Source organism: Schistocerca serialis, chromosome 9, assembly GCF_023864345.2.
Source record: "Schistocerca serialis cubense isolate TAMUIC-IGC-003099 chromosome 9, iqSchSeri2.2, whole genome shotgun sequence".
NCBI classification, from domain to species: Eukaryota; Metazoa; Arthropoda; class Insecta; order Orthoptera; family Acrididae; genus Schistocerca; species Schistocerca serialis.
Genome location: NC_064646.1, coordinates 389,980,081 through 390,268,438, shown reverse-complemented (window position 1 = coordinate 390,268,438; position 288,358 = coordinate 389,980,081). Strand labels below are relative to the sequence as shown.

At 43.0% G+C, this 288,358-nt stretch overlaps 1 protein-coding gene across 1 annotated transcript; it reads left to right on the top strand.

The window, feature by feature from the left end:
* Window positions 1-78,217: 78,217 nt before the first annotated feature.
* On the top strand, window positions 78,218-267,066 carry LOC126419638 (protein O-mannosyl-transferase TMTC2-like). Its single transcript, XM_050086826.1, has 11 exons — window positions 78,218-78,349; window positions 113,057-113,264; window positions 122,372-123,601; window positions 133,325-133,496; window positions 155,738-155,886; window positions 170,099-170,457; window positions 177,347-177,461; window positions 193,758-193,843; window positions 199,729-199,985; window positions 220,826-220,918; window positions 266,965-267,066. Exons 2-11 carry the CDS (start codon window positions 113,179-113,181, stop codon window positions 267,061-267,063), a joined length of 2,646 nt encoding a protein of 881 aa, XP_049942783.1. The 5' UTR covers window positions 78,218-78,349; window positions 113,057-113,178; the 3' UTR covers window positions 267,064-267,066.
* The last annotated feature ends 21,292 nt before the right edge of the window (window positions 267,067-288,358 follow it).

The following is a 288,358-nucleotide window of genomic DNA, read 5'->3' as shown; positions in this document are numbered from 1 at the left end:
AGGAAAGTCAAAACAACCTTTGGTGACATTAAAAGCAACGGTGGTAACATTAAGAGTGCAACGGGAATTTCACTGTTAAATGCAGAGGAGAGAGCAGATAGGTGGAAAGAATACATTGAAACCCTCTATGAGGGTGAAGATTTGGCGGATGGGATAGAAGAAGAAACAGGAGTCGATTTAGAAGAGATAGGGAATCCAGCATTAGAATCGGAATTTAAAAGAGCTTTGGAGGACTTACGGTCAAATAAGGCAGAAGGGATAGATGACATTCCATCAGAATTTCTAAAATCATTGGGGGAAGTGGCAACAAAACGACTATTCACGTTGGTATGTAGAATATATGAGTCTGGCGACATACCATCTGACTTTCGGAAAAGCATCATCCACACAATTCCGAAGACGGCAAGAGCTGACAAGTGCGAGAATTATCGCACAATCAGCTTAACAGCTCATGCATCGAAGCTGCTTACAAGAATAATATACAGAAGAATGGAAAAGAAAATTGAGAATGTGCTACGTGACGATCATTTTGGCTTTAGGAAAAGTAAAGGGACGAGAGAGGCAATTATGACGTTGCGGTTGTAATGGAAGCAAGGCTGAAGGAAAATCAAGACACTTTCATAGGATTTGTCGACCTGGAAAAAGCGTTCGACAATATAAAATGGTGTAAGCTTTTCGAGATCCTGAAAGAAGTGGGGGTAAGCTATAGGGTGAGACGAGTCATACACAATATGTACAACAACCAAGAGGGAATAATAAGAGTGGACGATCAAGAACGAAGTGCTCGTATTAAGAAGGGTGTAAGACAAGGCAGTAGCCTTTCGCCCCTACTCTTCAATCTGTACATCGAGGAAGCAATGATGGAAATTAAAGAAAGTTTCAGGAGTGGAATTAAAATACAAGGTGAAAGGATATCAATGATACGATTCGCTGATGACATTGCTATCCTGAGCGAAAGTGAAGAAGAATTAAATAATATGCTGAACGGAATGAACAGTCTAATGAGTACACAGTATGGTTTGAGAGTAAATCAGAGAAAGACGAAGGTAATGAGAAGTAGTAGAAATGAGAACAGCGAGAAACTTAACATCAGATTGATGGTCACGAAGTCAATGAAGTTAAGGAATTCTGCTACCTAGGCAGTAAAATAACCAATGACGGACGAAGCAAGGAGGACATCAAAAGCAGACTCGCTATGGCAAGAAAGGCATTTCTGGACAAGAGAAGCCTACTAATATCAAATACCGGCCTTGATTTGAGGAAGAAATTTCTGAGGCTGTACGTCTGGAGTACAGCATTGTATGGTAGTGAAACATGGACTGTGGGAAAACCGGAACAGAAGAGAATCGAAGCATTTGAGATGTGGTGCTATAGACGAATGTTGATAATTAGGTGGACTGATAAGGTAAGGAATGAGGAGGTTCCATTCAGAATCGGAGAGGAAAGGAATATGTGGAAAAAACTGATGAGGAGAAGGGACAGGATGATAGGACATCTGCTAAGACATGAGGGAATGACTTCCATGGTACTAGAGGGAGCTGTAGAGGGCAAAAACTGTAGAGGAAGACAGAGATTGGAATACGTCAAGCAAATAATTGAGGACGTAGGTTGCAAGTGCTACTCTGAGATGAAGAGGTTAGCACAGGAACGGAATTCGTGGCAGGCCGCATCAAACCAGTCAGTAGACTGTTGACAAAAAAAAAAAAAGGGTCTGGAACCACCCGACCGCTACGGTCGCAGGTTCGAATCCTGCCTCGAGCATGGATGTGTGTGATGTCCATAGATTAGTTAGAATTAAGTAGTTCTAAGTTCTAGGAGACTGATGACCTCAGAAGTTAAGTCCCATAGTTCTCAGAACCATTTGAAGCATTTAGATTTTATTTTTTCCATTGACTTCCGGCTACAACCAGCTTTCTGTTCCGAATACTATCTGTGCACTATGACCTTCAATGAGCGATACTAATTCTGGGAGCCTTCCTTGAATGCTCCTGCAGTTTACTAAAATCATATTAATCTTTTCTATCACTGATCTGGGAAGACCAAGATTCTCAGTTCGCTGTGGCTGATTTAACAGACAAATCTTGTTTTCTCCCAAGAGAGGGGTCGTCTAACCAAAAAAAAAGCCCCATGTACACGCCACACGTACTCCACTACCCTAGAAGCCGCTTGCTGCGTGTAGTGCACGCCTGACCTATTAAGGGCAACCCTACAATTCTGCACCCAATAGCGGAGTTGAGAAATTCGCATCCGATAGCGTCACAGAGCCGTCTGAGCCTCTGGTTTAGACATTCCACTCTGCTCCAAACCAGAGGACCACGATCAAGCCTGGGTATGATGCTACAATACACTGCTTATCCTGCACACCGCGTGCGTTGCTAGTTGCCTTCACCAAATCAGCCAGCCTCAGAACAAGCGTCAGGCGTCGTTTGTGCCGACATGTGCCACTACATGCAGCCGGCTGCACCCAGTGCGCTCGACAGCCGCCGGCAGGGCCTCCTCCTCATCACGGATGAGACCTCCCGGCAAACGTAGTGAATTCACACTGGAATTATTTCCCGCCTTGCTTGCTATCTCCCAGATGAGCTCCATAACCTGCCTAACATTGGAGCTCCCAATGACTAGCATACCCACCCTCTGTACTTATCCGGGCTGGGCAGGAAAATCCACCGCTGGCCCAACTGGAGAGACATCCCGTGCTAGCTGAGTAATCATCAACACTGGGAAGCACCTCGTAGCTGTTGCTAAGACGTAGGGAGCCAGCCGTATGGCCTGCTACCTCTTTCGCCTTCCACCCAGTGACACGCGAACCCACCACTGTCGGCCACCCACTCTGGATTGAGAGCGGACCGGTCAGATATTGTGTATAGGAAGCCGCAACGACGTTCCGATCACCAGGGGATTCCAGTGGCACTAATGGTGTCGCAGGCCTCGTCACTGACGCCCCGATCTCACCGCAACTTCGAGCATCAGCTACAGGCTCGTCGACGGTAGCCATTCAGCTTCCAGCTGATTACGGAGAGCTGCCAACCCTTCTTGTGTCCGCTCACAAAAAGCACAGTTCCTAGGCGTATCGTACTGTGTATAAAACAGATATAAGGTCTCAAAAGGCGCTACTGAAATTGAAGATATACCAAAGGAGAATAAAGTAACACTAAAATATGGTGTGCAGATTTGTCACTGTATTCTGAGAGCGCAAGCTATTAAACAGAAATAAGTTTCTCTACACGGAAAATATACACTAGGACACCGATCTGCACAAGGATGTTCACAACACTTATGCAAAAACAAAAACTACAATTAATTTTCTAACCACTTGTCTACACAGTAAAATACACACCTGCAGTTCACTTCTTTGCAGATGAACGTGAACAAAAAACAAAGACTACATTAATTTACAGTTAATCACACAAGTGCTGCCGCTGCTCTGCTGCGCGTCTACATCTACATCTACATCTACATCCATACTCCGCAAGCCACCTGACGGTGTGTGGCGGAGGGTACCCTGAGTACCTCTATCGGTTTTCCCTTCTATTCCAGTCTCGTGTTGTTCGTGGAAAGAAGGATCGTCGGTATGCCTCTGTGTGGGTTCTAATCTCTCTGATTTTATCCTCATGGTCTCTTCGTGACATATATGTAGCAGGGAGCGATATACTGCTTGACTCCTCGGTGAAAGTATGTTCTCGAAACGAGCTACTGAGCGTCTCTCCTGCAGAGTCTTCCACTGGAGTTTATCTATCATCTCCGTAACGCTTTCGCGATTACTAAATGATCCTGTAACGAAGCGCGCTGCTCTCCGTTGGATCTTCTCTATATCTTCTATCAACCCTATCTGGTACGGATACCACACTGCTGAGCAGTATTCAAGCAGTGGGTGAACAAGCCTACTGTAACCTACTTCCTTTGTTTTCGGATTGCATTTCCTTAGGATTCTTCCAATGAATCTCAGTCTGGCATCTGCTTTACCGACGATCAACATTATATGATCATTCCATTTTAAATCACTCCTAATGCGTACTCCCAGATAATTTATGGTATTAACTGCTCCCAGTTGCTGACCTGCTATTTTGTAGCTAAATGATAAAGGATCTATCTTTCTGTGTATTCGCAGCACATTACACTTGTCTACATTGAGATTCAATTGCCATTCCCTGCACCATGCGTCAATTCGCTGCAGATCCTCCTGCATTTCAGTACAATTTTCCATTGTTACAACCTCTCGATACACCACAGCATCATCTGCAAAAAGCCTCAGTGAACTTCCGATGTCATCCACAAGGTCATTTATGTATGAGGGCAGTTCAATAAGTAATGCAACACATTTTTTTCTCGGCCAATTTTGGTTGAAAAAACCGGAAATTTCTTGTGGAATATTTTCAAACATTCCCGCTTCGTCTGGTATAGTTTCATTGACTTCCGACAGGTGGCAGCGCTGTACGGAGCTGTTAAAATGGCGTCTGTAACGGATGTGCGTTGCAAACAACGGGCAGTGATTGAGTTTCTTTTGGGGGAAAACCAGGGCATCTCAGATATTCATAGGCGCTTGCAGAATGTCTACGGTGATCTGGCAGTGGACAAAAGCACGGTGAGTCGTTGGGCAAAGCGTGTGTCATCATCGCCGCAAGGTCAAGCAAGACTGTCTGATCTCCCGCGTGCGGGCCGGCCGTGCACAGCTGTGACTCCTGCAATGGCAGAGCGTGCGAACACACTCGTTCGAGATGATCGACGGATCACCATCAAACAACGCAGTGCTCAACTTGACATCTCTGTTGGTAGTGCTGTAACAATTGTTCACCAGTTGGGATATTCAAAGGTTTGTTCCCGCTGGGTCCCTCGTTGTCTAACCAAACACCATAAAGAACAAAGGAGAACCATCTGTGCGGAATTGCTTGCTCGTCATGTGGCTGAGGGTGACAATTTCTTGTGAAAGATTGTTACAGGCGATGAAACATGGGTTCATCACTTCGAACCTGAAACAAAACGGCAATCAATGGAGTGGCGCCACACCCACTCCCCTACCAAGAAAAAGTTTAAAGCCATACCCTCAGCCGGTAAAGTCATGGTTACAGTCTTCTGGGACGCTGAAGGGGTTATTCTGTTCGATGTCCTTCCCCATGGTCAAACGATCAACTCTGAAGTGTATTGTGCTACTCTTCAGAAATGGAAGAAACGACTTCAGCGTGTTCGTAGGCACAAAAATCTGAACGAACTTCTCCTCTTCATGACAACGCAAGACCTCACACAAGTCATCGCACCCGAGAGGAGCTCACAAAACTTCAGTGGACTGTTCTTCCTCATGCACCCTACAGCCCCGATCTCGCACCGTCGGATTTCCATATGTTTGGCCCAATGAAGGACGCAATCCGTGGGAGGCACTACGCGAATAATGAAGAAGTTATTGATGCAGTACGACGTTGGCTCCGACATCGACCAGTGGAATGATACCGTGCAGGCATACAGGCCCTCATTTCAAGGTGGCGTAAGGCCGTAGCATTGAATGGAGATTACGTTGAAAAATAGTGTTGTGTAGCTAAATGACTGGGGAATAACCTGGTGTATTTCAATGCTGAATAAAACAACCCCTGTTTCACAAGAAAAATGTGTTGCATTACTTACTGAACTGCCCTCGTATATTGTGAATAGCAACGGTCCTATGACACTCCCCTGCGGCACACCTGAAATCACTCTTACTTCGGAAGACTTCTCTCCATTGAGAATGACATGCTGCGTCCTGTTATCTAGGAACTCCTCAATCCAATCACACAATTGGTCTGATAGTCCATATGCTCTTACTTTGTTCATTAAACGACTGTGGGGAACAGTATCGAACACCTTGCGGAAGTCAAGAAACACGGCATCTACCTGTGAACCTGTGTCTATGGCCCTCTGAGTCTCGTGGACGAATAGCGCGAGCTGGGTTTCACATGACGGTCTTTTTCGAAACCCATGCTGATTCCTACAGAGTAGATTTCTAGTCTCCAGAAAAGTCATTATACTCGAACACAATACGTGTTCCAAAATTCTACAACTGATCGACGTTAGAGATATAGGTCTATAGTTCTGCACATCTGCTGGACGTCCCTTCTTGATCTGCACAAGGATGTTCACAAGACTTATGCAAAAACAAAAACTACAATTAATTTTCTAACCACTTGTCTACACAGTAAAATACACACCTGCAGTTCACTTCTTTGCAGATGAACGTGAACAAATAACAAAGACTACATTAATTTACAGTTAATCACACAAGTTCTGACGCTGCTCTGCTGCGCGTCTACATCTACATCTACATCTACATCCATACTCCGCAAGCCACCTGACGGTGTGTGGCGGAGGGTACCCTGAGTACCTCTATCGGTTTTCCCTTCTACTCCAGTCTCGTGTTGTTCGTGGAAAGAAGGATCGTCGGTATGCCTCTGTGTGGGTTCTAATCTCTCTGATTTTATCCTCATGGTCTCTTCGTGCCATATATGTAGCAGGGAGCAATATACTGCTTGACTCCTCGGTGAAAGTATGTTCTCGAAACGAGCTACTGAGCGTCTCTCCTGCAGAGTCTTCCACTGGAGTTTATCTATCATCACCGTAACGCTTTCGCGATTACTAAACGATCCTGTAACGAAGCGCGCTGCTTTCCATTGGATCTTTTCTATATCTTCTATCAACCCTATCTGGTACGGATCCCACACTGCTGAGCAGTATTCAAGCAGTGGGCGAACAAGTGTACTACAACCTACTTCCTTTGTTTTCCGATTGCATTTCCTTAGGATTCTTCCAATGAATCTCAGTCTGGCATCTGCTTTACCGACGATCAACTTTATATGATCATTCCATTTTAAATTACTCCTAATGCGTACTCCCAGATAATTTATGGAATTAACTGCTTCCAGTTGCTGACCTGCTATATTGTAGTTAAATGATAAGGGATCTTTCTTTCTGTGTATTCGTAGCACATTACACTTGTCTACATTGAGATTCAATTGCCATTCCCTGCACCATGCGTCAATTCGCTGCAGATTCTCCTGCATTTCAGTACAAATTTCAATTGTTAAAACCTCTCTATATACCACAGCATCAGCCGCAAAAAGCCTCAGTAAACTTCCGATGTCATCCACAAGGTCATTTATGTTTATTGTGAATAGCAACGATCCTACGACACTCCCCTGCGGCACACCTGAAATCACTCTTACTTCGGAAGACTTCTCTCCATTGAGAATGACATGCTGCGTTCTGTTATCTAGGAACTCTTCAATCCAATCACACAATTGGTCTGATAGTCCATATGCTCTTACTTTGTTCATTAAACGACTGTGGGGAACTGCGTCGAACGCCTTGCGGAAGTCAAGAAATGCGGCATCTACCTGGGAGCCCGTGTCTATGGCCCACTGAGTCTCGTGAACGAATAGCGCAAGCTGGGTTTCACACGATCGTCTTTTTCGAAACCCATGCTGATTCCTACAGAGTAGATTTCTAGTCTCCAGAAAAGTCATTATACTCGAACATAATACGTGTTCCAAAATTCTACAACTGATCGACGTTAGAGATATAGATCTATAGTTCTGCACATCTGTTCGACGTACCTTCTTGAAAACGGGGATGACCTGTACCCTTTTCCAATCCTTTGGAACGCTACGCTCTTCTAGAAAACTACGGTACACCGCTGCAAGAACGGGGGCAAGTTCCTTCGCGTACTCTGTGTAAAATCGAACTGGTATCGCATCAGGTCCAGCGGCCTTTCCTCTTTTGAGCGTTTTTAATTGTTTCTCTATCCCTCTGTCGTCTATTTCGATATCTACCATTTTGTCATCTGTGCGACAATCTAGAGAAGGAACTACAGTGCAGTCTTCCCCTGTGAAACAGTTTTGGAAAAAGACATTTATTATTTCGGCCTTTAGTCTGTCATCGTCTGTTTCAGTACCATTTTGGTCACAGAGTGTCTGGACATTTTGTTTTGATCCACCTACCGCTTTGACGTAAGACCAAAATTTCTTAGGATTTTCTGCCAAGTCAGTACATAGAACTTCACTTTCGAATTCATTGAACGCCTCTCGCATAGCCCTCTTCACACTACATTTCGCTTCGCGTAATTTTTGTTTGTCCGCAAGGCTTTGGCTATGTTTATGTTTGCTGTGAAGTTCCCTTTGCTTCCGCAGTAGTTTTCTAACTCGGTTGTTATACCACGGTGGCTCTTTTTCATCTCTTACGATGTTGCTTGGCACATATTGTACGATGGTTTTGAACTTTGTCCACTGATCCTCAATACTATCTGTACTTGAGACAAAACTTTTATGTTGAGCCGTCAGGTACTCTGAAATCTGCTTTTTGTCACTTTTGCTAAACAGAAAAATCTTCCTACCTTTTTTCATATTTCTATTTATGGCTGAAATCATCGATGCAGTAACAGCTTTATGATCGGTGATTCCCTGTTCTGCGTTAACTGTTTCAAATAGTTCGGGTCTGTTTGTCACCAGAAGGTCTAATATGTTGCCGCCACGAGTCGGTTCTCTGCTTAACTGCTCAAGGTAGTTTTCAGATAAAGCACTTAAAAAAATGTCACTGGATTCTTTGTCCCTGCCACCCATTATGAACGTTTGAGTCTCCCAGTCCATATCCGGCAAATTAAAATCTCCACCCAGAACTATAACATGGTGGGGAAATCTACTAGAAATATTTTCCAAATCATCCTTCAGGTGCCCAGCCACAACAGCTGCTGAGCCAGGGGGCCTATAGAGACATCCAATTACCATGTCTATGCCTGCTTTAACCGTGACCTTCACCCAAATTGTTTCACATTTCGGATCTCCGTCAATTTCATTCGATACTATTGCACTTCTTATCGCTATAAACACGCCTCCCCGTTCACTGTCCAGCCTGTCTCTGCGGTATACATTCCAATCTGAGTTTAGAATTTCAATACTCTTTACATCTGGCTTCAGCCAACTTTCTGTCCCTAGTACTATGTGGGCTATGTGACCGTTTATTAATGAGAGCAGTTCTGGGACTTTTCTATAGACAATCCTGCAGTTTACTATTAACACATTAATATTGTTATTCTCTGTTGCACTTTGGCTACTCCTACCTTGCCGCGTCTCAGGAGGCGTCTTGTCGGGCCTTGGGAGGGATCTCTCTAACCTAAAAAACCCACATGCGCACTCCACACGTACTCTGCCCGTTGTAGCCGCTTCCTGCGTGTAGTTCACGCCTGACCTATTGAGGGGGACCCTACATTTCTCCACCCGATAGCGGTGGTCGGCTCGACGGCTGCCCGCTCTGTGCGGGGCCCGTACATCTACATCTACATCTACATCTATACTCCGCGAGCCACCTTACGGTGTGTGGCGGAGGGTACTTATTGTACCACTATCTGATCCCCCCTTCCCTGTTCCATTCACGAATTGTGCGTGGGAAGAACGACTGCTTGTAAGTCTCCGTATTTGCTCTAATTTCTCGGATCTTTTCGTTGTGATCATTACGCGAGATATATGTGGGCGGTAGTAATATGTTGCCCATCTCTTCCCGGAATGTGCTCTCTCGTAATTTCGATAATAAACCTCTCCGTATTGCGTAACGCCTTTCTTGAAGTGTCCGCCACTGGAGCTTGTTCAGCATCTCCGTAACGCTCTCGCGCTGACTAAATGTCCCCATGACGAATCGCGCTGCTTTTCGCTGGATCATGTCTATCTCTTCTATTAATCCAACCTGGTAAGGGTCCCATACTGATGAGCAATACTCAAGAAGCGGACGAACAAGCGTTTTGTAAGCTACTTCTTTCGTCGATGAGTCACATTTTCTTAGAATTCTTCCTATGAATCTCAACCTGGCGCCTGCTTTTCCCACTATTTGTTTTATGTGATCATTCCACTTCAGATCGCTCCGGATAGTAACTCCTAAGTATTTTACGGTCGTTACCGCTTCCAATGATTTACCACCTATGGCATAATCGTACTGGAATGGATTTCTGCCCCTATGTATGCGCATTATATTACATTTATCTACGTTTAGGGAAAGCTGCCAGCTGTCGCACCATGCATTAATCCTCTGCAGGTCCTCCTGGAGTACGTACGAGTCTTCTGATGTTGCTACTTTCTTGTAGACAACCGTGTCATCTGCAAATAGCCTCACGGAGCTACCGATGTTGTCAACTAAGTCATTTATGTATATTGTAAACAATAAAGGTCCTATCACGCTTCCCTGCGGTACTCCCGAAATTACCTCTACATCTGCAGATTTTGAACCGTTAAGAATGACATGTTGTGTTCTTTCTTCTAGGAAATCCTGAATCCAATCACAAACCTGGTCCGATATTCCGTAAGCTCGTATTTTTTTCACTAAACGTAAGTGCGGAACCGTATCAAATGCCTTCCTGAAGTCCAGGAATACGGCATCAATCTGCTCGCCAGTGTCTACGGCACTGTGAATTTCTTGGGCAAATAGGGCGAGCTGAGTTTCACATGATCTCTGTTTGCGGAATCCATGTTGGTTATGATGAAGGAGATTTGTATTATCTAAGAACGTCATAATACGAGAACACAAAACATGTTCCATTATTCTACAACAGATTGACGTAAGCGAAATAGGCCTATAATTATTCGCATCTGATTTATGACCCTTCTTGAAAATGGGAACGACCTGCGCTTTCTTCCAGTCGCTAGGTACTTTACGTTCTTCCAGCGATCTACGATAAATTGCTGATAGAAAGGGGGCACGTTCTTTAGCATAATCACTGTAGAATCTTAAGGGTATCTCGTCTGGTCCGGATGCTTTTCCGCTGCTAAGTGATAGCAGTTGTTTTTCAATTCCGATATCGTTTATTTCAATATTTTCCATTTTGGCGTCCGTGCGACGGCTGAAGTCAGGGACCGTGTTACGATTTTCCGCAGTAAAATAGTTTCGGAACACTGAATTCAGTATTTCTGCCTTTCTTCAGTCGTCCTCTGTTTCGGTGCCATCGTGGTCAACGAGTGACTGAATAGGGGATTTAGATCCGCTTACCGATTTTACATATGACCAAAACCTTTTAGGGTTCTTGTTTAGATTGTTTGCCAATGTTTTATGTCGAATTCGTTGAATGCTTCTCTCATTGCTCTCTTTACGCTCTTTTTCGCTTCGTTCAGCTTTTCCTTATCAGCTATGATTCGACTACTCTTAAACCTATGATGAAGCTTTCTTTGTTTCCGTAGTACCTTTCGTACATGATTGTTATACCACGGTGGATCTTTCCCTCGCTTTGGACCTTAGTCGGCACGAACTTATCTAAGGCGTACTGGACGATGTTTCTGAATTTTTTCCATTTTTGTTCCACTTCCTCTTCCTCAGAAATGAACGTTTGATGGTGGTCACTCAGATATTCTGCGATTTGTGCCCTATCACTCTTGTTAAGCAAATATATTTTCCTTCCTTTCTTGGCATTTCTTATTACACTTGTAGTCATTGATGCAACCACTGACTTATGATCACTGATACCCTCTTCTACATTCATGGAGTCGAAAAGTTCCGGTCTATTTGTTGCTATGAGGTCTAAAACGTTAGCTTCACGAGTTGGTTCTCTAACTATCTGCTCGAAGTAATTCTCGGACAAGGCAGTCAGGATAATGTCACAAGAGTCTCTGTCCCTGGCTCCAGTTCTGATTGTGTGACTATCCCATTCTATACCTGGTAGATTGAAGTCTCCCCCTATTACAATAGTATGATCACGAAACTTCTTCACGACGTTCTGCAGGTTCTCTCTGAGGCGCTCAACTACTACGGTTGCTGATGCAGGTGGTCTATAGAAGCATCCGACTTCATATCTGACCCACCTTTGATACTTAACTTAACCCAGATTATTTCACATTCGCATTCGCTAATAACTTCACTGGATATTATTGAATTCTTTACTGCTATAAATACTCCTCCACCATTGGCGTTTATCGTATCCTTGCGGTATATATTCCATTCTGTGTCTAGGATTTCGTTACTGTTCACTTCCGGTTTTAACCAACTTTCCGTTCCTAATACTATATGCGCACTATTTCCTTCAATAAGAGATACTAATTCAGGAACCTTGCCCTGGATACTCCTGCAGTTTACCAATATTACGTTAACTTTTCCTGTTTTTGGTCTCTGAGGACGGACGTTCTTTATCAATAATGTCCTCTCTGGTAAGCCGTCAGGTATTTTATCGTTTCGCCCAAGGGGGGTTCCCTCTAACCTAAAAAACCCCCGTGTGTACGCCACACGTACTCTGCTACCCTAGTAGCTGCTTACGGTGTGTAGTGCACGCCTGACCTGTCTAGGGGGGCCCTACAGTTCTCCACCCAATAACGGAGGTCGATGAATTTGCAACCATTATAGTCGCAGAGTCGTCTGAGCCTCTGGTTTAGACCCTCCACACGGCTCCAAACCAGAGGACCGCGATCGACTCTGGGCACTATGCTGCAGATATTAAGCTCAGCTTGCACTCCGCGTGCGATGCTGGTTGTCTCCACCAAATCAGCCAGCCGCCGGAAGGAACCAAGGATGGCCTCAGAACCCAAGCGGCAGGCGTCATTCGTTCCGACATGTGCTACTATCTGCAGCCGGTCACACCCAGTGCGTTCAATAGCTGCCGGAAGGGCCTCCTCCACATTACGGACGAGACCCCCCGGCAAGCACACCGAGTGCACACTGGCATTCTTCCCCGATCTACCCGCTATTTTCCTGAGGGGCTCCATAAACCGCCTAACGTTGGAGCTCCCTATAACTAATAGGCCCGCCCTCTGTGACTGTCGGGACCTTGCCGGAGAATCGGCCACTGGCCCAACAGGCGAGGCATCCTGTGGTGGCTCGGAAACGATGTCATCACCACTAGGAAGCACCCCGTACCTGTTGGAAAGGGGTAAGGCAGCTGCCACGCGGCCAGATCCCACCTTCGCCTTTCGGCCAGGCACGCGCGAGCCCACCACTGTCCGCCATTCACCCTGGAGTGATGGCTGACCGGTAAGATGCTCACTGCCGGAAGACGCAGCGACATCAGGGGTTCCATGTGATTCCAAGGCCACCGAAGTAGGCATAGGTCTCACCACAGTTGCCCCAACGCCACTACGAGCCGACGCCTGCGCCTCGAGCTCGATGAGCCTAACAGGCAAAGCCTCCACCTGCCCCCGAAGAGTGGCCAATTCTCCTTGCGTCCGCTCACAACAACCACAGTCCCTACACATGACTATGTTTACCCTACTCTATACGGTGACAAATTCCCAAGATAATCTTCTGATGAGCTACTCTGATAATCAAGAAACACTCACTGAAATACGAGACGCGAAAACTACGCTAGGTTTTCCCAGAAAAACTATTTAAAAGCTAAGCGCAGCAAATAAGTACAAAAACGCTTTATACAAACAGTACTCGCTGCTGCTGGTGCTCTCGCTCTGGCTGTCACAAGACAACTGCTGATTCAAGTGACTAGTGGCTAACGGCCGCGAAACAAACAAAAGACGGTTTTAGGGCGCTTTCTGTTCTAAACGATCAAGAAAACACTAAGAAATCTAACACGAAAACTACGTAAAGTTTTATCAAGAACTGTTAGTTACTATGCAGAGCAGATAAACACAAATAGAATCCCTTCCTTAGTGGAAGGTCGTAAACAAAATGCAAAATAAACGCTTTATACAAACAGTACTCGCTGCTGCTGGTGCTCTCGCTCTGGCTGTCACAAGACGTATTTCCCGTTGACCCTGCGCTTCTCTTACTAATGTCATCCCAACAATATTGCAGTAATGAGTGTGCTGCTATATGCCGTCAGCGAGCGTATTCAACTGGCACGCCCATTCTGTTTGCAGCGTCCGTGGATCCGTTGTGCCCGAGCGGAACGAGTTTGACTGTTGGGTCCATCTCTAGTTCATTTTTTCTCTCTGCGCGAAGTGCAGGGAAACGTGGAGGTGAGAAGATGTTGGCCATAAACTCCGTTGAAAATGGCGTTGGCACCAGATATGTCAAAGAATTACGGGATGCAGGGACTGTTGAAGGCCCAAGTGACACAAGCCGCGGCTTGTGCAAAATGATAAGTCACTTGCGTGGAAAAATGTTCACGAACAGATCTTGAAGGGGTGCTACGATCAACCACCCTATATTACGTGAAATTTTATCTCTTCAGATGATGTTGCAACCGTCCAGTTTCGTCTCAAGTTCCGTTCCGCCTCTGCAGCAGGAAATTTATGATATCTCTTTCTGAGTCTTGACTCTCGAAAGCTATTTGCATGGGGTTCTAGTTTAACCACTTAGGAAGTTGAGGAGTGATGACAGAAGTTACAACAAAGAAAATGTCTTATTCTAATGACTTTTTATACACTACTGTACATTAAAATTGCTACACCACGAAGATGACGTGCTACAGACGCGAAATTTAACCGACAGGAAGAAGATGCTGTGATATGCAAATGATTAGCTTTTCAGAGCATTCACACAAGGTTGGCGCCGGTAGCAACACCTACAACGCGCTGACACGAGGAAAGTTTCCAACCGATTTCTCATACACAAACAGCAGTTGACCGGCGCTCCCTGGTGAAACGTTGTTGTCATGCCTCGTGTAAGGAGGAGAAATTCGTACCATCACGTTTCCGACTTTGATAAAGGTCGGATTGTAGCCTACCGCGATTGCGGGTTGTCGTATCGCGACATTGCTGCTCGCGTTGGTCGAGATCCAATGACTGTTAGCAGAATATGGAATCGGTGGGTTCAGGAGGGAAATACGGAACGCCGTGCTGGATCCCAACGGCCTCGTATCACTAGCAGTCGAGATGACAGGCATCTTATGCGCATGGCTGTAACGCATCGTGCAGCCACGACTCGATCCCCGAGTCAACAGATGGGGACGTTTGCAAGACAACAACCACCTGCACGAACAGTTCGACGACGTTTGCAGCAGCATGGACTATCAGCTCGGAGACCATGGCTGCGGTTACCCTTGACGCTGCATCACAGACAGGAGCGCCTGCGATGGTGGAGTCAACGACGAACCTGGGTGCACGAATGGCAAAACGTCATTTTTTTCGGATGAATCCAGGTTCTGTTTACAGCATCATGACGGTCGCATCCGTGCTTGGAGACATCGCGGTGAACGCACATTGGAAGTGTGTATTCGTCATCGCCATACTGGCGATAAACCCCACATTTCTGCAGGATAATGCACGACCGCATGTTGCAGGTCCTGTACAGGCCTTTCTGGATACAGAAACTGTTGGAATTCTGTCCTGGCCAGCACATTCTCCAGATCTCTCACCAACTTAAAACGTCTGGTCAATGGTGGCCGAGCAATTGGCTCGTCACAATAACGCCAGTCACTACTATCGATAAACTGTGGTATCGTGTTGAAGCTGCATGGGCAGCTGTACGTGTACACGTCATCCAAGCTCTGTCTGACTCAATGCCCAACCGTATCAAGGCCGTTATTCCTGCCAGAGGTGGTTGTTTTGGGTACTGATGTCTCAGAATCTATGCACCCAAATTGCATGAAGTATGGCTCTGAGCACTATGGGACTTAACATCTATGGTCATCAGTCCCCTAGAACTTAGAACTACTTAAACCTAACTAACCTAAGGACAGCACACAACACCCAGCCATCACGAGGCAGAGAAAATCCCTGACCCCGCCGGGAATCGAACCCGGGAACCCGGGCGTGGGAAGCGAGAACGCTACCGCATGACCACGAGATGCGGTCCAAATTGCGTGAAAATGTAATCACATGTCAGTTCTAGTATAATATATTTGTCCACTGAATACCCGTTTATCAGCATTTCTTCTTGGTGTAGCAATTTTAAAGGCCAGTAGCGTCTATTGATATAAAGTTAATTAAAATAACTAAGTGTAGTCTTCACAGACGTACTGATCCTGCCTTCACGTATGTGTTTCATGAATAGCCTACATCCTACCGTCACAAGAGAGAGTCCCAAACACATATACCAAGATGGTAGTACAGGAAATGAAAAACATTACACTGACAACTACTTTCAAAGAACAGGCATTACTAAGGAGCTACTAAAACTGGGTAGCAGTCACAGAGGAGAGTGCCGGGCAACCTGCCGTTACACTAATGGCTTGATTCTAGGCCTTCTCTGGAGACACTGTTACTGGATACTCTCATGATAGATCACAGAGATCAGATAGATCAGTGGTCGTCAAACTACTGTCTCTGGCTGCATGGAGTCCGAATCAAGCATTCGTGTGGCCCGTAGTTTTCAGCCGTATCCGTACATATTACAACATAGCAAGTATGTATGTATGTTCCACAACTCCAATTAAACCACTGGATCGACTTCAAACAAACTTGATACAAGCGTTACTTACCATATAGGAAGACCCACTTGTGGGTAAGAACTACTCATTTCTCAAAGGGGTGAGGGTGGCGGAGGGAAAGGAATTTAGTGCACGATGCACAAATAACCAGATTAAATTCATCTAGTAAACGAGAATGAAAGCACTTAGTGACTAGAAACATAATTTACACACAATTTCAAATCTTTAAGAGACTTTTTCGCGCTGACACTACCACAAAATAAAGACACAGAAAAATGTATCGCCTACTACATTTTCGCTGTTCATACTGTAATACTTTTAATTTATTACATCTTTACTACTAATTCTATTTCCAACACGTCTTTCCAGCAGTATTCACATATATTACTGAGTGCATTGGCAAACATATTTATTATACGACTCACAGTTTAGGAGATACGATGCCGTAAACACGGAGATGCGTGAAAAACGCGCGCAATCATGCTTCATGTTTAAATTCTTACTTCTTTGCTACTAAATCTACTCGTAACACGTCTCGCAGACAATGCCAACACATACCATTGTATGTAACTGTAAAATTATGGGAGATACGACATCATAAAGATTGGGCTGCGTGAAAACGAAATTGCAGGACCAAATTCGCTAGAGATACAGGTGAAACGTGTGGAATATGTTAAATATATTGACAAGTACATACGTGGACAAAGCCATGGGCAAATAGCTCCTTCTAAACTCCTGGATCTATTTCAACCAAACTTGTTACGCATATCACTAACTATCTGGATAGACAAGTTTCTGCCTGGCTATCTTCCGCAGAAAGTACAGAAATGCTTGATTTCTAAATAAAACCGCCTTTTCCTGCTACCACTTGATTTATTTTCCCAGGCGTGTTTCTCTTTTTATTGTTCTAGGGGATCTATAACGATAGAGTTTTGTTACTTTAGATTATCAAACAGTTCAGTTCGTGATTTTTATGTAAAAAAGTAATTAATTACGATTTACTGTGATCTTTGTTTCCTCTCATCTGGTCTGGAGCTCGCAGTACCACTTAATTATCGACATATAAGCACAATTTCGAGTTCCGACGTTACCATGTTTCTCCTTACTTTAGTGGAGTACTGCTGTTCTTTTGCCACTCGATGTAAGTATTTCTCCGGATGCTGTCCTTTTAAAAACTTAAATATTGTAACTTCATTACGTGCTTCCTATTCTTTCGTGTGTTTACCTTCTTGTTGCCACCCTAACTTCTATTCATGGTGATTTATATCGTGTGTGCCTATGAGAGACAGAGTGAGCTGAAGAGTTTGTGTTTTGCTTGTGTGTGTGTGTGTGTGTGTGTGTGTGTGTGTGTGTGTGTGTGTGTAGGAGGGCGGGGTGGGTGGTTGGTGGTTTCAGTTATAGGGTGTTGAATATGAATGTACTAGCTGTTAGTGAGTGGTTGAAAGCTTTCGTGACAGCTGATTTGACTTTTAGTTTCAATGTTCTGTGTAGGGGTACATGGATAGTGAGTGTAACGATGTTGGGTGATATTATTATTATTATTATTATTATTATTATTATATTCGACGGTATTATTATGTTAATCCTCTTTGAAAGCATTATTTATTATTTTATCTATTAGTCTCAACAATCAATTGTTTGGCATGTGTATCATTCAACTGTGCCTTCTTCTTTGGTTTTTTGTGTGTGGTAATTTTCCTGCAGGCTTAGGAGGTCTTTTTTATTGTTGAATCTAATTATTTTCATGTCTTCTTCTCTAGTGTTTGGTTTGTGGTAATATTCCCTTAGGTATTCTGCAAATGTGGAGTGGTTTGTCTCATATTTCCAGGCTCTCATGTGTTCCTTGTATCTGATATCAAATGTTGTACCAGTCTGTCCTACGTATCTGTTTTCACAAGTGTTACGCTATAGTTGATATATACCTGCTTTCTAGTAGATGTCTCTGTGTTTTATCAGTTTTGGGGTGTATTTTTGTATAGGATTATCTGTTGTGTATATTATGTTTATTCCCTGTCTTTTGAAAATGTTGGTGATTTTATTTGTGAGTTTGTTTTTGTGTGTCATTATGTACCATCTTGTGTTTTCTTTCATCTATTTCTGACTATCCTATGTATATGTTATGGGACCGTGTGTTTGTGCTTGGTTCTATTGTGTTGTTGTCTGTGATTTTGTGCTTTCTGCTTTTATTTTACTTTTAATTTTGTTGTTTAGTTTTTTGACTATATTACTATTATAATTATTGTTTTGTGCTGTCTGCATTATTATCTCCAGTTCTTTTTGGTAGTATTCTTTGGTGAGTGACAGTGAGTTTAGACTATGGAGCATCTGTCAGAATGCTGCTTGCTTTTGTGAGTGTGGGGGTTGCAGACATGCATTTTCAGCTGTCCCCATCGAGGAATATCAACAACACCTGTCGGCAGCTGAGGGTTTCAACTGATTATCATTTATTCTAGAGAGGCTGCAAGGTCCTCAATGGTATCTGTTCTTTCGAGAACAGTTACTATCTTCATATATATAGTTAAAAGCTACCCAGCCATTGGCCTTCGTCTGTGCGATTGTGCACAGGTTGCCCGAACTCTTACGGGAATCGCCAAAGTTTGCGCGAGTAATGAGTGGATGGGCAAATATCTATTAGGTACATTACATATGTAGAATTGTGGACAGTTGGGAATGTAGGTCTCACGGGAGGCGTTCAAGGTATGAGTCTCTGCAGTCGCACTATTCATCTGTGTCCTCGGTGGCTCAGATGGATAGAGTGTCTGCCATGTAAGGAGTAGATCCCCGGTTCGAGTCCCAGTCAGGACACACATTTTCAGCTGTCCCCATCGAGGAATATCAACAACACCTGTCGACAGCTGAGGGTTTCAATTAATTATCATTTATTCTAGAGAAGCTGCACGGTCCTCAATGGAATCTGTTTTTTTGAGAACAGTTCATATATGTTAAGATTTGTGTCGTGCAGGAACGATTGGGCCTTCGGTATAGATAGCCAATATCGATGACGTTTCGTTGAATGGTTCGCTCGCTGACAGTTGTTGATGGCCATCATTGAAATCTGCAGCATTTTGCAGAAGTGCTGCACTTGTGTCACGATGAATGACTCTCTTGAGTCGTCGTTGGTCCCGTTCTTGCACGATCTTCTTCCGACCGCAGCGATGTCGGAGATTTGATGTTTTACGGGGTTCCAGATATTCGCGGTACGCTCGTGAAGTGGAGATGCTGTGTTCCACCGCTGTTGCGCCGACTATAACACCACGTTCAAATTCACCTAAATCTTCATAACCCGCCATTCTAACAGCAGCAACTGGTCTAACAACCGTGCCAGACGCTTGTGGTCTTATGTAGCCGATGCCGACCGCAGCGCCGTATTCTGCCTGTTTACATATCTCTGTATTTGAATACGCATGCTTGTAACAGTTTCTTTGGCGCTTCAGTGTATGACAGCACATGTTTCGTATGAGTAACTGACACAGAACGAATTCTGGATACTTTTGCTTGTAATTTAATTTACTGACACGTTTCGAGACATCATCATCAGAACATAGCTGTGTTAAAAAGAGTAGGAAAAAATGAAGGTATGAAATGCTCAGACAGATATATGAATAATGGTGAGCCATTGCATCAATACCTACAAAGGAATACAAGAACGAGCCACTCAGAAATTGATGCATAAGGTATTAAAACAACTCATACATACAGGGTGTTTCAGATAAAATGTATGCCTCTGTAACTTACAGAATAGTAAGGGAGACAATATTTCTTGAGATAGATCCCGTAAGAAACATTAAATTTTCTGTGGAATTATGAACATAGTTTATTGACTTATTTTACAGATACTTGCAGCAACGAGGTAGAGTTTTATAAATAGATTAGTTTTTTCTATCATGCATCTTCTTTACCCATAAATGTATCGTAGATTCTCTGTACCCGGGGCATGTGAAATGACGGTGATATCGTACCCATCTACATAAAGCGCAAGAATACGACCTTTATCAAATTCCTTGTGCTGTAACATTTCACAAGTAAGAACTGACCAACATTCAGGAGGGAACTAAGTGCGATACGAGGTGAAGAGCACTTCCTTCACCTCAGAAGTCAAGTTCATTCGCGATTACATACTTTGGCAAATGATTTTATAAATTAATTCCGTGTGAGTATTGCCTATACTATCGTGGAACTGTATTTTGTCTCTAAACATCATATGTAGTAATATTAATTGCGTAGTTATCTTGGATTAGAGGTAAAATTTAGATTCACTTTGCGATGCAGGTCAGTTAATGTATTTTTAATATAATCAATGAATAATTGGAGATGTCCAATATTAACTTGAGAGGTATTAACAAGACATGGAAAGAACTAAGAAAATACCTGTTACGGCCTAGTTGTCAAACAACGCCGCAACCATTTTCCGCGAACTAAATATTTATCTGTATTCGGGCAGCTGCTTCTAAAATGGCCACAAGTATTAAATGCTTCTTTCAAGTACGCGTGCAGCAGCAGCAGAATCAAGAAGTTAATTGCGATAATGGCAGTAATAATCGAAATATTTGGCAACTTCATGATATAGAATAGTATTCCTCAACCTAAGAAATTTTTTGAAATAGTGAAAATTTCAAAAGGACTTCGTTGACGGAGAACTTTTTTTTCACTGTGTATAATTTGTAAATAAATGCATCCTACGTTACACGACAATTATGAATGTATCATATGTGGGCCTCAATGGTCTGGTGGATTGATCCTAGTTTCTTATTTCCGAAGGCTTCTTGTATGCATTTTAAACACACACGAACACATCTCCTTCACCTCTAGTAATGCCAAGCGAAAAACGTCAGATGGCCCCGTGGTTCATTATCCGCATTATAAACATCATGTCCCTTCGATACCAACTGAGGCGGAGCCGGTATAAGTTGGGCGATAGCAAAGGCGGAAGTCCCGGAAAACAGGAATTCTTTCACCAGTGAGCTTTCTTACACTAGAAACTTCATTTTATTTAATGATTCAATGGTCATTAAAGCCACAAGGCACTCATTTTATTTGAACTTGAGACGTTGAAACATTTGGTGCTGGAGTGGGATTCGAATTCGGTTCTCCTCTTTCGTGGTATCTGACCTTCACGGAATTATATAGTTGGATCATTTCGTTGTTTTCCCTGAGACTGCAAACTCCTCTAGCTCTCCACGGAAGACACATACATGGGTTCGAATCTTGCTCCAACATAGATATATTTCTGATTTCAGTTGCACACCGAATTATTAGTGATAAATAACTTACAATTTTAATGTCTCTTCATCTGTTATCAACAATTACGATAGATGATGTATTTATAGGTAAACATGCACACATCTCACTACAGGAGAGCAGACAATTCATGGATAGAAAACGATGGCGATAAGTGCTGGCTTCGATTCCCAGTCAGGCAAAAAAGCTCTATTCTCATTTCAGATGCAGACATCTCGTTATTGCTGAAAAATTCGATAAAGAACATGTGAATTTACTTAGTTAACAATCTGCTCACGTGCTGGATTCGAGTCCCGAGCACAAAACCTTACAACATGGCACTTAGTTTTATACACGTGCAAACTTTGCTACTTGAAATTATATTAAACGTTTTTTGTGATTAGTCAACAAGGAGATAAAGGTCTTGACAGGTCTCTAGGCAGACCACAAAAATTTTCAAGTTCAGTTTTGCTAACTGATACTGATGGAAAACTTCCATATTTCACGACTCTTCATGTCTAGACACCAGTGACAAATGTTGCTGTGATCGAGTCTCAGTCAGTCGCGAATGCTTTGTTCGATTACACTGGTTATATGTGTATGGTTTCAATTCAGATCCGGAACAAAAATGGTCATGTCGTTTAAAGTTCAAACACATGCAGCAGTATTATCTTAGTCGAGAATACAGATAAATAAATGATGATACATTGTTAACAATGAGGTTCCCATAGACCACCTGTAGCTGTTAATCGCGTTGGTTTTAAACGGTTAGCACTCATATAAGGTACGACTTTTTCAGGTGCGGCAAAACCTTTTAATACTTCCAGTTGTCATAGAACTTGAGGAGTCCATGCATTGTCTCAAATTCTCTTATTCACAAATATATTTAACTTTGCCAAAAGATTGCTAACATCACTTATAAGACGGGGTTTGTTAACTCAAATTCTAATGAGTGTGAAAGTCATTTTGAAATGTCACTTACTGTAATAAAATTTAGTTTACAAGCTCACCTCTAATGACACGTTTCCTGGTATTTGCAATATCGAGGTGTTGATTTATATCTGGGCTAGTAACCTTAAAAAACAGTATTCTTTAGTGATATCTTATGGTATCCATTTTGTATAGTGAATCCTCTGTACGGCAGAGCGATTAGAGGACCTGCAAGACATCTACGTTATGTGGGCTGAATGTGAATCAAGCGTAGCGCAGTTCAGGTCGTTCGGATACTTTTGTGTATGATAGCACATTCAGTTTGGTATTAAGCTTCATGTATATATGAGCTGTTTTCGATACCTTGTGTGCGCACCGCTGTGCGGTTGCGTGGTTCGTTCTTGTATTTCTTTGTCGGTACTGATGCAACGACTCACTGTTGCCCATATAACTTCATGGAGCATTTCATATTTCATCTCCAGTAAATCTATGAATATTGTCAAGAACATACTTAGACTCACAACACTTCAAGCTGGCCGACCTTGGTGGAAATAAATGTTGCAATCGGCACTGTAGGTATTTTCACGCCACTTTAAATAATTTTTCTGCTCAAGATTAGCGTTAAGACATGATCCTTTTCCAACACAATAAATTTCAAAATTTAAATAAATTCTGTCAAATGTTTTTTTTTTATTCTAGTCTTTGATCACAATATCAATTCTTCTGACGATGATCGGTTTCAGTCCGTAATGACAATCCTCCGATCTTTTTGTACATCATGTCCTAATGTGATAAGGATAATGGCATCACTTTAGGACATGGTGTAAAAACGATTTGAAGGTGGTCGTTACGGACTGAAACCGGTCATCGTCAAAAGAATTGATATTGTGATCAAAGACTGGAATAAATACATTTGACAGTATTGCATCACTGTTCATATACGTGACTATGCCGCAGCTGGTGTAAATAAATTGTGCTTCATTGCCGATGACGACATTGCAGTCACTACGAAGATGCTGAACTTCAAGCGAACTGAAAAGCAGTGCATGTACAAAACCTGTGAAATGGTTTTCCTTTGCATGTGATCTATATTGCTTACTATTTGCCTTCGGCTTGCGTCTTCACAGATTATTCCCAGTGTCCGAGGCTAACGACGAAATGGGAGGTAGACGCAGTGTTACTTTGTTAGAGAATGGTTTCACAGAGCAGTTCCTTCTGATCGCACACGACGCCCATTTCCCCGCTGCTGTAATATCGTGTCCCTGCGATATTTCTCGTCTCTTGCCACTTGAAGCAACATACGGGAGGCGTACGGAGCAGTGAGTGGAACATTCCGCCCAGTAGCAACGCATTGGAAGAAGCTCTTAAGGCGTTTAGTAGCGACCGATACGGTCGGACCACACCTGGTGCGGTCGTTCTGCAGCGCGCAGGGCCACTCGTGGGGATCCCTCCAGTAACCCGTTGTGCGCCCGTAGCTAGCGGGACCCATCCTCCTGCGCGGCCTTTAGGAATCAGTGGCTGTCCATCCCGCAGCCACTCAGGACCGGAGACGAAGACGGACGAAGATGGCCGACAGGGAGTGGAAGCGGCCTCTGTTACCGCAGATTTGCAATTTAGATCCGCGCGCTGGCTGTCAGGGGATTCTCCGAATAAAATTGGGATTCTACTGCGGGGTAACGGGTAGCAGCCCTACTGAGCAAGGAGGCATGGGGTGGTAATGGAAGCCACTATGAGATCCAGATAAATACCGCAGAAAAGACGCAAATAAAGAACTCCAGTACCTCAGTAAATCTTAAGTGCTCATCAACTCAATGATTTCTGCATTCAGTGCAGGAAGCAAAAAAATTAACTGACCTACGAACCTCATTGCGCTTAGAACGCTCATATCTTCTTTCGCTGTTCGGTTAAGACTGTTTATCAAAAGTTGCAGGTTCTGTCACTACTCAGCTACGTGTTATACAGGGTGATTCAAAAAGAATATCACAACTTTAGGAATTTAAAACTCTGCAACGACAAAAGGCAGAGCTAAGCACTATCTGTCGGCGAATTAAGGGAGCTATAAAGGTTCATTTAGTTGTACATTTGTTCGCTTGAGGCGCTGTTGACTAGGCGTCAGCGTCAGTTGATGCTAAGATGGCGACCGCTCAGCAGAAAGCTTTTTGTGTTATTGAGTACGGCAGAAGTGAATCGACGACAGTTGTTCAGCGTGCATTTCGAACGAAGTATGGTGTTAAACCTCCTGATAGGTGGTTTATTAAGCTTTGGTATAAACAGTTTACAGAGAATGGGTGTTTGTGGAAAGGGAAAAGTTCTGGACGGCCGAGAACGAGTGATGAAAATGTAGCACGCATCCAGCAAGCATTTGTTCGCAGCCCAGGAATATCGACTCGCAGAGCTAGCAGAGAGCTGCAAATTCCACAATCAACTGTATGGAGAATCCTACGTAAAAGGTTAGTTATGAAACCTTATCGTCTGAAATTGGTTCAAGCACTGTCTGCAGCTGATAAGATTAAAAGAATCGATTTCTGTGATTTTATCCTTGCTCAAATGGAAACAGATGAATCTTTCGTTTCAAAGATTGTGTTTAGTGATGAAGCAACTTTCCACACTAACGGAAAAGTCAACCATCACAATGTCTGTATATGGGGCACTGAGAATCCGCGGGAAACAACTCAGTGACTCGCCTAAGGTGAACGTTTTCTGTGCCATTTCAGCCAATAAAGTTTTTGGTCCCTTTTTCTTCGAAGGTGCTACTGTAACTGGACTACAGTATCTGGAGATGTTAGAGAATTGGCTGTTCCCTCAGCTCGAACAAGAAGCACAACAATTCATATTTCAGCAGGATGGAGCGCCACCACATTGGCACTTATCTGTCCGTAACTACCTGAACGTCAACTACCCGAGGCGATGGATCGGCCGCCAGGCAGCTCGTGACAGAGCACTTCATCACTGGCCTCCAAGAAGCCATGATCTTACCCCCTGCGATTTTTTCTCATGGGGGTATGTTAAGGATATGGTGTTTCGGCCACCTCTCCCAGCCACCATTGATGATTTGAAACGAGAAATAACAGCAGCTATCCAAACTGTTACGCCTGATATGCTACAGAGAGTGTGGAACGAGTTGAAGTATCGGGTTGATATTGCTCGAGTGTCTGGAGGGGGCCATATTGAACATCTCTGAACTTGTTTTTGAGTGAAAAAAAAACCTTTTTAAATACTCTTTGTAATGATGTATAACAGAAGGTTATATTATGTTTCTTTCATTAAATACACATTTTTAAAGTTGTGGTATTCTTTTTGAATCACCCTGTATAATAATACCCAAAGTGTCCTTCAAGTAAATACACACCTGAAAGCTTCCCCCACCTAGTCAGTCACCCTGTAGAATTAGATAGAGCCTTACCCCTTTCAGACCCACTGGCTACATTAATTTTTAATGTGCTGTACTTGCAACAGAAATATTTTTCCTCACACGAAACCTTATGTATACGTTCGTATTTTTTCAAACTTTCCATTGTGCACAAGTGCTGGGACCTGTTGTCCATCATTATAAAAATATCAAGTGAATGTAGCAGTGCAGAGCAGCTTGTGACCATCACCATACATGGTAGTGTTTGGTTAGTCACATTCCGGTGAATAATTCGATGTTATTACTGTTATTTTTGGTTGGTAACTACTGAAAATCCAGTTAATTTATTAAAACAGAGAATATTTCAAAATTAATTATTTTAGCCCTTAATAAGAAACCACGTGTACAAATTATACATAGATTTTTACCACTCTTGCTTTTAAAATCATGAAAACATCATCAAAGAGCATAGGTACCGAGAGGTTTTTTTCCGTTCTTCAGAAAAAATTTCGGTCTGAAAGTGTTAATACACGTGACACGTAAATGTTCTGTCTTGTGACAGCCAGAGCGAGAGCACCAGCAGCAGCGAGTACTGTTTGTATAAAGCGTTTATTTTGCATTTTGTTTACGACCTTCCACTAAGGAAGGGATTCTATTTGTGTTTATCTGCTCTGCATAGTAACTAACAGTTCTTGATAAAACTTTACGTAGTTTTCGTGTTAGATTTCTTAGTGTTTTCTTGATCGTTTAGAACAGAAAGTGCTCTAAAACCGTCTTTTGTTTGTTTCGCGGCCGTTAGCCACTAGTCACTTGAATCAGCAGTTGTCTTGTGACAGCCAGAGCGAGAGCACCAGCAGCAGCGAGTACTGTTTGTATAAAGCGTTTTTGTACTTATTTGCTGCGCTTAGCTTTTAAATAGTTTTTCTGGGAAAACCTAGCGTAGTTTTCGCGTTTCGTATTTCAGTGAGTGTTTCTTGATTATCAGAGTAGCTCATCAGAAGATTATCTTGGGAATTTGTCACCGTATAGAGTAGGGTAAACATAGTCATGTGTAGGGACTGTGGTTGTTGTGAGCGGACGCAAGGAGAATTGGCCACTCTTCGGGGGCAGGTGGAGGCTTTGTCTGTTAGGCTCATCGAGCTCGAGGCGCAGGCGTCGGCTCGTAGTGGCGTTGGGGCAACTGTGGTGAGACCTATGCCTACTTCGGTGGCCTTGGAATCACATGGAACCCCTGATGTCGCTGCGTCTTCCGGCAGTGAGCATCTTACCGGTCAGCCATCACTCCAGGGTGAATGGCGGACAGTGGTGGGCTCGCGCGTGCCTGGCCGAAAGGCGAAGGTGGGATCTGGCCGCGTGGCAGCTGCCTTACCCCTTTCCAACAGGTACGGGGTGCTTCCTAGTGGTGATGACATCGTTTCCGAACCACCACAGGATGCCTCGCCTGTTGGGCCAGTGGCCGATTCTCCGGCAAGGTCCCGACAGTCACAGAGGGCGGGCCTATTAGTTATAGGGAGCTCCAACGTTAGGCGGGTTATGGAGCCCCTCAGGAAAATAGCGGGTAGGTCGGGGAAGAATGCCAGTGTGCACTCGGTGTGCTTGCCGGGGGGTCTCGTCCGTAATGTGGAGGAGGCCCTTCCGGCAGCTATTGAACGCACTGGGTGTGACCGGCTGCAGATAGTAGCACATGTCGGAACGAATGACGCCTGCCGCTTGGGTTCTGAGGCCATCCTTGGTTCCTTCCGGCGGCTGGCTGATTTGGTGGAGACAACCAGCATCGCACGCGGAGTGCAAGCTGAGCTTAATATCTGCAGCATAGTGCCCAGAGTCGATCGCGGTCCTCTGGTTTGGAGCCGTGTGGAGGGTCTAAACCAGAGGCTCAGACGACTCTGCGACTATAATGGTTGCAAATTCATCGACCTCCGTTATTGGGTGGAGAACTGTAGGGCCCCCCTAGACAGGTCAGGCGTGCACTACACACCGTAAGCAGCTACTAGGGTAGCAGAGTACGTGTGGCGTGCACACGGGGGTTTTTTAGGTTAGAGGGACCCCCCCTTGGGCGAAACGATAAAATACCTGACGGCTTACCAGAGAGGACATTATCATCGTTGATAAAGAACGTCCGTCCTCAGAGACCAAAAACAGGAAAAGTTAACGTAATATTGGTAAACTGCAGGAGTATCCAGGGCAAGGTTCCTGAATTAGTATCTCTTATTGAAGGAAATAGAGCGCATATAGTATTAGGAACGGAAAGTTGGTTAAAACCGGAAGTGAACAGTAACGAAATCCTAGACACAGAATGGAATATATACCGCAAGGATAGGATAAACGCCAATGGTGGAGGAGTATTTATAGCAGTAAAGAATTCAATAATATCCAGTGAAGTTATTAGCGAATGCGAATGTGAAATAATCTGGGTTAAGTTAAGTATCAAAGGTGGGTCAGATATGATAGTCGGATGCTTCTATAGACCACCTGCATCAGCAACCGTAGTAGTTGAGCGCCTCAGAGAGAACCTGCAGAACGTCGTGAAGAAGTTTCGTGATCATACTATTGTAATAGGGGGAGACTTCAATCTACCAGGAATAGAATGGGATAGTCACACAATCAGAACTGGAGCCAGGGACAGAGACTCTTGTGACATTATCCTGACTGCCTTGTCCGACAATTACTTCGAGCAGATAGTTAGAGAACCAACTCGTGAAGCTAACGTTTTAGACCTCATAGCAACAAATAGACCGGAACTTTTCGACTCCGTGAATGTAGAAGAGGGTATCAGTGATCATAAGTCAGTGGTTGCATCAATGACTACAAGTGTAATAAGAAATGCCAAGAAAGGAAGGAAAATATATTTGCTTAACAAGAGTGATAGGGCACAAATCGCAGAATATCTGAGTGACCACCATCAAACGTTCATTTCTGAGGAAGAGGATGTGGAACAAAAATGGAAAAAATTCAGAAACATCGTCCAGTACGCCTTAGATAAGTTCGTACCGACTAAGGTCCAAAGCGAGGGGAAAGATCCACCGTGGTATAACAATCATGTACGAAAGGTACTACGGAAACAAAGAAAGCTTCATCATAGGTTTAAGAGTAGTCGAATCATAGCTGATAAGGAAAAGCTGAACGAAGCGAAAAAGAGCGTAAAGAGAGCAATGAGAGAAGCATTCAACGAATTCGAACATAAAACATTGGCAAACAATCTAAACAAGAACCCTAAAAAGTTTTGGTCATATGTAAAATCGGTAAGCGGATCTAAATCCCCTATTCAGTCACTCGTTGACCACGATGGCACCGAAACAGAGGACGACCGAAGAAAGGCAGAAATACTGAATTCAGTGTTCCGAAACTGTTTCACTGCGGAAAATCGTAACACGGTCCCTGACTTCAGCCGTCGCACGGACGCCAAAATGGAAAATATTGAAATAAACGATATCGGAATTGAAAAACAACTGCTATCACTTAGTAGCGGAAAAGCATCCGGACCAGACGAGATACCCTTAAGATTCTACAGTGATTATGCTAAAGAACTTGCCCCCTTTCTATCAGCAATTTATCGTAGATCGCTGGAAGAACGTAAAGTACCTAGCGACTGGAAGAAAGCGCAGGTCGTTCCCATTTTCAAGAAGGGTCATAAATCAGATGCGAATAATTATAGGCCTATTTCGCTTACGTCAATCTGTTGTAGAATAATGGAACATGTTTTGTGTTCTCGTATTATGACGTTCTTAGATAATACAAATCTCCTTCATCATAACCAACATGGATTCCGCAAACAGAGATCATGTGAAACTCAGCTCGCCCTATTTGCCCAAGAAATTCACAGTGCCGTAGACACTGGCGAGCAGATTGATGCCGTATTCCTGGACTTCAGGAAGGCATTTGATACGGTTCCGCACTTACGTTTAGTGAAAAAAATACGAGCTTACGGAATATCGGACCAGGTTTGTGATTGAATTCAGGATTTCCTAGAAGAAAGAACACAACATGTCATTCTTAACGGTTCAAAATCTGCAGATGTAGAGGTAATTTCGGGAGTACCGCAGGGAAGCGTGATAGGACCTTTATTGTTTACAATATACATAAATGACTTAGTTGACAACATCGGTAGCTCCGTGAGGCTATTTGCAGATGACACGGTTGTCTACAAGAAAGTAGCAACATCAGAAGACTCGTACGTACTCCAGGAGGACCTGCAGAGGATTAATGCATGGTGCGACAGCTGGCAGCTTTCCCTAAACGTAGATAAATGTAATATAATGCGCATACATAGGGGCAGAAATCCATTCCAGTACGATTATGCCATAGGTGGTAAATCATTGGAAGCGGTAACGACCGTAAAATACTTAGGAGTTACTATCCGGAGCGATCTGAAGTGGAATGATCACATAAAACAAATAGTGGGAAAAGCAGGCGCCAGGTTGAGATTCATAGGAAGAATTCTAAGAAAATGTGACTCATCGACGAAAGAAGTAGCTTACAAAACGCTTGTTCGTCCGATTCTTGAGTATTGCTCATCAGTATGGGACCCTTACCAGGTTGGATTAATAGAAGAGATAGACATGATCCAGCGAAAAGCAGCGCGATTCGTCATGGGGACATTTAGTCAGCGCGAGAGCGTTACGGAGATGCTGAACAAGCTCCAGTGGCGGACACTTCAAGAAAGGCGTTACGCAATATGGAGAGGTTTATTATCGAAATTACGAGAGAGCACATTCCGGGAAGAGATGGGCAACATATTACTACCGCCCACATATATCTCGCGTAATGATCACAACGAAAAGATCCGAGAAATTAGAGCAAATACGGAGACTTACAAGCAGTCGTTCTTCCCACGCACAATTCGTGAATGGAACAGGGAAGGGGGGATCAGATAGTGGTACAATAAGTATCCTCCGCCACACACCGTAAGGTGGCTCGCGGAGTATAGATGTAGATGTAGAAGACGTTCAGCAAAATACTCATGGACTGTTGTGACGGAAAGTTACATATCCGTCCATTTTATCCAACTTCTAAGCATGCCGTCTCTATGCTGAACTAATATAATATTCTGTTAGATAATATCTGTCCTGAATAATGACTGATTGCGGTTTGCAGATGTGGAACACAAGCACACTTAGAACACACAAAAAATAAACAAGCGTAAGTGAGACACATAAAGAGGAAAAATACTACTTAGCAAGACCTGCTCTAGTAATAACTCTGGAAACGAGGTTAGGCAGTGCAAGTTTATTATACTTTAAAGTTCTTTACCAAACTAGTTAATTTGATGTGTATTGGCTTATGAATGTTAGAAATGTAGGTCTATTATAATACTTAATGTCCATGGTGGGAAACTTTAATCATTAAGCAAAACAGTCAACAAACAATTAAATGGGCCCTGATTCGAATGAAGCTACTGTCAGAACTAAAACATGAGTGATGACCTGGCTTTAAATAATGTGCTTGTAAAGAGTTTTGATTTCAAAACGTAGTTAACTGATTATAAAGATCTCTGCATAAACCATCATATCAACACACTCAGTTACGAGACAACTAGGTAAAGCTGTGGCATTTGAAATAGCCTTTTACATCACACAACGTATATTTAATCTGTAGTGTTAATGGAGAATATCTACTGAAAGGTAATTTGAAAAGTGTCTAGCATTTACTAATGCTATTCAGTACGTTTATCGATAGGAACTTGTATTGGCAACTCGCAGCAAGGTAATGTCGGTTGACAATAGGCAATGTGATTGCAGAGATGTAGGTGCTACAGCTTCCTACCTGAGACGACTGCTGTTGGATCTCTGTGTCGATGATCCATTGTCTCGTTGTTTGCCGATCCGTCGAAATAATCATAATAAACTTCTTGTGTTCCAGAAGAATTGAACAGGCTGATCGAGTAAATTTGATATTAAGACCACAAGATGATTTCTAGGAAATAACAGTGGATGGCTGGCCGAATAACTGGGCTATTCGGAAAGCAAGGAACAATCGGTCGCGAAATGGAAATCACTGTGAAAATCCGATTAGGCTTTTCACAGATGTTTTCGACAGCGCCTCTAGTACACCCGTCGATCGCATCAAGACGCTCTTTCCAGTTGTGAGCACACTATGATCGGGTAAAGGTGCCTAGAACAACGATGTCTCCCGCCAAGTAGGTGGGCCCGCTGAGAGGCTTCGCCTTGATGAATGCAGCCCACCTAACACAACTGCCACGCACTTCCTTCTTCGTGGAAGTTCTCAGCCGCACTCTGCAGGGGCAGTGAAGAGACTTGTGCAGCTTTTTCGATGGGAAGTGTTCGATCACTCACAGCACAGCCCTAATTGGCTCGTCCTGAGTATCATCTCTGTTCACATGAAACGCTGGATACGAAGAGAACACTTCGGCGCAGGCTACGCGCTACAGACCAGCGTAGAGAATTATAGGAAAGCACAGGCGGCTGCCTTCTATTACGATGGTGTTGGAAATTTGGTGTAACGCTCCGATTAAGTCTAAGTCGGAGCGGCGACTATGTAGAGAAGTACCTGGAAGTTGTAGCTAAATGCCACATAAAACAGTTTTGATTTTCACTGTGGTTTCCATTTTGCGACCGATAGTTCCTTACTTTCCGAACAACCCTCGTATATCCGGACGTGCAGTCTGCCCGTTTATTTTTAACAACACCAGAATTAAATGTATTAGGAACTCGGTCCTCATATAAATTTCAGATACAGTTTTGAGCATATGGATCCTGACCATACACAGTTCACGATATGAAATGACGACGGTCCATCTCGCTTGTAGCGTTCAGCTTTACTAGTAATTACAACATACCATGACTCATTATGTCTCTTCATTTGTTTCTTTATTAGCACCCTCCATATACATTAGTTTTTCTAATGGGCCGAACTCTTCGAATTACAACTAAATTACGTAATTCATAGGAATAACATAACACCAGCAGTCATAATACTATTTCTACATAAGAAATTACATTCCATCTTTACATACACCATCGTTATATTCCAAGATAAGCAACATTAACAAAGAAAAAAATACAAAATTAGACAATACAGACTTTATTAATGTTTCACAGAACGATAACGATCAACGATCAATAGAAACAGGCATACCATATAGTAATACAAGAGAAGTAAGCTGGTTATGTCAGCTTCCTAAATTCTCTTATTAACTTATTATTAATAGAATTTCCAGAATCTTTGATCATTTAAAAACATGATATTTAGAAGATACAACATTTTTACAGGCGCCGGCCGTTGTGGCCGAGCGGTTCTAGGCCCTTCAGTCTTGAACCCTGCTGTTGCTACGGTCGCAGGTTCAAACCCTGCCTCGGCCATGGATGTGTGTGATGTCCTTAGGTTAGTTAGGTATAAGTAGTTCTAAGTCTAGGGGATTGATGACCTCAGATGTTAGTTCCCATAGCGCTTAGCACCATTTGATGGGTAGTTATGTGCGGAGTGTAACAGCTCAACGTTATGTGAATCGAGCCTGTTCCTCGTCTCTATTGATATTAACTGTTGACCATTGTCGGCTAGGATCGCTTTAGCGGTGCCTGCCTCAATTAAAGAACAGTCGATTTTCGCTGCTATTCTTTTACCATTAGCTTGTGTAATCCTGTATAAATTTACAAATTTGGACAATATGTCATTCATTACTAAAATATACCAACCCTCTCCTATCTCTTCAGAAGGGGGCGGAATCAATCTGCACAAACTGATTCCAATACATCCTGCGTTAGAATATTCTGCATACTGCCTTGTGCTATTTTAACCTGAACATTAACTTTCTGACTACAATCACAAGTTTTGAAACATTGCTTAGTTCTTATTCTCAAATCCCTGAAGTTAACCATCTCTCTTAGTTTTCCTAAATACACTCCTGGAAATGGAAAAAAGAACACATTGACACCGGTGTGTCAGACCCACCATACTTGCTCCGGACACTGCGAGAGGGCTGTACAAGCAATGATCATACGCACGGCACAGCGGACACACCAGGAACCGCGGTGTTGGCCGTCGAATGGCGCTAGCTGCGCAGCATTTGTGCACCGCCGCCGTCAGTGTCAGCCAGTTTGCCGTGGCATACGGAGCTCCATCGCAGTCTTTAACACTGGTAGCATGCCGCGACAGCGTGGACGTGAACCGTATGTGCAGTTGACGGACTTTGAGCGAGGGCGTATAGTGGGCATGCGGGAGGCCGGGTGGACGTACCGCCGAATTGCTCAACACGTGGGGCGTGAGGTCTCCACAGTACATCTATGTTGTCGCCAGTGGTCGGCGGAAGGTGCACGTGCCCGTCGACCTGGGACCGGACCGCAGCGACGCACGGATGCACGCCAAGACCGTAGGATCCTACGCAGTGCCGTAGGGGACCGCACCGCCACTTCCCAGCAAATTAGGGACACTGTTGCTCCTGGGGTATCGGCGAGGACCATTCGCAACCGTCTCCATGAAGCTGGGCTACGGTCCCGCACACCGTTAGGCCGTCTTCCGCTCACGCCCCAACATCGTGCAGCCCGCCTCCAGTGGTGTCGCGACAGGCGTGAATGGAGGGACGAATGGAGACGTGTCGTCTTCAGCGATGAGAGTCGCTTCTGCCTTGGTGCCAATGATGGTCGTATGCGTGTTTGGCGCCGTGCAGGTGAGCGCCACAATCAGGACTGCATACGACCGAGGCACACAGGGCCAACACCCGGCATCATGGTGTGGGGAGCGATCTCCTACACTGGCCGTACACCACTGGTGATCGTCGAGGGGACACTGAATAGTGCACGGTACATCCAAACCGTCATCGAACCCATCGTTCTACCATTCCTAGACCGGCAAGGGAACTTGCTGTTCCAACAGGACAATGCACGTCCGCATGTATCCCGTGCCACCCAACGTGCTCTAGAAGGTGTAAGTCAACCACCCTGGCCAGCAAGATCTCCGGATCTGTCCCCCATTGAGCATGTTTGGGACTGGATGAAGCGTCGTCTCACGCGGTCTGCACGTCCAGCACGAACGCTGGTCCAACTGAGGCGCCAGGTGGAAATGGCATGGCAAGCCGTTCCACAGGACTACATCTAGCATCTCTACGATCGTCTCCATGGGAGAATAGCAGCCTGCATTGCTGCGAAAGGTGGATATACACTGTACTAGTGCCGACATTGTGCATGCTCTGTTGCCTGTGTCTATGTGCCTGTGGTTCTGTCAGTGTGATCATGTGATGTATCTGACCCCAGGAATGTGTCAATAAAGTTTCCCCTTCCTGGGACAATGAATTCACGGTGTTCTTATTTCAGTTTCCAGGAGTGTATTTTAGAGCGCCAAAGTGGCCATGGGTAGAGGAAAGGTGCCTAATATGAGATACACTTTTGTAAACCCATTTGAAAGGCCTAAAAGTAAGTACAATTGTATTTTTATGATGGTAATAATATCTTGCATTATTTATTTTTTTCATACAATTATCGTATTTTCAATAATAAACAATCTTCCAGAGTAGTTATTAAATCTTCACAAACAAGGCATTTCGTAGAAATGAGATCAAGGTTTCCTAATATGAGACAGTAACAAGATTTTGCTTTAATTATTTTATTACAGAATAATGACATATGAATACACAATTTTTACATGTTGACTCATTTCTGTTATCCTTCACTCATTTCACACTACTTAGGTTTATATTTACGACATCCGGGGCAAACAAAATTGTCTTCTGTGACACCGCAATCTTCATGAGCCACGCGATAACCTTTCATGCACTGTGCCCATTTCTCCCCGTTTTTGTCTTCAGAAAAGCGGCCAGTACAGAACAGACACTCTGTGTCATCGTCATCACTGCTGTCTGATTCCCCACTGTAATCAATATGGACATAGGATGCCGAATCACTAGACGATTCTTCTGCTTTAGGTCTACGAACTGAAGATTTTCCACTCTTCTCCCCAAATAACTTTCTGGCTGCTTTCTTAGCTTCAGTCTCTGATTTCTTCTGTTCATCTTGAAATTGCTTCAGATAAGGAGTTGACGTTATATTTGACTATCTCCAGGTGGTTTTGCGATGTGTGGGAGAGATCTGATGTCTACCGGGCTGACAGCTTTACCATCACCATCAGTAGTTTCATTTTCGTTTTTGGCATCTCTTTCATGAAGAGCGGTAGCATGGCGATAAATTGAAAATTCATGTTCCGTAAAGATGTTACTGTTGCATGGAATGAGATCTGTTTTTCTGAAGGCATTCACAGATGATTCCACCGATGCTGCTCGGTTGTAAGCTGCCCTAAATAACCCGGCTATTAATAATGGGGTGATAACCCGACCTGGGTTACTTGCCAACCACGTTTCTATCTCTCGGGCATAGTAGGTTTTCAAAGGTCCCATAAATCCGACGTCAAGTGGCTGCATTTTAAGCGTTGAGTGAGGTGGCAAACATACAATATGAACATTGGTTTCACGTGCTTTATCTAGCACCTCGAGACTTTTTGTGTGGGAATAATGTCCATCAAGAATCAAAATTACAGCTGCGTTCATACACGTTACAACTGTGATGGGATTTCTCCTATTTTCTGAAGTCAAGGCAGCAACTTGTCTCTTCCCGTTCACAGCAATAACCTTGCTGGGTTTGTGCTGCACAGACGTCACGCCAGTTTCATCAACATTGAAGACTCGATACTGGTTATGGTTGACTTCAGATAGCACAGATTCGTAAATATCAAAAAATCTCCCCACATTTTCTGGAGTTAAAGCTTTCACTCTTGCTGCTGCAAGACCCTGAGGAATTCTCATTGATGAAATGGGAAGTCTCTTAAGGAAAGCTCGGAGCCATTTCATTTCTGCTGAAGCCTTTTCTGAATTGAAGGGATTCTTCAGCCTGTTCCTGACAGTAACTGGAAGGCCATGATTCGTATGTCCTTACATTTAAGAGCATAAAATTGCTCTTCCAATGCAAGGCAGTATTTCACTTGCCAAAATTTTACTACAATAAATGATAAAATATTGTTATCTCATGATAGTATTGCGTAAATTACATATAACAAATCGTGAGAGAACGAATTCCCCCAATATGCGATAGGTATCGTAATATGCGACACTGTCGCGTATTTGGATCCCCATACTATCGCATATTAGGAATTTCGTCATGTTACACATATAATCACGCACTTGCTAACAACGTTCGATGGAAAATGAGCCTAATTGTCAATTATTATAGGCAATACCGTCACAAATAACATCAATAAAACATTGCAGTAATATCCACTCACATTTAAGCTGAAATATTGTCTTAACACCGATGTCGCAAAAACTCCAAACTAAAGAAATTTTGAATCAACCTCTACGCGCTGTGTCCGGCTCAACTATGGCGTCCTACTCGCTGTGTCGTCGTTTGGCACGCAATAGACGTGTTTAAGAAACTCTCCACCAGAGTGCAACCCCTAACATGAGCACAGATGGGGTGTCTCATATTAGGGAACTATCGCATAATAGGCACCTTTCCTCTAAGGTGTAAATAGTCTGCCAAGGCTTCCATCAATTTATCAGGCCAGCAGATTCTCCAATCCGAATTCTCCTCTCTCCTTCTTTGAAATAACACTTGACCATAGACAAGATAATACTGAGACAGTTTTCCCTTGTCATGTCGATACAGGAATCTCTTAAAATCCGTTCGATGCACATGATATTAAGCTTCCGATGTTCTCCTGGGATGCTAAGTTGTTGTTCATCTATAGAAAGCTTCGGTACTACATTACGCCCCCCCCCCTCCCCCGTCCCCACGTCCGAGAAGCTACTGGCTTTGTTTTGTATCAGCTAAAGATCTCTTTATCTTGTAAAACGCTTGTTGACGTTCTCGGGTCACAACCAAACGCTATTCTCGTTTCATAACCTCGCTAAGTGTGGATCATTCAGAACTTGCTCTCTAATGAATTTGCAGTGGAATTCCGACAACCGAAATAGTGATTTTAACCGCATCTTATTCTTCAGAGGTGGTCCTCTAAAGTTGCACTTCTTTTCTTGGGATCTTGAAATGGAATGCCCTAAAATTTTAATTCCGGCTTTTAGTAATTCGGACTTAGGGATTTCCAACTTCATTAAGCCCTTTATAAGTACGTTGGATAACTCTTCTAGGGTTTGGTAATGCCCCTAACATTGTTCAGTAGGTATCAGAAGGTCATCAACAAAGACAGTTAACCTAGGATTCTACTCAGGCCCCAAAACAGCATCTAGATCTCTGACACACACTGGCGTGGACATGTCAATACGAAAGGGCACCACTTTGTACTGATAGGATCTTCCATTGAAGAGGAAAGCTGTGTAATTTTTTTATATCTTTTGCGAACAGTTTCAGCTAGCACCCACACTTTAGATCACAGCTTGACAAGTACCTCACTCCACTGAACTTTTTGAAAACTTCTGACACGTTTCCAGGTGCGTGTGTTTCCACCTCAGTGAATTTATTAATGCGCCTAGCATCCAGAACCACACGTACAGTGCTATTCTGTTTGATTGCTATTACAAATGCGTTGCTATAAGGTGAATCTGATCGTTCAATCCCTCCCCGTTGTTCGTATTTGTAAGTTCTTCTTCCACCGTAGCTGTTTTCAATAGTGACATGCAATAATGCTTCACGGCAAAAGGTTGATGTGTGATTCTTAACTGATATTCATAATTACACACCACTCCTGCCATTTCGAAAATACTTAGTTATATTTTAGTAGTAACTTCATAAGAGCAATGCGCTGGTCCTAGGTTATGTTTACCATGTGATTACTTTTTTCCAATATTATCTCTTCTACCGTCTTATTGCCACCGGTATGTTAATTGTTCTGCCTCTCTTCTTGCCTCCTTTCACTGACATAAACTCCTGGAAATGGAAAAAAAGAACACATTGACACCGGTGTGTCAGACCCACCATACTTGCTCCGGACACTGCGAGAGGGCTGTACAAGCAATGATCACATGCACGGCACAGCGGACACACCAGGAACCGCGGTGTTGGCCGTCGAATGGCGCTAGCTGCGCAGCATTTGTGCACCGCCGCCGTCAGTGTCAGCCAGTTTGCCGTGGCATACGGAGCTCCATCGCAGTCTTTAACACTGGTAGCATGCCGCGACAGCGTGGACGTGAACCGTATGTGCAGTTGACGGACTTTGAGCGAGGGCGTATAGTGGGCATGCGGGAGGCCGGGTGGACGTACCGCCGAATTGCTCAACACGTGGGGCGTGAGGTCTCCACAGTACATCGATGTTGTCGCCAGTGGTCGGTGGAAGGTGCACGTGTTCGTCGACCTGGGACCGGACCGCAGCGACGCACGGATGCACGCCAAGACCGTAGGATCCTACGCAGTGCCGTAGGGGACCGCACCGCCACTTCCCAGCAAATTAGGGACACTGTTGCTCCTGGGGTATCGGCGAGGACCATTCGCAACCGTCTCCATGAAGCTGGGCTACGGTCCCGCACACCGTTAGGCCGTCTTCCGCTCACGCCCCAATATCGTGCAGCCCGCCTCCAGTGGTGTCGCGACAGGCGTGAATGGAGGGACGAATGGAGACGTGTCGTCTTCAGCGATGAGAGTCGCTTCTGCCTTGGTGCCAATGATGGTCGTATGCGTGTTTGGCGCCGTGCAGGTGAGCGCCACAATCAGGACTGCATACGACCGAGGCACACAGGGCCAACACCCGGCATCATGGTGTGGGGAGCGATCTCCTACACTGGCCGTACACCACTGGTGATCGTCGAGGGGACACTGAATAGTGCACGGTACATCCAAACCGTCATCGAACCCATCGTTCTACCATTCCTAGACCGGCAAGGGAACTTGCTGTTCCAACAGGACAATGCACGTCCGCATGTATCCCGTGCCACCCAACGTGCTCTAGAAGGTGTAAGTCAACTACCCTGGCCAGCAAGATCTCCGGATCTGTCCCCCATTGAGCATGTTTGGGACTGGATGAAGCGTCGTCTCACGCGGTCTGCACGTCCAGCACGAACGCTGGTCCAACTGAGGCGCCAGGTGGAAATGGCATGGCAAGCCGTTCCACAGGACTACATCCAGCATCTCTACGATCGTCTCCATGGGAGAATAGCAGCCTGCATTGCTGCGAAAGGTGGATATACACTGTACTAGTGCCGACATTGTGCATGCTCTGTTGCCTGTGTCCATGTGCCTGTGGTTCTGTCAGTGTGATCATGTGATGTATCTGACCCCAGGAATGTGTCAATAAAGTTTCCCCTTCCTGGGACAATGAATTCACGGTGTTCTTATTTCAATTTCCAGGAGTGTATGTGTTTTAACTGACATATGTGTTTCTTCTCTTGACAGGATTCCGTGAAATGGTGTACTTAGCCAGATTATCATTTGTGAATTCCACACGTCTCTGTTCATAATCTACCTTAACCTTGTATTTCAACAGCATGTCCATTCCTAAGACATCAACATTGAGCTTTTGATTCATCTCAAAACAGATAGTTGTGTATACTGATTTGGTAACAGACTTGATTCGACTGGTCCCGGCGGAGGTTCGAGTCCTCCCTCTGGCATGGATGTGTGTGTTTGTCCTCAGGATAATTTAGGTTAAGTAGTGTGTAAGCTTAGGGACTGATGACCTTAGCAGTTAAGTCCCATAAGATTTCACACACATTTGAAAAGATTTGATTACAGTGACATTCATGTGGCACTCTCTATTCTGGCCTTGGTCAGTGGCTTTGTCACAGTTTGATGATTTTGCCACACGTGTTGATAAAGGCTTCTGAAATAGTTGTGACAGTACTGCCACTGTCAACCAGTGCTTCTCTCCATATACTACCTATCCTCATTTCTACCAAGGGCTTAAAAAGCTCTCTTGTTGTTCCCTTCATGATCTCATAAATGCTTTTACAGTTATTCACATGAGCAGAGTATCGAAATTCTTTTCCGGTCGATAATACTCTTCTTGTCTGTCATGTTTCTGATTTGTTGTTTTGGCATATCTTATGTCGCTTTGTGTCCATAGTCAGTTTCTTCTTCGTCTTCATTGATGTTTTCTATCGACCCTGTCCATACAGCGAATAATGTCAAGTTTTCATTTACCATCCATTTGGATTGCAGAATTTTAAAGCTCTCTCCTTCCTTCTTATACAGTAATTCGCCATTAATTTTACTGCAGCTAGAAATTTCCCCTTCATTTACAACGATTAAGTCGCTGTGGCCGCCCCGCGTGGTCTAGGGCGCCGTGCCACGGTTCGTGGACACCCCAGCCCCGCCACCTCCCCCTGCCCCCCCCCTATCCCCCTTCGGAGATTCGAGTCCTCCCTCAGGCATTGGTGTGTGTGTTGTCCTTAGCAAAATTAGTTTGAGGTAGATTAATTAGTGTGTAAGCCTAGGTACCAATGACCTCAGTGCCATAGGAACTTACCACCATCTACCAAATCACTGTGCTTCCCTACTCTCTCCTCTGTTCCCTGTCAATCCAGAATCTCTTCCTTGTCACGTCCTCCATTTTTCTTCCTGCCATCATCTTCTTCAGTCCAGTCCTCCATTTCCTCCTCGTCTTCTACACCAAGAATTCCCTCTCTATTCTCCATGAAATTTTCTTCTCCTTAGTTCTAGTAATTTTTCCTCCTTTCTCAACACCTGTGACATTTGGCTAGTCACACTGAACATCCTTTTCGTCTTTCCAAAATTAGTCTACATATCACTCTAGTCGATCGTGTTCCTCACCGTCTTCTTCTCTTTCTTCTCGCACCCCACACTCTCCTCATATTTAATAAAGGAATTAAGTAACAACTTTCGTGTATCTTCCGCTGCTTTGATTTCGTATATGTGTCCCTCATCCTCTTTTTCGTCTTCGTTGTCCTCTTCTTATACTACCCCTCCTCCCTTTTCGTTGTCTCCTTCCTTCTTTCTGTCCTTTTCAGTACCAGATTCTACTCCACATGTTCTTCTAAGACTTCGATCTGCCTCGCATAAACTGTACCGTTTAGCGCCGCGTCTGTCCACTTTCGTTCGCAACAAATTTCATTCCAGTTTGTCTTGGGTGGCTTCAGTTATCATACCGGAACTGGCTTCCGTTTCGTTGGTCGTTTGACTGAATTCTGTTTCAATTTTATCGTAAACTGGAGACCATGATTCCAGCATTACCTCTCGAATCGTAATTCTCCCTGCCGAAATTCAGCTAATCTGTTCTGTATTACGTTGAAAATCTGTCCGACAGTTGATTGCACCTCTTTCATACTACGGATCCTACACCTTACCTTTTCATATTCCTTGTCTTCTGCGTCCTCACTTTCCTGTCGTTGTCCGTTACCACTTTCTTCTCCTGCCTAATGTACTTGAGTTTCACTTCTACATCCCAACGGTCATAGCGTTTGTTGGCGCTTCCGTGTGACTTTGTCCGTATCCTATTTCGTTTTGTGTTGACCCGAATGATGTCAATCCTACTGGTTGGAACACTCGCTAGTCCGTTTCTTCTTTTCGTCGCACAGGCGTGGTGGTAGCTTCATTGGTGGGGCCCATTCTTTGATGGCTTCTCTCCCCTTCCCTCGGCCGTTGACTCCACAGGTTAGTTACTCTTTGTTGCCGCCGTTTGAGGACTGCATCCATAATGCTATAAAGCTGACTAAGCATAGGATTAGCTCTCGTATCTTCTTATGGCTTTGCTTCCCCAATTGGCCTATTTTTACTGCAGCGTTGGCAGCTCGTGCTTGAATATCCAATTCTGTTGTTTCTACTACTTCCTGAAGGGCATTAGTTCTGACAACGTGTTCTGTAGTTTCTTCACCAGTCGCCATTTTAATACCCTTTAATCTAGATTGAGAACGATCAAGCATAAACAATCATCTAAACTTTACTGAAACTAGTGCTTCCCATCCGAAGATGGTCGAACTGGTCAATCAAGGGTGGGCCAGACTGGTCGAGTAAATTTAATATTAAGAACACAACATGATTTCCAGAAAATAACAATGGCTGCCCGGCCGAATATATCCCGACGTGCAGTCGGCCTGTTTATTTTTCACAATGGCAGCATTAAATTGTTTAATAACTCTGCTCTCACATAAATTTCAGATACAGTTTTTGGCATATCGAACCTGACCATACACAGCTCACGCTCGTAATGCTCAGTTTTGCTCGTAATTTCAGCATACTATCACTCATCATCGTTCCTCAACTGTCCCATTTTTAGCACACTCCTTAGACATTAATTTTTCTAACTGTCCGAAGCTCCCCGAATTACAACGATATTACATAACACATGGGAAAAACTTGTACGATAACTAACAATGTTGATTCTACATAACCCATTACGTTGCTTCTGTACACGCAGAATCATTATAATCTAAGATAAGCATGGTTAACAGAGAAAAGAAAATAATACACAATAAAATACATAAAGTTGTCATTAATGTTTTACAGACTGACAACGATCAGTAGTAGTAGGTGTACCATATAAGAAAAATTAAGCTAAGTAAGCCCGTTATAAACCGGACGACAGGGTATATGTTCAGCCAGCCATCCACCGTAGTTTTCTCGATATCATTTTGTGTGCTTGATATTGAATTTACTCAATGGTCTGTCCCGTCCCCCTGAAACAAATAAAATTTATTATGCAGTGTTTCGACGAGTCAGCGATCAACGAGGCAACGGAGCATCGACACCACAAATCCTACAGCGGTCGTCTCAAGTAGCAAACTGCAGCACTCACATCTCTGCAATCACGCGGGCGATTGTCAACTGTCATCACACAGCTGCGAGTTGTCAGTACAAACTGCCATCGACAAACATTAATAAACAGCATTAGTAAAGTAAAGTCAGTTTTCAATCTACCGTTCACCAGTTCTTCTACCGTAATACCCCCGATTAAATTAATGTTTTGTGCTGTAAAAAGCAATTTCAAACGTCGTAACTTTTCGTATTATGGCACAATCTGGTTAAATGGATTAGAAAGAAAACAGAAAGTATACGTTTCTAACGGGAATTGGTCATACATCCCATTCTCCTTCTCCCCTCTGTGTCTCTCGATCTCCTACCCTCCCTCTTTGTGCATTCAACTTTCGACAATGAATAACCATTACGAGTACTCCAGCAGCGAATGAGAAACGCTGCTGCAAGGCGGCAGCAGTCAGCATGAGCCAGCGCGGTGTTGTCGCTGCTGCCGTACTGGTTATTCTTCGTTTTTTTACCGTCCATGTTAATACATATCACTAGAGCGAATATCGTACTTAACTAATCTGGGACTGCTGTATCGAGATGGAAGAGATTTTGTTTCTATCGCGTAACAAACTGATGCAGTCCGTTGACATATGAAAGACGTAATGAGCAGTAGTCTATTTTTGGGCTGAATCTAGCTAGAAATTGCTAATACGAAACTTGAAATATATGGCGAAAAAAAACACTCCGTCTTCAGGCCACAAGTGGCCCATCGGGACCATCCGACCGCCGTGTCATCCTCAGTTGAGGATGCGCATAGGAGGGGCGTATGGGCAGCACACCCGTCTCTCGGTCGTTGTGACGGTTTTCTTTAACCGGAGCCGCTACTATCCAGTCGAGTAGCTCCTCAATTGGCATCACGAGGCTGAGTGCACCCCGAAAAGTGGCAACAGCGCATGGCGGCCTGGATGGTCACCCATCCAAGTACCGGCCACGCGCGACAGCGCTTAACTGCGGTGATCTCCTGGGAACCGGTGTAACTACTGCAGCAAGGAAACATATGGCGAAACTTCGGATAAAATTCGCCTGACGACTCCATGCCAAATATCGCGTTAATAACCGTTGCCATTCGAAACAGCTTGAAGTCGTTTCGGAATACAGGTCCTATATGATTTTCAAGCGAATCATATCATTCTTCATGCAGAATAGACGCACATCCTGGTAACGATGATGGAGTGGATAGCGATTACTGCATCCTTCTCTCCAAAATAGACCACAAAGGTTCGCTAATATTGACATCTGGTGACAGGTGGCCAGGGCAGATGAGACATTTCATTTCCGTGCTCACAAAACCAGCCCTGGACGATTCTGGCTGTGTGAGCAGGGGTCCTGTAGCTTTGTAACAAAGCGTCAACACTGTGCAACAAACGTTGTTACATAGTTAACTGATTAGCTAACATGATCCATGCAGTTGTGCGACCTTGCAGAGTAACCACAGGGCCCTTGTAAATACTGCGTGCGGCTGCCCAAATCGTTACTCAACCACCGCCATGTTACACTCATGGGATTTAATGTCAGCCAGATGTCATAAACCGTGTGAAATGACACTCATCCGACCCAATGGCTCTCTTCCGTTGGTCTGTTGTCCAGGTTTCATTGCTTTGGCATCATGTTTTCCTGTTATGGTCATTTTCATCATGAGTAGTTTTGTAATTCCAGCTCACCCTGTACTTCTCTGCTTCTGGAGCTCTCTTCGTGCGCCGGCCGCTGTGACCGAGTGGATCTAGGCGCTTCAGTCCGGAACCCCGCTGCTGCTACGGTCGCAGGCTCGAATCCTGCCTTGGGCATGGATGTGTGTGATGTCCTTAGGTTTAAGTAGTTCTAAGTCTAGGGGACTGATTACCTCAGGTGTTAAGACCCATAGTGCTTAGAGCCATTTGAACCATTTGAATCTACTCTGGTGCTAACAGAGTTCATAGCATCCAGGTCTGCAACGAACGTTGCAGCTGTTGCCTTCTTATTTTACGTCAAAATCCTGGGCAGTGGCGGTCTGTTACAATAACTAAGTATACACTTTCGTCCGGCTTTTGAGTTAGCAATTGATACTTTCCCACTTTCCCTGCATGGGGTATAAATCGTCGAGCCAGTGCTTCTTGAAACATCAAACATTTCGGCTACCTGGGTATGGAAGCACCTACCATACGAGAACCAACATTTTTCCCACGTTCGAATACACTTAGCTACGACATAATGGACTCAGAAATATACATATCCTCTTTCTGGCCACGACTAACACTCGTAACGTATTGACGTCATTGCACGAATGCTGCTCGTGGTCAGATACAAAAGTGCAACCTGCAGGCTTGGTCGGCAGCGGGATTTATGTTCAACAATATATTTCTCTCATTGTTTCCACGTTCTTGTCTAACCCTAGTACAGGTACAGGGTGATGCAGTTGCGCCTACTGACGTCCTTTTATGCGACTCGCAGAGTTACACTGCTCTTCAAAAACCACGTGCAAGATTTTCATATACTCTCGCTCGCGCCGCGCAAACTGTTTGTCCTACAAAAAAAAAAAAATATACGAACCTTTTTGTATGAAATTTAATGTATTTAATTTTGTATTAGGTTTCGTTTTCGCTTCATGGTGCAGTTTTCGAGTTATTCAAGAAAAACATACAAAAGTGACCTTCAAACGCACGCCCATTCCCACACTCGTCCCCCATCGGCCAGGATTTCTAGTATGTTGTTCATGACACTCCCTCCTACAGCTGTACAAATTTATTTCTCACATTCTACTTATCTGGGTCTTCATTGGCTGGCCTAATTATGCCATCAGCTTAGTCGATCACTTACAGATTGTAAAAATTGAAGTTTGTTTAAATTTTACCTAACAGTTTTGTTAATTTTAACAGCATGTAATCGACAATTACATTGTGTTTTCGTCAGCTCATCTGCCTATGATACTACCTTGCTTGTAAGGGTTGACTTTGAATCGAATTGTCGACATAATTAGTTTTAGTGTAACTTTTACAGAAGTCGTTTTCCTGACATTGTTCGCAAGGGGACATTTAAATTAGTAATGTTAACGAAACATCCGTCTAAGGTGGTGCGTAACAGTACAATGGAAAGGGACGAAAAAATGTCGAATAGCGGGAGTAGTTGGTGTAGTCGGAAATTGATGTCTAGCGTAGGAGGTGTGCTACGAAAAACATACAAGAATTCCAATTCCTAACAGGTGAGGGATGACTGTGTGGGTGTGTGTGCGTTTGAAGGTCACTTTTGCATGTGTCTCTTGCGCAACTCCAGAAAAAACGTAATCCCGTGCAAAATTTAATAACATTAAATTTCCCTCAAAAGGGCCCTATTCCTCTTTTTCTGTAGTACCAACAATTTGCACATAGCGAACGAGGGAATACGACAATCTCGAACGTGCGTTTTGAAGGTTAGATATAACATTGCGGGTTGCATAAAACGGCATCGGTTGGAACTGCCGGATTACCCTGTATATTCAAGCAACAAATTTTTTCAAATCAAATTATTTTTGTCGCTTTAAGCTGTTGACGATTCAGCGCATTAACCATCTTCAGTTTTCATTCGGCATACTAATTAGGATCGGAAGTAACGACGGGGAAGAGCAGGAGACATTGGCGTAAGTCATTTTTCAGTTTTTGTAAGCAATAAGTCATTTATAAAGATTTGAAAGAATACAGAAATCCAAACATGTTTCTCACGCTTAAGAAAGAGCACGAAACACAAACACTATCAAGCAATAAGGAGCTTTCGTTATCCATCTTGCATGATGGATAGCGCCTGGAGTACGGAAAGATATTCCGGGAGTTGGTGCTTCAGCAAGAGGGATTGCAGTTTAATGTAAAATACTAACTACACTCCTGTCTTCGCTACTGTTTGTTCGAAATGTTGCAGACAGAACCTAAGATTCGCCATGTATCGACTTGTTCCTAGAGTGTCTTGAACCGTTAGTGGCAATGTCGAATTCAGAATTCGTTAAAGTCTGGTCCAAACAAAACGTTCCATTTCTTTCGACACTGATTTAGTCGTAACTGTATTCCTATAGCTCATGCTTAGTGCTTGTATTTGATGCTATTGAGTCAAAAGATAATGCTTAAACTTAAGACTGAAAATCCCATTCAACGAGAGATTCAAAGGTAGCTTTTACCTCTCATTTCCATAGTAAACTAAACGATAGACATAAAAATTTTCAGCTTATTAATGAGTGTGGTTGTTTCTTTCCTTTTCTTCCAAATAAACGTATGTTGAAGTCTATAACCGTATTTATACAAGTTACTAAATTTTTTAATTTCATACTCGTGTCACTCTTACTTCTTCAGAGCCTCTTCTGCTTGCTGAGAAGTTTTCTTTCTTAACCGCTGACTAATCAAATTGTTCTTCCATAGCAATGGTCTTCAAATTTTTTAGCATACGCTATGTCCTTAAGTTCCTCTTCGCTTATCAACCATCGACGGCCGTCCATCATGATCTTGTAGTTGCGTATGTTGTTGATACAAAGTTTCTAATTATGGTTGCAGTTTCCCTGAATCTGTGTCGGAATAGATACTTTAACCCAATACATAATCACATTCCAGTCAGCTAGTGTCGCACATAAGTTACACATGCACACATTGTAAGCTTTTCTTTGATAAGTGACACCTTCATAATAATTTCATTTGAGTAATACACAAGTTAGTGTATCATCTCCTGAAACCAAACTCAAGATGAAAACATTCTACGTGTTACGATTGCTACCTTCCCTCAAAAGTCAAATACAATCTAAGACAAGGAAAACAGATGCACCACGAAGGAGTTATCCGAATGTCACGGAAATCGGTAAATGTGATGTAAATGTATAGACAAAAAAATGAGTACGGTTTCAAAACAATCGTATGATTTACACAAGCAAAAGGGCTTCACATATTGAACAAGTCAATAATGCGTTGAGCCACCTCTGGTCATAATGCAAGCATATATTCGGCTTGGCATTGACTGATAGAGGGTTTGCCCTGAGATATATCGTGGTAAATTCTGTCCAATTAGTGCGTTAGATCGTCAACATCTCGAGCTGGTGGAAGAACCCTGCCCATAAAGTTCTCAGCTATTGAGAGATCCGGTGACATTGCTGCCCGAGCTAGGGTTTGGCAAGCACGAAGGCAAGCAGTAGAAACTCTCTCCGTGAGCGGGCAGGCATTATCTTGCTGAAAAGTAAGCCCAGAATGGCTTGCCATGACCGGCAACAAAAAGAGGCTTAAAATATCGTCGACGTAATGCTGCGCTGTGAGGGTGCCACGAATGAAAACCAAAGGCGTCCTGCTATGAAAAGAAATGGCACGCCAGACCACCACTCCTGACTGTTGTACCATATGGTGGGCGATAGGTTTTGGATTCTCGCCGCTGTATGGGGCGTCTCCAGACGCGACCTCGACCTGGAATCTCATTGCTTGGAGTCGTACTGTCTTCAGCGATCAGCCACGCTTCGAACTGAGGCCCGGCGGCCAGCAAAGGGAGTCTGGAGACTCCGCGGACTATTCAGAATGTCGCCTGTCATACTGCCCCACAATCTGGAGTGATGGCGTGGAGTGACATTTCTTTTCATAGCATTCCGCCTTTGGTTGTCAACCATGACACCGTTACACCACAGCGGTGAGTTAACGATTCTACCTCGTTTTGTTGCCCTTCACGTCAAATCCTCTTGGGCTTACATTTTAGCAAGATAAGCCCACCAAACACAGGGAGAGTTTCTACCGGTTGTCTCCGTGCTTGCAAAACTCTACTTTGGCCAGCAAGTTTGTCCGATCTCTCCACAACTAAGGGCAGAGCGCTACAACCAGCTCGGGATTTTGAGAATCTAACACGCCAGTTGGACAGAATTTAGCACGATATTATTCAGGAGGATATCCAACAACTCTATCAAACAAGGCCAAATTGAATACCTCCTTGCATAAGGCCCAGATGTGGAGCAACGCTTTATTGACTTGCTCTATTTGTGAAGCTCCTACTCTTGAAAATATCATCCAATTTTTCTGAAGCTGTAATGATTGGTTTGTCTCTACATTTACAGTACGCCTACCGATCTCCGCCCCATTCTGATAATTCCTTCATAGTGTTTATTTTTTTGGTCATGGTGTGTACCACTGGGTGCACCGTGTTCTGCATTACGGCTCGGCTCACTACGCCCTCTCTCTGTCTTGGGATCGTTGACCTGTCATGTAATCTATGTAATGGGAACACGTTCAATTTATGAAAGTAAAGGAAACGGCCAGTCCATAATTGGTAATGAACGAAATCATCTAACAAAAGCAATAATTTGCTAAGTTGTTGATTTTCTTTTTTTCCTGAGTTTTTCCGATTTTGAAGGCACAGGGACAGCTTTCCCTATTATCTTACAGAGCCCATATTTCATGCCGCTGATATTTGCATGGAAAGAGAACCAATCTGGGAGGTATCCCCAAACCATTGAAGGGGATATTACAAAGCACCGAGTAAGAGCCATTGTAACGGGCATGTCCAAACACGTCCACGTCTACCCATCTTTGTGAATCAGTTACATAGAACCGTAGGGCACATGCTCAGCTCTCTACTGGTACCATTTTTATATCAGCTATAGCGCCCCAATGCACCGAGGGTGTTCTTTTAAGGGAACGACTATTGTATATTATTTCTTGAGGCTATAACTTCATTCTTTCCATATATAATGTGAAAAGTAAAACGTTTCCACGACTGTACAGTAGTATAAGTACTTCGAAGAGCAATCGACGAGGTGTATTCTGGATACCACAAGAGAAAAGTCTAGGCAGTTCGTAGACCTATGCCCATTTATAAAATTACACGAGACAAAACAGGGCTTCCATATTTTCATCTTCTCTCATATGCAATCGATACGGGAATCCGTTATCCAATTTTAAGCATATCTTTCTTCGTCTCAGCAACGCGTATGCATTCTGCAGCTTTAGCAAGATAACGCACAGCCGTGTCATTCTTTAGTTGCGCTAAGGAACATTACACGATCATGAAGGTGCTCGTGTTTGCCTCTAACATCTGGTGGTTTAAATGTTATCGTGCGCCTACGCCAATCCATCGAAGATGAAGGAGAGTAAGTGAGGCCGAGAGGGGGAGAGAAAGTTGCTCACCTTGGACGCACATCCATCAAGTTTCAGTGAGGTGTGGGCAGCATTTGAGTGGTTAGGAGTGCTTTCCCTACCTCTAAGAGTCCACACCACTGCGCGTGCTGCGTGTTATTAGGTTCCCTAGCTAACCATGCGATAAGGCTTATCTCGCAGAAAATACTGGTAGGATCTCACAACTGGAAGACAAACAACATATGCACCAATGTGAATGAGAGTTGATACGTATTTTATTTATGATCAGTTTAGAAAATGTTAAATTATTGAGCATTTACGATAAAATAGGAAGCCAAGCACAGTTTTATTCCTTTGAAAGTAACCGTCATATTCTTGCATCACAGGCAGCTGTAGGGTGCGTTGTGAGCACGAGACTAGGACCGAGGTTGAGGGTGAGTGGTCCAGTTTATGCGTGGAGGAGTCACTGACACAATGGTGTCTGCAATAACACATATTCCTTGCGCTGAGTTTACGGAGTCACAAATGTTTTCAGGGCGTTGGTCGGTGCCCAAGCATAACCACGCTGCATGGAGAAGTTCGCCAACAAGATGCCCCTCACGTCAGCTGCATGTTGTGGGTTGAAGTGAAGACCCTGGTCATTCATCTTGGATCAACAAAGGCTGCTGTACCCTCGTATGTTCACGTGTCTGCCAGTGGGCTGCGCGATTGCTCCACGACTTGTCGATGGTGAATTGACAAGTTACATATCATCTGCGTTGGCCCTTGGTGGAGGAGGGCTGGCTGCACACCAGTCTTGCCATCCGTTATGTCCCAGAGGAAGCAACATCAGCCGATGGCTCTGGTATGCACCAAGTTCGCTGGGTCTCGCTGTTGAAGTCAGCAAGAAGGTCGCTGGCAGAGTATCATCCACCGGCCTGAAGTTGTTTCACTGAAATACAGTAGACTGTCATTCTCTATGGTTCCAGCGACATAGGCAGAATGGCAGAGCGGCTGAATGTGTCTCTGAGCTCCGAATCCCACATTATTTAAACGGCCGCGCCTACCCTTACGATGTAGTGACTCTGGGCGTACGGACGTATTTGGCTTTGTTCATCGGTCGCGTCAGCGCTCCTTGCTTAGCTATAGGAATGCAGCAGTTATTCTAGGTCGCCGAGCTCGGGTCTTTCGGCCAACGTTTGACACTGCAGTGGCGCTCTGGCGCTTAAATTACGAAGTGTTACATCACTGTACCTTCTTACGTGGCACAGCGACGTCTGTGCTTGTACCTTCCTTGCTCTGAGGTTGCGGCAATCCTGACGTCCGTTACGTGGGCGATACGTATTGCTCACATTCTGATCGGCACATCGACCCAGGTTAGCATTCTCTTTATTGAGCTCGGAGGGTAGAACTTTAAAATAAGTACAATAAAATTATTCTGCTGTGCAACACTATATTTCTAGTATTTCCTGTCATGTCATAATTCAAATTATGAAGCTGCATGGGGTACTGAAATGCAATAATGCTCTTTTCAGAATTAGTTTCTTTCACTCGTGCATTCGCACAATTAGCTTAAATATCAAACTACAAAAAAAGAGCACAAAACAAAACACAGTGACAGATGATGGCTGGCAAAGTTATTAAAGGGTGAGCGGTCATAATTAAAACGATACCTTCCTCAGGGCAATAGCAACAATGCTTTCTGACTATACTTGAGGTACTGACCAAGATTGTGACTCGCCAACATAGGTTGGTTGAAATAAAGCTCTACCGGTCAGAAGCGCTCACTGTAGTGAAGACTAAGTCCTCAGATAAACACTGCTAATGGGCCCCAGCTGCCACTATGCTCACTGCAGAACTGCGCAACGGGTGATGAGGAGACTGGTGGAAACAGGCCGTAAGTGCGCGACTGCGAAGGTCGCGGTCGGCGTACCCACGCGCCGAGATGGGCAGAGAATCGCGGTTGGCGTGCAGGCAAAACCTAGACAATTCTCAGTGGCGGCTCTCTGCCAATTTGGCGGGTGTTCAACGTGCATCGGCCAAACTGCCCAAATCGACCTCTACGGCGGACATCCGGAGAATACCACGAAAACCTCTCCTCTCTTTCTTCCACAAATCCAACTTCTCATAGAGTCGCCAAAAATTGTCCCCTCTAGTAGCCAAACTGCGCTCAGAAATTGCGCCAATGGTGTACGTATAACACCAAGCCAGAATTCCCGCGTAGATACGGTATAGCAATACCCCAGTGTTAAAGTTTGGCGCCAAAATCTGTGTTCATCCCAGCTAAATTTGGCGCCAGAGAAAGTCGTGTGCATCCCGCCCACTCCTGCGTTGGACAGTGCTCTCCTCTATAGAGCAAATCAAAAAACTCTGTGAGCTGTAGTCCGCAGTTCGTGGTCGTGCGATAGCGTTCTCGCTTCCCGCGCACAGGTTCCCGGGTTCGATTCCCGGCGGGGTCAGGGATTTTCTCTGCCTCGTGATGACTGGGTGTTGTGTGCTGTCCTTAGGATAGTTAGGTTTAAGTAGTTCTAAGTTCTAGGGGACTGATGACCATAGATGTTAAGTCCCATAGTGCTCAGAGCCATTTGAACCATTTGTGAGCTGTACATCAAAGGTGCATATGTCTCTGGAATGCAGGCCAGCGGCGCGGGATTAGCAGAGCGGTCGGGGGCGCTGCAGTCATAGACTGTGCGGCTGGGTTCGGCGGAGGTTCGAGTCCTCCCTTGGGGGTGTGTGTGTGTTTGTCCTTAGGATAATTTAGGTTATGTAGTGTGTAAGCTTAGGGACTGATGACCTTAGCAGTTAAGTCCCATAAGATTTCACACACAACTTCTTTTTTTTTTTTTTTTCATGCAGGCCACTGGCCTTTGTCCTGCTCAAGACCGATCCGCCGTCGTGGACCGATTGATTTTGTGGAAAGATAACATCACCTGTGCTCACGAGCAATACGGTAACCCTTATTCAGAAGCTCGGATGATTTCCTGGAAAAGCCTATGGCTGTTTTTTCCACTTCTGCTGCCCCGGCCACGTCTCCCTGCCGTCCTCACAGACACAGAAAAATTCTAGTGCCACAGTTATTATTGCTAACTCTGTCATTCCCTGTCACACCTAAAATTACTCATCCTGATGGCTCATAGGAGCTCAGATGGCTGCAGTGATTCTGCAGGGAGTACATAACCTACAATTGGTGGAAGACTGCGTGCTCAAAGATTACCTGGGAGCTACCAACTTCAGAATCATGTTTTTCATTCCGAATTGTAAAAACAATTGTACTGTTATTTGTTAGTCAGATACTTTCTCTGATGATGTGTGTATTTCGATTGTATTGATTGTCATGTGTTCTCAGCTACGAGGTAACTGAATCAACATGCCACCAAAAACTTTTTCGTCGTTTTCCCCACAGAACGAACTTAGGTATTGGCGTGATCTGAAATCGACTGTGTCCATTAGAACTCGGGTTTCGAGGGCCGAGTTTTCAGAGAAGAAGCATAGAGAACTGTCGCACATCTTGCGAACAACACAGGAAATTGCAGTGCTGCCTCCTATCAAAGATGTTCGTTTCTTATATGTTTACAGAGTTTTTTCATCAATTTCTGGTTACCAGTTGTACGTGAAAATAACGTTTATGTGACAGTTGGGACCATCTTTGGAAGCTGTTTCAGTGTACTTGGATAAAAGATATGTGCAGCCTCCCTTTTTTTTTTTTTTACATTCCTTACGATTTTCAGAATGTTCGAACAAGCGAATTAGCTGTTCGTAATGCTTACAAGAAAGAAGCAGCATTACGATTAAATGGAATAAAGACGATCATTCATGAATTAATCAAAATCACAACTGCTATCTATGTTGCCAAACGCGGAATTATGTAAGTCTTATTAGCAGCAATCGTAGCACCCAAGCTGAATCGTTACTGTGTGGTTCTGTTATTAGATTTCGAGGCTCACCAATACGCAACAATCATATTCCCCACTCTATGTCTCCAAGTCTTTAGACAGTACTACAAGTCAAGGAATGTTTTCGGATTTTTAAAATATTCTTTACGTTGTGCTCTATCGCTCTTATAAAAGACATTTTATGTGTAGCGCAACAAAGCTGCTAAAATCTCTATTATATTGCAACTGGTTTTAAGAATTTGTGTCATTGTCTGACAGACCTTGCCATAATACGTGATAAGAGTATATAGTTTTTTAAAGAAAAAGTATACTTGATGTTATAATTTTATTACATAATTAACTCTTTAATTGTTTAAGTGGATTATACCACATGTCCTCTATCCATATAAATAAAATATCGCAAATCTCCGAAAGCTTTTCATCGACTGCTATGAAATTTTGACTTAATTTTTGCTTTGAGATATGCGCTTGTTTCTTGATACCTGCTAGACCATGGCATATAATTTATAATTATACGTGTAATAATTATAGGGGAAATGTATAAAAACGTGCACGTTCTTTTGATTAAAATCTTAACTCTCCGAAAGTATTCACCGATTGCTTCGACATTTTGAAAAACCGTTGCATTCGAATAAGTAGGAGTTTTATATACTTATTTTCAATATGCGATTCATATAAAAAATATGAAATATAAAGAGGAGTAACGTTATTACCGAAAACTTCGTTAAGTTCTTGACCGATTTATTTTAAATTTTCATCCAATACCTAAACGAACATTTGGACGGACATAGATTATATATTATCGGATTATTATTGTTGGAAGACTATTGCAAAATCTGAATTTGCAGAAATATACAACACTCAAGATCCACGAGATGGGCTAGAGGAGATGAACAGAGGGCTGGAAAGACGCTGATAAATTTGCTGCCGGGCGCCTGTAAACTGTCTCGGATGGGAGGAAATAGAGACAAAAATCAGAAAGGAGTTATGGAGAAGGGGCAGGAGGAAATGTTGAGAGATAGGGAGGAGAAGATGGACAGAGAGAAGACTAGAAGATGTTGGACAGAGAGAGGATTGTCGAGGAGGAGATGGATAAACAGAGGGAGAGGAGAAAGGGGACGAACGGACGGGAGAAGGAAATCAGGTCTTATATCCAGTTCACATATATGTAATAAAAACTAGCGCTTTCTCTTTTCTTTACTCTCCATATAATCAGACCAAGCCACAGCGACGATGGCTGGGAGTAACTAGTTTTATAATATTTTATATATGTAGTTCATGTTATGGTAGCAAGGACGGCTATAAACACAAGCATAATACAAAGCAGATCCATGGGACGAGTGGACTTTAAAAACTTCAGTTACACATGTCGTCCCACATTAAGACCATTGCGTAACATGAGTTGCACATTGTCAGAGAGAGCACTTGTTCCGGTTTTGCTGCAGACACAGTTCTGATGTTACACGGATAGCAGGTGCTTTATAAAGTGCGAAAGAAATGGTGCGGCAACTGGAAAGATGCTAAAAATTTGGCGTATGTGGCACAGTATGACTCTTGTGGGCGAAAAGTCAAACTGCACACAGGCTCACCGCCAAATTTTGGCGGTATATGTCATGCACAACCCTAGCCGAATGGTGCGAACGATTTGACCAAAGAGGTAGGCGTGGCTGATCGGTAAGGAAAGCCATCGACATCGCCCGTAGACGACAATACATACCCAGTCGAGGAACTGACCTGCAACTATCATAGATTTTCCGATCATGAAGAAGTTCGTGCAACGGATCTCGAATGACACCGTGACTGTCGTAGAGAAACTAGGCAACTGGTGAAGCGCTGCGGCCGTTCTTTACAGAGACTAGGTGACTAACTTTAACAACATTTTCATGTATCTGTGTCACTTTTAAGTGTACTGCAGCATTCAATTAAAGTTGCGTGGTCTGCTATAATACTGTGTAGCTTCAAATTACTTTTGAAGAACCGCCGTACTACAAGCCAGTAACAGCTACATTTCACACAGTCACAAACTAAACGTGCTTTGGAGAAAACATCATCTCGTCCGAAACACTACTGAATTGATGCTCCATAGTCAGCCTATATACCAGACAGGGTTTATCAAATTACCATTGTATGTGAAGCACTGAAGTTGTTTTACTCAATACCGACACATTTCGTTACGAACATTATTTGCAGTTCTAATGTACAATATATCAGAGCAGAATTTAGGTTTTATAGCATAAAAATAGGAAGTAAAAGCAGTGAGCTGGTGCGTTTCTGTTGCCAGTTTCCATCGATCATCATTTTGATCTTTGAGTCGATCTCGATGCTTATTTGTTCAAAATGGTTCAAATGGCACTGAGCACCATGCGACTGAACGTCTGAACGTCTGAGGTCATCACCCCCCTACAACTTGGAACTACTTAAACCTAACTAACCTAAGGACATCACACACATCCATGCCCGAGGCAGAATTCGAACCTGCGACCGTAGCAATTGCGCGATTCCAGACTGAAGCGGCTAGAACCGCTCGGCCACACCGGCCTACCGCTTATTTGCCTTCCGCTCATCTTTGGCGGCGCGGATTTAACGGCAGCGCGTGCGCTCTGCTGTGGAGGTGTGTCGCTATCGTCGGTGAGTGAGAGTCACGTGGGACTGTGTACGTAGGCAGGACGGCAAGAGGACGAGTCGGACAACGAAGTAGCGGGGTCAGCGGCTACGGCGTGTTGAGTCGTGAGTGCAGATCCATCGCCTACGGTGATTTGGTTTTCCTAGAGGACGAGCTCCTTCGAGTCTTTTATAAGCTACACCGGCCGATTGAATTTGAGTCGCCGAGTTGCTTCGGTGGGTTGCGTGCGGCTTAATATGCCAGTGTACTAAACATCCTTTGGAATTGTTTTAGTTTGGTTATCACTTACCTCAGTGTCGTGACTAACTATCTTGACGGCAGTTGAGGAAGTGTCGCTACGCCCAAACAACCGACATGAAGCGGGGTTAACGACGTAGCTACAAGTGCAACGATTAGTGAGTAAGTCCGGCTCTGGCGTTTCAAGACACGCCGAGATAAGTCCTCTATTCTACCTTGTAGTTCATTTCGTAGTTTGGCGTGTAAACGTGCGCCGAGATAATTCTTGTCATCTTAACTTTGGGGCTTGATTTTTAGCGAACTTATTAATCAAAGTTTAAGGGCTGGCACTGACCAAGTAACTCACGGAGGCTAATTTGTTTCTAATCAGTTGTATTGATCACCTGTTCTCTACATAAGATTGTGCAGTTTATGTCTCAGAATATTGTCTGCCGTTGATGTGTGATGTGTTGCAGATAACTGGCAGCGGTCGACGTGAGCATGCTGGGAGCAGAGCACCACGAGGACAGAGAGATATTTAAGGCCCTGTCCTCTCCTTTACATCTCGGGTTATGTTGTCACTGTTGCGTGATTCCATTTTTCCTGTGGAGAATAATAGCATCTGAAGTTCAATTGCAGTGCAAAGTTGAGCACATTTCTACGTCATTTCTTGTATCGTGGATCTCTCGTATTGATTTGAATCCTTGGTCTGCTCGCCTTTATCGCTAATTCACACGCACTATTGAAGCAACCTCATTTTAGGGGTATTGTCATATGGTCATGTTCTGGTTGTAATCATTCTAAGAATATTGTCGATTAATATACTGAGTAAGTAAATTTGAAGATTTGTTTGGTCAAAATTGAAGCACCTCCTTAATTGTTTTAATCATTTGTATATAGTTTTGTTTAGGAAAGTTGGCTAGCCAAACCTTAAAATATCTGTGTTCTTACCCTCAATCTGTTCCTCAGCTGATTGGAAGTAATAAGAGTTCTGATAGGAATTGTATCGACATTTCTACTATTTAGGTAAAGATTTACTTGAGTATATTTACCTAGTCATATTCCAATTTCAGGTTTTGTGGGTCTTGTTCCGGTTAAAGAAATTCATTTGTTATTTGGCCAAGTGATCTGGCCTTGTAACGCAGTATCCTGTTTTATTGGGATTTTATAATGCTTTTGATTGTAATAAAATATGTAGCAACTGCAACGGATTACTATTGTGATTTTGGTGGGTCACTACCATTACACATTACAAACAGTATGTCATAAAACCCAAATTCTTTGGTTGTAAAAAATGATACTAGCCATCTCTTGTCTTAAGAGAAAGTATTTTCAAAAACAAAAACATTGTATCTAGAGCTGAAACGTATTTTTATTTGGATATTTGGATGGTTTATGTAGTTTTCTCCAGGCAGTTATCGCAACAACTTATCATTTTTTAACTTCGAGCGTTGGAAATTAAATAGTGGCAATTATTTATTCACAGTCGATACAAAAGAGTTAGTGTTTGCACCCGTTACTGTACTTGAAAGTAGTCAACAGCGTTGTGTAGAACCTGTTGCCAGAAACGTGGAGGGCGTAGTATACAGGTAGCAAAGCCTGTTGTGTTGATGGTGCAAATGGAGCCGTCTACTGCCTGTCGAATCTCTGGAACAGTTCTGAAGCGAATGCCACGAAGCCAAAACTGAAACGCCAGTCCAACGAATGGCGTCATTGTGTGTCACCGCGAAACTCGAAAGTGCGTCAGAGCCCCTGTACGGTGAAAGTTAGTGATTCTCGTGTACGACTGTGATGGTGTTATACTAACGCATTACGCTCCTCCACAGCAGACCGTCAGTCCACAGCATTACTGCTCGATTTTGGAGCATCACCTGCGACCAGCTTTGCGAAAGAAGTGTCGACACTTTCTGTGCAACCCACCCATCATTTTGCACGACAACGAGCGGTCCCATACAACGCAAGCTGTGGCTGCTCTGTTCGGTCGATAGCAGTGGGAAGCACTGTAGCATCCACCATACCCCAGGTATTTAAGTCCTTCTGACTTTGATTTTATTCCAAAGTTGAAGGAACCACTCCGTGGAATTCGCTGCAGAACTGCTCCAGAGATTCGACAGGCAGTAGACCGTTCCATTCGCACCATCAACAGAACAGGCTCTGCTAACGGTGTACTACGTCTTCCATATCGCTGGCAACGGGTTCTACACAACGCTGGTGATTACTTTGAAGGACAATAAGAAGTGCAAACTCTTCTGTATAGGTTGTGAATAAATAGTGGCCACTATTGAAGTCCCAACCCTCCTATAACATTATTTTTTCTATCCTGTAACTGATGCATTTAAACCGAAAGTGTTCAAGTCAATTTAAATTAAATGTCCATCGATTTGCTTATGGAGCCACATACGGTCCGTCTCGCAGCGATGGATTCAACGTCCTGTCCGATGTGCTGTTTGCAGTTATGATCGGTTAGACTGTACAATGTATTCTTATACTGCCACTGAACAACAACTTCGAGAAACAGTTAGGATGCTAAGGCGCGTTGGTAATAGACGGAGGCCAGCAAGAACGGAGGACATGTAAATGTTTGTCTTAGCCGCAATACACCACGATCCGCATCTCGGCCTACGAGAAGTTGCTGTAGTCATTGAGATCAGCCTTACAGCTGTGTGGCAAACAGTATACGGTCACAAGTTTCACCAGTACTAAATTGTAGTGGCACGGGCTGTATGGGAACGATTTCAGTCACATAACTGTTTTCTGTGGGTAGGCTATGTATAATTTCAATCGAAACACCTTACAAAATATTACGTAATGAACGCACGTTCACGAATTACACAGACGAACGATGGAAAAACTGTTTTGCTGAGGATACCTTATTCTTATGCTCTATAGGATTGAAAATCCGAATATGATACTTAAAAAACTGTATCACCCACCTTTTCTTCACATTTTACAGTTAAATTTATTAAATTAAGCGAATTTTTAAAGAATTTAGCAGCTTTTACATAGTTTAAATAGGAGGTGTAATGAATGTAGATAACGTTGGTCGCTCTGCAGAAAAACATTTGCTGGCAAAAAAAAGGTCGATTCTATTTTTGTGTTATCAGATGGTGTTTCGTTTACTGTCAACCAAACCTTACTTTCCCATTTCCTCTACATGTGCTCAGTACTATGTCTAATCGAGGTTGTAAAAACTCTATTGACAGTTTTTGTTATATTTCTGGTGAATTTGTGATTAAAAAACACCAAAGAAACATTACAGACTTTGTGAAAAAGGTTCATCTAACATACTTTGGATGTAAACTTGTTGATCAATATAAATCTTGGGCGCTGCGTAAGGTATGTTACGTGTGTGTTGAAGATCTGACACAATGGTCCAAAAAAGTGAAAAAAGGCTTTAGATTTGCTGTTCCTATGATATGAATGGACCCAAATCATTCTGATTGCTACTTTTTTAGTGTTGATATTACTGTTCATAATTCGAAAAACAAGAAGGTAATAAGCCACCATAACCTTCCGTCGGGCATCCGACCAATAGATCGTGGTGTAGATTTGCCGGTTCCTGAACTATCAGATGATTTAAATTCTATTCCAAGAGAAGTATTTTGTGATGTACAATCTGATTTAGATGAACCAGATGATGATTATTCCATTGTAATACAGAGAGTCTAGAGCCCAAATTGTTTACTCGCCCGAGCTTAACGATTTGGTTAGGGATCTGGCCTTAACGAAAGAAAAAGCTGGATTGCTTGGCTCTAGATTAAAAGGAAAGAACTTATTGGCAGTTGGAGGCAGCATATACATCTATAGAAAGAGAGAGAGCAATTTTCCAAGTTTTTTCAACAAGGTTATTTAGTGTACTGCTCAGACATTCCCAGTCTAATGAATGTGTTTGGTATTTAATAAAAAAAGGAAGACTGAAGGCTGTTTATTGATTCATCGAAAACTAGTTTAAAGGCTGTTTTATTACACAATGCTAACATGTATGCATCTATACCTGTTGGGCATTCTGTACGTATGAAAGAAAGGTATAAAAACCTAGAAATAGAGCTAAATAGAAAAGGCTATTCTGCTCATGGTTGGACGATATGTGGCGATCAAAAAGCAACATGTATGCTCCTTGGTTAGTAAGATGGATTTACCAAATTTACATGTTTCTTGTGAGAATGGGACAGTAGGGCTAGGGATCAACACTGCGCAGAAAGAACTGGTCTGTGAGGAAGTTTTGGAAACCTGGTGAGAAGATTATTCAACGAAAAAACCATGTAGATGTAATAAACGTACTCCTACCACCTCTGCATATAAACTTAAGGCTAATGAAACATTTTGTAAAGGCTTTGCCTAAAGATGGACCATGTTTTAAGTATCTCTCCCAAAAGTTTCCACACCTTTCAGTAGCTAAACTAAAAGAAGGCGTCTTTGTCGGACCTGGCATTAGAAAAATTGATTGTTGTTGTTAACTATGAATCCACAATGACCTTAAATGAGAAAGAAGCATTGGTATCATTCAAGCAAGTCGCTGAAAAGTTCTTAGCTCATAAAAAAGACCCAGAATATGTTTCTACTATAGCTACAATGTTAAATGAGTTTAAAACTTAAGGATGTTTAATGAACCTGAAACATCACTTTTTGAACAGCCACCTTGATTACTTCCCGGACAACATGGGAGATGTTAGTGAGGAGCAAGGAGAGCGTTGTCACCAGGACATTAAAGTGATGGAAAAACACTACCAAGGCCGCTGGGAAACCAACATGATGGGGGACTACTGTTGGTCACTTCAACGAGAAGTTCAGCAAGCGACTCATCGTAGAAAAAGCTACACAAGAATCTTGAAAGAAAAAAGAGAAAGCAAATACAAACCAATTCCAGCTGTCAAGTGAAACCTCTATTAACAGGTATCATTGTTTTAAGTAGCTCACTGTGAATACAAACCATGCTTATGTTGTAACAAAGCATTTCATTAATTTCCCCGTTTACCGTATGGCATAGGATTTTTATACTATATAATAGAAAGCATATTTCTCGAAAATTCTGGGTGATACAAAAAAACTAAGGCTATATTTGGATTCAGGTCATAAAAATTTATAAAGATCAACTATCAAAGTAAAAAATGATTTTCAAAAAAAAATTTTTCGTTGGCCTGTATTATCCTCGGTGGGCCGCCGATGTCAGAGAAGGTGGTCCTTTAATGTATAGTTCGCAATCCTTGGAGATACAATCTTCTATCAACATTACTTCGCATGTACTCTGACAGGTGAGATGTATCGAACTTCCGTCATCGACAGTTCAGATTCTCTTTTTGAAAATGTCACGCTAGACACTAGAGATCGAACACTGATGCAACACCATGCCATCCAGGCGATCCTACGCATGATGTTGTGCAAGAACTGGACGACAGATTTCCTGTAATACGATTATCACACCATCTTCCTCAGGAATAGCCCATACAGTCGCCAAAATTAACATCGGTAGGCTTATTTTTGTAGGGATATCCAAGGAATCCTGTTTATGTCGCAGAACCCACAACCCTAAATTACTTCAGAAAGCGAATGAAGGAAGTATGTCGCCCTGTGACTCCGGCAGCCCTTGTATGTACAGTGTTTTACATCCACCACCATAACTTCGAGCATTTGACCCTAACTAATTTATTTGGTAGTTAATGTAAGTTCATCACTGAACAAAATTTTCTTCCTGGAGCCATGCTCATTGCAATGGATCGTAAGGCATCAACTAATCTAGTATTGATTTCATAAGGGCCACTTGCATCTGGTTCTGAAGAACTCATAAATGAAATCAGAGCTGAGCATTTAGTGCAAATTAAATACAAACAATTTCTAGGCATTTACTCCCATTGGCACTCTCAAAAATTTTCACTCCCTGTGACTCACCACACTGTCTACATTGTACAAATTCAGAAATTACATCTGATAATATTCTCAAATTAATAATAATGCTACTGCACCCATTGTCACTTACAGTAAATTTCTTGTAACTCTCTTGAAATGGTGAGAACTACTTTGATGATGCACATGTTATAGAATTACAATTAGAAACATCGTTGCCAGGCTACATAACCTGTTGTACAGAAAGCTTTTTAAACTTGTTTCCTCTAAATTGTCGTTTCTTGCAAATGCCTTTACGTTGCGTCATCTTCAATAAACATAACAAAACACATGTAAACATGCACAGTAAACGTAAGTATAACAACTACTCGCAATCACCCTTGAACAAAACTAACCACATGTTTGAAAGCGTGTTGTTTACAAACAGCAGGCACAAAAGAATACCGAACGTTGCATTCCAAGGATAGCCAACACACTCGGGGAAAAAAAACCATAACGTGCAATGTAGGGGGTATAAACATCTAAAATATATGCAGAAAAGTGGGTGACAGAAAAATTGGCGTGGCACGTAAACACACGTGCTCTGCAAATGCTGGAAAATTTTTTTTGAATAAAATCCTTTTCAGAGTACTTAAATAAAACCTTAATCTATCGAAATATGATGAAAACCGAAAATCGATTTATTTCGACCTAAACCAAGTTGTGGTCCATTAAATACCTGCGAGTCGTATAACTGACGCGGGTATTCACCTAGTGGAATGTGGAAAACTGCCGGATAACCTCATCCAGGCAGGATGGCACACCGGCCCTCGTCATCAAGCTGCTGGGCGGATTCGATATGGGGTCGGCGTTCCTACCCGAATCCAGGAAGCAGCGCATTAGCGCTTTCGGCTAATCTGGTGGGTTAGGGTTTCTTAATTTGACCTATTAAATAAAAATCCTTTCACTTGTTATTTTGTAAGCTACGAATAAAACCGTCTTACGTTAAAAATTCTGTATGTATTGCTGCCTTTGTCGTCTAGATTACCAGATACTTCATACTCTGTTTGCCGTTTTCCACGTTTAGTATGGAAGATAACGTCCAGTACTGGCAATAATGACGTTCACCTCGTGTGTCCATTTCCATTCTCAATGGTAGAAAGCGTCTCGCCAAAATATCGCAGATAAGCGTCGTATCGCCTGCCGTTCAAGCAAAGTAGAAGCGAATGAAGCTTGATCTGCGCCAGCAAAACAAGTAATAATACCTGCAATAAAGTATAGTCTCAGACGCTCCTTCTTTTTGTGCTGTTGTGCGTAACAGAAACACTGACATTTGGACTGTACTGGTACCGGCCTGCGCGCTCCGTCGGTATCTCGTAAAGGCAATTCCCCTCTGTAAGCGACAGCCGACGATAGCCCAATGCATATTCAGCAGGAGCGTTCCCATCGACGCCCGGCTCCAGCACACGAGATGAGAATAGCAAATCGCTAATTAACAAGAATTCTCTGTTAATCGCACAGCAGCCGGTAGAATTACAATTCTGAAAGTCAGTGGAAATGAACAGACAGAGATTCCCTCCACCACAGCAGTATGAGACCATTTGTACGCGACAAATTTGACACTTCGTACTCATCCATAAAAATAGTTTCTCCGAAAGAATTTAATGAGCGTCATTTATGAAAAGATGACAAAAAGGAAACGAAATTAAAAATGAGAAACTGAAATCAAAATAATCTCTCCCCACCGCACAAAGAATTAGTCGGCTCTAGGGAAATCATTACAAACACCTCTTACTACTGAGTAACACAGTCCTGGACTTTATAACCGCCGGAATGCAGTTAGGAAGTGAGTCCACAAGTTTGAACAAGTTCGTCGCATCCAGGTTCAGCTGAGGATATGAGTGCGTAATTCCACCAAATTTCGGGAGTTTTGCCCACTATACCAATATGTCCCACAGAGTTTCTATTAGGTTCAAAATGGGTGATTTTGCAGGCCAATCAGGATTTAATAGGCTGGAGGAGAGTTTATAAAAACCACCACAAATTCTTCCAGTCCAATCAACATTGTTCTTGTTGTCCTTATGAGCCTGTGAGAGCAATTGCCTACTGCGAGAGGCCAACTCGAAATATTCACTGCATGCATTTCTCGTCGCAATGTTCTCTCGCTAACCTTCATTTACTGCCTGCAGCAATTCCTGTTGGGATTGAAAGCAAGTATGATTCTTAAGTGGTGAAACGTGTCTCCGGTCATTCTCAGGATCTGTGTTTGATCACAGTTCTGACGTTGTGTTTCGTGGCTCATTGTGTTACTCCATTATTTGCAGACATGATGAACCGTCCACCACGAAACACCAAGTGTGTGTGAGTTCCTAAGGGCCCAAACTGCTGAGGTCATCGATCCCTAGACTGACACGCTACTTAAACTAGCTTATGTTAAGAACAACACTCACATCCATGCCCGAGGGATGACTCGAACCTCCGGTGGCAGGGGCCGTGCAATCCGTGGCATAGCACCCCTAATCGTTCGGCTACTCCGCGCGGCATTAAACATCAAGAAATCTGGCAATTTCACATACCCTAATGGCCATGAGTATGGCTACACAAGAATGCCCCTTTTCGCAAGAGTCACGTCCTTACATTTCTCCAGATTTAAGGACAATGTCCGCTTGAAACACGCCTACGTATCTCAGTGATTGCTACATCCTTATGCTCACGCAGAAGCTGTGCGCGTGCGGTTGACCGTGTGACTCGATCGCTGCACCATCCTTTAAGGCTTTACGATTCGTCTGTGCGTGCTCAAAGGAGCGACTAATTTTTTACCTGGTGAGCTGGCATCCTACGTGTAGCGGAACTAATAGAAGTAGCATGGAAAATAAGGTTAATTCGACCATATACAAGAAATGTGAGGCGAGAACAACAAAACATTACGTCTTCTCCATTTTATATACATTTTATTATCATGGCAGTAGTGGGGAAAAATCCATATGGAATTTTAAAATTTTCTGAGCTGTCCACACGAAATAGTATTGTTATTTTATATATCCGGTGTTAGCCAACTATTACGTGTTTAATTAACCTGTGTAAACATATGTACTTTTTAATAACCGATTTTGATTGCCTTGAGATCATCTTCAAATCACAAAAGAGATAATCCAGTGGTTGTGATAAGTATAAAATTTCTTTTATAGAATCTGAACCAATTCGTGGAAATATAATTATAAAACTCGTGGATCTGAATACGACTAAGGCTTCTTCATTTTTCTGCATGCTGTCTTGGTTTTGTTCACGCCCTCTGAGGCAAACTCTACATGTATGAGATTCAGCAAATTACTTTTATTATAACCTGAAGATGGTCCTTGATCGAATGGAGAACAAGTGCGGCTTTACAACCATAGGAGGGATTTTTTAAAATTCTTTTTGAAGTGCAATGTGGGCGTATCGGACCGTATAGGACAGTATTAGCACGGCCTAGCAGAGAGTGCTACGTTAGCAGTTAATAGTGATCCATACCAATTGCTTGCATGAACATTGTATATAGCAAAGGACACTTACTTGCATGTCACCCATCGCTATCGACCACTTGTTGTAAATACAAGTTAAGTACTGAAACTTCCTGACAGATTAGAACTTTGTGCCGGACCGAGGCTCTAACTCTGGACCTTTGCCTTTCGCGGGCAAGTGCTCTACCAACTGAGCTACCCAAGCATCTTCACAGCTTCACTCCTGCCAGTACCTCGCCTCCTACCTTCCAAACTTTACAGAAGCTCTCCTGCGAACCTCCGCAGGAGAGTGAAAATCTAATTCTGGAAGTTAAGTACTGTCATTCTCCTTATTTGTAATAAAAACTATAATCTGATTTTGCTTCAGTTGTTATATAGCATTCCGAGAACGCAGCATTCTTTAGGCATCCTATGCGAGACGAATGGGCAGGATCCCACATTTCCCTTCATGCAAGTCATCGAGAACTGGAATTGTGCAAGGTAACATAATTGAGCGGAAAAATGTTCATATCTGTGTGAAATCTTATCGGACTGCTCAACTCATCAGTCCATAAACTTACACACTACTTAACCTAAATTATCTACATTTATACTCCGCAAGCCACCCAACGGTGTGTGGCGGAGGGCACTTTACGTGTCACTGTCATTACCTCCCTTTTCTGTTCCAGTCGCGTATGGTTCGCGGGAAGAACGACTGTCTGAAAGCCTCCGTGCGCGCTCGAATCGCTCTAATTTTACATTCGTGATCTCCTCGGGAGGTATAAGTAGGGGGAAGCAATATATTCGATACCTCATCCAGAAACGCACCCTCTCGAAACCTGGCGAGCAAGCTACACCGCGATGCAGAGCGCCTCTCTTGCAGAGTCTGCCACTTGAGTTTGCTAAATATCTCCGTAACGCTATCACGGTTACCAAATAACCCTGTGACGAAACGCGCCGCTCTTCTTTGGATCTTCTCTATCTCCTCCGTCAACCCGATCTGATACGGATCCCACACTGATGAGCAATACTCAAGTATAGGTCGAACGAGTGTTTTGGAAGCCACCTCCTTTGTTGATGGACTACATTTTCTAAGGACTCTCCCAATGAATCTCAACCTGGTACCCGCCTTACCAACAATTAATTTTATATGGTCATTCCACTTCCAATCGCTCCGCACGCATACTGCCAGATATTTTACAGAAGTAACTGCTACCAGTGTTTGTTCCGCTATCATGTAATCATACAATAAAGGATCCTTCTTTCCATGTATTCGCAATACGTTACATTTGTCTATGTTAAGGTTCAGTTGCCACTCCCTGCACCAAGTGCCTATCCGCTGCAGATCTTCCTGCATTTCGCAACAATTTTCTAATGCTGCAACTTCTCTGTGTACTACAGCATCATCCGCGAAAAGCCGCATGGAACTTCCGACACTATCTACTAGGTCATTTATATATATTGTGAAAAGCAATGGTCCCATAACACTCCCCTGTGGAACGCCAGAGGTTACTTTAACGTCTGTAGACGTCTCTCCATTGATAACAACATGCTGTGTTCTGTTTGCTAAAAATTCTTCAGTCCAGCCACACAGCTGATCCGATATTCCGTAGGCTCTTACTTTGTTTATCAGGCGACAGTGTGGAACTGTGTCGAACGCCTTACGGAAGTCAAGGAAAATAGCATCTACCTGGGAACCTGTATCTAATATTTTCTGGGTCTCATGAACAAATGAAGCGAGTTGGGTCTCACAGGATCGCTGTTTCCGGAATCCATGTTGATTTCTACAGAGTAGATTCTCGGTTTCCAAAAACGACATGATACTCGAGCAAAAAACATGTTCTAAAATTCTACAACAGATCGACGTCAGAGATATAGGTCTATAGTTTTGCGCGTCTGCTCGACGACCCTTCTTGAAGACTGGGACTACCTGTGCTCTTTTCCAATCATTTGGAACCTTCCGTTCCTCTAGAGACTTGCGGTACACGGCTCTTGGAAGGGGGGCAAGGACAAACACACACACCCATGCCCGAGGGAGAACTCGAACCTCCGCCGGGACCAGACGCACAGTCCATGGCTGCAGCGCCTTAGACCGCTCGGCTAGTCCCGCGCGGCTCATACTTGTGCGGAAGTATAATATTTCGACCAAGCTCATCAACAGCAGTTCCTTTGAAATTGGACAGGCGGTGACCGGTAATGGAGGGTGAAAAACCGTTTGGGAGCTTGCAGTTGCGAACTGCTCTTGCGGAAGACAGTGAGGCGCTCTCTAAGACAGCGGTGTGTTTCGAAGTAACTTAGAACCGCCATGGGAGAAATGTTTTTTGTTATTCAATGCCACGACCGTCAGTGGAGAAAATAGAGCCTGCTGCTGTGTACACAGATCTTGTTTCTCCTACGAATGCGATGCTGTGTTGCTTTGGTGGATGGCTGTTTCTGTCACAAGCTGGCGTCTGCAGTTTTTTTTTTTTTTTTTCTCCCGTGTAATGACAAAGATTTTAGGGGATTCCAGGAAAAAAATAAACTGCACATGGAAACCAGTGTCGAAAACTGTCATCCACTGAGGCAGCAGAGCATTGCACTCATAGGAGATTAGGCCTTTCCGCGCAGTAGCTGGTGCCATCTTCTCCACTGATCGTGGCAATCAGTCGTGGTCACGGAACAACAAACAACACTGCGAAACGTTGCGTCTACTGCCCTCAGCGTACAAAGTCACGTTTGTTACCAAGTTTGTCGCATCATTTCTGTGATTCTCTGTGTAACAAATCGTATATGAGGGGCCGTGAGAATGCCTGAAAATCTAGTAAAGCAGTTGCAATGCAGGTTGTGCTGGGAAATAATTGTTAAGAAAAAATTTGATACGGTGCTGAGTTTCCAAGTTAATTAACTTTGAAGTTAGCCAGGCACGCCGTTGTCCATGAGAATTTAAGTGGCCAACCAGAGCCGATGTCACCAAATGTGTTTTTAGTTTCCTAAAAACGAACAAGAAAGCATTACAGATAAGGATATGCGGCGATATTAAGGATCATCTACGCTGTGAGAAGAACGCATACCAATTATATCTGGTGGTCCACCTGAATTTGCGTGCACAAGAGCTTCATCGGCTAACTTCAATGCTAACTGACTCTAAAACAAAGCAATGTATCGATTTTTTTTCTTCAGAATTATTTTTCAGCACAACATACCCTACGACACCATTAAAAGCTATGCAGGCTGTTTCTGACTACCCCGTGTACCTAAAGACACAGAGATTAATGTTAACTAAGCAGTGCGCTAGATGATGACCAGTTTGGCACGGGAGAGGCAATTCTGACGATGCGGTTAATAATGAAAGCAAGGCTAAAGAAAAATCAAGACACGTTCATAGGATCTGTCAACCTGGGAAAAGGATTCGATAATGTAAAATGGTGCAAGATGTTCGAAATTCTGAGAAAGGTAGGGGCATGCTTTAGGGAGAGACGGGTCATATACAGTATCTACAACAGCCAAGAGGGAATAATAAGAGTGGACGACCAAGAACGAAGTGCTCGTATTAAAAAGGGTGTAACACGAGGGTGTAGCCTTTCGCCCCTACTGTTCACTCTGTACATCGAGGACGAAATGGTGGAAATGAAAGAAAGGTTCACGAATGAAATTAAAATTCTAGGTGAAAGGATATCAATGATAGGATTCGCCATTGACATTGCTATCCTGAGTGAAAGTTAAGAAGAAATACATGATCTTCTGAAAGGAATAAATAGTCTAATGAGTACAGAGCATGGATTCAGAGTAAATAGAAGCTAATGATAATAACGATAAACTCAACATTAGGATTGATGGTCACGAAGCACATGAAGTTAAGGAATTCTGCTACCTAGGCAGTAAAATAACCAATGACGGATGGAGCATGGAGGACATCAAAAGCAGACTAGCAATGGCAAAAACAGCATTCCTGGCCAAGAGAAGTCTGCTAATATCAAATATCTACCTTAATTTGAGGAAGAAATTTCTGAGAATGTACGTCTGGAGTAGAGCATCGTATGATAATGAAACATGGACTGTGGGTAATCCGGAACAGAAGAGAACCGAAGCATTTGAGATGTGGTGCTACAGACGAATGTTGAAAATTAGGTGGACTGTCAAGGTAAGGAATGAGGAGGTTCCACGCAGAATCGGAGAGGAAAGGAAAATGTGGAAAACACCGAAAAGGCGAAGGGACAGGAAGATAGGACATCTGTTAAGACATGAGGGAATGACTTCCATGGTACTAGAGGGAGCTGTAGAGGGCAAAAACTGTAGAGGAAGACAGAGATTGGAATAGTTCTAGCAAATGATTGAGGACGTCGCTTGCAAGTGCTACTCTGAGATGAAGAGGTTGGCACAGGAGAGGAAATCTTGACGGTCCGCACAAACTAGTTAGTCAGAAGACTGATGACAAAAAAACGCAATGCATAGTGGCAGGAGAGAGATTACCTGATGGTGGGGTGGAGGAGGGGGGGGGGGTATTGGGGTATGGGCGGACGTTATTTAACGAATGCCGATTCGCTTTATCTTAGAGCCGAGCGAGTAAAGATCGTCAGACTTAAAATCTTTGCAGCAATTTCTAGATGTAACTTGGGTGAAGCAGGAAGTGTCTTGCTCTCCTTAAGTTCTGGGTGAACTAACCATTTAAACTATGCTTCAAAAAAAAAAAAATTCCGCGCAATGATATAGCGGTAAATCCTTTTGTTTCTGAGTTTTAACTAAATAATCTGAACTGAGAGTAAGGGAGTAGGCAGTGGCTGCCTAAGCTTCAGTTCGGTGTCGGGGGCCCTACTTGGCACGCAGGTGGAACTTGTATCGCACTGGCATAGCTGGCCTATGGACCAGCCACGGTGAACACCGTTTGGCCTAAGGAATCGGAGCAAATGGAATCTGCGACCGAAAGCAAAGACATTCTGAAGAAAGCTCAAGAGTGCTGACGGGGATCGGAGCGAATAGCTGGATGTGGTCTGCTGTCAAAATTCGGCGAATTGTATTACCCGGCTAAGCCTTCTTGCAATTGATTGTCTACCTTTCTTGTAATGTGATGAACATTTCGGTATTGTTTTACACCATATTGTGAATTTTTGTCTGTGTTGTCTGTATGGTGTTTGCCTTGGTGTCGATTGCGTCGGATGACTTTGTGCCTGTTGTGTTGGCCGTATTTCCTACACTTAGTAAAGTTCATTGGTGAGAGGCGAAAGAATGTATTGGCTACCACGTATTAGGCCCAGATAGGTTGACTGTATACTCATTTTCGCCTCTTTAAATGTTTTATTATTGCTGTGGGATAAGAGTCCACTGTACTGAACATCATTTTATTACATCACATGTCAAGACCATTTATTAAAACTGAGCGTTATTTCTAGGTTTCCATTACTGTTTCTCATTATTGTATACCACATATAGTTAATAAAATTAATTTGTATTTCTCCATACTCTCACAACCCACAACCACACCACTCCCATAAAAAATACTGCACCACAACAATATGGTTAGTTTTGCAATGCTGTAACCATCTGACCAGAGTATCGCCGTCGTGAAATCTTGTTTGCTCTACCTATGTGCTCAATCATTTGGTCTCCAAAAGTCACACCTTATCAAAAATCCCCGGGTGCTGATTTACTGGCCTACAAGCTTCCATGTCTGCATCGACAACTTATCTCTGCGTTAGGGATGCCTGCTGTACTTGTAACCGTCTTAATGGGAAATCGTCTTCCAGTAGCACGCCCACAAATCTAAGTCGCGTTTCTTGTCGATATAGGGAGATAAACACTGTCTGCTGCTTCAGCCGGACGATGCCCCATATTAAGAGCAGGCCACACAAAGTCTCGGCGTTCCTAAGCCCCCTACGTATCTACACAGACAATAATAGTTTGAAGCTGAGTGATTGTGCAGGATATGTTCTACAGTATGAGCCCACATATTAATTATAAACTGCAGCTGGTGTCTAGAACAATTTCTACCTTAATCATATACAAAGGACTACAAATATTACGAGAGTGTTTGTTTGTTTTTGCACAATCTCAGAACAATTTAAACTTTTCTTGTAAAATAAAAAAATCATTTAATTAATAAGTTAAGAGGAATAATTTTCTAATATGCATTTATATGGAGGGGTTTCTTGTTTTGGTGTGTGAAATACTTTCACCAAATATCTAACAGTATTTATGACACAAACCTAACACGAGAAGAGACTAAGCAAACAGTTACTAGTGAAACTGACCTCTGAAGATATATATTAAAAATGTGAGAATATAGGCAGTAGTGTTCAAAACACAGGTCTTGGAACACGGGAACAATATTTAAAACATATAATAAAAAGTGGTTAATACTATGGAATGAAGAATTGGAAAAAGTAATAAGACAGGATAAGAAAGCATATTTAAAACACCTACAAAGAAAAATGCCCGAATTTAGATCAGAATGTAATTGAAAATATCAGTTGCTAAATGAGACTGTAACAAAGCATAGAGAGAAAGTTGATTCGTTAAAGAAATCAATCGTTTGAACAGGCAGGAAAATACACATTAAAGATTAACATAATTTGCTAAAAATAACTGGAAGAACATTATAAAAATTTGTTGTATGCACAAAACTTAATGGAAAAGCAGAAATGGATAAAAGTGAGAAAGCGTTAAATCTAGTTATATTAGTAGCATTAAAAGAAGCTCTAGATACAGCGGATAACAGAAAGCCAGCTGATATAGTTGGGCTTAACAGTGAGTTATTAAAATAAAGCATAATTCCTAAATTTATGGTATGAAAAAGCGAGGGTACCAGAAACCTGAGTAACAGATACTGTTACTGAATTTTTAAGAAAGGGGATCGAAAAGACTAACCATCATAGGAGAAAGAGTGTGCATATAAAATATACGCAAATTTTTAACTCTTAGGGTAAGACTAACAGCCGAAAAACTTGTAGCTGGAGACCAGAGTGGATGTAGATCCTGATAAACAACAATGGATTATAATATGTTTATTTTGAAATATTGCTAAATCAAATAAGAGAATTTAACAACGGGATGCACTAGCCTTTATTGACTATGTCAGTACCTTTCAAATTGAACAGAAGGAAACTCTGGTTAACATTGCTGGAAAATGGAATTCCGTGACACTAGATATATTCTATAAAAAGCATGTACAATGAAAGTAAATGTTCAATAAAAACAGCGGTAAGTATGATGGGAATTATAACTGATGAGTTGGAGAAGATTGCAGTCTTTCTCCATTTATATTAAATTTATATATAAATGACATGATTAAAAATGGACTGAGGAAACAAAAAGCCACAAGGTAATAAGAAGCAGTGCATAAGACATTGATCTACTCTTAGTGCCAGACTGTGACATATTTACTGAAGCACCAGCAATGATTAGCATCATTCCTGTGTGCACTCATTATCCTTGTACATATTTCTTTCCAACCAGATCTTCGTCATTTTCCAGTATTCGTAACTGGTGGAGTCTCCTTAAACTACATTTAACAGAATTCAGTATATTTGAAAATTTCTATTTGGAGCATATATAAATTCTTTTTATACCTGCCATTATCATTATTCTCATTATTAGTATTATTAGTAGTAGTAGCAGTAGTATAATTATTGCAATTGTCAATATTAGTGGCAGCATCTGTGGAAGTACAAGTACTGGCAGTACTAACTTTATTCGTTCTAATAAAATTACTATCGCACTAGAATAATTTGGGACTGCACTATCGTATGGGCTCATAAAATTCCACTTGAGCTTGATCTCCTGCAATATATGTTAATGGCAGATAATGAATCACTTGAAAATGGCATAAAACGCTGAAAACAGGGTCGTAATTAAATTAGTACAGTCGAATGGCAGCGTGTTCATTTATAAATTATTGTATGATTGTTGCTCAACAACATCAAAATCTGTTTCTCGCATAATTGTTTGCTTACCTAATTTGCTTTTACGTAATACACAAGATTTATTTTTCTAATGAAGTCAGACAAATGTCCTGTTTGGATCATTATGTGACGTAATTGTACGTGGGGAAATCTTGTGTATCTGAAACCGATAAGAGGAATTAAACAGAACTGGTGTTTTGTCACAGCAAACATCGTTTCGTGCACGGCACTGCACATTACCAGTATGTTCCAAAAAGCCACTTGCGTAAATCTGATTTTTCAGGGGGGTCATGTCTTGGGTGCTGTTGACCACAGGGATAAATGATCAAGTGTTCTGGAAATCCCTCGCCGTACCGACCATTTGTATATCTACGGCAACTGTAGCTACCCCACAGTACAGAATGAAAATGTAAACATTGCGCAGTTCCTTCACCCCAGGAAAACTGAGAAAGTCGATTGGTTCTTTCTGATTAGGTGTGGTCTGTGGTGGGTTTTATGCGGCAGATGACACCTAGAAAGTATGATATTGGGTACAAAAAGTACCAGTTGTTCTACTCAGGGTAAATCCTCGGAGTTTTTACCATATGTTCTCATGATAACATTCTCAGAGAACATCGAAAAGTTTTCCATATCATTATCTGTTACCGTGATCCAGAAGTTCAAATTTACCTTACGTAGGCAGAAAACAGGAAACACTGGTCTTTAGCCGTTTTTGCACAGTGGGTCGCAACTGTCTACATAACTAAGCACAGCAAATGGGTAGATTAAAACTATACATTCTTTAGACATTCGTCGATAAACGCCATTTTCCGGTTTCGGTGCTAGAATTAATAATTGCAGTGTGGCCACAAATACAGTTTCTATTCATGGCAAGTTCTCGAAATTTTTACTATTCGTTGCTCAAATGATGTTCTCTGATCCAGTGTAGGGCATAAATGTAGTTTCAGCTGACTTAGTGAGCACATGTAAAAGGCTCTTGAGTCCCCGCCACTATTCTGAGGTCATTAAAACACGTTTTTAGTAAACATCTTTTCGCCAACAATGTCTTATGATGATTGGTCTCTGTAAATCCCTATAATGGACACTTCACGCCTATATATATATGGCCAACACAGTCCCACAGTGAGAAGAAAACGCGCTCAGAAGGTCTTAACATGCCTGAAAGGAACTTAAAATCACTGAGAAAAATTATGTAAATCATGAAAGACAGAAAATTTGGTAAAATGTTTCTAATGATATGCAAATTATAAGCCTGGCATTTTCAGTGATCTGCGATCAATGAGCGAAATGTCCAGAAAAAAACGTAAAGCAAACGATTTTGTGTTAACCTTGTACTATGTGTAGTTACTATTTGATTATATATGGTAAAGTTTATAACTGTATATAAGTAAATAAATAAACAGACAAAACTGTACTGACATATAGAATTGGTTTTGTGTAAGCAGCACAAAGAGAAAAGAAGGGAAGGGTACTTGGAAAATCCTCCTGTTGCGGGGAAGGTGGGGGGGGGGGGGGGGCGAATATGCTCCTCTTTATAAGACTCTCACAGAAACGTGGGAACCAATGCCTCAATCCTCATTCCGCCTTAGTCACCAGAAATTTTGTCATGCAAACGTATTCGCAGCTTTTTTATGCTAAAGAGAGTGGCTAAGAGGCAGCGATGGTGGAAGAAGAGAAGACTGTGGCAGTGAGAGAAAATGGGAGAGGTGATAGTGACAACGAGAGAGAAAAAGCGGCAGTGAAAGAGAGAGATGGATGAAGACGCAGTGGGAGCCAAAAAGAGAGGGGGTATGATGGTCAGTGAGAGACAGTGGCAGTAAAGGAGAAAGAGAGAGGAATGGAGATAGAAGCAGTGGGAGTAAAAAAGATAGGAGACAGTGAAAATGAAGAAAACAGCTGAATCGAGACCATATATAATGTTGCGGAGTGGGATGGGCTTGGCGGTCTGGACCCTCGCAGACTGAACACGTAGGTATAGTGGTGGGCGCATTCTGGACAAAAAATTTAAATACATAGGTGTTTGGGGAAAATAATTTGGACCCCCCACGGATTTCTGAGCAGCCGAGGTATGTTGGAGACAGTGGCGGGGGAAAAACAGACAAAGAGAGACTGTGTAAGTCAGAGAGGAGACAGTGGCAATGCGACGTACTCGAAATCAACAGAAGGAACAGGAAAGAGTAGAAGGGAGACATACACATTTGCATAACCAGTGGCAATGAGAAGACTAGCCGAGTATGAATGCTTAACTATAAAGAGTAACTGAGTAAAGGAGCGCGAATGTGTTCACATGTCAAAATTTTTGGAGAGAAAAGCGTAATGAGGATTCAGGCAGCCGGTTCCTCATCTTTTTGTCAGTCTTGTAATGAGGAGCATATTCTTCCTTTCTCTGCTCCGACAGGAGCATTTTTGCCCTAGTGTAAGTTATTAATGATGGTAGTCTCTTTGGGTTACGTCGTACTTTACAACAGGTGTTTAACCTGCTCGAGATGTGATTTATAATGCGGCGATTATATCACTAATGACAGCTGTCACTGTTGTCATTTCCATTGTTGTAAGGTCAAGCTAAGCTCAAAAGGGTTACCATTATTTATATTTTATTTCAGTGTCGTGACATGACATCAGTTACTTGTGCTTGATAAGCGTGTAAACGTCGAAACTGCTCTGGCAGAAATTAAAGCCTTAAAATAATATCCTTCTCAGACTAGGACAAGTGTTACGGGCGCTTGACCATCGTTTCGTAATAAATGAGAAGCGACACACAGACAAATAAAGGAGACAATGGCATTCAGCTATCGAAAATAAGACAAGAAAAATATTTTTATACATATTTCTTATTTTCTTAAAACAAGACTCATTGAGATATCATATTATTATTTGTTATACTTGTACGCAGATCGATATTTCACATCACATTTAACACACTATATATCTAAAATCATTGAGGGCTGTAACGAACATACATAAGTTTTCTTTCGTTTAATTTGTCTTAGACAAATATTATTCTGATGAGTGCCAAGATACCCAAAATAGCTACTTTTACTTAAGTATGAACGTTCCCGTGAACAGAGGAAGTAAGAGAAGATAAAAATGTACCACCTTACTTTATATTTAACACATCAGAATGGGACGTATCTAGAAATGTGACAGGGAACTTTACTAATGGCTAGCCATTGTATGTAATCATGTACGAATTTTCAAACATTAAGCTATTCCTGGTTTACGCGAAATATTCTACAAAAAGTACAAAATAACAGGCACCGAGTGATTTTAACAATTAGAGAAATCGAACGAGTTGCTGTGTCAGCTGTGACATTGCGCATTAAAACCGATTTCTGATTCACCCAGATCAACAATAATTCGTCCCGAAAAAATGACACACTCTTAATAAAGATAACTTCGGGAACTAGCTCCTCTAACACCAATAAAAAATTAAATCCTTAATTTAAGATCTGAACACTGCATTCGCTGAGATATTGAAAACCTGAATATATTTCTGTCATATACTTGCTAAGTGATGTATGCGTTTATGTCTTTAATGAACATTAATAGTCTTGTAGATGTCCGAAAAGAAAAGAAATTACTGGTTACGGTTTAAAAAAGAGCTCGCATAAATTGTCATGTGTCAAATAAATCCGTTTCTGGAATAAAAATCGTGTATATCAGTCACACGTAACGGACAGCAGTGTTACATGCTCCCTCCTCGGCAGCGGGGACGCAACTGAGAGACAACTGCGCGGTATGAAGGTAGCGGCGCAAGTGCGCAGGCGCGTGAGCGTGGCGGATGAACAGTAGAAAGCGAGTGACGCTGCATTCCGGCCGTATACCCCAGCACGGGGTGGGCGCAGCGCATGCGCTGTGGTATGCAGGAGTCCTCGTATATAGCGCGACGTAGAGCGGGTAGCCTACGTCAGAGTGAGCAGGGGAGCGGCGCCGCGAACGTCGGAGGCAGCAACGACGCGCCGCGACGCTTTCGACGCACGACACGTGGACACATCCTGCAAAAGCTGCTTCTGGTCGCCGCGGAACTGTCAGCGAGCTTTTCTTGTACAGGTATGTGATTCTTGCAAACGTTTTCAGTTTTTGTTTTGAGTTAGTCATATGCTGTTCTTCTTTTCGTCTACCTTGATGTGTATACAGTAAATTTTAATTAGTGCACGCTGTTTTGATATATTAATGCTTCTTGCTATGTATTTGCAAAGAAGGAAATAAAAGTACTGAACTTAAAATTTGTCTAGCCATTCTTCGACATTTTTAGACTATTTAGATGCAGCACCTGTTGCATGTCATTCAATATCTCCATCAGAAGCGGCATATGTTTTGTTTACAATATGCGTGTGTTATTTTCAAACACGGAAACATGTTCATATCTGCTATTTGTGAAGAATGTAGTGACTTTAATTAAAGCTAGTTTTTTGTTTAGTTAACGATCCCAATAGACATTTCCAGTTAAGCTAGATTTATGTTTTGCGAAACTATAATTTTCAGTTTCTAACATACTGAAATTATAATAACTTCCATTAGAAGACAGTTTCTGCAGCCGGCTGACGCGTAGTTATATTTATGGACAGCACTATAGACAGTAACCAAAACAGTATACTAGGCTACCAGACTGAATTCAAGAACAAGATCCTGTGCAGTACAATACGTTTACAAACGCTTTTAGAAATGTATAAACATACCTAGAAAGTAAATTATCAAACATAATTTTCTGTGAAATCCTTGTTTCCAGTGTTTACTACTACAGTTTGTGAAACGTTTCCGGTCGTTTTTGTCATTCTCAATAAATGTGTGTCGAAATTCTGCACTTTGACATACAGTATTAAGAGTAAAAATTAGTGAAATATATCTGCACACAGAGAATTGCTTAAACATACAGGCATATTCACAACTATTTTGTGATACATTTACTCTTTCATAGATATCATCGTTAATTGTTGGCCAACAGCGCTCATACATACATCATAAGCATAAAACTGGTCTCCAGCATCCGATTCAAAACATACGGCAAACTGTGCCGCCATAGATATAAATATTTCATTGTGATAAAGGTAAGTTAAATCTGTTGATATACAAAAGGACAAATATCAAATGAAGTCGTTTTTACTTGATTACTGCGTATAACAGTGTTTGATCATACAGTGTCTGTGTGTGTGTGTGTGTGTGTGTGTGTGTGTGTGTGTGTAAGTGTCTATGTACGTTTGTTTCAAAACATCATTTTAAAAACGTCACGCATTAGGTAAACACATTGTAAACTATGTAATGTAAATGGTCGATGAGTGGCAATATTAACTATGAAAAAAAAAACAATTATTTTTTGGCACATGAAAATAAGTTAATATTTACTCTTTAGTATGAGTACACATACATGCACACACACAGTCATGTACATTACCCTCCCACAACACACACACACCCTTAGAAATAAGAGAAGCTATTTGAAGTGCACGTGAAATTTATTGTTTATGTAACTTAAGCGTTTGTCTCGTATATAGTGCTGATATCATAATATAAATAATATACTGAAACCATATACGATTAAATATCGACATAAAACGATCTGTCATTAATAAAACCCTCTGTCATTAATAAAACAATCTGCCATTAATACATAGACACAGATGACGGTCTTCTGACATTTTCTGGTAATATATAAAATGAGCATAGTCCGTAGAAGCATATGTGCCAACAACTTAAGGTTATAATGAATCCAGTAAGAACTCAAAGCTGTTTCGAGAGTGAAAATTGTGAGAATTTCTTTTTCACTCTCCACAGCCAAGCAAAAATTCACTTTTTAGCTGGTACCTTGTGTAATAGACAATATGTAACAAAAATACATGATCCTTGGACAAACTTTTAGAGCAGTTCCCCCACTCCCAAATGCAATTATTTTCTGTGTTAGCACCTCTTCATAAATGTCTCGTTTACCAGTTATTACTGAAAAATTTATACTATTTCGCTTTTCACATGGCACTTAGCTATTTATAAGTTGTTCACTACATCATCAGATCACAGAAACTCATAGCAACTGTTCAAAATATTGTGCTTTTGTTTCTAAATATGTGTCAACTCGTCTCGTCAAAGATTGTGATACCCTAAAAATTACCAGAAAACTGCGCATAGGTTTTCCACAATTCCGTGCCCACTGATACAGTGTATTCACAATGTCCATTCGAAAAATTATGTCTCTTATGATTCCTATGAAATCAAAGAATTGAGATTGGGCAAGAGTACAGGCCATCTATTCGTTTTGGCATTTATCGGTCAGTGCTTCTCGACGATTACGACTATAGTTCATGGTGCATATGAATCATATGTCACATGATCTCTCTCATTTGTAGGGACACGTGAACGAGAACACTTGATAAAGTAAGTTACACAAAATTATGACAGGGCAAGTAACTCTTATTGAATGCTACTCTATACTTCAAAATTATCCTGATATGTGACAATATATGGGGAGGCATAAACAGTCTGGAAAACTTGTAAGGGTGCTGCAGCGTAGGTTGTGCAAAGGACTAATTGTTAACCATTTCCGAGCTAATTAGCATTGAAATAGCCAATGAAGCCGTAGCTCGTAAATTTAAGTGGCACGACAGAGACGGTGTCGCCAAACATGTTCTTCGTTTGCTTTCCTAAAACGATATAAAAATAGGACATTGGGTGGTAGTAAAGATCGAACCCGAGCCAAAACCTGAGCTGTCTCGTGCGCCAGCAACTACGTCATGAGGATAACTTACACTGGCTGTATCTGGCGGGCCATTTGAATTTGCGCCCGCGACGGCATGATTCAATACTAGTTAATCCGAAACGGCGCAACGTGTCGAATTTCTTTCTAAAGATTTATTTGTCAGCACGAGATAGCCTGAAACACCCTTACTAGCTTTCCAGACTGTTTCTGACCACCACCCAGTTTGTCAATAGAGCCATCAAGTCTCTGAAAACACAGGTCGGAACGCTCTATTGGATGAAACTTCCTGGCAGATTAAAACTGTGTGCCGGACCGAGATTCGAAAACGGGACCTTTGCCTTTCGCGGGCGAGTGCTCTGCCAGCACTCCCAGACGACGGAGACATTCGAGAACCGTTGAGTGAACGTCTTCATCGTTGGAAATTGTCTTTCTCCTAGATGTTCTTCCATCTTGCAAAATAGATAGGTATCTTATGCCACAAATTATGGACTGCATATCATCATAACCTATTCTTTTTCAGCGTTGGTCAAACTGTTGGCACCATTTTCCTACGGATGGTCGCGACATTACAATAGGGCCATATAGCGCGAGAATTTAACGGTAAATCTGTGTTCGTTTTAGAAGTCGGACCTAAATAATCGTTCTGCTCTGCTTTCTTAATTTTTGGAGGACGTTTCCAGTTGCCGGGCCATTTCAATCGCACACTGTGAAGCACCCGTTATCTGTACTGAAGCAGAACTGTGTCTGAAGCGTGGGGCGACATGTGTAACGTACTTCCTTAAGTCCCTACACATAAAATTTGGAAGAGCTCATCAGCTGACAGACTTTCAATAGAAACATTACTTAAATAAGTTTGCCGATTAACATGACAAGAAATTTATTTGTTCCCATGAAAGCGATTGTTCACAGCGGCTCTCACCTTCCACAAATTAAGTCTTAATGTTTGATCATGCCTATGAATACAGCAGACCTGGGCAATGCGTTTTTGAAGAACTCTGTCAACCCTTATATAGGTAGTACCCAGCCATGCCCACTCGATTCATCTCTCGTCTAGGAGTCCATTAAGAACAAAGAATGAAACCCCCAGCAATAAGATGCGCGAAGAGGGTGGTCATAGGAACATCAGAAGTAGGACCCGGGTCACGCAGTCGGATCCTTTACGCCAGCCGGTGTCGCCGAGCGATTCTAGGCGCTTCAGTCTGGAACCGCGCGACCGCTACGGTCGCAAGTTCGAATCCTGCCTCGAGCACGGATGTGTGTGATGTCCTTAGCTTAGTTGGGGTTAAGTACTAAGTTCTAGGGGACTGATGACCTCATATGTTAAATCCCACAGTGCTCAGAGCCATTTGAACCATTCTCGGATCCTCTACACCGACGAGTGTAGGACTCGTCTCAGGTTTGGTGAGCGCAGAAGAGAGTGTGCATATGGCCAGCCAGGTAGCAAGGCACATTTTGGGTATATCGTCAGACATGAGCAGCACGGAAAGTGGGTCTTCAAGTTTTGGACTGCTCTGTTTTACGGGTGGCATAGGGCTGTGAACTACCTGGACAGGTTATATGGGCGATATATCCTAGTGCCCAATAATACAGTCAGAATTTCGACGATGGGTTCATATTTCACGACGATAATGCATGGGCACATTGTGCCCATACAATAAATACATTCACAAAACCTCCAACCAGCCATCCGTGGAGCAGTCTGGTGTGGCAGCTACGAGCTAACATCCGAAAGATGTTCGGGCTCACATGCGGTTCCTCTTCGTCGAAATGTCTTGGCTCAAACTCGTCTAAGGGTTGAACCGCACGTGCCTCATTACACACCTTAAAGTGGACACTTCTGACCCTTTCGTTAAATTGTCTGGCTGATAGCAAGTTTGCGAAATAGGAACATAGCATATGATAACAGTAATCATAATATCAGGAAATAAAATAACGACCCATAAATGATGTAGGCCACAAAGTTGCGGTTTGGTCACAATAATATTTATTCAGAAAGCGAAGTAATAGTGAAAGTGGTCGTATTTAGAGTTACTGTTACACTCGAGCGCAAATCCATTGGACACAGCTCGATCATTCACAATCTCATCGCGAAATACAAGTTACCTACGCGAAAAGTTAAAAGTTTACAACAGGCAAGCGGCTGCTTACCGCTGCGAGACTAAGTCCCGCGATACCACACAACGCGAAATTTCACTTCGTTGCTGCCTAAAGACCCACCGTTCGCTTTCGCGTCTGCATCCGAACTGTATATCGTTTGGTGTCTCCAGTAGACCTGTCCGCTTTCGCGTCTGCACCCGCACTGACCCTCTGCCCGTCCACGGCCGCGTTTCCCGCTCTCCGAATATGCTCACTCAACTGACTGGGGCAGTTCCCTTTCCTGAAGCCATCCATCCGATTGGCTACAGCTTATTCTACATTATTTTACATTTTAAGATATTTAAATAATTAAAGCTTGACCACTTTCACGTTCTAAACAGAGTAACAAAAATATCCATTACATAATAAAAGTTAAATTCTTTTACATAAAACCAATGCAATTTCATTTTTAGCTTTGAATGCCACGGCCAGTAGCCTTGCACCAATGTGCTTTCTGGTAAACAAATAAAGAACAAAAGCAGCTATTATGCACTAAACTTTACAACACATATTCTATTACCTAATGATCGAATAAGGTGTCACGCTGTCATCGTTCAGTGTCTTTTGTGTGGAGGAAACGATGATCTGATGCTTAACTGTAAATACTGATAATTGAAATTTACTATACCTTTTAAACAAATAAAGTTACAGTGTTGATATTTACAACGTTTGCCATTTTAATGATGAGCTTTTATATGAAATGTCGATAGTTAATATTCAAGTTTTACTGGGATCACCATGAAAATTTATAGAGGATGGCTGATTAAAATTATGGTGGCTTCATTCCCTGCATTACTACAGAATTAAATAGTTTCTATAAATGTTTCCCTTTATAGCCGATCATAGGTCCTCCGTATTTAACACTGCTACATCTCCTCGGCCACAAACCCCTTGCCGGCCGGTGTAGCCGCGCGGTTAAAGGCGCTACAGTCTGGAACCGCGCGACCGCTACGGTCGCAGGTTCGAATCCTGCCTCGGGCATGGATGTGTGTGATGTCCGTAGGTTAGTTAGGTTTAAGTAGTTGTAAGTTCTAGGGGACTGATGACCTCAGATGTTGAGTCCCATAGTGCTCAGAGCCACAAACCCCTTCTACTGGGTTTTCCATTGACGTCGGTTCTGGTCTGTCCCACTCGCACACTACAGTGCTTAGGCCTTAATACAAAATAGATGCCTGGGAGTTTCCCCATCTCGTGCTGAATCTGCGCCGTTTGTGGCACACGGTCCTGGACCACAGTGTTCGTTTCACAGAACCTGTAGGCTGACTCCTTCGGCCTTATATTTAAATGAGAACTGAATGCTCGCTAACTCACACAACTGAAGATAGCAAAACGCAATTTTTAAATTTCGTGTTTAAGAATCCGTTCACGCAAGAGAATCAAACATACCGTCGTTTGCCCATCGACTCAATTATGGGCGATACAGAAATAATCATCCCTGGAGTAGAGAAACAACTGATAGAGTCTGAAACAAGTAAGTCTATGTGCGGATGGAATCCTACTTCGGTTTTACAAAAAGTCCACGGCATTGGCCCCTTGTTTAGCTTTCATTTACCGAGGATCTCTCGCCTAGTGCAAAGTCCCGAATCACTGGAAAAAAAAGGTAAGTATCTCCTGAGTATAAGAAGTGTATATAAACGGACCGCAAAAATTACGCTCTTAACAAAGGTTTGCTATAAAATTTTTGAAAATATTCTGAGCTCGAATACAAGAAATTTCGTTGAGAGTGAAAAGCTTATGTCCACGAAACAGCACGGTATTAGTAAGCACAGCGCGTGCGAAAGTCAGCTTGCCCTCCGCTCAAATGTCATACTACGAATGGCAACAGCTATACTTCACATTCCTAGATTTCCAGAAAGCATATGACACGGTACGCCCACTCGTGACCGTTAATGAAGATACGAGCTTATAGAGTAGTTTCCCAGATATGTGACTGGCTCGAAGACTTCTCAACTAATTGCACCCTTTATATTAGCCTCGACGGTAAGTGTTCATCAAAGACAAGGCTACGGTCTAAAGTGCCCCAGGGAAGCTTGATAGGACCGCTGTTATTTTCTACATACATAAATGCCCTGGCGGGCAGGGTGGGCGGAGGTCAGCAGTTATTTGCTGATGATTGTGTGGTGTACGGGAAGATGCCGAAGTTGAGTGACTGTCGGAGGATGCATCATGACTTAGACAAAATTTATAGGTGGTATGATGAATGACAACTAACTCTAAATGTAGATAAATATAAGTTAATGCAAACAAGTAGGAAAAATAAACGCGAAATTTTCAGATAAGCATTATTATTGTCCTGTTTCAGATAGGCACGTCGCTTAAATATCTGGGCGTAGCGTTACAAAGCGATATGGAAAGCAACGATCATGTGAGGAATCTGATAGGGAAGACGAATGATAGACTTCGTTTTAATGGCAGAATTTTGATAAAGTGCGGTTCATCTGCAAAGAAGACGCATATACGATGCTAGCACGACCTATTCTTGACTGTTACTCTAGTTTTCTTGAATCAGATCCACGTCGGATTAAAGGAAGACATCGAAGTAATTCAGAGGCGGGCCACTAGATTTGTTTCTGGTAGGTTCGAGCAACGCGCATGTATTAGCAGTATCCTTTTGCAACGCAAAAGTGAATCCCTGGAGGAAAGGCGATGATATTTCCCAAGAACACTATTGAGAAAATTTACATTACCTGTATTTGGATACGACTGTGAAGCGATTCAAAGCCGCTAATACGCACCTCGCATACGGACCTGGCAGCTTCTGTAATAGTTACCAGAAATGAAGCGGTAGGGAACTGTTTAGGTAGTTGATAGGTACTGAATCACAAAAGAGAGGATAATAGAAAGGTAATTTATTAAAAAAATAGAACTTTTACAATGGAGAAACACACCGTTAGATACAGTCCTTGAAATACGTGAGAGAAATGTGATGAAAAATAAATAAAAATACAGGAGATTTTGAAGAAGTCAACAAAGCTGTCCTATGTTGTCAGTTCTAAAGTAAATTATCAAATAATTCAAGTACTAACCAGTTAATAGGTAATACAAGAAAATCAGTTGAATATTCTTAACATCTGCACAAACAGTTTAAGGCCTAATTACGAGTGTCTTTCACGATGAAGCCAAAGTAATTTAAAATTTCAGCAGTTGCAGTGTAAATGGTTAACAAGGAGTTAAAGGTCAGGACGAGTCAAATAACTGCTCTTAGTAGCTGCGCAAACGGCTTAAGGTGCAATGATACGTATGTCACATGGCAAAGCCATTTCAATTACCATTTCATGCACAGTTTTCACTGAGGGATATGATGCATCGCCCATAAATATCAATTTACCGGTAACACTAATGAAGCTTAACCGGACGGAACTAGACTACAAGGATGCTTACTAGCAACCGTGACAAATAAAGGGGAGCAGAATTAACGGCTTCATTCAGGATTTACAGAAATTAGTAACTATTCTGGAAGATCTTAATCTCAAACACAGAGAGCTTTACAGTGCAATGGTAATGCCGAGCAAAACATCAGGTTAAATGTATACTAAAGGCCGCCTCTAGACGGTATCGCTTAGATTTACTCAGGAGGGATTTAGAAGAAATCGGTTGGTTAAATCATATACTGTTAATATACAAAACTCAAAAGCAAGGAAGGCGATTAATTTCAGAGATCACAAAAAGGAAACAGTGGTGATAGCCAAACAAAGATATAGACGGAATCAACTAAGCCCGGTGGGCAGCAAAGGTAGATAAACAAAGACAAGATTATTATCACACAGGAGGCTAGTTGTGTAATCACCTTGTCAGATGCTTTAACAAAATAGATACTTTTTCCTCAGATGTATTACAATATCGTTTGATGAATCTCGACATACAGACCAAAGAGCAACAGGCAGATTCCATATTTCCAGACTTCCGGAAAGAATTTGACGTGGTGCCCACTGCAGATGTAGATCTACGAAGCATAAGATGAAGCCCCTGATATACAAAACATTAAATAATGGTTAACCTCTCCTGTAACGTACATGTACTGCCAGAATCGAACATGTTTATAATTAAATATAAAACCAATACATTAAAAGAGTTAAATTTTATCATGATGAGGGTGTTGAAGGGCGATCTGTTTTAATTGTTGAAAACCATTGAGAAACTAAGACCGTACAAAATGATTTTTATTCACGTCAACCGGTATCAACGGTCTCAGCTGTCATCTTCAGGTCTTTGACATTATTTTGTAGTAAAACATGTTCATTTTGCGCTGAACGTCATGCACAAGATGTCAAGTGGATGCTGAGTTTTATCTGCTTACATCTTGTGCATGAGGTGCAGCGTAAAATGAACATGTTTTGCTACAGAAATATGTTTAAGACCTGAAGATGACGGCTAAGACGGTTGAAACCGTTTGTCTTGAGTAAAAGATATTTTGTGGGATCTTGGTTTTAAAAGAAATTTAATAAGCACTCATCGAATTTAACACTATTATGATGAAACACAGGACGTTAGTGAATTAAGGCAACTGAGCAAGTACTAAGCGCTAAACATTATTTTAATGGAATGACGAAACCATCAATGAATTACAAGCTGAGGAGCATTGAATAAACACTGTTTTCATAAAATCAAGACACTAGATAATACCTCAGGTAGGGAGTTAACAGTTAACACTAGCTGTAATTGTTGTAAACACTACTGTAATGGAAAACTCTATTTCATTAAAATGCAAGACACTTTAAAGAAGGCTGGCAATTATGGAGTAGGTAAAAAAAATCAGGAGATAACCTACAGAATGATGTGACAAAATGTGTATCTTGCACACACCAACAAGACAACCATGTTGCTCAATAGCGTGGTGAGTAGACAACAAAATTTATCCACAAACGGTGAATACGTGTCAAAAAAATCTACGAGACACAGCCAACAAGCAAAACACAAACGAACGCCTTTGGCTCTCAACGGCGGACCGCAGGAACGACACAATGTCAATTTGGTCCGAAGGGAACCAGCATGGCTCTTACATAGGTTGAGAACAAAGTTAATGCCCATCATAAACAGGTCTCAACGTATAGTCCACAATATGGGCATACAACAGCGCCCACAGCAGGCTCACTTCGTTCAACAGTCGAGCAGCCGACAGTTACACTCCAACCTGCATGAGGGCGCCAATAGCACTCTACAGGCAGGTCCGACTTCGAGCTGTATTCGGCCCAACAGGGCCTTCACACGTCCTTGGTAAGCCAGGACCACCAACTGTTACTGATTGCTAGCAGAAAATAAATTCCTACCCGATACGAAACTTTATCCGTTTTCCTCCGCTGTTGTGAGTTATGGAACACTCACGATGGGATTTCAATTGCAGCTTGGCTGCAGACGTGTAAGTGCATATACACTGAAGAGCCAAAGATACTGGTACACCCGCCTAATGTCCTGTAGGGCCCCCGCCAGCACGCAGAAGTGCCGCAACACGACTAGTCTAATGTAATGTCTTAAGTAGTGCTGTAGGGAACTGACATCATGAATCCTGCATGGTTGTCCATAAAACCGTAAGAGTACGAGGGGATGTAGAATTTTTCTGAACAGCACTTTGCAAGGCATCCCAGACATGCTCAATAATGTTCATGTCTAGGGAGCTCGGTGACCAGCGGAAGTGTTTAAACTCAGAAGATTGCTCCTGGACCCACTAGGTAGCAATTCTAGACGTGAGGGATGTAGCATTGTCCTGCTGAAATAGCCCAAGTGTACCGGAATGCACAATGGACATGAATGGATGCAAGTGATCAGACAGGATGCTTACTTATGTGTCATTTGTCAAAGTCGTACCTAGACGTATCAGGTGCCCCACACAATCACAGAGCCGGTACCAGCTTTATCAGTCCCCTGCTAACATGTATGGTCCATGGATCATGAGGTTGTCTCCATGTTCGTGCAAGGCCATCCGCACGATACCGTTTGAAACTAGGCTCGTCCGACCAGACAGCATGTTTCCAGTCATGAACAGTAGAATGTCGGTGTTGACGGGCCCAGCCGAGACGTACAGCTTTTTATCGTGCAGTCATCAAGGGTACACGAGTGGGCCTTCGGCTCCGAAAGCGCATATTGATGATGTTTCGTTGAATGGTTCGCACGTTGACACTTGTTGATGGCCCAACATCGAAATCTACAGCAGCTTGCCAAAGGATTTCACTTCTGTCACATTAAAAGATTCTCTTCAGTCGTTCTTGCAGGATGTTTTTCCGCCCGCAGCGATGTCGCAGATTTGATGTCTTACCGAATTCCTGATGTTCACGGTCACTCGTGAAATAGTATTACGGGAAAATCCACACTTCATCGCTACCTCGGAGATGCTGTATCCCATCGCTCGTGCACCGACTCTAACACCACGTTCAAAGTCACTTAAATCTGGATAACCTGCCACTGTAGCAGCAGTAACCGATCTAACAACTGCGCCAGACACTTGTTGTCTTATATAGGAGTTTCGGACGGCAACGCCGCATTATGCCTGTTAACATATCTCTGTATTTGAATACGCATGTGTATATTAGTGTTTTGGCCCGTCAGTTTATAAACAAATTAATTTCCTAACTTTTATTTTTTCATGTCAATAATAAACGTTTACGAATGCTCGTCGTACTTCCTTCTACATACGATAACTACAAAGATAAAATTATATTCCGGCCTCTAGGGAGTACAGACAGTCTTATCTTCCCACGTACCATTTTTAAATGGAAGTAAGAGTTAAAGGTCAGGACGAATCACATAACTGCTCTTAGCAGCTGCGCAAACGGCTTAAGGTGCAATGATAAGTATGTCACACGGCAAAGCCATTTCTATTAACATTTCATGCACAGTTTTCACTAAGGGATATGATGCATCGCCCATAAATATCAATTTACCGGTAACACTAATGATGCTGAGGAAAGTAGAATAAAGTATTTGGTATCCCGCCTTTCAGTCAAAGTCTTAGTGGAGATAGGTAATCAAACAATATGTCCTCTCTGCCAGAAACACACTAGGGTGCATTGAAAAAAGACGTAGATGTACAATCAGATGTAGGTTCTAGAGTAAAAATACTCCTATCGGAGCAAAACAATTCTAATATTCTCCTGTTCTAAAAGACTGACTGAAAAGTTGGGCAACTGTCTGGAACCGGGTGACCGCTACGGTCGCAGGTTCGAATCCTGCCTCTACTTAAACCTAACTAACCTAAGGACATCACACACATCCATGCCCGAGGCAGGATTCGAACTTGCGACTGTAGTGGGCGCGCGGTTCCGGACTGTAGCAACTAGGACCGCTCGGCCACTCCGGCCAGCTGAGGTGTTAATATGAGCGGACGATCTGGACGTGTGTCCGTCAGAAAAAGGAAATTTTTTAAACTCGACTTTTGAACACCATTAAGGTAAATACATTGTTTGTTCTCTATCAAAATCTTTCATTTCCTAACTATATGCCTATCAGTAGTTAGTGCCTTCAGTACTTAGAATCTTCTATTTAGCTGGCAGTATTGGCGCTCGCTGTTTTGCAGAAGTTAGAGTAACGAAGATTTTTGTGAGGTAAGTGATTCATGACGGGCATAGGTTATTGTTAGTTAAGGCTATTCCTTTGTAGGGATTATTAAAAGTCAGACTGCGTTGCGCTAAAATACTGTGTGTCAGTTCAGTAATGATCAGAATAAGTACAGAGAAAACTGTCTCAGTACGTTCAGTTTCACTGTGGCGTTTGAAAATCAAGTAACGTAGAAGTTTTTCCAGCTCAGCCATTCTTTACAATCAAAGGGGGAGTTTCATAAGTCCATCGCTGTAAGTCGCTCATACCTATCCACTCCCACTTGCTCATTCGTACTCATTTATTCATCCCACTTAATTATCATTTTCTCTTTGTGTCTCTCTAACTGTCACTGCCTTCCGTCACACAGATACAGTGTCCTTCGTTCTGTCCTACTACTACTGTCTCAGTGTCACTGATTCGCTCGTGCTCACTCTTAACTGCTACTGTCTCATTCATTCCTTCCCATGGCTGCTGTCTCTTCTCGCTGCCATTATCTCTTGCTGTCATTACCTCTGCCTCTCATTATCACTGGCTCTCACACATTTCTACTTTCTCTGACTCTTTATTCCACTCCCACTGCCACTGTCTCCTTCATTCTTTTACTAACACTGTTCAGTCACTGTCAGGTATGTTCCACTTCCACTGTATTCCTCTCTTTCTCCTACACCGTCGCTGTCTCCTTAACTCTTTCTGTACCACAACCACTGTCTACTATCTTCATGTATTTAATGCTTTACTGTCCCTTTTCTGTTGCCACTGTCTCGTTCCCTCACAGCATGACAGTGTGCGAATATTTTCGCTTGCCAAAATTATTGTGCAAATTTTACATGTGCTGAGGAAAGTAGAATAAAGTATTTGGTATCCCGCTTTTCAGTCAAAGGCTTTTAAAACAGGAGTGTGCTAGCATTTTTGTGCTATAATTGGAGCGTTTTTCCACTGGTTCCCTTCACTTCACTGCTACAGCAGAGGGTGCCATTTACTTGAAAAGGAATTTACGGGTTTATGTTGATAGCTACTTATGTGAAATCGAAATAACGTAAAACTGATTTTACAGCTTGTACCGTATTTTGGATGTGCTACATTACCGTATCATGGGGTTACCAGAATCATTCTGATGATAACTGAGACACTGTACAGTATAGTTCTCCATGCTGTCCCGTTTCAGAAAATACGTTTTCGTGTGACACCGGATATGACATGCGTATTTTACGTGTACAAGTAGGGTAACTTTGAACCTCTGTTTCTCAGAAACGGATAAAGATACCAAGAAAATTTTCAAATATGCTGATCTTAAGAGTACATCGCAAAAATTTCAGTTGTTTCCTACGCAAAAGCCGCCTCGAAATTCGCAGCTCGGTTTCAGCTCCCGAGAACCATGTTTTTCGTGTTTTCTCAGGAACCACCCGTGAACTAAATGCTGACTTCATAAGCCCCCTGAGGCGCAACATAGACAAAATGTAATGCAAAAAGAACATAGTAATTTGCACCGACTAAACCGGAGGATGTGTGAAGTATTCAAACTTGTCTGTGTATTGTAGGATCTGGTGTATGAGTGGTCCCTGGCCAAGGGCTGTCCAGAACACTACCTCTCTATCACCAGTAGAACCCGAGATATGAGCCCCGGAAAAACACAATTTTTATGTGCGGCGTTTTGGAAAGCATTAGGCAGCGCATGATGTAGCTAGTGCACCGATCTCTAACTGTTCTTCACAGTTTGTCAAACCGCACAGTAGAGTGCATTTCAGCCGCACAGAGAGTTACAAACAGAAATGCAAAAAGAACAGGATGTGAAAATAAAGCGTTTTCAATCATTTTTCTGAAGGTACTTTTCTCGTTTATACCCTTGCTGTTTTCTGTAAAGAATCACTTTGACGTACTGTATCTGATGATTAACAGATAAAAACTGTAAGGAGCACATACGCAAAAAAGTCGATACGTCAGCGTGAAACATCTTTGTATTACTGTGAAGTATGTGAGTGCAGATCCATGTAGCAATACACATCCGTCACAAATATTCGGCGAGTCTGTCGTCATCAAGTCAAATGGAAAGGGAATGTTTTCCCTTCATAATGTTAGCACGTAGCAATGTCCTTTTTACCACGGTTGTAAACGGGTTATTTCAAAATAATAATATTTGTGTAAAAATCGTTTCATTACAACATCGTTTCATTATTAGCGATAGCTAATTTTACGGCCTTGGGCATTATAAAGCTGTAGCAAACACAACCTCTCACGTTTACAGCTCGTCATGACTCGCAAAGCAGAGTGCGAAGACCAATACGCAATGGCGTCTCCAATAAAAATTCACTACTTCTGTACCAGGTACGGACACAACTATCATACAATTGAGGTTCTATACGTAGAATTGAAAACGTGCATCACATATGCGTGTTAGGTAGCTGGCTCCCAAGACGCCAGAGATTACACGCGCTTATGAGGACTACAGTACTAGTCTCCGAAGATGAATGCAACTTAGGCAACTAGATGATGAAACAATGCATAGATCAGCGGTCTGCATTTTGTAGGCCTCTATTTCTTTCAAATTGTGAATTCATATCAAGTTACTGCACAATATTACTAGCTATTACTCTCTGTTGAGGCTTCTTACTTCTTCATTTATCAGCGAAACTTCCACCACCATAGTTCGTTTGTTTATCTAAAACGAAACAAAATTAATAAATAAAAAAAAAATCTCGACGCTTTCCGTAGACTGGGATTGGACAGAGCAATGGAAGCATTGCAACAAATGCATAGTTGAACACAGATTGCCTCCTAAATCGTTAAATAATTTATGAACAGCAGAGGGCCTACAACACTGCCTTGGGGAAAGCCAGATATCACTTCCGTCTGACTAGGTGACTTCCCGTCAGTTCCTGTGAACTGTGACCTCTCTGACAGAAAAACGCAATCGGGAATCCAATCAAACGATATTCTGTAAGCACACAATTCAATTAAAATTCGCTTGTAAGAGGGAAAGTGCAAAAAATCTTCTGGGAATAAAGAAATACGGAATCAAGTTCAAATCCTCCATCGATATCACTCATTATTTTATGAGAATAAAGAGCTAGTTATGTTTCGTAGGAACAGTAGTTTCTGAATACGTGCTGACTATTTGTCAATAATTAGTTTTGCTCGAGGTAATTTACAGCGTTCGACCACAATATATGTTCATAAATCGTACTACAAATCGATGTTAGGGGTGTGTAACTAGTCCATCGTGATTACGTAGAAAAGGGGCCTGTCTGAAAAGAAGACATGCCGCCACACTTGTGTCCAACGTTGTTCGCGCGCCTCTTTCTGCTGCCACGTCAAGAGAAGCCGAAACTCTAACAGTGATGCTCTGGCGTCGTCGAACTTTTTGCGTATACACTTTTATAGCTGCAAAGGAGTCCAACTATTGAATCATGGTACGTAACGTTGCATGGCGATCCCGCTAGATCGAGCAAGCAATCGTCTTCTAGGGAACTAGTCGCTTGGGACACTTGTGATCCTGCATACTATTGAGTACGACCTCCTGAACCTATCCATTTCATATTATCATGACAACGGTGAGATCCCGACCGACTCGAGCTTCAGTATCGTGGAACGAGAAACCACAGTCTCTACCTGGTTAGATTACCATGCTGCCACCGTCGAATTCCAACATATGCTGTACTTGAATCACAACACCAACTTCTCACAAACAAACAACATTCAAACCTCATGTCTTAATGATAAACTCCCTGCATAATTCTCTACACAGAGAATGTACAAGGCGTTACATCTACCTATTTGATGTAGCCGCGCTAGAATGTTAGTCATACAGATACGTCTATCCTAAAGGGTCTTAGGAAATCTCACAGCACCTGGAACGGATTATAAATATATGTGTTTCTTATAACCGTGATGTTCGACTGTTGCAAATTTCTCTATCATATGGACAGCTGTGCAGACAAGCGCAGAAATTTCCATATCCTCTGCCTATTCTACTACCTTATCAACTTTGACTGTCCCTCATGTCCCTCACCCATCTTTATGTTCTTGTCTGAACTACACAGTGGAACACCTGTTCCCATCAGAGCGGAATCCATTCCGTCCCACTCCATTTTCCAGCCATTTTCTCGAAGTCCTACCTAACAACAAGAACCCGACACCGGAATATCCTCCCGCAGTGCATGTATTAGAGAACTGAATAACATCCAAAGCTTCAGAAGACAGTTATTGACATATCAACAGGAGCAACAATAATCATTACCACTGTGCCTGTACACATCCGTTACGCCTGTACATCCTTCTTTCCAGTCAAACATTCCTCGTTTACAAGTATTGAATCCGATAAAATTTCCTTTTCCCAGAACTAGCTGTATCAGAAAACATCTACACTATAGTGTAAAAGAAACTGGTATAGGCATGCGTAGTCAAATAGAGAGATACGTAAACAGGCAGAATACGGCGCTGCAGTCAGCAACGCCTATATAAGACAACAAGTGCCTGGCGCAGTTGTTAGATCGGCTACTGCTACTGCACTAAAAGGTTATCAAGATTTAAGTCAATTTGAACGTGGTGTTATAGTCGGCGCCCGAGGGATGGGTAGCAATAAGGTGGGATTTTCACGAGTGTGCCGTGAATATCGGGAATCCGGTAAAACACCAAATCTCAGACATCGCTGCGGCAGAAAGAAGATCCTGCAAGAAGGGGACCAACGACGACTGGAGAGAATCGTTCTGCGTGGCAGAAGTGCAACGATTCTGCAAGTTGCTGCATATTTCAGTGTTGGGCCATCAACAAGTGTCAGCGTGCGAAACATTCAACGAAACATCAATGATATGAATTTTCGAAGCCGAAGGCCCAATGGTGTACCCTTGATGACCGCACGACACAAAGCTTTACGCCTCGCCTGGGCCCGTCAACAGTGACATTGGACTGTTGATGACTGGAAACATGTTGCCTGGCCGCACGAGTTTCGTTTTAAATTGTATCGAGCGGATGGATGCGTAAGAGGATGGAGACAACCTCACGAACCAATGGACCCTGCATGTCAGCAGGGGACTGTTCAAACTGATGGTGGCTCTGTAATGGTGTGGAGCGTTTGGAATTGTAGTCATATGGGATCCCTGATACGTCTATATACGACCCTGACAGGTGACACGTACGTAAGCATCCTGTCTGATCACCTGCATCCACTCATTTCCATTGTGCATTACGTCGGACTTGGGCAATTCCAGCAGGGCATTGCTACAGAACAGCTACATAGAGGCTCCAGGAACAATGTTGTGAGTTTAAACACCTCCGCTGGCCACCAAACTCTCCAGACATGAACATTATTGAGCGTATCTGGGACGCCTCCCCCCCCCCCACCCACCCACCCACTCCCCCATACTCTTACGGATTTAGGGACAGCCCCGCAAGATACATGGTGTCATTTTCCTCCAGCACTACTTCAGACATTAGTCGAGTCCATGCCGCGTCATGTTTCGGCACTTCTGTGTGTTCACGGGGACCGTACACGATATTAGGCTTGTGCATCCGTTTTTCTGGCTATTCAGTACATTTTTTATACGTATAAATTCCTTTCACATCTGCTACTATCATTATCGTTATTATTGTCATTATTATTATTATTACAGTTACAATTGTTATATTTATTATTATTATTATCCTTATTTGTGGAAGCAGCAGCAGCAGTAGGAGAAGTACTGCCAGTATTACCTTTATTAATTCGTAGTCGTTATTATTGACTCACATTGTCTTAATGGAAACTCAAAAAATTTTAATACTATACGTCATCTTGATATTTTTATGTCTTTAGTAATTATGACGTAAAAAAGGACTTTATGTGTGAAACCCTAGTCCGATGTAAGAGAGGGCCTGATAGCCCTAATCAAATAAAGTTAAGTGAGTGAATAAATTTCCAAGAATGTAATATACGTCATAACTATATGACGTTTGTTGCAGTCCACCATTTTAATGGATAGCAGCGTGTATCCAACGAAACAACAGAGTAGACATCAGTTTTAGCGAACAGTAGTTGTGTCCTGTTATATCTTCGCATTAAAAGAGTAAGAGAAATGTATCAGATATAGTGACTGTGTTTAGCTCGTGGAAGTAAATGCGACTGCCTGATATAGAGGGAAACAATATGGATCCCAGGAGGCTGGTGGAAATTGACTCTTTATTGTATTTGGTACTAATAATCGAAGTCGACAGAAGTTGAAAGATTTATAAAGTATTTAGATGGGAGGAATATGCGGGGATAGATGAGGTAAAGTATCAAAAGGAAAATTAGGGGAGTAACCATAGGTGCTTCCTATCAAATTTGTGTACAGTATATGGTATATTTATGTGTTCATTCTGGTCTTGGAAGGAAATACTTTACTTTTACTTTTACTTTTAAGGGCTCCTTCACTGTTCATTAACTGCCAGGTATGCCCATTCGCTAGCTTTCACCATGATGGCAATCTTCCTCTTTCAGATCTCTCTTCCTCATTACTCCGATTTCTCTCGTTCTCCATGTTAATCCCGCCCATTCACGCTTACTTCATCCTGGCGGCGACCGTTCCACGATAGCTTTTGGCCATTGTCCTCGCTCAGTTCGTCGTATACGGCCGTACCACTGAAGAGCTCTATTCTCACTTCTGGTTGTTCCATGTCCATTACCTCCTAATTTCCTCATTTATTCTCCGCTCTCGCCTGGATGTCCTGGTTACGATCCTTAATCTATACATCTCTACTCCGTGCAGTCTGTCTGCTCTCTGCCGCTCCCTCCGGGTTCATCCTTCTGCGCTGTTTGCAGAATCCTCTTCTTTCTTTCTTTTGATATTGTCCAGCTCCATGGAACTCCATTTAGCGTTTTAATTGCTCCTCTTGCCTGCTGGATCCAGCTTTCCACTTCTTCTCCACGGCTTCCCGAGGCATGGAACACCAGTCCTAAGTATTTAAACTGCTTTACAGCTTTAATAGTTCCCTGCAGCAGTACTGTATCCCTTCCATCCACTCCCACTGCCTGATATTCTGTTTCACTCATATCTATTCTAAGGCCGCCATGTTCTAATGCTTCCAGTAACTTCTTCAGCCGGCCGGAGTAGCCGAGCGGTTCTAGGCGCTTCAGTCTGGAATCGAGCAACCGCTACAGTCGCAGGTTCGAATCCTGCCTCGGGCATGGATGTGTGTGATGCCCTTAGGTTAATTAGGTTTAAGTACTTCTGAGTTCTAGGGGACTGATGTCCCATAGTGCTCAGAGCCACTTGAGCCACTTTTTAATTTCTTCATCATATACTTGACTTCCTCTCTACTTTACGCTATCTGTACCTGATCATCGGCAAATAGTAATGTGTAAATAGTACCATGCTGGAAAGTAAATCCGCTATCTCCGCACAACTGATTCCACCGTTCCTATATATATTGCATATATATTTTAACAGGGTAGGCGTCATACTGCAGCCTTGTCTAAGACCTTTCGACGCTTGAGATGTCTCATTCAACTTTCTCCCTGCTTTAATTGCTGCGTACGATTGGTGATATAATCTTTCAACTAGGGATATCTGTTGTGCTTCTACACCTATATACTCCATCGATTTCCATTGTTCGTTGATGGGTACAGAACCACACGGCTCTTCCAAATCCACAGTTATTAGGTGTACTTCCTGATCCTTAGAATACACCTTCTCATTTGTCTAACACTACAAATATGTAAAAAGGATATTGCGGAGACATGGCTTAGCCACAGCCTGGGGGATGTTTCCAGAATGAGATTTTCACTCTGCAGCGGAGTGTGCGCTGATATGAAAGTTCCTGCCAGATTAAAACTGTGTGCCGGACCGAGACTCGAACTCGGGACCTTTGCCTATCGCGGGCAAGTGCTCTACCAACTGAGCTACCCAAGCACGACTCACGCCCCGTCATCACAGCTTTACTTCCGCCAGTACCTCGTCTCCTACCTACCAAACTTTACAGAAGCTCTCCTGCGAACCTTGCAGAACTAGCACTCCTGAAAGAAAGGATATTGCGGAGACATGGCTTAGCCACAGCCTGGGGGATGTTTCCAGAATGGTTCGCAGGAGAGTTTCTGTAAAGTTTGGAAGGTAGGAGAAAATGGTTCAAATTGCTCTGAGCACTATGGGACTTAACATCTAAAGTCATCAGTCCCCTAGAACTTAGAACTACTTAAACCTAACAAACCTAAGGACATCACACGACACCCAGTCAGCACGAGGCAGAGAAAACCCCTGACCCCGCCGGGAATCGAACCCGGGAACCCAGGCGTGGGAAGGGAGAACGTTACCGCACCACCACGAGCTGCGGACCTAGGTAGGAGACGAGGTACTGGCGAAAGTAAAGCTGTGAGGACGGGGCGTGAGTCGTGCTTGGGTAGCTCAGCTGGTAGAGCACTTGCCCGCGAAAGGCAAAGGTCCCGAGTTCGAGTCTCTGTCCGGCACACAGTTTTAATCTGCCAGGAAGTTTCATTTCAGCGCACACTCCGCTGCAGAGTGAAAATTTCTCATTCTGGAAACATCCCCCAGGCTGTGGCTAAGCCATGTCTCCGCAGTATCCTTTCTTTCAGGAGTGCTAGTTCTGCAAGGTTCGCAGGAGAGCTTCTGTAAAGTTTGGAAGGTAGGAGACGAGGTACTGGCGGAAGTAGAACTGTGAGGACGGGGCGTGAGTCCTGCTTGGGTAGCTCAGTTGGTAGCAAAGGTCCCGAGTTTGTGTCTCGGTCCGGCACACAGTTTTAATCTGGCAGGAACTTTCATATCAGCGCACACTCCGCTGCAGAGTGAAATTCTCATTCTGGACTACAAATATGATCCATACAGTATCGTGCAAATGTAAAAACTGCCTGATTCTCTCTCATCTTTGCCGCAATCTTATTTTCCAACCTGTTCTGCAGTAGAGCGCTAAAAAGTCTGTCACTAGAAACCATGACACTAATAGCTTCCTCCGCCGGTTCCTAAATTGAGTGTTTCAGGAACTCATTAGCGCTTCAGTCCTCTTCCACTACATCTAATCATAGGTTTAATCTGTGCTGATATAAAATTTTCACACTTTCGTCTTGTAGCAGGGGTGCCCTATAATTTGGATCCTCTGTAGTTGTGCTTCCAGGATCCTTCTCTTTCCCCTCGTGTTTCATCCTGGTCTTAAGCGGAAAAGGGATTTTTGACGTATCTGTAAAGTGATTGGGGCAACATTCTATTTCGCTTTTTACCCTTACATATTGCACCTTAATTACTCGCTGCCTCCGCAGTATTACAAAGATTATAATTGATTTTCGGTTCCTTAACGGATTGGCCCAGTTGTACACACGTATTTCTTTATGCTTGAATTGTTCATGATAATAATACACTTCTGAAACTTACAGATGTTAATCAATCTCTTTCTATTATCAATTTCTACATCCTCTCCCTGCGACCCTACAATGTCTGATTTAATCTTTTCTTCCAATTCGTACATTTAAATCCCCATTAGTAACATTTTACGCCCATCTGGACATTCATAAACCACTTCTTGTAAGTCTTCTTAGAAATCCCTCTTCTTATCGACAGGCGCATCTTCGTTAGGACCATACACCCCAGTTAATTCCATTTTTATTTCATGATGTTTTGTACTGATCATCCTTTCAATCACTTCTATCCAATTAATTATTCCTTATTTCCATTTTATTCTTGTAAGAACTGTTACTCATGATTTTACTATTTTTTCCATTCCAAAATAGAATATACTCACCAATTGAAACATCCTGCTAGATTAAAACTGTGTGCCGGGCCGAGACTCGGAATCGGGACCTTTGCCTTTCGCTGGCAAGTGCTCTACAATCTGAGCCACCCAAGCATGACCACCGAACTCTCCTCACAGGTTCAATTCTGCGAGTACCTCGTCTCGCAGAGCACTTGCAGGCGAAAGGCAAAGGTCCCGAGTTCGAGTCTCGATCTGGCACAAAGTCTTAATCCGGCAGGACGTTTCATATCAGCGGACACTCCGCTGCAGAGTGAAAATCTCATTCTGTACTCTCCAATTAGCTCTTGTCCAGATCTTTTCTTTCTTGTTTCTGCCATTACCAAAGTATCCATTTTAATACTTCCATGTCTTAAATTATATTCTGAATTTTTTCTACTAACCCCTGGACATTCCATGATTCACAAATCAGAGTCATTGCTGTTAACAACAGTCATTTCCTTTTGACCCATCCAGCTTTTTTATTTTGTTTGGGAAATGTAGCAAAACCTGTTTTTACTCGAGTGGGATGCCAGCCCCTCAATGACCCCCCAACCTGGAGGACAGGGGTTTTTCCTTAGGGTTTACTCCTCTAAAGAGGCTGCTTTTTCTAAGGCTCCCTACCCTATGTCTCCCTACCCTATGCTACCATTTCAACAAAAGGAAAACTCAGTATTGGATGAAGGAAAAGATGAGACATTGTGAGACACTCTTTGTCTGGATCCTCTGCAAGAGGCCTGCCTGACATGGAAGAGAGGCACTCTGCATCGCGGTGTAGCTTACTGTCCAGGTTTTGAGAGGGTGCGTTTCTGGATGAGGTATCGAATATATTGCTTCCCCCTACTTATACCTCCTGAGGAGATCACGAATGTAATTAGAGATATTTGAGTGCACATGGAGGCTTTCCGGCAGTCGTTCTTCCCGCGAACCATACACGACTGGAACAGGAAAGGGAGGTAAAGATAGTGGCTCATAAAGTGCCCTCCGCCACACACCGTTTGGTGGCTTGCGGAGTATAAATGTAGATGTACATGTAAATGTATACCCTGCCGCCTGCCGAAAGAAGTGACTTTAGTAAACTGGTGAAGAGATCATATTTTGGATTCTGAACAGAAGCTTGAAGCGAAATGAAGTGCATTGCGTTCTAGGATTTCAAGGAGATTGTACTCATAGATATTCAACGTTGCAGAAGTCCAGATGATGTCAGCAAAAAGCTATGATACCCCAGTTTTCAGCCACATCTTCGACTCTTGCAAGTTAATAATATTTATTTTTTATTCATCTCGTTAAGATTTTACGTTCAGTACAGAGTTGTTCTAGCAAGCTACCCATGCCACTACATGTCTTGTAAGGTGGCATGGTCTCCTGACCTTCATTTCTTACATATTCCGTTCTCACAATCGTATTCTGAACATCAAGACGCTTCATTCGAACCCAAACTCGATAAGGTTGAGTCAAGTTTGTAAGAATTCATGTAAGCGATATGCAAATCTAATAAGTAAATCGCAAGTGCGCACCAAGGTTGAAAAAGTCGAGACTGGCGTACACCACATGATGGCCATATGAATTTTCATTCTAGGGAGGCGGCCGGCCCCCTGGGTTGGCCATCCCTTCAGAGGGGTGGGCCAACGCACACCTACTTCGGCTGGAGTGAAGGGATAACGACACCTCTGTTCGACTTAGAAGCAAATTCCACTACATTGTGTGGGAGCACCCAGAAGACAAATTTTTTGACAGACCGACTGTGCAGTTACTGAGTTCTCACAGGAGGACAGTATAAGCTTAACGGAGATGCTACATATCTCCGCATTGGTCGACTTAAACGAAATGTCATTCTCCTGTTTAAAAGAGCAACGCTTATTGGCCGAAAAACGCAAAGAGCTAGAAGAGTGAGGGAAGACAGTGAATGATATATTCTGGCAACTTTTCCAGAAAAAGGTGCCGTTCCATTGTCGCTCTTGGTGTGGGAACACATAACAAGAGCGAATGTGCTTGTATGTGTACACAAAGAGTGAGGAACAAAGTCTCTCCTCAGTACTTCACTGGGAGAGCACCTCTGTCATTAGCGAATCGGGGCGATACTCTACATTGAGTCGCTCGCGATTAAGCGTTGTTCACTGTGTTTACCACCACATTTATTGTGCAGTGTGAACACGGACAGAGTACTAGTTAAACATCTGCGAGCGAATATTGAGTGGCATCACAGTGGACTGGTTATCTGACCAGTGTACCATGCCGATAGTTAGACTAGGGGCGGATAGGATTCCTTGACTTCATCAAGGCGTAGGAAAAGTTTGATTGGCGAAGGTCAATCCAGATACAAGGAGATACTTGCGTTACTTGTCAGGAGCGAGCGACGCAGGCAACAGTCATTGCAGCTCACGGTATTGTACACTACAGTGTATGCGAGCCCCATCTGTCCTCCATATCAGTACACTCCATTGAATTTCTCACGCAACAGCCTTGACCGTACCTAGAAATGTTATTCATGTTGTGTAGGTGCAGCTCTCAGGCATTCTGCCGAGTAAATAATATTCTTAAAGAAAAGGGAGAAAACAACCTTTTCATATTTTGTAAAATAATAGCAAACCTATCCATAAGAGGCAGTGTACTGCTCTGAAAAAAACGGAAATATATTATTTTATAAGAAAAAGTTTTTCTTGATTTCTTAGAATTATTTGCAATAAATAATATTTCGTTCGTTTGATGTTTTTCTTACACTAACTAGCAATACTTCAGTACCCAAAGATTCCACTAGTTACATAAGAATATAGAATATTTTTGTGTCTTTTCCTTACAGTGGATGACTCCAAAAGATATTTGTTGCTGAATGTTTTTCAAGCAGTTCTTGTTGGTACATTAGGTGCATCTGTCTGACTTCTGTAGTAGTGTGAGGTGCAAATTGTTTCTGCCTTTGTCTCTCTAGTATTTTCCATCTGCCTCAACTCCCTTTATAGCTCCGCATTCACCCTGTAATATCATTGCTGCTTTTGTAAAATATTTGAGGCCACACACCCCTGTCACACACGCAACTGGTATGTAGTATAACTACGTACTAATTGACGGGTTCTTTTATAACCCTAAACTGCAATAAACGCAGAAATTTTCTTTTAATCGATAATGTTATTTGTGTAGATAGCGATTTATAAAATATGACCGGTTTTGATTGTGTTAACAATCGTCTTAGGATCATAAAATGTCCTTACAGAGTGTAACACGTCACATGTCGTACAGTCAAGTATCGAGCGATTAAATTTAATGGCTGTACAGCATATGATGTGTTACAGTCTGTAAGGATATTTTACGGTCTGAAGATGATTGCTACCACAGTCGAAACCGATCACATAAATTTATAACTTCCGATACAGACAAATCAATGTCATATTGCAAATTAAGATCGCTTTTTCACATTCTTTACCATCTTAAGGCTTATAAGAGTATAGCTTTCTGTCGCCCTTAATTGCATTATCTCTTCTGTTCCTGCCAAAACCTAGTTGCTGCCCTGTACAAACCCGCAGTAACTGTGCTAGTACAAATAATGCACACCTATCTCACTTGATTTCTTGTATGAAATTTTCTGTACACTTGCAGAGCATTCTTTCTTAGCATGGTGTTGAATAGGTCACAAAATTCCAAAACTAGGCAAGAAATGTATTGAGTGGGATAATCAGAGAGTTGCGGTCTTGAATCTTGGAGACTGTCTTCTCTGCATATTCAATCTTAAGTGCAACATACTTGTGCTCGTACAAATGACACACATCCATGTCACTAGATATCTTGCATCACATTTTTAAAATCCTACATCTGGCTGTTATACTTATAGATATCTTTTTCTGAAGCTGTTGTTACGCTTTATGCAGGTTGAATAGCTAGCTAATTGTTATTGTATTTGTTATTTGAAACTAATGCAGTTATGTGTGCTAAATTTGAATCAGATAGACTAATTGCAACAAGTTACGTTCGTGCGCCATTTGGCCTCCCGGATAGCCGTGCGTGCTAAAGGGACTCTAGAAAACACTGTTTTATTTCATTTACAAAGTAATGAATCGTTCTGAATCACCCGCGAATTGGAGGTACAATCTGAGACAAAAAAATAAAATAAAGCAATGCAACACGAAGGCATTATCCGAATGGGACGGAAATCGGTAGACGTAATGTACACGTACAAACAATGATTACTATTTCAGAAGAAACTGATAATTAGTTGAAGAGAAAGAGATTGACAAAACAAGTCAATAACACCTTGCTCTACTTCTGGCCCTTATGAAAGCAGTTATTCTGCTTGGCACTGGGGCTCAGTTCGAAGAAGGTCTCATCACTGAAGACAATGATACTCCAGTCAGTGTCTGAAGACGTCCCGGACAGTGGTGGGATACCAACCTCAACGTCGCCCCCATACGGCCTTGGTGGTCTGGAGTGCCATCTCCTTTTCATAGCAGAAACCCTCTGGTTGTCATCCGCGGCACCCTTGCGTCACAGCGGTATGTCGACGATATTCTAAGCCCCTTCCCCCATCCCCAGTTTTGTTGCCCTTCATGGTAAGCCACCCCGGGCTTACATTTCAGCAAGATAATGTCCGCCGTCACACGGCGAGAGTTTCTGCTGTTTGCCTTCGTGCTTGCCAAACCCTTTCTTGGCAGCAGGATCACCGGATCTCTCTTCTATTGAGAACGTTTGGAGCACTGTGGGTAGGACCCTCCAACCAGCTCGGGATTTTGACAACCTGACGTCACAATTGGATAGACTTCAGCACGATATCTCTCAGGAGGACAGACAACAACACTATCAATCAATGTTAAGTCGAATAACTCCTTGCATAAGGGCCAGATGTGAACCAACGAATTATTGACTTACTCTATATGTGGAGCTCTTTTTGCCGAATAAACCAACCAATTTTCTGAAATTCTCATCATTCGTTTCTCTGTACATGTTCATCACGTCTACCGATCTCCGTCCCATTCGGGTAATTCCATCAAGGTGTGGTGTTTTATCGTAGAGTGTAAAATGTTAATTATATCACCTGTTCACAACTGTATTTTTCAAAGAAATTAATCCGCTTTCACAATACCAAAGTATCTTCGACATTAATGAAGACAGAAACATCCGGAGGTGTTCAAGTTAAGCATCGAAATTGAAAGTTGACCTCGGTGCGAGTTGTAGATTGCCGGTAGCAGTTGTCCTAACGCAGCTAACTCTCTGATCACATTTACAGATTTTGACTTTCCTTAACTGCGACAACATTAGCAAAATTTCATTCTTCAGCAGTACGGAACACATATCAACATAATGTCCCAGCTAATCGAAAGGGAGATTGACATTGGAAACAGATTCCAATTTTGATTGAGGATGTAAGGACACCAAATGGTTAAGGTCATCAAACCCCCAGCACAGAAGCAATGTAGCCATCCTGTCGGTATATAGACTAAATTCTGAGTGCAAGCATGAGAAAGTAGCGTATTTCTGAGGCGGAACATTGCATCAGCCCAGTATTCACCTAGTAACACGTGAGAACCTGCCAAGAAACCACATCCAGGATGGCCGTCGTCATTAATCCCCCAAGCGGAATCGATCCAGGACCGGCGTATCTCCCCATCCGGAAGTGGTCGTGTTAACACGCGCGGGTCGGAAAAAACACGACAGTCAATTAACTTGAATAAATCTGCTTACTGCGGCTGCTGGTCATCACATCCTGTTCTTCCATGTTCTGGTCTATTCACGCGATCAAAATTATTACCTCCCAAAATTAGAGAAGTGCATTTTGTATCGCCGAAGGGTTAAATTTTTGGGGAAACCAAACTAGGTGAAATGGATGGCAAATTCTGCAGCAACCGTCTCAGTTTGCCATTATAAGACGTATTTTTATTACGTTTCAAGAGAAAAAAATGGTTACGTGAGCAACAAGTGAACAAGTAGCTGCTTGAGATGTTTTGTGTCATCAAAAAATTAATCTCTACCATTTAACTATCATCGTTAGACATAAGAGAATAATTTAGAAAGATTAAACAGAACGCAAAGCGAAGGAAACAGAAAAAGTGAAATGTGAAGAAATCGCCTCAGCTCTGAGGCAGTCGCCGATGGCTTCCTGTGTGTAAAGGATGCTAGAGATATAAATGGCCAACGACTTTCCCGCAGTGGTAACACCTGTTCCCGTCACATCACCGAAGTTAAGAGCTTTTGGCCTGGTATAGCGCCTTGCGTGGGTCACCATCCGGTCTGCCGAGTGCTGTTGGCAAGCGGGATGCACTCAGTCTTTGAGGCAAACTGAGGAGCTACTTGATTGAGAAGTAGTGGCTCCGGTCTCGTAAACTGATATACGGCTGGGAGAGTGGTGTGCTGAACACATACCCTATGTATCCACATCCAGTGACCGGAGTTTCGTTTAGGGGTATAAATGCAGATAACGCGACCAGTGTTGCTTCAGTACATATGAACTTCAATGTGTTAATTGTTGTTTCTCTGTATCTAACTGTCTTCCCGCAAACGCGTCACATACTTTATTCACTGACGTTTTCTGTACGGTCGTAGCTGCACCATTAAGTGGACTGCGCCTGTCAGTATAGACTGACTGTTTTGCGTCCACGCATAGACGTTTCCACGAATGAAAGGCTGCCCAGATGAAAATAAGCATTAATGGTTTGATCTTGCCACGTGAGCTTACACGTACAAACCAACCTAAAAGGTATTACTCCCAATAGCTATAACTAATAGTCTCCAAATGATGTAAATACTGATATAATGCTGTTCGGTACAGAGTTCTCAGTCACCAGTGGAAATATCTGCACTTATATCGCTTATATGCTGTATATATGATTGTTATCACATACATAAAACTTTTATGTAGCAGGTCCTAAATATATGAGAGTAAAGGTAGATAAATGTTATAACTGCGAAATGTAAGCGTTACTACTACACAAACTTATACAGTCATACTATTCTACACACATGCCCTAGGCAAGCGGACAAAGAGATGTTTCTCGTCTTTGAATGCGTGAAATTCAGTTACATTGAGATTTATTGAATCAAGTAACACGTTTAGGAACTGCAGCTCAATATAAGTCGACAAACAAATAAATTAGTTGTAAAGATAATGCAGGACGTAAGCAATAACGACTATAGTTGGTAACGCTGATTAAGAAGCTATAAAACCAGAGATAGAATCATGTTTTTAATATATGTACATCATTTATTAATTATTGCGACTGCTATAAGTTTTGAATTGCATGCTATAAGTTACCATATAATACGTGTTAATAAATTGCTCATCAGAACTGTCATTATCTATTTTTCTACAAAATTCTCTAAATGATCAATACCTGTCATGTCTAAGGTACGACTTGAGCGTCAGAAGATATTAGCCATTTTCTTTGTCATGAACTGAGTGTCGATACCGACGCTTATCTCTTCTACAGTACAGGTCTGGCATACTTTTGGTTGTGCAACGGGATCTGCATGAGCAAACGCGGAAAATGGACAAAAAAGAGGGTGTCTCTGAATAATCGCTCCTCACCTCCCTGCCCGCCCACCCCCCTCCTCAACCCTCATCATTTTCGCGCATCCAGGGCAGAATTGTGGCTGGTAACAGTGTGAAAATCACCCTCAGCAACACCAATTCCTCTTGAAGTCAAAATTTTAATCTTGTTTCTTTTGTCAACGCTCCGTATCAAGGGCCTGGGCCCAGACTAAGATTAAAAAAGCAAGGGTGATGGGATGTAGTTGAATTTAATGAAGCGATCATGAGCGACTGAGCTTGGGAAGTTGGACAATACAAGTAATAGATAAGTTCTGTCATTTGAACAACGAAGTACTTCTTGATAGCAGAGGTAGAAAAGACCTAAAATGTGGATCGGCAATAGCAATGTAAAGAGTTTATAAACAAGATAAATTTACTAACACAGAATACAAATTTAAATGTTAAGTTTTTGGTGGAAGTGTTTCACTGAAGAGCAACCATGTCCAGAATCTAACGAAAGACGATAAACGTTTCAGATGATAATCAGACAGGAAGAGAACAGATTGTACACTACGGTTCAGAGTATGCTTAAATCTTAGGGTAAAGGGAGATTCTGTTTTATAATACAACCACCTCATGATCAGCCAGTTGATGCCGCAACCATCAACCATTTTTTCCTCTTCGTCACTGAAATTTCCAACTTTATAAAGAATAGTAAGTCTGAGAATTTCATTTCATTGACGACAAATATCAGGAACCTTTACTTTGCTTCTCCAACGATGTCCGTCCAATAATTTGGTGTGTACATGTGCGAAATTTTCCCCACTTACTTTTGCTTTGTCCACTAAACCTAAATCACTATCATTAGGTAAGTAAAAATGTCCTGATAACAAGAATTCGTAATAAGGGGCTGAGGCTTCACATTCGCATCTTGAGATAACTTCATGAGAGACAATGCCATTTTTGGGCTTGTACATTAGTCTGAATATAAGATTATTTTATTACATGTGGAGATTACACACCATTATAGATCTACCTCCAGTCCTTAAAAAATATTTGTAGCTGATGCTTTTAGGATTTCCGGAACCAACTCTTGTCCGAGACCTCATAATCTGACTTGACTGGACAAGTCCCTGAAGATACACATTTTGCCGACTGTGATCATTAAGTTTTCAAAAGCAGCGAAATATGTTTTCTCTCTCATTTTTTTTAAAGTGGTTGCAGAAAGCGTAGTTAAGCAGGGAGGCTTTTAGCCGCAACGCTTGGGCCCTTCCTTGTGGCAGCCTCCTGCCCACAGTTCCACTGGCGCTGCCTAATGCTCCTCTTCTACTCCTCAGTATGTCGACAACGTGTTCTTCCTCTTCTCTCTGCTCCCTGTTGATTGAAGACATTATATTCAGCTGCTGCAGGAATACCATCTCCCTCAGCAGTTGCGTCCTCTGCTATATTAGAAGCAAATTGTGCTAATACGACATACAAAGACTGCGACAGTACCGTAAAATATTGTTATATTACATTTAAACGCAACAGCCCATACTTTTAAATCGTTGTTCAATTTCCACTTGTCAAACTTTCAAAAACTAATTATTAGATAACGTGAGCTAGGACGCTGATACTCAGAGGCTTTATCTTCTATATCTTCAGACGAATCACTCATAATCATCAGTCCGCTTTAATTATAGCTCACATACCAATGAAACAAAGCATGCAAACAGTGACTCTGCAAATATTTCATCGTACTTTGGACAAAAGACTGCTTCCTTCCAAGCTCAACAGTGTTGGCTCTGAGCACTATGGGACTTAACATATGAACTCATCAGTCCCCTATAGTTAGAACTACTTCAACGTAACTAACCTAAGGACATCACACACATCCACGCCCGAAGCAGGATTCGAACCTGCGACCGTAGCAGCGGCGCGGCTTCAGACTGAAGCGCCTACAACCGCTCGGCCACAGCGGCCGGCTCAACTGCCTATCCTAGTTATCTATAATATCTGGAGATGATTCTTTTATGCTCTGAAAGCAGCTTCATAAATAAAACGAAAAGCGAAATAAGTCCAAAATGACCAAAAATGAACTTGGTTCCCCCGTGATCTGAAAGCCTCATGTAATTGTGTCGTTTAAACGAAAATTCTAAGAAATTTCTTCTGCAGTGGCGAAATTTCTTTTGACGAGGTATATACTCTTTGCCTGTATCAGTTCACTGTTTATGTCCCTATTGCTTAATTCCTCGTGTGTTATTTTACTTTCAAAGTAGGGGAGGTATTTCACGACGTCTACTTCGTTGTCCCAATGCTGGTAAGTTTGTCACTAATTTTATTTCTGCTACTGTTCGTTACATAAGTATTTCTTCAGTTCAATCGCAATCCAAAGTGTGTGTTCATTATACTGTTCATTCCATTCAACAGTTGCTGCAATTAATCCTCAGTTTCACAGTTTCACTGACAATAGGAAGGTCATCACTGAAGTTTTACGCTGAATTTTAATCTACCCTGAAACAATCTATTATTTCCGCTATTCCTTCCTCTATATGCAAACTGAACAGCTGGGCCGATGTATACTGCACCCTTGTTCATGTCGAGTATTTCTTTCTTAATCTTTTTTGCAATTCTTCTCATTCCATCTAGATTCTTTTACATATTGTACTCTATGTCCATAAAGTCCACTACCACAGCAATAACTCATAACTTGGAGACTATAGGAGATGGAGCATCGTGATTTGCTGTGAATCCTACAGTAGATCTCTATTTTTTTCCTTGTATGCCCGAATGTCAGCGTGTGCCCCACTCGTAGCTCGTAGAACATAAAGGCAGATATTCGAATACTGCTCACGTGCGGCCAGCATTGCTGGATCAACAGGTATAATTGCTTCATTGATTCGTGCACGAAGGATGATTCATTGGTGGTGTGTAGGCGCTCACCTTGAGGTGTCCGATAGCGTGGCAATGTGTGATATTAGATGTAATTGTCACGACCCATCCACCTCGCAGGAAATTGTCGTTCAGCATATCCTGCATTTTCAATGTCGTGACACAGGATCATGCGGAAAGACAGTGGACGGCTGCAGCTCTTCGGATCTACATCTACGTCTACGTGATAGCTATTCACAATAAAGTGCCTGCCAGATGGTTCAATGAACCACCTTCAAGCTGTCTCTCTACCGGTCCACTGTCGAACGGCACACGGGAAAAACGAGCGCATAAACATTTCTGTGCGAGCCCTGATTTCTCTTATTTTATCATGATGATCATTTCTCCCTATGTAGGTGGATGCCAACAGAATGTTTTCGCAATCGAGGGAGAAAACTGGTGATTGAAATTTCTTGAGAAGATACCAGCGCAACGAAAAACGCCTATGTTTTAATGATTGCCTCTCCAATTCTCGTATCTTGTCTGTGGCACTATGTCCCCTATTTCACGCTAATACGAAACGAGCTGCCCTTCTTTGTACTTTTTCGATGTCATCCGCCAGTCCCACCTGATCCAGATCCCACACCGCACAGCAATACTCCAGAATAGGGCGGACAAGCGTGGTGTGAGAGGTATCTTCAATAGACCGGTTGCACCTTCTAAGTGTTTGCTCTACCCACAATATTAACTATCTGATAGTTCATATTTAGGGCATTTGTAATTGTAATCCCTAGATATTTAGTTGAATTTACAGCCTTCAGATTTGTGTGACTTATCGCGTAATAGAAATTTAGCTGATTTCTTTTAGTACTCATGTGAATAACTTCACACTTTTCCTTATTCAGGGTCAGGGTGCTAGCGAGAACTGTTCGAACACGTCCAGGTATACATTTACCGTTATGCTTTTCTCTGCGAAGAAAATATAGGTCTAAGACACCATCGCGTATTAAGCCAAACCAAAGACTAATCTTCGGACAACCACGGATGTGCTCACGTGTGTTGTGTAAATTCTCGGAGCTTCAAATCACAATGTTGTGGCGATTCACGTATACTTTTTCAGGTAGTCAGTAACAGCATCTATGTAGGCCAACTAGGAATACGCCAGTGCATACTACACAGGACAATCGTTCGGCTATTATGCTTAGACCATGCGCACTTCGGTCGCAAAAGGCGTAATCGGTTGTATACGGTGATTCCGTGATGACATTACAAACTTTCAGGGATGATGGGAAGGGTAAGTAGATCAACAGATCTGATAAAAACGGAATCTGAAGTGGGTGATATACACTGCACCTTCTCCTGGCCTGTAGCCATTGTGATGCACTGCAACAGAGGAAAAAAAACTATGAGATGTGCTAAACGCTTTGCAACAAACAGCGAACTGTGTTTCTAACACTTTCCAAATTATGAATTTTAGAAATGATATAGGGATTGTATAGACACCTTGTATATTACCCGTCATAGTTATATAAAACTACTTAAGAAAATTGGATTTATCCAGTCGGTGTGGCCGAGTGGTTCTAGGCGCTTCAGTTCGGAACCGCGCTGCTGCTACGTTGGCAGGTTCGAATCCTGCCTCGGACATGGCTGTGTGTGATGTCCTTAGGTTGGTTAGGTTTAAGTAGTTCTAAGTCTAGGAATTTACTTACCTGGGAAGCAAAATCACAAGAGATGGTAGAAGCCAGAAAGAAATTGCGACCAGAATACAAAAGGTCAAAATTGTATTTAATCGGAGAAGGAACTTAGTCACCAGCAACAACATCAGTCTGAAAATAAGGAAACGTATCACGATAGATTTCGTTTGTAGTGTGGCCCTATACGGATGTGAAATTTTGACAACTGGAAGAGAAGAGAGGAGACGGCTAGAGGCCCTGGAGATGTCTTGCTATAGAAGGATGATGAAGATCAGCTAAAGAGACAACGTAACAAATGAAGAAGTGCTTCGAAGAGTACAGGAAACCAGATCTCTATGCAGGCACATCCAAACAAGAAGAGACAAACTTGTAGGGCACATGCTACGACACAACAGCATCATTGGAACAGTAGCAGAAGGAGCTATTGAGGGAAGGAATCGGCAGGGGCGACCAAGGATATCATACGTGCAACAGGCCATGAATGACGTTGGATGTAACACGTACGTGGAAACGAAGAGGAAGGGAGAAAGAAAAGAGGAATGGCGCTCTGCTGCAAACCAACCTCAGGGTTGAACCCCGTAGAAGAAAAGAAAAAAGTATAGGGGACTGATGCCCTCAGCTGTTCAGTCCCATAGTGCTTAGAGCGATTTGTTCTTTCTTTTTTTTAATTGAATTTACCAACAATTTGCTGAGAGTGCTATCACATTTTGTGTGCTTGTCGGCAGTCGTCCGCCCCTGTGAGCGCGCCTGTCGCCCCGCTGCCCCTGGCGGGGTGTCTGCAGCCAACAAGTGTGGGAGCGAGAGGCAACAGGTAGTCTGCTGGTGTGACGCGGCCGCCCTTATCTGGATGGACGGCACGGCCGTGGCGTGCGCGCTGCTCGCCGCCGCCGCCTACTACAACACGCTGGACGCCGGCTTCGTCTACGACGACAGGTACGTCGCTTCACCGCCTGGTATAGTCTACCTACGTGTACACAGTTTGTTGCGAAAAAGTGACATTTCGTACAGACAGAAAGTCTGTATCACTTGTTTCCACAATATTTCACTGAAATCGTGCATTATAAGCGATAATATAGCGAGCGAGGTGGCGCAGTGGTTACCACACTCATGCGGAGGGACGTGGGCTTGTACAGTTTTTCGTGATGTCCCTAAATCGCTTCACGCAAATGCCGAGATGGTTCCTTTCAAAGGTCACGGCCGATTTCCTTCTTCATCCTTCCCTAATCCGATGGAAGCGATGACCTCGCTGTTTATTTTCCCCTCCCCCAAATCAATCAACCAATCAACAAACCAACGTCGAATTGTTTCAAGCAAAAAGCATACTCATGTCGCTGGCCGATGTGGCCGAGCGGTTCTAGGAGCTTCAGTCCGGAACTGCGCGACCGCTACGGTCGCAGGTTCGAATCCTGCCTCGGGCATGGATGTGTGTGATGTCCTTAGGTTTAAGGGGTGTAGGACGTCAAACGGGACGACTTGGAGCAGGAGAGGCACCAGAGGACATTTTAATTTCACTATCTATACTTTTACGAAGAAATTCATAATACTTTGTCAAAATGACCAGAAAGGATTCAGGATTTACACTCATAGCAGTGGAAGTTGTAAAATATAAGAATTTTTTTTTTTTTTGCATTTGAAATTTGATCTTTTTTCACTTACCATTGGCTGCATTTGTTGGTATAGGTACACTTTTCTTCATAAGTAAGGGAGATTCTTCGATGAATTTTGCACAGCATACAAACCATACTTACAGGTGTATCAAATTCTAGAATTTTCCAAATCTATTGGAAACTGTGGTAAAAATTGCATATAAAATTCGAGTTTTTTCTAAACGTGAAGTTTAAAATCTAACAGCACCTTCATTTTTTCATAAATTAAATAATTTCTAGAGTTTCATACACCTGTAAGTACGGTTTGCATGCTGTGCAAAATTCATCGAAGAATCTTTCTTACTTATGAAGAAACGTGTACCTACAGCAACAAACGCAGCCAATAGTAAGCGAAAAAATGGTAAACTTTGACATGTAAAACAAAATTAATTTTGTTATGTTTTTGAACTTCCACTGCTATGAGTGTGAATCCTGAATCCTTCCTGGTCATGCTGACAAAGTTTTATGAATTTATTCATAAAAGTATAGACAATGGGAATTAAAAAGTCCTGTGGTGTCTCTCCTGCTCCAAGACGGCCCGTTTAACGTCCTACCCCCGTTAAGTAGTTCTAAGTTGTAGGTGACTGATGAACTCAGATACTAAGTCCCATTGTGCTCAGAGCCATTTGAACCATTTGGAATCACACTCATGTCGCTATACATATGAGATAAGAGGGACGTTCAATGACTAACGCAATAGATATTTTTTTCTGAAATTACATCGTTTTGTTCAGGATTCCAATGCTCCATACTCTTCCCCGCTCTTTTGGCTACAAGAAACTATTTCTTAATACAATATCCGTTGAATCCTTCGGCGTTACGCCGCCTTACTGGACGGGCCTGTTTGCCCATATGGTAACACCCTACAGGTCGACGTCGCAGCCGACGTCTTGCTGCATCAGGAGCTTCCCCTTCATCCAAATACTGCTTCCCACGGAATGCATCGTTCATTGGAATAAACTGATGGAAGTCGGAGGTGCAACATCCGGCACACACCTTTGACTAACCCAAGTGGTGGACGAGTTTGTCAGCACTGCCAAGAGAGACGTCCGACTGACCAGCGAGATGTTTGTCATCCGTCGATCGCCTCGAATGAGAGTGTCCGCACGTTCCAGTACTACCAGAGTCACAGCTATGAGCGGCAGGCCAGATTTGCACGACCTTGTTGCGGTGATGCCAGACTCCGTGCCCAACAACTCACCGTGCTTTAGTTCACTGCCAGGTCTCCGTAGACATACTGCAAGTGCCTATGAATATCTTCGATGCTCTCTACTTCGAACTCACCTCTGGTACACAGGTCATTTTGAAGGCTACGAATGGTGCCGCACCTATTGAAAATTCATGAAACTATAGGCGCTGAATCGGGAATATTCCACAATGCCCCACATCAAATTCTGCAATATTTCAACCGAAAATTGGCGGGAAAACATGTGTTACATTATTTATTGAACGGTCTTCGCATTTCTATTACTGAGTGACAGACAGAAATACAAAGCTGCAACAGTCCACAGATGGTACACGTACAGAAACGCAGTGCGTTGTAAGTCATAGAGTATCACCAGATTACATTGCAAATCTTTCAAAAACACAGCCTTATTTAAAAAACTTTTGCAGATAAATTTTAGCTTAACAGCTTAAGATGTTCTGATAGTCCGTCCACTGAGTCAAAGTTCTCTAAACTTCGACCACCCGAGGGTAGATGATAGTAAAAGCAACTGACCATCAGAGACAAAGATATCGACAGGAGTGCCCCAGGGAAGTGTGACAGGACCACTCTTGTTCTCCATACACATAAATCGTTTGACAGATATTGTGAGCAGCAATCTGCAACTGTTTGCTGATGACACTGTAGTGTTCGGGAAAGCGTTGTGGCTGAGTGACTGTTCGAGGACGCAGCGTGACTGAAGCTGAATTTCTATTTGGCGTGATGAATCGCAGAATTCTCTAAAAATTGACAGGCAATAAAAAATGCAAACGAGTAAGGAAGACATTTCTGTAATGCTCGAATACAATATTAGCGTTGTGCCGCTCTACACAGTGATGGCGACTAAATATCTAGGCGTAATGTTGCAAAGTGACATGAAGCGGAACGAACACGCTTGGTAGGTTTTAAGATGGTGAATGGATGGCTTCAGGTTATTTAGTGAATTCGAGGAAAGTGAAACACATCCATGTAAGAGGCTGCGTACAGAACACTCAAAAGTCCATGAGTTGGATAAAAAGTAGCGACAACACAGTTATAATTCATACCAGACTTCACTTACATACATTCACCGCATTACGTGCCCTCAATATAATCGCCTCGATCAGCTTCCCGCACTCGGATGGAAGACACTGTACACTGTCAACACATTCATTAAGGATCACCCTATCACACAGGCGATGTCCTCTCTTGTGTTGTTGCGTATGCTACGAAGAGTTACCTTCATCATGAAGAACAGCTCGTAACAGCATCGACTGACGTCGTATGAATACAGTGGATGTTCCAGTATCTTCCACCTCCGCGTAGGCAGGAGCTTTTGCACGGGATTCTCCGCTTGGCATCGTGCATTGTCATGAAGGATGATTGGATGCAGTGACGAAGGAAACACTGTTCTGAGCTCCGATCATGTGCCAGCTAAGATCCAAGCGTGTTTTTCATGTTTCCAAAACATACTTTCCGTGTAGGTGAAGGGGTGTGCTTACGTGTTCTTACTCGAATAGCTCTTACTGATCACTGTGTTTAACAAAGAGCTGACCAACGACCATTAATGTTACGGTGTCACGTGAATCGGTATGTATGTAAGATGCGAGGGAAAAGTGTGTCATGTGTTTCCACATGCGGATATAACAGAACAATATGCTTAAATAATGCATTTGTCAAAAATCACTACAGGCTACAGATGAAAGGATCTGATGATTTTCCGTCCCCTTCTCTTCATCTCTCTCTTTCTCTCTCTCTCTCTCTCGGCCTGACTGTAATGAATTTTGACAAATGTATTATGTTAACATGTTGTTCTGTTGTGTCCGCAGCTGGAATCACATGAAACAGTGTTTAAGAAAGCGAGCAATTTAGACCTAGTTGCTGTGGCATTAATGGCAATTGGCCAGCTATTTCTTAAGTACAGTGCATAAAAAAACAACTTAAGGAAGAATGACTAAGCACGCGCCTTCAACCACGGGTAAGGAATCCTAGCACTCTATGCTCCTTCGCGTATGTTTTAACCTACTCGTGTGATCAGCCAATCTAAAACCATTAACTGCTTTATCGTTGTTTTAAGTATCATATAATAGAAAACAGTAGAAGATAAGCATAATTTATTTACTGAGTGACACAGGTATACAATAGCGTAAAAAAGTTAACTCAAAAACTAAGCCTGAAAACAAGTTGTAATTTCAAATAGAATATTAGAAAAGTTCTGTATATCGAAACAAACTAAGCTTTATGAACGTTTCTCAGTAGATAAATCCCCTCTACCCATCTCCTCCAGTTAATTGTGATACACTTCGAATGTAGTCATGTTATCAGGTAATGGTCTCGTGATACTTCAGAAGTTATTCACTAGTAGTACCAAAAAAGAAACAAATTGAAAATAAATCAGTCAAATGTTTTGAAAACGATTTGTCTAAATGTAAGAACAAAAAATAGTTTAGAGAAATATCTTAAACGCCCCATTTACGTGATTTCGATTTCATTCGAAGGCGTGTAAATTGCTTCTCTAAACCATTTTGTTTCTTACTTTTAGACAAATCATTCCAGAAAAAATCACGTCCACTTTTACTGATTCTTTTATATATATTCAAGTTTTGTTCACTCAGCATGATCTTATTAATGTCACATTTGCTTTCCCAGCATCCTCATTTATATATACAGGGGGGTTCATTGATCGTGACCGGGCCAAATATCTCACGAAATAAGCGTTAAACAAAAAACTACAAGTAATGAAACTTGTCTTGCTTGAAGGGGGAAACCAAATGGCGCAATGGTTGGCCCGCTAGATGGCGCTGCCATAGGTCAAACGGATATCAACTGCGGTTTTTTAAATACGAACGCCGATTTTTATTACATATTCGTGTAGTACGTAAAGAAATATGAATGTCTTAGTTGGACCACTTTTTTGGTTTTATGATAGATGGTGTTGTAATAGTCACAAACATATGGCTCACAATTTTAGACGAACAGTTGGTAACAGGTAGGTTTTTTAAATTAAAATACAGAACATACGTACGTTTGAACACTTTATTTCGATTGTTCCAATGTAATACATGTACCTTTGTGAACTTATCATTTCTGAGAACGCATGCTGTTACAGCGCGATTACCTGTAAATACAACATTAATGCAATAAATGCTCGAAATGATGTCCATCAACCTCAATGCATTTGGCAATACGTGTAGCGACATTTCTCTCAACAGCGAGTAGTTCGCCGTCCGTAATTTCGCACATGCATTGACAATGGCGTATGTTGTCAGGCATTGTCAGTTAATCACCATAGCAAATATCCTTCAGTTTTCCCCACAGAAAGAAATCCGGGGACGTCAGATCCGGTGAACTTGCGGGCCATGGTATGCTGCTTCGACAAGCAATCCACCTGTCATGAAATATGCTATTCACTACCGCTTCAACCACACGCGAGATACGTGCCGGACATCCATCATGTTGGAAGTACATCGCCATTCTGTCATGCAGTGAAACATCTTGTAGTAATATCGGTAGAACATTGCGTAGGAAATCAGCATACATTGCACCATTTAGATTGCCATCGATAGAATGGGGGCCAATTATCCTTCCTTCCATAAAGCCGCACCATACATTAACCCGCCAAGGTCGCTGATGTTCCACTTGTCGCAGCCATCGTGGATTTTCCGTTGCCTAATAGTGCATATAATGCCGGTTTACATTACTTCTGTTGGTGAATGACGTTTCGTCACTAAATAGAACCCGTGCAAAAAATCTGTCATCGTCCCGTAATTTCTCTTGTGCCCAGTGGCAGCACTGTACACGACGTTCAAAGTCGTCGCCATGCAATTCCTGGTGCATAGAAATATGGTACGGGTGCAATCGATGTTGATGTAACATTCTCAACACCGACGTTTTTGAGATTTCCGTTCTCGCGCAATTTGTCTGCTACTGATGTGCGGATTTGCAGCGACAGCATTTAAAACACCTACTCGGGCATCATCATTTGTTGCAGGTCGTGGCTGACGTTTCATATGTGGCTGAACACTTCCTGTTTCCTTAAATAACGTAAGTATCCAGCGAAACGTCCCTCACACTTCGATGATGTCGTCCAGGATATTGAGCAGCATACATAGCACACACCGACTGCTACGGTCGCAGGTTCGAATCCTGCCTCGGGCATGGATGTGTGTGATGTCCTTAGGTTAGTTAGGTTTAAGTAGTTCTAAGTTCTAGGGGACTGATGACCACAGCAGTTGAGTCCCATAGTGCTCAGACCCATTTGAACCATAGCACACGCCCGCTGGGCATTTTGATCACATTGCCATATATCAACACGATATCGACCTTTTCCGCAATTCGTAAACGGTCCATTTTAACACGGGTAATGTATCACGAAGCAAATACCGTTCGCACTGGCGGAATGTTACGTGATACCACGCACTTATACGTTTGTGACTATTACAGCACCTTCTATCACAAAGAGAAAAAAGTGTCCAACTAAACCATTCGTATTTCCTCACGTACTACACGAATATGTAATAAAAAATGGGGTTTCGTATTTAAAGAAACGCAGTTGATATCCGTTTGACCTGTTAGAGCGCCATCTAGTGGGGCAACCATAGCGCCATCTGGTTTCCGCCTTCAAGCTAGACGGGTTTCGTTCTTTGTAGATTTTTCGTTTGATGCTTATTTCGTGAGATATTTGGCCCGGTCACTATCAATGGACCACCCTATATATTCAGGTAACATGATATTATTAGCATTTCATTTGCTTTCCTAACATCTTCTGAACGGAATGTCCTAAATTACTACCTAAATTACTACTTGATTCGAAGGGAACCATTTTCACAGCCAAATGTTACAGCAATGTAACTTTTTATGCGCATAATAGCTAGGCCTTAAACAGATGAACTTTTTGAAGCGTCATTTACTTACCTGGCAACAGCTGTTCGTGATATATTCCAATTTTTTTAAAAATCGTTAATCAGGCTGTTTCAGCTATTCTGATTACCCTGAGACAATTAGATATCCTTTTTTTGCAAAACTAGATCTTAATCTGGTCCATTTGGTACATCATTTGTCCATTTCCCACTCTTAGTTTGGCTATGAAACCGAAATTTTAATTGTGTTGTTGTTCCTGTCATCATTAAGTACCGTAATTACTTTAAAAATTGGCCAAGTGCGAGTAGAACTGGAACACTGAGGTTTCTTTGAGGCTTAATTATGCATATGTATATAAAACTTCCTGGCAGATTAAAACTGTGTGCCCGACCGAGACTCGAACTCGGGACCTTTGCCTTTCGTGAGTTTTGCCGAGTTCGAGTCTCGGTCGGGCGCACAGTTTTAATCTGCCAGGAAGTTTCATATAAGCGCACACTCCGCTGCAGAGTGAAAATCTCATTCTGGAAACCATATGTATATAGTTCAACAATCCTGGGATCGAGAATCTCAACGATGTTGTTATCGATACTAAAAACATATTACATCCTGTAATTCCATGACCGTTCAAAATCCCTGCAGTAATTCCACGGACTTCCCCAGACATAAAACAGAAGCTAGCAGGTGACTTTAGTTTATACAGGTGACTTTAGTTTATACACACAGACAGTGAAAATTTAATAAAACATTTTTATTTAGTTACTAAAACATGACTATAGCTTACATTTCATGTTTGTATGCAGTAATGTTTGTCTTGTATGCTTTTGATTGATGGTGAATGCAATATACGAGTATGTACATATGTCAAAACATACTTTTCATGTGACATAATTAGAATTTAACAAGTTTCAATTTTTTTTTTTTTTTTTTACTTTACTTGCACTGTGGAACATTGCTTCTTGCCGAATTTCATGAATCTTAATCAACGGGATGCACTCTATATGTTTTGATGAGTGAGTTTTCGAGTATCAAAAAGTGTAACATAAATAACCGTGTCTTTTGACTGCACTGATTTAGGACATAACAATTTGTCATGCCGCCAAGGAACCATAGATGTTAGTACGTGTCATAAATTTGCACTTGATACGCGAAACTGTTCCTGAGAACAGAACCAGCACGGCTTCAGAAAGCATCGCTAGTGCGAAACCCAGCTTATTCTTTTCTGAGATGATATATTGCGAACTATGGATTAAGGGCACAGACAGATTCCATATTTCTAGATTTTCGAAAAGCATTCGACGCGGTACCCTACAGCGGGCTGTTAACGAACGTACGTCCCTACGGAATAGGCTTCCAGATATGTGACTGGCTCGAAGGCTTCTTAAGTAATAGAACCCGGCATATTGTCCTCGACGGCGAGTATTCATCGGAGAGCAGGGAAGTATGATAAAATCGTTGCTATTTCTTTATAGATAAATGATCTGACAGAAAGAGTGGGCAGTTGTCTGTGGTTGTTTGCTGATTATGCAGTGGTATACAGGGAGGTGTCGAAGATCTCTAGTTAGTGTACTGAATGGTAGCTGGCTCTTAATGTAGAAAGATGTAAGTTAATGCTGATGAGGTGGAAGAACCAACCTGTAATGTTCGGACATAGGATTAGTAGTGTCACTCTGTTTAAATAAAATGGTTCAAATGGCTCTGAGCACTATGGGTCTTCACATCTGAGGTCATCAGTCCCCTAGACTTAGAACTACTTAAATCTAAACAACGTGAGGACATCACACACATCCATTCCCGAGGCAGGATTCGAACCTCGAAGGAGCCATCTTGTAACTCGAGATGGTCGCTCGCACGCAGGACACCCGAGCTTTCCACCCGGTGCTGTTGCTTCTCGCTGGAGTGTAGCGTAACCAGACGTCGCTTCTGACGCTTACGTATGACATGGCCTAAGTCGGAGCAGCGACTGTTTAGAGAGGTAGCCGGAAGATGTGGCTCACTCGTGCGAATAAAAAGAATTTTGATTTTCACAGTGGTTTTCATTTCGCGACCGTTCGGACCATACTTTCCGAACAGCCCTCGTATTTCTGTGAAGGTAGAGATGTTTGGCTACTGATTGTGGAAGTAAAGTTTCCCCAAAATCACTAATTATTTTTTCATATTTATTGATGCAGATAAACCTCTTTTTATAATACCAGGCTCGCGGTGGTCAATTTGATACCGGATTTGTGCGTTTCACATTTTCGTTTGGCTATGATAATGCGCACGAAAGCGCATTGTGTAATTTGTAAGGAGTCTTATTTTCGCTCCGTTGAAAAGTTTGCCGGGCATTACAAAGCCGTTTCGCCGCCACACAGGCGGGCCATCCTCGGCAACCCGGACGTGACGGGCAACGAGACGTCGCTGTGGCGGCTGGCGACGTCGGACTTCTGGGGCACGCCGCTGCGGCTGGCCGGCTCGCACGGCTCGTGGCGGCCGCTGGCGGTGCTCAGCTTCCGCGCCAACCACCTGCTGGGCGGCGGCTGGCACGCCGCCAACGCCGCGCTGCACGCCCTCTGCGCCGTGCTGCTGGTGCGCGTCGCGCGCCGCCTCCGGGCCGCCCCCGGCGTCGCGGGGGCGGCGTTCGCGCTGCACCCGGCGCACTGCGAGGCCGTGGCCGGGCTGGTGGGCCGCGCCGACGTCGCCGCCGCCGCCTGCTCCCTGCTGGCGCTACTCTGCTACGCGCGCCACGCCGACCTGCGCGACGCCGCCGACGCCCGCCGGCGGCGCTGCCGCGGCTGCGGGGGCCCCGTGCACCGGCCGCACGGCTCCACCCTCCGGAGGGCTCTCGCCGCCGCCAAGGGCCTCCTCGGCGCCACTCTCTGCTCGGCGAGCGACCGGCTCTCTTGCCAAACCCGTAACTCCTCTCACCCCACTGCCACCGGCACAGTCACGTCAAACGGCACTGCTTATAAATCCGGCGCCTGGCTGGGACAAACTTCTAAGTCAGCTCGAGGTGACATCGTCACTGAGTCCAATGACGCCAACAACAACACCAGTACGAACGCACACGCGTGTCAACAGGCTCCGTTGAAAACATCCGTCGACTTCGATACACCGCCATCAATGTCGAAAGCGATCTCAGCAGAAATCACTCGCATTAACGCCTCTCGCACCACATGTTGCAAACAACCTCGCACTTCAACGCAACACTACAATGGAACTGTTCCTCTCGCCTCTTGGCCGTCGACCGAACGGACGGAAAATGAGGACGTTGCCGAAGGCAGTGATGCGTCACGAGACGCTAATCACAACACTGAGTTCGTCACTTCATCGCCATTGTTTTCAGTTAGCCAGTGGCGATACCAGAACGCCTTCGACCATCATCTTGAAGAAAAGGTTGTGAGACGCAGCCTCTTCAGAGCGAAAAGGGAGGCGTCCAGCAGGCTCGGAAGTAATGTGTTGAGGAGGCGGTGGAAGAAATGTTTCAAGGACAAAAATTTAATCACAGACAGCGCTGAAGATCAGAAACGGCTTCTGAAGACTTCAGAGAGAAACACCCGTTGCGCCGCGGAGGGCGGCAAGAAGGAAGAGTCGCACTCGTGTCGGTAAGTGACGACCTGCATAATATACGTACTATACTGTTATCTGTTCTCCACTTAACAGCCGGCGGCTGTGGCTGAGCGATTCTAGACGCTTCAGTCCGGAACCGTGCTCCTGCTACGGTCGCAGGTTCAAATCCTGCCTCGGCCATGGATCTATGTGATGTCCTTAGGTTAGTTAGGTTTAAGTAGTTCTAAGTTCTAGGGGACTGATAACCTCAGATGTTAAGTCCCATAGTGCTTACAGCCATTTGAACCAATCCCCTTAACACTTCCACAGAAATCCACCAGCTCGTTTTTCAGTGCTCCACATACTTTATCCATATCATTAAATACGGGGTGTCCCGAAACTATTCGTTCAAATTAATACAGGAGGTTGACAACATCAAAACAAATATATTTAGTTATCGTACATATCCCCCCTGACGGCGATTTTTGATGCTAAGGACGCTTTACGCAGAAGTTAGTTTAGCATGCTAATTGTAGAAGTGGCATTCATTGGAAATGCTCGAGTGGACACAGTAAATCGTTGGACCAGTGACTGACACGTCCGCTCGCAGTTCCTGGCGTGTATCCAATGGCACCAGCGGCGACGGCAATTCTGCAGACGAGATCTGCTTCTGTTCCTACGGTGCTTTCACGTACCAGCTGCTTCATAACAACCCAGCGGAAGAAATGAGGGCACGTGAGGACAGTTGAGCTCAGTGGCCACTCATCAGGGCCACTTCTGCCGATCCATTGATACCCGAACGTGGCGATCAGATCATTTCTGACAACAATACTGAAATTGGCTACCGCTCCATCGTGTTGGAAGTACATCCCTTACCTAACATTGAGAGGGTTCATACCTCAGAAATTCTGCTAACGCCTGTTCCGAACACAGAGTAGTTCTGAATGTCAGTACCCACTCCCAGTGAGTGACGCCAAAACAACAGCTCACGTCAGCACCACTAACAATGTGTTCCCTAACATTGCAAATAGACTTCAGAGATCTTACATTCCCTTTAGAAATATATTTTCTTTTTTCTGTACCTCCTGTTGTGACTGACAATTGGCAATTTTTCACAGACATAACTTTTGCTTAAATTCACAAGATTGATGATTGAACAACAAACGAGAAGGTAACAATAACGATGCCCGTAAAAGTCTCCTAATTTAGGCAAACAAAAGTTAACGTCTAATTCTCCACAAAGGTTCGTGGTAACACACACACACACACACACACACACACACACACACACACACACACACACACACACGCACGCACGCACACACACTAGCAAGACTCCAGTTCAAAGATGAAGACGTAATCTTCAGCGGCGGAAGTAGGCGAGGTCGGCATCCGGAGTAAACTGAACTTCGGGCCTGGTTCTAGCTCCTAAATAGCTGTCTTTAGCCTATCAGGTTTTGGCGTAGTGATACTTTCCGTATGCCGTGGCTCGAGCTTCCCCTGCAGGAAGTAGTGCTCGGAATGTCTGTTTCCATTATCTTGTACGTAAATAGCCGGTGTTTATCATGGTGCTTTTGGTACGCCTTGGACATAGACAACCCTGTCCTCTGTGGCGTAATTTGGGTTTCCGGTCCTCAGGGGCTACCTAGGCTCCGGAATAACACCTCTTGTATTAATTTGAACGAACAGTTTCGGAACATACGGTATTTTCCTATTCCCGCTCCTCGAACTACAAATAACAATTGCCAGCTTCAAGGAGCCTTACAGACTGTATGATGCGTTGAAACTCAAGAGGCCTGACAGTAGGTAATCTATGAACATATTACGATTCATCGAAGCTTCAGTATTATTTCCGTAGCAACAAATTCATTCTTATTGGCGCTTACACCAAAGTCTCTAGATGTTAAACACTGAGATCGCTACCAAACGTTGTATGTTGATAGAGTATCAACCAAAACTCCGATTTAGTTCGAACTATGAGCTGTCGTCCAGCGGAACGGGCGGAAACGTTAAGCAAAAGTAACACCAGTACTATGGACCACATTAAAAGTATAACTGTGATGATTTAACAAACGTTTCTACCGTGGCGAAGTTGGTACAACGTTACATCTTCTGCGTTCAAACCCCGTTGCTGACAAATTTTTTAATTGTATTAAGCGTTTAACTGTTACATGGGAAGAACGTGTTTATGACAAGTTCTCTTCGCAATCTGTTTTCGCTTTGTTTCCTTGAAAGTAGCAAACCTATAGGGTACATTTGTAGTTTCACGGTACAGACAATCAGATCAGGAATACAAAGAAACAATTAATTGCATCACATAAGTCGGCCGCTGAGGCCGAGCGGTTTTAGGAGCTTCAGTCTGGAACCGCGCGACCGCTACGGTCGCAGGTTTGAATCCTGCCCGGGCATGGCTGTGTGATGTCCTTAGGTTAGTTGGGTTTAAGTAGTTCTAAGTTCTAGGGGACTGATGACCTCAGATGATCAGTCCCATAGTGCACAGAACCATTTGAGCATCACATATTCGGACGTAATAATGATAATAATTAATAATAAACAAACTAATAAGATCAATAATAAGTACATAAAGTTCAAGTAAGGAAGCGAAAGCAGACTGCCAAAAGAGCATTGCTACAAAATCCGAAAAGTCTTCTTGCTGGTCAGGAAAATGTTCTCCCATATAGCAGCTACAAGCGTATAAAGTTAAAAAAAATTGTAATCAGTGAGGTCTGAACAGTCTACTACCTCACCCACGCTACATCTACAATACTGTCACTCACAGATTCGCTTTTCCTGTGCTCCGTAGATCTGGTGATACTTTTAATTACCTTTTACGACGTTGTACTGGACGGCAAGTCACAGCACGAACAAAATCTGGGTTTTGATTGATACTAAATCAAAATACGACGTTTGGCATCGATCTGAGTGTCTGACATGTGGAGGTTTGGATGTTAGAAGCAGTCTGTTCACTGGTAGGACACTTAGAACTCTCTTAATAAATTAGTTCTTCTGTTTAATTTGTTTTATTATATTCTACAGCGATGAGGTGAGCATGACTTCTATGGCGCATGGATACTTCATCAGTATTTTGGATCCAAATAAGCTACATACAAAACAAGATACATAGTATATTGGTCCTCCTGGCAAATGTGAGATTTAGCACATAAAACGTGTCACATTACGCTCTTCATAGGCTATAAAATACTTCAGATTTTTTGTAGCTTTGTTGACAAGGATGCAACACTGTCTGCACTTTCACTTACCGTCACTAACAAATTATCATAACCAGGTTAAACAGTCCATTCCATTTGGCGCAGAAACATGAAGTATTTTCGTATTTTTATGCCAACTTCCAAGGAAACTTTATGTTTATGCAAACATTGGGATTAGACGTCGTCAAATCAGTATTAACAGTAGTTAACATACATTGCGCGCAAAGTACAATAACGTGTCATTATGGTTACCAGGTGTACGGAAAATACTCGTCGTGCTTTACACTCTCACCTGCTGCCTAGCTCCAGAAGGAACACAGGAACATTCTTGAATGATCGGAACCATGAGGAATTTCACTATGACCCTGTACAGTATTAACGGACTCTCAGAAGAGAAGATGAATATTACATACTAAGAAGTTCGTAGATCCACTAATACTCCCCATACTTGGCTACAGTGGTGCTGATCTTCAAGCACTTCCGTACGAAAGCACACGCAGGCAAGAACTGGTGTGGATGCTTGTGTATGATACATCTGCGACGTACCCTTTCTCGACCATATTACACTAGCCTACGACCAGTTCTCACGGATAGGTGCGACAAGCGTAGAGACAATCGAACTCTATGTTTGCGCTATCATCTTCTCAGTCATTGCACTCCCTCTTATTTGTCTTCAGCTTTCTGCTATCTGAACAGCACAGCGGAAATACTCGATCTTAACAGAATAAAATTATGTCTGTACCTACCTGTCATGTATTATAAATCATTTTCTGTGTCTGATCGAGCTAAATAAGCAATATCCAACGTGAACCAAGTAAACATTGCACCGCAGATATTGCGGAAATGGAAAATACTATTGATGAGTGCTTTTCACAGAAGTGATTGGTAGTCTGTTTCTCGTTTTGTTAGCCAATAAACAATTTGCGGTAGCACATAGAAAGTGCACTTTTGGGCAGACTTACACTTTTTTAAATGGAACAATGTCTGTTGATATTAACAAACTAAACGTGGGTAAATTAGATTGACAGTGGTGGTTGTTACAGGACTCTAATGTGACGTCTACGAGATGTCGTATTTTGGAAAGTTCCAACACCAACACTTCTACAGTACTTGTGGTGCCCCACAGTAAAGAACAGCACAGGTGCATACGTTGGTTACGAGGATCCCGAGCAGTAACGAGACAACTGACCATCAAATGACACCCATCAGCGGAAAGACGCGCTTCTTTTCTGGTGTGGAACGACTGCAGCACGCGCGCAAGCATTTCAGCAGAGATGTCAGAGCAGGCTACAGTAATTCGTCGTAGCATATTTTCAGGTGTGGTTGATATGTCATTGTAGACAGTCTCTTTAAGTTTACCCCAAAAAGAAATTCTACTGGCGTCAAATCCGGTGAACGAGCCGGCCAAGGGACAGGTCCTCAGTGTCCAATGCAACGACTTGGAAACAGTTGCAATACTTCGTGCACTTTGGACTGAATAGCCATCATGTTGATGTCACAGATTCCTCCTACTGTTCAGAGGAACGTTTTCCAGCATCCGAGGAAGAGGCTGCGATTCATGTGCGTGTAGTTTTCTGTCTGTGAAAAACGGGCCTGCGAGGTGATGGTTCATTATCCCACACCACACGTTTACAATGCATGCACGCTGACGTTCCACTTAAGCCTACAGGGATTATCAACCGACCAATAGTGCATATTTCATCGGCTTATCTGGTCATGACTGGTAAATGAGGCTTCATCCAGATGTATCATCACATGATACATCTGGAGTGTCCTGTCGTACTACCCATGTACAGAAATTAAGACGATTCTCATAATCGTTTCCATGCAGCTCGTCATAGAGAGTGATATGATAGAAATGGAACCTGTGTAGATGGAGAATGTTACGGTCGCAGGTTCGAATGCTGCCTCGGGCATGGATGTCTGTGATGTCCTTAGGTTAGTTAGCTTTAAGTATCTCTAAATCTAGGGGATTGATGACCTCAGATGTTAGTTCCATAGTGCTCAGAGCCATTTGAACCATTTGATGGCGAATTCATAGGACACTTTCCTGTCTCTTGCCACTGCCTCGTGCGAATGGGCGGCAGCTAACGTGCGGATCAACTGCAACAGAACCAAAAACATTAATTTTTCCCTCTTCTGCCATCACTTGTTTCCTTCTGTCACGTTTGTAGGTTTTCACATACACTTACAAGTAACTGGTTCAAGAGAATGCTAAATAACTAGAATGCTAAATAACTGTCGAGATGATTGATGTCTATTGGCATATCTTGCCAGGTACACCATGCAAGAACGGACTGTATTATTCGTACACACTCCACACACCATGACCACGTCGGCTATCTCTGCATTGGTAAATCCCGCCGTCCAGTGACGATCTACTGCTTGGGCTGCCAGACACTAACTAGCGAGCCGCAATGAACGCAACAAACATCTAAGTACACTGTCAGCGAACATAACAACATTGTACTCCTCAACTAAGCAGATTCAATAGCATAAACAAGTGGCGGTGTGGAAACTTTTCAAAATACGATGTCCCGTAAAAGACTTGTACTAGAATCCTGCAACAAACACCAATGAAATTTAATTTACCCTAATTTTAGCTTGTTAATATCAATAGAAATTGTTCCATGTAAAATTTTGTATGTTTGCGCAAAAATACACTTTCGATGTATTATTACAGTCTCTTAATTGGCTAACAATAGGAGACTCTGACTACCAACCCACTCTGTGGAAACCTCACGTCAATAGCACTTTGCTGGCCGGGGTGGCCAAGCGGTTCTAGGCGCTACAGTCTGGAACCGCGCGGACCGCTACGGTCGCAGGTTCGAATCCTGCCTCGGGCATGGATGTGTGTGATGTCCTTAGGTTAGTTAAGTTTAAGTAGTTGTAAGTTCTAGGGGACTGATGACCTTAGAAGTTAAGTCCCATAGTGCTCAGAGCCATTTGAACCATCAATAGCACTTTCCATTTCCGCAATATTTGCAGTGCAAGCTTATGGTGGTTGACCCTGCATAACAAATGCCATCAAAGCTTTTACGACCAGTTGTATTACTCGCTTGTGAATGTTCTCGTGTGGTCGTGATCCATGAGGCTTATTTCTTCCTAACGTTTAGTCCAAAGCTGCGTTGGGTATCTTCAGAGGTGCTCCTGTCACCAGAGTCTTGACGACTAACGAATCAGACCTCAGTGAACAACATGCATAGTGTGAAAATGTGGCATGACTTACAGAGATAGATAATCTTTGTCAACAGGAAAACTTGTCTATTCAACTGCTATGTGTCCATTTTGTAAAGCTGGAGTTTTTATATCATTGTCGTTAAGAATGTCCCAATGTTTATATAGTTTGGTTGCTTCTCTATAAAGTTCTGGAATATTTCGTCATTCTAGATTTTTTTTTGGAAAACTTCACGTTATGGTATGCTGACTTCCCGTTATGATATGCTGACTGAAGAGCTCACTGCACTACACCTGATTGTTCTACCTTCCATAACCGATTTCTATGCTCCTTCAGATGTCCATCCATGCTTGTCTCCATAGTTCAGATGTGGTCCTCATGACACATGCATGGAATCTTATATAACTCGCATGCCGTCAGAGGAGGACGTTTATCCTTTACGGATGTTAGGACCAGAGATTTTTAAATTTTTTTTTGGGGGGGGGGGGGAGAATCCGAAAATTATTCTCGTTTTATATTTCTGGAAAATCTTACCGATGCGTATCAGTTATGTTTCTAATAAAAGAAAGAGAAACTTTCTTTTGCTATCATTATTTTTAGGGCTTCGTATCTCTGTCGGTAAGAACGGAACCAATATAGGAAAACTTTGTCATCCGTCCGTCTGTCTGTCCGATTATTAAAAACCGTTTCTCTCAGGAATGCGTAAACGAATCAAGATCACATTTACGTATAAAAATATGAAGCAGCAAAGTCAGTGCAATCAAAAGAAAGAGCCCACCAGTGTGAATCGCTGCAGGGTGTCATACCTGGGATCTTAAGCTGCAACACCGTGTAGATGGTTTCCAAAAGTCGATCCCACTGCTAGAGACCTGTTATTTGCTGGCAATAGCTTTCTATATGAGCTCTTAATATTCATATACCGGGCGACAATCACTGAACTGTGTGGAATTAAATCGTCTTAACTTCTGAACGATTTGCGTTATATTCAAACTGCGCGATTGGCCGCTGGCCGTGATGGGAATTAATAAGTGAGCATGCATGGTATCGTTTAGCAACGAAGCTCACTTTCATTTGGATGTGTTCACCAGTAAGCACAATTAGCGCATTTGAGGGACTGAGAATTAGCACTTCACTATCGAGAAGTCTCTTCGCCCACAACGGGTGACGGTGTGATGTGCAGTGTCCAGCCACGGAATAATCGGTGCGATATTCCTGGATGAGACGGTGCCTACCGGACGCTGATTTGGACAAGATGTGTTTCATGCAAGACGGAGCTAGACCCCATCGACGCAGGGGAGTATTTGACGTCATGGAGGAGCCCTTTGGGGATCGCATTCTGGCTCTGGGGTACCCAGAGGCCAGTGGCATGGGCTTCGATTGACAGTCATTTCTCCGGATCTTAACACATGCGACTCCTTTTTGTATTAAATACGAGGTGTTCAGCAATAACTCCAAAACCATTTCTGACTCTGACACTTCATCGGGTCATGCAGAATTTCGCTATTCGTCTGCTCCAAATTATTGCCACTCATGGCAGTCTAACATGTCATAACTTAAATCCGTACATCTGTAGTGACGTTTACATGTTGAATAAAGCATGTGCACCCCGTAGTTTGTAACTACACTACAGGCCATTAAAACCGCTACACCACGAAGATGACCTGCTACAGACGCGAAATTTAACCGACAGGAAGAAGATGAGGTGATATGCATAAGATTAGCTTTTCAGAGCATTCACACAAGGTTGGCGGCGGTGGCGACACCTACATCGTGCTGACATGAGGAAAGTTTCCAACCGATTTCTCATACACAAACAGCAGTTGACCGGCGTTGCCTGGTGAAACGTTGTTGTGATGCCTCGTGTAAGAAGGAGAAATGCGTACCATCACGTTTCCGACTTTGATAATGGTCGGATTGTAGCCTATCGCGATTGCGGTTTATCGTATCGCGACATTGCTGCTCGCGTTGGTCGAGATCCAGTGACTGTTAGCAGAATATGGAATCGGTGGGTTCAGGAGGGTAATACGGAACACCGTGCTGGATCCCAACGGCCTCGTATCACTATCAGTCCAGATGACAGGCATTTTATCCGCATGGCTGGAACGGATCGTGCAGCCACGTCTCGATCCCTGAGTCAACACATGGAGGCGTTTGCAGGACAACAACCATCAGCACGAACAGTTCGATGACGTTTGCAGCAGTATGGACTAACAGCTCGGAGACCATGGGTGCGGTTACCCTTGGCGCTGCATCACAGACAGGAGCGCCTGTGAGGGTGTACTCAACGTCGAACCTGGGTGCACGAATAGCAAAACGTCATTTTTTCGGATGAAACCAGGTTCTGTTTACAGCATCATGATGGTCGCATCCGCGTTTGGCGACATTGCGGTGAACGCACATTGGAAGCGTGTATTCGTCATTACCATACAGGCGTATCACCTGGCGTGATTTTATGGCGTCCCATTGGTTGCACGTCTCGGTCATCTCTTGTTCGCATTGACGGCACTTTGGACAGTGGACGTTACATTTCAGATGTGTTACGACCCGTGGTTCTACCCTTCATTCGATCCCTGCGAAACTCCACATTTCAGCAGGATAATGCACGACCGCATGTTGCAGGTCCTGTACGGGCCTTTCTGGATACAGCAAATGTTCGACTTCTGTCCTGGCCAGCACATTCTCCAGATCTCTCACCAATTGAAAACGTCTGGTCAATGGTGGCCGAGCAACTGGCTCGTCCCAATACGCCAGGCACTACTCTCGATGAACTGTGGTATCGTGTTGAAGCTGCATGTGCAGCTGTACCTGTACACGCCATCCAAGCTCTGTTTGGCTCAATGTCCAGGCGTACCAAGACCGTTATTACGGCCAGAGGTGGTTGTTCTGGGTACTGATTTCTCAGGATCTATGCACCAAAATTACGTAAAATGTACTCATATGTCAGTTCTGGTATAATATATTTGTCATCTGTATTTCTTCTTGGTGTAGCAATTTTAATGGCCAGTGGTGTAACTTACCTTTCTTTCATGTAGTTGAATAATTGCCACCCTGTTCCTGCCTCTGTTGTCTTGAAATACCCCATTAATTTTCCTTGTCTTTCCGCTAGTCATGTATACTAGTCATGTATACTTATACATCCTTTCACTTCTCGCCTAGTCACTTCTGCTTGGCCATTTTGCACTTCCTAGGATTCCCATTCTCTATACGTCTCTATTCTCTTATGCAAGCTGCATTTTTAATTGAAGTCGCTTAATATTTTGTTGAAGTTTGGACTGAAGATAAGTTTACAGTTGATAACCAAACTCATTAATCTAGACAAGTAGCGGACAAAACACGTTGGTGGTGTAGCGACGTCAGGCTACTACTGTGCGTGGGCCACTTGTTGCCGGCAGGAGCAGAGCCAGCGGCGGGCCGCTGCTGCAGTTGGTGGCGTGCGTTCTTCTGAGCGCATGCGCGCTGCTCTTCAAGGAGACGGGCATCGCGGCGCTCGCCATCTGCGTCGCCTACGACGTGGCGCTGCTCGCAGAGAGGGGCATCGCCGGGCCGCGGCAGCTGCTCGCCACTGTCAGTACTCCACTCATCTTTCAAACAAAGGCGCCGCCTTAGCGAGCCTTCTTTTCTTGGCTTTGGCTTTCAGCTTGAGTTAGTTAGTTTCATGTTTCATAGATGATCTGAACGATTCTTTTATCATAATGCTGCGGAACGAGTCAGTTTGCATGATATGTATATGTGATTAATGCTAACATTAATGAACACATTACCAATTTCATCCGTACTGATAGGACTATACTTTTTTCTTACCGGCTACTAGTTTTAAAGTAGAAATTCGTAACTGAATAGAATCAGTTCTCTAGGAAAAATGGTTTTAAAATTAGATTTAAAATTTGCTTCGTTGCCTGTCAGATATCTTTTTTTTTTTTTGGGAAAATGATCAAAAAATTTGCTTGCTGCATATTGAACTCCATTCTGTGCCATTGACAGCTTTGACAGTGGGTAACAAAGCTGATTTTACCCTCTTGTGTTGTAGATGTGAACAACTCTGATCTTTTAAAAATGCGATAGACTACTTACGACTAATTTCATTAGCCAATATATGCATTGCAACGGCGCAGTTAAAATGCCTAGCTCCTTGAACAGGTACCTACGTACGTGGGTGAAAACCATGTATTGTTGTTGCTGCTCGCTTATGTGCTATCAATACTTTCTTTCTAAGTGATGAGTTACGCCATAAAATGACTCCACGTGTCATTATTGCAAAATATGCCACGAGGTTGATAGCTTTTATAATTGCGTAGGCTCACGTGGCCAGTCAGTCAACATAAAAGTTTTCTGGGTTTGGTACCGCGTCATAATGTAAAAACTACTGCTCCTATATTTTATGTTGATTGATAGCTTTGTTGTCAAGATTAGCAATTATACGAGGAACAAAGGAAACTAAACTTAATTGTCTGAGAAGCTGAGTAATATGTTTCTTCCACTTCAAGTTTTCATCAATACGAACACCCAAAAATTTGGAGCGTACTACGCTATATACTGACTCCTGCTCATGTACTACATCAGTTCTTGGTATGATTCTATTTGTTGTACAGAAATGAATGGAGTGTGCTTTTTTCAAAATTTAGGGAGAGTCCATTTTCAGAGAATCACTTAGTAATTCTTTCGAAAATAGCAGTTTCCGTTGCTTCTGTTACTTTCCCTCTGGTGGGATTTCTTATAACACTAGTTTCGTCAACGAAAAGTACCAATTTTGCTTGTTGAATGTTAAATAAAAGGCCATCAAAATATATAAGAAGCTGGAGTGGACCGAAAATTGAAACGTGGGGTGTAAGAAATAGGAGTGAACCGAAAATTGAAACCTGTGGGGCTCCCTTAGAAATTATTTCCCCAGACACTAAAATTTTCTGCCTTTCCGACGTTGTCTCAATTATTCAGCACAACCTTTTACATTCTGTTTGTCAAACCAGCTCTTTACACACTCAGACGTCTTGGGAAGATCACAAAAAAACCAGTTGTTGATATATTATTATCTACAGCCCGTACTCTTTGATGAGTGAATGTATAAACAGCATTCTCAATATCTGTTTTGATGAAAGAGAGCTATTACACTAGCTAGCAATGGTTGATGAGATATGGTTACCTGCTGTATAAAATCAGTTTGCTGATTGGCACACGACTTACATTTAAAATTAATCTGATTGATATCTCTTATTGTCACTTCATCACCTTCCCAAAAAGGTTTATCCCGAACTTGTATTGGAGAAGATGACTGGGCACTGAACTATGATTCAATCTCACGTTTTCTAATCATCAGCCTTGTGACTGGCCCCTATGTGGCCCGCCACGAATTCCTCTCCTGCGTAAAACTTTTTCATCTCAGAGAACCACATGCAACCTACGTCCTCGACTATTGGCTGGGCGAATTTCAATCTCTGTCTTCTTTACAGTTTTTACCCTTTACGGCTCTTCTAGTACCATCGAGATTGTTTCCTGATGTCTTAGCGCACGTCCTGCCCCCTGTTCTTGTCCTTGTTTTCCATGTGTTCCTTTCTTCGCCGATTCTGCGGAGAACCTTCTCTTTTTTTATCAGACCACTTAATTTTCAATATTATTCTGTAGCACCATATCTCAAACTTTTCGACTCACTTCTGTTCCAGTTTTCTAATTGTCCATGATGTACCCCAAACGTACATTATGAAAAATTTATTCATCAGATTAAGGCCTATGTTTGATACCAGTGGACTTCTCCCTGACAGAAATTCCCTCTTATCCTTTGTTAGTTTGCTTTTTATGTCCTCCTTGCTTCGTGCGTTATAGGTAATTTTGCATCCAAATCAGCAGAGCTCCTTAACTTCGTCTATGTCTTGACCACCAATTTTCATCTTAAGACTCCTTCTATTTCCATTTCTGGTGCGTTTTGTTGTCTTTGTCTTTTTCGGGTTTACTCTTAGTCCGCATTCTGCACTCATCAGACTTTTCATACCACCCAACGGATCATGTACTTGATCTTCACATTCACTGAGAATAGCAATGTTATCAGCAAATTTCGTCATTGGTTTCCTCTTACCAGAATTTTATTCCCACCCTCGAACGTTTCTTTTATTTTCATCATTGGTCTTTCGATGTGTAGATTGAGCAGTAAGGGCGGAAGTCTGCATCCCTATCATACATTTTTAATCTGAGAACTTAGTTCTTGATCTTCCAGTTTGTGTCCCTGTTGGTCCTTGTGGATATTTCATATTATCCGTCTTGCCCTTCAGCTTAATCCTATTTCCCTCAGAATTTGAAACATTTTGCATCATTTTACGTCGTCGATCGCTTTTTCCAGGTCGACAAATCTTGAGGTCTTGATTTTTCCTCAGCGTTGCATCCATTATCAAGCGTAACCTCAGAATTGCCTGTCTAGTGCCTTTTCCTTTCCTAAAGCATAAGCCATCGCCATCTAGCTGATCCTAACTTTTCTTTTCAATTCATCTCTGTATTATTCTTGTCAGTGGCTTCAGATTTCGGAATCTCTGTCTGACTATGATATTATTCATCGGGAACCTTCCCATGTCTCTATGTCTTTTCCAAGTATACTTCCTCCTCTTGCGGTTTTTGAACAGAATATTCACTACTAACACCTGAAATTTTGTGTAGAACTCAATTATTTTTTCGTCCCTCTCATTTCTACTGCCAAACCCAAACGTCGTGTAACAATTTATTCTATGCCTTCCTCTACAGTAACGTTACTATACCCCGTGATTTTCATCTCTGTTTACGTATTGTATTACCCGTTTCATACCCTCATATAGTTTCTCTATTTCTTCATCTGCTGGTTGGTACCGTTGCCACGTATACTAGAACTATTGTTAAGTTTCTTTAATTTATGTCTATAGTCACAATCTTTTTTGTTTAACAGATTACCGGTTTCGGTCTTTAATGACCATCATCAGATCTGTTTCATAAAAACAAAGTCCTAATCTAGTGCTCTTTTTATGAAACAGGTCTGATGATGGTCATTAAAGACCGAAACCGGTAATCTGTTAAACAAAAAGGATTGTGACCATAGACGTAAATTAAAGGAACTTATTACATATACAGGTCACTGTGTTTTTTCGCGACGATGTCGCAGCTTATGGAACTATTGCTGTCGACGTTGGCTTGCTGTCTAATTCGATAAGAACAATCTAGTGACTTAGCTGTTCACAGTAGCTGACTCTCTGGCCTGCTTTCCTATTCATAACGAATGCTACTCCCGTTATACCAGTTTCTGCTACTGTTGATATTACCCTACTTTCGTCTTGTCTTCTTTCTATTGAACTTCATTGACTCAGTCTACAACTAGACCGACTCTTTTCATTTCCCTTTACAGATTTTGTAGCTTTCCTGTTACGTATGAACTTCTTACATTCTATCCTCCGCCTCGTAGAATATTATCCTGCCGTTGGTTATTCAATCTTTTCCTCGTGGTCTCCTCCCAGAGATTCGAGTTGAGGACTAACCCTCAATCTTTTGGCATTGATGAGATATTCATCCACAAGCCACATGCCTTGTGGATACACATTATGTGTCTACAATACAGTTTACTTCCATTGCTTTTCACATCTTCATGCCGTTGATGACTACTAATTATGGAACTTACTACCTTTTTATTTGCCTTAATTGTGTGGCAAAATGACTTCGAGGAAATAATGGCATGTACACTGATGTGCAAAGCTTCACGGCGAAAGTTATTTTCACATGGCGTATCACTGCTAAGTAACATAGCTCGATGTAAGTTTGCACCATACATAGGAAGAACTGTTACAGTGTAGTACAGAAGGTATCTCAATTAAATATGCTACGTCTTACAGAAATGGCACTTACATTCAGAAACGATACTTAATCTGAAGTCACAGAGATTTATGATCGTCCCCTGCACATTACTAAAGGCGAGGCGGAACATGGTCCTTAACACGGTGTGTGTTGGCCACAGACAGCAGTTCGTGCTCTGCACCGTGCTCCCGTACTGGCCACACAGTTGATAAGCCGTTCTTGTGATGCGGTATTTCCATTCCTCCACCAGTGCGGTTGACAACTGCTGGATGGTCATTGGTGCATGTGGACGTGCTGGATTATGTCTGCCCAGTCCATCCCACACGTGCTCGATGGAATTTATGCCGGAGAAACCAGTAGGTCAGTCATTCGCCGAATGTGCTATCACTCCACGAGCTCCCAAAGCTCCCAACACCGCCACTGTTCGATGCGACGCTGTAGTGTTATTCAGATACACAGGACAACTCACGATCCGAGAGTTCCACACGAAACTTAATTATGTACATTGATACTAGGAATACGTGTGTGTGGCGTAGTGGCATGGTGCAGGTCTTTCTACTGGACGCCACTTCAGCGACTTCCGTGTCCGTAACCTACCACAGTTATGCAACCGGGAATGGGGAACCTACAGTTTAACGTGGAATCCGAAACCACGCGTTGTTTCTGGTGCCTCCTCACATCATTGAGAGATAAAGCTTAGATTATAACTAAGACAAACATCCGCGTTCAGCCTCCCGGTTTCCAGGCAAGCGCTTTTCCGCTGGACCACCAGGGCCGACGTGTATACAGATTGTTTACCTTTTCGTTTTTACAAGCAAGGAGAGCATCAAAATATTATATGACATAAATGGTATATTTTCAGTGCATTGACTTAGAAGCTTAGGTTTTTGCACTACCAACAGACAATACAAACTAAATTAAAGTAAACTCCGTCCGAACAGGCCTTGGAAGGTCCAACGGTGCCGACCTGCTGCCGTGTCATCCTCAGCCCACAGGCGTCACTGAATGCGGATATGGAGGGGCATGTGGTCAGCACACCGCTCTCCGGGTCGTATGTCAGTTTACGACACTGGAGCCACTACTTCTCAATCAAGTAGCCCTCAGTTTGCCTCACAAGGGCTGAGTGCACCCCGCTTGCTAACAGCGCTCGGCAGACCGGATGGTCACCCATCCAAGTGCTGGTCGAGCCCGACAGGAGTTAACTTCGGTGATTTGACGGGAAACGGAATACGTCTTAGCACCTGACATAAATTTCAGTTTGATACAGAGCAAAGGGGTTTTAATAGAAGAACAGACAGAAAGACGGAAAACAAATGCAAAAAATGTATGTTATATAAATACAAATTAAGAATTTTAGAATTTCTTCCTTTATTTGTACTCTGAATTTTTGCTTGTTGTAAAATTTCACGCTTCTAGGACAACGGTAAGTACCCAATAGGTTTTGATGAGTGATTTTGGGACAAAATTTGTGACATAAATGGCCGTATCTTTTAAGTGCATTGACATATAAGCTTAGATGTCCACACCACCAAGAGACTGTAGAAAGTGACATGTATTTCAATTTGATATCTCCGACCGTTCCTAAGAAAAAGTCCCACAGACAGACAGACAGACTGACTGACAGACAACGAAGTGACCCTCTAAGACTACGATTCTATCGATTTAAGAACGGAAACCTAAAACTGAAGTCAGGGCCGAATACACCCTTGAAAAGGCCCACCTGGAGAAGGACTGTAGTGACACAATAACGTTGTCCTGTGACTGTACCGTGTTCAAAGATTCTGAGGTGTCTATGTCCATGCAATATTATACCTCCCTATACCAAAACAATCATATTCGATCATATTCCTGGGTGCATAACGTATCCCCACCTGTTACCATATGAGAGTACGTCTAAAATCGCTACTCAGACTGAACCTGCTCACAACCGAGACCAGCACGCGATCCCTCTCCTATAAGGTTCAGTCCCTGGTCTGTATCCACCAGTGCAAAAGGTGCCCCCGATTTGCGGTGTCAGCGGAACACTACGTACTGGTTACTGGACAAAGTTTCCCCACCCTTTCGCCCCGCCCCTCTCCCTCCAGGCGGTTTCCGTGCCACTGTGGAGTGTCAGATGGCGTGACTTGCAATCCTGTTAAATGTAGGTGCAATTGCACCCGCTTCATCGGCTGCTGTAGTTGACCGTGCTCGCTACTTCATCTCCTTAGGGCAGCGGTATATGTTGTTCAAATGTGTGTGAAATCTTATGGGACTTAACTGCTAAGGTCATCAGTCCCTAAGCTTACACACTACTTAACCTAAATTATCCTAAGGACAAACACACACACCCATATCCGAGGGAGGACTCGAACCTCCGCCGGGACCAGCCACACAGTCCATGACTGCAGCGCCCAAGACCGCTCGGCTAATCCCGCGCGGCGGTATATGTTGTTCAGAGCGTTTTCCATGAACATGAAACAATACTGCGAGCAGTCCCAAACTTGTGGCCTACACTTGTCACACTTTGTCCTTCTTTCACTTCCCCGATTATTCTTCCCCGTGTGAAGTCATCGATACGATATCTACGGGTGATGTTGTAATGAAGAACACCACAGCGCACCGTGGCTGCTTGCTTATTGACACATATGATGTTTTGCTGTTCCTTCGACTGCCTCGTGTTGTGGGGCCTGGTCCATTTGACGCTATAGTCACGCACACCCCACGCCATGTGACTTTCCGCTCTCTGTGCACCACTAGGGACCTCTGGCAACGTGCTCCCGCACATTCATTCGTGTCTACCGAATAGTTAATATGTTATCTTACTTTGATCTATATCGTCCTTAAATTTTCCAGATCGACGTATTTTTCCGGTATATTGCCTTTCACTACATACCGATGATTTACATTAATCTTCCTATTGGTGGCTTGTTTTACATAACGTACCTAACAGGTCTAATGATGGCAATAAGCTGTTTTTAACTCTGCCACTCTGAGTAGTGGTCTTTGTAACTCATCGATTACTTAATTACATTAATTTTAGCGTGTTCCTTCATCCACTTACGTTTTATCCTATTTCCCGAGAGACAGATAGTTTTATTTTCCTTGGTGGCTTTCATAATGTCCATTAACAGTGAATTAGCTTTCTTGAGAAGCGCTGGTGTCTGCATATCTTTGAGCAAGCGTTTACAATCCGTTAATATCAAAATGTTTCTAATCTGAGGCCCTGCAAGAAAAGCTGCATGAATAGTTGTGGTTTCTGCACAAAAACTGTAAGTCTCAGTTAGAAATGAACTCAGTTTCGTGTAACGTGTACTTGGACATAGGAAGACGCTACCCAGTCTGCCGTCATCTGCGGTTTTGTAAACGTATCGTTAGGTAGTCGCACAGAAACTTTTTAAACAGTGTATGCACGTAGTAGCTTTCTTACGGTTTGTATAAATGTAAGATAAGCACTTGAATAACTGGGAAAATTCTGTACACTGTAGTTCTTAATGAGTTAACGGAAACTAAGTTTGTTTAAATTTCGACATTAGGCAATTTTCCAGAGGTTCTTATAGTGTACATAAATGTTTAATAGAAATTAAACTTTATATGCCATACGAGTATAAAGTTGACAGCATTAAATGAATAATGGCTACATAATTAAATAATGATATAATTGTTTGTGATACAATTACATAATTACTTTCTTGTTATATGTTGAATATGTAATGTGCGTTACTGATTCCATTACATTTTGAATGTATGTGAAAGCTTGATTGCAAAACATTGATATTTCAGTCGTTCCTGTAAGAGACTTACCGTATCATAAACGGAATCCTCGGGCCTATAGAAGAGTGTAGTACAGTTATTTAAGCACAAACATTCAGCTGCAACAAAGATCTGTTCCCAAAGGCTTCTGCATAATTTGCTCAAGCCTCAAAACCTGTCTCGGGTCAACTGCTGTACGGGAAAGCTCAAAAAAATTACACTGGAGAAGTTCAAATCCGTATACCACATCGTACAGCAGGGGAAACTTAACTTTATATATTCATGCGAAGTGAAAAATAAACAGCTATCATGTCTCTGCGTCGTCTGAGATGAACCATAAGCAACAAATGAAGTTCGTCAGTGAGGAACATCCCAGAAATTGGCTGTTTGTTTCTTTAGTTACAGTGGGCGTGACCCATTCATTTGCACTGACCTAAGAACGAGAAATGGAGAACGGTTATGGAACTGCTTTCCTCAAGTCATCAATGGTATCAACAAAAGCAACAGCAAACATCTCACCAGCCTGCATTATGACAATGCAGCTATGGAAACTATCTCACTGCGTCTTTTTGTTCCCTTACGCCAAACAGAATACGCGCGGACAACTTTCTTCCAAAATCATATTTTTGGGCTCCAAGATCAGAGTTTAGAGAACGTTTCCGGACCTGGCTGGAATGCAGGCAAAAGTGCATAAATTTTAAAGGGAAACATTTTGAGAAACAAAAAACCGATTTGAAGTAAAATATACTTTTCATTTATTGCCTTGAGACGCGACATGAAATCACGCAGGAGCCCTACAACCATGACGTAACTTGGCAGCTTATCCCACTGCTGAATAGGTATCTAGAGTAACTGGTCATTTGCTGTTCCGAAAATCCTAATTTGTTGACGCGTTTCAGACACAGCCCATCAGCCGAACGTCAGAAATAAAAGTCTTGATATAGAGTATGGAGTCACATGTATCTGTCGCCAACATCAGAAGTCAACTGAAATCAGTGAACGGCCACCACACGGTACGGGAATTGTACTGCGACAGCCGACGCCTGTGGAGAAACGGATAACCTGCACTACTTGTAGACTACAGCTAAGGAGTCTACAAACGATCATATTAACGTATTACTAGGTGAGGCTATAAAATAACTGGATTATTGCTGTAAAATGTTTTATTTCAGAAACGTACCTATTTAGCTATTGTCCCCATCAATATACTCCCCTCCTCTATCTCTGCGACACTCTATGCGAATTTTCCATTGATGGTACAGTGCTGGAAGTCTTCCTCTGTGAGCTGCTTGATATCCCGTGCCGCTTTTCCTTTCACTGCTTCAACAAACAGATATCTTGTTTCTTTTAAGGCAGATTTGACCTTGTGGCGAAGATAAAAGTCACATGGTTCTAGGTCAGGCGACTGAGGATTGTCTAACAATTGGATACTGTACATCGCTAGAAGCCCCTTAACAGACAATGCGGTATGAGCCTGTGTGTTGACTTGATTCAAGGTCCATGGGTCGTTCTTCCACAATTCGGGTCGTTCTTTTCGCATTTTGAGCAGGAACCTCAAGGTAGTAATATCAGCCGTTTGATCCTCAGGAACCCAGTGAATATATACAGTTCTATGAATATTGAAAAAAGAATCATCATCACTTTGAATCTCAATTAGCACATTCCAGCTTTTTTCGCTTTCGGCGGCACTGTGGCCTTCCTTCATGGACTGTCGCTTAGTTTCTGGATCATAAGTGAAAAACCAAGAATCGTCACATGTTATCAGTCTTTCCAGAAAATTAGGACAATTTTCAATTGTATTGAAAGTGACAGTACACAGATCTTCACGAGCTTCTTTTTGTTCGATCCTGTTAATTTACGGCAGAGTACACTTTTGTCATGTTAAATTGGTTATGTAAAATTTCCCTTATGCTCTTTTTTTCAATTCCTACAGTTTCAGTAAATGACCGAATACTCAACCGACGGTCAGACCTAATCAGATTACGTACTTTTTCATCCGTGGTTGATGCTGAGGGGCGCCACGCGCGTGAGTCATCTAAAACGACTTCTCGGCCCTTATGGAAACCTTGAACCATGCAAAAACACACGTCCGTGACAAAGAATCTTTGCCATATAAAGTGACTTTGAGTAAAAGTAACATCAAAAAAAGCAAATTTGCGGGTAACGGATATGTGAGACCTGCATTTTCTTCTGAAGTACTTGAAAACATCGACGAGAAGCTATGTCATGCTTTGTGTCCACCTCCACGAAATACTTGGTGTAAATATAGGTATGCTGAATGTTCTGGCACCCTATATGAATTTACACATAAACATTCTCTTCCTTTGGCAGTAATGGAGGCAATCAAACATATTTACAGAGATCTGGCAAATCCTGAGCTACTAAATAAGTGTTTACATGGGAGACCGAGAATGTGGTGCCGTGTGCATAAAAATGTATTTGTTGGCCTTATGAATCTAAAGTTAGCAGTGTCTGATGCTGTAATAACTTTTAATGGCGGGAACTATGAAAGAAAAGGTTGTGCAGAAGTTAGGGGTAAGATTTGAACAGAACACAGCTAAAGGACTTTGGGAACTGGATGAGCTTCGTGTATGTGAAGCAGAGTTACCTGCTCAGCAAATGACAAAAGAAGCAAGAAAGAAAAGGAGGAGGCAAGTACTGGCTTTTGTGACACTGAAGAAGACACAGACTATGGGGCAGGGCAATTCTAGTGCATAAAAGACCCATAAATGTAAGTCTGTATAAGAATTTGTAATAAAAAGAAGTTTTAAACTTCAGTATCTTTGGGGAAAAGAGGAGTTCGTGGCATAACTTGACTAGAAGAAGGGATCGGTTGGTAGGACATGTTCTGAGGCATCAAGGGATCACCAGTTTAGTATTGGAGGGCAGCGTAGAGGGTAAAAGCCGTAGAGGGAGACCAAGAGATGAATACACTAAGCAGATTCAGAAGGTGCTGGGAGATGGAGAAGCTTGCACAGGATAGAGCAGCATGGAGAGCTGCATCAAACCAGTCTCAGGACTGAAGACCACAACAACAACATTTCTGATCTACACTTTTTGCAATAAATGATCCGTTTCCTAAAAAGATACTAGTGGTGGAGAATGAAACGTTCACAGCATTCCAAGTGTGAGATTCAACACATATGGAACTAGAATAACTAAAATATCCTGAGTTGTTTTTTTATGTTTATTTATTTACAAAATTCTGTCAAAAAATTGACTGTTTGAAAAAAAAAACAGAACCCACAATACCATTTTAGTAATAATTCTACTTCAGGATATCTAGAAAGGTGCATTCAATAATTATGGAAAATTGTAAGTTGGTGTCTTAAAAGTTTCACTAAATTTGATAATGTAACATTGGCTGTATAGGACATACAATCTACATCTACATACATACTCCGGAATCCACCATACGGTGGGTGGTGGAGGGTACCTTGTACCACAACTAGCATCTTCTCTCCCTGTTCCACTCCCAAACAGAACGAGGGAAAAATGACTGCCTATATGCCTCTGTGTGAGCCCTTCTCTCTTATCTTATCTTTGTGGTCTATCCGCTTAATATAAGTTGGCGGCAGTAAAATTGTACTGCTGTCAGCCTCAAAGGCCGGTTGTCTAAATTTCCTCAGTAGCGATTCATTAAAAGAACGCCTCCTTTCCTCTAGAGACTGAAGCATTTTCGTAACACTCGCGTGATGATCAAACCTGCCAGGAACAAATCTAGCAGCCCGCCTCTGAATTGCTTCTATGTCCTCCCTCAAACCGACGTGATAGGGATCCCAAACGCTCGAGCACTACTCAAGAATAGGTCGTATTAGTGTTTTATAAGCGGTCTCCTTTACAGATGAACCACATCTTACGAAAATTCTACCAATGAACCGAAGACGACCATCCGCCTTAAAGTGTCCCCTTCAGTTCGCCAGCAGCTGCATTTATGTTCAAGCATGCATTTCTCGCTGTGTTTCCGTATTTCTGACAAACCCTGTAGATGTAGACGTAGACGGGAGTGGCTGGTGTGACGATCCTCGCGACGCGGCCCACAGCGCCGCGGGCGTCGGGCGCTGCGGTCGCTGTGCGTGGCGTCGGCGTCGCTGGCGGCGCTGGCGGCGGCGCGGCTGGCGCTGGCGGCGGCCTGCGGGGGCGGCGGGGGCGGCGTGCAGTGGTCGGCGGCGGACAACCCGGCGTCGCGCGCGCCGCGGCTGGTGACGCGCGCGCTCTCGCTGTCCTACCTGCCCGCCTTCAGCTGGCTGCACCTGCTGCTGTGCCCCACGGCGCTCTGCTTCGACTGGGGCATGGCGGCCGTGCCGCTGCTGCACTCGCCGCTGGAGCCGCGCGCCGCCGTCGCCGCCGCCTTCTACGTCGCCCTCGCGCTCGCCATCCGCGCCTGTCTGCCGCACCGGATCGCGCAGGTAACCTCCCATGTGGCAGCACATCCGCCCTGCCAGCCCGTGGGGCCCTTGTCGAGACGTAGAGATACTCCCGGGTGCGGATACTTGAATATATCAGCAGTAATAGCTACTTTTACGAATAAATCTGACGACAGCATCAAGAAGTATACACTGAAGAAACCAATCATTAGGTAGCTTTTTATACCTGGGATTCACAGTCATGCTGTAGTTTAGTGCATATGTGACTATAGTTCAATTCTTTTATCTTGGCGGTTCTCGCATGCCCGCCCAAGACGCGGCAGATTGCTGCGTTGCCAGTTGCACGCTCCAAGAGAAGCAGCGCCAAACTTACGTTTAGGGAGGAGCGCGCAGTTTATGAAGTAAAGCCACCACGGCCGCATTAACCCTTTCGCTGCTACAGGGACGTGCTCCCCGCATTCCGCGCTGTGCGCGATTTTGTCATCATTGCACTGCTCGCCCGTGCAGACACATGGTGTTTCGACTGCTTTGACACATTCATAATTCGATTTCACAAAAACTATTTGGGCCAAAAATTTGATTTTTACACATCTTCTTGACTGATACCTTCCCCCCATAAATGACTTAATTTTGTTTCGAAGCTGAACGCAGTTATTGTGCAGCATTAGATGTAGCAAACCATTGCACGAAATTTTGAAGAGTTCGCAGAGGTAAAAGTCCACAGCGTATATTTTACGTATGGTCGATTTTAGTTGCCACTAGAAATTTCAAAAAATTACATTCAAAATTCATGAAGTAAGACACTTCGATGTTGTTTTTAAACAAAGAAAATATTAAGCACCGAACAAGGTTTGAACTTTTTTATTTTATTTATTTATTTTGTTTTTTGTAATCTCATTTTGTTCGTTATAGTTCGTTTCAATTGTTCATGGTGGACGTCACCTGACGCCCGTTGAAGTTCGTTATTGATCCATTCACTCAGTTTTTTTATTACAGAGGGCAGCTAACCCTCTGACCGAGCACGCTGAGCACCGTGCCGGCGTACTCAGAACCTTTCGCTTAGCAGCCAAACACTTTAACCATTACGCTAACGCAGCTCGTCCTTCAAGAGGCCACCTGGAGGCCTTGAAAATATCACTCAAAATACCGACAAACACTGTTGGTATGACTATGAATTACTCATGTTTCGTCGAAGTATAATACGAAAGAAACAATTAACGCTGGTCTTTATTGAGAAAAAGCGGTTACTGAGAATGATACAAACACCTTTCCTTGCTATAGCCTGAATTAGGAGGCTTATTACTTCTTTGGTTTAATTAATTAATAGAATATGAAGCAATTGGTATAAAGAATGCTTTTTTCAAACTTTCTATAAAAGAAAGTCTGCGATCAAGACATTGCTTTTGTTCAATTACTTTATTTACGACTGAACGTTTCTAAAACTGAAGACACTCGTCCGTGCTCTGCACTGCAGTGGAGCACTGGCAACGTCGTTCTCTGTTCATTGGCTGACTGTGTTTTCTGACGTCAGATGCGCAGAACGAACCTAAACTCGGCCGCCGTCGTAAATGACGCGCACTTTAGTGATGGCCTAACGAACATGAGTGTCTACAGACTGTGTTGTTTTATGACATATGGATATGTGTGCTCGCAGTATGTAACAGCGTCACCAATACATTTAATAGTTGTGACAACGACATATAAATGCGTCAGCTCATTTTAGGTTGACATGGCCTTATAGCCATAACATCTTCACTTGATAATGGCCTAAGGCCGAAATTGCGATCGTGAAACAAAGAAAGTGTTACTAGCGTAAATATGATGTCTTTTATAAAATCATTACTATCAGCACTTACCACGGTACTGAATACCGCCTGTTTGCATTGTGGACACAGGTAAGGAAATTATATAGGCGCAGTATAGGTAACTATGCACATTCCGCAACCCCATGACCCATGGATCTTGCCGTTGGAGGAGAAGCTTGCGTGCCTCAGCGGTACAGATAGCCGTACTATAGGTGCAACCACAACGGAGGGGTATCTGGTGAGAGGCCAGACAAACGAGTGCTTCCTGAAGAGGGGTAGCAGACTTTTCAGTAGTTTCAGGGGTGACAGTCTGAATGACGGACTGATCTGGCCTTATACAATTAACCAAATCGGCCTTGCTGTGGTGGTTTTGCGAACGGCTGAAAGCAAGGGGAGGCTAATGCCGCAATTTTTCCTGAGAACGTGCAGGCTTACTGTATGGTTAAATGATGATGGCGTTCTCTTCGGTAAGTTACTACGAACAGCATAGTGGACGCAATATTGTAGCGAAGATAAACACGAAGCTCGCGCCTACCAGAGTATTACAAGTTTATAAGTCAACCAGATCAGCAGATGATGAAGAGACTGAAGAAATGTATGATGAGATGAAATAAATTATTCAGATAAAAGAAATTATTCAGATGGGTAAGTGAGATGAACATTTAACAGTCATGGGTTGCTGCTATTCGATAGTAGGAAAAGGAAGAGAAGGAAAAATAGTAGGTGGATGTGGAATGTGGGTAAGGAATGAAAGAGGAAGCCGCCTGGTAGAATTTTGCATGGAGCATAACTTAATCGTAGCTAACACTTGGTTTAAGATTCATGAAGAAGGCTTTATATGTCAAAATGACCTGGAGATACCGGAATGCTTTATATTGATAACGGTAAGACAGAGATTTAGGAACTATGTTTTAAATTGTAAGACGTTTCCAGGAGCGATGCGGACTCTAATTTATTGGTTATGAACTGTAGATTAAAACTGAAGGAACTGCAGAAAGGTAGGAATTTAAGGAGATGTCACCTCGATAAACTGAAAGAACGAGAGGATGTAGGGGCTGTCATTGGTAGCGTTAGGGAATGAGTGACAAGAACAGGGGAAATGAAAGCAATAGAAGGAGAACGGTTAGCTTTGAGGGATGAAATAGCGAAGACAGCAGAGGATTAAGTAGGTAAAGAGACGAGGGCTAGTAGAAATTTTTGGGTAACACAAGATATATTGAATTTAAGTGATGAAAGGAGAAAATATAAAAATGCAGTAAATTAAGCCGGCGAAAAGGAATACAAAAGTCTCAAAAATGAGATTTACAGGAAGTGCAAAATGGTTAAGCAGGAATGGCTACAGGGCAAATTGAAGAATGTAGAAGCTTATATCAGATTACGTGCGTGTATCTAATTAGGAGGTACAGAATAGAATTGCGGAGAAAAGGAATATGTGGCTCAACTTGACTAGAAGAAGAAATCGGTTGATAGGACACGTTCTGAGGCATCAAGGGGTCGCCAATTTAGTATTGGAGGTAAGCGCGGAGGGTAAAAACCGTAAAATCAGACCAAGAGACGAATAACTAAACAGATTCAGAAGGACATAGGTTGCAGTAGTTACTCGGAGATGCTTGCACATGATAGAGTATCATGGAGAACTGCATATAACCAGCATTTGGACTGAAGTCCACAAGAACAACATAGGTTCAAAAAAATGGCTCTGAGCACTATGGGACCTAACATCTGAGGTCATCAGTCCCCTAGAACTTAGAACTACTTAAACCTAACTAACCTAAGGCCATCACACACATCCATGCCCGAGGCAGGATTCGAACCTGTGACCGTAGCGGTCGCGCGGTTCCAGACTGTAGCGCCTAGAACCGCTCGGCCACCCCGGCCGGCAACAACATAGGGAACCGGGGAATTCTTCTATCGAGTATACGGCCCGCATGTGAGAATAACATCTGGCATAAGCTACTTTGAAAAAGAACAGTTTTTTATAGTCTGGCGTCTTGCAAATGGCGAAGCTTGTGGGCTGTTGGCGTGCTAGCAGGCCGGGTAGTGTGGGAAGTCTAAAGGTGCTTTTACATCCGTGCGCCTCGCGGGTAGTCGCCGTCCGGCTGTGTTTGTCCCACACACAAGTAAAAGCACGTGTCTCCCCGTCTGGTATGGGGAGATTCTTGCGTCTGCGAACGGTGAACCGTGCGCACAAATCAGAGGCCTACCCAACTTTGCATCGATACATGCGCCTTCTTGTTTCTTCGTGCAACGGCTGTATTCGCCTAGTGCGCACGGAAAGTCGCACAGCTGTAAACATATCAAGGTGCTGAAACGACGAAGAGATGTATGATGGACGTCCGCGCATCAGCACTTCGTGTGAACTCGCTCCGTGGTACGGGATAGGCAGCTTCCTGTAGCGAGTCTGCCGACGGAGTACAATGCCGGTGCAGGCCCAAGTGCTTCCTACCACACTGTTCAGAGCACACTGTTGAACACGGCGCTCTGCAGCAGACAACATATTTCATGGATTAAGAACGTAGATATCACCCATGACTCGATATTAATAACAATATAGTAATCAACATAGCATATCACATTCTTCATACATTAAGTAAGTTATAAATTTCTTAGGTAATTAATGAAACAGATTTTGTGAAATTTTCTGTGGAACATTTCTGCAACAACAGAAAGTCAAATGAAGTCATGTTACAAGTTATCAGCATATTCTACAGTATCAGTCGTATAGTTCATTTATCAAGTCGACATTATTTTAGTGATCTAACCGCGACGCTCTTCTCGGTGTAATAAGCATGTATTTATAAGGAAGTTTTCTAGATTCAATGATTTTACACCGAACATTATGGGTCTATGTACCTGATGGACAATGTAGCGCTCAGAAAAAAAATGTTACGAGATCAGTGTCTGTCCCGTCAGAACTGAGCAACAGTGTCTCGCAAAACTTATGTTCCTAGTTGCAATTATTATCCATTTGCAACGTGGAGCTATAATGTTCGATACAAAATCACTGAAACTAGGAACGTTCCTCATAAATATATGGTTGTTCCACCGAGAACTATAGGACGGTTAGGTGATTAAAAATAATGTCGAATTAGCAAACACTTGATAAATGAATTATATGACTAACTTTACATAGGATGTTGGTAACTTGTAAGACGACATCATTTGATTTTCCATTGTTGCAGAAATGTTCCACAGAAATCTTCATAAAAGTCATCTCATTGATTACCATAGAAATTTATATCTTAATTACTGCATCAAGAATGTGAATCCTATGATGGAAGAAATTTAAATGGTTTAATAAATGAGAATATATTAAGTGATCTTCACTGCTACATTGATGTCTGTGTCGACGGCGATGGCATATTCCATGAGGATCCGGTCCAGTTTCAATTATCCCACACCGAGTATGCAGACATCTAACCACACAGCCTAGCCGCACGGCGGGAGCGAGGGCTTCAATGGAGAACAGAAAATGTTCTCAATATTGATTACAAACATTAACTTTTCTTTCTTTGTCGAATGAAGCCGCAGGCATCACTCAGTATATTTTGATTTATTACGACGTTTCGACTTCTGCTCGCGAAACAAAGTTCAGTGTCAGTTGCACTAAAAATATACCTAACGGAGGTGTCAACACTTCATGACCCTCATGGACATCGGCATTCTGTCTCTTGACACTGAATTTTGTTTTAGCACTTCTAAACTTTCATTTGATGATGACTTAATTCGAAACGTCGTCATAAATGAAAACATGCTAAGCGATATACTCGGTTTTATTCGCAAAAAATTCGTACTGATCACAGATTCATTTTAAGAATCCATTTATTTTATTAATACGTCAGCTTTACAATATTCAGTTTTCCACGGGATTATAACAAGATCCCAAAAAGCTAAACAAACAACCTTTCTTATTTTTTTCATATAATCTCACAATGACCCATACCTGGAGCAGTATCCTTCTGTACTAATTTAAGCAAGTTTTAACCCCGTGAAGCAGAACATAATTCAATTGATTAAGAAAAGAAGCAAATAAAAATTACTCAGGAAAGTAAACATACTATTTACAAATGAAATCAGTCGCAAGTGCAAGGAAGATAAACGAAAATAGTTGCAGGAAAAATAAGATTAATCTAAAAGTACACTGTCATCAGGAAAACAGAAGTGGCATGCAGGAAAGTCAAAATGCGTTTAGGAGAATTTAAAATAATGTGTGCTTGTATTAAAGTAAGCGTAGTAAGCGTAGACGAGAGAGCGAAGATGTGAAAAAAGAGTACATTGAGAGCCACTACTCATGAAGTGGTAGAAGGTGTAATCTACAACGATTTGGAGGACGTAATGCATCCACAGTCAAATTTTGACAGACGTTGGGAATATGTATTATCAAACAAGGCAGAAACGATAAACAATATACTTGCAAAATTTATAAAATCCTTGGACAACCCAACGACTATTCAAGTTATGCGGGATCTATGAGAATGCAGACGTAGCTGCCATCAATGCAGTCCCGAAGACAGAAGGATCTATTGCATGAGCAGCTTAACAGATCAAGTGTCAAAGTCACTGACAAGAATAATACGAGTTTACTGAGAACTGGGAAAAAATATGAATTTGATAGAAGACGTGGTGTTTTCTTTTAGGAAAGGTAAAGGTATCAGAAAGGCAGTTCTGATGTTGCGTTTCACAATGAAATAAAGACTTAAGAAAAATAAAGACTATTCCTCGACGAAGGAAAAGCATTTTACAATGCAAAGTTTTGCACGATGTTTGAAATCCTCAGAAAAAAGTTGTGTATACTATAGCTGGAAACGTGTATTATACAGTTATATATATATATATATATATATATATATATATATATATATATATATATATATATATGGGAAACAAAAAAATAATGCAAGACTGATATATGGGAAACAAAAAAATAATGCAAGACTGATATATATATATATATATATATATATATATATACTGTATAATACACGTTTCCAGCTATAGTATACACAACTTTTTTCTGAGGATTTCAAACATTGTGCAAAACTTTGCATTGTAAAATGCTTTTCCTCCGTCGAGGAATAGTCTTCATTTTTCTTAAGTCTTTATTTCATTGTGAAACGCAACGTCAGAACTGTCTTTCTGGTACCTTTACCTTTCCTAAAAGAAAACACCACGTCTTCTATCAAATTCATATTTTTTCCCAGTTCTCTGTAAATATATATATATATATATTTGCATCAATTAAGAAAGGTGTAGGGGCAGGGATGCAAATTTTCCGTGTTACTGCTCAGCCAATATATCGAGGGAGCAATGTAAGAACTAAAGAAATGAATTAAAATTCGCGATGAATAGATAACTATGATGAGATTCTGCCCTCTGTGAAAATGACGGAGGGTAACAGAACCCGATGAATAGTATGGACATGTTCCTGAGCAAGAGTACTGATGGAAAGTAAACGACGAAAGAAAGAGTATAGTAGGTAGGTTGGAACGTCATTAGCGGTAACTACTCATTTACGAGCATGCAAAATACATACATGTTCCAAAGTTTCACTATCTTTTGGAGTAATAACTACCATTGTGTACAACACGTTACCAGCTATGTGGGAGTCATAGGATACTATTTAGTAGCGCCAATCCTGTTGACAGTTCGAGGAGACCGGTTCATCGCCCGACGAATCTGTGTAACAGTCCCGAAGTGAACACAATGAAGGGCTCTCTTCAGTTTAGGAATTAAGTTGAAGTCACAAGTGCTTCGAGTGGTGAGTGGTGAGGCACTTCCCAGCTCCATCGACTGCAAGTCCCAACCTGCGTCATATGTGCCTGAACAATGTCCTGCAAAATAATGGGCGGGTTCTGCTGAAAGTATAGACCTCTCATTTCTGTTTTTGAAAGACTGCCACAGAGAAAGCAGCGGTGGCGCTTACAGCGGAATCTGCTCATCAATTTGCAGGACAATGCTCGTGCATATATATCGAAAGTTGTGACTGATCTGGTCGATCGATGAGGCTGAGAAGAAAATAACCAACTACCAGGGCTGGAATTACTCTCTGTTGCCGTCCTAAATAAGTGTTTTCACAAAAAAATTAGGTCACTTTAACAGAAACTCCTGAGAAAGCTCTTAACCACCAGTTGACTCTCAGTGGAGGCATCCTTGCGCTCACGGCCAAATCCTATACACAAAGGAAACTATCTAAAGCTTATAACGATCAAGGTGAAAACGAATACTTATAAACAGTACATACCGACTGAAATCACTGAATACGCCTGTAACTAACGAATGACGCAATATTTCCGTTGCTCTCTGGTCTCGGAAACATGTAGTAAGTAACTGTTATGTAGAATGAAATTTTCACGCTGCAGCGGAGTGTGCTCTGATATGAAACTTCCTGGCAAATTAAAACTGTGTGCCGGACCGAGACTCGAACTAGAAACATCCCCCAGGCTGTGGCTAAGCCATGTCTCCGCAATATCCTTTCTTTCAGGAGTGCTAGTTCTGCAAGATTCGCAGGAGAGCTTCTGTGAAGTTTGGAAGGTAGGAGACGAGATACTGGCGGAATGAAAGCTGTGAGGACTGGCCGTGAGTCGTGCTTGGGTAGCTCAGTTGGTAGAGCACTTGCCCACGGAAGTCCTAGGTCCCGAGTTCGAGTCTCGGTCCGGCACACAGTTGTAATCTGCCAGGAAGTTTCAGTAACTGATATTATTTTTTCCTGTCTTAAGCCTTCTGCAAATATTCAAATATTTAGACAAGATGCGTTTCACTTTATTTACAAAGCATTATCAATCGCGATCCGTAATCATTTTCACACATAATTCTTTTTCTAATTTTAATTCAGACAGTGTTAAAAACGGATTTGCTTGCAGTTTTTTTCCCAAGACTACTTGTTGTCTAGTTGGCAGACGATAGAAGCTACATATCACTTCCAGTATTCGCGTTTATCGTCTTTATAAACCTACGTTCTTTTAACTGCATTTGATTATTATGCACTGTACTAATATTTCGTAAAATCACACAAGTTGCCTTCATATTAATTCTACTGTCAACGGCAGTACTTAACAACAGCCCCATTATTTGACTCATTTCAAGCTATGAACATACCAGCAATTTAACGTCAGAGCAATAACGCACTTGGAAACAGTTACTCATTGCTGCTTATTTGGCGTCGACTACTGACTTCTAGTATTTTGTTCGTGCATGACAACGCGTGACATTGCGCACGCGTAACGATGACTCTGCTGGATTCATTTCGCTGGAAACACTTCTCCTTGCAGAGCGACCCATTTGTTATGTCATTTCAAGAAATTTCTGGCTGGGCATCACATTGTAAGTGTCGGTGACATTAAGGTAAACGTAAAAAACTGGGCGCATTCTACGAATCGGGTATGTTGCCAAACTACATGCCTTAACTTGGATGGTGAACGTGTCAGAAAGAGGCTTCAGGGGTGCAGACTTTCTGTAATAAAATTCAAATGAAAACAAACTGCAAATCTTTTTTAATACCGAAATCTGCACGTCCTCGGGAAATATTATGGCTGCACTCCCCCCGCTTTCTGCCGTTCACAGTACGATCATAGCAAAGCCATGTTGTCTAATGTTACAGCACCAGATCGTACAGTCATGCATACACTTGCCTCTTCAATTATTGTAAAGACTGCCGCTGCTCTTCAGGAACGCAATGTTTATGTGGATCCTACACCACAGATACCACTCTGCCGTTGTTGCATCTACGTTATGGCCATCTATATCGTACAAGCATGTAAGCTACTCTATCTCGGCAAAGTCCATGGTTCATGGCGAGCGGCAGTGACTTGGAGGCAATGTTAATATATACTCTGATGAATGTTACTTGCCATAGCGCCCAATTGTTGGTATATCATTTTACATATTTTTGGCATCTACAGACCAGAAGAATTTTATGGAATGTGAGCGAGTTCCCGAAAGCCTACGAACTTGTACTTCTGTAACTATTAGCGATTTTGACACAGAGGAAAAAGTGAGTTACAGGGGTGGCTAGAGCGATGGACAGTGAGAAGCCATGGTAAAATACATCAGAGAACTTGGAGCAGCGGGCCCGCCTTCTCGTGCTGAGCACTGTGCCTGCCTGCTGTTGCAGCGAGCGATCGAAAGCCGCCGGCTGGCGCAACAGGTGTCGCCTGTGGAGAGCCAGAGGCGGCCTGCGGCCTGCCCCTCCAACCGAGCCAAGGGCAACCGCTGCTGCCTGCTCGGCGGATGCGCCGAAACGCACGCGTGCGCCGACAACAGGTGAGCGCGGACCACAGACTCCCAGTTGTCTTGCCTCCCAGTGGTACATCATTATGAGCTGTAACATGCACAACCACAAATTTTTTCTCATACTCAATGCCTGATGATAATACCCGTATATCATATGCATTTCTCCGTTCCTTTGCTAAACCCTACAAAATCCCCCGCAACTACACAGTACAGTCACATTAATGTGACCATCCGCTATCCTCGAAATCAACCATTCGCAAATCGCAGGTGGCAGCTGTAGTAGCGGAGAGTATACGCTATGTGATCTAAATTGTCCGGACACCTAGATGAAAATAACTTTCGAGGCGCCTTCCATCGGTAATGCTGGAATTCGATATGGTGTTGGGCCACCCTTAGCCTTGATGACACCTTCCACTGTCCCAGGCATACGTTCGATAAGGTTCTGGAAGGTTTCTTGGGGAATGGCAGCCCATTCTTCACGCAGTGCTGCACTGAGGAGAGGTATCGATGTCGGCCAGTGTGGACTGGCATGAAGTCGGCGTTCCAAAACATCCCAAAAGCGTTCTGTAGGATTCAGGTCAGGATTCTGTGCAGGCGAGTCCATTACATGGATGTTATTGTCGTGTAACCACTCGGCCACAGGCCGTACATTATGAACAGGTGCTCCATCGTGTTGAAAGATGCATTCGCCATACGCACACCCTGCCATCGGATCGCTACACTGTGTACCGTGATTCGTCACTCCACGCAACGTTTTTCCACTTTTCAATCGTCCAATGTTTACGCTCCTTGCACCAAGCGAGGCGTCGTTTGGCATTTACTGGCGTGATGTGTGGCTTATGAGCAGCCGCTCGATAATGAAATTCCAGTTTCTCACCTGCTGCCTAACTGTCGTAGTACTTGCAGTGTATCCTGATGCAGTTTGTGATTCCTGTGTGATGGTCTGGATAGATGTCTGCCTATTACGACATTACGACCCTCTTCAACTGTCGATGGTCTCTGCGAGTCAAGAGACAACGTCGGCCTGTATGCTTTTGTGCTGTACGTGTCCCTTCACGTTTCTACTTCACGATCACATCGGAAACAGTGGACCTAGGGATGTTTAGGAGTGTGGGAATCTCGCTTACAGAAGTATTGCACAAGTGACACCCAATCAGACGACCACGTTCTAAATCCGTGAGTTCCACGGAGCGCCCCATTCTGCTCTCTCACGATGTCCAATGACTACTGACGTCGCTGATATGGAGTACATCTACATCTACATGACTACTCTGCAATTCACATTTAAGCGCTTGGCAGAGGGTTCATCAAACCACAATCATACTATCTATCATTCCAGTCCCGAACAGCGCGCGGGAAAAACGAACACCTAAACCTTTCTGTTCGAGCTCTGATTCGTCTTGTTTTATTTTTATGATCATTCCTACCTATGTAGGTTGGGCTCAACAAAATATTTTCGCATTCGGAAGAGAAAGTTGGTGACTGAAATTTCGTAAATAGATCTCGCCGCGACGATAAACGTCTTTGCTTTAATGACTTCCATCCCAATTCGCGTATCATATCTCCCACACTCTCTCCCCTATTACGTGATAATACAAAACGAGCTGCCCTTTTTTTGCACCCTTTCGATGTCCTCCGTCAATCCCACCTGGTAAGGATCCCACACCGCGCAGCAATATTCTAACAGAGGACGAACGAGTGTAGTGTAAGCTGTCTCTTTAGTGGACTTGTTGCATCTTCTAAGTGTCCTGCCAATGAAACGCAACCTTTGGCTCGCCTTCCGCACAATATTATCTATGTGGTCTTTCCAACTGAAGCTGTTTGTAATTTTAACACCCAGGTACTTAGTTGAATTGACAGCCTTGAGAATTGTACTATTTATCGAGTAATCCCAACGGATTTCTTTTGGAACTCATGTGGATCACCTCACACTTTTCGTTATTTAGCGTCAACTGCCACCTGCCACACCATACAGCAATCTTTTCTAAATCGCTTTGCAACTGATACTGGTCTTCGGATGACCTTACTAGACGGTAAATTACAGCATCATCTGCGAACAACCTAAGAGAACTGCTCAGATTGTCACCCAGGTCATTTATATAGATCAGGAACAGCAGAGGTCCCAGGACGCTTCCCTGGGGAACACCTGATATTACTTAAATTTTACTCGATGATTTGCCGTCTATTACTACGAACTGCGACCTTCCTGACAGGAAATCACGAATCCAGTCGCACAACTGAGACGATACCCCATAAGCCCGCAGCTTGATTAGAAGTCGCTTGTGAGGAACGGTGTCATAAGCTTTCCGGAAATGTAGAAATACGGAATCAACTTGAGATCCCCTGTCGATAGCGGCCATTACTTTGTGCGAATAAAGAGCTAGCTGCGTTGCACAAGAACGATGTTTTCTGAAACCATGTTGATTACGTATCAATACACCGTTCCCTTCGAGGTGATTAATAATGTTTGAATACAGTATATGCTCCAAAACCCTACTGCAAACCGACCTCAATGATATAGGTCTGTAGTTCGATGGATTACTCCTACTACCCTTCTGAAACACTGGTGCGACCTGCCCAATTTTCCAATCTGTAGGTACAGATCTATCGGTGAGCGAGCGGTTGTATATGATTGCTAAGTAGGGAGCTATTGTATCAGCGTAATCTGAAAGGAACCTAATCGGTATACAATCTGGACCTGAAGACTTGCCCGTATCAAGCGATTGCTTCGCAACCCCTAAGGTATCTACTTCTAAGAAACTCATGCTAGCAGCTGTTCGTGTTTCAAGTTCTGGAATATTCCATTCGTCTTCCCTGGTGAAGGAATTTCGGAAAACTGCGTTCAATAACTCCGCTTTAGCGGCACAGTCGTCGGTAACAGTTCCATCGACACTGCGCAGCGGAAGTATTGACCGCGTCTTGCCGCTTGTGTACTTTACATACGACCAGAATTTCTTCGGATTTTCTGCCAAATTTCGAGAGAATGGTCCGTTGTGGAACCTATTAAAGGCATCTCGTATTGAAGTCCGTGCCAAATTTCGCGCGTCTGTAAATTTTAGCCAATCTTCGGGATTTCGCGTTCTTCTGAACTTCGCATGCTTTTTCCATTGCCTGTTTTGTGTACCATGGGGGATCAGTTCCATCCCTTACCAGTTTATGAGGTATGAATCTCTCGATTGCTGTAGCTACTATATCTTTGAATTTGAGCCACATCTCGTCTACATTTGCATAGTCAGTTCGGAAGGAATGGATATTGTGTCTTAGGAAGGCTTCTAGTGACATTTTATCCGCTTTTTTAAATAAAATTATTTTGCGTTTGTTTCTGGTGGATTTGGAAGAAACGGTATTGAGCCTAGCTACAACGACCTTGTGATCACTAATCCCTGTATCAGTCATGATGCTCTCTATTACCTCTGGATTGTTTGTGGCTAAGAGGTCAAGTGTGTTTCCGCAACCATTTACAATTCGCGTGGGTTCGTGGACTAACTGCTCGAAATAATTTTCAGAGAAATCATTAAGGACAATCTCGGAAGATGTTTTCTGCCTACCACCGGTTTTGAACAAGTATTTTTGCCAACATATTGAGGGAAGGTTGAAGTCCCCACCAACTATAACCGTATGAGTTGGGTATTTATTTGTTACGAGACTCAAATTTTCTCTGAACTGTTCAGCAACTATATCATCGGAGTCTGGGGGTCGGTAGAAGGAGCCTATTATTAGCTTAGTTCGGCTGCTAAGTATAACCTCCACCTATACCAATTCGTACGGAGTATCTACTTCGACTTCACTACAAGATAAACCACTACTAACAGACACAAACACTCCACCGCCAATTCTGCCTAATCTATCTTTCCTGAACACCGTCTGAGACATCGTAAAAATTTCTGCAGAACTTATTTCAGGCTTTAGCCAGCTTTCTGTACCTATAACGATTTCAGCTTCTGTGCTTTCTATTAGCGCTTGAAGCTCAGGGACTTTCCCAGCACAACTACCTGGCAGTAGGTGGCAGCACAATGCACCTAATATGAAAAACGTGTGTTTATGGGGGTGTCCGGATACTTTTGATCACAGAGTGTATGGAGCATGTCGATCGGGGGGAGGGGGGACGGAGCCGGCCGGAGTGGCCGAGCGGTTCTAGTCGCTACAGCCTGGAACCGCACGATCGCTACGGTCGCAGGTTCGAATCCTGCCTCGGGCATGGATGTGTGTGATGTCCGTAGGTTAGTTAGGTTTAAGTAGTTCTAAGTTCTAGGGGACTGATGACCTCAGAAGTTAAGTTCCATAGTGATCAGAGCCATTTGAACCATTTTTGGAGGGGTACGGGGGGGGGGGGGGGGGTTGAGAAACACTGCAGTCCCCTTAATGCGGAAACGGAGCGGAATACCTGATTTCCAAAGGAGCGTCATTAATGGCTTGCCGGCTGAGTGTGGAAGCATTTCCAAAACAGCTAAGTTTGTGAACTGCTCTCGTACCGCCATGATTAAAGTACATCGTTTATGGCGAAATGGCGGTATCCATAAGCGGCGCGGAGGCTACTTTCGTGCACCACAGGTCGTAGATGACAGCGGTGAGCGACGGCTCCGGAGAGGTGTACATACAATAGACGTGCAATCGTTGAGCAACTGACCGTCCAGATGAACCTTGGGGCTAGCAACACTGTCCTCTCAATGACCGTTCAGCGAACGTTGCTGCGTGTGTGGATCTCTGCAGCAGGCACCTTCCCTTGCTGAGTGCTGTTTGCTGGAGAAGAACACTGGAATTTGCACGCCGGTACCGGAGGCAGATGCGCACCGAGTGGCGACAGGTGGCCTTTTCATATGAATCATCGGACAGACTCTCTTTGGCGTGTATGGCCCCGCAACGATCGTCCGAGCGGTACTGGCCTGAGGAGCGTTACAGTCTCAGAAATATTTTCGTGGCATTCTCTGCGTGATCTCGTCATTCTGAAAGGCGCAATGGATCAACACAATCACACATCAGTCCTAGCTCACCATGTCCATCCCTCCTGCTCGATGACTTCTACCAGGAAGACAACGCAGTATGTCACACAGCTCACAGCGTACTCGTGTGTTTGGACGAGCACCAAGGTGAGTTTACCGTACTTTCCTGAAGTCCCCGGATTTAAATACAGTTCAAAATCTGTGGGACCACCTCTACCGGGATGTTCGCGCCATGGATCTTCATCCGAGAAACCCAGCACAGCTGACCAGGACACTGTAGTCGGTATGCCTCCACATCCCTGGCGGTACTTCCACAATCTGATTGACCCCTTTCCTGCGCATGCGCTTTACAACAGGTGGTTATTCAGACTTCTGACAGGTGGTCGCATTAATGTGAGTGGACAATGTATTTGGGTTTTTACAAGCAATAAGGGCTTTAACACCGTCCCAGAGATCGATGAGAGGATGGCGACCCTCATTTAACTGATTTAATCAGTGCAGATTGATTAACCCATGTTGGTTAACAAAAGTTTTCCAGTAAATTTGAGGAATATAACAACGTATAATTTGTCTCGAGAGCAGCACGTTGCTGGTAGGGCGTGAATTTTAGCCGCGGTTCCATGTTTCCTTGTTAGGACGGACGAAAGAAACGTTATAATTAAAAACGCGTGATTCCGCACGGAAACGAGAACTTCCTCATCACTTTCCATTAACATGCCTTCCTAAGACACATTCAGCGTCTGTCTCTATAGCGACGACGAATTAAGAATCCGTTGTGGGCGAGGTGAGGGTATTTAATGATACGCAGAACACATAAAGAGACTATTTTTTTCTTAACCAAACGGTTGGATTGATAACCACAGTTCCTTACTTCAGATGGTTGTGATATGTAAGAGCCAGTCTGCAGGTACACGGTTCAAAGTACATTACACGAAAAAAAAAATTGGAAATATGTGGTCAGGACTATGGGACCAAACTGCTGAAGTCATCGGTCCCTAGGCTTACACCCTACTTAATCCAACTTAAATTAACTTACGCTAAGGACAACTCACACACACACCCAAGCCCAACGGAGGACTCGTACCTCCGACGGGGTGAGCCGTGCGGACCGTAACAAGGCACCCCAGACCGCGCGACTGCATGATAGGGATGCAGTGCTTAAGATTAGAGCAGGACGGAAGTATCTCCAATGTTAGTCAATCTGTGCAATGAGCAAGCAATGAAGGGGAGCAAATGGAGCTTGGGAAGGGGATTTAAAGCTCACAGAGAAGAAAAGTCAACTTGAGGCTTGGCTATGACGTTATGGTTCTATCGTACAATGCAAAGCATTATGAAATATAGGAATGAAAGAGTGCTGTATGATGCGTCTGTTAATGTAAATGGCTGTCTCATACACAATATGTGATGAAAAGTATCACAACAATTATCAGTGGACATTAATATAAGGTGTGTCTACCCTTCGCTTTTATGACGGCTTGAACTATGATGTGGACACTATTAGTGAGTTGTCTAAATGTCTGTGGAGGAGTGGCAGCCCATTCTTCCTCAAGAGCCGAGATCAGAAAAGATAATGATGTTGGAGAGTGGGTTCTCAGGAAAGTCGACGTTCTAACTCTTCTGAAAAGTGTTCCATTTGGTTCATATCGAGACTCTGGGCAGGCCAGCCCATTTCAGAAGTGTTATTGTCCTCAAACTATTCCCTCACATAAGCTGCTTTATTACAGCGTGCATTGTCATGCTGGTAAAATCATCGTCTCCGAACTGTCCCTCCACTATAGACAGTACACAGTGATGTAAAATGTGTTCACATCCTTCCGTATTTAGCGCTGTTTAAAGCGCAATAAGGGGACCATACCCTAAGCACGAGTAAGATACTCTCCTCTGCACTTCAGTGTTGGCACTACAAAAGACGGCACGTAACGTTCTCCTGCTATTCGTCAACCCAAACCCTTCCATCGGACTGCTACAGGTTATAGTGTGACTCACAGTCCAAATAACTCGTTTAAAGTCATTCACTTGCCAGTAACGTCGCTTTTTATACCATCTCAACCGGTCGCTTAGCACCGACTACGGAAACAGGTGACCTATGAGGTACTGGTCGACCATCATACCCCGTTTTTGTAACCACCTACGCACATTGTCCCAGATAGACTGTTGTCAGAACTTCAAAACTCCCGAGTAACTCCTTCCACTGATGATCCCCGCCCGTCGGTACATGAGCTTTTACCTTGTCTTGGTTTAGTTGCGGTTGTCTCTTCGCTTTTGCTCTTCACAATCACATCAGCAACAGTCGACTTGGCCAGCTTTAGAAGGGTTTAATTGTCCCTAATGGATGTTTTAGTCAGGAGACATCAAATGACAGTCGACGTTCGAAGCCAATGAGCTCTCCTGACGGACACAGTCCGCTGCTGCAGCTTCTCTGCTGGCAACACAGCACTCTCTTCCTACTTTTATACTGGCATGTCCGCCTCCTGTGACGTTTTGCGGTTAATTCCGCTTTGTACAAAGATGTCCGGGTAATGGGGACCTTTATTGTTACTTATTACCTGACAGAAGAGATCTTTATTGTTACTTATTCATGATTGTGCCTCATTTTCAGTATAGCCAATAAATTCCCAAGATTCGCCCACTACCTCGGCTGGCATCGCATAAAGTTTGAGACGGATAGCGATCTTAGTTGATTTACGAGGGCTATTCGGAAAGTAAGGAACGATAGGTCGCGAAATGGAAACCACGGTGAAAATCAACAGTTAGCTACAACTTCCATCTACTTATCTCCATAGTCACCGATCCGACTTAGACATCGTAGCGTTGTACCAACTTTCCAACACCCTCGTTACAGAAGGCAGCCGCCAGTGCTTTCCGCCAATTCTCTGCGCTGGCCTACAGCTCGTTGTCTGTGCTGAAATGTTGTCTTCATAGCCATCGGCTCATGTGAGCAGAGATGAAACAGGAAAAGACAATTACGGGATGTATTATGGGTAAACAAACATTTCCAATTGAAAACGATCCAGGAGCATCTTCATTGCCCCTGCAGAATGCGGACAATAATTGTCTGAAAGAAGAAAACGCAAGACAGTTATGTTAAGTTGGCTACATAGCTTAAGGCGAAATTTCTCAGCAGAGAGATGAAACAGAAAAAGACAATTACTGGATGTATTGTGGGTAAACAAACATTTCCAATTGAAAACGATCCAGGAGCATCTTCATTGCCCCTACAGAATGCGGCCAATAATTGTCTGAAAGAAGAAAACGCAAGACAGTTATGTTAAGTTGGCTACATAGCTTAAGGCGAAATTTCTCAGCACGCCCTCGGCAGGAGACACTATTGTTCTAGGTATCTTTATGTGCTCCCTGTGTGGTCAGAACTAAAACGAACGACGTAACGCGATCGACGGGCGTACTAGAGACGCTGCCCAACGCACCTTACTGTCCGAATAACCCTCGTAATATAATATAATGTCACTTTGCAGGTCTTTCCGCAAGACAGGAACGTCGCGAAAGTGGACTGTTAACTCGAAGATCACAAAATTTCCCGACAACTGGTGCAAGGACCTAAGTATCCTTCCCATCTCTCCTTCCTTTGCGGCGTCATTCTCTCACATTTCGTAGGCGAAAACGATAGTTCACAATGCGAAGAGCAATAGGACGGCGTTCTTGACAGCGTTCGAAATCGTTGTTCTCCCCCCCTCGCCCCCCCCCCCCCCCGGCGATCCAGCCCTACTCTAAGGACATTGTGTCCTTGCAATCCCCCCTGAACTTGATCTCAACTTTTGGAGTGTAGTACGACTAGAATACAGGGTGGAACCACTAGGGACCATTCAAAACAATTCGATAAAGTTTGAACGTTATCCGAAGCAGAAAAGGGTGTATATGCTTTTCCGCCCCTCCTGTTCTAATTGTTCAGTAACGTGATCATGAAAGGGGGTGGAGGGGGGGTGCGACATTAACATATTCGTGAATAAATCGCCAAAGGGTCCATCTAAGACCCACCAACTCGGCAATACCACCGGTGCCACCCACGCACATTCTGGAGCACTTTCAAACTGTGTCTATGAGAAACTTCGACACCAGCCTCGCAGCTGCTCTGGCGCCTGAGGGTTAGGCAACCCCTTCGACACCCATCAAATAGGGTATGTCTGCCTTCAGGTGCTAGAGTAGCTGCGAGGCCGACTTTATGTTTCTGACAACTATATTTTTATATGCCGTGGGTGGCACCGAGGGTGTTGCCGAACTGGGAGGTGTTGGAGGGACCGTTTACAGTTTTTTTCACTCCCGTGGTAACATTGCACTCCCCCTTGATTACGTCACAGGAGGGTTTGAAGCAGGAGAACCGATGAAACACTAACCCTTTTGCCTGGATTCGATCACATACATATTTTGTCGAATGGTTTTTGACGGTCCATAGTGGCTCTACGCTGTATACCAGTGCAAAAACTACGGTGACACTAAACTCCAAAAGGAGCAGATATCGTTCAGTTGGCTTCCAGACCTACGATGTCCTTACAATAAGGTTGAAAGGCCCAGGGGTTGGCAGCAGTGTCGAACGTTGTCAAGAACGTCTTGTTGGTGCTCATCTCGCTGCGAACTAAACTTTTCATCCGGGAAATGCGTGAGGCCAACCCATAAGAAAACCGCGAGATTTCAAATCTGCGTGTCGTGGTTCTCTAAGAGGCGTCAAAAGAAGGGTTAAATGTGGGTAAGTGGTATGTGATACCCCTCCACTGCATGACACGCCCACGGTGGTACAATTGTGTTGAAATTCGGTGCCGGACGGGGTGGCCGAGCGGTTCTAGACGCTGCTGTCTAGAACCGCGCGACCGCTGCAGTCGTAGGTTCGAATCCTGCCTCGGGCATGGATGTGTGTGATGTCCTTAGGTTAGTTAGGTTTAAGTAATTCTAAGTTCTAGGGGACTGATGACCTCAGAAGTTAATCCCATAGTGTTCAGGGCCATTTTTGAAATTCGGTGCCAACGTGACATCATTAACCCACGTTGCAGCTCACATTAAGTTCTGAGCTGTGGACTTTCACTGGCTTATGTTAACACCTGGCTGTTTGTGCGTCGTCGAATGCGAGAGTGACTTAGCAGCGCTCGACGCATTCTCACCATTACACAGGAAGGTCGTGGGCTTTGATCCATACTGGAAGACAATTACGGGCTTTCGAAAAAGTGATCCTTTACATTTGTTGCATAGCGAACATTTTCTCTGTTCATGTAATAAATCTCCAGCATCAGACATAATTCTAATCTAATGAAACCAGTGTAATTAGTGTCTTACGTCTTCAAAGATGACGGTTTCACATGCTGAACGTCAAATCCTGAACCCATTAACTAATGTGTATGGTTATCAAACGGTTTAAGCTGTTTTACTGATGAGAGTTCGATTCTCTTAATCTAGTATCCCGTCGACATCAGGGTCATTAGGGACTGGCCACATGCTCAGATTGTTTCAAAGTTTGCTAAGGAAGCACACAGTGTGCTTTCAAAGGAACCATCCCGGGCATTGTCTGGAGAGATTTAGGGAAATGACGAAAAATCTTAAGAGAATTGGATTTGAATCATCTTCCTCCTGAATGCGAGGCCATTGTCCTAAACACTGTGTAACCTCGCTCGATGTTCTAGCCACCGAGCAGGTCATGGTCCTCAATATCACAGAGCAAATAGAAGCGTTTGGGAAAGATCGATCATTAAGGACCTGTTACATTGTCCAAAAATTGCTCACAACAAAGAACACATTGTCGAGAATACTGGTGGACTAACATCCAGCCCCTATCACAATTAAGGGATCCAAATTATTTTGAAACTGGAGTTCTGTCATTGGATTATGTTGTAACATACTAATTGAATTTCGGGATTCTTTGGTGACTTATCGTTCACTCTCATCGTTATTAGCAATGACGCACTCAACTTTCGATGCATTACAGGATTCAGCGGTACTCATTAAAAATGTGTGTCTGACTGACACCAAGTCAAAACAGTTAATACACACAGACTGTATGGATTCCTTTTCAGATAAATCGTAAGTTCGGTTTATGAAAAGACTAACCATTATATTTAAAAAATTTCAGATCAGTTTGATTTCTCTCTTTACTTCTTCATCTATTCATACAGCCATTATTTCGAACTTTGCTAAACAAAAATTTCTTCATCTTGTCCTGCAAGTTCTTAATTAATTCGTACTGTTTTCTTTTTGATTAGTTTCTTACACATCGTCATAAATAATCTTAGTCCTGTTATAATTGATTTTCATGTCGCTGATCAGATGTCGAGATAATTAAAGAGCAGGAATAGAACTCTGTAGTCCCCTTACTTAAAATGTGGCAGACTTTGAATTGTATTTATACCCGGTGTTCCAAAGAGATTCATTCTATTTGACAACTCTGCATCTTATGAATGAATGAACAGAAACCTGGGATGAATTTTAATTTACTCGTTAAGACTAAAAGTTTACATTGACATCAAATGTAAGTCGCTGATTGGTTTGGTTGCTTGGTTGCTGGTAGGGGCCTCCCTGATGCAGCTGGCGTCCTCACTCTCTCACTGCCTCGTTCGGTACCCGGAGAGAATTCAGTAGAGATGGAGACACCACAGCAACAAAAGGCGTTTTACGTTCTTTATTTGAACGGGTTCAATTTACTTGCTACTTTGCAGCGTGAGTTGTTCGAGAGTACGGTGTAAGACCCGCTACAGCGCGAGGGAAGTACGGATGCAGCATTGCACCATAGGTCAGTATGGTCCCCTGATCAAACGTATGTAATTTTTCTTTTTGTCTTAGCTTGTTAAGGATTCTGTCTGTGTGCTCCCTTTGTAACAACTTTGGGTCAAGTGCAACACCACATACCAACAGGAATGAATTCAGTAACTGTAGAAATGCAAAGTGTGGGACAGGCTTGACTGTCAACTGAATATTTGTCGTGTGTCCGGTGCAGGGTACATTGAACTTCGTTGCGGTTCTCCTATCCTACAGGCTCTTAAATTCCTCGGGCGTAGGTGTACGATGAACCGACAGGGTTAAGAAAAGCTGATTGTTCCGAGATGTAGTCGCCGAGTCATGGAGAAGTCACACAAAACGGGCTTTTAATAGAAATACCCATAGCTATTACGATTTTACCAATCGTTTTTTACTAATCGTTTATAAGCCTTGCCTAGTGTCGTTGAAATCTGACTGATCAGAATAAGTCGAGGGGAAAAATTCTTAACGATGACAGTAGGAAAAGAATACACCGAAGTCAAAGAGTAATCTTACTGCTACCGAGTAAGTAAACTGTCACATGAGTAAACTGCTCTCAGTCCTAGATAATTAGTGGCAGCAGTCCTCCATGGCCAAACTACTAATCGCCTCCAGCGAAATTCAGAATCAACATCGCTGTATTTTCTGGTAATAAATATATCAATGCACCACTTAAATTGCCTACCATATCTCGATTTCAGTACAATGTTCAAAAATAATTTAATAATTCTGGTATGGCGTCATAAAGACAGTACATGATCAAATCCAGTACCTTATTGTTTATCATTCTTTAATTTTTTGAATATTTCTTTCAATCTTCGGACATCACGATTATGTGCACTCTCAGTTATCTCTTTATCAAACATCCTCTCCAAGCGACATGCTCGTAGGTTTGGCTTATGAAGTAAATTATCAAGTCACAATAATCGGTCGCTTACAACGTTTGCGAAAGATTAATGCAGATTCAGTCTAAAGTTAATGGCGAAAACCTTCCAAAGGTTGTAGCAATAATACACTGAAGCGGAAAAGAAAGTGGTATAGGCAAATACAGAGACATGTAAACAGACTGAATACGGCGCAGCGGTCAGCAACGCCTGTATAAGACAACAAAAGTCTGGCGCAGTTGTCAGATCTGTTACTGCTCCTACAATGGTTCGTTATCAAGATTTAAGTGAGTTTGAAGTTGCTGTTATAGTCGGCACACGAGCGATGAGGCACAGCATCTTCGAGGTATCGATGGAGTGGGAATTTTCTCGTACGACCACCCCACGAGTGTACTTTGAATACCAGGAACCCGGTAAAACATCAAGTCTCCGACATCGCTACTGCCGGAAAAAGATCGTGAAAGAACGAAAAGGACGGCACCAACGACGACGAATAGTTCCACGTGACAAAAGTGCAACCCTTCCGCAAACTGCTGCGAATTTCAGTGCTTGGCCATCAACAAATGTCAGCGTGTGAACCATTCAACGAAATGTCATCGATATGGGCTTTCGGAGCGGAGACAACCTTATAAATCCATGGACGCTGCATTTCAGCAGGCGACTGTTGAAGCTGGTGGAGGGACTGTAATGGATTGGGGCGTGTGCAGCTGGAGTGATATGCGACCCCTGATACGTCTAGATACGACTCTGATAGGTGACACGTACGTAAGCATCCTGTCTGATCACCTGCATCCATTCATGTCCATCGTGCATTCCGACTGACTTGGGCAGTTCTAGAAGGACAATACGACACCCCACACGTCCAGATTTGCTACAGAGTAGGTCCGGAAAAACTCTTCTGAGTTTAAACACTTCCGCTGGCCACCAAACTCCCCAGACTTGAACATTGAGCATATCTTGGATGCCTTGAACCGTGCTGTTCAGAAGAGATCTCCAGCCTCTCGTACGCTTACGGATTTATGGACAGCCCTGTAGGGTTCATGGTGTCAGTTCCCTCCAGCACTACTTCATACATTAGTCGAGTGCATCCCATGTCGTGTTGCGGCACTCCTGAATGGTCCTGGGTTCCATACACGATATTAGGCAGGTGTACCAGTTCCTTTCTCTCTTCAGCCTAATATCGTGTTATTCAATGGCCACGTTCAAGAAGGCAGCTTGCGTGTCCCTAAAGTACCCCAGTTATACAACCGAGATAAGGTGCCTATTGTTTACGTGAAATACAAATTACATGTCGTTTGCAGCGAATCTTTCTATCATTAATAAGATGTATTGAATGACAGCTTTAAGACAGACTGACAAAATCTCTGGACCAACTGGGGTTCTATCCTAAGGCCTTTACATTTTTCCCCTTTACCAAGCAAAAGGCCATTGCTGCACGTGAATGCACTTAAAAGGTATAACCCTTACAATTTCTAATGGTGCTTTGAAAAAAAAAAAGTTTTGTAGCCACATGCGTATCTTAAAATTCTTACCAAATTTTTATGTCAATTCATGTACAAAAATAGTTTCATGAACTCAGGTAAATATTTATGAAATACTCTGCATTTGTTCTATGTGAAGATACAGTGAACGCAGTCGCTAGCCTCAGGTAGTGTGAGTAGTGACACTCGTCGTGTTCTGGCACAGCGGCAGTGGCCCCTGTGGCAGAGGTGCGCTGCTGGTGAGCCTGTCGCTGCTGGTGGTGCCGTTCCTGCCGGCCAGCAACGTGGCGCGCTACGTGGGCTTCGCGGCAGCAGAGCGCGTGCTGTACCTGCCCAGCGCTGGGCACTGCCTGCTGCTTGGCCTGGGCTGGCAGCGCCTCAGTCGCAGGTCCCACCACCACCACCAACACCAGCACCAGCACCACCACCACTGGGGGTGGCTGTCAGGGTTTGCACTGGCTGCCACACTTGCCAGTCTCGGAGCACGGACCGTACTGCGCAACAGGGACTGGTACGATGAAGAGAGCCTCTTCCGCTCTGCACTTCACATCAACCCACCCAAAGGTGAGTCTCCTTTCTGGCCCATCCCGTTGACTGAAGCTTTTATTGTTATACAGCAGTTAAATAGACACACGTAGTCATTCCACTACGCTGTAGCCCCCTGTCAAATTTAACAGAATTTATGTGACATACGTGTACGTGGATGAACTACATGTTTTGGGATACTGATCAAATAGGATGTTACCGCCAATCATCTGTGTTCATCAAGGTACATCACAATTATTAGAATCAATAGTTTAAAAACTAGTCCATAAGCAATCAGCTAGTATAAAAACTACAATTTAATTTGATGAAACACAAATCATGATACAAGTACACAGGAAATGACTCTAAGCACTATGGGACTTAACATTTCCGCATTAAGAGGACTGCAGTGTTTCTCAACCCCCTCCCCTCCCCCCCCGTCCCCCTCCAAAAATGGTTCAAATGGCTCTGATCACTATGGAACTTAACTTCTGAGGTCATCAGTCCCCTAGAACTTAGAACTACTTAAACCTAACTAACCTAAGGACATCACACACATCCATCCCCGAGACAGGATTCGAACCTGCGACCGCAGCAACACCGCGGTTCCGGGCTGAAGCGCCTAGAACCGCCTGGCCACAGCGGCCGGCTTACACAGGAAAGTAGCCACAAAGGATCTGCTACATAAAATCATTGCACTGTCCACATGATACAAGAATCGTGTGCTTCTATATCATTCTACGTGGAATATCAATATGTCCTGTGTAAAATGAGACATGAGACTCGCCTTTGTGATCTCCTTTCCAGTACACGTGCCGGCCGCGGTGGTCTAGCGGTTCTAGGCGCGCAGTCCGGAACCGCCCGACTGCTACGGTCGCAGGTTCGAATCCTGCCTCGGGCATAGATGTGTGTGATGTCCTTAGGTTAGTTAGGTTTAAGTAGTTCTAAGTTCTAGGGGACTGATGACCACAGTAGTTAAGTCCCATAGTACTCAGAGCCAGCCAGTACACGTGGGTGTGCAGGGCAGGGCTCATTGCTATTGATATCAAGCTCGAAGCTGTCAGTAGCACTTTTGCATAACATAAATACCTCATTGTACATACCGACACAGTATCTTCGTATCCATCAGTACCAATATCACTTCTGCTAATGCAGAAATTGCATCACGATGTCACTCCTGGTAAAAAACTGAGAAAACTCAAGACCGATGAAAATAGCCTCTCCATAAAACAAAATAGTTGACGATCTCCGGATCTGCCAGCAGCAGCAACTTCTAGCAGAGGCAGAAATGTTTCAGAGCACGTGTTTAGCACACATTCCTTAACACGAGCCTGTGCAGTAGATTATACCTTCTCGTTCATACTTTGTCCTAATGACATCACCACTTACATCAGCAGTGGGAATGCGACCGTAGAGAGTGGCCAGTGAATCAATGGAAACGTGTCATCTGCTCGAATGAAACACATTTCTTGTTACACACGGTCGACAGACGTGTATGGAAACATCATCATCCTGTTTGAAACAGGCACAAACCCATTGCCATAGGCTAGTGGGGCAGTATTATGGTATGGAGGTATTCACCTGGCCTTCCACAGGACCTTTGGTAGTAATCAAATGCACCATTACGACTGTGGACTACGCGAACAATGTTGTACAATACTTAATGCTTCTTATCTTCCCCAGTAGCCACGCTATCTTGCAGTAGGATAAGTCTCCATGTCACAGTGACAGCATCGTACCACACTGGTTTGAGATGTTTGATAGTGAACTAATATTCTTGTTTGGTCATCATATTGACCCAGTCTGAAGCTGACTGGTTTGGTTGCTTGGTTGCTGGTAGGGGCCTCCCTGATGCAGCTGGCGTCCTCACTCTCTCACTGCCTCGTTCAGTACCCAGAGAGAATTCGGTGTAGATGGAGACACCACAGCAACAAAAGGCGTTTTACGCTCTTTTTTTTAAACAGGTTCAATTTACTTCTTACTTTGCAACGTGTGTTCTTCGTGAGTACGGTACTGCACCTGCTACAGCACAAAGGGCGTACAGACGCAGCATTGCACCATACATCAGTATGGTCAACTGATCAAACGTTTGTAATTTTTCTTTTTGTCTTAACCTGTGAAAGATTATGTCCGTGTGCTCCCTTTGTAATAACTTTGGGTCAGGTGCAACACCACATACCAACAGGATGCTCCTAGATATTAAATTGTCGTTAGCGATACTGGTGACGTTCCACAGATCATCTTGTCGAACGGTGGTGCACCCTGCATAAATTTACGAGCGTTGCATTATTTTTATTTATGTCATTGTACCATCTGGCGATCATAATCACGTTTTCCTGTATTAGGTAATAGTTATAAAATAACACAGTTGACACTTAGGCAGCTGAGTAGTCTGCGAACAGCTTTAGCAAAAAAAAAACAGAGGGAAATTTCGACTTACGTGGGACACCTTTTAATTACCTTAGGTAACTCAAACGTGGTTGAGTACTTTCTGTGCTGTCTTCAGTGGGTTTAATGTATTCTTCTGTTTTGCGCGATGCTGTCATTGAAATTAAAACGAACGTCTAGGAGGTTTTTTACGTATGTCATTACAATCCTATTACATTTCTTTTATTTACACCCAGTTCTATTTTCGTTTTCTCTTAAAGAATAACACACTGAGCAACTTGCCACAGGGTAATGTTCTTCCCACAATTTTCTTCAATATTTGTATGAAGGACCAGCCCCTCCGAGATCGTTCCAGGGGCATTATATATGCAGATGATCGAGCTATTGCCACCAAGACAACTCACTTTTATTATAGTAAAAAGGTATGGGAAATGCTAGCTGAATTAACCGACTAATAGAGAGAAAATCAATCGGAACCTAACCCATCAAAAAGTCAGGTATGTGCCTTACTTCTGAAGGACAAGCAATCTTCACGGAAATTGCAAGTAGCTTGGAATTATGGTTTTGAAGAATAGACATCTACGACCATCCGTCTCTTATTCACCCCCAAGGACGGACTTTGTGTGATCCCATCTGTCTGAGAGTAAATCTCATAGATAAGTGTGAGAACGGTTTCTGAATATTTTCCTAGCGTTTATCTGAGGCGAGACGTGGCTACGAGTCTGGAGCACTCACCTAGTGGTATGTGGGAATAGCGACTAGAAACCGCATCGAGGCAGGCCAGCTCACCGATCATTGTCATAAATCGGCGAGGTGGATTGTATCCGGCTAGTGCACAACACTCCATGTCCTGGAAGTGGCATGGTAGCACGTTAGTTTAGAGGACGTTCTGTTAGATCAGTGTCCAACAAATTAGTATGTAGGTGCACCAGTGGTTCACACAAGCACTTACAAAAAGCACTGTATCACCACCAAAAAGAAAGTATCTGCTAGAAATAACATCCCTCGCAAAGCGATTGGATCGATTGGGGTACACAACCAGAGACGTTTACAACTGGTAGCCTGTGTAATTCTGCTGCAGGATATGCTTGCCCTGTTTGGTACAGATCCAATCACTTTAAACAAGTTGATACGTCTCTGAATTAAACTTGTCGACTCGTCCATGAAGGAGACATCTAAAGTGTTTGTCTCACATGTGCACCCATTGATTGGATATCAACCTGCGCACCAACGAAAGGGATCTAAGATGAGCTCCGTTCATACAATCGAAAATCTGCAAGATTAAGATGAAGGAGGACAAGAAATACTCACTATGCTGATTGCGACCGACCGAACATCTTCTCCCGGTACATGAAGAATATTGGTCTCTACGAAAATTATTAAACAGACTTCACCCTGGTGTTGACACCTGCAGAATGAGTACGTTACAGCGAGGCTTCGCTAGTCCATCTAAGCTCTGTGACTGTGGCAAAGTTAAAAACCTCAGTCCACTTCATGAACTGGAGTAAGTGCCCTTTGAGGCCCACAATGCAGAGCATGCTCGCAGCGACATCTAACTCCCATGATTAGGCGAAATTCTGGGCAGACACTACATGATATAGTTCATATGTTTTGTCATTAAGTACGGTTATATAGTGCAATTATTATTTTCATCATTTTTTTGTTTCTGATGAGAATAAAAATAAGCTAAAAACAATTTCTATTCAATCCCTTTTTGTTTTTATATCAAAACTCCCATGTCTAATGCTTTCCACTTGTAATCGATATCATAACTACAAGGCCTCATATATGCATTCACTGCGAGAATCTACGTGTAACTGCAGCAAATTTGTAAGTGTATTGTGTAAACATTAGGCAACTCCTCCATACAACAAATGGTACGACAATCCCACAACTTTAAAGTCTAACTAAAGTGAGTATTTGACTACCCAAAAGTACATGGCGTAAATACAGTTACTTGCATGTACACTGATCAGCAGAAAATTATGACCAACTACCTAGTAACCGGTATGCCCACCTTTGGCATGGATAACAGCGGGTACGCGTCGTGGCATGGAAGCACTGAGGCCTTGGTAGGTCGCTGGAGGGAGCTGGCATCACATCTGCATTCGTAAATAACCTGATTCCCACAAATTTCGGGGAGATGGTCGAAGTGTTCGATCGTGTTCAGATCTGGCAAGTTGGGGGGCCAGCACATCAAATGGAATCGCCACTGTGTTCCCGTGTTCCTCGACTCACTTCATCCACTCCTGGCTTTTTGACATGGCGCATTACCTCGTTGAAAAATGCCACTGCCATCGGGAAAAATTATCGTCTTGAAGGGACCAGAGTAAGACACTCTTGCACGGGCCTCACTGGACGCATGGATGCCCACGTGAATGTTTCCCAGAACAAAATGGAGCCGCCGCCAGCTTGTCTCCGTCCCGCCGTACAGGTGTCAAGGAGCTGTTCCCCCGAAAGACAATGCATTCGCGCCCTCCCATCGGCATATGAAGAATTTACCGGGATTCATCAGACCATGAAACACTCTGCCAGAGTGACAACGTACAGTGCCGATGGTCGAGTGCCCATTTCGTTCGTAGTTGCCGTTGTCGTGGTGTTAACATTGGCACATACGAGGGTCGTCGGCTGCGGAGGACCATCGTTCCGAGTGTTCGGTGCACTGTGTGTTCAGACCCACTTGTACACTGCCCAGCATTAAATCTTGATGTTAGTCCCGCCACAGGTTTCCGCCTGTCCTGTTTCACCAGTCTGCCCAGCCTACGTCGTCCTACATCTGCAATGAGGGGTGGCCGCTCAACCCCACCGACGTCTGGAAGTGGTTTCACCTTGTTTTCGCCACATGTTGAAGATACTCCCCATAGCACTCCTCGAAGTCCCTGCGAGTCGTGCAGCGTCAGAAATGCTCGTGCCGAGACTCTGGGCCATCGCAATCCGCCCTCTATCAAGCTCTGATAGATTGCGCGCCTTCTCCTTTTTACACACAGGCAGCACAATCACTGATACTACATGCACAGTGCGTGTGTCTGTCCAGCAATCATTCCTCGCCACGTGGCTCTGCTATGGCCTGGACGAGTTTATATTGATATTAGTTAGGTGGATATAATGTTCTAGCTGATCAGCGTAAAAATGGAAGAGGAAATACATTGTATTTACTTTATGATGAGAAAAACTTAGCAGCTGACTGTTCCACCTAGTACAACACTATAAAAGTTACAACATCCGTCTACGGTGTTTTGCTCGTTACGAAGAGAGAGAGGGACAGATGGAGACAGAGAGAGACCCACTTCTGTAACTCCCTCAGTTTTACAGTCTAGGCTTACTGCCTCAGAGAAAAACTATGAATTCCTCGTAAAAAAATTTCATTACGTATTTTAGCCTGAGGTCCATCAACTAGTATCATAACCACTTTCGACTCTTTACCAAGTCATCATTAATCATCAGAAATTATTACATATTTTAGCCTGAGGTCAGTCAACAAGTATTGTGACCGGTTTCGACTTATTACCAAGTGATCATCAACGATCAGAAGTCATTACATATTTTAGCCTGAGGTCAGTCAACAAGTATCGTAACCAGTTTCGACTTATTACCAAGTCATCATCAGAGGATCTCTTCAAAAATAAAGAAAAAGGAGGATAGTAAAATACTTGGAACTGAATGACTGATGAAACAAACTTCCATACACAGCTATATCTGCTTGCATACGTTGAATAGTAACTCGTCAACTGAACAGCCCCGAAAAGGTTCTGACAAAGTAAAATTGTCTGCACTCTGATTTTTGGAGGTGAAGGCCGCTGATAAATACGTAACAATGTAAACTTTTTGGCTTTCTAATCGCCGATACACGATTTAAAATAACAAATATATAGAACAGATAACGAGATACATGTTTCTCAGATTGAAAACTGAAAAAAAATGTTATGTAAGTACTGATGTAGATAAACTATACGTAGCCTAGAAGCTCGATAGATGATGCCAGTCTGCAGACGGGATTTGAAAGTAACTAACTACTTAACTGGCCGTCGCAAGTGTACAGTAAACAGAATGCGTTAAATCAAACTACTACAAGGCAAGTATGAGCCTGCACCACACGGAATCCTAACAAAGGAGAAAAGAAAAAAACAGGGAGAACACATCATAACACAACCCAAAAAGGCTCTGTCACGGAAGCAGTTTTTGTTCATTTAACTATTGATGTTGGTATTTCCTTTCTACTAATTAGTGAAAATTTCAATCAGGTGTGCCCTAATGGCATGCTTAGGAACATAATAACAAGCATCAAGACGATTATCTTAACATCCGACTTTTTGTCCGAATTTTCTTTTTTACGGTTATAACCAAACGCTCTTTTATTTACCAACTACGTTGCAATGTGTCCTACTATTTTTCTTTCTTTTTAAACAGATCATCCGTCTATGAAGTGGTATTCTGTCTAAACCAGTAATGATACAATTTGAGTGACATGAGTCTGAGATATAGACAGTAGAGACACTTTGAGCTTTAGTTGCCGACGATGAACAATTGTGTTGCGTTGCAGCGTACGGCAACCTGGGCTGCGTGCTGAGCTCTGCGGGCCGCCTGGAGGAGGCGGAGTGGGCGCTGAGGCAGGCGCTCAAGCACAGGCCCAACATGGCGGACGTCCACTACAACCTGTGAGTACCACAGCGAGCGTAGCAACGGTAGACTTACTGATATTCATTAAACAGTGTAAACTTCTATTCTATAGAGACGCATTCGTACGAATAACTGCTGTCATCGAGAGATCGTTTTAAGTACGTAAAGCAGGTTGAAGTGGCTCAGTAGCCTGTTCGGTGTCCATGAGTATTTCTCCAATGTTGACTGTACTGCATCCCACAGCTGCTGAAGGGTGTATGGAACTTGTTGCACGCAGTGGCCGTACCTAATACGCTTTTCCCATATGCATACCATTCGATTATGAATCGAGGAACTTCAGAGCATTCCCATGGACGTTCTCGATATGGACTGATTGTGAAATATCGTGTCCTGAAGGTGTGAACGGGTCACCGACACCAGCGACTGAACGCCGATGGCTGTTACATCATCTTACTCTCATATCACCGCATACATTCACTGCTGACTATTGAAACTGCAACACCATGAAGACGGCATGCAATAGACTTACTGGGTGAAAGTGTGCAGCACGGTTCGATATGCAGATAATTAGCATTTCAGCACAAACACGAGAAGGAAGTAGGACTAGTGCATCTACACTCAGCCTTCCAGGCGTTCGTGACGTTTTACACTGCCTCCCAAAATAAAGTTCTGCACTGTGACTTCGTTCAATTACACACCACCGGCAGGTTGTAACTGACTGAAGATGCAGTTCTCTGTGACATGTTGAACGGTCTCCAGATAGTAATAGTGATGTTTATGTTTAGTGTTCTTACCAGGCCTAATAAGGTATATAACGGGGATAAACAGCATCAGCTACTGAGTCATCACTATAAGGGACACGGACATGCAAAGTACTCTTGTGAAGCAGTATTTCAGCACCTGACAGAGTGACCATTTTGGGGACTGGTCGAATCATGCAGTATCGATATTCGAGGGACGTTCGGATGTGACAGTGGCTTGATGTTGGACTGAATGCGAACGTAAGGGAATGCACCACGTCGTTCTGCCACAAGGGAGCAACGCCACACTGTAACTTATTCACATCTGCGCCTGCCATCCAAGAATAAATAATGGACTTCCTGCAACATTCTACATCATCGCGTACAACTGGCCAGGGACTAATAGCAGCCGGACTAAAGAGTTATAGTCCCATATGTAGGCTGCCGTTAGCACCACAACACAATCGGCTGCGTTTGGAGTGAGAAGCACGGACTGCTGATGAATGGAGTCGCATTGTGTTCAGTGTTGAATCATGCTCCTCCACCACGCCAAATGGCCGTCTTTGACGAGTAAGGCGACGGCCTGTGGGAATGTCTCATTCTTTGATTGTTTGAAGAGGAACAGTGGTGTTACTCTTGGCATCATCGTGTGGGGAGGTGTCAGGCATGACTTTAGGTCATTGCTCGTTGCGACTAAGGGAACTCCGATGGCTCAACGACACGTCACGGACATTCTGCGTCCTCAACGAGTTGCCTCCCCTGCGATAATATTGGCTGGTTGGTTGGTTTGTGGTATAAAGAGAGCAAACTACAGGGCCATCAGTCTCTTTTTCCTCAATCAAACACGTGTCAAGGTAAAACAATTAAAAATAAAGGAGCTTGGGGAACTAAAAGGGCGTAAAACTAACGGGGAACCACACCGAAAGAGCAAACGAAAGAAGCGAACCAACGGGGGAAACGTACACCAAAAGGAAAGGTAGAGGAAGGTATTGAAATCATATAGTAGATGGCCTGGGCTGGCTGATCACAACGATAAAAAATGATGAGCCAGCCACTATGCAACATATTAAATTCGCCAGCCTAAAAGACAATGAGAGATGGACACATATAGGGGAAAGACCAACAGCAAACCAAACAAAACAAAATGCAAAGAAAGAGTGGCGAAGAGGTAAAGCCGGCCGCGGTGCTCTAGCGGTTGTAGGCGCTCAGTCCGGAGCCGCACGACTGCTACGGTCGCAGGTTCGAATCCTGCCTCGGACATGGATGTGTGTGATGTCCTTAGGTTAGTTAGGTTTAAGTAGTTCTAAGTTCTAGGGGACTGATGACAATAGATGTTAAGTCCCATAGTGCTCAGAGCCATTTGAACCATTTGAAGAGGTAAAGTAGACGGAGTGTGGAGGCCTGGGAGAGAAGGTCAGACGCCCAACCTCTCACGAATATAACGTAAAATAATTCGGTCGTTGAGGCATTGTCGCCCAACAGCGCAGGTGGGGTGCTGGGAAGGTTAAAAGTCCGCCGCAGAGCAGTTGAAGTCAGACTTGGAACCCTGCATTCAGCCTGGAGAGAAAGATGCGGTCCCAGAGACCGAGGACCACCCCCGACGGTGGCAGGAGGCAGACTGCAGACCTCAGTTCAGACCCAGGCGCCGCTTCCCCCACCACCCCCAGTAGCCGCCGCGCCGGCCGCACCGAAGACACCAGGAGAGAAACGGTGGAGGTGATAACGGCTAGTATATATAGGGCGCCGAGAGGAACAGCACAGCATTCGTTAGGAACCACCTGAAGATGGCAGCATGTACGCCTGCCGAAATATTGTGGAGAAATTACGACGTTACCCCGTCGGATACTCGAGAACTGTTCAAATTGCAATTTTTGTTTCCAACAGTGTATGTAGGCACTCTGAAATGTTGGTACCCTAGAAAATTGTAGCGCCAGATTTATGTCGACGTATAAGTATCAATTTTATTTCCATACAATATGGATGTTTTCGATATATCGTGGCATCTCAGTGGCCGGTCCGCTGTGTAGATGGTCGGCAGCTAAACCTGCACCTCACTTGGTCGCAGAGAATCCTGTAATTGTTCCTCTGTTAGTCTGGAGTGACGTTGTATTTTTGGGAAATTCTGTTCACTGACCAAATATATTTGACCAGAAACGGGCGGTCAGACTGATATACGTTGTGCGCTCGCGAACTTCGTGTGGGCTGTTGTTCAGGTACCTTTGAATTCTAATCCTGCTGTCCCTTTACATATATTTATTCCATTATGGGGTTTATTGTTGACAGATTGACTCGTTCAAAAGAAACTACAACATTCATCTGAGTATTAGACGGAAAAAACGACATGCACTTGGATAATACTTCCCCAAGTATTTTTAGTAGGCTTTTAGCAAAACAGAAGAAATAGTCTGATAAACCCTAAGTCACACTGCTTCTGTTCCGTACAGAAATTTCTCGCACTCTTTTTCGTGTTTCATATTTTCTTTGGTTCTTTCGTTCATAAATTCTATAATCAGAATTTTGTGATCTATGTATTGACTCGTTCTATGACAAATAGCTCCAGTTACCATTGGCCTACAGAACATATTAGGTAAGCGAAATAAACAAATGTCGCTCTCTTTCCGTATCCAACAAAATCTCCGTTTCCACCTCTATTCCTCACGTAGTCCAACGCTTTAGTTGGAATCTTGAGACTGGGCGTTGTCATGATAAGGGCATCTCTTCTTCTCGTTTTGACGTTCGCTAGTTTTTTATTGATATTCGCCGCCAACATGCTGCAGGACCGCTTCACGTTTCAAAAACATCCATTATTACATTCCTTCACAGTGTCTCCAACCAATCGCCGGCGTCACGAAACCGAGTAGCAAAATGTTGGTGATATATATCTGCGCGCGGGTACATTATAGTGTAACCGTGGATCACACAGTGTCCGTCCCAATTAATGCCTTTCTCTTGTGTGTGTGTGTGTGTGTGTGTGTGTGTGTGTGGGTGGGTGGGTGGGCGGGTGGGTGGGTGGGTGGTTGAGTGAGTGAGTTGCCTGTGTATAAATTGATTCCAGCCACTTTACAGGGATCCCAGCACGGACGGGACATGTTGCGAGTCTCTTCGCTTAGTGGAAGGTCAGATATTCCGAGTATAGGCAGGTTTCATTTTCACATACCCAGTAGAACTTCAGTTAATTTCATTAAATATATGCTTAAGCTAAATTTGTTTTCAAGAACGTTCCAGTTATAACAGCAATATGCAAATTCAAAGTTACTGAAACTGGGCACAAATACGAATTAAAAAACTTCATCTCATGTGTTAAACTATACGACTACAATCTGCGCACAAACATCAACTACTGAAAAATTCTGCATTTGTTTTAGCCGACGTGAGGACTGTGGCGAAAAGTACTAGATGCACGCAATGAAGTTTTTTATGATGGCGGCGAGATTAATCTCATTTTCCAGAAATTTACAACGCTGGTTTGAAGATACTATCATCGTTTTGTTTTTACCTGCTGAAGTTTACCGCATAATAAATGCCTTTGTATTCGCTTTCTCTACGGATTGTTAAGTTCTTGAGTATTACAAACATTATTAGGCATAAGCGTCATCTAGAAAATTTGTGTCTATCACTTAGGCATTTCTGCTAATTAATACGTATGTTGCACTTAAAACCGTCACGTTGTGAATTGCAAAAAACATATTCGCTATAAGAAAGATTCGTATATTATGAACTATCTGGTTAGTACAAATTTACCAAGCTTGCAGTCGTTGTCTCTCTCTAATTTCAACAACGCAGTGACGCATATAAAATCCTGCGCAGCATTCTTTCTGCTGCGTAGGATAACATCAAACCATCTCCATTTGTCGTACTTAGAGAGGCAGCGAGTGATAACACCAGGTATTCGAAATCTGTGGAAATGGTGTTCATATCTGGAGGACGAGATTTGTTTTACGTGTTTTCCCAAACGATGGTACGTTTGAAATGACTTGGTCAATTGCCTATCCTCTTCTGATCCTCTTCGGGTAGTAGCCCAAACTACATCCTAGTTTCTGACATTCCTTTTCTATCGAAGAAGACGCTGATCAGCAGTGATCCAGTTCGATACAGTTGAGCAATCTTCTCCGTTCTGAGCTCCTGCACAGCATCTTTTGCAACACATTGTAATATGTGCCTGGCTTTCGGAAGCTTTATTTTGACTACAGGTTGTTCCATTACAGCGCATCTTTTGCACATTACAATTACTCGTAGGTGACCTTACCTCGGACATCAGTGGAATACTAGGACTTGCTTTTTCTGCGTCCGTTATTGAGAACGCCGCCATTAGTTTTCTCATGATATATTCCACCACCGAGGCAGTCGAATGATTAACACATTTTTTACTCAAGAAAAATTCCTGTTAGGCCAAGTCATACTAGAGAGACTGCCTGTAGCCTAGCTGTGAGGGAACCGCATTCCGCATCTACACGTTATTCTAAAGATGCATCACCCAGTAAACATCTTGATTCTGATTTTAAATGTACGTCCCATTCAGAATGGGATGCGTGGGGAATAGTTCCAATTGAAAGGATGAATTAATATCGGAGAAGCATTGTCTGCCAGAGGAAGTCGGTTCAATTTTCGTTGGAAGATGCAGGTACCGACATCCCAAACCCCTTGACACAACAGATCCGTGCGAAGCTGCGTCATTAAAAGGACGTAACAAAAAGACCGAGAAAGAGTTTCCGATTATTGTCGGCCCTCATTTCTTCGATCGTAAGAAACTCTTTGCAGGACGTTGTAAGAGAGATTACAACGCGCAAAAGCTCTGCATAAGCAAGGGAAGGTAAATTTTCGGTGGCAATACGAATTTTCATGTGTATATTAGGTTTGGAGATTTAAAGTATATTGAAGATATAATTGGAGAAAATGTGTGGCTGTTTGGAAGCATTAATGATGTATTTGATAGTGATACATGTCGGTCAGGTAGAAATGTTCTACGGGACGTTAACAAAAGTGATGTGCATGAGGAGTCTTCATCGCATTTTACCCTGCGTCTGTGTTATAGGGCACTCGGACGTCTGCTGTCTTGTCCTTTGACAAGTGCACATTAGATGTTACACCCAGTTAGCCAGATACGTTGGCTGGCGACACGAGATGTCGCTAGGTCGCGTATCGCTAAGAGCTCTGTATGCAGAGCTCTCGCTCGTCCGTGGATCTCTCTCGGCTGATTGTCTCTTCCCCCACTACCACACTACGCTGAGTGGGAAAACGGCGAAACTGCGAACACATGCCTTTAGATGGCAATGCAGTCGATCGAGAAACATTGAACACCTCACATGGGGCTCTTTTTCATATTTCTCTACAACATATATCGCAAACATACAAATTTTCACTGTAATAAACTTTTTTTTGTTCTTTGAAAAAATAATAAAATATATATCACGCAGAAACTAACAGCTCATGGACAGTCACAAATAGTTTTGCAGAGTTTTCTCACTCATGATGGTACGTAATCGTGAATTCTTAAGTTTCATATCTGAGGAAAGGTTTTTCGCAGATATATTTTTATAGAAACAGAAATGTCATATTTGCCGCCACATTGTGGGGTGCGGAAACTCTTCGCAAGGGAAACTTCGTAGAATCTTTGACAGTTTTAGTGTAAAAGAATTTTTCTTTTAAAAGGGAATTACACTGCAGACCTGTCGGTTCCATCTGCACATGCGCAGAGGTGCGTTCAACTGGAGTGGCAAATGGCCTCGCAAACAGCTCAAAACCAGATGTGAGACTGGCATTGTCCTTAAAACGTTTAGAGAATTGCTCCTGAAATTCCTTCAGCGATGCAGTGAATTCTTCAAAATTCGCCTTTTCTTTAATACCAGAGAGCTTAGGAAAGTGGACGGTGTTTTATTTCAGTAGTTGTCCCTTCCACAATGTATCAACTTTCATCATCAAATTTGAAATAACTTTCTTCTCACCTTGTAACGTGTTACTGATGGCGTTCAAGTCTGCAATGAAACCCACTGTAAAATGCTAGGTCTGTAGTCTATTTTGGTTCTAATTTTTGTACCTGCTTTCCTTTTCCCTTCAGTAATTATAGAATAATGGGTATTAAATAGAAGAAACTTTCCGAGAGTTATATTCAACTTAACCAACGCACTTCGTGCCAATATGTACGTTTCCATGCTCTTCGTCCGTTTCCAACAAAAACAGTTGAATCTGTCGGCATAATAACGAACGCAATTTCAAAAAATTTAGTATCCATTTCGCCAGTTTCGTCACTAACACAGAGTGCTGCTTGATGTGCCAAACAATGAATCCCGTACAAATCATGTATAGGTGTTGTAATTTTCTACTCTTTCATCATCAACTACATCTCTAAATTCTTTGTTCATGCTGTTATAATGCCATCGCATAGTAAAGTTACCGTGCCCGCGGTTTATGTTATTGCGTAATAGACACTAAGAATTCCCAGCCCGTCTTCGAAAAAATTCTGTGATTACCGTTAATTTTTAAAGTTTAGCGACAACAGAGAGCTAGATTGCCTCTTTTTGAGTAACCGGCACTGGACCATTGAACTTCCTTTGTGTCTCGTGCAAATAGCTAGGGATAAACAGCACTGCCCAGAACGAAAAATGCCGCACCAAACGCCAGAGGGAACAGTATCGCACACCACAACTAAATCAACTGTCAAATTGTACCGAGTGGTGCCGGGATGGACCGAGAAAATCCGAGCCGGATTTAAGGGAGCCAAGGTCTAAAGGGTAATGGGGGGACAAGCCAAATATCGTATCGCACGCATGCAGCACCTTATGCAGCCGGGCAGCAATTGGATGTTTCATGAGATTAACGGTAAATCATGACGAGGTCTTTGCAAGTCTAAAAATCAACAAGTATTTATGTGGTGCTCTCCAGTCATATATACAGAGCGCAGGAATCTGGGCACATGACTGCTAAACCGGTAAACTAAGCAGCTGACACTGGGCGCGACGGCTGATGGGAGCGATAATAAATGGGAAATGCCTTTACGGTCGCTCCGTCCTACCACAACGCCCAGTGTCAGCTTAAAAGTTGGATTCCTATGCAGCGTCTGACGTTTGCTGCCGCCGTTGTGCGTCTGCCGCACTGTACTGCTACAGACGGTGTTACGCCGCTTTCACACTATACGGTTTTGACCGTACGGCAAAAAGCCGTACGAGTTTTAGCCGTGCCTGTGTTGCTTTCACATTACACGGCTTTTTGACGTGACCAGTTGTTGGTGTCTATTCAGTTTGCTTAATGTGTGTATCAAGATGAACCGTAAACGAGTTGTTGCTTTGTGGTTGCTTCATCGTCGCCGCAAAAGAAAAGGTCGTCTTTTGTGGGTACACCCCATTAACCAGAGAAGAGACGAAGTGGGTTTATTTTATACACTCTTTGAAGATTTGAGGAACGACGGAAATAAATTCTTTAACTATTTCCGAATGTCTATTACCTCGTTTGACGAATTACATAGAAAACTAAAGGATGTGTTACAACGACAAAACACACAATTCCGCAATTGCATCCAACCTGTTCAAATGCTGGCTATCACGTTAAGGTAATTTAATACATAAAAACTAGTTCTGTTTATTTACTTATTTATTTGTGTTTTACATTTTTATTACGCTCAGATTATGAAGTAGAAAAGTCAATATCAATATCAGCAGTTGAAACCAAAGAGTTTGTAGCAGGACTGACTGTACTGTCACTTTGTGGCGACAGGCTCTCTGCAAAAACGTTGTAGAACTGCGTTGTTGATGGTGGGCCTTCATGGCTACTTGTGGAAGGCGAAGGGTATGGTGGTGGCACTTTATTAATTCGTTGATAAGAACTGCGACCTTGAGAAGTCTGTAATGGTTGTTCGAGAAAAGTAGTTGGGTTTGGTGCAGCTGGAGGAGGACGAATCTGATGCGTATGGTAAGAGGATATTGGAGCAGCATTTTCCATAGGTGAATAAGAATAAGCTTGAAATCTATTATTATAGGGCATGGGAGGTGTGTAATGGGTAAATGGAGGAGGTTGAGCTGTCAATATATTTCTCCTTTCATATATATTTTCTATAACTTTGAGGACTCCCATCTGAAACTGAAGATAATCCTGTTCATCAAATTTTTCCAGATGAGGCTTCAGACTAAGTAAAAATGACATTTTGCTGCAAGGTTTGTCTTCTTCCAGAGCTCGTAATATTTTCATTTCGATTGCATCAGGTTTTCTATGTTTTCTGTTTGTATGGCACTCGCTTTTGGATGTTTGTTGTGTGGGTGCTGTATCAAATGGCCCAGAAACATTCTCAGTATTTTCGACGGAGCCCTGCGTTTCTATATCTTCTTCCAGTCTGGCGGTGCGTTCCGATTGAAAACTGTCCTCCGTCTCTCGAGCATCATACAGCTTTTTTAGAAACTGCAGCTGATCAGAATATACATACTTTTTCATTTTCTTTGCTGCTGAGCCACTTTTTTTCGCAGCTTGAATTTTTATGTTTGACTTCACAAAGGAGTCTCGTAGATTGGTCCACCTCCGTATTACTTCTATACCTACATCAAAAGAAAACAAAACTGTATGAAAACATTTTAATTTTGTATAGAAAAAAGCAAAACTGTAACAAAAAATGTCCACTGCAAACTAAATGTCACTGATTTTTTTTCGTTTTGTTCAGGTATCTGGCAAGCGGTTGTTCCTTCACTGACTTACATTTCCAGTACAGAATTGGGATTTCTACAGCAAGTAAAGTGGTTAATGATGTATGCACAGCAATTTGGTCATCACTGCGGGAAGAATGTATACAAAGACCGACCAAAGAGGTATGGGAATCAATAGCGGCTGGATTTGAACGTACTGCTAATTTCCCCCACTGCTTAGGAGCGGTGGATGGAAAACATATCCGTCTTACTGCCCCATTTAATAGCGGATCAATGTACTTCAATTACAAAGAATACTTTTCTGTGGTTCTGATGGCTGTAGCGGATTCCAACTACAGGTTCATTTATGTCGACGTAGGAAGTTATGGCAAAGACTGTGACTCTTCAGTGTTCAGACGGTCCAGTTTATGGAAGTCAATAGAAAGTAATTCCCTGGAATTTCCAGACGTCCAATGTCTGCCTGGTACGGAAGGTCCAAAAGTACCCTACTTCTTCGTGGGAGACGCAGCATTTGGCCTACACACGCATTTGCTCCGGCCTTTTGGGGGAACAAACTTGACAGTTGAGAAACGTGTATTTAATTACCGTTTGTGCAGAGCAAGGAGGTATGTGGAATGTGCTTTTGGCATCCTCACCAATAAGTGGCGGTTGTTTCACCGACCTTTAAATGTTCATCCAGATTTTGCAGTAAAAATGGTTAAAGCTTGCATTGTTTTACACAATTTTGTACGTCAGAGAGATGGATTTATAATTGAAGACACCACATCCTTCACTGGTTTGGAAGACTTAGCCCAAGATGCCAACATAAGAGGAGGACTGACAGCCAACGCCATAAGGAACACTCTTTGTAAATATTTTATGACAAATGCTGGAAGCGTGTCATGGCAGATGTCAAAGATATAAATTAACAAGCCTTTTCCTTTTTGTAGATTGTTTGTGAAAGCCTGCGACTGTATAGTAAATAGTTTTCTTTATAAATAAATTACTGCTACCACTCACGTTTTTAATCGTTTTGTTTATATTTTGTACGACGCGTTTCGGGAAATAATTCCGATCTTCAAGTGCGTTTTTTTCTCTAAGTTTTCATTATGTGTAGTGTTTTTTTATTTGTGAGGTCTTGTGCGTGTTTCTCTTATAAATTACAGTAAAGAAAACAGAATGCAAGACCTGACACATAAAAAGACACCACACATGATGAAAACTTAGAGAAAAACGCACTTAAGGATGGGAATTATTTCCCGAAACGCGTCGTGCAAAATATAAACAAAACAAAAAAAACGTGACTGGTAGCAGTAATTTACTTATAAACAAACGATTTACTTTTAGAATAAAATTTATAACGTTAAATAAAAACTGTTTAAAACGTATTAAATGTAATATTAATATATTAAATAAATACTTACCAAACGCATTTTTATCTTTGTCTTCCATCTCATCAAAATCTTGCTTCAGTGCTACGCAAACTTCCCGCCAAGCATTCTTTGTAGCAATACGATCTCTATACGCATCTAGAGTTTTGTCCCACAGAACAGGTCTTACTTCCACCAAGGTTATCAAAAGTTCAGTATCAATTTCATCCATTCTTCTACACTTTTCAGTAAACAAGAATAAACACAAATGAATAAAACGACACTACAACGAACTAGTCGACGCCGTACGGCTCAAAACCGTCCAGTGTGAAAGCATGCACTTAGTCACGTAGGCCACTGTTGTCGAACTTGCCGTACGGCGACCGTCTGTTGTAGTGGCAAGACACGGCTGCAGCACGGCACGGCAGCGGCATTTTGCCGTCGCCGTATAATGTGAAAGGCGCCATACATTTCTTCACACCTACAGCCGTACGGCTTTTTGCCGTACGGTCAAAACCGTATAGTGTGAAAGCGGCGTTAGACGGGACTGTGTCACATGTTGCGTCAGCTGCATGCGGCTGCGGCCCAGCCGGTCTGAGAGCAAAGGAGAACACGGCAGCACGTCCGAGGGAAACGTACTGTTCACGGCGGTGGGAGATGAGAAACTGGTAGAAATTGTTTCTAAATTTCCTTGTATCTACGATGTATCGTTACCAGTGTACAAGGACCAAACTATGAAGGATAATGCTTGGAGAGAGATAGCGGAATTAGTGGAAAGAACAAGTAAGAAAAATACATTATACTTTCTGTTTATTCATAATGTTTATTACTTAGTTATCAGGCAAATAATGCATATTGTAATAAACCAGAATAAGTAGCATCGCCCCACAGTTATTATTATAATAATGAAGTGTACACAAAGTGAATACTAAAACCTGATATGTTAAAATGGTCAATTTATTATAATGTGCATACAAATTTTTAAAGATTATTCAGTAACGCTAGGGAGTTCAAAGCCTAATGCATTCTGTTAACGTGATCACTTTGCCACGGTGTTATCGCTGCACCTCCAAGGCTGTTGAAGTATTCTGTAAATGAAACTCCCACAGAAAATCCATCAGCGTGTGCTTAACCACCACTCTTTGCTAACGGCCCAAGATTTTCAGTAGGTAGTGGTTCACTTCTGTTTAATTCAAAATGAGGCTCGATATTTTTCTCTAAGAATGCATCTCTAAGTAAATTGTGTAAACAGCAAGTATCAATAATCAAATTATCAGTCGTTCCTGGCTTCGGACTGATCTGCGACTTAACAGAGGAAGGCATTTTCAGAAACTCTATGAGCTCGTGAAGGAAGGTAGTTAAAAATAGCTTTTTTTTTTTTTTTTTTGGTCAGTACTAGCAACTCGACGAGAGAAAGGTTTCATCATGTTTGGATGTAAACGAAATGCCTCGTCCCCTACAAATACATGTGGAACTACTGTTTCCGAACCCGGTAGCTTAGTAGGCGGGGTAACATCCTACCACTTGAAAACAGTTTCCCGATATTACTTTTATCAAAAATTCCACTGTCACCTTCTTTCCCATATGACCCGACATCAATGAAAATGAATTTGTAGTTCGCGTCAGCCACAGCAAGAAGGGCGGCAGAGCAAAAATGTTTGTAGTTGTGCCGGCCGAAGTGGCCGTGCGGTTAAAGGCGCTGCAGTCTGGAACCGCAAGACCGCTACGGTCGCAGGTTCGAATCCTACCTCGGGCATGGATGTTTGTGATGTAATTAGGTTAGTTAGGTTTAACTAGTTCTAAGTTCTAGCGGACTAATGACCTCAGCAGTTGAGTCCCATAGTGCTCAGAGCCATTTGAACCATTTGTAGTTGTAATACAATCAGCCTGACAGTGCAGGGGAAAAAATTTCGCCCATGTTTCCCGTCGATGGCACCAACACAGTTAGGAAATTGCCATTTTTCTTCAAATTCATTACATTTTGATTTCAACTGGTTATGACATCGGTGGCAAAAGGATTGGCAATGACTTCTTACGTGGAACTGACACCACAACTTGTATGATTTTACCGATGTAAGATGGAGACATTATGATGGCAAATGCCAGTGATCTGAATGTTTCCCCTGTTGCCATAAACCTAAAAACAAAACAAAAATAAGCTGGTGTAACTTTAAAAATTACTATTATTTTTACATCCAGCGAATATTAACGTACATAATTATTTGGAAGTTCTGCTTCCAGTAAAGGAAATAAATGGCCACTGGCTGATATGTTAATATTTTAAACAAAATCGATCACAAGAGAGTGTAAGTTGCCATACAATTTGCCTGTTTACGTTATTTTTTATTCCGTTTCAGTTTATTAGTGAGACTGAATTCCCTGTATTTTTGTAATATATTTCACAGAAGTACATACAACGTTGAGGCAAATGAAGTGCAAAGTCCACAATATGATGGTGAACCGAGTAACAGAGAGGTGTGCCAAACATCGCAGACTATGTCAGGAAAAGAAATTCATTCCGAAGACGTGGAAGGCATCGCGTCGTTCAGACCACCAAGGAAAAGGCCACGACAAAATGAAAAAATAATGGAGTTGATGAATTCTCTGGGGGCTGAGAGAGAAACCTTAATGAAAAGACTGGCTGAAGAAAAGCGTGATGATGACATCGATTTATTTTTTAAAAGTATCACCCGCAGCGTAAAAAAATTGATTCATAATTTGATCAATGAAGCAAAAATGGGATCCTAGCAGATGCTTATTGATTTGGAGAATCACAGTTCATTTGAATACTTTTCTTCCGTGCATCTTTCATCTCCGAGTACTTTCTCATTCTCAACAACTCCAACGACATCAAGTGTGGGTAACACTGTCGTCACACCATCTGACAACACAGAGACCGAAAAGCCAGGTTACGAACCCATTTAATGCTGCCATAAGTGTTAATTTCATATTTTCATATTTTTGTGTTGTGCTACTTTCATTTTTTACATTGTGTGCATTATTAATAAAGCAATAACACAGTAATAAATTTTATTGTACATGCCTCAATGTTAAAGCTAGGTTTTCATCTAGTGTTATAGGGTATGGATATCTGGGAGACGAATTCTTCCTGATATCTTCTTTGACGAGATCGAGAACATAGTTAAACTGCGCTATGTTCAACCTGAAATACTCTCTAAATTTCTGGTCATTTTTAAACAAATGCCCATTGATGAGTTGTTCACAATAGCCTTCCTCAGTTCTTGTGAGGTAAATCGGATGTGTTTCAGCATTTCCCTTACATAGCTGAAGCTGAATTTCTTCATGAAAAAAATGGTTCAAATGGCTCTGAGCACTATACGACTTAACTTCTGAGGTCATCAGTCGCCTAGAACGTAGAACTAATTAAACCTGACTAACCTAAGGACATCACACACATCCATGCCCGATGCAGGATTCGAACCTGCGACCGTAGCGGTCGCTCGGTTCCAGACTGTAGAGCCTAGAACCGCACGGCCACTCCGACCGGCAATTTCTTCATCTTCAACGTCTTCTAACAATAGATAAAACAACAAATCGCGCTCACTCATCCTTTCAGCACAGACGCAGCAGACCAACTAAACACTGTGCGGCCGCCGCTCTATGGGAATCGGCAGCTGTGCGTCAGCCGCACAACGTCAGACGCATAACGACTGCCGCATGCGTCAAACGCGGCATAGGAATCCTACCTTTAGGTTACGTGTACAGTAAATCGGCAGCGAATCCTTGCCGAGTACACTTGTCTCGAGTCTCTGATGCGTGACGGATTACAGCGTTACAGACACAGAATATTTTGCGACCAGAGAGCGATGTTTTATGTAAATGCCTTAAAAATTTTACCGTCAGTTTAGGACTCTGTTTCAGGAGAGTTGCACCGTTAAACACTTAAGAGTAATTCCGCAATCCTGTGGTCTCGAACTATGCTGGCCAGCGTTAACCTTCATACGTGTGGTAGACTTTGTCCCATGTACTCGACGTTCGCACGCAGGAATCAGCAATCGCTTAGGCATTGAAGCATAACGGGGTTGCATATGCACAAGGCGTTGCCTCCCCGGACTGCGTCGACCACAACAGGACGACATACCGCAGGACAAGCGCCACAAGAGGCCCTCCGCGCCAGGGACCTACCTCCTCCGTCATGTTACGTGTCACGTGTGAGGAACTGGATACGAATTCCCCCGCGTCCCGGATATATAGGGCGGAGCAAGTCAAAACATCTTTTTAAATGTCTTCTATTGTATGATTTATGTCTTTCGGCTGAAGAGCAGCGCATATGCTGCTGCCAGCTCTGCCCGATGGGGAACTGAAATACAACAAAGAAAAAAAAATAACATCGGCAGTCCGCTCCGCCGAAGCTCTAGTCTAATTCATACGCCGGTTCTTAGGAGCCTATCAGTCAGAGCCCGGAAGGGAGACACCTCAGCGGGATCTACGACTTTCCAGCGGTATCCCGAAACGTACCTGTCGGCCAATTACACCGCACGTTCAACCGCCGTTGTTAGGAATTATCAGTGACATAGTCTTCGCATCGCAGTAAGTTTACTCACTGTGTGTTCCAGACGTAAGCCAGTTAGAGTCTGCAAAGTTATACTATTTTTTATTGAGAGAAGCTTTTCCTTTCTTTTTGCGCGACCGCTACGGTCGCAGGTTCGAATCCTGCCTCGGGCATCGATGTGTGTCATGTCCTTAGGTTATTTAGGTTTAAGTAGTTCTTAGTACTAGGGGACTGATGACCTCAGCAGTTAAGTCCCATAGTGCTCAGAGCCTTTCTTTTTAAATCACTTTTCCTCAGGTCGTAATGAATCCTTATTTTTGACTACCTGTGTCTTATTATCGCTTATGAAGCATCTCCTCGTGGAAGATACAGCACTTTGTTTTCGAATTGTTTCATTGCATTAGATATTTGTGGCACTCTTAGTAATATGGTATGTATTGAGTTCGGTGATATATAAACCGTGTGGTGACACTATCACATTTCTGACGATTATGAGCGTTAGTGTTTTATGGCAAGCATACAGCTTATAAACTTTTAAGGAGGTTCATTCTTCACCTGAGTGGATATTAGGATTTTCGTAGATGTTATAGTCGGTTGTTACGACTGAGAAATGGTGCATTCTGTAGAAGAATATATAAACTATTTGATAGTAAACCTTGTTTCACATTACAATCCTATTTCATCATCCGCATCTTGCTCAGTAAATTTTAATCCTAGCATGAATATTTTAGTTACGCATAACGTTTAGCCGTTTCTTTCTGTGCTCTTTTAAGTTCTGCTGCACACATCAAACCCGTCTGGGAGAACTGATGCTGAACCGACAGACTTACTATATAGTAATTAATTAATAATAATCGCAAAACCCAACTAGCTTATTCAGTACCTTTGTGAGATACATATTCTGTCTTAGCACTAATAAATTATAGAGTGAATTGCTGGTAGCATTAGCAGTACGATGGGGCTAACACTCTGGAAATGTCCTGTGTGGTGTGGTTTGTCACTGGAGCTGCGAAGACTCCGACGTAATCCAGGTTTATACACAGTGTCTATCCCCTAGCTTCTCTCTACTTCCGGCCATTACTTTCCCCTTTGTTTACCTGTGTTGCAGGGGCAACCTACTGCAGGCTAGAGGCCGCCCGGAGGAGGCAGAGCGCAGCTACCGGCTCGCCATCCACTACCGGCCCTCTCTCGCAGGTACGGCGACACTCCTAGAAGTACACGAAGCGATTCCCGACTGGCCAAGTATTGCCGGCAAGCAAACAGCAGACCGGGCCGGGGTAGCACCTTCGTAATCTTCAAGACTTAAAGAGTCAAATACTCCGAAGCGCCAAAGAGACTGGTATAGGCATGCATATTCAAACACAGAGATATGTAAGTAGATAGAATACAGCGCTGCCTACATAAGACGGCAAGTGCCTGGTGCAGTTGTTAGCTCCATTACCGCTTCTAGAATGCCAGCTTACCAAGATGTAAGTGAATTTGAACGTGGTGTCATAGTCAGCACACGAGCGATGTGACTCACCACCTCCGAAGTAGCGATGAAGCGGGAATTTTTCCGTACGACAATTTCAGGAATGTACCGCGAACATCATGAATTCGGTAAAACATCAAACCTCCGACATCGCTGCTGCAGGAAAAAGATCCTGCAACAACGGGACAAACGGTGACTGAAGAGAATGGTTGAATGTGGCAGAAGTGCAGCCCTTTTGCAAATTGCTGCATATTTCAGTGATGGGCCATCAACAAGTGTCAGCGTGCGAACCATTCAACGAAACATCGATGATATGGGCTTTCGAAGCCGAAGGTACAATGTTGTACCCTCGATGACCGCAATACACAAAGCTTTAAGCCTCGCCTGGGCCCGTCGACACCGACGTTGGACTGTTGATGACTGGACACATATTACCTGGTCAGACAAGTCTTGTTTCAAATTGTATCGAGCGGATGGACGTGTACGGGTATGGAGGCTTTGCAATGGTGTGGGGCATATGCAGCTGGAGTGATATGGGACCCCTGATACGACTCTAACGGGTCACAGGTACGTAAGTATCCAGTCTGATCACCTGTATCCATTCATGTCCACTGTGTGTTCCGACTGACTTGGGCAACTACAGTACGACAATGCGACACCCCACATGTCCAGAATTGCTGCACTCTTCTGAGTTTATACTCTTCATCTGGCAAACAGATGCCCCAGACACAAACATTATTGAGCATATCTGGAATGCCTTGCAACGTGCTGTTCAGAAGAGATCTCCACCCCTCGGAAGCTTACGGATTTATGGACAGTACTGCAGGATTTATGGTGTCAGTTCCCTCCAGCACTACTTGAGACATAAGTCGAGTGCATGCCACGTCGTGTTTCGGCACTTATGCGTGCTAAGGGGAGGGGGGGGGGCTCCTGGGTCCTACACGATATTCGGCATGTGTACCAGTTTCTCTGGCTGTCCAGTGTACTTTGTGAAATGGTTTGTCTAAAACTAAGAAATAAAATAAATATAAGAAACATTTCGTACGACTTTGAATTATATTCGAAATCATCTACAGCAAATTAGGTGTGTCTAACGTTTCTGTAAGCTATTTTATTTCTTGCATCTGAAAAAATCATTTCATAGAATTACTGACCGTTACGTTTTTAGTTTTTTCCTAAGTTTAGAGTTTTGTTTATATATAAAGCATGAAGCATAACATATTTAAGTATCGGTATGTATTCTATTATTATTAAAGCTATATACGTCAAGAGAAAGCAAAGAAGTTTCAATATAATCTGTAGTTTGATTTTTATTTTTTTTTTCTTCAACATTAAAGAATGAATTTCACAATCTCTACATCAGTGCCCATTTTAAGATGAAAAAAGGTAGTTCTTGGAGAGATTAACTTTTTGAAACTTCATTTACATAGCTACCAGCACATTAATTTTTGCTTGATTACCCAGATTCCTTTCATGCAGCGATTATATACATTGCGTTGTTTCTACGTACAAATGATGTAGTACACACACATTTTCTCTCCTCCACCACTTGCTAGCAATGGAAACCTGCTACCTGACAAGTGAAATGTCGGTTATGATATTCTGCTACGGTTTAGCAAATGGACGTAGCCTGCGATCCCGTGCCCTCTATTTGAAAAGTATCTACAGCGTCCATAATCCGAAAGCAACCTGGCGGTGGGTGGCGGAGGGTACGTTGAGTACTTTTGTCAGTTCTCCCTTCCATTCAAGTCTCGTATTGTTCGTAGAAAGAAAGATTGTCGGTATGCCTCTGTGTGGGCTCTAATCTCTCTGGTTTTATCCTCATGGTCTCCTCGCGAGATATACGTAGGAGGGAGCAATATACTGCTTGACTCCTCGGTGCAGGTATGTTCTCTAAACTTCAACAGAAGCACGTTCCGAGCTACTGAGCAGATCGGCAGATTTTTTTCAGCATCTGAGAGTCACAGATATTATTGCACCTCGGAAGACTGACAGTAGAAGACCCCGCACAGTCTGCACGCCTGATATGGAAGAGCGTTTGCTACGTTCAGTGGGAGAACCCATGTACGATTAGCAGCACCTGAAGGCGTGTCTGCCGGCCGGAGTGGCCGTGCGGTTCTGGGCTCTACAGTCTGGAACCGAGCTACCGCTACGGTCGCAGGTTCGGATATTGCCTCGGGCATGGATGTGTGTGATGTCCTTAGGTTAGTTAGGTTTAATTACTTCTAAGTTCTAAGCGACTGATGACCTCAGAAGTTAAGTCGCATAGTGCTCAGAGCCATTTGAAGAAGGCGTGTCTCACTCTCTTATCTCTTAGCTTCATATCTTGTTGTGGGTTTAGTGCACGCCTTCAGTCGTGTCTCAGTACAGAAGGTTCTAGTATTTTCACCCACAGAGCGTAACCATAGCTAGCCACCGATGTAAAACCTCGTTACGACAGCCGTCGCCTCCTGCTGCAAGAGGAGGAACTGACATGCCATGCGCTCCACGCCTCTCATACGGTTTTAGACCAACCAGGCGGTAAGTAATCATTATTCCGTGCTGTATAAAGTGCTCAGTATCTTATCATATCGCTACGCATACAGCGACACTACTGCGTTTCCAGACTGTCTGGCTTTCGCTAATGGTATACTTCCAGTGTCCAGCTTACGACAGTTCCTGATCTATTTGCAGTTTACGTATACTTTACATACGACAAAAAAATCTGTTCGGCTCTGCTACCAGATTCTGAGACAGAGTTTCACTGCGGAAACTTTTACAGACATCTCGCAAAGATGCGCACACTACATTTGGAACTTGGCTAAAACATTGCCAATCGTAGAGAGCGTATGTTCTTCTAAGTAGGGCATATTGTTTTCTTTGTAAGCAATAGTATGCTATCTTGTTTTTCGGGCCATGTGAATCTGTTCTGCATCTTATTGATTTAATTGGTATAAATCTCTCACTTGCCGTGGACACTATTTCATTGAATTTAACACATTCAACACCGCTACCTTTCCCCTTTGATATCTTAAGTGAACTGGCGATTTTATATCAAATTTAAAGTATAATTACTCAACAGTCTAGTTCCTTAGAGGCCAAAATCTAGCATCATTTCAAACCCCACACTTCATAGATTATGAGATATGCGTGCATACACATATGTTCTCATTAGTACTGGTGTATTAACGTTGCCAAAAGCATGGAAGAACTTCCTCCTGGAAAAGGTCTTACACTTTCTCATAAAGATTTCAAGTATAAATTAAAACAAATAGTAACTTCACAAGTTCATATTAATTTTATAACAAAAATTGAGTACATGTAATTTACGCATAATTTACTTCCAAGTATTAGTCTTCAAAAGATTGTGGCAGACAAAGTTCAACATCGCAGTAATGTTAATACTATTTGCTTCTTTTCCTCATCCGCCTGCCAGTCTCTTTCTTTCCTTAGTCAGAGCAAACTTCACAGTAGTGTGAGACATTCACATTGTTGACAGTTTGTGGCACCTTTCCTATAAAATGGCGACCAAAATTTCTATCTAGCCTAGTGTTTCGGGTTGGTTCCAATGATCGAATATCTGCTCCTGCAGCTACCAAGTCCATTCCAACTTTATTTATAAATTCCGCTAGAGATATCTTCTGCTTGATGGTATTCATGTACAAAATAAATCAATCACGACAGATATTAGGAAAACGCGAAAGAAGAGTTTCTCCAGTACTTGATTGCTTTTCTTGTGAATGGGTAGTAGCTATGAAGCTAATTGACATAGCCTATATAGTCTTGTTATGTCATACCTTCTGACAATAACTGTATTTTTTATTCTCATAAAACCTCCTTTTGAACATACAGAAAGTTCTTTGCTAGTTGCGTGATGTTTTGTGGAGTGGCAATATACATTACATTTCACCTCCTCAAAAAGAAAAAAAAAACCTGTTCAGTCTAACTGTCTTTTTTGAAGCTTGTTGGTAAGTGATGCACCCTTTGTGTTCTTCGTGTTGGTTCCGTCGGCTAGTATCTGATTTTACTAAGAGGGTGAGTCAAATGAACACCTTAAATCTGTAATAACATATCGAAATTTCGCGCCGTTATCCTGTAAGTTGGTAAGCGTGCTACAAACAGCGTGCAGAATGGCCTGTAGGTGGCAGCATAGTGCAGATGCACACATACCGTCGCAGTATTAGAATAAAGATGACCGCCCCACTTGCGACTTGCACCAGGGAAGAACAGCGTTCTGTTATTCGGTTTTTGCGTAGTGAAGGTGTGAAACCTATTGAAATTCATCGACGAATGAAGGTTCAGTACGGTGACGCATGTTCGTCACAGCAACAAGTCTACGAATGGAGTAGGAAGTTCGCAAATGGTGTGACTTCAGTGGAAGATGCTCCTTGTCCAGGTCACAACGAGTTGTGACTCCACAGAACATTGCAGCAGTTGAAGCCATAGTAAAGGAAAACCGCCGAGTGACACTGAATGACATTGTAGCATGTTTACAGATTAGTCATGGATCAGCACACCACACTGTGCATGATGTGCTCCAGTTTCACGAAGTGTCTGCAAGATGGGTGCCACGGCAGCTGACTCCTGAAATGAGAGAACGACGTGTTGATGCTTGTGAAGAACTTCTTCGACGCTTTGAACGAGAAGGTGGTGGCTTCCTTGCAAGAAACGTTACTGAGGACGAAACCTGGGTTCACTTCCTCCAACCGGAAATGGGAGAGCGAGCAAGGAATGGCGCCATTCCTCATCACCAAAACCAAAGAAGTTTCGAACAGAACCATCAGCAGGGAAGGTTTTGCTGACTCTCTTTTGGGACGAAAAAGGCGTCATTTTGGAGCATTACATGCCTAGAGGGACCACTGTCACCAGTGCATCATACACAGATCTCCTAAACAATCATCTGCGGCCTGCAATAAAATCAAAGCGGATTCCTGTCAGCAGGTGTCCTTTTGCAACTTGACAATGCAAGGCCCCACACTGCCCATACAACAGTTGCAACAATCACAGACCGGCATTTTGAGTGTCTTCCTCACCCACCATACTCACCAGACCTTTTCCATATGTTTGGGCCACTCAAAGACGCAATAGGAGGAAAGAAGTTCTGCTCTGGTGAAGAGGTACACCACGCGGTGCATGAGTGGTTATGGGGATTACCAAAAGAATTTTGTCCTAAAGAAGTTTATGCTCATTGTAAGCGCTGGAGGACTAGCATTGAGCGTGGGGCAGATTGTGTTGAAAGGTGTCTTTGTACCACTTCTGCACAATAAATAATATTTAAAAAAATATTTAAAGTTTTCATTTGACTCACATTCGTATAACATTTTCAATGAAGGCAAAATTGTAAATCGACTCCTGCTGCATCGAGTGGATAAAATATGAACTCCTACGGCTATTCTACAGCTGGCAGTCGTGGAGCATGTGGGAATCATATTTCAACAAATGGAAAAGTTATGCCCATATGGGATAAGGGCACCATCCACATGGCTGATATGTGGTCGTCAGTATGGCATACGTGCATATAGGTGTATATGTTACGCCACATTTTATCAAAGAATCAGTAGTTAGCATATTCATACATATAGGGTTTTTCAGTGAGCAGGTGTGAGACTGTAACCTGTTGGTGTGACAGCGGCGTACGTGTCGCTGGGGCAGCTGCTGGAGGCACGGGGTCGGCTGCGGGAGGCGTCGCAGGTGTACGAGGACGGCACACAGCTGGACGGCGAGCGGCTGCGGGACCCGGCGGCGCACCTGCAGGCCACCCTCAGGGCGCTGCTGAGGCTGGCCCGGCTGCGGGCCCAGCAGGGCGACTGGCAGGCGGCGGCCGACAGCTGCAGGCAGGCGCTGCTCAGGCACCGCGCTGCCCAGCTGCAGGGGCTGCTGACACAGGTAATGGCGCAGCAGGGTGCTGACCACTTAGTAAACAAGTGCTGCTCAGGCACCGCGCTGCCCAGCTGCAGGGGCTGTTGACACAGGTAATGGCGCGGCAGGGTGCTGACCACTTAGTAAACAAGTGCTGCTCAGGCACCGCGCTGCCCAGCTGCAGGGGCTGTTGACACAGGTAATGGCGCAGCAGGGTGCTGACCACTTAGTAAACAAGTGCTGCTCAGGCACCGCGCTGCCCAGCTGCAGGGGCTGTTGACACAGGTAATGGCGCAGCAGGGAGCTGACCACATAGTAAACAAGTGCTGCTCAGGCACCACACCACGTAGGTACAGGAGCTGCCAACACAGGTAATAATGCGGCAGAGAGCCCACCACTTACTAAACAGGCAAAGGAGCTGCCGGCACAGGTAATGGCGCAGCAGGAAGCTGACCGCTTAGTAAACAGGTGCAGCTCAGACACCACACAGAAGTTGCCGAAACAGGTAATGGCCCAGCAGGTAGCAGACTACTTCATAACCAGGAGTCAATCAGGCCCCAGGCCACCCAGTTGCAGGTGCTGCCAACAAAGGTAATGGTACTGCAGGGAGTTTAACACTTAGTAACCAAAAAATTTCTTGGTCACCCAGCAACCCAGCGCAGGACTTGCCCAGGCAGGGTGGTAACTACTCAGTAAACAGGTTATGCTCAGGTGTCTGACCACTCATGTGAAGGGGTCTCCCTGCACAATTAATGACTGAGCAAGGAACTGACCACTTAGTAAATAAGTTGTGGCAAATTTGATCTCAAGTAACACTTCATAATTTTTTGTGAATGATATAGAGTACATGGGCGCAGTTGCACTAAGAATTTGTTATTGACCCAAGTCAAATGCCAGACAAAAGGTATGCATACAGTATCTCCTCACAATCGCTATTTGCTGTAGCTAACAAGCCCTGAAATATTTCAAGTTTCTGGCAGTGAAGGATCAGAGTAGAGAGGGTGTGACGCCACTTGACTGCTAAATTTTCAACTCACGTAGAACATACAGCTTTTCCAAGGAACAACCTACTCACAATTAATTCACATAAGGAATAAAAGTCAAATAAAAAGAAATTGCCCAGTATTAGATTTCAAATGCATTAATCACAATTAATTCTGTCATATCCAAACTACAAATTAGAAGATCACTGCTTCCACATCATACTTTGCATATTATGATATTCTCTTGCACAGACTGTGCATCTCATTGTTCCTTGATTAATCTAAATCCACTTACACTACTGGCCATTAAAATTGCTACACCAAGAAGAAATGCAGTTGATAAACGGGTATTGATTGGACAAACATATTATACTAGAATTGACATGTGATGACACTTTCACGCAATTTGGGTGCATATAGATCCGGAGGAATCAGTACCTAGAACAACCACCTCTGGCCATAATAACTGCCTTGATACACCTGGGCATTGAGTCAAACAGAGCTTGGATGGCGTGTACAGGTACAGCTGCACATGCAGCTTCAACACGATACCTCAGTTCATCAAGATTAGTGACTAGTGTATTGTGACGAGCCAGTTGCTCGGTCACCATTGACCAGACATTCTCAATTTGTGAGAGATCTGTAGAATGTGCTGGCCAGGGCAGCTGTCGAACATTTTCAGTATCCAGAAATGCCCGTACAGGACCTGCAACATGCGATCGTGCATTATCCTGCTGAAATGTAGGGTTTCGCACGGATCGAATGAAGGGTAGAGCCACGGATCGTAACACATCTGAAATGCAGCGTCCACTGTTCAGAATGCCGTCAATGCGAACAAGAGGTGACCGAGACGTATAACCAATGGCACCCAATACCATCACGCCGGGTGATACTCCAGTATGCCAATGACGCATACACCATTCCAATGTGCGTTCACCGCGATGTCGCCAAACATGGATGCGACCATCATGATGCTGTAAACAGAACCTGGATTCATCCGCAAAAATGGCGTTTTGCCATTCGTGCACCCAGGTTCGTCGGTGAGTACAGTATTGCAGGCGCTCCTGTCTGTGATGCAGCGTCAAGGGTAACCGCAGCCATGGTCTCCGAGCTGATAGTCCATGCTGCTGCAAACGTCGTCGAACTGTTCGAGCAGATGGTTGTTGTCTTTCAAACGTCCCCATCTGTTGACTCAGGGATCGAGATGTGGCTGCACGATCCGTTACAACCATGCAGAAAAGATGCCTGTCATCTCGACTGCTAGTGATACGAGGCCATTGGGATCCAGCACGGTGTTCCGTATTATGCTCCAGAGCCCACCGATTCCCTATTCTGCTAACAGTCATTGGATCTCGACCAACGCGAGCACCAATGTCGCGATACGATAAACCGCAATCGCGATAGGCTGCAATCCGACCATTATCAAATTCGGAAACCTGTTGGTACGCATTTCTCCTCCTTACACGAGGCATCACAACAACGTTTCACCAGGCAACGCCGGTCAACTGCTGTTTGTGTATGAGAAATCGGTTGGAAACTTTCCTCATGTCAGCACGTTGTAGGTGTCGCCACCGGCGCCAACTTTGTGTGAATGCTCTGAAAAGCCAATCATTTGCATATCACAGCATCTTCTTCCTGTCGGTTAAATCTCGCATCTGTAGCACGTCATCTTCGTGGTATAGCAATTTTAATGGCCAGTAGTATACAGTCAGCATAATGTATGTATCTGATGTGACGCATATGCATTTCTATTATGAAGTTCAGTACTGGACCGAGTTATAATAATATAATGTATTTCATTTCTTGAGAAAATAAAATCAGGTGATCCTTTTTAGATGACAGAGAGTACACTGCCATAGCGCGATACTATAGGTCTGTCATCTGCGTTGATGACAGGATGACTCAAGCAAGTGACAGAATTCCACAACATTTTAATATATATTAGGACAGATAAAAAATAATATCAGTGAACTGTTGACCACTCAATATTAATAATATACAAACGTCTTGATAATTAGATCATATGCTTATTGATTAAAATAAAAATGGGCTCCAGAGGCAATCCATTACAATGTGCTGCTCAGGCGTGGGGGTCGTGAAATCTCAGGGGCTGCCTATGTATGTAAATACTCAACAGGGAAATGACTACTTAGTAAACAGACAAATTGCACCTTAAAACAGACAGGTAATGTCAGAGGCGATCCAATCGCTCAGTACAACGCTAGCACTACAAGAACTTTGGTGTCTGAATGCCGGTAGGCACGTATACTTGCGTAACATGAATAGCAAGGTGCATACAAAGTACATCAGGTGTCTAATTGCTAACTTGTCAAATGTTCATAGTTCAGATTGTAATATCTCTGCCAGTGGCATTCAAAAAAACTTACAGCTGCTTGGAAGTCACTAATATTCCGAACAGAAATTGCAATAAATAAAAACTGACACTCTAAATGACAGCTGTATGTGGAATCGACCATATTTAATCGAAATAACGAGCTGTTTGCTTAATGAGAAGGCAGCCTGCAGGCACTGCGCAGGCACAATGTAGGGGCTGTCCAAAGAGATAACGGCTCTGTGGGAAACTAGTCAATTAATAAAGAGACTGCTGACACTGCTGCCAATGAACCTGGTCGAGGCACTGCTCATGCAGGTAGTATTTCACTACCTGGTTAGCAAGTTGCTGCCAGGCGTTACTTACACGCTAGGCTGTTGCAGTACTGTTCACCACCAATGAACGAACTCCTCAGTAGGCAGCTTACAACTGAGAAAGCAGGTTGCCAGCATGGAACTGATAGTATGTAACTATGGAAAGGGGTTCCCCATATGGGTAGCGCCTGAACAGGAACTGGTCACTTAGTAAGCAGATTGTTGGCACTGTTGCTCAGAGAGAAAGCCACTGAGCTGTAGCGGCTGCCAGCTCAATTAAGGCCTCATCAGCAGAGAAATTTTTCTCTGCAACCAGACTACCTGAAAGCAATGCTTGTGCACCACGCCACTGTGGCATAGGTGCTGCCCACGCTGGTAACGTCTAAACAGGGACATGGTAAACAGTAAACGTTTACCGATTATGAAACAGGGTATCAGCTGTCGATGTGCATGTTCCAGGTCACCTACCTGAGTAATGCCTCAATAGGGTGCTTGCTGTTCAGTAACAGCATGAGCTGCTCCAAAACTGTCGTTGTGATGACCAAGCTGGCAACACCACAAAAGGGAGCAGGTCACTTAGTGTACATGATGTCTGTAGGCACGAGGCAGCCATCAAATCCTTCATGCCATTGTTGCTGCTCATCCAAGTATGGCCGTTGTAGCACAGGGGCTGCCCAAGCTGGTAACGCATCAGCAGTGAGGCTGCTGATCATTAAAAATTTATTTCTGCAGAATAGAAATGTGAAAATTAATTTGGCCTGCAATTTCGCCTCAAAAGACGAGTTTAACTACATGTAACAGTTGTTAATTCTGAGAGAACTTTTAGAATGCACAGTGATACAATGAAAACGCCAAACTGATAGTATTGATGCTGTCTGTTAGAGTATTCAGCTGTGATACCTATAACCGCACATACCCTGATTCAAAAAAACACTAGCAATAGTTATATCAAACTGGGCATTTTTCTATGGAACCCCAGTTCGGAAACGCATAGTATACGTGCTGATAGGCATCGTATTTTGGAAATGATGGCTTCAGGTTTGTGCAGTTTGTGTTTGGGACCCTGATTAGCCATAAGTCTAAAGTGGCCACACAGATTGTGCCTGTGAAAAGCCACTGTGTTCGTGAGGATGATAAAGTAGCCATTTTCAAGCCAGAATTAATGTTTAACTTAGATATGTTGAAATGTTTGTATTTATAATTTCCTTAATAATCCAACAAGAGCGTAACACCGGCTCTACATTACAACACGACATTAAGATGCTGTATTGAAACCAGGCTGCATTCTGTACATCCGAAGTTTAGTGACAGACATAAGTAATGAGAAAACTATAGCTATGCAATCAGTATTTCAGCTGCTCCTAAATTCCTGTGATAAAGTACTCGTCTGGTGTCATACGAATACTACACACTACAGTCTTCGTAGTACCCCAGGAAAAATTACATGGGCGTCCATAGAAATTTGTTCGAGTGGTGGAAAGTTTCTGAGGTTGCCTTATTTTAATAACTAATTATATGAGTTTAAAAACTAAAAATAAACTGCAAGCAGTCTTGATTTTGCTAACTGATCAAGACTGCTTCCAGTTTGTTTATAATAATTGCAGGTCCCTGCTTTCCTATATAAGAACTACGTTCTTTAAAATGTTTAAAAACTAAATTTGATACGAAATATACCAAACGTATTGAATGTCACAGGTCTCTCTCATTATATTCTGAGACTCACCCAGACAGCCACTCATGTTAGCTCGATATTTCCGAGATTCTACCGAGCGTGGTCGCGCAGTGGTTAGCACACTGGACTCGCATTCGGTAGGACGACGGTTAAAATACGCGTCCTGCCATCCTGATTTAGGTTTTCCGTGATTTTCGTAAATCGCTTAAGGCAAATCCTGGCATGATTCCTTCGAAAGGGCACAGCCGCTTCCTTAATGTGAGCTTCTGCTCCGGCTCTAATGACCTCGTTATCGATGGGACGTTAAACGCTAAACTCCTCCTCCTCCACCTTTCGGAGATTCGCGGATACCTGACGGCACCGGATCGAATACAACTGGTGGATTAACAACAAGACTGGGTCTGGTTTTTAGTCGATTTCCCTCTGGATTAATTTGGTATCTAAAAGGTGAAAATATTTCATTAATGTATGCAAAGCATCTCTTCGTTTATCACCAATAAGGAAACAGATACCGTCTTTTTGATTTAACAACATAACATTATGTCCCTCATCGCCGGACGGTATGGCCGTGGGGTTCTAGGCGCTTCAGTCTGGAACCGCGTGACCGTTACGGTCGCAGGTTCGAATCCTGCCTCGGGCATGGATGTGTGTGATGTCCTTAGGTTTGTTAGGTTTAAGTAGTTCTAAGTTCTAGGGAACTGATGACCACAGATGTTAAGTCCCATAGTGCTCAGAGCCATTTGAACCATTTGTCCCTCATCTTCTTGTGTTATCAGTATGAATATAGATTCCTACTTTTGGATTTAACAATACAAAATTGTATCCTCATATGATGAAATATTATGCTTACGATGAGAGGGAAAGTAAAGATAGAAATATTCAGGAAAGGTATTTTTGTTCAAATATTAATAATGCTAGTTTGATCCTGAGAACTGAAAATCTGAAATATAAAAGAATCCAACAACATAAGAGAGTCATGTTGGTTACTAAAAAAATAACTATCAGAAAGCTTGCGAACGATATTCGAACTTTGATACCAGGTAGTATTCTCCGTTTGTTTACGGTACTTCACGTCAGATAATGGTAATGGACTTATTGAGTTATTTTCATGCCTTCTATTCTTCAGAGTTAGATGACATAAAGTAAACTGAATGACATCGGTTTTCCAAGCTCAGCCGATCATTCTAAGAGATTCAGAAAGCAACCACAAAATTTCCGATGAAACCGATACTTTGACTGAACTAAGGTGTCCTCATCTTTCCAGCTTCAACATTTTTATGGCGACATGACCACTGGGCTGCTGATTTCCTAATTCTTTTCCACCTTGAAATTTCTACTTTTCTTCCTTTCGTAGCTTTGAAAATTGTATTCTGTATTTTATACTGAAGCATTTGAGACCATTGATGAAGTATATATGAAAAGATATTGTAAAACCACGTTTGTTTAGTCTAGTACATTAGCACCGCCATTTCAAAACACAACGTGGTATAAGCAAATACTGATGCGTCTTCTTTGACCAGTGTCAAATGGTAAACGACTGCTGCGCAGGAAGAGGGGTGTCCCCTTGGTAGTAAGAGAGGGAAAGGTATATTGCAGACACGTTTGCTTTGAGCTGGGAATAGGTTTCGGAATCCGTACTCCATTGTCTAAGAGTGGTTCCTTTCTGGTCTTTTTTACGGGGCTCTGTACAAGAAAGTGGTAGAGAACATATTGAGGGGGGGGGGCTATTTTGGCAACATTCTGTAAATTTTCAAATTCGCCGCGACTGTAAAATTCCTAGGAAACCACCTCCGCCACACATAGGAACATTCATGTTTCTCGTTTGCTGCTTCGCCAGCCTAATAACTAAACAAACCCAAGTTGTAAAGTTGCTAAAACAACGGTATTTCCCACCTCGGCAACGTTAGATCTATGGTATAGTAGTTGATCATATATCCATATCTAGACATGTGTTGGATTTCCGTTGAATTTCTGTAATTAATAATACGTCTGTTCTTCCGATTCCAGAAGGGGCCTGCCTCTCCTATCCTCCCCCTCCCCCCCCCCCCCCCCCATATTCCTTGCGGGTGCCTATATACGGATATAAGATCTGGGGGCCGTTGTCGCAGCGTAACAGGTCTCACTCTACCAATATATTCACACTGAAACAGTTTTGGTTGTTTATATCGACTTATATAAACAGAATCACGTCTACAGAAAAAAACTGTTGTCTGTCGTCGCAACGCCACAACTAGGTCTGAAAATACCTCTGCACAAATTGTACTCACAAGTCGGTAGTCCACTACTATAGCCTGGACTTGCTGCAGGCAGTATGTGTGCAGCTCTTATACCCTGGCAAATATCACACACTGGCACGAGTTGTGCCCAAACGTTTGCACCAGTTTCGAACATTTTTGGGACAGTTTTAGATCCATGTGTTTCTCTTCAAGGGTAACAGTTTGAACGTGGGCAGCCGGCTTCATAAGCCACAACAATACCACCACTGCCTACCGCGACGTTGGATTCCGCCTGTTGTTGCCTGCACATGACATGGTAACAAAAGTGTGTAAGCGGAGCAGACATGGACGGAGGATCACCCTAACGAAGATATGGGCTGCAGATGGGGAACCCATGGAGATAACCGACTTTGACAAAGAGCAGATTATTATTACTCAGAGTTTGTCAATGAGTTTTCGGAAAATATTCACTCTGCAACATGACATGTACTTGCGTGACCATATACTTATGCATTACCCTATGGAGTCCAATATTTTCTGTAACTTTCTCTGTACCTTGATACCCTGTATCTTGATGCAAAAGTGGCATAAAAAACTTACAGCTACTTTGTTCCAAGGTCTCTTCTAATTGTTCGCTCCACAATCCTTCGTACACAAACTTAAAACTAAAACACCACTGTGATCATAAACTATTTAGTGAAACCTTCCAAGTACACCCTGTGCTAACATTGCTAGTCATCAATTGATGTTTATGTCCTAGCTTGCTTCTGTATTGTTCAAACGGTTCAAATGGATCTGAGCACTATGGGACTAAACATCTGAAGTCATCAGTCCCCTAGAACTTAGAACTACTTAAACCTAACTAACCTAAGGACATCACACACATCCATGCCCAAGGTAGAATTGGAACCTGCGACCATAGCAGGCAAGCGCCTAGAACCGCTCGGCCACTGTGGCCGGCTCTTGTGTATTGTGCCCACAGTCACAAATCCAAACAAACGTAGTGAAATGCTCTGATTCACGTAGCTGCATAAAATATAATTTCTTTAATCGTATTCCTTCTGTTTACCATAGGTTACTTATTTCACTCGTGTGCATAGATAAATGTAAAGTGTGATACTTAAATATGGTGGAATTTCCTCAAGTCTCTGTGTGCATAGAGACTTTTGATATTACCATTGTGAGTGTACGCAAGTAAATAAAATCTGTCGTGCGGAATATGTACGATAATGTACAGGCCAGTATAACTTATTTGCCACTTAGCGTTTTTCTTGGCTAACAGAAAAGATTTCACATGAATCTTAAGTAATACTTTTTCCCCAACCACAAATCTGGTAATACCACGTAGTTTTTTGTTAAAGTGTTTCTTACAGGGTTGAGCTTGATCTGTAATAGAGATTAATACCTATCTTACCTTTTTTCATCTTGATACCTCAGCAAATTACTACCATGGCAGTATGGATCACCCCCACGGCTATCCATAGCCTCATTGGAGAGCATAAAGAGGCCAAGTTTAGTTTAACGCCCCATTATTACTGTTTGTAAGTGTTTCGTTTGTCACTTTTATAATATACACTCCCGGCGTGTTGTTCCTCTGTTGCGGATTCCGATCATGATTCTGCCCTGAGTTTATAGGCGTAATGTTACTTTGCGCTTGGGACTGACAGTGTTGATTACTAATCGGGTACTGCCACTGCACTTGTCGTGGGTCAACCGTGTTGTTGTTGCTAAATTGAGGCTGAAAATTATTGTAAGCGCTGCCTCACTGATTTCCATTATCGTTTCTATTCCAATTACATTTCCGTTACCGTTGTAGCCAGAGCAGTTTCTGTCACCATTATTTATTTTCCTTCTATACCGTGGGTAAAAAATTTGGATATAGTTGTTACTAGAATTGCCTCCCGAACTCGGACCTGGCATATGCCGGTCATGGCAAAGCTGCACATGCTACATTGTTGACGCCGTACTACGGCTGGCGCTGCGGAGGCTGGTTGCCACCACTGAAACGGAAATTATTTTGGTTGGTGTGGCTGTCTTGCATCTTCATCAGTTAAGTCAACAGAGTCAAAGACAGATAGAAGGTACTACAAATCGCTTTCGGGTACTTGTACTAGCTTTTTCTCGAATATTAAGCGATAATTTAGCTTCCAGAATGTGTAAGACGTCAGTGTGTGTCACTGTTCTAATGTCTGACAAGTTTCTGACATTTCTGTCGTTAATAACGCTCCATAACATATTGTATCTTTTGCTTTTCCGACCACGTTATAGGCAATACTTTTTTGAATGATTTTATAAAAAGTTTCGGATGCACAGACTTCTTTTAAGGGACAAAAACTTGAAATTGCTGGTGCTTCGTAAGACTCTCTTCTAACAAAACTGATGAAAAGTATCTGCTGTTTATTTCTTTCATCACGGTATCCTTGATTGCCGTACATCTCATAATTTGGTGAACACACATGTACATTTGGGGTAGGATAGTCACTAATTGCATTATCGCTCTTACCAGTGGGTACGTTGTCAAGCTCTTCTTCTTCGTCCTGGTGTCGTTCTTTCATTGTACTAAATTTCCTGTTAAGTTGTTCGACTATTTTATTCTGCGAGCCTGGTCAGTCCTGTGTTAAAGTGTTCTGCATCTGGATTATGTCAGTTTGCAGTTTAACTACAGATGTGTTTTGTGTAGTGTATATTTGTCCCATTGTGTTGCTAATTGCTTTTTGCAACTCTGTTTCTAGAGTACGGTTTATGTGTGTGTCTTTTTCTTCTAGATAGTCCTCAAACTGCTGTTTTTGCTGTCTTGTCATGTTCTCAACTTGATTTATACACTGCTGGCCACCGTAAATGCAACACCAAGAAAACCAAGAGGTAGCACAACAAAATTTGTTTTGTAGATAACATGTTGACCAAGTATCAAATGATTACGTTTACAGACGTCTGTGACATGTGGTTGCTGCCAGAATCAGTAGCCAGAGTAGCCGCCATTGTTGGAGATCACCGCTGCCACACGTCTCGGCATTGAGTCAAAGAGACGTAGGATGTGTTCCTGGGGTACAGCAGCCCAAGCAGCTTCCACACGTTGCCAAAGATCATCTGGTGTGGCAGCTGGGGATGTAATCTGGGTCACTCGTTGAGCAACCATGGACCACATGTTTTCTATCGGCGAAAGATCCGGAGAGCGAGCCGACCAGGGAAGCAATTTAATCTGGTTATTGACGAAGTACCTTTGGACAATGCGTGTCACGTGTGGTCGCGCATTATCCTGTTGAAATATGGCTGTGGCCGAACCCTGAAGGTAAGGAAGGACAACTGGCTCCAGCACCTCGGATATGTAGCGCCGGCTATTTAAAGTACCGGCAATGCGTACTAGAGGCGTGCGAAAGTAATATCCAATACCGCCCCATACCATAATACCCGGTGCAAGACCAGTGTGGCTGTGCATAATGCATCTGTCCAGCATCCTCTCTCCACGGTGTCTCCACACTCGAATCCGACCATCGTGGTGCTGCAGACAGAAGCGTGCCTCGTCAGTAAAGACAACGTCATTCCATTCTGCCGTCCACATCCGTCTGTCATCACACCATTGGCGACGGAGACGTCTGTGGTTCTGCGTCAATGGTAGACGAAGCAATGGACGTCTTGCGGACAGACCACCCTGCTGTAAACGGCGTCGAATGGTACGCGCAGACACTGGATGATGCGTTACAGACGCAATGTGCTGTGCTATGGTTCGGGATGTCACTGAGCGATCCGTCACTGCCATGCGCACAATTTGCCTATCAGCACGTGCAGTGGTGCACCGAGGTGAATGCGATCGACCACGTCGGTCCGTCGTACCCTCCTGCATCCAACGGTCACATATCCGCATTACAGTTGTTTGGTTTCGTCCAACACGACTAGCGATTTCTCTGTATGATAATCCATAATCTCGGTAAGCCACTATCCTTCCTCTGTCGAACTCGGATACTTGATCAAACGATGTTCGCTGTTGTCTACGAGGCATAACTGATCGTCTTGTGAAACAACCACAAGGTAAACACACGTGCCGAACGTACACTCGTCGAAATCGCCAAGCCTTAAATGGCGCTATGAGGTGGCGCCACAGGCGCGCGTGATGTGCGTCTGCGCTGAAATTCTAATGAGTTGCATATCTCATCGCTGCAAACCCATGGTGTAAATTTCACTTAATTCGGATGCTTCCTTCAGGGTGTTGCATTTACGGTGGCCAGCAGTGTAGTTTCCTTCATTTTTGTATTGAGCTCTGTTTGTTGTACACTCATGGCATTGAAACTTTCAGCTAACTTACGTATCTGATCTGACACATCCTTAACTGCAGTTTTCAAATTAACAGTATACTGAATCATGGAATTTAAATCTTCACATACCACTTCTATTACCTGATCCGCTACCTCTCTCTTTATTTGTCAGTTTTGTTGTCAGGTTACTGTGCATTCAGTAAGGCTTTTTACATCACTGTCTAGCTTGTTCACTTGAGTGGTTACACGCCCTATCTGTGTTGTGACATTGTCTACCTATGTAGTGAGATTGATTATCTGTGCTATGACATTTTCTATCTGTGTATTCATTTTGGCTGTTACATTCTCTGTCTGTGTAGTAACATTGCTTATCTGAGCTATGACATTTCCTATCTGTTTATTCATTTGGGCTGTTACATTCCCTACCTCTGTTGTAACATTGTCTACAATGCTTATCTGTGCTGTGACATTTCCTGTCTGTGTATTCCTTTGGGCTGTTACATTCGCTACCATTGTGTTGTAACATTGTCTATCAGTGTAGTGGCATTGCTTATCTGTACTGTGACAATTCCTATCTGTGGATTCATTTGGGCTGTTGCATTCTCTACCTGTGTAGTGACATTGCTTATCTGTGGTGTGACATTTCCTGTCTGTGTATTCCTTTGGGCTGTTACATTCGCTACCATTGTGTTGTAACATTGTCTATTAGTGTAGTGGCATTGCTTATCTGTACTGTGACAATTCCTATCTGTGGATTCATTTGGGCTGTTGCATTCTCTACCTGTGTAGTGACATTGCTTATCTGTGGTGTGACATTCCCTGTCTGTGTATTCCTTTGGGCTGTTACATTCGCTACCATTGTGTTGTAACATTGTCTATCAGTGTAGTGGCATTGCTTATCTGTACTGTGACAAATCCAATCTGTGGATTCATTTGGGCTGTTGCATTCTCTACCTGTGTAGTGACATTGCTTATCTGTGGTGTGACATTTCCTGTCTGTGTATTCCTTTGGGCTGTTACATTCGCTACCATTGTGTTGTAACATTGTCTATCAGTGTAGTGGCATTGCTTATCTGTACTGTGACAATTCCTATCTGTGGATTCATTTGGGCTGTTGCATTCTCTACCTGTGTAGTGACATTGCTTATCTGTGGTGTGACATTCCCTGTCTGTGTATTCCTTTGGGCTGTTACATTCGCTACCATTGTGTTGTAACATTGTCTATCAGTGTAGTGGCATTGCTTATCTGTACTGTGACAAATCCAATCTGTGGATTCATTTGGGCTGTTGCATTCTCTACCTGTGTAGTGACATTGCTTATCTGTGGTGTGACATTTCCTGTCTGTGTATTCCTTTGGGCTGTTACATTCGCTACCATTGTGTTGTAACATTGTCTATCAGTGTAGTGGCATTGCTTATCTGTACTGTGACAATTCCTATCTGTGGATTCATTTGGGCTGTTGCATTATCTACCTGTGTAGTGACATTGCTTATCTGTGGTGTGACATTTCCTGTCTGTGTATTCCTTTGGGCTGTTACATTCGCTACCATTGTGTTGTAACATTGTCTATTAGTGTAGTGGCATTGCTTATCTGTACTGTGACAATTCCTATCTGTGGATTCATTTGGGCTGTTGCATTCTCTACCTGTGTAGTGACATTGCTTATCTGTGGTGTGACATTCCCTGTCTGTGTATTCCTTTGGGCTGTTACATTCGCTACCATTGTGTTGTAACATTGTCTATCAGTGTAGTGGCATTGCTTATCTGTACTGTGACAATTCCTATCTGTGGATTCATTTGGGCTGTTGCATTCTCTACCTGTGTAGTGACATTGCTTATCTGTGGTGTGACATTTCCTGTCTGTGTATTCCTTTGGGCTGTTACATTCGCTACCATTGTGTTGTAACATTGTCTATTAGTGTAGTGGCATTGCTTATCTGTACTGTGACAATTCCTATCTGTGGATTCATTTGGGCTGTTGCATTCTCTACCTGTGTAGTGACATTGCTTATCTGTGGTGTGACATTTCCTGTCTGTGTATTCCTTTGGGCTGTTACATTCGCTACCATTGTGTTGTAACATTGTCTATCAGTGTAGTGGCATTGCTTATCTGTACTGTGACAATTCCTATCTGTGGATTCATTTGGGCTGTTGCATTCTCTACCTGTGTAGTGACATTGCTTATTTGTGGTGTGACATTTCCTATCAGTGTATTCATTTGGGCTGTTATCTGAAGCCGGCCGGAGTGGCCGAGCGGTTCTAGGCGCTACAGTCTGGAACCGCGGGACCGCTACGGTTGCAGGTTCGAATCCTGCTTCGGGCATGGATGTGTGTGATGTCCTTAGGTTAGTTAGGTTTAAGTACTTCTAAGTTCTAGAGGACTGATGACCAAAGATGTTAAGTCCCATAGTGCTCAGAGCCATTTGAACCATTTTTTGTTATCTGAGTTAGAAATTGTGACATCAAATCAGTCTGCATTACTCTAAACATCTGCATAATGTCTGGCTCTACTGGACCTTGTACATCTACGGAATCTGAAACAGTTTCCAAAGATGACATATTATCGTCTGTCGCTTACGATTGGATACCACTAGTCGCTGCGACTGCGTAATCAGTATCTGCAATGCTTTCTACTTCTGTGTTAGACATAGGTTGAGCACCTGATTCCTCATCGGATGAACTATATATCGTTTTGCTTTGTGGTCTTAATTTCACTACAGCTGTATATAGCCGTAAATATGCGTGCAGCCGAACTTCACTACAATTGCGGCGCGTACTACACGTAAATAAATCACAGAGGGCGTTGCGCTCGTTCGTGAAATTCAATGTGCTAAAATATGTCCTTGTGAAATAGAAGACTGATAAGTGACTACTACGCGCGCAATCCATGAAAATGATCCGCCATCTTGTGATACATTCACGTATAATATATTTACAAAAATATCTGCAGAACTATCTGAAAAATATATTTTGAAAAAAATGCGTGCTACGCAGTGGGTGTCACAAAAATGTAATTCTATCCCACATTTACGATCAACCAAAAGCGTAGTAGTGCTGTTGCTCTCACCTTACATATTCCCTTTTGCCGATCGGATTTCTTGGTAGTAGGTTTAACGTTTAACATTCCAAACCTTCCGCCTTTTTAAAATTCTTAGGCTAAATATTTGTAAAAATTATGGACTGGTTCCGGTGATAATTTTCTTATCTAGTACCCAGTTGGAGTAACATGTAACAGAAACAGTTGGCTGTAGTCACAATAATGGATGGAAATTAATTAAGTAAATACACTCCTGGAAATGGAAAAAAGAACACATTGACACCGGTGTGTCAGACCCACCATACTTGCTCCGGACACTGCGAGAGGGCTGTACAAGCAATGATCACACGCACAGCACAGCGGACACACCAGGAACCGCGGTGTTGGCCGTCGAATGGCGCTAGCTGCGCAGCATTTGTGCACCTCCACCGTCAGTGTCAGCCAGTTTGCCGTGGCATACGGAGCTCCATCGCAGTCTTTAACACTGGTAGCATGCCGCGACAGAGTGGACGTGAACCGTATGTGCAGTTGACGGACTTTGAGCGAGGGCGTATAGTGGGCATGCGGGAGGCCGGGTGGACGTACCGCCGAATTGCTCAACACGTGGGGCGTGAGGTCTCCACAGTACATCGATGTTGTCGCCAGTGGTCGGCGGAAGGTGCACGTGCCCGTCGACCTGGGACCGGACCGCAGCGACGCACGGATGCACGCCAAGACCGTAGAATCCTACGCAGTGCCGTAGGGGACCGCACCGCCACTTCCCAGCAAATTAGGGACACTGTTGCTCCTGGGGTATCGGCGAGGACCATTCGCAACCGTCTCCATGAAGCTGGGCTACGGTCCCGCACACCGTTAGGCCGTCTTCCGCTCACGCCCCAACATCGTGCAGCCCGCCTCCAGTGGTGTCGCGACAGGCGTGAATGGAGGGACGAATGGAGACGTGTCGTCTTCAGCGATGAGAGTCGCTTTTGCCTTGGTGCCAATGATGGTCGTATGCGTGTTTGGCGCCGTGCAGGTGAGCGCCACAATCAGGACTGCATACGACCGAGGCACACAGGGCCAACACCCGGCATCATGGTGTGGGGAGCGATCTCCTACACTGGCCGTACACCACTGGTGATCGTCGAGGGGACACTGAATAGTGCACGGTACATCCAAACCGTCATCGAACCCATCGTTCTACCATTCCTAGACCGGCAAGGGAACTTGCTGTTCCAACAGGACAATGCACGTCCGCATGTATCCCGTGCCACCCAACGTGCTCTAGAAGGTGTAAGTCAACTACCCTGGCCAGCAAGATCTCCGGATCTGTCCCCCATTGAGCATGTTTGGGATTGGATGAAGCGTCGTCTCACGCGGTCTGCACGTCCAGCACGAACGCTCGTCCAGCTGAGGCGCCAGGTGGAAATGGCATGGCAAGCCGTTCCACAGGACTACATCCAGCATCTCTACGATCGTCTCCATGGGAGAATAGCAGCCTGCATTGCTGCGAATGGTGGATATACACTGTACGAGTGCCGACATTGTGCATGCTCTGTTGCCTGTGTCTATGTGCCTGTGGTTCTGTCAGTGTGATCATGTGATGTATCTGACCCCAGGAATGTGTCAATAAAGTTTCCCCTTCCTGGGACAATGAATTCACGGTGTTCTTATTTCAATTTCCAGGAGTGTATTTCAACTTAAAATTTGTACTATTTTTTTAAACAAAGACCCTGTCAGTCGGTCACCATTGTAACCGCACACGTTAAATTGTTAGAAGCTTAGTCAGCCGGTGTTGTAATTATGAAATGAGAGATAGTATGAAGGTCGCGTAATAACTATTTCGCGTGAAGGTAGAGGTCAATTGTGGAAACTAAGCCACTGAATATTAAGAGCAATGTTATTAAGGAATACACCCGTCTGACTACACAAAGTAAGAGTGCACGTACATTGTCAAATGAGTGGTTCAAAAACCGAATTAATACTGTAAAGGAAAAGGGTCGTAAGTATACTTACATTGGTACGCACTCAAATGTATGTAAACGTACGATCGGGATAGAGGCACGTTTGTTCTAAGTACTATCATTCCCCGTGGCCTGGGTAAAAAGAATTGTGGAAAAAATGCCTTTATTCATCTAAGAAAGAAAATAATCGGACTTAGTAATTAAATGAAAAGAAAAACTGCAGGTTCTGAATGTCGCGGCAAATATGACCTAAACATTGAAATTAATATTGGCGGCCACCAAGGGAAAGAGATGAACTCATTTACGTACCTCTATTGTTGAACAGCGCCGTCGTGAAGATTGTCGCCTCGATCTAAATTCTCCATACCAAATTAAAACAATAATAATCTTCCAGAGTTACGGGAGCTGGGATTCATGGTATCGTAAATGATGAAGTCGCTTTGTTTGAGCAGTTGCTTTCATTATTTAGCACTATTTTGCCAGTAATTACACAGCAATTCTTATCACCAGGACATGAGAACAACGAAAGGTAACTATTACCAAAACTAACAAACGAAGAGCGTAAATCTTCCGTTGTCCGTCTTTTTAAATGAATCTTTGGTATTAGAGTCGAATAATTATCTATACATTTATCAATAAGAAAAAATTTCTCAGTTCTTTTATATCCTCTATCAATGCAGACTTGTAATTTGTTGATATGAAATTTGTCTTGCAGTACAATAATTTTTGAATGTTGTACATTTGACCATCAATGAAACAGTTCTTTGTTTATTCCCTGTAGGCGTCACAAAAATGCAAAGCGTCTATTGAACGACAAAAACCAACATTTTGCTTGCACCAAGCACACAGGGCAATGGAAAAATTGATGTAGTCAAGCACTTCGCAGTAACCACCAGTTTTATTTAGACATAACTGGGATGGGATCTGAAATGATCCCGGCCGATGTTATGCATATTGCGCTGCATACCAGGCATACTTTATCAAATTACTAAAGCGTGGCGAAGAAAACTGGTAATGCACAAATGACTGGAGCTTCAGAATACTGTTCTGCTGATAAACCTGAAATGAGAGCGATATCGGAAATTATGTTGTCTGATAATTTCCTGAAAAGTGCTTTCCACTCTAGAAAATATTAAAACAGTCATTTTTTTGTTTTCGGTCCTAATTTGCCTTGCAGTTATTGAATACAGATATACAGCTACAGTAAAACACTCATAGCTATAGTTTCATTATCATCTATGAATGTGTCATTGCATTCACTGATCGGGCAACCGACTCCGTCTATTCTTCGTCCCGAAACGGCAAAGTGCGTTGTGCACGCAGTTCTTTCACGAAACCTGACTGATCAGCATTACAAACAGCAGTTGTGGGGAGAACAGTTAGGAATTTCTCTATAGCATTGTCTATCACTGGCAGCAACTGCTCTACACGTTCCTATTCTGTATGATTTCTTGAACCTGCCTAGCCAGGTCGACGTAAGCTGGAAATCAGCAATGTTAATGTTAGAAGCAGTTCGGAGGACCCAGTCTCGTAGATCTCCATTGGTAACGGTGCATAGCCTCTCAGGAGCAATTCTGAATCGTTCGAACAGTTTTTCATTCAGATGGTTTCGGGTTTCTTACTTCATGCAATTAATTCTTCCATTGCTACAGTTCACGCTCCGATTTTACGAAACGGGAACGCCTGTGCACACTGCGTAACTTCAAGCATTTTTCCCTCCTTCGTTTAACCAGTATTTCACTGACTTTTCCTTGTCGCTGAAAGCTGTTGCAGTACGTGTTTTTTGGGCTTGGAAGGTATTCTTCTTCAGAATTTTACTGGCACAACTGACGCCGTCAGAACCACAAATCATGGAATCGTCACAGTTAATTCATATTTCTTCTAACGTATCCACAATTTCAAATGAATGTCAAGAAAAAGTCAGGAGAATTAGGTGATTTCGGCTGGAAACCACGTTCTTCGTACTTCATCACTGCTAAATTTAGAACGGTAATTGGATTGTACTTTACAGCGAAACTGGAAGAAAAAAAGGCATGCCTTACGAAACCACAATAAATATTAATTCAGCTTTATCTGTATTGTCAGTACTTACCAACCCAGCAGAAAACAACTGATTTTTGTAATCGATGTTATGTGAATGGCTAATGTGAGAGAATAGTAACTGTGTACTCTAGTGCCAGAGAAACTATCAACAAACGGTAACCTGAAAAGTCCTTTATAAATTACGATCGGGTTGCGTCGTGTTTCCTATTTACAAATGTACCATGGACCTCAGCTCTGTGTGTGTGTGTGGCCGGCCGTGGTGGCAGAGCGGTTCCAGGCGCTTAAGTCCGAAACCGCTATGCTGCTACGGTCGCAGATTCGAATCCTGCCTCGCGCAAGGATGTGTATGATGTCCTTAGGTTAGTTAGGTTTAAATAGTTCCAAAATAGTTCCAAGTCTAGGGGACTGATGACCTCAGATGTTAAGTCCCATAGTGCTCAGAGCCATTTGAACCATCTCTCTCTCTCTCTCTCTCTCTCTCTCTCTCTCTCTCTCTCTGTGTGTGTGTGTGTGTGTGTGTGTGTGTGTGTTTGTGCCTAGATGCGCATGCGCATTTGCTACTGCGCTAGTAGGGGTGTACATTTCTACCACCGCCTGGGGCGCTACGAATTTGGCAATTTTCAGGTATTTTTTGTTAAATACTTGAAGTACCTTTTGGCAGCTAAAATGATGACGGTGCATTTCTTTTAGTTGTCTTCTACCTGTGTAAAAAATTTCGTGGTTGGTTTCGACATGTCTTATTGGGCCATTCCCTTGCCAGTCCACTTCGACCCCTACACACATGCACTAAGCGCTGTTTTAATTGCAATGTACGGGGTCTTCACAACACGTTAGTGCCCTGTGCTGCCTTGATTATTTCACACTTGTATACAGTGCCCTCTGGACCGTGCCTTCTCGCACTGCCTCGCAGCATCATTTGCTAAATATCAATATTGCCCGTGCCTGCCCTCCGAAGTGTCAGTTGGTCCCCTAATTACCGTTTTCCAGCCACACCAGTGCCAAATTTACAAGAATACCCCAAATCTACACCTGTACTTATTCACGGTGCAGCACAATGTTTTGGAGCGGCACGGTGTTGTTGCTTCTGGTGTTATACTGTGGAGAGCTACTGAGTGCAATTAACGACTGGTAGCGATTGAGGGAACTATGAAGACACGACGGTACATCACAGACATCCTGCATGTCTTACTCTCATGTAGCAGCATCATGGTGCATTTTTGAACAGGACAATGCTCGTCCCCGTATGGTATACAAAGTGTTTTGTTAATGTGATATACTCACATGGTCAACAAACTCTCGATACCTGTACCCGGTACAACATGTGTGAAGACAACTCGGATGTCAACTGCATACCAATGCCAGTATCCAGGATATCAACGACCAGTTACAACATTTGGAGGTCATGTTGTATCAGGAGACACCCTTCCCAACCGAGTCAGTGTATGCATTCAGCCCAGAGGGTATTCCACGTGATAATGATAAGGTGGCTGATTTTGCTACGTTCTTTATAAATTTATCTTCAGTTTGTAATCATTGCAACAACATCACACATCCTCTCACCCCGTGAAATTTCATTTAGTTCTCTCGTCCCACCGAGGATGTTAATTTCTTTTTTCTAGTCAGCGTACTTGTCCACTGTCACCGAAGCTGTGCTTGTCATAGCTCATGGACGCAGTTCATGGTGGAAAAGTATCACATGCTCATATGAAATTGTGTTGATATACAGTACTTAGAAAGAGACCTCCTGTGGAACAATGATACCTTCAATTTTGTCTTCTCAGTCCAACCAGCAAGCTGAAAGAATTCCATCATGCGATAATTCAGTGTTGAATGTAATTTTCCCTTACTATCTTGAGTGAAAAATACTCTTATTTAAGATACGAACCAACAGGTCTTTCTAATGAATTAATATTTACTATCATAACTTTTTCTTTAAAAGCTAAAAATTAATGGTTCAGCAGTTTTGTTTTTGCTATCGCTTTTTTGTTTCTGTGATCCGTTTTATTTATCTGTACAGCAATAAAAAATGGAGAAGTCGATGCGTGCGTGTCATTGTGTTCCTGGCCGATGTTTCAGACAGTTGGACCACTGGTGGAGGAGGCACGGGAAAGACTGATCAAGTTTCAGCAAATGGCGGATAGCAGCAGTAAAACACCTCACCTACACACCGTAAGTAATGCTCATTATTTTAGAACGAAAAACTTTTACAGATAATCAAGACATATGAAACGCCATATTTGCTTGGGAAACCGCTAGCCCTCAGAATAAGCTCGGTGTAGATGAAGTACGAACCGTGACAGCACGAAGGCGTTCAATCCATCAAAACAGCAGTCGACCTACTGAATGAGTAGTTTGTAATTTCGAGCGTCATGTTGGCTTAGTATTGGTTTAATAAACACTGGTACACCCGTACCCCAACTTCAGCACGATTCTGTAAAAAATCGAACTTACATGGATAAAACAGCTCCAAACATATACATACATGACTTAATTGTATCATGTCTCTTAATTAAAGATTATTGAAGTATTTTAAATTTCTGAGTTCTGTAAGTAATAATATGAAACACTGTAAATCAACATTTTGTTGCATCTGGAAGTGCAACCTTTATCTATTCTAACGGCAAAGTAACCGTCATAAAACATTCATTCAACTTTATTTCTCATGTGTTAAACTTGTCAGTAGCTTACGTACTTGAATTTTCAAACTGATTGTGCGATAGTTGCAGCACTTAACTGCTTAATATGTTCGAGGTTCTCCGCTGCCTGTGATAACATCACCCCTGCAGATATCGGGTTGTGTTAATTCTTCACGTTGTTGCGAAGCGACTGGGAGAGAGAGATGCAGAGGTACTGGGGATTCCGTCGCGTGGACGGCCGGAGTGGCCGAGCGGTTCTAGGCGCTACAGTCTGGAACCGCGCGACCGCTAAGGTCACAGGTTCGAATCCTGCCTCGGGCATGGATGTGTGTGATGCCCTTAGGTTAGTTAGGTTTAAGTAGTTCTTGGGGACTGGTGACCTCAGAAGTTAAGTCCCGTAGTGCTCAGAGCCATTGCGTGAGATCACCCCGCATTGGAAAGCAAGTTTATCTCCGTCATTCGCCTCTTTCTGCAGAACAGTGTTTCGAGACAGCGGTTTTTCAGTGTACATGGCGAGTGTAGACTCCCAGGTGGTTATAATTAAAGTGCAGCTATTCAAGGAGGTCTGCAATTATCGTATGGCAGAGACGCTTGGTGGATATGCTAATGCATTAATGCGGAACCGATTTACTCGGGGAAAGAAATGGTTTCAGTATCGTTCGTCAGGTGCAAATCTGGCGCTGTACAGCATCTCGTTGACAAACTGTGTAAGGAGTGTTTAATAATAAAATCAACATCACGCCATTCTCACTTGGTTGACCTGTTCTGCCTACATATGGAAACAATTAAATAAGTCACTGTGGCGTCCATAGCACCAGATTTGCACCTGCTGGCCAAAATTGTAACTAATTTTTTTCCAGCGTAAATCGGTTCCACATTAGCGCAATAGTAAATGTACGACGTTTCGTTGCAATACGATAATAACAACCCACTGTGGATCTCTGTTAGTAACTGCACATCAGTTATAACCACCTGATAGCAATAACGGTAGTTAAAATGCACTGGCAGACTGACGACCAACTGAAGCTACTGCGCCTCTCAAACAAAGGAAACAGAATCTCTCAACACTGAGAGACCATCTTACAGTCACACAGCGAGCTTACGTGGAGCGGTGCGGGGTGGGAGGGGAGGGGGGGGGGGTGGAGCATACAACTTCCTTCGATCAAGTGTGCCGATAGTGCTTCCTCATTTAATTTATATTAGTGTTCAATACCGTCTCGCAAAGAAGTTATTTAGTATAGTAAACGACTAATGCTACAGTGTTCATTCACATCTCACCATCAGTTGCTACACACACTATACACACATTATTTCATAATGTAATATTCACACACTATCAGCTGACGTTAGGCCGTAGTAATAAAGTTTCAAAAAAATGGCTCTGAGCACTATGGGACTTAACTGCTGTGGTCATCAGTCCTCTAGAACTTAGAACTACTTAAACCTAACTAACCTAATGACGCCACACACAGCCATTCCCGAGGCAGGATTCGAACCTGCGACCGAAGCGGACGCGCGGTTCCAGACTATAGCGCCTAGAAATGCTAGGCCATTCCGGCCGGTAATAAAGTTTCATTTCTGTGTTGCATACCGCAACTTGGCATTTGCTTCTCTGACGAAGTGAGTGAATGCCGGTGTATAATGAGTAAGACTGACCTCAAAATGAAGGTAAGATCGTACTAGTACAGATTTGGGGATAAGATTTTCCAGAAAGATGAATTGTATGAAGGATACGTTGAGTGCACCAAAATTTCGAGACAAGCACGAAAACATTACTTTGTAAAGAACTACCTTCCATTTAAGGAGATCGTAATTGAATAGTATAAGACTTTTTAGAATTTTTAACATGGATCACAAATTATATCCGGTTTCAGTCTACAGCGGCTATCTAAAGAAGCTACGACAGAGAAGAGTAAAGCTTTCATTAGCCCTAGGTTACTGAACCTTGGTAAAATTTACAGTTGCAGTACGGTATGAAATAGGACTTTTTGCGTTAATATCGTATGTAACATACCAATAGAAGTACTGATAATTCGATAATGAATATGTAGCAGCAATGTTACATCAGCGCCCCACCCCTTTAATGTTCTACGGTTAAGACATGAAACAAACGCAAATATTTTCGCTAGTTCTACTTGCAGCTAAGTCAGGTACTACTAACATATATATGGTTCATACATATGGGCGGGAATTATACAGGATCTTTCAGAAGTGATAGTCAACATTCAGGGACATTGCAGGAATGATCATTCGAAACAAAAATGTTAGGTAAACATGGGCTCTAAAACCCATACCTTAAGAACTATGAGGAATTATTGATCTTGTATACTGTGAAACATATCTCTTCCACTCCAAGATCTTTTCTTTCCGTATTTTGGGAGTCGTAGTACGGAGAGAAACAAGAAAAAAACTTCCAGTAAACATGTGCTCAAAAATGCGTACCTTAAGAGCTATGAGTACTTTTTCATCTTCGCTAGTTCGAAGCACAACTCTTATTATGAACGAGTTCTCATAACTTTTAAGGTATGCGTTTTAGAGTACATGTTTACTGGACATTTTTTCTTGTTTTGGCCCATAGTACTACTACCCAAAATATTGAAAGCACAGAGCCTGCAGTAGAAGAGATCATAGCTCCTACGGTATCCGTTATAGAGCCCGTGTTTACTTGAATTTTTTGTTTCGAATGATCGTTCCTGTTATACCCATGAATACTGATCATCCCTTATGAAACACCCTGAATACACTCTTAAGACAAAAAAGCGATGCGCCTCAAAGAAATTATCCGAATGGGATGGAAATCGGTAGATATGATGTGTTCCATGTACAGACAAATAAATGAAACTTCTTGACAGATTAAAACTATGTACCGGACCGAGACTTGAACACGGAAACTTTGCCTTTCGCGGGCAAGTGCTCTGCCATCTGAGCTGTCCAAGCATGACTCACGACCCGACTTCACAGCTTCAATTGTGCCAGTACCTCGACTTCTACCTTCCAAACTTCACGGAAGCTCTTCTGAGAAACTAGCAGAACTAGCACTCCTGGAAGAAAGGATATTGCGGAGACATGGCTTATAAACAGCCTGGGAGATGTTTCCAGAAAAAGATTTTCACTCTGCAGCGGAGTGTGCGCTGATGTGAAACTTCCTGACAAACTGTGTGCCGGACCGAGACACAAACTCGGGACCTTTGCCCTGATTGCGCAATACCCTGTTTGATTTTCCAGCAACACGGGCCTAGTAATACTAGGTCCCGTGTTGCCCGGCTGCCCCTTTCAGCGGCTGAGTCCGCTTCAAGGTCACACGCCTTACACAGTAGCATAAGGACAAGTCACACAGCCATGAAATGAAACCCACCCACCTCCCCAGAGGTCGTAACCCCTGCAACCCACACAAGAGAAAGATGCTTCAGTAGCTAAATTAGTGTTTTTATTTAAAAAAAAAAAATCTCACGGGATAGATAAGGATGGTTCTCTTTATTAGGAATGGTAATATACAGTAATGTCACCTTGTACTTTAATATAATTTGATAAAGTACCATCAATCTTGGCCCAAACATTAATTCTTTCATTAGCATTAATACGTCTCCTATTTCTTGTATATAATGAAAATGGTTTATCTGTCTGATCACTGGACTTAGAGTATTCAGCTCTGGCTGAGCGCCTCCGGCACCGCTATATATATATTTGCTTAGCCCGTGTCGCTGGAAAATCAAACTTATCAGCGGAAGTGACGTCACGATAAGGAGCGCGTGACGTCTTATCAGCTGGCCTTGGTGCGCTGGCTGCTGCTGGCTCATTTCACTCGCTGCAGCCGCAGAGCGCACATTAGTGTCTTTAACTATATCCAGTGAGATTTTTTTTTTAAATAAAAACACTAATTGACCAACTGAAACATCTTTCTCTTGTGTGGGTTGCAGGGGTTACGACCTCTGGGGAGGTGGGTGCACCTCTGGGGCACTCTGGGATCCTCCCTGGGACATCACAGTAGTTAAATAAGTCATTAAATAACTCTGTGTTGGGTGGTATTAGGTGTGGGGATGGTGGGTGGGCACTTCTGTCTGATCACTGGACTTAGAGTATTCAGCTCTGGCTGAGCGCCTCCGGCACCGCTATATATATTTACTTAGCCCGTGTTGCTGAGCTGTCCAAGCACGACTCACGACCTGCCTTCACAGCTTCAATTCTTCCAGTACTTCGTCTCCTGCCTTCCAAACTTCACAGAAGCTCTTCTGCGAACCTTGCAGAACTAGCACTCCTGGAAGAAAGGATATTGCGGAGACATGGCTTAGCTACAGCCTGGTGGATGTTTCCAGAATGAGATTCTGGAGACAAGTAAATAATTACAATTTCAGAAAAAACTGAACACATTATTCAACTGAAGGAGTCTCTCAAATTTAGTAAGTCCGTTAAGCTATGGTTCACCACTACACTTATGCAAGCAATTATTCGGCTTGACATCGGTTGATAGATTTGTTGGATGCCCTCCTGAGGGTATCCTGTACTCCGTAATCAAAGTTTTATGGCTTTGCCAAGACAATTTCCTTTTTGGGTCATTTGCGTCACTGATGAGAGGTATTGGTTCAAATGGTTGAAATGGCTCTGAGCACTATGGGACTTACCATCGGAGGTCATCGGTCCCCTAGAACTTAGAACTACTTAAACCCAACTAACCTAAGAACATCACACACATCCATGCCCGAGGCAGGATTCGAACCTGCGACCATAGCGGTCGCGCGGCTCCAGACTGAAGCGCATACAACCGCTCGACCACACCGGCCGGCAGAGGCTTTGGAATCCAGCTCGCCCAGGAGTTCCCTGCTTAAGGAGCACCGTTTGCGTTATTTCCATGCAGACAGTGTTCATGAGTGCGGCATTTGGTTGCTCAGTGACATTTTCAGTTGTCATCTTATTTTTCATCACAATCCCCTTCTATCGCCATCTGTCACGATCACTCAACACACATTTTCGCCCGCATTATAAGACGACGGATGATGTTTTTTAGCTTTCCATGCATGCGATATAAATATTTGATACGGTGCCACTTGAAACGCCACGCAATTTGGCAAGCCAAGTTACGAAGGCACCGACCATACAGCACGGCATAATCTGCCGGCTTGTTAACCATCTACATTTATGTTCAAGCATGCATTTCCCGCGATCTTTCCATATTGTTCTCCGGCCTCTGTAGATGGTTTATTATTATACTGTCCGCCCCCGGTAGCTGAATGGTCAGCGCGACAGAATGTCAATCCTAAGGGTCCGGGTTCGATTCCCGGTTGGGTCGGAGATTTTCTCCGCTCAGGGACTGGGTGTTGTGTTGTGCTAATCATCATCATCATTTCCTCCCCATCGACGCGCAAGTCGCCCAAGTGGCGTCAAATCGAAAGACTTGCACCAGGCGAACCGTCTACCCGACGGGAAGCTCTAGTCACAGGAGATTTACATTTTATTTATTATTGTACTAGCGGAGGAACCCAGCGTTGCCCAGGTATTTTTTTTTTTTTATAATTGTGTTTCCACCCCAGAACCACGCAGTGTCTGGCCATGTGCTTAATGCTTATGACCTCCTATCTCCTGAAATATTTCTAGCTACATTCCGTGGTATACGTGGATACTGCCTGCGACATCTGTTGCGAATAGAAATAGTAGCAAAGAGGTAACAAACTGCAACGTCATGCATGATGCGTCAGTTTTTTACGCATGTTATTGTTTATGACGTCACATGTCGTGAACTATGTGTCTTGCAATGATAGTCTTACAATGATAATATAACTTTCCACTTTCATTCAGTGGTATGTATGCATACAGCCTGTAAATTGTGTGGCGAATACAGTCAGCAGGAAAAAAAACGCTTTTACTCCGTCCTAACAGGCCGAACGGTACAGAGCGGCAGCCGTGTCATCCTCCGTTCACAGGCGTCAAATGGCTCTGAGCACTATGGGACTCAACTGCTGTGGTCATCAGTCCCCTAGAACTTAGAACTACTTAAACCTAATTAACCTAAGGACATCACACACATCCATGCCCGAGGCAGGATTCGAACCTGCGACCGTAGCGGTCGTGCGGTTCCAGACTGTAGCGCCTTTAACCGCTCGGCCACTCCGGCCGGCCCACAGGCGTCACTGGATGCGGTTACGGAGAGGCGTGTCGTCAGCACGGCGGTCCTTCGGCCGTCAGCTGACTAGACCGGAGCCGCTACTTCTCAGTCAAGTAGCATCCCGCCTGCCAGCAGCGCTCAGCAGACCGGATGGTCACCCACCAAAGTGCTAGCCCAGCCCGGTAGCGCTTAGCTTTGCTGATCTGACGAGAACCGGTGTTACCACTGCGGCAAGGCTGTTGGCAGGCAGTATTAAGGTGCTTTAACCGCATGAACAGTGGAAATGTAGTAAGCGATAAATATTTTTCGTTTCATTATTTTGTAGGTGTTGGCAGTGAGAAATTGTTTCGTAAGGGTGTGAGATTATGTGTAAAGTTTATCGAAAGGCGCTCAGTGCTCTTTTTGACAAATACTGAATAAAGTCTGGGGATTCACGTGTTACCATCTACGCTTCTTCTTCACCCCTACCGCTTTGACAAGTAGGTGGTTCTTATACCCACAGCGACGGTCGCCTGGCAGTAACGTATATTTCTTTCTTCTTTCTTCCGCTTATGCCTGTCCCGCAGGTACTCAGGGTCAGCATGGTTAATCGGATTTGGCAATGTTAGATTAGAGGGAGGCCGGATGCCCTGCCTGCCGCCACCCCGTACCCCCCAGGATGGAATTAGTGTACCCCAACTGGGACTAGTGTAATCCGTGAAATACTGCGAAAGTGTTCAGATGTCAGCGAGCCATGTGACTGAGGTGAGGCGTGGGGACCAGCCCCGTATTCACCTAGGGGGATGTGGAAAACCGTCTAAAAACCACATCCAGGCTGGCCGGCAACCCAGCGTCGTCGTTAATCCGCCGGGTGGATTCGATCCGGGCCCGGCGCGCCTACCCGAGTCCACGAAGCAGCGCATTAGCGTTCTCGGCTAACGTGGCAGGTTGCCTGACGGTAACGTATATGTGTACCAAATTTCGGTCCGGTGGTTTAGGAAGAGGAGTAGAACTTACACACATACACACACACACACACACACACACACACACACATACACTCACATACATACATACATTCATTTGTATGAAACGTACAATTATTATAATTATTATTATTTACTTGTGTTACACTTTTTATCAGACACCTGCTCTACTTTTTCTAAGTAATCCTTCAATATTCAAAGGATTAGCTGAAAATGGAAATTGGACGACCGATTCTTCCCTATAACGTACACGGCAGACTATTCGGAATCACAGGGACCGAGAAAAAAGAAAACGCAGACTGCGCTCTGATATTCCATTCTTCGTGCAAGCAACGATACGCGAAACAAAACCTGCGCCCTAAAATGATTGCGTTTTCCGTCGTCGCTGGCACGGTTAGCTGCTCACGGAGCCGGCAGACAGCGCCGCCGCCCATAAAACGCCCGTCGCACATCCCGAGCAGTCCCAGTGCGGCTCGCATGACTTTCCGCTGTTCTCCCAGGTGGAAAGAACCGCCGTCCGGAAATGGATTTCCCGCGGAGCGGATGAAGCAGATCAGAAATACATTGCGGACCTTCCCGAATCAGATTTCCCCGCGGACGTAATGCACTGAGACCGTGTCTGGGCGGACACGCGGTATTGATTTCTGCTGGGGCCACACACTGAAAGGCAAACGTGAATCCGGAACGATACTTGCTGTTTCCTTCATCACCGGGGTACCGTCCCCATCGCCTGCAGCATTCGCGAACCGCAGTGAATACGTGTCCTCTGCTCTGGAGATAATGAGTGTGCTCCTCTTTGTCACTTCGATAGCGCTTTGAGAAACTATCATTTTCTTGTCAAAAAATCGCGCCCACTCCGATAGAGGATTAAACTGTGGTATAAACAAGCACTTTGTATATTTTTTTGAAATACAAGTTTCATACAATGATGATGTTCGGTTTGAGGGGCTGTCAACTGCGCTGTCATCAGCGTCTACATCTACATCTACATCCATACTCCGCAAGCCACCTGACGGCGTGTGGCGGAGGGTACTTTGAGTACCTCTATCGGTTCTCCCTTCTATTCCTGTCTCGTATTGTTCGTGGATAGAAAGATTGTCGGTATGCCTCTGTGTGGGCTCTAATCTGATTTTATCCTCATGGTCTCTTCGCGAGATACACGTAGGAGGGAGCAATATACTGCTTGACTGCTCGGTGAAGGTATTTTCTCGAAATTTCGACAAAAGCCCGTACCGAGCTACTGAGCGTCTCTCCTCCAAAGTCTTCCACTGGAGTTTATCTATTCCTAACGCTTTCACGATTACTAAATGATCCTATAACGAAGCGCGCTGCTCTCCGTTGGATCTTCTCTATCTCTTCTATCAACCCTATATGGTTCAAAAATGGTTCAAATGGCTCTAAGCACTATGGGACTTAACATCTGAGGTCATCAGTCCCCTAGACTTAGAACTACTTAAACCTAACTAACCTAAGGACATCACACACATCCATGCCCGAGGCAGGATTCGAACCTGCGACCGCAGTAGCAGCGCGGTTTCGGACTGAAGCGCCTAGAACCGCTCGGCCACAGTGGCCGGCCTGTCTGGTACGGATCCCACACTGCTGAGCAGTATTCAAGCAGTGGGCGAACAAGTGTACTGTAACCTACTTTCTTTGTCTGCGGATTGCATTTCCTTAGGATTCTTCCCATGAATCTCCGTCTGGCATCTGCTTTACCGACGATCAACTTTATATAATCATTCCATTTTAAATCACTCCTAATCCCTACTCCCAGATAATTTATGGAATTAACTGCTTCCAGTTGCTGACCTGCTATATTGTAGCTAAATGACAAAGGATATTTCTTTCTATGTATTCGCAGCACATTACACTAGTCTACATTGAGATTCAATTGCCATTTCCTGCACCATGCGTCAATTCGTTGCAGAACCATCTGCATTTCCGTACAATTTTCCATTGTTACAACCTCTCAATATACTACAGCATCATCCGCAAAAAGCCTCAGTGAACTTCCGATGTCATCCACAAGGTCATTTATGTATATTGTGAATAGCAACGGTCCTACGACACTCCCCTGCGGCACACCTGAAATCACTCTTACTTCGGAAGACTTCACTCCATTGAGAATGACATTCTGCGTTCTGTTATCTAGGAACTCTTCAATCCAATCACACAATTGGTCTGATAGTCCATATGCTCTTACTTTGTCCATTAAACAACTCTAGGGAACTGTATCGAACGCCTTGCGGAAGCCAAGAAACATGACATCTACCTGGGAACCCGTGTCTATGGCCCTCTGAGTCTCGTGGACGAATAGCTCCAGCTGGGTTTCACACGATCGTCTTTTTCGAAAGCCATGCTGATTCCTACAGAGTAAATTTCTAGTCTCCAGAAAAGTCATTATACTCGAACATAATACGTGTTCCAAAATTCTACAACTGATCGACGTTAGAGATATAGGTCTATAGTTCTGCACATCTGTTCGACGTCCCTTCTTGAAAACGGGGATGACCTGTGCCCTTTTCCAATCCTTTGGAACGCTACGCTCTTCTAGAGACCTATGGTACACCGCTGCAAGAAGAGGGGCAAGTTCCTTCGCGTACTCTGTGTAAAATCGAACTGGTATCCCATCAGGTCCAGCGGCCTTTCCTCTTTTGAGCGATTTTAATTGTTTCTCTATCCCTCTGTCGTCTATTTCGATATCTGTCATTTTGTCATCTGTGCGACAATCTAGAGAGGGAATTATGGTGCAGTCCGTACAAAGTCCAAATTTTTTCACACATCAATTATTTTACGTACTCCAATTGCAGCATTACACGGGTAATTGTCCGTATAGCCCTCGAAATCTTTAAGAAATAATCTTGTGGGGATGTTCATTACAGTCGTATATGCCTTGTGTCACGTGAGAGTAGGAGAGTCAATGCAGGTAGTAACCAATGACTTCATCTCAAGTCGAATTTTTTTTTTGTTGTGAAATCTGTGCTGAGTGACTGACACAGTATACATTTAAATCATTTCTAAATTTTATTAGTTATTTATGTAGTAAACAATTTAATTAAGTACAATATGTTTTAGGACCAATAGGTCATGAGTCTTTATGAGGTGGGTATAAATGTGTTTTGACATAGCAGATCGCAATGCAGCGTTATGTGCGATATTTTTTCTCTTTGAGAAGGATGATACCTTCTGAGTTGCTCGAGTGCGCGGACAAGTCGTAGTCGAGTGCGGGTCCTCTGTAATTTTTATGGATGGATGTAGAGCTGATAATTCACAACCCGGAGTTGGTTTAGAAAATATTCTAGGGAACCCCGGCCAAATTTTGTTACAAACAAATCGCGAGCGGACTTTGAAATATCGGCTCGAAGTTTGAGATACGGGGTAGGCTATCCCACGTTACAGTCCCGTGAAGGATTAAGTGACACAGACCGCGATTTCTTGACATTAACTTAATAATAATTATAAAAGAATTCTCGGAAGGGATAGTAAGCGTTCTTGATGCTTAAAGGAAGTGTGAGTTGATTTACTGTCTGAATACGACAGATATTAGTCACGTAATAGTCAGCTAGTTGATACGTTGCTTGGCAACCCATAAACAGATTGTGATAGAATTACCAGGACGATCATTTCAATTATTAGTGACCACTACACACACTCCAGGAAACTATGTACTCTCGTTGTGAATGACATTTGGAACGAATGAGTTTTGATTCAGTTCCTCGAAACATTACAAACTGTGTCGTGTTCCTTCAGTTTGTTAGAAAGATAGACGTTATAGCCTACACTACCATTTACCTTTTTTTTAAAAAAAAAAAGAGAGCATTACCTTTTTCTTTTAGAGGAATGTTTCTGCTTCAGTCATCAATCTTCTCAAAACGGATATAAGGGTGACACTCACACATAGCACTACGTTATCGTGATGAACCACACAAATGTGCCCCTTTCTCCCTCCCTTTTTTTTTTTTTTTTTTTTTTTTTTTTTTTTTTTTTTTTTTTTTGAAAACCCTGAGATATAGCCGCGGTACGCCGAGGGAAGAGGAGAAGAGAGACGAGAAAAGCAAGAGAGGGCCAAAAGGGAAGGTCACACAATATAGCCACTATGAAGACGAAATGATGAGGACAACACAAATACCCAGTCCCATGGCAGACTTCTGGAAATTCACTACATTGGAAGGGCTATGTAGCTAATCGCAGGGATAATCACAGAACCGTAATAGAATCATTTCCGGTTTCAACAATACAGGGAGTGCTTTTATTTAAATGTCTATTCATCATAATCCACTTTGCTCATGACAACAATGGACAGTTTCAGAACAATTACATTTCTGTGAATCTTTATGATAATCTATTTATTTTTCCTTCATTTTAGGTTTTCGTAACTCAGTCGGTAAAAACGGAATCTTTGTAGGGTCACTTGATTGTCCGTCCGTCGGTCTGTCTTTCTGTCCGACTGTTTTAAGCCCTGTTTCTCAGGAACGGGTAGACATATCAAATATAATTTTATGTTACATATTAAAGTCTACGGTCCCTTTGCAGTGTAGAACAGTGAAGTTTGTAAGTTAATGCAATAGAAAGATATGGCCATTTATGTCAAATACTTTCATACTTCAAAACTCACTCACCAAACTCTCCTCATTACTTCCCGTTGACCTAGAACCATGAAATTTGTCACAAAGCAAGGATTCACACTACAGCCAATGATAAAACAAAAAAAAAACAACGAGAATGGTTAATTTATAATTATATCACACGAAGCATAATGTTTTTGTCATTTGTTGTCAGACTGCCTGTCTGTCCGTCCACGTGTTAAGACTCCTTTTCTCAGGAACAGGCAGACGTATGAACTTAAATTTGTGTCACATATTAAGATCTGTGGTCCCTTGGCGGTGTAATAAACGTTAGCTTCTAAGTCAGTGCAGTCAAACGATATGGCCATTTACGTTACATGTTTTGATACTCTCAAACTCACTAATTAAAAACTATAGGATGCCTCAACATGACGTAGAATCATGAAACTTGGCAAGAATGAAGTTTTTTCACTGTAGAAATAAAGGAAAATTTAGAAAACAGTTGATTTCTAATTTTGTCATACGAAAAAATTATTTTTTTTGTCAGTTGTTATCCGTCTCCAATCGTGAAAAATTGAAACATTCTAGAAAGTCTTGGAATCAACTGGAACTTGCATCCAACCGGTATCAATGTCGATAACAAGAAAAAATTGTCGAGATCCTCGATCCGCGGAACTGTCTACATACTTAACTAAGTTATATCTACGTGATTACTCTGCTACTCACAATAAAGTGCCTGGCAGAGGGCTCAATGAATCACCTTCGAGCTGTCTCTCTACCGTTCCCATCACGAACGGCGCGCGGGAGAAACGAGGACTTAAATTTCTCTGTTTCTCCCTGCGTAAGTGGATGCCAACAGAATGTTTTCCCAATTGGAGGAGGAAACTGGTGATTGAAATTTCATGAGAAGATCCCGTCGCAACGAAAAACGCTTTTGTTTTAATGATTGCCACTCCAATTCAAGCATCATGTCTGTGGCACTATCTCACCTACTTCGCAATAATACAAAACAAGCCTTCTTTGTACTTTTTCCATGTCATCCTTCAGTCCCATCTCATGCAGATCCCACACCGCACAGCAATATTCCAGAATAGGGCGGACAAGCGTAGTGTAAGCAGTCTCTTAAGTAGACCTGTAAGTTTTCTGCCAATGAATCGCAGTCTTTGGTTTTCTCTACCCACAACATTATCTATGTGATCGTTCCAATTTAGGTTATTTGTAATTGTAATCCCTAAGTATTTAGTTGAATTTACAGACTTAAGATTTGTGTGACTTATCGCATAATCGAAATTTAGCGGATTTCTTTTACTACTCATGTAAATAACTTCACATTTTTCTTTATTCAGGGCCAACTGCCACTTTTCGCACCATGCAGATATCTTATCTAAATCATTTTGCGATTCGTTTTGGTCATCTGATGACTTTACAAGATAGTAAACGACAGCATCATCTGCAAACAATCTGAGACGGCTACTGACATTGCCTAGTATGTCGTTAATATAGATCAGGAACAATAGAGGGCCTATAGCACTTACTTGGGAAACTCCGGATATTATTTATGTTTTACTCGAAGACTTCCCGTCTATTACTACGAACTGTGACCTTTCAGACAGGAAATCACGAATCCAGTCGCACAACTGAGGTGATATTCCATAGGCACGCAGTTTGGTTAGAAGACGCTTGTGAGGAACGGTATCGAATGCCTTCTGGAAATCTAAAAGTATGGAATCAATTTTACATCCCCTGTCGATAGCACTCATTACTTCATGAGTATAAAGAGCTAGCTGTGTTTCGCAAGAACGATATTTTCTGAATCCGTGCTGACAACGTGTTAATAAATAGTTTTCTTCGAGATACTCTAAAATGTTTGAATACAGTATACGTCCCAAACCCCTACTGCAAATGACGTTAGTCATATGGGCCTGTATTTCAGCGGATTACTCCTATTTCCCTTTTTGGGTATTGGTGTGACTTGAGCAACTTTCCAGTCTGTAAGTACGGAACTTTCTGTGAGCTAGCGGTTGTATATAACTGCTAAATATGGAGCTTTTGCATCTGCATACTATCGGAGGAACCTGACTGGTATCCCATCTGGACTGGAAGCCTTGCTTTGATTAAGTGATTTAAGCTGCTTTCCGACACCGAGGATATGAATATCTCTGTTTCTCATCTTGGTAGATGTTCTTCATTGGAATTCAGGAATATTTACTTCGTCTTCTTTTGTGAAGGCGTTTCGAAAAATCGTGTTTAATAACTCTGCTTTAGTGGCACTTTCATCAATGACTTCACCGATGTTATCGCGCAGTAAATGTATTGATTGCGTCTTGCCTCTGGTGTTCTTTATGTATGACCAGAATCTCCTTGGGTTTCCTGCCAGATTTCGGGAAAGAGTTTCCTTGTGGAAATTACTGAATGCATCTCTCATTGAAGTACGCGCTATATTTCGAACTTCTGCAAAACTTTTCCAGTCTTGGGGATTTTGCGTTCTTTTAAATTTGACATGTTTTTTTCGTTGCTTCTGCAACAGCGATCTGGCCTATTTTGTATACCGTGGGGGACCAGTACCATCACTTATTAATTTATGTGTTATATATCTCTCAATTGCTGTCGATACTATCTTTTTGAAAACATTTCACAACTTTTCTGTCCTTACATGACCATATCGGAAGGAGTGCAGACTGTCTCTTAAAAAGGCGTTAAGAGCACTTTTATCAGCCTTTTAAAATAGATATACTTCGCGTTCCTTTTTAATGGTTGTAGGAGTTACGGTATTCAGCCTAGCAGGTATTGCCTTGTGGTCGCTTTCCTTGTATTCGTCATGACTATTGGACTATTTGTCCAGGATTATTTGTTGCTAAGAGGTCAAGTATGTTTTCGCAAACCATATATGCTTCGAGTGGGCTCATGAATCCTCAATGTGCGAGTCATACTCGCTCCTGGCCATTTTTTTTCATTCTAAACACTAAATTAAATTTACAGTGTCTATTACAATATTATTGTTCCTATTACAGTATTAATGTTTTAATTCTTTCTTATACTACCGCTTTAGCACGTAGATGATTAACTATGTGTTACTCTGCTGCATGTATTTTTCCTATGACATCTGTTTCCACTCTCAGCTTGGTGTTCCTGTACTGCGACAGAGAAAAAAACCATAGGTTTTAGTTGATTCAAGTTACTATGACTAATTTTACATTCATCTTTATGCCTACTGTTATTATCACAATTATAAAAAGAATTTACTATTCTTCTTTCTCTTAATTTCAAGAACCAGATTTGTAGCCTGTTGCCTCTACAAAAAAAAGTCTACTTTTCCTTGGTGTTACTGTATTTCTCTTTCCTTTAGGTCTATAATATATGTCTGATTATTCTCTCTTCCCCATTAGCTCAAGATACGTTTCCATTTTCTTATCCCATATTCCTTTCTTTCATTTATACAAATATATTTATTTACTTCCTTATTTCAGAATTCTTTATTAGATCTTTCAGAGTGCATCATTTTACTTAAAACTTTCGTTTCATCTGGTTGTATCCTTCTTTGGTTTTTCGTAGTTATTGTGCAGGTACCAATTCCGTATGAGAGCAAAGGTGTTGCCAAGACTTTGAATAATTCTGTCTTTGTGTCTTTCTTGGTTTTATTGGCTAATATTCTATGTATAGCGCTCAATATAATATGAAACCTGTTTAACTTGTAGAAGGTCATATTATCATACTAGTACATTGTATCACGTCCTAATAACTGAAAGTGAGATACCAGTACAAATGATTTTCAATTTAACACTATTCTAAAACTTGCATGGCATTTTCCCTTAAGGGCCATAGCACTGGGTTTTCTGTTTGGTATTTTTAAAATATTATATCCAACTGATTTTAGATCATGAACGGTCTTTGTGAAAGTTTTCGGTCTTCAGGTAAGAGTATAGCCTTTCCCTTATTTAACTTATTGTTACCGTTGTCTAGCAATGTCCTCCAAATACGTATATATTAATTCGTCTTTCCGCTGTACTCTCCAGCATTTGCTACATCTTCATTCCACATTTTCACCCTTTTTTCATCGTAAACTCATTTTTGTTCCCTACTGCCTAATCGCCACTTGGTTCACTCATTCTTTTACGTTTTCCTACTCTGTATTTACATAATTTACTGTCAATTTGTTTTGCAAAAAATGCGCGGGTCACTGTTGAAATAGACTCCATACACTGACTTATTGCGGAGGATAGGGTTTAAAAACTTCGTCTTCCAGATTAATACTCGTAATAGTTTCTTTCTTCTATCTAGTGATCGTGTTTGCCTTTGCAGTCACCAGAAAACGATCTATGTCGCTACCTGTGTGTTCTCTTACATCTTGCAATAGTCATCCACCTTTCTGTTGACTATGACGGCCAGTACTCGATCTACAGCCCGTTACTTTACACATAAGTCTAAAAAACAAACTGTTGGTAATTTTCAGTTTGGTATATGTCGTAAAGTGACGTGTTTCGTGTCCATTGTTGTTCATTACTACAGTCATTACAATAATAAACAGCTGAACTATTCCGACTATAACAGTTACTACAACCACGCCATCGATCGTTTTTCCATAGGAATTAGAGCGTCTCGTTACTGTAGTCAGACACTCCTTTTTACATTTCTCGTCAGATCGGCCATCCTTTGGATCCAGCAACAGTTTTCTGCCTCCAGAGAGCATAGCGACGCACCAGAGCGCCTCTGTTATATTTCACTGACTTTCCTCTTTCTTCACTGATTTTTCTCTTTCTTCTTATGTACGTTGGTGGCCACCTCCCTTCAGTCTTTCGTTATCGATGATGTTTCGTTGAATAGTTCGCTTGCTGTCATTCGTTGATGGCCTAGCATTGAAATCTGCGGCAATTTGCAAAAGTGTTGCACTTCCGTAACGTTGAAAGATTCTCTTCAGTCGTTGTTGGTACCGTTCTTGCAGGATCTCATTGCGGCCGCAGCGATATAGGAGATTTGATGTTTTATCGGATTCCTGATGTTAACGGTACACTCGTGAATTATTCGTACGGGAAAACCCCCACTTCATCGGTACCTCGGAGATACTGTCGCTTCGTTCGTGCGTCGACTATAGCACCACGTCCAAACTCACTTGAATCTTGATAACCTGGCATTGTAGCAGTAGTAACTGATATATCAACTGCGCCAGACACTTGTTGTCTTATGTGATGGCGTTGCCTACCGCAGCGCCGTATTCTGCCTCTTTGCATACTTGAATATGCATGCCTATATGAGTTTCTTTGGTGCTTCAGTGTAGTAGAGAATTCTGACACGTATAACAGTATCCGATCCTGTGAGCAAAAGCTTTCCAGTACACGTGAGTCCGTAGACGAGTCGTCTGTGAAACAGCAACATCCTGCCCTAGCACTGGTCATTCTTGTTCAAAAACGTTCGATATTTGCGTCCATTCAACGTGCCGTCGATAAAATACTGTCCAATGTGTTCGTTCCCCACGATGCCACACAATACGTTAACCGTCTAAGGATACTGATGGTTTACTTTCCGAAACCAGGTGGGACTGTCTACACTCCAGTAATGCATGTTATACCGGTTAATACTACCATGGTTTGTGAATGTAGACTCATCGGAATACAGCACTGCCGCACAGAACATATGAGTCGTTTGCATTTGTTGACGCGCTCATTGACAATCCACTACCCGGTAATGGGAACCGGCGCCATGAAACTGTTGATGCAGTGACACGTGGTATTGATGATACATATGGCGATGTAATATTGTGACGATACTACCTACGGACATACCGGAATCGTGGTGTAATTGTCGGACGAGTATCTGTGGGTTGTGGAGTACTGCCTCTAGTACAGATATTTCATTAGCTTCTCCTGTAACACATTTACTTCGTTACCGTTTGCCGGTCTGAACAGTGCCATCGAACATAAAGGCGTTTACAACCTTGTAAAAGGACGAGCGAGAGCAAACTTCCTTTGGAAAACGCTCGGCATACAAGGCAACAGTAGCCTCAAGATTTTTCCGACTTTCTCCGTAAATCAGGATCATTTCAATTTTTTTTTTTTTTTTTTTTTTTTGTGGTAGTAACATTCATCGTCAGTTTCCACGTCTGTTCTCCAAATGATAGATAAGTGCGCAGGCAACAAACACTGCGCATCTATTGTAATGTTTACAGCCGCTATTTGTTCTACGTTTCTACGATAGGTGAGCTCTGGTGACAGTGGACTGCATGCCATGTTATTTGGTAGCTCACTACACGGCCATGGTAGCGCATCGAGTGGTCCCTGTTCGATGTATCCGAGGAGTACAACTCTGCGACCGGCGTTTCCAATTAGGAGTCATGAAATACAGGCATGTCCCAACTTCGCAGCAAGGAGGTGTTGTCTCGCGTGCCAATGGATATTCAGGGGCCGTTCGGTAGCATGTCGTAAATTAATATTGTGTACCCATTTGTACTCCGCCGATTACAGCGCCATCTGTGGTGAAACTAACAAAATGCATTAAAATTAGAAAGTTGTGGTAAGGTCTTATGGGACCAAACTACTTAGGTCATTGGTCCCTAAGCCCACACACTACTTAATCTAACTTAAACTAACGTATGCTATGGACAACATACACACCGATGCCCGAGGGAGGACTCGATCCTCGGACGGGGAGATCCGCACGGACCGTGACAAGGTGCCTGAGACCGCGTGGCTAGCCCGCGCGGCTGCTTTAAATAAAACGTATGTAAATTTGCCGTAGAATCGTAATCCACAAAAAAACCGTCGTTCCATTTCAAAGTTGCTCATGCACGGTATGGGGTGGCGGATAGAGTGTGGTATCGTTGGGTGTCGCTCTTCGAGGCAAATAAATTCGAATTATAAATTTTTTTGATCAGATATGTAGTTTTCGAAATACGCTGAAGCGCCAGAGAAACTGGTATAGACATGCATGTTAAAATACAGAAGTATACATACAGGCAGAATATGGCGTTGCGCTAGGCAACGCCTATATAAGGCAACAAGTGTCTGGCGCAGTTGTTAGTTCGGTTACTGCTGATACAATGGCAGGTTGTCAAGGTTTAAGTGAGTTTGAAAATGGTGCCATATTCGACGCGCAACCGATGGGACACAGCATCACGTAGTGATGAAGTCGGGATTTTCCCGTATGACCATTTCACGAGTGTATCGTGAATATCAGAAATCCGGTGAAACGTCAAATCTCTGACATCGTTGCGACCAGAAAAAGATCCTGCAAGAACGAGACCAATGACGACTGTAGAGAACCGTTCAACGTAACAGAAGTGCAACCCTTCTGCAAATTGCTGCAGATTTCAATGCTGGACCATTAACAAACATCAGCGTGCGAACCATTCATCGAAACATCATCGATGTGGGCTTTCGAAGCAGACTCCACGACACAAAGCTTTACTCCTCGTCTGGGCCCGTCTACACCGACATTTGACTGTTGATGTCTGGACACATATTGCCTGGTCGGACGAGTCTCGTTTCAAATTGTGTTGAGAGGATGGACATATACGGGTATGGCGACAACCTCATGAATCCATGAATCCTCCCAGTCAGGGAGGGACTATTCAAGCTGGTGGAGGCTCTGTAATGATGTGGGGCATGTTCTGTTGGAGTGATACGGGGCCCCTGACACGTCTATATACGACTCTGACAGGTGACACCTAAATAAGCATCCTGTCTAATCACCTGCATTCATTCTTGTCCATTGTGGATTCTGACGGACCTGGTCAATTACAGCAGGACTATGCGACACCCCACACGTCCATAATTGCTACAGATTGGCTCCAGGAACACTCTTTTGAGTTTAAACACTTCCGCTGGCCACCACACTCCCTAGACATTAACATCATTGAGTATATCTGGGATGCCTTGCAACGTGCTGTTCAGAAGAGCTCTCTATTGATTGTACTCTTACCTATTTATGGACAGCACTGCTGGATTCATGGTGTCAGTTCCCTCCAGCACTACTTCAGACATTAGTCGAGTCCACGCCACCTCGTTTTGCGTCACTTCTGCGTGCTCGCGAGAGCGCTACTCAATATTAGGCAAGTGTTCCTGTTTCTTTTGCTCTTCAGTGTATTACAGTGTCTTCAGTTAAAATGAACACCTAGTAGAGGGGTAACTTGATTTCGTTTCTACTTTAACATCGCGTTTTTAAGGTCCCATTCGTAAGTCATTCCCATTCATGATGAAGTAAACTGCACTAAAGGGAAAACAACTACGCTGCGTCTGTGGCCGTGGTCGTTCAGCGGGTACAGCACTAGAGTCTGCCTCTGGAGGCCACAGGTTCAGTCTCAGATTAGGGCGGCCACTTTCCAGCGTTCCAGTCCCTCCCTGTCAACTCAACCTGCTGTCAATACGAGTACCTAGGTCCTTTCTCAGGTGTAAAAGGCGGCCAGGACAGTGTACTCGCCACCTCACCCCCTCCTAATACCAAGGAGAAGAGACGGGCTGCACTCTATCTGCAGCATGGTCACCTGCTTCCGCCATAGATTTTACCTTTACCTACCTATAAAACTTGTTACATCGTGTCGCGACGAAGTAAGTCGAGGCATGTGATTCTGCAGCTTCTTTCAGTCTACTTTACGTCTAAATAGTTCAAGGATGAATTACCGAATTTAAGTGTACGACAGATACGAGTCGGGGCCGCCCGGAGTGGCCGCCCCGTTCGAGGTGCCACGTCACGGATTGCGCGGCCCCTCCCAACGAAGGTTCGAGTCCTCCCTCGGGCATGTGTGTGTGTTGTTCTTAGCATAAGTTAGTTTCAGTTAGTTTAAGTAGTGTGTAATAAGTTTAGGGACCTCAGCAGTTTGGTCCCTTAGGAGTTCACACATATTTGAACATTTCGGTAGAAGCAAAACATTGCCTGACGGAATTACATGAATGGTTTATGACCACATCAAGGCTCTGACACAGACGTCCAAGTTCTGGAATTGCACTATTAAGGAATGTATTGAGATTCGAGTAAGAAACTGCTGATAAATTGTGACAGTGGGTACATCCTTAGTAAGAGTCGGGTCTCTGTTATTAGGATGATCAAGAAGAGAAAAAAGATACCAGAAATCGAACTGACTTCGGGGGTACGTGGTGGAATAGCAGAGATGGCACCACCACGCGCAGCTGGGCACGAATCTATGTCGGAACACTGTGTCGGCGGGAGGAATGGGGTTAGGAATTATGGGAAAGGATGGCCGATGGAGCGGGCCGATCAGACGGATAGCTGGAGGTAAAAGCGTGGCGCCGGTCCACCATCACTCAGTTCATCAGGGCATGTGATGATGACAACGTGCTCGTTTGCCGAAATATTGTGCTTTGGACACTGACATTATTGCGAACCACCAGTGATCTACTTGAGAAATGATGTACTAATTACTACAAATTTACTGATTAAATCCCTTACCTAACTGAACTCCAATTTGAACCACAGTATACCTTGGCAAGAAATCACGTTACACTTTACGATGAGGTGACAATAGCTATGGTATATCTCTTAATGCCGGCCGCTGTGGTCGAGCGGTCCTAGGCGCTTCAGTCCGGGACCACGTGGCTGCTACGGTCGCAGGTTCGAATTCTGCCTCGGGCATGGTTGGGAGTGATGTCCTTAGGTTAGTTAGGTTTAAGTGGTTCTAAGTCTAGGGGACTGATGATCTCAGAAGTCCCAAAGTGCTTGGAGCCATTTGAACCATTTTTATCTCTTAATACCGTGTAGGATCTCCTTTTGCACGGCATACCGCACAACTCGGCGTGGAATGATCTCAACAAGTCGTTGGAAGTCCCCTGCCTCTGCAGCCGCCCCTATTTACAAAACTGTTGCCGGTGTAGGATCTCCCGATTATTCCCATAAATGTTCCATCGGATTCATATCGGGCGATCTACAGGGTGTTACAAAAAGGTACGGCCAAACTTTCAGGAAATATGTTATGTGGACATGTGTCCGGAAACGCTTACTTTCCATGTTAGAGCTCATTTTATTACTTCTCTTCAAATCACATTAATCATGGAATGGAAACACACAGCAACCGAACGTACCAGAGTGACTTCAAACACTTTGTTACAGGAAATGTTCAAAATGTCCTCCGTTAGCGAGGATACATGCATCCACCCTCCGTCGCATGGAATCCCTGATGCGCTGATGCAGCCCTGGAGAATGGCGTATTGTATCACAGACGTCCACAATACGAGCACGAAGAGTCTCTACATTTGGTACCGGGGTTGCGTAGAAAGTCAAGAGGGTTGAGGTCAGGAGAGCGTGGAGGCCATGGAATTGGTCCGCCTCTACCAATCCATCGGTCACCGAATCTGTTGTTGAGAAGCAAACGAACACTTCGATTGAAATGTGCAGGAGCTCCATTGTACATGAACTACATGTTGTGTCGTACTTGTAAAGGCACATGTTCTAGCAGCTTAGGTAGAGTATCGCGTATGAAATCATGATAACGTGCTCCATTGAGCGTAGGTGGAAGAACATACGAAACTAAAATGAGCTCTAACATGGAAATTAAGCGTTTCCGGACACATGTCCACATAACATCTTTTCTTTATTTGTGTGTGGGGAATGCTTCCTGAAAGTTTGGCCGTATCTTTTTGTAACACCCTGTAGGTGGCCAAGTCATTCGCTCAAATTACCCAAAATGTTCTTCAAACCCATCGCCAACAATTGTGGCTCGGTGACATGGCGCATTGTCATCCACAAATATTCCCTCGTGATTTGGGAACATCTAGTCCAAGAATGGCTGCAAATGAGTCGAACATAACCATTTGCAGTCAATCATCGGTTCCGGTGTATCATAGGACCCATTCCATTCCATTTAAAAGCAGATCACACCATTATGGAGCCACCAGTAACTTTCACAGCAGCTTGTTGACAACTTGGGACCATTGTTTCCTAGTGTCTGCAGCACAATCGAACCCTACCATCAGCTCTTACCAACTGAAACCGGGGATTATCTGACCAGGCCGCGGTTTTTCATTCGTCTAAGGCCCAACCGATATGTTCAAGAGCCATGGAGAGGCGCTGAGGGTGATATCGCGCTGTTAGCAAACACACTTGCGTCTGTTCTTTGCTGCCATAGCCCATTAACGCCAAATTTCACCACACTATCTTAACTGACACTTTCTTCATACGTCCCATATTGATTTCGGCGGTTATTTCATGTAGTGTTGCTTGCATGTTAGCACTGGCAACCCTACGCAAACGACTCTGCTCTTGATTGTTAAATGAAGGCCGTCGGCTACTACGTTGTCCTTGCTGAGAGGTAATGCGTGAAATTTGGTATTCTCGAGACAGTCTTGACACAATAGATCTCGGAATACTGAATTGGTTCAAATGTCTCTGAGCACTATGGGACTTAACTGCTCAGGTGATCAGTCCCCTAGAACTTAGAACTAATTAACCCTAACTAACCTAAGGACGTCACACACATCCATGCCCGAGGCAGTATTCGAACCTGCGACCGTAGTGGTCGCGCGGTTCCAGACTGTAGCGCCTAGAACCACTCGGCCAGGAATACTGAATTCCCTGACGGCTTCCGAAGTGGAATATCCCCTGCGTCTAGCTCCATTCCACTTTCAAAATCTGTTAATTCCTGTAGCGCCGTCATAACAACGTCGGAAACATTTTCATATGAATCATCTGTGTATTAACGACAGCTCCGCCAATAGACTGCCCTCTTATGCCTTGTGTACGTAATATTACAGCCATGTGTACATGTGCATATAGTTATCCCATGACTTCTGCCCCCTCAGTGTGTAGTACACTTGTACTATTTAAAGTCACTCGTCTCTGTAGTGAGTTACGAGTTCTTTCCACCACCACCGGATCATCTCGAAAATTTTGACAAGACTATACCACTCGGTGTTGCAATTCTTCATTCCTTCATATCCTCTACACTTCACTTCTGAGATGACTACAGACACAAAAATCCAAATGAATGGTGATCTTAGAGGCTGTGGTACTAACCATCTTGGGCCATAATGGCGAGCTGGATGTCACGTTATATCAACGGCAAATCTGCTGGTTCCTCATCACACCTTTATCACATACACAAACTCTTGGCCATGAATGGCCTCTCTGCGAAGAAAAGTGGTCAAATAATTTCATGCTCCTTTAAGCCAGAATACACGTTGACCTTTGACATGTCTCGTTGACACTCCATGACCCCATGAGGGAGTTCACTACTCCAAATTCACGCTTTTGTACGTTGATCTTTCCACTGAAGTGAAATATTGCCTCATCGGAAACGTAATCCTAGCCAGAAACTTGTTGTCTAATTCGGTGTGCTGAAGAATGTCTTCGGCAAGGGTTTATGTTTATTGTCGGATTCCAACTCATACGCTTTGTAGCTTGTGCCATTCTGGATAGTTGATTTTGGGACACTAGTGTAACTTGACCCATACGAACGCTTTTCGTAGGCCTGAAATGAAATTGGCAGTCTCCTCTGATGATCTTGATTGTCCAACACCATGCCTCTTAGCTACAGATCCTACCTTTTATAATGCTCTTTTCCTCGCCTTGATTCTCTTGGTATCGGAAGAGTATCTGTGGCACTCTGCATGGAAACCTCACTGAAACGCAATAAAGGACCCTAGTTCTGCATACCGTCACACGGTTTGTGCTTTTTCGGCATTCGTTGCCATTTTCAGTTGTGTAACAGTCTTTCTGTTTCTTCAGTGCCCACTTACTGCCACAGAAAACTGGGCACACGTGAGGAGGACTCGCGCTATGAGGGCTTCGTACGAACTTCATCACTTATATGTCCGCCCCGATAGCTGAGTCGTCAGCGTGATGAATTGCCCGGCTTCAATTCCTGGCTGGGTCCGTGATTGTCTCTGCTCAGGGACTGGGTGTTGTGTTGTTTTCATCATCATTTCAGCCGCATCCTGCGCGCGGGTCACCCAATGTGGTGTCGAATGTAATAAAGCCTGCATCAAGGCGGCCGGACCTGCCCCGCAAAGGGCCTTCCAACCAATGGCTCCAAACGCTGATTTCCATTTCCTTTATGTATATAAGTAGTTGATTTATAGCTTTATTATGTGTGAGTTAGGGAGTATCAAAACGAGTGACAAATGGTCGTATCTTTTGACTGCATTGAGCTAGAAGCTTGTATTTTATATCCCGATAAGGGATGGTAGAGTTCAGTATTTAACACAAATTTTTGTTTAATACATTCACTCGTTCCTGAGAAAAAAAGAGTGTTAAAAGACTGACAGACACACTGACGGACCATAAACGGAAAAATATTTTTTATGAGATACAGTTACAACGTTACCATTTTCGGATTCTTTCCTTTATTTGTACAATGAAGCCTTGCTTCTAGGCGTATTGCATGATTTTAAGTCGACAGGAGGTACATTATACGTTTTGACAAGTGACTTTGCGGGTTTCAAAACATTTAACATAAATGCTCGTGTCTATTGATAGCACTGATATAAAGCTTACATTTTTTATATTGCCATGGGTCGTAGACTTCAGAATGTGACCTAGATTTCAACGTGATGTTTCTACCGTTCCTTAGAGAAAGAGATCTTAACAGATACCAAAGTGATCGTATAAGAGTGTTGTGTTTACCGTTTAGGTACGGAACTCGAAAAAGAATTTTACAAAATGAACTTGATATAAAATTATAAAGTTTGACCGGTAATGTACCGTACAAAACATATGAATATTTGCTCGGGTTGTTTATTACGTCCAGCACAATTGTTTCAAGTTAAGGTTTTCGTCTCCAACAGTATGTACTTTCCAGAATGAGATTTTCACTCTGCAGCGGAGTGTGCGCTGATATGAAACTTCCTGACAGATTAAAACTGTGTGCCCGACCGAGACTTCGGTAGCTCAGTTGGTAGAGCACTTGCCCGCGAAAGGCAAAGGTCCCGAGTTCGAGTCTCGGTCGGGCACACAGTTTTAATCTGTCAGGAAGTTTCAGTATGTACTTTCTTTGTGGTCGTTGGTTGTTCAGGGTTGCACCTGATGATGATATCACAGTTAGAAACAGGTCTTAAAATAACATAAAAGTCTGCGATCAAACATTGTTTTCAATACAGTACTTAACTGCTGTTTGGGGGGGGAGGGGGCTGACGAACCCTAGGACAGTGTCTTTCCCACACCCTCGGATCCGCGTCTATTGGCAGAGCCTTGTACAGCGCCGCGTTAATTCTGTCCGCCTAAATTCTCGCCCGTTGAGGTGTTAGGCAGCCGCTGTAACTTGCTTACGGACTTGCGAGCGCTCCTCAGACCGCCGGCGCTGCAGATCGGCGGTGCTGTAAGCCGCATCCGTTTTCGCAACGCCGTCGCGTTGTTTCGGCTAAGTTGGCGCCGCGAGCAAGTTGCGCAGGTGAAAGCGGGGGCTAAGTTGTACCGGCCCGGGGCGCAGCATCGCTTCCGTTGCGATTATGCAGATGCGGCGGCTGGCGATAGACTCGGCGGTGAGCGGGTTGTCTGTTGTGCGCAGGTGTCGGCGGCAACGGCGGAGGCGGGGGCGGTCCAGCCGCAGCGTCAGCGGCGCAGGGCGGCGGGGCCAGGGGGGGCGGCGTAGGCTCGGCCGGGTCGCCTCCAGCTGCCGCTGCAGCCGCGGGTCGGCGCCTGCCGCTGCGACATCCCGCTACACACCGCTCTGCCAACGAACGTACGTCTGGAGCTCTGCAGTCAGAAATACACTGTCTGATTGAAAGTAACTGGACACGTGTTAGTGGATATTAATATGGCGCTGTTTCCACCTCCAACTTTATGACAGCTTGAACTCGGCTGGGAACACTTTTAGTACGTTGCCTGAATGTCTGTGGAGAAATGACTGTCCATTCTGACTCAAGCCGAGACCAGAGAGAGCAGTCATGTTGGACGCTGCAATCGAGAGTGTAGTCGAAGTTCTAACTCATCCCATAGGTATTCTACTGGTTTCACGTTGGTCTTGGGGCAGACCAATCCGTTTCAGAAAGGTTTTTGTCTACAAACCATTGCCTCATAGATGTTGCTTTATGCAAGGTGCATTATCAGGGCCGGCCGGGGTGGCCGAGCGGTTCTAGGCACTACAGTCTGGAACTGCGCGAACGCTACGGTCGCAGGTTCGAATCCTGCCTCGGGCATGGATGTTTGTGATATCCTTAGGTTAGTTAGGTTTAAGTAGTTCTAAGTTATAGGGGACTCATGACCTCAGAAGTTAAGTCCCATAGTGCTCAGAGCCATTTGAACCATCTTGCATTGTCATGCTGATACGAGAAGCGTTCAATAAGTAATGCGCCGCGCAGGATTAGCCGAGCGGTCTAGGGCGCTGCAGTCATGGACTGTGCGGCTGATCCCGGCGGATCAGGATAATTTAGGATAATTTAGGTTAAGTAGTGTGTAAGCACAGGGACTGATGACCTTAGCAGTTAAGTCCGATAAGATTTCACACACATTTGAGCACACAATAAGTAATGCAACGCTTTTCTTTTGAAAGCAGGTCCTTTTCTTTGTCAGGATTTCAATAAAACATTGTACTCCCACTTTTTTGGCTACTGAACAATCTCCGTTAAATGCGTCGGCCTTAAGCCATCTTACTGGACGGACTTGTATATTTGCATGGTACCATTCTACTGGTTGACGTAGGTGTCAAGTTCTTGCTGCATCATTATCCTCCCCATCATCTTGCCTCCCGTGGATTGCCTCCTTCATTAGGCCAAACACGTGGTCTTAAGTCTTCTGCTAGGATCCCCGAGTGCACACACCTATCGGTTCCCCAGCTAGTGGTCGAGTACGTCAGCACTACTAACAGAGACATCCACTTCAGCAGTGAAGTCTTTGATAGTGATCCGTAGATCACCTCGAATGACAGTGTCCACACGTTGCAAAACTTTGGGAGTCACAGCTGTGTGCGACCCGCCGGCAGTGCGGGAGATCGGACAAGTTGGTGAGACCTTGTTACCATGATGACAGACTCCTCACCCAACGATTCACTGTCCTTTTGCTCACTGCCAGGTCTCTGTAGACATTCTGCAAGTGCCTACGAACATCTGCGATGCTCTGATTTTCTGTCAAAGGAAACTCAATGACAGCTCAATGCTTTGTACGCTCCTCCTTTACAGACGCCATTTTGAAGGCTACGTGTAGAACCGCCACTGAACGGAACTTCATGAAAGTATAGCAGTTGAAACGGAAATATTCCACGATGCCACTATCTCTCCCAAGAGATTCAGAATGTTTTCAACCGAATCTCGCCGCGAAAAAAAAATTTTAAAAAACGTTGCATTACTTATTGAACACTCCTCTCACAAACAATAATCGCCTCCAAATTGTACGCAATACAACACTCTTCCGTAAAATTTGTTCATAACCTTCCAAATTTAGCGTTTTATTATCCACGAAAAGCACCCAACACCATAACACCACATCTTCCGTTCTTCACAGCTGGCACTAAATTGCATTTACACATTCGCCAGTTACAAACACTTCCATCGGAATGCTACTGGTTGTAGCATGACTCTTCACTTGATTCCAGTCATCCATGTCCAAAACCCCAAGTATCGTTTAGCAATGGGTACGGAAACATGTAGCTTAGGGGGTTCTGCTCGACCACTATATGCCATTCTTTTCAACTTCCTACACACACACATTGTGTAAGCTGGACTTGTGGTAGTACTTTGCAACTCACTATTGAATCCGTCGATTTCGTTTGATATTTTACATTCACTCTCCGCTGCACTCGAGCGACCCTGTGAGTACTTAAGGTCTGTCTGGTTTTGCTTAGCCGTCGTTGTTCTTTCCCGTTTACACTTCACAATCGCATCACCAACCGTCGACTAGCTTTAGAACATTACTGTTGGCTAAAAGACAGAGTGAGATATATTAAACACACTGTAATTTTAAATGGTGGTGCTAACAGAATTTATATCCTTTTCGTATCCAATCTATGTTTATAACTGCTTTGCTGGAATGGGTGCGGAGAAAAGAAAATATGGATGACAAGTAGACGCGAAACGAATACTACTTTCCCAGCAAAACTTTTAAATCTACAAAACAATTAGATGATACCTGTCATTTAGTTGCTTTATATATTGGTCGTGGCATTACTCTCTTCCTGTCAGGAATGTTTTTGAGTTAATTAATATTTTATTTAGGTTATATTAAGTAATTCAATATAATCTTTCACTGGCATCCTTTACTGATGTACTTTCACATCATGTGTCGTCAGCATAATTACTATGACACATTTTTGAGTAATCTGACTGGCTTGACGCTGCTCGCCAGAATTCCTCTCCTGTAGCAACCTTTTCATCTTCTGGGGCAACCTACGCCCTCGATTATTTGCTGGGTGTATTCAACTCTCCGTCTCCCCTTCACTTTTTACCCTCTATTACCATGGACGTTTCACATGGTATCTTAGCACATGCCCCATAATCCTGCCACTTCTTGCTGCCGTTGTTTTCCATGCGTTCCTTTCTTCGCCTGTTCTGCATAGAGCCTCCACATTCCCCATTTATTTATCAGTCCACCTAATTCTCAGTATTCTTCTAACATCAACCCTCAAATGCATCGATTCTTTTCCGGTTTTATCAAAGTTGTTGATTTCCCATCTAAACTTACTTTCTCAGAAATTTCTACCTCAGATTAAGACCTGTATTTGACTCTAGTAGATTTTCTTGGCCAGGAATGTCCTTTCTGTCTGTGCTAGTCTACTTCTTATGTCCTTCTTTCTTCGTCCGTCTCTAGTTTTTTGCTTTCAAGAAAAAATGTTCAAATGTGTGTGAATTCCTAAAGAACCAAACTGCTGACGTCATCGGTCCCTAGACTGACACACTACTTAGATTAACTTATGCCAAGAACGGCACACACACCCGTGCCCGAGAGAGAACTCGAACCTCTGATGGGAGGACCGCGCAATCTGTGACATGGCGCCTAGAAACGCGCGGCCACTCAGCGCCGCTGCTTTCAACACAGTAGAGTTATTTAACTTTGTGTATTCCTTGATCAACATCTTCGATGTTAAGCTATCGGACTGTTCATTCCACTCAATACATTCTGCAATTCTTCTTCGAATTCGATGAGGATACCAACGTCATCAATGTACGAGGTGCATTCAAGTTCTAAGGCCTCCGATTTTTTTTCTCCGGACTGGAAAGAGATAGAAACATGCGCATGGGTGCGACAGTTTAATGAAGGCAGAACATCGTGTGACAACAAACCGAAACAACCTCGGGCTCGCACAAGCCGGTCTGACGACATGATCGAGAAAGTGGAGAGAATTGTTTTGGGGGATCGCCGAATCACTGTTGAACAGATCGCCTCTAGAGTTGGCATTTCTGTGGGTTCTGTGCACACAATCCTGCATGACTACCTGAAAATGCGAAAAGTATCATCCAGGTGGGTGCCACGAATGCTGACGGACGACCACTCGGCTGCCAGTGTGGCTCGTTGCCAAGCAATGTTGACGCGCAACGACAGCATGAATGGGACTTTCTTTTCGTCGGTTGTGACAATGGATGAGACGTGGATGCCATTTTTCAATCCAGAAACAAAGCGCCAGTCAGCTCAATGAAAGCACACACATTCACCGCCACCAAAAAAATTTCGGGTAACCGCCAGTGCTGAAAACATGATGGTGTCCATGTTCTAGGACAGCGAGGGCATAATCCTAACCCATTGCGTTCCAAAGGCCACTACGGTAACAGGTGCATCTTACGAAAATGTTTTGAAGAACAAATTCCTTCCTACACTGCAACAAAAACGTCCGGGAAGGGCTGCGAGTGTGCTGTTTCGCCAAGACAACGCACCCGCACATCGAGCTAACGTTAAGCAACAGTTTCTTCGTGATAATAACTTTGAAGTGATTCCTCATGCTCCCTACTCACCTGACCTGGCTCCTAGTGACTTTTGGCTTTTTCCAACAATGAAAGACACTCTCCGTGGCCGCACCAGCCGTGCTGCTATTGCCTCAGCGATTTTCCAGTGGTCAAAACAGACTCCTAAAGAAGCCTTCGCCGCTGCCATGGAATCATGGCGTCAGCGTTGTGAAATATGTGTACGTCTGCAGGGCGATTACGTTGAGAAGTAACGCCAGTTTCATCGATTTCGGATGAGTAGTTATTTAGAAAAAAAATCGGACGCCTTAGAACTTGAATGCACCTCGAATATTAGCATTGATTACGTTTCACACTGAATTTTAATCCCACTCTTGAACATTTCTTTTATTTCTGTCATTGTTTTTTTGATGCACAGATTGAACTGTAGGGGCATAAGGCTGCATCCATGTCTTAATTGCTTTTAATCAGAGCCCTTTGTTCATGTCATTGTTTCATCTTGGTGTGTCGAAAGATTTCTCTGGGTCGAGAAATCCTATGACGGTGTCTTGATGTTTCTTCACTCTTGCTTCCATAACCAAGCCCAACCTCAGAACTGTATATCTAGTACCTTTACGTTCCCTGAAGACAAATAGACCGTCATCTGACAGATCCTCAATTTCGTTCTCCATTCTTTTGTACATAATTCTTGTCAACAGCAAGCCGTGCAACTAATTGTACGATAGTTCTCGCACTTACCTACTCTTGTCATCTTCGGAATTGTGTGGATGATGTTTTTCCGAAAGTCTCTCTTAGATTCTACACCAACTTGATTGGTCATTTGTTGCCACTTCCCCCAGTGATTTTAGAAATACCTATGTAATGTTATCTAACCCTTGTGCTTTATTTGGTCTGTAGTCTCTGTGAGCTCTTTTAAATTCTGACTCAAATACTGGATCCAGTATCTCTTCCATATCGACTACAGCTTCTTCTTCTACTACGTCATCAAAAAATTCCTTCTCTTCATAGATGGCTTCATTGTACTCTTGCCAACTATCCTCATTCTTCTCTGCGTTCAACGGCGGAATTGCTATTGCACTCTAAATGTTACGATCTTGCTTATAATTTCACCGAAAACGCTGTTTTAACTTTTCTACGTGCCGAGTCAGTTCTTCTGATCATTTCTTTCTCGATTGTAACACAATTTTCCGGCAACCATTTTGTCTCGGTTTTCCTATAGTTCCCATTTGTTTCATTTTCTAAATGAATTATATTGCTGTAGACCAGTTCATGTCTTTCCCCGATTATTTTTGTATATACTTTTTTCGTACATAGATTGAGGTATTTTTCCATTACCCAAGATTTCTTCCCTGTTACCTTCGTTTTACCTATGTTTGTCGGTGTGACTTTTGTGACTGCTCTTTTTAGAGATGTCCACACCTCTTAAACCACACTGCCTACTCTGATATTTCTGATCGATGCATCCACATCTTCAGCGAACTTCAGACGATTGTCTTAGATTTCGCTCTGCTATTCTTTATTACTGAATTGTGATCTGAGTCTACATCTGCTACTGAGTACGCATCACAATTCAGTATCTGATTCCGGAATGTCTTTCTGGCCGTGACGTAATTCAGCAGGAATCTTCCCTTCTCGCCGAATATCTTGTAAGGGTACCTCCTCCTCTGGTGAGTTTTGAATAGCGTATCCTCAATTACCATCTGAAATTTACTCCAGAAATCAGTTCTTATTTTTTTCTCTCCTACTCCTGCAGCCAAGCCCGCAGTCTCATGTATTCCTTTCTTCTATTCTTTCACCTGCAGCCGTATTCGAGTCCCCCATTATTGTTAGATTTTCATCTCCCTTTATAAACTGAATTATTCATTCAATATCTTCGTGCACTTTCTCTGTCGCTTCACTGGCTGCTTACGATGTCCGCATGTGTACCTGAACTGTCGTTGTCGGCACTGGTTTTGTGACGAATCTGATGATAAAAAACCTACCACAGAACTGTTCACAGTGGCTCACTCTCAGTCCTTATTTTCTATTCATGAGGAGTCCTTCTCCCTTTATACCGTTCTCTGCTGCTGTTGATGCATTCATCTGACCAAAAATCCTCATATGCTTTCCATTTCACTTCACTGACCCCCACAATATCTAGACCAATCTTTTGCGTTTCCCTTTTCAGATTTTATAGCTTTCCGGCTACGTTGAAACTTCTGCTGTTTCAAGCTCCGACTCGTAGAATATTATACCTTCATTGGTTACACCATGCTTTTCTAACCGTCACCTCCACCTTGACAGTCCCCTCCCGGACTTCCGAATGACAGACTAATGCAGGATCTTTAGCCAATTGAGAGACCATCACGACACTTTTTCAGTTACAGGTCACATGTGTTGTGGATACACCTTATGCGTCTTTTAATGCAGTGGCTTCTATTGCTCTCTGTGTCCTCATGCTGATACATCCGCCTTTTAGGGCAGTTACCCTACCTCCGTCCTCTCCTCCGTCCTCTTTGACAAGGCCATTGACAGAACGTGGGTGATTTCTTAGGCTGGAAATTTTCGGCCGTCACTGTTAATGTCTAGGTTCGAACGCGGCACCAGAATCGTTTTCATTATTGATCAAAAACGCAACACTTGACTACGGACTCAGTCGCTCTGGCATGTGATGTAACTGAGACATGGGAGTCACCGCACACCAGTTCATGCTGATAGTTTTATTGAAGTAGTTCTTTACAAAATTTGTCACTATGAATTACATCTACTCCTGTCTTCCAGTAAATGTTATTACAATTTGAGTTGTACACAAAACAGGTAACCGGAAGCGCTTGATGGTTTCCATCGCACATACCCGTAATAGTACATGTATTACATTCGTCTGGCATCAAAAAGACCCATGCTTTCTGGGATGAAAATTGAGTGAAATAGTAATGAGCGAAATTCGTTTCATTTTGCAGGGATCGATTAGCTAATAACATTGTAGATTCAGTCGACCTTCCAGGAATGAAAGTCTGAAGACAATTGGACCTATACACGTTGTATAAAAACATGTGCCAGAAACTTTCTTAATTTATTCTTGTCATCAAAACATTACAAAAGTTCAGATGAAAATGATCTGAAACTTCTTTGTTAGGGACGTATGAAAGGAATTCCCCTTGAGATCGTGGATGTTTAATTCACCTCAAACATAAGCTTCTACTCATTTTGTTGTATACAGTTAGTCATGGCATTTGTTTTGCTTTGTCTCATTTTTTCTGTTTTTTAGTTACCTCCATCACGACATATCATAATGATGCAGTCTGTGTCTGCAACAGCAGATATGATTAGCACGTACGGCCTAGCAGATGGATATGCCTACTTTATGCTGAACGGTAAGGTGGAAGACAGTTACCTTACACAGGAACGATCGTACGCTGCACCGACGTATACGAGAGACAGGCCCAGTTGAAAAGAAATTTGTAGATGGTAGGAGAAAACGCGATATGTGATCACCTGAATTTGAAAAACTGGTTCTTCCTATTATAGTTGATGCTCCATTAATTAATACAAGGAGAACTGAGATAGTTGAAGGTGTTGTCCAGTTGACGATCTGGAACATTTTGCATAACAATCTTCTCTATCCCTATCACCTTCAACAGGTGAAAAGATTTAAAAGAGGCAGACCTTCTACATCTACATCTACGTGATTACTCTGTATTCACGATAAATTGCCTGGCAGAGGGGTCAATGAACCACCATCAAGCTGTCTCTTTACTGTTCCACTCTTGAACGACGCGGAAGAAACGATCCCTGATTTCTCTCATTTTATCGTGATGATCATTTTTCCCTATGTAGGTGGGTGCCAAAGAACGTTTTCGCAATCGGAGGAGAAAGCTGGTTATTTAAATTTCATGAGATTATCCCGTCGTAACGAAAAACGCCTTTGTTTTAATGATTACCACTCCAATTCACGAATCATGTCTGTCGCACTATCTCGCCTATTTCACGACAATACAAAACGAGCTGCCCTTCTTTGAACTTTTTCGATATCATCCGTCAGTCCCACCTGATGCGGATCCCACACCGCACAGCAATACTCCAGAATAGGGCGGACAAGCGAGGTGTAGGCAGTCTCTTTAGTAGACCTGTTGTACCTTCTAGGTGCTCTGCCAATGAATCGCAGTCTTTGGTTAGCTCTATCCACAATATTATCTATGTGATAGTTCCAGTTAGGCTATTTGCAATTGTAATCCCCAAGTGTTTAGTTGTATGTACAGCCTTAAGATTTGCGTGACTTATTTCGTAATCCAAATTTAGCGGTTATCTTTTAGTACTCATATGAATAATTACACGCTTTTCTTTATTCAGGGTCAATAGCCATTTTTCGCATCATACAGATTTCTTATCTAAATCATTTTGCAATTCGTGCTGGTCATCTGTTGACTTTGCAAGACGGTAAAAGACAAACAATCTAATAGGACTACTCAGATTGTCTCCTATGTCGTTAATATAGATCAGGAACAATAGAGAGCCTATAACAATAGTGAACAAATTTAAAATATTTTTCTGTATCTGGTTTGTAATTGGGTGAATTTATTTAATTTTGGGATGCTCAATACACTTGTGAAATCAGTTTTTCTTTATGACATCTCATTTCCTAGATACACAGCAGAATAAAAAATGGTAATAGCGAAAATTGACACAATTAACTCAAACAAAAATACCCATTCAGAACCCGTGAAATTAATACTATTATATATATATATATATATATATATATATATATATATATATATATATATATATATATCCAATAAGAGGTCCAAATTAGTTCAGAAGGTATTTTCACCTTTAATCGTCTTTGGTTTTGAAAAATGCGACGACGGAGGTCTTCTTTTGTTTACCGTTTCATCACTCTCCCTAACGAGACCCCAGCAGTAGTCACCCATCATCGAAGGGTTCCATTGGCCTAGGTAATGGTGTTCCATGACAAAAATTGCGTGGTGAAAGCGTTCACCATGCTCATCGCTTACGGCTCGCAAATTTTCCGGGAGGAAATCAAGGTGAGAATGTAAAAAGTGAATTTTAAGCGACATTCTACACCCCATGCCAACAGACGATTCACTATGGTAACATAGTTTTTGTCTTTTCTGTTACCCAAAAAGCCCTTCACGATTGCTTTAAAAAAAGACCAAGCAGCTAATTGGATATCTGCGAGTTTGGTATCAAAGGTTGGATCTTTCAGCAATATTCTTATTTTTGGTCCAACAAATACATCCTCTTGCAGCTTTGTCTAACTTAATTTGGGAAACTTTTCTTGTAAGTGATTGAAGGCCTCCCTTCTTTATGCAGAGATTTTACAAAGTTCTTCATAAGGCTCAACTTGATATGAAGGGGAGGCAAAATGATTTTATCAGGCTGAACAAATGGAGTACTGTTCACATTTACGTTGCCAGGAACATATGACTTCCTTATAGGCCATTCCTTGACTGTATAGTGGTTCTTGGAGCTGCTTTCAAGCTGGTTTTACTGGAGTCAATAAACAGTCGCCACTCCTGTGGATTAGGTTGTACACCTAGCTGCATCATCAGACCATTGACATCCCTACATAGACAAATTTAATTCTAAATGTCGCAATATTGAGCGAAGGAAGCACCTCTTGATCTAAAATAGGAAACTTTTGTCCCTGGCGCTAGAAGGTTCCTTTGTTGCAGTCTCGACCCCAAGAGTTCAGCTTACTCTTTGGAAAGTTTTAGATCGCGAACCAAATCGTTCAATTCCTTTTGATTAAAGAGCTGAGGTGAAGTGTCATGATATTGAGGGCAGTACTCTTCTAAATGTTCAGTACTTTCTGATTCACTTGGCATGGTGTCTCGTTCCATGGGTTTCAAGTTACAGACAGGAACAGGCAACCCCTCATCATGAGGCACAGGAAAATGCATTGAAGATACTATTTTATGTCTAGTTGTGCTTGAATGTGCCGAAGTATTTGTAAGACAGAACTAACAGTCTGAATAATGGTCATTAGGCTCACATCACACCATCGAAACAGCGAATGGTATGGCTCGGCGTTTTCAAAAATGGTTCAAATGGTTCTAAGCTATCGAACTTAACATCTGAGGTCATCAGTACCTTAGACTTAGAACTAGTTAAACCTGACTAACCTAAGGACATGACACACATCCAAGCCCGAGGCAGGATTCGAACCTGCAATCGCAGCAGCAGCGCGGTCCCGGACTGAAGCGCCTAGAACCGCTCGGTCACAACTGCCGGCTGAGCGTTTTCCTTTCAGCCACACGGTTAAGTTTGTAGTACAGGTTATGCAGGCAATATGAGGTGCGAAGTTTTTATCTTGATCACCAACAGGACAATCAAAATACAATTTATATGCCTTCTTAACCAAATCAGTGATGGGTTTTCTTTGGGCTTTTGAAGTGAATTTTCGACACACATAGCAAAAGTTGTCGGGGTATTTTAGACAGCAACGAGATTTACTAGTTACCATTTTCTTAGTGTAATTTTTAAACACAAAACGTTTGCAATACCTTTCACAGGAAACACTCACTGAGGATCTCTTACACACCACTGGATTACCACAACAACCATTTACTGTAGATTTGTAGATCTTCCAGCTCTCGTCTGTAAATCAAAAACAAACAATTAAACATCAAAACAGAAGAACAGCAAAAAGCAGAATACTAAATACGAAAAATAAAAAACCTTTAAAAAATAATGCTACTTGCTACAACAGTTTGAAAGGTATATTCGGATTATACACACCAAAATATATACTAGTTGATGGAGATGCAAAATGGTTGTTGACTAGTGTAACACTTCCTTGGGGAACCCTGGATATCACTTGTTTTACCCGATGACTTTCCGTCTGTTACTACCAACTGTGACTTTTCTGACAGAAAATCACGAAACCAGTCGCACAACTAAGGCGATATTCCACAGGCACGCAGTTTGGCTAGAAGACGCTTGTGAGGAACGGTGACGATAGCCTCTAAAAATATGGAATCAATTTGAGATCCCCCGTCGACAGCATTGATTACTTCATGAGTATAAAGAGCTAGTTGCGTTTCACAAAAACGATTTTTTCTGAATCCGTGCTATGTGTCAATAAATCGTTTTCTTCGAGGTAATTCATAATGTTCGAACACAGTATGTTTCAAAACCCTACTGCAAATCGACGTTAGTGACATGGACCTGTAATTCAGCGGATTACTCCTATTTGCCTGTTTTGGTATGGATCTTTCTGTGAGCAAGCGGTTGTATGTAATTGCTAAATATGGAACTATTGTATCAGCATGCTCTGAAAGGAATCTGACTGGTATACAATCTGGACTGGAGACCTTGCCTTTATTAAGTAATTTAAGCTGCTTTGCTACACCGAGGATATCTACTTCTGTGTTTCTGATCTTGGCAGTTGTTCTTGATTGGAATTCAGGAATATTTGCTTCGTCTTCTATGGTGGAGGTGTGTACCAAAACAATGTTTAATAACTCTGCTTTAGTGGCATTGTCATCAGTTACTTCACCGTTGTTATCGTGCAGTGTAGGTATTGATTGTGTTTTCCCACTGGTGTGTTTTATGTATTACAAGAATCTCCTTTGGTTTTCTGCCAGATTCCGCGACAGCATTTCTTCAGCCAAGAATAACTTTCTGTCGGCGGACAATAGGGCAGTGTGATGTGTTTCTGTAGCTCTTAACACTGATGTTATTCTTTGATACAGCTAGCTTTTCACGTGATGTGATGTTCAATAATCGTAACTATCACGTACGGGATTCTGAAAAGTCGCAAGAAGTGCGACAAGACAGACGTCAACAGACGTTCACCGCAATGTGTGGGATGGCATCTTTCATGTTCATCTCACTGGCCCTTCTTCTTTCCACAAAGTCTTACTGAAAAAATATGCATCTTCAGCATCTCAGACATGAATTTCTTCATTAACTTGATTATTTAACTGTAGACGTCATTCAATGAATGTGGTTTATGGACGCCGGTGCTCCAAATTTTATATCGATAGTTCGCCAATATCTCATAAACCAGTTTCCGAACAGGTTTACTGGTCGATGGGGATGTATTCAGTGGTATGTCCGATCGCCAGATTTGAATACAATGGATTGTTTCCTTTGCAAGCATTAAAAAACTTTGGTGCATTCAGCTTCCGTCCCGTGTCGATATCCCGAGGAAGCGTATTCAGAATGGATTTGCCTAAGTATATGACACATCAGGAGATCGGAAAAGTATGAAAAACTGGCTCAGGGGACACACTGAAGCTTAAGTTGGTAATTTTGCACATTCAAATGTGCTTCGTAAATGTATCATTTTTGGCCATGAATCCATTCGTTCTTGCGTCATGAAGGATTTTCGGAACCCTGCTCATAGAACTTTTTGTACTGTTTTACTGTCAAGACTAAATACCTGAAGTTTTTGATACATGTTTTTATACACCCTTTATCAAAAACTGGATGGAATGAGTCTGTATTCACAATATTGCCGAACCGACAACTTGGTTAACTTTCATACTTAAAAACATCAGAAATTTTTTTTAATGCATCACTATCGTGCTGTGTACGCAATATTTCTCCAACACAGTGGGAGAAGTAGCACTTAAACGTCGAGAGCAAAACGTCCAGTACTTGACTACCAGCACGTTACGCACGGTCTGTGATACAGTAACGTCTTAAACGAACGTGGTCACAAGAAATGAATTTATGACTTCTTAATTTCTGATGCCGATACACTGTAAGCGACAGCAAATAACATGATGGCAGTCAAATGTTGGATGTTTTCCCCTCAGCTGCGATCTTCTGTATAGACTGTTGTAAAATTGCTACTCTTCGTGTCGTGGTTCATCATACAGCAACACTACTGAGGTTGTTCCGCGAGATGTCCCAACAGGGCGAGTGGCACTCTTAGAGGGAAGTCAAACGTGCGCGTAGGATCGCACGAGTAACTTAAGTCCTAGTGGCCAACGGTCCAGAATCTCGTTGCTAAACTGTCAGCACAGAGACCGTGCTTTCGAACGTCATTGTTGAGCCTGCCGAATTCAACGTTGTGCTGAACGCTCGGAAACTATGCGACATGTTCATACGGCACGCGTTGTCAGACTGGTATACGCGATCGCAGAGCGCTACCATGGCAGCTGTCGGCTGCATCTGGCTCACACATCACACTGTTTATCAGATGGACGGGCGTGAAATCCCTACGTTAGCTCTATTAAAACGCACATTTCCTCCCTTGTCCATATGGCAGTCATGTTGTTCCGTCTCTAGTATACAGAGATAAAAACATCAGTTTCCATGGGCATGTTACAAGCCCAAAAGGGAAGTACCAACTTCATTCAATAAGAATGTCGGCTTATAAAAGTTCCATTACAAATAGTGCGATACAGATTTACAATGGTTCTCCACATAATATAAAAACTATTTCGTCATTCTCACTTTTCAGTGAAATCCTAAGGTAACTCCTCCTTGATCACTGTTACTATTCAGCAGCAAAATCTTCGCAACGTGTTAAATACAAAACTTGAAACAAGAAAGTGCAAAATATCTTACTTCAAGTAGTGCAAGCTGTCTAATAGAATAAGTCAATCAATCAAAATCAGTCCTACGAAGTCCGCCCGCGGTAGCTGAGTGGCCAGCGCGACAGAATGTCAATCCTAAGGGCTAGCCGGCACGGTAGCTCAGCGTGTTCAGTCAGAGGGTTAGCTGCCCTCTGTAATAAAACAAAACTGAGTGAACGCATCGATGATGAACCTTAGCAGATGTCATGGGACGTCCGCCCGGAACATACTCAACGAACAATTACGAACAAAATGAGAGCAGAAAAAAAAGACCTGGGTTAGATTCCCGGCTGGGTCGGAGATTTTCTCCGCTCAGGGACTGGGTGTTCTGTTGTCCCAATCATCATCATTTCATCCCCATCGAAGAGCAAGTCGCCGAAGGGGTGTCAAATCGAAAGACTTGCATCCAGCGAACGGTCTACCCGACGGGAGGCCCTAGTCATGCGAAATTAAAAAAAGTCGTCCGAAAGCGCGCACTTACATTTACATAACATTGAATATTGCAGAATATGCTTTTATTAAAGTAACAATAAAGTGTGTGGTGAGACACGATCCTGTAACAGGTCGCTTGACAGTTTATAGTTCTGCGACTCTACTCACTGCGCTACACCGACCATCAGAGTGGAAATACCGTACTTTGCATCTTACGGTCTCCTGGAAGCTTCAATCATAGATCTGTTATTAGCTGACATTTAATTATAACAAACTGTACCAAGAACATTGCATTTCCTATGGATCCTCATTGTTCCGCTACCTTGAAACGGCGTACTTTCGTAATACTCAAGTTACAATAATGCTGTAGCCACCAACATGACATTTCCCGTGATTTTATTACAAGAAGTCGTACAATTAACGACGAGCTTTCGAGGGATTCTCAATTTTCTTACACTTAGAAACGGCTTTAACTGCGGCGCGAGGACTACATGAAAGACAGGCCGCGGCACTTACTTCACGAAGGTAGTCCTGAACTCGCTCGCTCGCTCAACTCAGCAGACAAACTGCGTTTCTGCGCCTGTTAATTCGTAACTAAGAGTGTACATACAAACGAGAACTGCAACTTATGCCGGAATTTGCTATTATGGAGTCTTACTGTTATTAGTCCAACAATCCTACAATAACGGGAAGTCCATGTTGTTGTTGTTGTGGTCTTCAGTCCTGAGACTGGTTTGATGCAGCTCTCCATGCTACTCTATCCTGTGCAAGCTTCTTCATCTCCCAGTACCTACTGCAACCTACATCCTTCTGAATCTGTTTAGTGTATTCATCTCTCGGTCTCCCTCTACGATTTTTACCCTCCACGCTGCCCTCCAATACTAAATTGGTGATCCCTTGATGCCTCAGAACATGTCCTACCAACCGATCCCTTCTTCTAGTCAAGTTGTGCCACAAACTTCTCTTCTCCCCAATCCTATTCAATACCTCCTCGTTAGTTACGTGATCTACCCACCCTATCTTCAGCATTCTTCTGTAGCACCACATTTCGAAAGCTTCTATTCTCTTCTTGTCCAAACTAGTTATCGTCCATGTTTCACTTCCATACATGGCTACACTCCATACAAATACTTTCAGAAACGACTTCCTGACACTTAAATCTATACTCGATGTTAACAAATTTCTCTTCTTCAGAAACGATTTCCTTGCCATTCCCAGTCTACATTTTATATCCTCTCTACTTCGACAATCATCAGTTATTTTACTCCCTAAATAGCAAAACTCCTTTACTACTTTAAGTGTCTCATTTCCTAATGTAATTCCCTCAGCATCACCCGATTTAATTTGACTACATTCCATTATCCTCGATTTGCTTTTGTTGATGTTCATCTTATATCCTCCTTTCAAGACACTGTCCATTCCGTTCAACTGCTCTTCCAAGTCCTTTGCTGTCTCTGACAGAATTACAATGTCATCAGCGAACCTCAAAGTTTTTACTTCTTCTCCATGAATTTTAATACCTACTCCGAATTTTTCTTTTGTTTCCTTTACTGCTTGCTCAATATACAGATTGAATAACATCGGGGAGAGGCTACAACCCTGTCTCACTCCTTTCCCAACCACTGCTTCCCTTTCATGCCCCTCGACTCTTATAACTGCCATCTGATTTCTGTACAAATTGTAAATAGCCTTTCGCTCCCTGTATTTTATACTTGCCACCTTCAGAATTTGAAAGAGAGTATTCCAGTCAACATTGTCAAAAGCTTTCTCTAAGTCTACAAATGCTACAAACGTAGGTTTGCCTTTCCTTAATCTTTCTTCTAAGATAAGTCGTAAGGTTAGTATTGCCTCACGTGTTCCAACATCTCTACGGAATCCAAACTGATCTTCCCCGAGGTCAGCTTCTACCAGTTTTTCCATTCGTCTGTAAAGAATTCGCGTTAGTATTTTGCAGCTGTGACTTATTAAACTGATAGTTCGGTAATTTTCACATCTGTCAACACCTGCTTTCTTTGGGATTGGAATTATTATATTCTTCTTGAAGTCTGAGGGTATTTCGCCTGTCTCATACACCTTGCTCACCAGATGGTAGAGTTCTGTCAAGACTGGCTCACCCAAGGCCATCAGTAGTTCTAATGGAATGTTGTCTACTCCTGGGGCCTTGTTTCGACTCAGGTCTTTCAGTGCTCTGTCAAACTCTTCACGCAGTATCTTATCTCCCATTTCGTCTTCATCTACATCCTCTTCCATTTCCATAATATTGTCCTCAAGTACATCGCCCTTGTATAAACCCTCTATATACTCCTTCCATCTTTCTGTCTTCCCTTCTTTGCTTAGGACTGGGTTGCCATCTGAGCTCTTGATATTCATACAAGTGGTTCTCTTATCTCCAAAGGTCTCTTTAATTTTCCTGTAGGCAGTATCTATCTTACCCCTAGTGAGACAAGCCTCTACATCCTTACATTTGTCCTCTAGCCATCCCTGCTTAGCCATTTTGCACTTCCTGTCGATCTCATTTTTGAGACGTTTGTATTCCTTTTTGCCTGCTTCATTTACTGCATTTTTATATTTTCTCCTTTCATCAATTCAATATTTCTTCTGTTACCCAAGGATTTCTATTAGCCCTCGCCTTTTTACCTACTTGATCGTCTGCTGCCTTCACTACTTCATCTCTCACAGCTACACATTCTTCTTCTACTGTATTTCTTTCCCCCATTTCTGTGAATTGTTCCCTTATGCTCTCCCTGAAACTCTCTACAACCTCTGGTTCTTTCAGTTTATCCAGGTCCCATCTCCTTAGATTCCCACCATTTTGCAGTTTCTTCAGTTTCAATCTGCAGTTCATAACCAATAGATTGTGGTCAGAATCCACATCTGCCCTTACAATTTAAAACCTGGTTCCTAAATCTCTGTCTTACCATTATATAATCTATCTGATACCTTTTAGTATCTCCAGGATTCTTCCAAGTACACAACCTTCTTTTATGATTCTTGAACCAAGTGTTAGCTATGATTAAGTTATGCTCTGTGCAAAATTCTACAAGGCGGCTTCCTTTTTCATTTCTTCCCCCAACCCATATTCACCTACTATGTTTCCTTCTCTCCCTTTTCCTACTGACGAATTCCAGTCACCCATGACTATTAATTTTTCGTCTCCCTTCACTACCTTGATAATTTCTTTTATCTCGTCATACATTTCTTCAATTTCTTCATCATCTGCAGAGCTAGTTGGCATATAAACTTGTACTACTGTAGTAGGCATGGGCTTTGTGTTTATCTTGGCCACAATAATGCGTTCACTATGCTGTTTGTAGTAGCTAACACGCACTCCTATTTTTTTATTCATTATTAAACCTACTCCTGCATTACCCCTATTTGATTTTGTATTTATAGCCCTGTAATCACCTGACCAAAAGTCTTGTTCCTCCTGCCACCGAACTTCACTAATTCCCACTATATCTAACTTTAACTTATCCATTTCCCTTTTTAATTTTTCTAACCTACCTGCCCGATTAAGGGATCTGACATTCCACGCTCCGATCCGTAGAACGCCAGTTTTCTTTCTCCTGATAACAACGTCCTCTTGAGTAGTCCCCGCCCGGAGATCCGAATGGGGGACTATTTTACCTCCGGAATATTTTACCCAAGAGGACGCCATCATCATTTAATCATACAGTAAAGCTGCATGTCCTCGGGAAAAATTACGGCTGTAGTTTCCCCTTGCTTTCAGCCGTTCGCAGTACCAGCACAGCAAGGCCGTTTTGGTTAATGTTACAAGGCCAGATCAGTCAATCATCCAGACTGTTGCCCCTGCAACTACTGAAAAGGCTGCTGCCCCTCTTCAGGAACCACATGTTTGTCTGGCCTCTCAACAGATACCCCTCCGTTATGGTTGCACCTACGGTACGGCCATCTGTATCGCTGAGGCACGCAAGCCTCCCCACCAACGGCAAGGTCCATGGTTCATGGGGGGGTGGAAGTCCACAGGCGTACTAATAATTTGTTACGGCTGTATTGTCGTACAATAAAATTAAAATAAAGCCAAAAGGATTATCAGCTGTATAAGGCAACACTTCTAGTAAGAAATGAGGACTATTAAACAGAAGAGACTAAATGCTATAAACAAGCCGTTCTAACATTTATATCGATTATTGATCTTAAATTGAACTTTATTGTTGTATTGGTAATCATTAAGACTACACAACAGCTGATTCGAGTTCCAGATGCAATTCTCATTAGTGCGTACACACCTAGCTGCGAGTTAATAGCTTTAGAAACGCATTTTGTCTGCTGAGCTGAGCGAGTGAGTTCAGCCTTACCTTCCTGACGTAAGTGTCGCGGCCTGTCTTTCTCGTGAGCTTCATGTGGCGTCCATGTGACGTGGGTGGCGTTTTTCTATCTCACTGGTCAACGCTCAAACGCACGTCCAGAATATCTGGCGCGCTATATATTTCTCTGCACGTTGGGAAAAACGTCTCAGCGTTCTTTCCCCACGCTATGGCGCCAGAAACTTTGCACGCCCACCGCCAACGTTCGAATTCACTGTCCATGTGCTGAAGGCTATAGCAGGGACGAATGTTGGTAGTTCAGGCTATAGCGCCGATGTCAGCTGACATAGCTAGGCAGAGGTGCTTGCACAGCAGTTCTGATGATAAAGGCTTCCAAACTGCTAAATTCTAGTGTTGTTATACATATGAAGATGGTAACTGTTCTCGAAAGAATAGATACCGTTGATGACCGTGCAGCTTCTCTAGAATAAATGGTAATTAACTGAAACCCTCAGCCGCCGACAGGTGTTGTTGATATACCTCAAGGGGGACAGCTGAAAATGTGTGCCCCGACCGGGACCCGAACCCGAGATCTCCTGCTTACATGGAAGACTTTCTATCCATCTGAGCCACCGAGGACACTGATGAATAGCGCGACTGCAAGGACTTATCCCTTGCACGCTTCCCGGTCGGGGCACACATTTTCAGCTGTCCCCATCGAGGTATGTCAACAACACCTTTCGGCAGCTGATGGTTTCAATTAATTATCATTTATTCTAGTGTTGTTAGTCTGTAAGTAGGTGACTCAAACGACATTTTGACACAGCCAAGTTCATGTTATTGTAATGCACTTGACTTACTACGAAGGTGTAGTTCGCCAGCTATGTGAATAAACATTCATTTTGTGTCGCTTTAGTCGATCTTGAATCAAAATCATTTCTTTTCTTCATTTCAGTTTGAGCATAGTCCGGTGGTGCGAGACTCAGAATCTGCCACCGTCACAACGAGGGCGGGCTTGGCGAAGAACGAGTTTGATACTGATGGACGCTTGTAAAAACAGTTGTTGCCTTGTATTCCTATTGTAATATATTTCATTGTTGCTCTACACAAAACCAATTTTCTTTATCTATTGAACTACAAACTCTCATTGTTGTTTAAGTATACAGGGTTATTACAAATGATTGAAGCGGTTTCACAGCTCTACAATAACTTTATTATTTGAGATATTTTCACAATGCTTTGCACACACATACAAAAACTCAAAAGTTTTTTTAGGCATTCACAAATGTTCGATATTTGCCCCTTTAGTGATTCGGCAGACATCAAGCCGATAATCAAGTTCCTCCCACACTCGGCGCAGCATGACCCCATCAATGAGTTCGAAAGCATCGTTGGTGCGAGCTCGCAGTTCTGGCACGTTTCTTGGTAGAGGAGGTTTAAACACTGAATCTTTCACATAATCCCACAGAAAGAAATCGCATGGGGTTAAGTCCTCTTCCATGAGCTGTTGCAACCGCGCCGAAAATTGAAAGCGTTTGACTGTCATCGGGTGTCAGGGCTTGTAGCAATTGTAAACGGTAAGGCTTCTGCTTTAGCCTTTTCCGTAAGATTTTCCAAACCGTCGGCTGTGGTACGTTTAGCTCCCTGTTTGCTTTATTCGTCGACTTCCGCGGGCTACACGTGAAACTTGCCCGCGCGCGTTCAACCGTTTCTTCGCTCACTGCAGGCCGACCCGTTGATTTCCCCTTACAGAGGCATCCAGAAGCTTTAAACTGCGCATACCATCGCCGAATGGAGTTAGCAGTTGGTGGATCTTTGTTGAACTTCGTCCTGAAGTGTCGTTGCACTGTTATGACTAACTGATGTGAGTGCATTTCAAGCACGACATACGCTTTCTCGGCTCCTGTCGCCATTTTGTCTCACTGCGCTCTCGAGCGCTCTGGCGGCAGAAACCTGAAGTGCGGCTTCAGCCGAACAAAACTTTGTAAGTTTTTCTACGTATCTGTAGTGTGTCGTGACCATATGTCAATGAATGGAGCTACAGTGAATTTATGAAATCGCTTCAATCATTTGTAATAGCCCTGTAATTATTGGATTTGCTTATTTACTCTAGAATTACAAAGAAAAAGTAAAAAAGTTATGCACATCGCAGGTAGCGACTTGGAAGTACATTTCATGTTTGTGCGGCCATGGTGTCCTTAACAATTACAGGTAATATGTGGATTACGCCCTCTTTTGCACATGTATGAAGTTTTATTTGGTCCAATCGCATTTCCTGATCACTGTTTACAAACCGCTTTAACAGGATCAGAAAGAGTTTTCTTGCTTAAAATTGTTTTTTAGCCCATTTTTTGAACCTTTATTCTATTTGCATGTCCTTTCCCCGTATACAGTTGCCCAATCTCTAACACACTGCAGTACACTGACCAAAGACATGAACAGAAGATAAGGAAACGTCTTTCCCATACTGGCCTACAGTGAAATTTCGTAAATGTCACACACCACAGAAGCTACTCACTAGAAAACGGACTCTTCAAATCATGAACACACTGCAGTGCACTAGCTAAAGATATAAATAGAAAAGAATGAAGCATTTTTCCCATACTGGCCAACAGCGAAATTTAGTAAATGTCACACACCACACAAGCAGCTCACTGGAAAGTGACGAAGGATCGACAGTTTTCGAGCCACTCAAAACCGTGCACAGCGACAAAAGCTGGGAGTACAACCAAGATCAACGCATCATTTTACTGTGGAAGTCCTATTCAGTACATTAAGACAACAAAAAATTGGTTATTTTCGGAAATCCGAATCTACTACCAGAGCGATTTCAAGAGTTCTGTCAAATAGACCTGTTTCGGACGACTTATGGTTCAAATGGCTCTGAGCACTATGGGACTCAATTGCTGAGGTCATTAGTCCCCTAGAACTTAGAACTAGTTAAACCTAACTAACCTAAGGACATCACAAACATCCATGCCCGAGGCAGGATTCGAACCTGCGACCGTAGCGGTCTTGCGGTTCCAGACTGCAGCGCCTTTAACCGCACGGCCACTTCGGCCGGCTGGACGACTTATGCAAATCCAGGAAAAGAGTATAAACCTGGGCGGTGGTAAGTACGACGCTCTACTTCTCACGGACGGACAAATCGAGCTGAGTTTCACAAGATGGGTGTTCCAGGATGCTACTGTTGCTGTTTCGGCTGGTCCCCCAGCAGTTAAATTTGCTTTCGCCAATACTCCAAAAACGCTGGATCCACGACGACCGCAATGGACAACAAGAGCAAGAAAACTACCTCGCGAAATACTCGGGACGAGCCCGGAGAAATACGAAGTGTTCCGTCTGCGAAAGACACCAAATCTCACCCTAAGCTGCGAGTAGAGTACCCGAGAGCACAGTCAGGTACAAACAAGGAAATGCAGACGCGGTACAGTATGAAGAATTGCCTCATGTAAACAAGCGGACGGAGATCGAGATAAAAAAGAAAACCGGGCTAGCTCTAGGCTGGACTTGGCATACGGGGAGTCACGCGAGGAAAGCTATGCAGCCTAAAGGCTCTACCCAGCAACTTTCCCATCACTGACTTTGGAATCGCGAATCATTTCGACTCTCAACAGTGAAACAATCCTCGCCCGACACACTGAAGTCTTGCGGGAATACCATACCAGTAAATGCGTCTCATAGTGTTGGCCTCTTTTTCATGTTCGATAATGAATTTTACGAGGGTCGTTCAATAAGCAATGCAACACATTTCTTTACTCGGCCTATTTTTATGGAGTTTGTTATTAGACATCGTGGAATATTTCCGCTTCAGTTTCTATGGTTTCATGAAGTACCGACAGGTGGCAGCGCTTTACGTAGACTTCAAAATGGTGTCTGTAACTACGGTGCGCTCCAAGCAGAGAGCTGTCCTTGACTTTCTGTTAGCGGAAAACCAGAGCTTCGCAGATATTAAAAAGGTACTTGTAGTATGTATATGGAGACCTAGCAGAGAAAAAAAGCATGGTGGGTCGCTGAGCGAGGCGTCTGCTATCATCGGCAAAAGGTCGCGCAAACCTGTCCGATTTCCCACCTGCCGGAGGGCCAGCAACAGCTGTGACTCCTGCAATGTTGGAACGTGTGGACACTCATTCGGGGTGATCGACGGATGACAAACACCTCGCTGCACTACTGGACGTCTCTGCTGGTAGCGCTGACACACTCGTCCACCAGCTGTGATACTCAAAGACGAGTGTTCAAATGGTTCAAATAGCTCTAAGCACTATGGGCCTTGACATCTGAGGTCATCAGTCCCTTATACTTAAACCTAACTAACCTAAGAACACCACACACATCCATGCCCGAGGCAACCTGCGACCGTAGCAGCCGCGTAGTTCCGGACTGAACGCCTAGAACCACTCAGCCACAGCGGCCGGCAAAGATCTGTGTCCGCTGTGTTCCTCTCCGCATAACACCGTCCGGCTTCCAATTGTTTCTCCCACTGAAGGACACTCTCCGCAGGAAGTGGATGACCAACAAGTTATTCCCGCAGTAAGACGTCCACTGCGACTTCGACCAGTAAATTGGTACCATGCGCGCATACAGGCTATCCGTGTAAGGTGGTGTAAAGCCGTCTCATTTAACGGAGATTATGTCGAAAAAAAAGGGTTTTGTAGCTACAAGAGTAGAGCATAATATACACTTCCGGCCATTAAAATTGCTACACCAAGAAGAAATGCAGATGATAAGCAGGTATTCATTGGACAAATATATTATACTAGAACTGACATGTGATTACATTTTCACGCAATTGGGGTGCATAGATCCTGACAAATCAGTACCCAGAACAACCACCTCTGGCCGTAATAAAGGCCTTGATACGCCTGGGCTTTGAGTCAAACAGAACTTGACAGTCTGGAACCGCAAGACCGCTACGGTCGCAGGTTCGAATCCTGCCTCGGGCATGGATGTTTGTGATGTCCCTAGGTTAGTTAGGTTTAACTAGTTCTAAGTTCTAGGGGACTAATGACCTCAGCAGTTGAGTCCCATAGTGCTCAGAGCCATTTGAACCAAACAGAGCTTGGATGGCGTGTACAGGTACAGCTGCCCATGCAGCTTCAACACGACACCACAGTTAATCAAGAGTAGTGACTGGCGTATTGTGACGAGCCAGTTGCTCGGCCACCATTGACCAGACGTTTCCAATTGGTGAGAGATCTGGAGAATGTGCTGCCCAGGTCAGAAGTCGAACATTTGCTGTATCCAGAAAGGCCCGTACAGGACCTGCAATATGCGGTCGTGCATTATCCCGCTGAAATACAGGATTTGGGCTGGAAATCATTAAAAGGAAGGCATTTTTCGTTGCGACGGAATATTCCCACGAAATTCCAATCACCAATTTTCTCCACCAAATGCGAAAATATTTTGTTGACATCTACCTACATAGGGAGGAACAATCACCATGATAAAATAAGGGAAATCAGAACTCGTGCTATACGAGATTGGTATAATAGAGAATTGTAAAGGTTGTTCGATGAACCCTCTGCCAGGCACTTAAATGTGATTTGCAGAGTATCCATGTAGATGTGGATGTAGAAATGTAGCGTTTCGCAGGGATCGAATGAAGGGTAGAGCCACGGGTCGTAACACATCTGAAATGTAACGTCCACTGTTCAAAGTGCCGTCAATGCGAACAAGAGGTGACCGAGACGTATAACCAATGGCACCCCATACCATCACGCCGGGTGATACGCCACTATGGCGATGACGAATACACGCTTCGAATGTGCGTTCACCGCGGTGTCGCCAAACACGGATGCGAACGTAATGATGCTGTAAACAGAACGTGGATTCATCCGAAAAAATGACGTTTTGCCATTCGTGCACCCAGGTTCGCCGTTGAGTACACCATGGCAGACGCTCCTGTCTGTGATGCAGCGTCAAGAGTAACAGCAGCCATGGTCTCCGAGCTGATAGTCCATGCTGCTGCAAACGTCCTCGAACTGTTCGTGCAGATGGTTGTTGTCTTGCTAACGTCCCCATCTGTTGACTCAGGGATCGAGACGTGGGTGCACGATCCGTTACAGCGATGCGGATAAGATGCCTGTCATCTCGGCTGCTAGGCCATTGCGATCCAGCAATACGTTCCGTATTACCCTCCTGAACCCACAGATTCCATATTCTGCTAACAGTTATTGGATCTCGACCAACCCGACCAGCAATGTCGGGATATGATAAACCGCAATCGCGATAGGCTACAATCCGACCTTTATCATAGTCGGAAACGTGATGGTACGCATTTCTCCTCCCTACACGAGGCATCACAACAACGTTTCACCAGGCAACGCTGCTCAAATGCCGTTATCGTATGAGAAATCGGTTGGAAACTTTCCTCATATCAGCACGTTGTATGTGTCACCACCGGCGCCAACCTTGTGTGAATGCTCTGAAAAGGTAATCATTTGCATATCACAGCGTCTTCTTCCTGTCGGTTAAATTTCGCGTCTGTAGCACGTCATCTTCGTGGTGTAGCAATTTTAATGTCGAGTATTGTAGTACGTGGATGACCAGGAGGTTGTTCACGCAAGAAGACGTCGGCTGCGACGTCGACCAGTAGAGTGGTACCACACAGGCATACAGGCTCTCCAAGTAAGTTGGGGTAAAGCCGGCTCATTGAACGGAGATTATGTTAAAAAAAAGGGTTTTGTAGCTAAAGAGTAGAGCATACTGTAGTATATCGGAATCCTGAATAAAACCAACTTGCTTTCAGAAAACAAGTGTTTTGCATTACTTACAGAACACAGTGTATATTTCGGAGGATATATTTTAAATGTCCCATGAACTCTTTAAGCGTCTAAATTCCGTGTAACTAGAGCAGAAACGTGTCGTCCATGTATCGATAGAAACACGTGGGTTTCAACGTGGTGGATTCTAATGCCTTTGCTTTAAAGTGTTCCGTGTATAGGCCCACCACCACAGGTAGTAAAGGGCTAGCCAACCATTGGTTTGCTAGTTATATTTTTCGTCGAAAGAGCAGTAGGGTTTACTTCAGAAAGTTCGGTGAAACAATCTTTTTCCTTAATCGATTTGTAGAACCAACGGGAAGTCTATGCCTGAATTGCTCGACGAACGTTTGTACTAGACAGTTTCCGTATGAAATTCCACTATAAGGATGCGCTATACCTGTTGCTGAGGTAGGGTCTTCCTGATTAAGAAAGAAGCGGAAAGATACCAGGTAGAAAGATATATAAACCATTAGTTTAGAGACAAAAAACGTCGTAAAAAGAGAATAATAATGGAACAAGACACATAGCTTACAGCATTTTGAAAAATCTTTGAGAAAGTAATGTACTCAAGAGTGGTTAGCCATCACAACAGTAATGGGAAACTTAATAAATCACATTTCGGATTTCAGAAATGCTATTCCACTGAGACAGCAATATACAATTTCACTGTCCACATAACACAGTCTTTAAATAGTAAAATGTCACCAGTGTGAATATTCTGTGAGTTACCAAAGCATTTGATTGTGTGAATCATAACATTATGTTAGAAAAATTACAATTCTATGGTATAAATGGAACAGCATATGAGTGGTTTAAGTCATGTCTACAGAACAGGATGCAAAAAGTCTCTTTATATGCTTCAAGTGATTCAAAGGAGTTTGCCACTTCAGCTAACTGGGGTGAAATTACATTAGGTGTTCCACAAGGTTCGATCATGGGTCCCCTCCTGTTCTTGATATATGTGAATGACCTCCCTTCTTATGTGAAACAGGATGCTGAACTGACACCGTTTGCTGATGATACAAGCATAATTATTAATCCAGTAAAAGAAATTTTGATAGAAAATGATACAAATAAAGTCTTTGGAAAAGTTATTAATTGGTTTTCTGCGAATGGGCTTGCTCTGAACTTTTAAAACACACAGTCCATCCAATTTTCTGCTGCGAAAAATATAATTCCTTCAATAAACATAACACATCAAAAGAAGTAAGTAGCCAGTGTAGAGTACACTAAGTTTTTGGATGTACATATAGATGAGAATCTTAAATGGAAAATTCATGTTTTGGATCTCCTAAAGCGACTAGGTTCAGCAACTTTTGCAGTCAGAATGATTGCCAATTTTGAGGATGTAGAAGTTAGTAAGCTAACATACTTTGCATACTTCCACTCTCTGATGTCATACGGAATAATATTCTGGGGAAACTCAACACTTAGGCAAGAGGTATTCACTGTTCAAAAGAAAGTAGTTAGAATAATGTGTGGGGTTCATAGTCGCACATCTTGTAGGCATCTGTTTAAAAAAGTTAGGAATTCTTAGAACTGCTTCACAGTACATTTACTAAGTAATGAAATTTTTTTCTCAACAACATGGACCAATTTAAAATCAACAGCGACATTCATGATTGCAATACCAGAAAAGAGAAAGACCTACACTATCCTTTACTTAACCTATCTTTGGCACAGAAAGGAGTAAAATATGCTGTTATAAAACTTTTTGAGAAATATCCAGATGAAATAAAATGTCTGACAGACAGCAATAATAGTTTCAAAAACAAATTGAAATCATACCTCCTTGGTAACTCCTTCTATACCATAGATGAATTCTTGAATATGAGTAAATAAATCATAAGATGTGATATATGCATTTTATGCCATTTAAGGGAATTGGATAATTAATAGAAATATTTAAGTATAGCACTATAATGTAAACAGAAAAAGAAAAAAAAACTTGTTCCCTGTGCGCATTTCTTGTGCATATGACACGTTCCACATCATAATGGTCTTCCATGCTATTGATCAATGGAACACGTAACTAACTAACTAACCCACCTTTCAGAAATTGCAGTCTGAGGCCGTTATGCTGAAATCACCTAAGAGTGTACCTTAGGTCATTTTGTCCAATGGTTTCCTAGTCTCCTTATATTGACTGTTTTCTGACTCGTGTGTATAATATTCCATGTACTAAGCTGATCCGGAGAAGGCATGCCTGTGTAGTGAAACCTCATCACCCGTCCGTTTTCAGCAAAAGGAAAATCCAGGTTCCTGCAACAGCCTCCTCCATTTTTTAGCATATTTTGACCTTAGTGCTTTGTATACCCGGCCAGATCGAACGCCTTGCTTAAACTATGCTCGTTTATTAGTATCTCTGTTACCTATAGCCTGATACAAGCCTTTATGTCTGCGCCTAATAAAAGGTATTTGCCAAGATGTTGGTCATGACTAGAGATGGGCAAACTCGTTCGTCCTTTTGAAATAGACCACTGTTGATGGTTCCTTTTTGGGAATCGTTCGTTTTTACTCTTTCACGGTACTTTTTGTTTACTTAATTGTGCTTGCCAGATTGATTGTAGATAAACTTCCAGGAAAAATATTAAGTACGTACAAATATTTCTCCAGCATGACAAATTCATTGATTACCTCATACAGACAGGTTGTTCACATCGATTTCCTTAACTTAATGCGTCATTAGAAACTATAACATTACCCGTCTGGCATGATGGGCCAATGAACGCAGAACAGAGAGAGACCAGAGCACTTTGAATGGAAGTGCAGATTAGTGAACCTCTTTATGACTCAGCGCAGATTATTCCAGTCGTCATTCACTTTCGAGGGAGGTCCGCAATCGTAGCAAGCACAGAGTCTTGGTTTTCAGTTCGTTTATAGAAAATAATATATACCTGCATCTGTATTACTAGCATCTTTTACAATTAAATTAATTAATTTTCAAAGTGCCATTCTGTTTGTATGGGAAGTGAGATGTATTGGATACGTCACAACTTCCGACTGAGGAGACGAGAAACTGCGTACTAAAATTAGAAATTTTGTATCCGAAACCGGGGTAACTACACATATATGCAGGGAGATGGTTGTACTGTTGTGAAATAAACTAATGATTTAAATAAAAAGCCGTTCAGTACGAGTTTCATGGACAGATGTTTCTGCCCTTTTCTGTAGTAAGTTAAATGACAGAAATACCTGTAAAATTATTAGCATTGATCTAGTAGTGAACTTTTATTTTATTTTCGAATAAACCTCACTATAAAATTTATCTTTTGAGAAAATTAACACGTAATTTACTGGATTGTTGATTTTCATATTCGTTTCACTCTCGGCTGTTGATGACTGCCTGTGCTCGTTCATAAGTTGTCTTCCTCATAACCGAAAAAAAACAAGACTTTTTTCCTAAACCTTCACAATATAGCGCGCATCATTGCTTTGAAGATGTTTACAGTTGAAAAAGATAACCAGTTTTTGATTAGTCATCAGTTGAAAAGGACCCCCAAGTTCCATGCATGGAATCAATCATCATTATTTGAGAAAGGGAACCTCTGAACGAGCACAGGCAGTCATTGACAGACGAGAGTGAATCGAGTATGAAAATCAACAATCTAGAAAATTATGCATTAATGTCCCAAAAAGAAAAATTTTACGCTGAGATTTATATGAAAATAACATAAAAGTTCAGTACTAGATCAATGCTGATGATTTTACACGTATTTGCGTCATTTAACGTACTAGAGAAAGGGCAGGAAACAGCTGTCCATGGAACTCATGCTGAACGGCTTTTCATTTACATCATTAATTTATTTCACAACAATACAAAATACGGCCACTTTCAGAGGTGCGTTTATGTGAACTGAAAAGATTTCAGAACAGTCTCTAGTATTTACCTTGCAGGTATGAGCTATATAACAGAATCATATTAATAGTTTTTTAAATTAATAACGAACTCTCATCTCGAAGAACCTGTCTTAGACTATCTTTTCCTGCTCCAAAGGCTTCCATCATGCAATGTGGATGGCGAAAATTTGTGTTCTGTGCTTAAGCTGAATTACGGCCACAATGAGAGACTGCACTTTATTCTATTCATATACTCCTTATCAGTATGCAAGGCGAAGCACACTCCTGTGCCGCTTCAGGAGCCAAAACACTGCATTTAAATTTCAGAATTCTTTCGAAATTTCACACACACACACACACACACACACACACACACACATACACACACACATACACACACACACACACACACACACATTATACATATATCAGTTCGTTGATAGTAATACCTAGCGTCCTCTCGCCTCCATCTGCTGAATCAAAAAAGAAAACAGCCACTACATTGAATCATGAAGCAGAACCAACAGACGAAAATGTATAAAGATTAAAGCAGGATTTGACAAAATCCCAAAAATTATGACTAATGGAATTGAACAGTTCGTTTCTAATAAAATGAGAATACCTTTAAACAGATTTGATTTTCGTGACAAGTATTTTAAGACAGATTCTTCACAGTGACGTGAAAATGAAAATGTAAACGCTCTGTAACTAGTTTCTAAACTAAAAGATGTAAATTATTCTGCTTAGAGAGGCATCAAGCTCACGGATCACTGTAATAAATGATTTAAAAAGGGAAACTGGAGCTATACATACTTCAGGTTGTGTAATTTGCCTCACACAATTAGTAAATAGTAAGTTTTTGGTTGTATTATTAAAGATAATACAGAAGTACGGTATTAATAATAAATTGAAAGTAAACAAAATCTTTCGTTGAAAAGCTACTTCTGAACAATATTTTTGGAGACAAAAAGTACGATTTTCTGTTATACTGCCACTTCCCCTGTTTGCATTGAGTCGAAATCATCCACATAATATTTTTTGTGCGAAGAAAACAAATTACGGATATCACAGAGAGACAACCATAGTTGAAAAACAATAACCTCCCTAAGTGCCAAGTTTTATTTCTTGAAGAAATGCGAAAATCATAAGTTTTATGTCTTGCTCATACTACAATCAAAAATGATTAAAAGTTATCTAAAAAACTAGCCGTTAATCAGTCAGATGAAACTTAAAAATCTGACTGCTCGTTTTGCTTGTCGAAACAAAAAAAAAATGCATCCCTTATGATAAGGATGCGTTCTACAGTCTGTCAAACCGACGAAGAGTTAAACAGATTTCTCTTTTTGTTGGCTGCAAAGTATGTCACTATTACATAAAACTTAATTTTTGTGTAAGTTATATAATTATAAAAAGGTTGAACTGGAACACGCGAATACATAAAAGAACGAAAGTCCACATTAGTGAACCATTACTTGGATCCATTCGATCGTGAAAGATCCACCTTTAGTCGTATCGTACATCTGACTGCTCCTTGCAAGCCTGTTCGTCTAAGATGTCACACACCACTTTGACAGTATCTCCATCACTCGTGATGTCGTGCGTAATGCAGGTACTGTTGATTCCTCATAGTAGTTCAATGTACGCGTGTACCGTAGGTTACTGGAGGAGCTACGCAATACCTTCTACTGATTGGAAGAAAGCGTAGATCCTTCCCGTTCTCGTGAAGGATGATTGAACAAACGCACATACCTATAGACACATATTGCTGACCTTAGTATTATTTAGAATTTTGGAATATCTTTTATGCCCCGATCAAGACACTTCTGAAGACCGAAAACCTCCTTGATTGGAACCAACATGGATTCCGCAGTCTTAGGTATGGGCACGGGATCCAGAAGGCAGTAGATACCCGAAGCTATGCCAGTGCCTTGATCCTTCGAAAAATGTTCGGTACAGTCCTGCACTGTTGGTTAGTGAACGAAATGCGGAATGTCAGATGAACTGTGTGACTGGATTGAAAAGTTGCTAGTAAAAGCAACACAACATCTCGTTCTTAATGAAGTCATTAGACGTAAAAGTATCTTCAGGCGTACTTCAAAGTAGTATTATAGCAGTATTATTTTTCAAAATGTATATAAATGACCTAGTGAATAATGTCGGAAGATCCTTAGTGCACATTGCGGATGAATTTGTTGAATACATGTTAAGTCGCAAGGCTAGAAAATTGTAGCGAAATGCTGTGATACTACGTAAGCAAACATAAAATAATGGCAGAAGGACTCTTTATTACAGAAAAATTAGTATAAGCAGTTACATCCATTATACAAGATGACAATTGCTGAACTATATGAAATAAAATCGTCGTAACTTCTGAACGGTTTGCGTTAGAACGTTCGAACAGCGCGAATGGCCGCGTGGCATGATGGGAATTAGTATGCGCATTGTTGTTTGGTTTAGCGACAAAGCCTACTTTCATTTGGATGGGTTCGTCAATAATTTCACGATCGAGAAGTCTCTTCACCCCGAACGGGTGACCGCGTGGTACGTCCAGTCACGGAATAATTGGTGCGATATTTCTCGACAGCACGATGACTATCGAACGGTACGTGAAGGTTCTGCAAGATGATTTCACCCTTATTATCCAGAGTGACCCCGATTTCAACAAGATGTGGTTCAGGCAACACGGAACTCAACCCCATGGAAGCAGGAGAGCGTTTGATGTCCTGGAGGAGCACTTGGGGAACCGCATACTGGCTCCGGGGTTCCGAGGGGCGGCTGGCATTGGCCTCGATTGGCGGCCATATTCTCCGAATCTCAACGCACGCGACTTCTTTTCTTGGGGCTAAACTAAAGACAATGTTTACATCAATAACGCCTAAACCACTGCTGAGATGAAAACAGTCATTCAGGACGTCATCGACAACATCGATGTTCCGACCTTCAGCGGGTCATGCAAAATTACGCTATTCGCCAATGATGGCAGGCCTATTGAACAAGCCATAACTTTAATCCGAATATCTGTTAACGTTTACATATTGAATAAAGTATGTGCACGCCGTAGTTTGTAACTAATTTACGCACATAGTTCAATAACTGTCACCATGTATCTCTGGAACTAAGCGTACAGAGAGATTTAATGCGGAATGACCACATAAAACATATCGGAGGCAAGGGAGATGTCAGACTAAGATTCGTTGCAAGAATCCAACAAGGAGGTAGTTTATAAAATGTTAGTTCGAGCAATACTTGTATATAGCTCGCCAGTCGGGGATCGGTACTAGATAGGATTGACAGATGGAATAGAGAAGATTTAGAGAACAGCAGTTGTAACGTACTGGCGAGTATCGTCGTTGCGTGACAGCGGGAGGATAGTGGGTGACTTAGACAGATTTCCTATCTGCTATGATTAATAACATTCATCAAACGAGGAAACCGCAAGTTATTGCCCATCAGAAAGAAAAATAATCCTGTAATATTGTATGACAGCATTAATTTTGTTACGTAAATTAAATAGCACGGCGTAACACTGCAAAGAGAGATGAAACAGAAAAAGACGTAAGATCGGACCCGGGAAGGTTAATGATCGACTTAGAGAATTCCACGAAAACTTGGATCATCAGCAAATAAGAATGCGTAGATAACACTTGTGCTACCTGTTCTCGGGCATTGATCGAGTGCTAGGAATCCTCGCCACCATGTCGGATTAAAGGTGCAAATGGAAGGAATTCAGATTTATCACCGAGAGGTTCGAAGAATACGCCAGTATTATGACAATGCTACGTGAACTCCAATGGGAAACCCTGGAGGGAAGAAGTAGTTCTTTTCGTAACAGACTAATGTGAGAATTTAGAGATTCGATATTTGTTACAGATTGCAGAACTATTCTACTGCCACCGACGTACGTACGTCCCATGCAAGGACCCTGAAGGGAGGATAAATTACGGTTCGCTCGACTGACGAGGGGAATGAAAAGGAAAGAAAAACAGTAGTGCAAGGTACTCCCCGCCATGCACCGGATGATGCTTAGTGGAGTATGTACATAGACGTAAATACAATTATCTCTGCAAATGTTGATGACTGGCTATTTAATGACGTTATTGCGAATGGCAGCCGGCCGGTGTGGCCGTGCGGTTAAAGGCGCTTCAGTCTGGAACCGCGTGACCGCTACGGTCGCAGGTTGGAATCCTGCCTCGGGCATGGATGTGTGTGATGTCCCTAGGTTAGTTAGGTTTAATTAGTTCTAAGTTCTAGGCGACTGATGACCTCAGAAGTTAAGTCGCATAGTGCTCAGAGCCATTTGAACCGTTTGCGAATGGCAGAAGCGTTCACCGGTGTGCTAATAACTCGAAGACGGCACGTCAGTGGCTATTTGTTTATTTTATTATTAGCGTCCTATGCTGGCGACGGTGATCACAACACTGGTGTCTGGCAGCGAATGGCTCACAGCCTAAAGCCGTTGTCAGGATTAAAAATGTTCCGGCGTCTTCAAACCCTATTGCCACACTAATTTTGAATTTATATTAAGATGCTGTTCCTGCTAAAACACTAACGATAGTAAAGTTTCTATCTCGGCTGCATGTAATTTTTCTAAATAAAACCGCAGCAGCTGTGGAATAATCCTTTATTCGTACAACCGGTTTCACAACCTACAGTTTCATCATAGCTATATCTGAACAGAAATAACAGACTGGAGGAAAAATTAATTTTTTTCACAGGAGGTCAATTGAAAGAAATATTTCACTTCAGTGATGTTTACGTACTAAATATACAAAATGGACAATGCCCTACGAGAAAAGCGGATACACAATAAGAAGAATACTCACATTCAGAATACATACAGCGAAACGTAGAGATTATTGGACGCCCCCATCACTCTCAGTTAAGCTGTATCAGAATGTCCTTCAAAGGAACGATAGTCAAAATAAGCGTGGCGGAACGAAGGAGATGGCTATGGTAAATGCTCCAAGTTCTAGAAAGAAAGATGGAGCACAATATAAAAAAAATATTATAGGACCAAAGAATGGATAAAATTCGTAGGAGTCTGATGTGTCATGCTCACCCAGAGATAAATAATAGTCTCATCGTGTACGGCTTTGAAATGGACTGTACCGTGAAACGACTACAGTAGTATTAACAGTGGCGGAAAACTTGTACCCATAATGAAAATGAGGCGGGAGGAAAATGAACAAGAGTGGCAAGGAAAACAAATTAAACAGAAGAATAACAGAAGAATAGAAATCTTTGGTCTCACCGTTCAAATGGTTCAAATGGCTCTAAGCACTATGGAACTTAACATCTGAGGTCATCAGTCCCCTAGACATAGAACTACTTAAACATAACCAACGTAAGGACATCACACACATCCATGCCCGAGGCAGGATTCGAGCCTGCGACCGTAGCAGCAGCGCGGTTCCGGACTGAAGCGCCTAGAACCGCTCGGCCACATCGGCCGGCCGGTCTCACCGCATGCAGCTGACTATCACGGTGAGAACAGGCACCGGATGATACCAGGTGAATCCTGATCGCACGAAATTCTGTTAGTTGATAGGGAAGCACGAAACAGATCCGGCATAGCGGTAAAAATGTGATAAAAACAGCAAGCAATGAAACCTGCATAAGAATATTGGGCTGAGCCCTAACATTGATCGTGTCGTATTAAAAGTCAAAAAACATGTGAAGTGAAATGGTAACAAATGAAATATGATAAACAAAAAATTACTTATTACGATGTAAACTGTCAATAGTAGAAACTGTATTGCGGTGACTTAACTCCGTTTGGCCGTATAACGTATGTTTCACATTGCCCACAATATAAAGTGCGTTGCCGACTACGTGTTGTACGATCTACATTTACCTGATTATTCTGCAATTCACAGTTTCTTGTTTGACAAAGAGTTCATAGGACCACTTTAAGACTGTTTATAGACCATTCCACACTCGAACATCATGTGGGGAAAAGGAAAACCTATATCTTTCCTTGCGATCTAAACTTAAGCACAAAAAAAAAACACGTGGCATAGTCATGCGTATTCAAATACAGAGATACGAGAACAGGCAGAATACAGCGCTGTGGTCGGCAACGCCGATATAAGACAATAAATGTCTGCCGCAGTTGTTAGATCTGTTACTGCTACTACAATGACAAGTTATCAAGATTTAAGATAGTTTGAACGTGGTGTTATAGACGGTGCACGAGCGATGGGACATACACAGCATCTCCGAGATAGTGATGAAGTGGGAATTTTCCCGTACGACCATTTAACGAGTGCACGGTGAATATCAGGAATCCCGTAAAACATCAAATCTCCAACATCGCTGCGGCCGGAAATAGATCCTCCAAGAACGAGATCAAAGAAGATCGTTCAGCGTAACAGAAGTGCAACCCTTCCGTAAATTGCTGCAGATTTCAATGCTGGGCCATCAACAAGAGTCGGCGTGGGAAGCATTCAACGATACATCATCGATATGAGCTTCCGGAGCCAAAGGCCCACTCGTGCCTGGTCGGATGAGTCTCGTTACAAATTGAATCAAGCGGATGGACGTGTACGGGGATGGGGACAACCTCATGAATCCATGGACCCTGCATGTCAGCTGGGGACTGTTCCAGCTGGTGGGGGCTGTGTAATGGTGTGGGCGTGTGCCGTTGTTGTGATATGGGACCTCTGACGACTCTGACAGATGGCACGTACGTAAGCATCCTGTCTGATCATCTGGATCGACTCATGTCCATTGCGCATTCTGACGGGCTTTGGCAATTCCAGTAGGACAATGCGACAACCCACACGTTCAGAATTCTTACAGACTGGCTCCAGGAACACTCTTCTGAGTTTAAACACTTCCGATGGCCACCAAACACAACAGAAATGAACATTATTGAGCATATATGGGATGACTTGCAACGTGCTGTTCGCGAGAGATCTCCACCCCCTCGTACTCTTATGGATTTATGGACAGCCCTGCAGGATTCATGGTGTCAATTCCGTCCAGCACAACTTCAGCTATTAGTCGAGTCCATGCAACATCGTGTTGCGGAACTTCTGCGTGCTTGCGGGGGCCCTATACGACATTAGGGAGGTGTATGGTTTCTTTGGCTCTTCAGTATATGTATTCTCCTATTTTATTGCGATGGTCTTTGTTCGTGTGGAGGGGCGTGTCAACAAAATATTTTGGTAATCGAAGAAGAAAATCGACAGTTTAAATCTCGTGAAAATATCTAGTCGCAACGAAAAACCTCTTGGTGTTATCGATTTCCTTGCCTACTTACGTATCTCAGTCGTGACACACTCTCCCCTGATTCGCAATAGGAAGAAACGATCTGCCCTTCTTGAAAAATATTTCGATGTCGCCGGCCGGTTTGGCCGAGCGGTTCTACACGCTTCAGTCTGGAACCGCGCGACCGCTACGGTCGCAGGTTCGAATCCTGCCTCGGGCATGAATGTTTGTGATGTCCTTAGGTTAATTAGATTTAAGAACCTTCAACATCGCAGCGCGTCAGCAATCGTTGGTTAATATATTAATTCCACGGTTGGGAATATATGGGCTATTTAGCCCCGACCCATGTATAAACTTTCTCGTATTCGTATGCGCATGCGCATTCAAGTAACTTCCCTTGTCTTGCGCATGTGCATAGGTAGCGGGTCGGGCTTGTAAGTGAGCGACCATTTGCAGCTGCAGTTTATGGCGGGTCATGGCCCATCGAACATAGGCCGGTGTGAGGTGGAGCGTACACCATCAAGTTAAGTAGTCGTTTTGACTTTGTACATATGTACTGTTTGTATTTCCCTTTTTTTCGTTTATAAATGTATCGCTATGGTGTTCTCTTAATCATTGACAAAGGTCATCTTAGGCACTTGTGGGTTTTATTGTTGTTCTGAAGAAGGTGTGGTTATCTACGCCGAAACTTAGGTTAACACTAGTTGCTTTTTTCGCACTCGAGGCGGGTTTTTAGTTTTTTCATATGTGATTAGGTTTAAGTAGTTCTATGTTCTAGCGCACTTATGACCTCAGATGTTAAGTCCCATAGTGCTCAGAGCCATTTCGATGTCCTCTGTCAGTCCTATCCGGTAAGGATCCAATATCGCGTAGCATTCCTCCAGAAGACAATGGACAAGCGTAGTGTAGGCAGTCTCTTTAGTAGATTTGTCTCACCCTCTAAGACGTCTGCCAATGAAACGCAGTCTTTGGCGCACCTTCCCCAAACAACATTTTCTGTGTGCTTCTTCCAACCTTAGTTCTTCGTAATTCTGTTCCCTAAATGTTTACTTGAATCGACAGCCGTTCAGATTCTGGGATTTATCCTGTGGCTGAAACTTCACGGAATTTTTTTTAGCATACTCTTATGGAGCTCTTAACACTATTGTTAAGGATCAGTTGCCACTTTCCACAGTATGTAGATGTCTAATTATTTTGCAATTCGTTTTGATATTCCGATGGCTTTACTGGACAGTAAATAACAGCATCATCTGCAAACAATCTACGAACGCTGCTTAGATTATGTCCTAAATCGTTGACAGTGGATAATAATAGCAACGGGCCTACAACACTTTCTTGGCGAACCTCAGGTATCACATCGGTTTCATTAGATGACTTCCCGTCAATTAATACAGACTGTGACCTTGCTTACACGAAATCACGAATCCAGTCGCTCCACCTAGAGCTACCTTGCTGGTATCTGGTGATGTAAGCGATGTTTCTTCGGGTAGCTTGTCGTCACACGTCTTTATAGGTGGGATCTATGCGTGCACAGACTGCGCAGTGCCTGAACAGTGGGAAAATTTTAGTCAGTGTGCGGTTAGTACTAACAGCCGTAACTGCGAAGATGTGTATCACAGGGCTCCGACTCAGGTTTCGCATACTTGCTACACGATAAGCGCAGTTGTAACCTGTTTTCCTGCGTTTACTGCTTTTTCTCTGTCTTAAAACAATGGTAGTGCACATACTGAAAATTCTCCGATAAATAGAACCCTTACTTAAAGGAACCGGATAGTCGTCTTTAGAGGTGCTTGGACACCTTGGGGTGAAATAAAAATACTTACTGAGTTCCACAGATCACAGAAAAATATACTCATAGACAAAAATACACGACATCATCTCACTTTGGAAAAAAAACTTTAAGCCAATGTGATAGTGGTGCGTTCTAGGCGTTGCATAGTTCTGGCATACAAATTACGAGTAGTTGTACTATGCAACTTGACGTGTGTTTCGCCGTCCAATCTACCATCCTATTACTCACATACTTCGTAATTACTCGGGTTGCCGGATCCTGATTTCTGAATCTTGTGGTTTATAATGGAAACAAGACTAAGATAAGTCGTGACACGTTCATAAGATTTATCGACCAAGAAAAAGTATTCGACAAAGTAAATATAAAGCAGTTCTCAGGAAAATAGGCGTAAGCTCGTCGAAAGATGGGTAATGTAAAATATGGACAAGATCCAACAAGAATAATTGTGGAAAATAGAGAAGTAAAATTTCGAAGTAGAAAGTGTGTAATGCGGAGATGTTATCTTTCCTCTGCCCTCCTCCATACGGTGCAGTCTACACGTCGAAGAAGGAATGAGGAAGATAAAAGAGGAGTTCACGAATGGGATTAAAATTCCCATTGAAAGAATACCGATGCCAAGATGATGATATTGTCACCTTCATTGACAGTGAGGAAGAACTGCAAATGTTAAATGGACTAAACAGGCTAATGAACTCACGCTGTGGGTTAAGATTGAACCGAAGACGACGAAAGTAATGGAAATGCTATTAACGATAATCTTAACGTTAAAAGTAGGGGAACACTACAAAACCTCCGCTCTAACAGCCATGCTAGGGTGGCTGGCTGTAATAGCGTGGTCATAAACGTGAGGCCCGCGGCTGGATGTGTGCAGCCGCAGGCACACATGGCACGTCTCTCAACATTGCTCACCTTGCACGTTCCTGTCGCAGAGGACCACGTACGGTCGTGGTTCCGTTTGTGACCGAAACTGATCTGGAAAGAAACTAGGTTAGTTTCCAATAAGGAGTACACAAATTCGTTTTAAGGGATGCCATTAATTTATTCGACATTTCACATCTTGCCACAACATTACTCAAAACACAGACACGAAACGTTACACAACATTCCACATCACTGTTTTGTAAGTCACGAACTTAACTCGCTGAATATACTATCACTTCTTAATGCAAACAGTTATTAATGAGTCTGAAGCATATTTTATCAATAAAAGCACTACAGCTCATGCTATTAACAATTGTATTCCGTGGCCATCATTACGTAATAAACTTCCCCCCCCCTCCCCCCCCCCCCCATGAACCATGGACCATGCCGTTGGTGGGGAGGCTTGCGTGCCTCAACGATGCAGATAGCCGTACAGTAGGTGCAACCACAACGGAGGGGTATCTGTTGAGAGGCCAGACAAATGTGTGGTTCCTGAAGAGGGGCAGCAGCCTTTTCAGTAGTTGTGGAGGTAAGAGTCTGGATAATTGACTGATCTGGCCTTGAAACACTAACCAAAACGGCCTTGCTGTTCTGGTACTGCGAACGGCTGAAAGCAAGGGGAAACTACAGCCGTAAATTTCCCGAGGACATGCTGATTTAGTGTATGATTAAACGATGATGGCATCCTCTTGGGTAAAATATTCCGGAGGTAAAATAGTCCCCCATTCGGATCTCCGGGCGGGGACTACTCAAGAGGACGTTGTTATCAGGAGAAAGAAAACTGGCGTTCTACGGACCGGAGCGTGGAATGTCAGATCCTTTAATCGGGCAGGTAGGTTAGAAAATTCAAAGAGGGAAATGGATAGGTTAAAGTTAGATATAATGGGAATTAGTGAAGTTCGGTGGCAGGAAGAACAAGACTTTTGGTCAGGTGAATACAGGGTTATATATTCAAAATCAAATAGGGGTAATGCAGGAGTAGGTTTAATAATGAATAAAAAAATAGGAGTACGGGTAAGCTACTACAAACAGCATATTGAACGCATTATTGTGGCCAAGATAGATACGAAGCCCATGCCTACTACAGAAGTACAAGCTTATATGCCAACTAGCTCTGCAGATGATGAAGAAACTGATGAAATGTAAGATGAGATAAAAGAAATTATTCAGGTAGTGAAGGGGGACGAAAATTTAATAGTCATGGGTGACTGGAATTCGACAGTAGAAAAAGGAAGAAAAGGAAACGTAGTAGGTGAACATGGATTGGGGCTAAGAAATGAAAGAGGAAGCCGCCTGACAGAATTTTGCACAGAGCATAACTTAATCATAGCTAACACTTGGTTTAAGAATCATGAAAGAAGATTGTATACATGGAAGAACCCTGGAGATACTAAAAGGTTTCAGATAGATTATATAATGGTAAGACAGATATTTAGGAACGAGATTTTAAATTGTAAGACATTTCCAGGGGCAGATGTGGACTCTGACCACAATCTATAGGTTATGAAATGTAGATAAAAACTGAAAAAACTGCTAAAAGTTGGGAATTTAAGTAGATGGGACCTGGGTAAACTGAAAGAACCAGAGGTTTTACAGAGTTTCAGCGAGAGCATAAGGGAACAACTGACAGGAATGAGGGAAAGAAATACAGTAGAAGAAGAATGGATAGCTTTGAGGAATGAAATAGTGAATGCAGCAGAGGATCAAGTAGGTAAAAAGACGAGGGCTAGTAGAAATCCTTGGGTAACAGAAGAGTTACTGAGTTTAATTGATGAAAGGAGAAATTCAAAAATGCAGTAAGTGAAGCAGGCAAAAAGGAA

Coding starts and splice junctions, on each gene's coding strand:
- LOC126419638 (XM_050086826.1), top strand. CDS start 113,179: ATGGACGGCACGGCCGTGGCGTGCGCGCTGCTCGCCGCCGCCGCCTAC. Junction 133,497..155,737: donor CGCGGCAGCTGCTCGCCACT/GTCAGTACTCCA, acceptor CTGCTGTTGCAG/CGAGCGATCGAAAGCCGCCG. Junction 177,462..193,757: donor GCGGACGTCCACTACAACCT/GTGAGTACCACA, acceptor CCTGTGTTGCAG/GGGCAACCTACTGCAGGCTA.